The sequence below is a fragment of the Schistocerca serialis genome, chromosome 2 (genome assembly GCF_023864345.2).
Source record: "Schistocerca serialis cubense isolate TAMUIC-IGC-003099 chromosome 2, iqSchSeri2.2, whole genome shotgun sequence".
NCBI lineage: Eukaryota > Metazoa > Arthropoda > Insecta > Orthoptera > Acrididae > Schistocerca > Schistocerca serialis.
Genome location: NC_064639.1, coordinates 340,697,590 through 340,985,947, shown reverse-complemented (window position 1 = coordinate 340,985,947; position 288,358 = coordinate 340,697,590). Strand labels below are relative to the sequence as shown.

At 43.5% G+C, this 288,358-nt stretch overlaps 1 protein-coding gene across 1 annotated transcript; it reads left to right on the top strand.

The window, feature by feature from the left end:
• The first annotated feature begins 106,922 nt into the window (after positions 1–106,922).
• LOC126455965 (facilitated trehalose transporter Tret1-like) lies at positions 106,923–277,273 on the top strand. The gene is made up of 12 exons (XM_050091722.1): positions 106,923–106,945; positions 115,914–116,082; positions 119,202–119,208; positions 121,422–121,690; positions 155,268–155,409; positions 169,231–169,497; positions 196,674–196,792; positions 200,661–200,819; positions 200,856–201,056; positions 239,124–239,348; positions 255,002–255,282; positions 276,067–277,273. Exons 1-12 carry the CDS (start codon positions 106,923–106,925, stop codon positions 276,947–276,949), a joined length of 2,745 nt encoding a protein of 914 aa, XP_049947679.1. The 3' UTR covers positions 276,950–277,273.
• Positions 277,274–288,358: the final 11,085 nt, after the last annotated feature.

Here is a 288,358-nt window from a genome sequence, read left to right as displayed (position 1 = left end):
CTGTTCGGTCCCCTCCACCGAATCAACCAGACAACCAACATCAGCTGCATGACATTAACTTTCGTGGATGCGCGCACGTCTCTGTAGAGGGAGTTGCTGCTTTGTTTGGACTCAACCATTCTTTTCTTATCCTTATGTTAGCACAAAGATACCTTTTCTCGTCACCAGTAACAATACAGGACAGGAATGGTCGGTGTTGTTCTCTAGCTAGCAGATGACGAGTAAGCAGAGATGCACTATGGTAACATGCAGATTTTTGTGATTTTTCGCTTAGAGCATGCTGTACCCCTACATCCGATTTCTGAACCTTCACGATTGCATGAAACTGTCTCACGATGGTTATATGATCACAGTCGATCACATTTGTCAGTTCTCGAGTACAGTGATATGCATAATTGCGAATTAATGCGTTTTAAACGATCTTCACCAATCCCCGAAGCAGTCCTTGGAAAATGGAGGGTCACTAAAGTCAAAATGTCTCCGTATGTCCATCTTTTCAGAGATTAAATAAACCTGTCTTTTGCAACCAAGACTGTTTTTTCTGTATCTGACCAGTAGTTTGAGTGATATCAGATACCCTGATCGGAACGAGTACTATGAGGACTGATCAAAAAGTTTCCCTTTGTGGGCATTACTGCAGCATATATGCAACGTAGCGCTACTACGACGCACGTATGTAAGCACCGACATGTAGGCAATGGATGAGTGTGACATCTGTGCCCTTGCGATGTGCATGCTGTAAACGCGGAAACGTGAACTATGGCGACATTACTATCGAATGCGTCTAAAGAGAACCAATGTGCTGTAATTCTTTTCTTGGCTAATGAAGGACAACCGCCGGACACATCTGCCGGAGAATGAAGAATGTGTGTGGGGTAGCATGTCTGACGAAAACCACTGCTGTTTCATGATAACGCACGTCTCCACATCGCAAATGTTGTAACGCAGAAATAACGGCAACTCAAGTGGGAGACATTCGAGCACCCCTCCGCCTCCCCTCCCCTCCACCCACTCCCTCAATAATACTGATCTCTCCACACGCGATTATCGCGCTTTCGGACCCTCAAAAAGGGCCTTAAAGGATCGACCATTCCTGTCGGACGAGGCTGTGCAACAGGCAGTTACGGACTTGTTCACGCACCAGGCCATGGTGTTTTACCAAACGGGTATCTTCAAACCGGTGCGTCTGTGGGATGGTTCCCTTAAAGCTCACCGCGATTGTTCTACCAACTTTGACTGTACGGCCATCGAAAGGAAACTTTCTAGACGCACCTCTATAACATAATAGCAGTCAAAGAAATTAAATATGCTAATCGGTGAGGGAGTACTTCGTTTTGAAAAAGGTTCTCATAAGCGTAGCTTACTTTTTTAATCATTGTTACTGAGTCCAACAGCGGAAACATATGTTACTGTTTCGTTGTACCCTTTCCCGTGGCTTTTAAATGGCCTTTACACTTCACGCACTTCTTAACGTTGTGGTTAAGCAATTATTTACATTATCTCTATCGCCTTAACACTGCAGCATCACGGCGCAAAAATATCTGCGAAGAGGAGGAGGAGGACACAGATAGTGACATCCCATAATTTTGAAATTGGTTCATGAAACATTGACAGAGGTGTCAAATTGAACTGTATTACACTCTAATGACAAATTAAAATGCTGTTCCCCATCTCTTTACTCCTATGTCGCAAATCATTTTGACGTCTATAGTTCGATCTCTGTCGGTCCATTACGATCAGGGGACATCGGCTATTATTTACTTTTAAATTCAACTTTAAACTTTAGCAACAGCCGTATACTTTAAGTTATTTTATTTCGAACTCAACTGATTTCAGCAGTTAATTTTGCCATCAGTTGGTGTCACGCTTTCGTATGAATCAGCTTCACAACGACTGGGATTCACGGTATCCAGTTTTATGGCGCTATACGATAAGCTCGTTGATTCGAAAAAAAACGTAAGGGGCCTGAAGACGACAAAATGAATTTCCTAAACTGTTTATTAAATTGAAAAGTCTACTGTTCGAAGTTTATAATAGTTGATAGTTTGTCCCAGCAAAACATCTTCCAGAAGGAAACTTGGAGCTAGGATTCTAAGAAGTGTGTCAGCTGACATACTCGAAACGAATATTCCTATGTTTATTATAGTGAGTGAACTCATTGTAAATACAGCACACAGATATGATAAATCTCTGAATGGCCTATACAACTGTTTGAAAGCGCTGCACCCTTCGTCCATTTCGTAATGTTTGTTCGATGTCAAAAACAGTTATACGTTTCACTGGGTCATATTGTCCTTTTTCATTAACAAAAAAGACATTCATCATTAGTGAGTTGCAGCAACATTTCAGTAATCTTCAAGCACGCACTTCTCGTCCCATCACGCATATTCAAAAAAAAAAATCTCAGCAGTACTTCAGTCCCCTGTGAAAAAGTTCTAAACAACCGATTTTTTTCTTCCAAGTTGACATTTTTTTAAGATAGAATGGACTGTGAAAATCGGATGTTACCCGGGGGTTAATGGCTTCATACAGATTTGGTAGTTCATCATTTACAAGGACGGAAAAAGAAAGATAACAAAATGTTACACATTTGACAAAGTGAATTTTCGGGTGACGTAAGAAAAACACCAATGGAGGCAACACTGTAACCTCATTGAAGAATCAGTCTATCAGAATGCATTTAACTCTACAGCTATAATTTTCTGCACTGGTGGTCGACCAAAGGCATTTGTTTGAGCGATAAGGCACCGGTCTTCGTTCCGAGAAAGATGGCACAGTACTCACACATTCGACCCAGCTTAGGGAGGACGGCGGTTCATATTGCCTTTCGGCCAGATGAGGGTTTTCTGCGCTTTTCCTCAGTCGCTCAAGACAATTTCCTTTGAAAAGGACGCCGTCGATTTCCTTCCCCATATATCCCAAAATTAGAACCAGTGTTCTGACTCCCGCGACCTCGTCGTCGACAGCGTGCTAGTTTCCGATATTTTCAGTAATAGATAGACACACACACACACACACACACACACACACACACACACACACACACACACACACACACACACACACACACACATATAGAGAGAGAGAGAGAGAGAGAGAGAGAGAGAGAGAGAGATACGTAAACAGGCAGGATAGAGCGTTGCGGTCGGCAACGTAAGACAAGTTCAAAAGTGGTTCAAATGGCTCTGAGCACTATGGGACTTAACTTCTGGAGTCATCAGGCCCCCTAGAATATAGAACTACTTAAAACTAACTAACCTAAGGACATCACACACATCCATGCCCGAGGCAGGATTCGAACCTGCGACCGTAGCGGTCGCGCGGATCCAGACTGTAGCGCCTAGAACCGCTCGGCCACTCCGGCCAGCGTAAGACAAGTGTCTGGCGCATTTGTCAGATTGGTTACTGCTGCTACAATGGCAGGTTATCAAGATTTAAGTGAATTTGAACGTGGTGTTAAGGTCGGCGCACGAGCGATAGAACATAGCATCTCCGAGGTAGCGATGAAGTCGGGATTTTCCCGTACGACCATTTCACGAGTGTCCGGTAAAACATCAAATCTCAGACGTCGCTGAGGCCAAAAAAAGATCGTGCAAGAACGGGACCGACGACGACTGAAACGAATCGTTCAGGGTGACAGAAGAGCAACCCTTCCGCAAATTTCTGCAGGTTTTAACGGTGGGCTATCAACAAATAGCAGCTTGAGAACTACACACATAAAAAAAAGTTTTGCTATCACCTCGGTTCCGAAAGTTCCGGAACCTGTACGGAAAATTGGAATAGAGATCAACATAAACATCATTCCCCGCCCTTTTTATTGCTCATGAAAACCACACATTGCCTGTTGTACCACCATACAGCGAGGCTTTCAGAGCTGGTGGTCCAGATTACTGTACACACCGGTACCTCTAATATCGAGCAGCGCGTCTCTAGCATTGATGCTTGCCTGTATTCGTCGTGGCATACAATCCACAAGTTCATCAAGGCACTGTTGGTCCAGATTGTCCCACTCCTCGACGGCAATTCGGCGTAGATACCTCGGAGTGGTTGGTGGGTCACGTCATTCATAAACAGCCCTTTTCGATCTACCCCAGGCATATTCGATAGGGTACATGTCTGGAGAGCATGCTGACCACTCCAGTCGAGGTAACTCGTTACCCGGAAGAAGTCATTCGCAAGTTGTGCACGGTGAGGGCGCAAATTGTCTCCTTGAAGTTGAATGTCTTCCCAGTACCCTACTGACAGGGTTGTACTACCTGTCGGAGAACGGCATTCACATATCGTATAGCCGTTATCGGCGCCGTCCACGACCACCAGCGGCGTACGACGGACCCACTTAATGCCACCCCAAAACAGCAGTGAACCAAAAAATGGTTCAAATGGCTCTGAGCACTATGGGACTCAACTGCTGTGGTCATAAGTCCCCTAGAACTTAGAACTACTTAAACCTAACTAACCTAAGGACATCACACACATCCATGCCCGAGGCAGGATTCGAACCTGCGACCATAGCGGTCGTGTGGCTCCAGACTGTAGCGCCTTTAACCGCTCGGCCACTTCGGCCGGCTTGCAGTGAACCTCCACCTTGCTGAACTCGCTGAACAGTGTGTCTAAGGCACTCAGCCTGACCAAGTTTCATCCAAAAACGTCTCCAACGATTATCTGGTTGAAGGCATATGCGACACTCACCGGTGAAGACAACATGATGCCAATCCTGAGCGGTCCATTCGGCATGTTGTTGGGCCCATCTGTACCGCGCTGCATGGTGTCGTGGTTGCAAAGATGGACCTCGCCATGGACGTCGGGAGTGAAGTTGTGCATCAAGCAGCCTATTGCGCACAGCTGGAGTCGTAACACGATATCCTATGGCTGCACTAAAAGCATTATTCAACATGGTGGCGTTGCTGTCAGGGTTCCTTCGAGCCATAATCCGTAGGTAGCGGTCATCGACTGCAGTAGTAGTCCTTGGTCGGCCGAGCGAGGCATGTCATCGACAGTTCCTGTCTCTCTGTATATCCTCCATATCCGAACAACATCGCTTTGGTTCACTCCGAGACGCCTGGACACTTCCGTTGTTGAGAGCCCGTCCTGACACAAAGTAACAATGCAGACGCGATCGTACCGTGGCACTGACCGTCTAGGCATGGCTGAACTACAGACAACACGATACGTGTATCTCCTTCCTGGTGGAATGACTTGAAGTGATCGGCTGTCGGACCCCGTCCGTCTAATAGGTTCTGCTCGTGTTTACATATTTGGGTGGGTTTAGTGACATCTCTGAACAGTCAAAGGGACTGTGTCTGTGATGCAATATCCACAGTTAATGTCTATCTTCAGGAGTTCCGGGAACCGGAGTGTTGCAAAACTTTTTTTATGTGTGTATTTAACGAAACATAATCGATATGGTTTTTCGGAGCCGAAGGCCTACTCGTGTACCCTTGATGACTGCACGACTCAAAGCTTAACAGCTCGATTGGGCCCGTCAACACGACATTGGACTGTTTACGATGGAAACAAGTTGCATGGTCGGACGAGTGTGGTTGCAAATTGCATCGAGCGGATGGACGTGTACGGGTATGGAGACAACCTCATGTAGCCATGGACCCTGCATGTCTGTTCAAGTGATATGGGACCCCTGATACGTCTAGATACGACTCTGACAGGTGACATGAACGTAAGCATCCGATCTGATGACCTGCATCCATTGATGTCCATTGTGCATACCGACGGACTTCGGCAATTCCAGCAAGACGATGCGACACCCCACATGTCCGAAATTGCTACAGAGTGGCTCCAGGTACTCTCTTCTGAGTTTAAACTCTTCCACTGGCCACCAAACTCCCCAGGCATAAACATTATTGAGCATATCTGGGATGTCTTGCGACGTGCTGTTGGAGAGATCTCCAGCCCCTCTTACTGTTACGCTTTTATGGACAGCTATGCAGTATTCATGGTGTCAGTTCCCTCCAGCACAACTTCAGACTTTAGTCGACTCCATGCCAGGTAGTATTGCGGCACTTTTGCGTGTTGGCGGGGGCGGTACACAAGCATTACCACAGGCAGGTCTGCCTTTTTCCAGAACGAAGATCAAAAAGTGTCTAGAATCGCACCCCGAAAGGTGCCTCTTTCCACTTGACTCTAGAGCTGTTCTATCACTGTCTATACTTTTCCATTGACTGAAGATTCTCCCAATCTAAATACATCGTTCTTAAGTTCTGAAGCTGAGACTGGACTCAACATTTTTTCAACCGAAACTGGCAGAGAAGAAGGTATAGCGTTATTTATTGAACTCCCCTCGTATTTTTCCTTATTGGAGGCTCTTTCCTTGTCTGTCTTATTCAGCTTCCTGCAGTTTGCCGGTCCTACCTGAGGATTCACGAAGCGAGATGGGTTTGTTGTTGTCAACAGGTACCAGCAGCATGGAATTGGGCACCTCTTTCTGGTCAGAAAGTTCTCCGCAGGTGGTCAGGTTATGAGTCGAATCATATATCTAAGAAACTGAAAAGTTTCCTGCGTTAAATCTTGTTTGTATCCTCTAGAGCTGATTGCTATTTTTGAATATTTTCGTGCTACTTTGTTCTGGAAAATGCTCTTAAGAAACGTGGAAACTGATATACGTTGGATTCTATCCTTGAAACTGATGAATTGTTCACCTATCGAAGTATCTGCGGTTGTTGAGGACTCAATTGCGCTGCGTTCCCACAAATTATTGGAAAAATAAACATATTTGCCATAAAAAAGGAAATGATGGAATGCCTGGAATTAAATGCTGCCACCAAGTCGACATAACATTTTGACATCAATGAATCACCCAGTATCGAAATGGAACGGTATAAGATACCTCAGTAACGCACTGACACACACCGCGGGAGGAGGGATAGAGTTTAAAGCTCCGTCGACGGCGTCGTCATTAGAGAAGGAATGTAACAGCTTATTACGATCTACTCCGAACACTGCAAAAAACCAGAATCAAATAACGGCACCAGCTGCGCTTCTACTTTTGATCAACACTACGGATTTCGGCCACCAGTGGTTATGAATCGTCGTAGGAGTACGCAGACAGTCTGTCAGTGTACCCCACAACGACCGCCGCATAGCAGCTAGAAAACGGCCTTGGCGCCCGAACTGGTGGTGTTGATCGCAAATAAAAGTGCAACTGGTGGTGTTATTTGTTTCCAAGTAATCACAACAGTTGCAGAACCTGTGCCACAACTTCCCACATGTCTGACAAGAAATTAATCGTGCAGAAACTTTTCTGTAATTGAAGAATTGTGTACCTCAAAAATCAAATCGACAAATCCTGGATCAAGCATTGGCAACACTTCGAGACGCGCAAGCTTGATTCATATACTTAAGCTCGCGGGCGGCCTAGTAACGTAGCGCGACTGTAGCGATCCTAGCGCATAGCAATAACTTTGGCATCCGCGTTAACGTTTATGTGATAACGTACCAATATGAACAGCAGCCCTTCCCCGACACTCAACGGAACAAATTATGCCTCCAAACATGCTTTTTTGAGAGCACATTCATTGTTGTTCATCCCATCTTCAGATATTTATGTATATTTACGCTTCTTGAACACTACTTAATTACGACGTTTTGCAAGAGCAGGATTATGAACTTCCGTTGCAAAATTCTACAATACTGTTAGTAAGAAACAATGTTTACGACACACAAATAATGGTAAACATCTGTGGATCTGATGCAGCACATCTTGAAACGTTGTCATGGAAGAATGAACGGCTATAAAAACAACTGGTTGCAGCTAATTCACTATAAATTGCCTTCAGGTTCAACAATTGCATTGTGCTAATATGTCCACCAAAGACAAAAATTATTTACTAATGTTAATACGAGAAACAATGGAAAAACGAAATAAAGCAGTGAGACAGGAAAACCTAGTCGACAACTAATTAAGAGTGACTGTAGGATTACGGGGCACAGGACGGATTCGAGAGTTTCAAAGTTAGTGTTTTAATATCCACAAACACAATTAGCAAGCATTTATGAAATATTTGTGTAACATTTTTATTAGTGACTGCATAGGAATGGATTTTTTTTCTGCGATATCAAATAAAATTAAGCCATCATTTCTTTGCTCATTTTAAAAAGTTCAAAAGTCTAAATCGCTTGAAGTTATCATATATCTAATGACACAGAAGCCAAACTGGAAAAATGCGAACAGAATGGGAAATGTCCAAAAATGCGTCCCGGGCGAAGTACAATTTAAGGGCCTCGCTCTCCCACAAAATTCTTCAGCTTACCGGATTGAAACGTGTCGCGGCCCAGATTTGGTCCGCGGGCTGTCGGTTGCCCATTCGTGTGCTAGATAGCGCTTGTTCTAACAGAAATAAGGACATAACTTCTGCAAAGATTGCAGCTGTATTACTGTACTTGAAATGGCGTTCAGATGGGGGACTAACCTGATGTGAGTATAATAAACGACAATTACGATCCTGTATTTAGTTCTGTATTTAGTGCCAGCATAGTCTTTTTCTCGCGAAGTCATTGCATGGTCATCCTCTGTACTGTTATTGCGGCGGTTGTTAGTTATATCGGTATACTGTGTGACTAATGGACAATCAGAGAGATAGAGGTTGCTAATATCTCTGTTACTACCAGATTACTGATAGTATTTTCACCAACTGTCACAACCCGTTTTGTATATAGAATAGTCAACTCAATGTAAACAGCCATTGAAATAAAGATTATATACAAAACATAGATGTTTTATTCCACATACATTCGTTTCTAATCACTCCGTCTTAATTTCCATTCTGAGTTATCGTCACTGTATGGATCAACGACTCACTTCCACGATCGACGGCTACTCTGCAGTCTACCCATCTATTCGCTTTTGGCAATGTGACGTCCCGTTAGTACAAGTGCAATGGTCGGCAGTACCCAACTAGATTCATTCATCGGACAGCATATACATCTGTTAAATAGATTTATGGCTTCGGAAGAAAGACTGACATGTCTTCGTGTCACCAGGTAGCTTAGCGCATATCTCTGGTAATACTGAGCGACTTACAGTATTAGTCACGACACAACTATAAAGTATTTCATAAAGACTGCGTCATACCTGCAGTGGATTGTGAAACTGAGAGTTCAAAATGGTTTAAATGGCCATGAGCACTATGGGACTTAACTTCTGAGGTCATCAGTCCTCTAGAACTTAGAACTACTTAAACCTAACTAACCTAAGGACATCACACACATCCATGCCCGAGGCAGGATTCGAACCTGCGACCGTAGCGGTTGCGCGGTTCTAGACTGAAGCGCCTAGAACCGGTCGGCCACAACGGCCGGCAAACTGATAGTCCCTTTGCCCGTGTTCCCTGTGGAAATGGCTACAAGTAGTTCCTGTTTATGGCGTCTATTGAAAAGTCACGGCTGAGGTCGCAGAGATATTAGCTGCTTATATATCGAGACTATTTAATGCAGCGGATTCGAATACAGGCATAGAATAGTTAACTCAATGTAAACAGCAATTGAAATTGTATGTATGATGTTTGCGTCTTCTTTTTAGGACCCTGCCCCTTAACAAAGTAAATGTCTTAATTTTTCTAAATTCCTTACGGCACCTTCACTTTTCGTAGACACGTATGCTAAACCTCCGTTGCTGCAGCGAGAACCTGAATACAGATAAAATGAATATACTGCGAAGAGTTTTTTTTCCATCAGTCTTCTGACTGGTTCGATGCGACCCAACTCTCCAGTGCCAACCTTTTCATACTACTTGCAGTTCACGCCCTAATCTCTCCTTCCTCTACAGTTTTTCTCCTCTAAAACTTCCTCCAGTACCACTGAAGTTGTTGCCTGATGTCTTAGCAGATGACCTGTCTTAGAGGACGCCCTGTTCCTTCTTCTCCCTATTCTCCATATGTTTCTTTCTTCGCCGATTCTGCAGAGAACCTCCCCATTCTTATCTTACCATCCATCTAATTTTCAACATTCTTCTGTGGACCGCACCTCAGATGCTTTGACTCTTTTGTTGACATTTTCCCAGAGTCCTTGTTTCACTACCACGCAGTTTTATGCTCCAGACGTACATTCTCAGAAATTTCTCCCTCAAATTAAGACCTATGTTACTGAAATACCTCATTTGGCCATGAATGCCCTATCTGCCGGTGCTGGTCTGCTTTTTATATCTTCCTTGCACCATATATCATGAGTTAGTTTTCTTTCAAGGTATCGTAATTCCTAAACGTCTTCTACTTCGTGAGAATGAATTTTGATGGTAAGTTTCTGGCTATTCTCATTTCTGCTGCTTCTCATTACTTCCATCGTTCTTCGATTTACACTCAGTCCATATTCTGCACCCATTAGACTGTTCATTCCATTCAACAGATCCTACAATTCTTCTTCATTTTCAGCGACTGTCCCTAGCATTTACTTAATTCGCCTTCTTCACACCACAATGTTGTGGTTTTCAGTCCAAATACTGGTCTGATACAGCTTCCCGTGCTACTCCACTGCACCCTGCATACTTCTGAATCAGTTTACTGTATTCATCACTCGGTCTCCCCCTACGACTTTTACCCCCCCCACTCTTCCCCCCATTACAAATTCCGTGATCCCTTGATGCTTCACAGAGTGTCCTACCAACCGATCCCTTCATCTAGTCAAGTTTTGCCACAAATTCCTCTTCTCCACAATTGTGATCAGTCCCTCCCCATTAGTTAAGTGATATACGCACCTAATTTTCAGCGTTCTTCTGTAGCACCACATTTCGAAAGGTTGTATTCTCTTCTTGTCTAAACTGTTTGCCGCCCTGGATGGCCGAGCGGTTCAAGGCGCTGCAGTCTGGAACCGCGCGACCGCTACGGCCGCAGGTTAGAATCCTGCCTCGGGCATGGATGTGTGTCGTGTCCTTAGGTTAGGTAGGTTTAAGTAGTTCTAAGTACTAGGGGACTGATGACCTCAGAAGTTAAGTCCCATAGTGCTCAGAGCCATTTGAACCATTTTCTAAACTGTTTATCGTCCATGTTTCACCTCCATACATGGCTGCACTCCGTACAAATACTTTCATAAAACTCTTCCGAACACCTACGTCTACACTCGATGTCGATAAATTTCTCTTCTTCAGAAACGCTTTACTTGCCATCGCCAGTCTACATTTTATATCCTCCCTACTTCGACCATCATCAGTTATTTTGCTTCCAAATAGGAAAACTACTTACTACTTTAAGTGTGTCATTTCCTAATCTAATTCCCTCAGCATCATCTGATTTAATTGGACTGTATTCGGTTTTGTTTTTCTTCATTTTATATCCTCCTTTCAAGACGCTGTCCATTCCGTTCAACTGCTCTTCCAAGTTCTTTTCTGTCTCTGACAGAATTACAATGTCATCGACAAACCTCAAAGTTTTTATTTCTACTATGTGAACTTCAATTCCTACTCCAAATTTTTCTTTTGTTTACTTTACCGCTTGCTCAATACACAGACTTAATAACATCGGGGACAGGCTACAACCGTGTCTCAATCACTTCTCAACCAGTGCTTCCCTTCCGTTCTCCTCGACTCTTACAGCTGCCATCTCGTGTCTGTACAATTTGTAAATAGCCTTTCACTCTCTGTATTTTACCTCTACCATCATCAGAATTTGGAAGAGAGTATTCCAATGAAAATTGTGAAAGGCTTTCTCTAAGTCTACAAACACTGGAAAAGTAAGTTTGCCTTTCCTTAACCTGTCTTCTAAGATAAGTCGTAGGGTCAGTATTGCCCTGCGTGTTCCTACATTTCTACGGAATCCAAACTGACCTTCCCTGAGGTCGGCTTCTACCAGTTTTTCCATTCGTCTGTAAAGAACTGGTGTTAGTATTTATATTATAGTTCGGCAATTTTCACTCCTGTCACCACCTGCTTTCTTGGAATTTGTATTATTATATTCTTCTTGAAGCCTGAGGGTATTTCGCCTGTCTAATACATCTTGCTCACCAGATGGAAGGGTTTTGTCATGACTGGCTCTCCCAAGGCTATCAGTAGTTCTAACGGAATTTTTGTCCTCTGCTTCGACTCAGGTCTTTCAGAGCTCCGTCAAATTCTTCAAGCAGTATCGTATCTCCCATCTCATATAAGTCCTCCTCCATTTCCATATCATTGCCCTTAAGTACGAGTATATCGCCCTTGTATGGACTCTCTACATACTCTTTCCACCTTTCCGCTTTCCCTTCCTTGCTTAGGACTGTCGATATTCATACAGGTAGTTCGCTTTTCTGCAAAGGTCTCTTTAATTTTCCTTTAGGTGCATCTATCTTACCCCTAGTGATATATGCTTCTAAATCCTTTCATTTGTCTTCTAGTCATTCCCGCTTAGCCATTTTGCACTTCTTGTAGATTTGTTTTTGAGACATTTGTATTCCTTTTCGCCTGCTTCATTTACTGCATTTTTATATTTTCCCCTTTCATCAATTAAATTCAGTATCTCTTGAGTTACACAAGGATTTCTACTAGTCCTTTTTACCTCGGCTGGCTTCACTATTTCATCTCTCAAAGCTACCCATTCTTCTTCTCCTGCATTCCTTTCCCCTGTTCTATTCAATCGTTGCCCCCTGAAACTCTCTACAACCTTTGGTTCTTTCACTTTATCCAGGTCTCATCTCCTTAAATTCCTACTTTTTTGCAGTTTCTTCAGTAGTAATCTAATGTTCATAACCAATAAATTGTGGTCATCGTCCACATCTGACCCGTGAAATGTCTTGTAATTTCAAATCTAGTACCTAAATCTCTGTTTTACCATTATATAATCAGTCTGAACCCTACCTGTGTCTCCAGGTCTCTTACATGTATACAGCCTTCTTTTAGGATTCTTAAACCAAATGATAGCTACGATTAAGTTATGCTCTGTGCGAAATTCTACCAGGTGGATTCCTCTTTCATTTCTGAACCTCAGTTCATATTAACGAAGTACCTTTCCTTCTCTTCCTTGCCCTTCTATTTCTTTTCCTTCCTTTACCTTCTCTTGCTTTTCGTTCTCTTGCTTTTCGTTCTCTTGCTTTTCGTTCTCTTGCTTTTCGTTCTCTTGCTTTTCGTTCTCTTGCTTTTCGTTCTCTTGCTTTTCGTTCTCTTGCTTTTCCTTCTCTTGCTTTTCCTTCTCTTGCTTTTCCTTCTCTTGCTTTTCCTTCTCTTGCTTTTCCTTCTCTTGCTTTTCGTTCTCTTGCTTTTCCTTCTCTTGCTTTTCCTTCTCTTGCTTTTCCTTCTCTTGCTTTTCCTTCTCTTGCTTTTCCTTCTCTTGCTACTATAGATTCTAGTCCGCAATTATTAAATTTTCGTCTCCCGTAACTATCTGAATAATTTCTTTTATCGCATGATACATTAGTTCAATCTGTTCATCGTCTGCGGAGCTAGTTGGCATGAAAACGTGTATTTCTGTTGTAGGTGTGGGCTTTGTGTCTATCTTGTCTGCAATAATGCGTTGAATATGCTGTTCGTAGTAGCTTATCCGCGTTCCTATTTTCTTATTCATTATTAAACGTACTCCTGCATTACCCCTATTTGATTTTGTGTTTAAAACGGAGTAGCCTATTTACCTGACCAGAAGTCTCGTTCCTCCTGCCGCCAAACTTCACTAATTCCCACGATATGTAACTATCCGTAAAGCAGCGTACACAGTCAGCCAACGAGACTGAATTCGGCCGAACGTTGGTCGCCAATGTATTGACGTTTGGCTTCTCATCCACACCAAAGTGCTTGCGGCGAAGTGGAATCGCAGGTGGCTCTGATAGCTTGCAAATGTTGCGCCCCTTTTATTATTGTTATAAAGCAGCGCTTTGATTACAATTTCACCAGCCAATATTATGAGCGTAGAAGAGGATTTAGCAGCCGTCGCACGTGCAGCGTTCATTTTACTGCAAGAAAGTGATCAGCCGAAAAACGAAAAAAGGGGATGAGGCTGGTGGACGACCTTTCTTTCAAAAAGTAGGGGGCAGTCTGGTGGGACAAAACTGTCCACCTTAAAGCTGAATTTGAATATGAGCTATTTCATTTTTTTTCTAATGAAAGCTACAGATCTCGAATTTTTATTGAATTATAAAGGCCAAAGATAACACCTCGTTTAGGACAGCTGTGTCTGCAGCAGAAAGCTTTTTGTCGTTCACATCGAAAATATGTCAATACATACTCCAATTTCTGTTTCACATCTTGCATTGCTGTGTTATTTTCTTCCAAGAGTGTAGTCTTTTCAACTTGTTTTAATAATCGCAGATCGTAGGGGCCCATTAATGTTTCCGTTCACGATAAGACTCAGCTTTAATGTCCTCTCCACATGTCACTCTATACTCCAGTAGTTTGAAACGTAATAAACACACCTCTTAGCGAGAGCGGGCATTGCCTGCAGGATAAACATCGACTGTTAAAATTAAGCTTTCCAGGACAGCCACACGTCGCACTGAGTATGGCTTGGCCCTGAGCACTATGGGACTGAACATCTATGGTCATCAGTCCACTGAGTATGTTTTGTTCAATAATTTTGCTCTTTAATTTAGCAGGCAGCTACTGTAAATTGTAAATTTCAGAGTTTCTGATAATGCTCTTCGCAAATTAATAAGCGAAAACTGTCAATAAAATGTACTAAGTGCGACTTGTGGCTGTCGTTTAGAAAACGAAAAACACACAGCCGTTCTAGAGACACAGCAGATCTAGAGACACAACAAATCGCTACTCACAGTAGCGAACCAAGTTGTGGGCCGAACCTTCAGAACAGTTGCAACCCTTCTTGAAGAAGAAGTGGGCGAAACGTTAGGTTTCAGTAAGAAATTCGTACTACCATGACAAAATAGCCTGGAATATGTTGTGTGACATTTTCGGCTGTGAAACTTCACATTTTACAGCAAACATTTTACAGCCCGTACCTTGATATTTGGTCCCTCAGTTTTAAATGTTATTGTAAACCACGATACTAAAAATTTTAGTTTACGTAGCAGTTATGTAAGGTGTGAAATGATAGTAATTCGTCTTTCGCGAGTAGTAATCTCACTGATACGTTACCAGGTGCTCGTTGAAGCATTCTTAAATAGGCGATGAATTTTTAAACCACATAAGAAAATTATATATATATATATATGTATATATATGTATATATATATATATATCGATTAACACCTTGCCGTCCGCACGTCTCGTACTAATTTATTCTCTTGGCGCCGGCAGCGCTAATTCGGATTACTTAGGTTGTCGCCGGCCGCTTGTCACCTTTCCCTTGATAACAAGCTTCAAACACATTGACTTCAGCGCGTTTTAATTTTCCCAGAAATCCTCTAATTTGTCGTATCGTTCTTTTCAAGTACTACTCTGCAAGTTCTATGCTGTTATAATAATTATCCATAAGAAGGTGTCAGTAGTTCCATCACTGCTTTTGCTAAGGGTTGTCCAGCGCCGGCGTATATCTTGAATGAGGAAATGTGACCCGTGCAGCATTCGAATGAGTATGCCATAGTTCGTAATGTTCGACGGATTGTAAACTTTAAAATTTAACTGTCCACGCCACGGTATCATTCATTCATTAATTGAGATGTTTTGACTTAGATTAAACGTTTCTTTAAAGTTTTTGGAAAAATAACCAATTACGAATTGCACTTTGAAAAGCCGGTCGGCATTATCCGGTTTATTGTTGTTGTCGGAAAAATGTAAAAATTATAATATATGTCTGAATCGGTTGCGGGACATCGTTTTGCGAAATATCGTTGTCTATCAACGGATTCGTTGACCAGTAATCATCGATTCTTTCTTTCTTTCTTTGTTTCCTTTTTTTTTTCTTTACAATTCCCATAAGGATAGCAAGCCCAAACCATTTTCTAAGTTCGGGTACCGTAAAGTCGACAAATCTGGCATTTTTTAAAATCCGGTTTCCTTCTATTGCCATTTTGACTATATTACTTGTTGGTTTCGTTGCTAATATATTCAAATAGATCGTTCCCAATATGTAATTCTACAATATCCACGATGCTGTGTGTATCTTTGGGAAATATGTGTGGACCCGGAGGTCCTCCAAATTTACTATTGGTCCTCAGTAAATCATAGTCTGTCTTCTTCGTCTGATTCATCCGAATCAGTTGGCAACCGTAGCGTTCGCCGAATTCTTCCTGGACGTATTTCACTGTCTTCCGACAATTCTGCTTCACTGTCATTGTTTTGATATCAAGTGTCTTCTTCCCAATCGGTCAAGTCGTCCGGAACGTCAGACAAGACGCCGGCGCATTCGTCGTAAATAGTCGTATCGTCTCATTCCATGTAGGCTTTCACGGCCGGCGTCTTCATCAGTAAACACTTCCGGGCTAAGTTGCCGTGGTCGATCTGTAGAACTTCTTCTCCCTGACGTTTCGTTCTCAACTACGGAGAACATCTTCCGAGGTGAGTCAACGACTCGGAAGATGTTCTCCGTAGTTGAGAACGAAACGTCAGGGAGAAGAAGTTCTACAGATCGACCACGGCAACTTAGCCCGGAAGTGTTTACTGATGGAGTCGTATCGTCTCTTTCGTCTGCCATGATGAACGTGCACAAGTACTTATAAAAACAAAAAACTTCTTTACGTGTGTAACTTATAGTTACCCAAACACCACACCAAGAGAATTAAAAAGATACTAAAGTGCTGTCATCTGCCAAAGCGCGATACTATGCACACGACACCACTGTAGTGTCGCCGGACGGCAAAGTGTTAATACTCAGCGAAACGGGTGCCCAATGGTGTTTGACCACCTGGTCCGCTGTATCCGCCAGGTACGAGTTTTCCCAACTGGGCTCCCGGCCTGCTGGCTGGTTCGCCAAGGTCGCGGACAACAGAGGTCGCAGAGGGCACCTTCGCTGCTCACCTCGCAACTGCAAGCAACCGCCGAAATATTCGGCACAATTTGTCCCCGAATCCAGGGAGTGATATAAGTTGGTACAGTACTGTGCTTACTTTTGGATGCCTTCAGCATGAACTCCCATGTAGCTCGACAACAGTTACGATATCTGTCTCCCTGTACGTCAGTAGATTCAAATACTCAGAATGAAGAGACGATGTTAAGTTCTCAGTTTAAATTTGAAGTTATAGTTAGGCTTGACCGTCGTTATGGATATCAAATTAAAATACAAATGCGCGACATTCTTGTTTTATACGTTCTTGCACTTGTACGAAAGTGGCAGCATCATAACCCTCTGAGGAGCTGGATGTTCTTTCCAATGTATCTCATAATGAAACAATATAATAAGGTTTTGGAGCGGCCTGATTAAAGTCATTGTACTGTATTAGACGTAATGGTTTATGGTATGCGTTGGATATCTGTTTTACCGATATGTATAAACAGTGACAGTAGTTCACAAAGAATAAACAGTACTCCAACAGCGACCGAGAAGCGCTGTCGGATGCTGGCAGTTGTCAGCGCGGGCGAGGGCAATACTGTTACTGATGGAGTACTCAGAATTCTTCGTGTTTTACTGTCCCTGTTAATACTTACCGCTAATGCGAATACTGCTCTATAAAATGGGCACGTGAAATTCCGTTTTAGAAATCACTTTACTCGTAACGGGAAACTAACAGACACTTTCCGTCGACATGGGGCGTCGCGTGAAAGGCGGGACTAGCAGTATTGGTTGGACTGCGTCCAGCCACACGTTGCATAAACGAAATATCCGCCGAAATACCAGGGAAAATGCGCCTTATGGGATCAAAACTAGACATGTTTGTCTCAATGGTAATTCCGCGATCGTTCATTAAATAAAATATGGCGTTTCAGTCTTCGATCGCTATTCTTTATTTTCAATTACCGGTTTCGGGCTAGCTGCCCATCTCCAGATCATATAGTGTAGTTACAGAGTAACTTGTGTACATCTACATCTATACTCCGCAAGCCACCCAACGGTGTGTGGCGGAGGGCACTTTACGTGCCACTGTCATTACCTCCCTTTCCTGTTCCAGTCGCGTATGGTTCGCGGGAAGAACGACTGTCTGAAAGCCTCCGTGCGCGCTCGAATCTCTCTAATTTTACATTCGTGATCTCCTCGGGAGGTATAAGTAGGGGGAAGCAATATATTCGATACCTCATCCAGAAACGCACCCTCTCGAAACCTGGCGAGCAAGCTACACCGCGATGCAGAGCGCCTCTCTTGCAGAGCCTGCCACTTGAGTTTATTAAACATCTCCGTAACGCTATCAAGGTTACCAAATAACATTGTGACGAAACGCGCCGCTCTTCTTTGGATCTTCTCTATCTCCTCCGTCAAACCGATCTGGTACGGATCCCACACTGATGAGCAATACTCAAGTATAGGTCGAACGAGTGTTTTGTAAGCCACCTCCTTTGTTGATGGACTACATTTTCTAAGCACTCTCCCAATGAATCTCAACCTGGTACCCGCCTTACCAACAATTAATTTTATATGATCATTCCACTTCAAATCGTTCCGCACGCATACTCCCAGATATTTTACGGAAGTAACTGCTACCACTGTTTGTTCCGCTATCATATAATCATACAATAAAGGATCCTTCTTTCTATGTATTCGCAATACACTACATTTGTCTATGTTAAGGGACAGTTGCCACTCCCTGCATCAAGTGCCTATCCGCTGCAGATCTTCCTGCATTTCGCTACAATTTTCTAATGCTGCAACTTCTCTGTATACTACAGCATCATCCGCGAAAAGCCGCATGGAACTTCCGACACTATCTACTAGGTCATTTATATATATTGTGAAAAGCAATGGTCCCATAACACTCCCCTGCGGCACGCCAGAGGTTACTTTAACGTCTGTAGACGTCTCTCCATTGCTAACAACATGCTGTGTTCTGTTTGTTAAAAACTCTTCAATCCAGACACACAGCTGGTCTGATATTCCGTAGGCTCTTACTTTGTTTATCAGGCGACAGTGCGGAACTGTATCGAACGCCTTCCGGAAGTCAAGAAAAATGGCATCTACCTGGGAGCCTGTATCTAATATTTTCTGGGTCTCATGAACAAATAAAGCGAGTTGGGTCTCACACGATCGCTGTTTCCGGAATCCATGTTGATTCCTACATAGTAGATTCTGGGTTTCCAAAAACGAAATGATACTCGAGCAAAAAACATGTTCTAAAATTCTACAACAGATCGACGTCAGAGATATAGGTGTATAGTTTAGCGCATCTGCTCGACGACCCTTCTTGAAGACTGGGACTATCTGTGCTCTTTTCCAATCATTTGGAACCCTCCGTTCCTCTAGAGACTTGCTGTACACGGCTGTTAGAAGGGGGGCAAGTTCTTTCGCGTACTCTGTGTAGAATCGAATTGGTATCCCGTCAGGTCCAGTGGACTTTCCTCTATTGAGTGATTCCAGTTGCTTTTCTATTCCTTGGACACTTATTTCGATGTCAGCCATTTTTTCGTTTGTGCAAGGATTTAGAGAAGGAACTGCAGTGCGGTCTTCCTCTGTGAAACAGCTTTGGAAAAAGGTGTTTAGTATTTCAGCTTTACGCGTGTCATCCTCTGTTTCAATGCCATCATCATCCCGTAGTGTCTGGATATGCTGTTTCGAGCCACTTACTGATTTAACGTAAGACCAGAACTTCCTAGGATTTTCTGTCAAGTCGGTACATAGAATTTTACTTTCGAATTCACTGAACGCTTCACGCATAGCCCTCCTTACGCTAACTTTGACATCGTTTAGCTTCTATTTGTCTGAGAGGTTTTGGCTGCGTTTAAACTTGGAGTGGAGCTCTCCTTGCTTTCGCAGTAGTTTCCTAACTTTGTTATTGTACCACGGTGGGTTTTTCCCGTCCCTCACAGTTTTACTCGGCACGTACCTGTCTAAAACGCATTTTACGATTGCCTTGAACTTTTTCCATAAACACTCAACATTGTCAGTGTAGGAACAGAAATTTTCGTTTTGATCTGTTAGGTAGTCTGAAATCTGCCTTCTATTACTCTTGCTAAGCAGATAAACCTTCCTCCCTTTTTTTATATTCCTATTAACTTCCATATTCAGGGATGCTGCAACGGCCTTATGATCACTGATTCCCTGTTCTGTACATACAGAGTCGAAAAGTTCGGGTCTGTTTGTTATCAGTAGGTCCAAGATGTTATCTCCACGAGTCGGTTCTCTGTTTAATTGCTCGAGGTAATTTTCGGATAGTGCACTCAGAATATTGTCACTCGATGCTCTGTCCCTACCACCCGTCCTAAACATCTGAGTGTCCCAGTCTATATCTGGTAAATTGAAATCTCCACCTAAGACTATAACATGCTGAGAAAATTTATGTGAAATGTATTCCAAATTTTCTCTCAGTTGTTCTGCCACTAATGCTGCTGAGTCGGGAGGTCGGTAAAAGGAGCCAATTGTTAACCTAGCTCGGTTGTTGAGTGTAACATCCTCCCATAATAATTCACAGGAACTATCCACTTCTACTTCACTACAGGATAAACTACTACTAACAGCGACGAACACTCCACCACCGGTTGCATGCAATCTATCCTTTCTAAACACCGTCTGTACCTTTGTAAAAATTTCGGCAGAATTTATCTCTGGCTTAAGCCAGCTTTCTGTACCTATAACGATTTCCGCTTCCGTGCTTTCTATCAGCGCTTGAAGTTCTGGTACTTTACCAACGCAGCTTCGACAGTTGACAATTACAATACCGATTGCTGCTTGGTCCCCGCATGTCCTGACTTTGCCCCGCACCCGTTGAGGCTGTTGCCCTTTCTGTACTTGCCCAAGGCCATCTAACCTAAAAAACCGCCCAGCCCACGCCACACAACCCCTGCTACCCGTGTTGCGTGTAGTGGACTCCTGACCTATCCAGCGGAACCCGAAACCCCACCACCCTATGGCGCAAGTCGAGGAATCTGCAGCCCACACGGTCGCAGAACCGTCTCAGCCTCTGATTCAGACCCTCCACTCGGCTCTATACCAAAGGTCCGCAATCAGTCCTGTCGACGATGCTGCAGATGGTGAGCTCTGCTTTCGTCCCGCTAGCGAGACTGGCAGTCTTCACCAAATCAGATAGCCGCCGGAAGCCAGAGAGGATTTCCTCCGATCCATAGCGACACACATCATTGGTGCCGACATGAGCGACCACCTGCAGATGGGTGCACCCTGTACCCTTCATGGCATCCGGAAGGACCCTTTCCACATCTGGAATGGCTCCCCCCGGTATGCACACGGAGTGCACATTGGTTTTCTTCCCCTCTCTTGCTGCCACAGAACACTCGGTTTGCTTATGACAGCGAACCGAGTGTTCTGTATGGACAAGTTACTCTGTAACTACACTATATGATCTGAAGATAGGGAGCTAGCCCGAAAGCGGTAATTGAAAACAAAGAATAGCGATCGAAGACTAAATTGAGTACAGTAGTCATAGAAACGTTAATTGATAGACCTGCTAATAAATTCGCAATGAAAAGAGCAAAATTTCTGAGTGTGAAAATACAGTACCTATAAATCGAATAACAGTATTGTATTACGAACTGTGACAGTCACGAAAAAGGCGTGATACGTGATGCAACCCGTTTTTACTCAGGTCTGAAGACGGTCATTACCGACCGAAATTAATGTGATAACAAATAAAAATTTTCATCCAAGACTGGAATTATAAAAAATCAAAGAATTAATTACATTACATTACAGAATTCGTGGGATAAATAATTTACACCAAAGAATTAAAACAAAAGGGAGCAATAACATCCGTAACACAGCCTTCACAATTAAGATTTGGACTACAAGAAACAGTTTTAAGACCCAGATGCAACTGCACAACACTAATTATGCTGCTCTTCACAACAGTTTGCACAGTCACTCACTCGACGGTACAGGTGGCGCTGTCGCGGGTACCTCATCTGATCCACACGCCCCCTAGGCAAACTGAGAAATGTGCTGCAGCTTTGGCTCCAGTAGGGAAGGACTACAAATGTGCCGCGAAATCACGGCAGATCACGTAGTTTCTCGAATACCCATCTTAAGTCACGCACCTGGCGTGGTTCGCTTTAAGTTCCTCTCTTTCCAGGTTTCTACATTTTAAATAAAAAGTGACAATATATTTAAAAGTATATTATGAATCAAAACACACACGAAACCGGTGTAGTATTGCTCCAGTGTAGTGCGTGGTTACATTCGTAATGTATAAAATATTATTCCAGGAACCCACGGAACAGCCTGTCAGTGCATTTAAAAACACAGCCGTTGAATTTTGTAAGATAAATTTTGCGTTGTTTATTGCCCCATTTACGTAACAGCAGTATGTTCAGCTCATAGGCACAATCGAAAAGTACTTTTCTTTATGATGCAGAGTCATTAGCATCATATAGTTTAACCATCAATGATAAAATCCGCTACAGTTATAAAAATTAATTATATCTAAAAAGGAAAGCATCCCTGTTTCAAGGCTTGTCTCCCATCTTCAGGTGCGTATTAAAATATGATTCCATAAAGGATGCAAACCTGAGGTTAATATATTTTAGCCTAACTTAATCTCAGGTCATCCTTTATGGGATCACTTCATATATACACCAGAATGTCAAGAAACCGGCTTGTGCTTTAATGTTTAGAAATAAATAATTTTTACAGCCGGCCGGTGTGGCCGAGCGGTTTTAGGGGCTTCAGTCTGGAACCGCGCGACCGCTACGGCCGCAGGTTCGAATCCTGCCTCGGGCATGGGTGTGTGTGATGTACTTAGGTTAGTTAGGTTTAAGTAGTTCTAAGTTCCAGGGGACTGATGACCTCAGAAGTTAAGTCCCATAGTGCTCAGAGCCATTTGAACCAATTTTTACAACTATGGCGGATTTTGTATTTGATGAATATCAACAGTTGTGGATGGCCCGTCAGGAGAAAAAAAATGGTTCACATGGCTCTGAGCACTATGGGACTTAACTGCTGAGGTTATAAGTCCCCTACAACTTAGAACTACTTAAACCTAACTAACCTAAGTACATCACACACATCCACGCCCGAGGCAGGATTCGAACCTGCGACCGTAGCGGTCGCGCGGTTCCAGACTGAAGCGCCTAGAAGCGCTCGGCCACTCCGGCCCGCTCAGGAGAAAAATGTGGCATACCAATTAAGTAACCTTCCATAGTTAACTGTTTGGCCATTGTACCCAAAACACAGGGTGTTTCACGTACGATGCAACTTCTGTGTTCAGCGTTGCGTTGGCAGGAAGGCAGGTGCCGAATGTTGTATAACCTGAAGCCCGTTCCTCTTGCAGTCGTAAGTGACATGACGGTCTTAGCCAAACAAGTGGCATTGGAAGGCAGTCAAAGAAAATCGTTGCATCATTTAGTTCTTCATACTGGTATATCATTAGCAGCTGCGTATAAAGTCGAAACAAAACCTCATGCCGTAACGGTTGTAGCGTATGTTGCGAGTGAATCGGGTTCGGGTTGGGACTTGTGCAGACATTGGCTCAATCTAACAAATAATTTATTAAACACGAAATTCTTTTTGATACCAGAACAATAATCAATAATAGTGATATTGAAATTAATCTGCAGCCCTGTATGGGTATTGAAAGCAGGGCTCAAACAACAGAACATCAATAAAATGCTTTCAGTACACCAAACAGGATTAAAACCAAGCTGTTGCCCCAGTGCTTAGTCAGGCAACAGTAACAATTACATTATATGGCCCTCGGCCACAGACAGGAAATAAAATTGATATAACGCATGCAGTTAACCCTAATGTACCAAAACAACTATGACTTCATTGTGATTATCTACCTATGGGAAAAGCAGTAAAGGAAACAAAAGAAAAATTCGCAGTAGGTATTAAAATCCATGGAGAAGAAATAAAAACGTTGAGGTCCGCAGATGACATTGTAATTCTGTCAGAGACAGCAAAGGACTTGCATGAGCAGTTGAACGGAATGGACAGTGTCTTGAAAGGAGGATATAAGATGAACATCAACAAAAGCAAAACAAGGATAATGGAATGTAGTCAAATTAAATCGGGTGATGCTGAGGGAATTAGATTAGGAAATGAGACACTTAAAGTAGTAAAGGAGTTTTGCTATTTGGGGAGCAAAATAACTGATGATGGTCGAAGTAGAGAGGATATAAAATGTAGACTGGCAATGGCAAGGAAAGCGTTTTTGAAGAAGAGAAATTTGTTAACATCAAGTATAGATTTAAGTGTCAGGGAGTCGTTTCTGAAAGTATTTGTATGGAGTGTAGCCATGTATGGAAGTGAAACATGGACGATAAATAGTTTGTGCAGGAAGAGAATAGAAGCTTTCGAAATGTGGTGCTACAGAAGAATGCTGAAGATTAGATGGGTAGAACACATGACTAATGAGGAGGTATTGAATAGGATTGGGGAGAAGAGGAGTTTGTTGCACAACTTGACAAGGAGGAACCGTTTGGTAGGACCTGAGGCATCAAGGGATCACCAATTTAGTATTGGAGGGCAGCGTGGAGGGTAAAAATCGTAGAGGTCGACCAAGAGATGAATACACTAAACAGATTCAGAAGGATGTAGGTTGTAGTAAGTACTGGGAGATGAAGAAGCTTGCACAGGATAGAGTAGCATGGAGAGCTGCATCAAACCAGTCTCAGGACTGAAGACCACAACAACAACAACATATCTGAATATTGGTCTACCACTGCTGCCAACACCAACTAGCTGCTAAGACCATAGCTCTACAAAACTGTTGTGACTGGACGAAACTACAGTCGTCCAGTCAAAGCTGTGGGTTTTCTGAGTGCTCTGAGAGATGTTTCACTTTTCAGTACAGCAGGTGAAATATTATTTCACTTTATTGCACTAGCAAATAAAAAGTTCTTTGCCGCAGGAGCACGTAAGATATTTACACCTGTTATTGACTACGAAAGCACCATTTGATGCACACAATCACAAGCTGTTCTCTTGATGTACAACCTCAACATTAAGACAACTACACAGATATATTTTCCACCGATCGACAAAAACGTTGTCCTTGTTGATGATGTTGACTGCTGTAACTAAGGTCACGAATTGGGGAGAGCTCTTTCTAGCTCGCCTCTATATTGACCTCAGTACGAGGTACTGCTGTGTTGAGATGGGAGGCGTGGTCTTCTTGACCACTTCCCACACGTTGCTGCAGATTGCAGCAAGCCCTCGCTAATGACTGTGGAATCGATTCGTGTTGCCGCCTTTGGTATGGCACAGTCATATCTGACCTATCACAATAACTATCCATGCACGTATCTCAAACTCCTGCACAATAAAACGAACAAAATGGTCACATGCAGAAAACAACTCACACGGTGACCGTACAAAAGGCATCAACAAATCAGTCACACACACAGCGTAAAACAAACAAAAATCCCTTTCTGCATAGTACAAATCACTATGCTCAGAGCACGTAATTTAACAAAATCCAAATGGCTCTCGCCTCCAGAGAACACACCGGCATGCAAAGCATGTCATGAACAAAGACCACAACTTGTCACATAACGGTGGACTTCCATGTATAATGCCACTTACTGACAAGTTCAATCAGTGCACCGCTACTAATCAGCACTGCACACTGACTGAATTAAAATGACGGAGACCAGCAATCAGTTGTCGTTTACTTCCTAGCTTTACTAAAGCAGATCCAGATTTTAGCTAGTAACTAGCCGTTATGGACGCAGTATTTCAAAGCTCTTACGCCTGCCCTAGTGCATTCAAGTCTTGAATGAATTGTGACAGGAGCCCAAACAACAGCTATGGGTGTACTAGGCCGGATATAAAAACTCTGAAATACTGCACGGATAAATGGCTAGTTACTAGCGGAATCCAGATCTGCTTTAATAAAGCTAGAAAGAAAAAGACGACTGACTGCTGCAGTCTATCATTTTCATAGTCACACCATAATCGTTGAGCGCATTCAACTTTCCTAATGAAAGGTAATTTGGTGAGCTGAATCACTCAAGCACCAGGATGCAATTATCGACCAATGAAGCATGCAGGTAGCACTTCTCTTCATATCCAGGAGCTCCTTTGTCCACCTCCAATGGGATTGCCGTCCTTTCGGCTCGGGAGAGACACCAACCGCTCCACCAGGTTGTGTTCACATATCGGTCACGCCACACGCTGACCATTAGCTCTCAGCTCTTAGCTCTCAGCTATACACCAGCTAGCAGAAGCTTCCCGTACTGGCTCTGTGGTCACTGCTCGTTGCTGGCCGTCCGCCGACTAACTATCCCTTTGCACACCTCTGCCACTGCGCTACTCGTGGCAACCGAATGCTCTCTAAACACAGAGAAACACATTTCCCTACAACATTCCTTGCAGTCAACTGCACACTGATTTCCAATTTTCAATTCGTACGTGACAATTTGCTGCTAAATTCAAAAATCCAAAAGTCCGTCATATTTAAAACGGTAGTTATCTTGGGTATTAATAACCGCTTCAGCTCTATTTGGTCCTTTTACTGTATCAGTACCGGTTCCGTATAGATCGGAGAAGCGATCACTATTGTACGATTGTTTTGGACCCATCCACTATATAGGAATCTGGCAGTTTTTAATCCATGACATACATTCTTACACCGGTGTTTTGTTTCGACGGACAACGAATGTTGGGAAAATAGATTTTGAGTTTTCCCACTCTAATGTCTGTGCTGGTACTGCGAACGGCTGAAAGCAAAGGGAAACTACAGCAGTTATTTTTCCCGAGGGCATGCAGCTTTACTGTATGGTTAAATGATGATGGCGTCCTTTTGGGTAAAATATTCCGGGGGTAAAATAGTCCCCCATTCGGATCTCCGGGCGGGGACTACTCAAGAGGACGTCGTTATCAGGAGAAAGAAAACTGGCGTTCTACGGATCGGAGCGTGGAATGTCAGATCCCTTAATTGGGTAGGTTGGTTAGAAAATTTAAAAAGGGAAATGGATAGGTTAAAGTTAAATACAGTGGGAATTAGTGAAGTTCGGTGGCAGGAGGAACAAGACATTTGGTCAGGTGAATACAGGGTTATAAATTCAAAATCAAATAGGGGTAATGCAGGAGTAGGTTTAATAATGAATAAAAAAATAGGAGTGCGGGTAAGCTACTAGAAACAGTATACTGAACGCATTATCGTTGCCAAGATAGACACGAAGCCCATGCCTACTACAGTAGTACAAGTTTATATGCCAACTGGCTCTGCAGATGATGAAGAAATTGATGAAATGTATGATGGGATAAAAGAAATTATTCAGGTAGTGAAGGGAGACGAAAATTTAATAGTCACGGGTGACTGAAATTCGAGAGTAGGAAAAGGGAGAGAAGGAAACACAGTGGGTTAATATGGATTGGGGGAGAGAAATGAGAGAGGAAGTCATCTGGTAGAATTTTGCACAGAGCATAACTTAATCATAGCTAACACTTGGTTCAAGAATCATAAAAGAAGGTTGTATACATGGAAGAATCCTGGAGATACTAGAAGTCATCAGATAGATTATATAGTGGTAAGACAGAGATTTAGGAACCAGGTTATAAACTGTAAGACATTCCCAGGGGCAGATGTGGACTCTGACCACAATCTATTCGTTATGAACTGTAGATTAAAACTGAAGAAACTGCAAAAAGGTGGGAATTTAAGGAGATGGGACCTGGATAAACTGACTAAACCAGAGGTTGTACAGAGTTTCAGGGAGAGCATAACGGAACAATTGACAGGAATGGGGGAAAGAAATACAGTAGAAGAAGAATGGGTAGCTCTGAGGGATGAAGTAGTGAAGGCAGCAGAGGATCAAGTAGGTAAAAAGACGACGGCTAATAGATATCCTCGGGAAACAGAAGAAATATTGAATTTAATTGACGAAAGGAGAAAATATAAAAATGCAGTAAATGAAGCAGGCAAAAAGGAATACAAACGTCTCAAAAATGAGATCGACAGGAAGTGCAAAATGGCTAAGCAGAGATGGGTAGAGGACAGATGTAAGGATGTAGAGGCTTCTCACTAGGGGCAAGATAGATACTGCCTACAGGAAAATTAGAGACCTTTGGAGAAAAGAGAGCCACTTGTATGAATATCAAGAGCTCAGATGGAAACCCGGTTCTAAACAAAGATGGGAAGCAGAAAGGTGGAAGGAGTATTTAGAGGGTCTATACAAGGGCGATGTACTTCAGGACAATATTATGGAAACTGAAGAGGATGTAGATGAAGATGAAATGGGAGATATGATACTGTGTGAAGAGTTTGACAGAGCGCTGAAAGACCTGAGTCGAAACAAGGCCCCGGGAGTAGACAACATTCCATTGGAACTTCTGACGGCCGTGGGAGAGCCAGTCCTGACAAAACTCTACCATCTGGTGAGCAAGATGTATGAGACAGGCGAAATACCCTCAGATTTCAAGGAGAATATAATAATTCCAATCCCAAAGAAAGCAGGTGTTGACAGATGTGAAAATTACCGAATTATCAGTTTAATAAGTCACTGCTGTAAAATACTAACGCGAATTCTTTACAGACTAATGGAAAAACTGGTAGAAGCCGACCTCGGGGAAAATCAGTTTGGATTCCGCAGAAATGTTGGAACACGTGAGGCAGTACTGACCCTACGACTTATCTTAGAAGAAAGATTAAGGAAAGGCAAACCTACGTTTCTAGCATTTGTAGACTTACAGAAAGCTTTCGACAATGTTGTTGTTGTTGTGGTCTCCAGTCCTGAGACTGGTTTGATGCAGCTCTCTATGCTACTCTATCCTGTGCAAGCTTCTTCATCTCCCAGTACCTACTGCAACCTACATCCTTCTGAATCTGCTTGGTGTATTCATCTCTTGGTCTCCCTCTACGATTTTTACCCTCCACGCTGTCCTCCAATACTAAATAGGTGATCCCTTGATGCCTCAGAACATGTCCTACCAACTGATCCCTTCTTCTAGTCAAGTTGTGCCACAAACTTTTCTTCTCCCCAATCCTATTCAACTCCTCCTCATTAGTTATGTGATCTACCCATCTAATCTTCAGCATTCTTCTGTAGCACCACATTTCGAAAGCTTCTATTCTCTTCTTGTCTAAACTATTTATCGTCCATGTTTCACTTCCATACATGGCTACACTCCAAACAAATACTTTCAGAAACGATTTCCTATCGATGTTAACAAATTTCTCTTCTTCAGAAACGCTTTCCTTCCCATTGCCAGTCTACATTTTATATCCTCTCTACTTCGACCACCATCAGTTATTTTGCTCCCCAAATAGCAAAACTCCTTTCGACAATGTTGACTGGAATACTCTCTTTCAAATTCTAAAGATGGCAGGGGTAAAATACAGGGAGCGAAAGGTTGTTTACAATTTGTACAGAAACCAGAAGGCAGTTGTAAGAGTCGAGGGACATGAAAGGGAAGGAGCGGTTGGGAAGGGAGTGAGACAGGGTTGTAGCCTGTCCCAGATGTTATTCAATCTGTATATTGAGCAAGCAGTAAAGGAAACAAAAGAAAAATTCGGAGTAGGTATTAAAATCCACGGAGAAGAAATAAAAACGTTGAGGTTCGCCGATGACATTGTAATTCTGTCAGAGACAGCAAAGGACTTGGAAGAGCAGTTGAACGGAATGGACAGTGTCTTGAAAGGAGGATAGAAGATGAACATCAACTCAAAATTACAACAGGTTCGAAACCGATAACAACAGCCGCCAAACATTTCACTTGTCAATAGTACGCAATGAGAATAAAAGTTTTTTGAGGGATATCATGGTCACCTTTGACCGCAAAATTATTTGTTTATAAAAGCACTATTTCAGTTCCGAGCGTGTAGTGAAATACTGTTAATTTGTGCTTTGGTACGCGTCAAGACCTTAAAAATAGTATGACATTATTATATTTCACCGTTACTTCCGTATATGGTTATTTAATGTTACCGTTAACATCTTCTACATAATTCAGAGTCAGCCACAGCTCGTGTGCATGTGATCAATACAATATTTAGAAGGCAGTACGTACAACCAATTTACCTTTCCAGTCTTTTGTATTATTCCATATGTACAAAATTACGTCGAAAACAAGTGTACGTTTATCATTATTGCTAAAAAAATTTTAATATGAATTTATTTTCATTTATTTACGAAGAAGGAAGATTAGTGTTTAACGTCCCGTCAAAGGAGCACAAACTCGGATTAAGAAAGTAATCGACCGTGCCTTTTCAGAGGAAGGATCCCATAATTTGTCTGGAGCGTTTCAGGAAAATTACGGAAAAAACCTGAATCGGGATGGTTGGACGGGGGGTTTGAATCGTCATTCTCTCTAATGCGAGTCCAGTGTCTTATGACTGGTCCATCGTTTTTGTTTCTTTCTCCCCTTCTTCTCTTTCCTGATTATACAGGAAACTACTTAGAAAAGGGTCTGTTTTCCACCACCACTTTGACCCTAAAGATGATGATGATGATGATAATAATAATAGTAACATAACAATAATAATATCTGCGTCACTTCAGGCGTTGGCCCCTAAGCACACCTACCCCAATAGCTGTACCTGAACTAAAAAAGGTGGAAAGGAAGGGTGAGAGAATGTTCATATGTCTGTAACAGAGAAGGAGGGCTTTTTTCGGCTTCGATTGATCATGTGGTGTTGCACTTATTTTTCAATTTTTTCTACGGTTTTTTTTAAAGACCTATGGAGTAAAGTCCATGAAGCCGCCCGTAGCCGTGGAGAAATCCATCCACGTCTTCTCGAAAATAAAGTGGAATATTTTTGGCGATCGTAGTATCAACAATCCAAGAATAGTGGATAACAACATATCCGCTGCTGATTGCAGAGACATTTCAACAACTTGGCGTGTCCTAGAAAACATTCTAAAGACAGTTGGGAAACATTGCTGTATTTCAAATTACGAACAAATGTGCAATGTCATTCGTTCGCGTACATCTAAAAACCGGGGACACTCTTCTCGCTAGTTGCCAAAAAATATGGAACTGTAAGGGCAAGGAACCAATTCATAGAGGATTCTTTATCTGCGAGCTGTACACGTCATCAGGGAACATCATCATGTGCGATGTAGTTCGATCAGGAGTGGCACGTGTGAGGGAGGCCAGAATTAACTGGACCAAGTTCCGGAATTTTACTGCTGCTGGGCACAAAAGAAGCGATGATCGTCCGTGTCCGGTAACCCACAAGCAACGTAAAGCGGAGTGTCTGCGAAGTAACTTGGTGGAGACGAGAACTACAGGGTTGTTTCCTATTGACGCTGACATACCACGCACAGCACGCAGTAGTGTGAAGAAAAGGAGCGGGTACTTGTTCTGTCATACTGGGGGCGCGCACCAGTTGCTTCTCAGTGTAGACCCCCAACTTCGTCAACAAACGCACAGGCTGCAAATAGGTGACCACCTCTCTCGAGGTTCATTTATGCATACTGCAGGCTATTTCTTTGTCCAGATATCGAGTGTGGCTATAAGACGCAAACGCTCGATTTAACCTTCCCCCCTCTCCCATCCCTTCCTCCCCTCCCCCCCCCCCCCCACACACACACATCACCGCCACCGCAGCTGCCGCCACCCCCCCCCCCCACCACCACCACCACCACCACCACCACCGCCAAAATTTTTCCGGAAAATCCTTGACTTTGACTTTGACGTTCCGCTCTGGCTCGACCCGTTCAGTTCTGTTTCGTTGACAATTTGTCTGAAAGCCGTCATTTGAAATTCATTGTGGAATGATTTGAAGCTCCACAATGTGAATCGACCTTCAATCGCAAATGCGAGGCATCCTGCTCAGAAACAGAGTTCCGCTACGTACTGCCCACCTTTGCATTGCGGCCAATGGTAGACACTACGCTATCTAAGAGTAACGCGTACTCCCCCAATGAAATTTTTTTCCATTTCCAACCAAACGCGCACATAAATCGACACCATAATTAGTCCCGCAAGTATTCTCCACTTCCAGAATGCAATCCTGTTTTTGAACCGATAACGAACATAATTAGGCAGTAAGTGCAAATGGAGACATTAGATAATTGATAGCTAACACTCGAAATGAGCTCTCTTGAATCTCAGAAAGTTCACAGCAGTAAGGAAGAAAGGCGGCATTGTTTGAAGGTATAACATTTTCGCACGATCAACGACAGTGCTATTGAAAACCGAAAAGACTATGACGTAAATAAACATCGCGAATGTTAATCCCAGTGAATTATTGAGCCGTAAATGAAAGCCAGAGGGGTCGAAAACGTAGTAAAGTATATAATGCTGCGATGACAGACTTTAACTATGTGATAAAGAGATGAACCACCGTGCCGTTTGATTTCCTGCTTGGACGTGTGGCTCGCAGGCAGGCAGGCGAAAGCCGCATTCCTGAGCGATGGGATCAGTCAGGTGCCAGCCAGCCAGGGAATCGGTGCCACTTGTTTTCAAGCCAGACCGTCCGTGGCACAGAATTCGTGGAAAGGCCGCGAGAGAAGTGATAAATTTCTACACAAGCTGGAATACGTGACCTATCGCTACGCGCTCAAGACTAAATCATTCTCCGAAAACAGAGAGGAACGTGATTATCTACATGGTGCCTGAGAAGTCCCTAACCATTTCAGGCGAGGAAACTTTATGTCAAATAAAATATTTATAATTCGAAAGAATATTAATATAAAGTGGAAGAAGATACCGTAATGACCAACAAAATCACTGCTGTTTGACATGATTGGGCTCCATATCCACCTCCTCTCGATGTACCTGAATTCACTCTGCAACATTGTTGGGATAACTGTGCGCACCGCTGCCTAAATCCTTTCACCCGGGTGCTGCAAATTCTGATATTGAGCTTGTAGACTTGACTACTGATGTGACCACATGCAAATACGTCCAAGACGCTTAGATCAGGAGAGGATGGTGCCCAGAACCGCGATGAGCCCAGTCCAATACAGCGTCCAGGAAAAGTCTTGTTGAGTTAATTACGCACAATGCGCGCAAATTCATTACGGTGCCGTCCTTTTTTTGAATCACTGCCGAATCCAGAATGTTGTCGGCAGACAGTTGGGGCTGCATAAATCAGTCCAGCAATTCTAGGTAAGATGTTGACGTGGTTGTTGCTTCATCAAAGAGAGAGTGAGTGAGTGAAAGTGAGAGTGAGAGAGAGAGAGAGAGGGAGAGAGAGAAAGAGAGAGACGGTAAATGTTGTGCGAAGTCACACATATTTACCTTTGGAGTGTTACATTCAAATTCCAAGGCGATGTGTGGTTGTTCATCTCCCAATATCCTGCTGTTATGACGACTGACAAGACCTCAGGTATAAACGTAGCTTCATCATTGAACAGGACAAGTAGCAACAAAGTTTCATTGTTTTCATTCTTCACTGCCTCAGTGAAGTCGTGGCGTACGGGAATACGTGGCATGTAGTAATCAGGTTCAAGACGATGGAGCACCTGGATGTGATAAGCCTTTTCGTTCGGTGCAAACCCAAGGTTTCTCTCACAGTGGAATTTAGGAACCCGTGCTTCTGGCTGAGACGTTTATACGCTTTTCGACTCTGTTCGATAGCGAATAGTGTCCATAGTTTTCTGCCAGATCAACACCCGCCCACAACGTTCCTAATCTTGAACATTCCCGGTTGGCTGGAACTTGTTGACCAAACCTCTAATGGTTGTTCGCATTGGGACCGTTCTTCAACCTCAGCAGGGATCTCCAACCTGCGATGAGCCGTTGTTCTGTGGTCTATATCTTTCAGATTACTTGTGATAAAGAGACAAAAATTAGCGTTGTCCCAGAAATCGTTAGTGACTACTCGGACACAATATATATTCTATTCGCGTCTGTAGGCTCCCGAAATGGATAACAAATCTCTGGTTGAAGACTTGAAGAAATTAACTCTCCGATGGAAGACGAGTCTCCATAATGCATTATTGGTACCTACAACAGCTGGCAAGCGAATTTAAAGGCAATTAAGACTACTCAAAATGAACGTTCCCTCATGGAATTTCTTCTAGATTTTACGTTAACTACGCTGAGGCATCAGCCCCATTCCTAGCTGATATTTATGAAAAATATCTCGAGCAGCGAACAGTACCGCGGAAGCTCAGAGAAGTGCTGGTCACATAAACGTGTAAAATCCAGTGTGAAGTCTAAAATTAGTTTTGCGTTACTTCAGTTTCACATAAGTAACTATCAAAATATTTCCAAACGAGTGACGTGCCCTGCTGTGGCTGGAGAAAGAAGGGAACCAGAGGGAAAATAGTCCTATCGGAGAATCAAAAAGGCGAATATGCTCCTGTTTAAAAAACTCTGACCAACAAGTGGGGTATCAGATGCCTCATTCTACCTTCCTCAGTACTTTTAAAAATTGTTTTGGCGTGATAAAATTTTCGAGCTTTATTGTTCTGTGAGTGGAGAAGACAATGGCAGTGGGAAAGAGACTACAGTAAGAAGCGCAGAAAGATAGTAGGCAGTGGAAGTGACGTCGTGATATAGAAAGAGCGAAGGAGACAATGGCATGTGAGAGAAATAAAGGGATACAGTGGCAGTGCAATATACAGATTCAGTGCCAGGACAGTACTATGAAAACAGTTATGGAACTGCTACTGGGAGAGGATTAGAGAGACGGAGAAACTGGAAGTGGGTGAGAGCCAGTGATGATGAGAGACGGTCTATGACAACGATAAATAGAGAGATGGTGACAGTGAGAAGATACAGCGGCGGTGCGAAAGAATGAATGGTATGATAGCAGTAAGAGAGAGCACGAGTGGCACAGTGATACTGGAGGAGACAATATTAGTAGGACAGAACAATGGAAACTGTGGTTGTGACATATGGGACAGTGACAGTCAATGAGACAGAAGGAGATAATGAAAATGAGGTTGGCTGAATGAGTGAGTGAGAATAGGGAAGTGGGAAGGGTAAGCGGCTTACGGCGATGGTCTAGTTGGTACGAACGAATTACAGTGAGAGCGGTTTGTGGGAGTTAAAGGTGAACTGCATGTTAAAAGGAGCAACAATATTTTCGCATGCCAAAATTTTTGGGAAAGTTTTAAAAAGTGCTGTGAGAGTCTTTTGAACATAGCACATTTGTCTTTCTTGTGCTCCGACGACAGCATTTTTCCACTGGTAACGTTTTGGCTCAGCAGTGTATATAAACAAACGGCGGCAGAAGAGAATGAGGCAGCAGGTGGCTGCCTGCCGGCCGTAGCCAGGCGCTGAGTCGCTTATCGCGACGGGCGTGCGGACAACAGGCATTACGTTATCGCCGGCCCGCCTTTACGAATGCAGACGCGGTGCGAGCGGCGGCGGCGACTACTTTCTCCCGCTGGCTGCGACCACCTTGTTTGCCAGTGACTTTCCACCCGTTTGTCGAGGACTGCGCACCTGCCCGCTAAAGGCACACCGCACACTGTTTCTCCAAATCCACGACGCATACCGCGCCTGGTGGCAGTCGTCGGATTGGCGGGACACCTAAGCCTTTATTCCCTCTTATTTACTACACACTTGGACGTAAATGTTGCATCGCTCCCATGTATTGCCCCAAAAACTGGTACGGAACTTCTTTAAGGAGAGAAATCTTCAGGGTACTACCTCGGACGTATCCAAAGAAGTGTTATGGAACCGCTACTGTTAACGATTTGACAGTATTTTCAACAACACATAATGATTTATTAGAGCAAAATAATAAAACTTGTTATTAATTTTATTAAGTAATCGCGGATGTGAAACACATCTTGTAAACCCATTATACTTTTATCAAATGGTTCAAATGGCTCTGAGCACTATGGGACTTAACATCTATGGTCATCAGTCCCCTAGAACTTAGAAGTACTTAAACCTAACTAACCTAAGGACAGCACACAACACCCAGTCATCACGAGGCAGAGAAAATCCCTGACCCCGCCGGGAATTGAACCCGAAAACCCGGGCGCGGGAAGCGAGAACGCTACCGCACGACCACGAGCTGCGGACGTACTTTTATCGTTCGCACTCATCATAACCCATAAAAATGAATATACGTATAAATGTATGTATGTATGTATCTGTGTACATATGTATGTTCCACGTTCCCTCCCAAACTACCAGATCGATTTCAAACAATCTTAGTACACGTATCACATACTGTCCAGAAAGAATCGCTATGGAGTTAACAACTACGTAGCTATCAAAGGAGTGGGGGTGAAAAAGTAGTGTAGCTCAAGCCGCGCGAATTGGGAGACTTTATTCACCGAGTATCTGAGCTTCACAGCGCTTAGTGACTTGCACAATTTAAAACTTTTAAGAAACTTTTTCTTACTGACAATCCCTACAAAAAGTGAATGGAAAGAAGTTTATCGCATACTATATTTTCGCTGTTGATGCAGTAACATTGCAGTCTCAAGGCTGACAATTTATTGTCTCTTTATTACTAACTGAACTGACGACACATTTTGCAGACTTTATTCAACCATACCACTGAATATACCTTAAAAATTGTATCATTGTATGACACAATTCAAGAGATAATAAGTCATAGATAATGAACTGCGGGAAAGCGAAACTACAGGATGAAATTCGCTAGATTTACAGGTGAAATATGCGTACAGATTTGTGTCAGATCTGTTCAATATATTTCAAATATATGTGATACGTTTGTACTCCGGCAAAGCCACAGGTAAAAAGCTGTTCCTAAACCCCTGGATCGATTTCAGCCAAACTTTTATTGGGAAAGAAATACTGTGGGTAAGAACCAGCAACCTCCTACTGAGGTGAGAGTGTTCATGTGATGACAGAAGGGGGAGGGAGAGATAGCCATACAATGAGGGGGAAGGAGGACATGGGCACATGTATGAGGAAGGAGGAGATGGACGCAATGAGAGGGACAGGGAAATGGACAGGGAAAGGGAAGAATGGAAGATGGACAGAAGGAAAGAGGAGGAGATGGACAAAAGAAAAGAGGAGGAACAGACAAAAGAAAAGATAGGAGATGGACAAAAGAAAAGAGGAGGTGACAGACAAAATAAAAGAGGAGGAGGTGGACGAAAGGAAAGAGGAGGAGGTGGGCGAAAGGAAAGAGGAGGAGGTGGGCAAAAGGAAAGAGGAGGAGGTGGGCGAAAGGAAAGAGGAGGAGACGGGCAAGGGGAGCGTGGATATGAATAAAGGAAGAAAGAGGTGAAGATGGACTAAGAAAGGGTGGTGGAGCAGATGGATAGGGAGATGAGGAGGAGGAAATAAACAGAGAAAGGAAAGATGAGATGGACAGAGAAAGACAGGAGGAGGAGATATAATTGGAGAGAGTGAGGAAGAGATGGACAGAGAGAGGGATAAGAGAGAGAGTGGTAGGAAGGGGTGAAGGAGGTGGACAGGAAGAGGGGATAAGTAGATGGGCGAATAGAACAAACACATACCTGGGCACTGCCAGGTACTCAGCTAGTTGTAGATAAACCAAGTTAATTCGTTGTTGTGGTGAAGTAACTCCCTACACAAAATAACAATCAGAAGTGGAATGTTCACAATAGTTGTCACACATGTAGACAGCTTCCTCCGTTGGTTGTTTTTGGCATCTGTCACGCAGTGTGTTAAGCAAACAGAGCATTGTGTCCTTCTTCTCATCATATGAGCAAATCTTCTAGCAGACATCTCGAATCCCATCGTCATCTTTCCTGTTACCCAGACGTTGTTGTTTGAAAGCTCTGGCTGCAACCTCTGGGAAAGTGTTTGCAATTGTGGAGTTGGATATTGATGGATTGGAATCTTGATCGATTTCCAGTACATTGAGATATTTATCAACTGAACCCATTTTCCCCCTGTGCTGCTGTGGTGTTCGCCATTGCTGCATAGTACACCGTTAGACTGTCTGGAAACATTTAACTTAAAGCATGACCTTCTATGAATTTTGACTACCAATACCTATTAGTCGCCTGATCTGCAAAATTAAACATAACCTCTCTTGCTTGGATTGCAGCTACACCGTACACAAATTTTCTGAACTGTATCACAGAAAATCGAATACCCAACCCCTGTATCTCAAAAATGTTGTTGACAATAAGATGCTCTGTTTCTGTTGTTTGAAATATTTAAAGCAAAAATGTATCAGTGAAAAGTTGTTTAGCTAAAAGCGACGATCAAAAACTTTCCGCTTTAGGACATAGCTGCTGCGTATATGCAAGACAACGCGACTCCGATGCAGGTATATAAGCACTGATTTGTAGGCGAGGGACTAGTGTGCCATTTTTGTATTTCGGTTGTGCGTGGGGTAAGCGCGGAAACGTGAACTATGGTGACATTATTACCAAATGCTACCGAACGACAAACACCTGTAGGCATCCATCGGAGAAAGGAGAAAATTTTTTTTTTGGAAATTTGTCGTAAGGTCTTATGGGACCAAACTGCTGAGGTCATCGGTCCCTAAGCTTACTCACTACTTAATTTAACTTACACTAAGGACAAAACACACACACACACACACACACACACACACACCCCTATGCCCGAGGGAGGACTCGAACCTCCGACGGGGGTATCCGCGCGAACCGTGACAAGGCGCCCTAGACCGATCGGCTACCCAGTGGGGCAGGAGAAAGGATAATGTGTATGGGGGAGCACGTCTGTCGAAAGCTACCTTTTTGGAATGGTGAGACAGGTTTTGTGCTGGTGGATGTTTAACACAAGACTCTGGTCGTTCTGGGAGGCTAGCCTCATCCAAGTGGGACACACTCGTGCACTCGCTATGTGTATGTGACCATCACGCCTTTGGTCCCTTAAGAAAAGCCTTGAGGTTTGAAGATTGTTGTTGAACGAGGATGTGCAGGAGGTTGTTACGGACTGTATTGTGGTAAAGAGCTGGTGTTGAGTGGAAGGATAATGGGCAACAAATTTATTAACATATTATTTTCTTAAAAACACAAACCAGTTTATTAAAACACAGGAAATTATGCAGAACAATCGGAGCAGATACCTCGAAATTCATTAAATTAATTTCTAGCAACACAAATCTTGGTAGCTATCACATTACTTTCAGAAATGACTATGATGTGTCGTTCCTTTCGACGCATCGAAATTAAACACACAACCGGTTTGTAGTTGCCAAACATTAATTCATTACAAACACCTGCTGTTCATGAAACCAAGAGTAATACGATTATAATAAAGGCACCTGGCCTACAAAACCAACAGCAGTGCCCATATTTCACAAAATTTACTCAATAAATTTTCACTAATTAAAACAATGTTCATAAAACCCCATTAATAAAATTTAACGGATATAAGTGAATGCTTCATGACTTACATAGAAACTGGTTTCCACACAACCCATATCAACTTCTAAAACTGCTTCCATGGATTGGTTTTTAGCAATGTAACAAATTAAAGGTATTATCAAATTAATACACTCGATTTAGCTCCTCTTTAGTATTACTCACAGATACGAGGTCCACATACATATTATGGCGAGAATATAATAACAGGATATTAAATAGTCTTAACATGGAGCTATTACAATTTTCACGTTGAAAATTAGTGATGGAGGGGAGCAGACTGAAAGGTACTACCAGATAGAGGACATTCACGGACGAGAAGTTAAAATGGAACTATACTCAACTTTGGGCTACAGTTAAGCTTCCAGAAAACCACAACGCCCCACCGGAAAGATGGAATTTCAGGACACTAACAACGTAACCACAGACACCGATCCAGGTCCTTAAATTTCCCTCTTCCACCGCGATACCCCGATCGGAGTTTGCTCGCGTCGACCACTGCCAATTATCTGAAACACAAACACATCAGCGGCAGACAACATTCTGGCGCACCAGATAGACAAACAAATCTGCCCAACTGGTTATAAATAAACCTTTAATTATGCATGGCACCAATGAACCCAAGTCTGACTAACCTAGATAAGCACTTGCCCAATAACGGCTCTTAAAATCTGATTAGCCAATTCTCTAGAACAAAGTAATGAAATAATAACAGAGGAACAAGAAATAGGAAAATTATTTCGGCCCGCTCTTGAACGTCGGGCACAGACATGCGTACGATTTGTTATGGCCTCTAGGTACACATTAAGCACGGCTTCATGTCTATTTGTTGTGCGTAGCTAGCACTCCCTTAAATACCATCAGGTGCCCACACAAAGTACAGTGACAAATAACTGAAGCAACCAAGATAGTTTTCAGTGCACTCGGTTATGCAATTAACGTGAACAGAATCCACCAAGAAACAATTCGACGACTCCAGTTCGTTCACTTTGAGCAACATGTAACAGACGCGAAGGAAATCTGTCCTTCAAATCTCCAGGAAATCCCAATCACCATCGGCAGCGGATCTGCATTCAAACGGCGAAACACGCTGCAGCGGCTGCCCACGCTCCTTCCGCCGTTCCGACTCGGCCACTCGCCGGCGCCACACGTCACTGTCGCTCACACAGCTGATGCCCGAACGCAAGCCCCTGCAGAGCGCGCGCGCCGCAGTTAAATAGTCATCCGCGAAATATGCGAAGAAGACAAGCAGGCATCGAAACTCGACTCACAACGATCGGGATGACAATCGATGGAGACTGGCGCCAGCTGCGCACCAGCTCAAACTAAATGAAATTTTAAAAAATTTATGCTTTTAGAAAAACATTAGGTTAAAAAAATTTTAATTGGTTTTTTGGCACGTAAGTCTAATCAGATCACAAGTCTATACAATTAATCTGCGTATTTGACATTACGAGTTTCAAAAACATACTGAGAATAGTTAACACGTCATTAACATCAGCCATCCACTATCAAGTGACCGTTCGCAGATAATTAGCAGGAAGACCGCTGGTTCCAAGCAAGGGGAATAACCTAACACAATTAAATTCAAAGTAGAACAGAATTTGGAATTGGAGAGGCAAACAATTTCTCTTTCTTCGTTTAAGTGTGGATGACTATCGCCACTAGAGACAGACGTTCTCAGTAAAGGCGTTTATCGTACCCAGGCCTCTTTAGTTGGCCTCACAATATAAACAACAGATACATCAAGCTATCCTGTAACATACCAACCACTAATTAAGAACTTGCATTTACAACAGAAATAGACACTGTAAAAACGCTTGAGAAATGGAAACGTTGCGCATGAACCACGTAATTCCAAATTAAACAACTTTTAATATGACCAGCGAAACTTAGTCAAACAGCTCGTTAACCACTAGCTTAGTCACACACAGATTCTCACAAACGGAACTTGAGTGAGATTATTTAAAATATTTGTAAATGAAGATGTTTACATGTAACGATGGATAACCACAATGGCAAGTTATAACAATCACTGCGCGAGACAATATAATCACGCACACGGGAATCGGACGCTCACCATAATTTCACTCAGATCGAATCGTTGAGAACCGCTCTACCTCGGGCTGCCATCAAGTAGGCGCTATGACGACTTTGCTAAGAATCAGAAACCAATGGATGCTATTCATCAGATGCGTCTGCCTCCGGTTCTGGAAACTGGCAGACAGTATCCCAACACGACAGCGTAGTGGACAGAGGCTTCTTGAAAATTCAAATGCCGAGAACAAGTCGGTTTCCGTGCATCGCGCATCGATCGCTTTTTCAATGAGCAGTCTTCACGGCCCCGGCCGGAACTCAATCCCACAAAACACTCAACTTTTAGCAGCGGATCAGGGATACTGCTGGCCACGACGTCATGGCGTTGTTTCCAGCCGCTCAACCGCCCGTTACTTAGAGAGCGCCTTCCCGCCGCAACAGCGCTTAAATTCCGGCCCACAGACCTGCCCTCTGCAGGCAATAAACATTTCAAGAAGCTATTGCGGAGAGAGGGGCTAATGCAATGCCATGTCGTGTGGCTAGGGCCTCCCATCGGGTAGACCGTTCACCTGGTGAAAGTCTTTTGAGTTTGACGCCACGTCGGCGACTTCCTTGTCGATGAGGATGAGATGATGATCATTAGGACAACACAGCAGCCAGTCCCTGAGCGGAGAAAATCTCCGACCCAGCCGGGAATCGAACCTGGGCCCCTTGGCATGACATTCCATCACGCTGACCACTCAGCTACTGGGGCGGACAGAGAGGCTAATAACGAGTAGGTGCTATCGAAATTAAGAAGTGCCCGCATGGCACACTGTCTTTCTCAAGGAGCAGGACATGGTGTTTTAACAAAAGGGTATCTCCAACCTGGTGCATCTGTGGGACGACTGGCACAATGCGGTTTTGGCTGGTTTGTTTACCGATTCTGGATTGTAAGGTCTTCGAAGGACACTTTTTTTTCGCCCTGTATATTGTGGGGACGGTAACTAACATGATTGCTCCCGTTATAACTTTGTTCAAATGGCTCTGAGCACAATGGGACTTAACTTCTGAGGTCATCAGTCCCCTAGAACTTAGAACTACTTAAACCTAACTAATCTAAGGACATCACACACATCCATGCCCGAGGCAGGATTCAAACCTGCCACCGTAGCGGTCAGGCTGTTATAAACTGAAGCGCTTAGAACCGCACGGCCACGCCGGCCGGCTATAACTTTGTTCGTTGAGCAGATAAAAACAGCGGTAAGTCCTCTTGCTTTTATAATACCCTCTATTTTATTCGGTAGTCCCTCTCCCCCGGACCTGCTGAGAAACGTCATTACCGTGTGCTTCTTATATAAACGTAACGTTATTAACACAAAACTGGTCTTGACTCTTCTGTACTGCCAGACAGTGCACGAACCCGAACTATCGGAACTCTTACACTTACTGAAGTAGACTGGTTCATGGAGCCCCGCCACGAATTCCTCTCATGTGCCAACGTCTTCTGCTCAGAGTTTGTATTAGGAAAGGTAAAGGTACCAAAGAGGCAGTTATGACACTCTCCATGTTAATGGAAGCAAGACTTAAGAAAAAAAATTAATACATTTTCAAAGGATTTGTCGAGCTGGAAAAAGTGTTTGACAATGTACATTGGTGCAAAATGTTGGAGATTCTGAGAAAAATAGGAGTAAACTTTAGGGACAGTGTAATACACATTATGTACAGGAATCAGGAGGGAGCAATAAGATTGGAAGATGAGCAACGAAGTACTCGTATTAAAAAGAGTCTAAGGCAGGAACATATTCTTACGCCCTCATGGAACGAGCAATAACGGAAATACGACAAAGTTTCAACAGTGGGATGAAAATTCAGGGTGAAAGGATATCAGGATTCGCTGATGACACAGCTGTCATCATTGGAAGCGAGAAGCAACTGCAAGACAAGCTGAACAAAATGAACAGTCCACTGAGGACAGAATGTGGACTGAGCGTAAACCGAAGAAATGGCTCTGAGCACTATGGGACTTAACATCTATGGTCATCAGTCCCCTAGAACTTAGAACTACTTAAACCTAACTAACCTAAGGACATCACACAACACCCAGCCATCACGAGGCAGAGAAAATCCCTGACCCCGCCGGGAATCGAACCCGGGAACCCGGGCGTGGGAAGCAAGAACGCTACCGCACGACCACGAGATGCGGGCTAAACCGAAGAAAGATGGAAGTGATGAGGAGCAGCAGAAACGAGGTTCATTAAATTAACGTCAAGTTCGGAGGCCACTAAGTGTAGGAATGCTACCACCTTCTGAGCAAAATAATGTGTGATGAACGAAACCAGGACACTGGAAGGAAACTAGGACACAGGAAGCGAAGGTACTCAAGAGGAGATCCAAGCTGTTGAAGATGTGCTGCTACGGAAGAATGCTGAAAATTAGCGGGACTGGTAGGATAAGAAATGAGGAAATTCGCCGCAGAATCCGTGACGATAGAAAAACGTGTAAAATATTGACCAGAAGAGGGGACGGTACGGTACGACATGTGTTGTGACGTAAGGGAATAACTTCCCTTCCAGCCAGCGAGCTGTAGAGGCTAAAAACAGTAGGGGAAAGTAGAGACTGGGATATATCCAACAAACAATTGAGGTCGCACAGTGCAAGTACTAGTCTGGGACGAAGAGGTTGCCACACGACAGGAAGTTGCAGTGGGCTGCATCAAACCAGTCACATGACTGATGAAACAGTCACATGATTGATGAATCAAAAATAAATCGAAGATGTAAAACAACGGAACTTTTACGCTTCCCGGAAATGCTCAATGAATTTCTGGAGTCTTTTTCTCAATCACGTTACCTGCAGTTATTCCCCGTAACAGAGAGAACAGGAAGTCGGTTCGTACAGCATTTGTTGGTCTTCTGCCAGAAGACCAGGGTGAGAAACCGATCATAATGACGGCAGCATATGCTACTCTTCCGTGGCGAGAATTCCAAAAGAAATCTCCCTTAATGACAAACACTGGCAATAATTTACGTGATTGTTGCTCAAAATAGGGCGCGGCAATTACCTGAAAAGCGCAATGTTTCACGCATGACACAAACAGTGTGTCTGCCGGTGGGTGGAACATATCGGGGAGATAGGCTAACCAACTCGTTGCGTGGACTCGGTGGGTGGCGTATTGGTTTCACCTGTAAGCCGATGAGGGCCTTGAAAAGAAATTCAATAAAATCGTTGCCGCCCCATTTAGCACTGCAGACTGGTACGGTGGTAACATCTGTTCAAAGCTGTTCACGAACTCAACCTGAAATCAACGAAATAATGGTAGTGCATGGACTGACCAGTTCAGATACGGTTGGTCGACGTCAGTACTGCAGTTGCCTCTTGCAGTCTGTGCCTGATCGTGAGGTTAGTCCTAAAATGCGGTCTCTATGTCTCTCTCTCTAAAAGGCGAGTGTGTTCTTCAGTTAGTGCATCATTAATTACTAAACCGATCTTCTTCCACCATCTCCTACCTTCTGACAGGTAGTAATGAATTATAGAAGCTCCATGTTTTGGAGGTACACACTTACTGTTGCATTTTTTATTTTAGTGTTCCTGAAAAACACCGATTTTTTCATGTAGGTTACATAAATGTTACATCAAGTATGTTGCTTACTTAAATTTCTACTTTAAATCTGCTTTACCTTCTTTTTACGTTGTGCCGCCAGCTACCAGCCACAAGTCTAAATTAATACACAATATCAGCACCAAACGTAAAGATGATAGAGCATAGTCCGAATTGAATTTTCGTTTAGAATACAACAATTAAAAATGTATAGTCCGATAAAATAGTAACATACGCCTCTTTATAGGCTTACTAATCTTGTGTTTTACTTGTCCTGAGCTGTGGCTGGTTTTTATTTCCCTGCACAAAGTATTGTTGTTGTTCTTCGTGTATTTAGAATGACCTTTAGCAATCGGTAAGATTTTTATGAGGCTTTGGTATTGAGAACTATATGATATGGTTTGGTTTGTTGTTTATAAGTCATGTTGCGTATTTTAACATCGTTTACATAAGTTTTCTCTTTCTTAATGTTGATTTCTGAGTCTTTTTATGCTGCTGTGTCTTGGAAAAATGTTTCACTGCACACTTTACGTTCTTGACCGAATCCCGACATTCGTTTCTTTCACTGTTTTGTTTTCATGGAAAACGGGGAAAAATGAATTATTTAAATTCATTATTATTTTTCCAATTATTTAAATTCATTATTATTTTTCTATGTGCACGGGAATAGGTCTCAAAATTCCAGTATATTAGCTTATATTTGAGCAATACACTATCTGACCAAAAATATTTCGGAAGCCCCCAGGTAATGCGGAATTGATCACATGATGCGTGAGTGGTATACCCCCACCCCCGGCGCAATATCTTTCATACCTATTAGTGGTCTAGGATGCCGGAACGGTAGCCCATCCTGTTCGGTCAGAGGATTAGCTGTCTCTGCAGTAAAAAAACTGAGTGAATGGATCAACGATAAACTTGGACGGGTGTCATAGGACGTTCGCCTGAACAAATGCGACGAACAATAACGAATAAGAAAGTGGAAAAAATCCTGGCGTGGCACAAACTTTAAAAAAAAAGAGGATAACGGCCTTGGTCCCGGTTTCGAACCCCGCCACTGCTTAAATTTAGTATGAAAATCCTCACAATGGCTGCCGAAGACTTCCGGCATAAGTCACTCTCAATCTACCAAAGGCGTACTCAAAGATGGCGGAAGAGCAGACAGAAGCTTGGAGCACACTCTTGCACTTGAGGTGGTAAATGGTCCCTAAAACGTGGAAGAATCATCAATGATCAGTGGCATGAGGATGCGGAAGGTAATGGGAAATACTGCTTTAAAGACACGCAACATTTATCTACAGGACATTACCCTTAAATTAAGTGTCCTGATGATCTCTTCGTTGGGAATAGATCTGCGGAAAGGGACTGCTAAGAACGAGGTAACCATGAGAAAAAGACTGAATAACTAACGAAAGGATAAGTCAACGAGTCGGGGCATGGAATGTCACAAGTTTGAAGCTTGGTACGGTAGGAAAGCTAGAAAATCTGAAAAGGGATAGGCTCAGTCTAGATATAGTGGGGATCAATAAACTGAAATGGAAAGACGACGAAGATTTCTCGTCAGACAAGTAAAAGATAATATCAACCGCAGCACAAAATAGTTTAACGGGTGTAGGATTCGCTATGAGTTGCAAGGTAGGACCGAGAGTGACTTAGTGTGAACAGTTCAGTGATAGGGTTGTTCTCACCACAATAGACAGCAAGCGAACACCGACAACAATAGTTCAGTCATGCCGACATTGCAATTTGAAGGTGACGGGATAGCGAAAGCATGTGGGGTATTGAACGGGTAATTCAGTAGGTACAAGGAGATGAAAATCTTAGGGGTGAATGGAATGCGGTTGTAGGAAAGGGGCAGAAGAAAGAATTGCGGGAGAATATGGGCTTGATGGTAGGAATGAGAGAGGAGAAAGACTAATTCAGTTATGCAATAAATTTCAGATGATAGGAGCGAATACTCCGTTCAAGAATGACAAAAGGAGGGGGTGTACTTGGAAAAGGCCGGTAATATAGGAAGACTTCAGCTAGATTTCGTCATACTTAGGCGTAGATTCCGAAATCAGATACTGGATTGTAAGGCATATGCAGAAGCAAATAGTGTCAGATCACAAATTAGTAATGATGAAGAATAGATTGAAGCTTAAGAGACTAGTCAGGAAGAATCAGTGCGCAAAGAAGTGAGATATAGAAGTACTAAAGAATGTAGAGAGGTTCTTGAAGGTCCCAAAGGCTATAGATGCTGCGATAATGAATAGCTCAGTTGAAGAGAGATGGACAACTCTAAAAAGGACAATCACAGAAGTTGGAAAGAAATATGTAGGTACAAAAAAGTCAATTGCGAAAAACCATGGGTGACAGGAGAAATCATACAATGAAGGCTTTCACGACCGGATGGTACTGTTGTTGATAATTCTTCCGGGTTATATGGCCGTGGTTCATGGAATTCTTCAATGGAATTCAATTCCATTGAAGAATTCCATGGACCACTTCCATATAACCCGGAAGAAATATCAACAACGGGAGAAATCCTTCAATTCATCGATCAAAGAAGGAAGTACAAAAACGTTCAGGGAAATTCAGAAATACAGAAGTACAAGTCACTTAGGAATGAAATAAATCGGAAGTGCCGGGAAACTAAGTCGAAGTGACTACATGGAAAATCTCAAGAAATCGAAAAAGGAATGATTGTGCATGCGGAAAAGTCAAAACAACATTGAGTGAAATTAAAAGTATGGGCGGTAACTTTAAGAGGCAAGGGGGATTCCACTGTTGAAGGCAGAGAAAAAAGCGAACAGGTGGACTGAGGGTTTCTACGAGGAGAGGACTTAGGTGACGATGTGATAGAAACAGAAACTGAAGTCTATAGGGAAGAGATGGGCGATCCAGTATTAGGATCAGAATTCAGAAGAGCTTTGGAAAACTTAAATAAGACAGAAGTGATAGATAACATTCCATCGGAATTTCTAAAATCATTTGGGGTAAGTGCCAACAAAACGATTATTCACGTCGGTTTGTACAACATATACGAGACTGGCGATGTACCATTAGACTTCATCCACACATTTCCGAAGATTGCAAGAGCCGACAAATGATAGAATTATCACACAAACAGCTTAACAGCTCATACATACAAGTTGCTGACAGGAATAACATACAGGAGAATGGAAAAGAAAATTGGGGATCTGTTGGCTGACGATCAGTTTGACTTTAGGAAAGGAAAGACACCAGAGACGCTGTTATGACGTTGCAGTTGATAAATGGAAGCAAGACTGAAAAAAAAAAATTACATGCATAGGATCTGTTGACGCGGAAAAAAACGTTCGACAACATAAAATGGTGCAGGATGTCCGAAATCCTTAGAAGAATAGGGGTAAGCTATAAGGAAAGACAGGTATTATACAGTATGTACAAGAACCAAGAGGGAACAAAGAGAGTGGAAGACCAAGAATGAAGTGTACGGATTATAAAGATTATAAGACAAGGCTGTTCAACCTTTAAGTAGAAATTAAAAGAAAGGTTCAAGAGTGGGATGAAAATTAAAGGTGAAAGGATATCATTGTTAAGATTCGATAGTGACGTTGCTATCCTGAGTGAAATTGAAGAAGAATTACAGGAGCTTTTGAATGGAATGAACGTCTAGTGAGTTCAGAATATGGATTGAGAGTAAATCGAAGAAAGACGAAAGTAATGAGAAGTAGCGGAAATTGAGAACAGCTAGAAACTTAAAATGAGGATTGGTGATCACGAAATAGAAGAAGTTAAGGAATTCTGCTACTTGGGCAGCAAAATAACCGAAAACAGACGGAGCAAGGAGGACATGTAAAGCAGATTAGCACTGGAAAAAGGGACATTCCTGGCCGAGAGAAGACTGTTGGTTTCAAATATAGGCTTACTTTGAGGAAGAAATCTCTGAGAATGTACATTTGGAGGACAGCACTGTATGGTAATGAAACATGGACTGTGGGAAAACCGGAACAGAGGAGAAACGAAGCATTTGAGATGTGGTGCTACGGAAGAATGTAGAAAATTATGTGGACTGATAAGGTAAGGAATGAGGTTCTCCGCAGAAACGGCGAGGAAGGAGATATATGGAGAACGTTCTCAAGATGGTGATGGTGATGGTGGTGGTGGTGGTGGTGGTGGTGGTGGTGATGATGATGATGAGGTCCCATACTCCGAGGAGCGTAGGGGACGATGCAGGAGACCCGCACCGCCGTACTAGGCTAGGTCCTCGTAGCGGAGGTGGTTTGCCATTGTTTATCAAGAAGGGACAGTATGATACGATATCTATTAAGACATTGGGGAATAACTTCCATGGTGGTAGAGGAAGATGTAGAGGGAGAAATTGTAGAGGAAGGCAGAGATTGAAATACAAGCAGTATATATGTGAGGATGCACTACTCTGAGAAGAAAAGGTTTGCGCAGTAGAGGAATTCGTTGCGGGCCGCATCAAACGAGTTAGAAAACTGCTTACTCAATTCATTCACTCTTCGTGGCATGATTGTCAAGCGGAAATGAGATGATCAGGCAGACCTCATGTACTGATGGACGAGAGCATCCAACATTATGAAGGATGGTTGTATAAAAATTGCTTGGTTTAGCAGAAGAAATCACTCGTTAGTGCCAAAGTGCTACTATTAGTCCAGCCAGCAAAATGACCGTGCGTTTGGAGTAAGCAAAAGAATGAGAAGGGTTATCTATGACTATGTAGAACACTTTGTCTGCTATATGACACATACCTACTGGTGTATCCATGTGAAACGTAAGAATTTGGTACAATATTTATTACCAAGCGAATTCTTAAGGAAGGCACAGTCGTGTCTTTTCCTTTATGTTACCAAATGAGTTACTGTCCGTCGGTAATTACTGTCCGGCTGTAATGACATTGCTTAATCATATCCATTGTCGATGACGAACAGCGACTGTGATTTAAAGTGTCACTTTTATACGGGGTGAGGTAGGGGGGAAAGGTAAATCCTGTGAGGGGTAATAGTATAGTGATTCTGAACAAAAAGCTTCAGCTGGACATATGCCCTATTCCGAATTTTTTTAGTGACAGAACACATGTGATATCTTTTTGTACGTTTTCTCGAGTAAATCGTAAACCGCAACCTTCAGCGAAAAGGTGCTGCAGAACAAAATTGAACAACATTAAATTTCTTGTAAAAAAAGGTCGTATTCATTTTTTTTCTTTAGGACTAACTGTTCGAGCGAAGAGAGCGCGAGAACACTGAAAATCTCGCGCGTTTCACTTGCCTGTAGCTTAGGTAGTATCCATAGGCCAATTTTGGGTAGTTTCCCGACTTAGACTACTAGTGTCCTCTATGAAACTTTTCGTCTCGACTTCCTCTACACTTCCGTGGTACGTGGTAAACAATGACAATGTCTGAATAATACACATGATAAAGTACATTAAATGTGTTCGTCTCGAAAACCATTTGGAACAGGGCATATGTCCGTACGTAGTTTTTTGTCAGAATCACTATCATCTTTCAGAGGATGTACTTTTCCACATGACTCACCTTGTGTTAACTTTCAATGAAATGACTGTCTAGACGGTGAATACTATCCTCTATTCTGCGCATCAGATGTTATTCGGCTATCTAGGTGGATGAATTCATCCATACTTCAGAAGATTTTACCCATTCGGGTTAAATCCTGTTTACTTTAATGTTACATCGAACTTCAAGGGAAGTGGCTGTTGCTTCTAGCGCGACTTGCTTACCACTATCCACTAATTAACGTTGCACAAAAGTGTAACCAAGTTATTATGTATGTTACTGTTCACTGCCTCAACTTTAGTTTACAATGTTGAAAAATATTTTGTTGCACAACATGAATGAAGAATGCTCGGTTTAACAGTTTCTCAGCCAATGACAAACAGAGCCGATTATAATAATTTAACGTGTAGTAGTGTGCAGTTTAGTTATTTGTTGTGATTAACATTGTCCATCGTGTAAAGTGTAATTTCAAAGTTAAGAAACAAGTTTGATGCACTACACTCTAAGCAAGTGATTACATATTCATGTATAATGTTTGGTTACCTAAGAACCAGTCTCCCTTTAAGATGATGGTCAGTTGTTTCTTGAAGATCAGCTAATAAGCCTAAAACTAGTTTGAAATGAACAAAAAGCAGTAGAGCAGAAACAGTGTACTTTTTTCACCCGTAAATAATCATGAAATATGTCATAGCATTGTCTCCTCTTTTCCAGTACATTTTGAATGTAAATACTGACAGGGAATCTTATTTTCTACGACATTAATTTGCTACGAAAAATGTTATAAATGCGCCAATATGTTGCATGAAATTAAGTATAGCCTGCTACGCGAAAAATATACATTCAGTACAGATATCAGTGCCTTATCGACTCTAAATATTGTCTGCAAACGTGCGAATGGTGGTTATATTCCCTGCATAAATGCTGCTAGACTACTTTCTCTGAAATGTACTTTCCTCGTGTCTTAATTGATGGGGTACTATCGATGCCTGTCGATACCTAGACAGCTAAGTGAATCTTTCTACTCCAAAACCATGAAAATAAATTAAGTCATTTGTTGTAAATCAAAAGAAAAGTCTTACGAAATGCTAGTGTTAAGTTCGGAAAAACTTTAAATAGTCAAGATCACACAGAATTAGTCTTTATTGTTGTCTACCGGCTTCGACAGTTTAAACTGTCATCTTCCGGTGTTTACCGATTTTTTGTTATAAAACGTGTTCCATCGTGAGTTAGTAACTGACGCCACGTTGTTATTATGGTGGATAAAATACAGCACATTATACACAGGTTTGTTTTCAGTAAAACCGTTTGCAATTGGAAAAACACCTTGTGCATATGGGCATGTTCGCATACGTGGCACTCACAGAGGCTTGTTAATTCTGAGGTTGATTCTTGGAGTTGCACTGTATACTTCGTCTATGGTGGATCCACAGTGTATGTAACATGTCACGCTAACGTAAGCATACGCAAAAAATTTGCATTTTTCTCCATATTGTGCATTTTAAGAATTAACAAGCCTCTCTTAGTGTTACGAATGCGAAGATTCCCGAGTGCAAAGGGTGATTTTTGACAGTAAATGTTTTTAAATTTGACTAATCTGTGCTTAACGTTCTGTATTTTCTCCACCATAATGACAACATGGAATCGGATACTAACCCACAGTGGAATAAGTTTTATTATAAAAATATTTTAAAGACAAGAAATGACGGTTACAACTATCGAAACGGGTTGTCAACAATAGATTAATTTATGAGACCCTGGCTATTGAAAGTTTTTCCCTGAGTAAAACATAGATCGCATATCTCAATATAAGAAAATTCAGTCAGGCATTTTTGTATGAAATATGTCATTTAAGAATCCACATAATACTTAACCTGTGCAACTACGCACACACACAAATATGTTCCAAGTTGTTCATTTTCAACCAAAAATTAAAATTTGACTATGAATATACACAATTTTTTCATTAGGCACTGATGGCCTGAATCTGGTTTGGAATTGCGCTATACGGTGCTTGATAGACATACATTTTCGAGTACTTTCCCACGCTACCCAAAGAGCTTCCGTACCTCAGTGCGCCCCGAAATGCACACCTTTCTCACGTCATTCAGTAACGGCGTGCGAAAATTTTTCCACATCTATAAATAGCGTCCCAAAGCAGGTACGTTTTGATTCCAATATTGTTATAGCTTTATTTAGTTTTCATGGGTCTCTTCTGAAACATTTCCGCTGTTCATTCATCGCGTCAATAAAACAATACATACGAATAGGAAATACATTACACTGACCCCTGAAATCAATTTCATCAATGCCTCGCGGATCTGACGGCCGTTAAACATGAGATGTATCAAAGACGAATGAAATTGTTTGTAAGTTTAAACAAGTAACGTAGTAATTAGTAACCTGTCAAAATTTTCGCACTTGTAATGATCTGATATCTTTTTGACTCCCGTAAATGTCCTGGAAGGCTTCTAAGGACGGGTCCTATTGGGCTGTAATATCAAATTGCAAATAAGTTTTATTAGCTACTTCTCAGGTAGTAATATTTTGTTGCATCATTAATGCAGTCTTGTTGAAATTATGGATTGCAAACACGATTATTTTATTAACTAAATGAAAAACTTTTTAGCCTTGTTTTACAAACTTCACTATTATTAATGATCTATGTTTCGGGTTATAAGTATATTTTCTAGTACATAACTGATTCCAAACATTAGAGCCAAGCAAAGATAAACAAGTCAACTTTTAAATCTAACGATTCCTGAAAAACTATAAAAGTTATCTCTGTTGGCAGTCTTGACAAAAATTGCATTGGATTTACAAAAATCTTTACACTACGACTAATTATTGTCTTTTTGTCATTATGAATTTTTAAAATCCATATATAATTTTGTTTATAGTTTAAGTAAAGAATCGACAGATTAAATAGTTGATGTGTTTATCTTTGCTTGATTCTCATCTTTGGAATGAGTTATGTACTAGAAAATGGCTTATTGCACCCTATGTTGTGCAGAAATAATAAAGTTTGTGGACATACAATAATCAATGTTTCACCAAGAACTCACGTTTGAATCAATTAAAACAATCACTTCTCTAAGGTTCAATTTCTCCTCCCATGAGAAGTGAAGAAGTAACTGTGAGTGAAATAATTACGCATCTTAGGATGAGGTGACCTTTCAGGATGTCTCATCGACCAATGTTCTGTGCATTCACAGTGACCCAGTGTATGGGGGGGGGGGGGGGGAGGGATGTGGTAAGTTCTAGGGGGCCAAACTGCTGGGGTCCCTAACGCAGTGTATTCAACAATATACTGTCAGGTTAACTTTTCAGTTCTCCTAGTATTACCACATGATTGGCATCGGCGGACGAGTTTGGAACGTAACAATTTTTATCTGAATAATTATATAAAAGAGTGTATGTATCTGGACTTTGTTTAAGACATCGTACGTGGCAACTATCAACTGGAGCCTAAGGATCTTACAGCAGCCATCTCGACTGTCACATGAAACTTTCGAATCCAGCAGCTAAAGTTTACAACCTTCACAAACGGCAGTTCCCTGTAATAAAAAAGGTGCTTAGTACCCGAAACGACAGCTGAATGGAAACACACGCTCTCAAAACCACCGTGGCGTGACGCTATGACGGATCAAATCACTCTCGACGGCCACTGCGGTTTTCGCTCCTGGTTTGCGAACGCTGTCCTTGTTCGGAAGTTACGCTCCAGATAAACATTTAACAGCTTCAGGTAATGCGAGAAAACGTGCTAATAAACGTTCATAGTTCAGTGGCAACTGACTCGCGTCTTTATTGAATGAGCGTAGTAATGCCAGTTCAGCTGGGTTACCAGGTGACTGTCAAGATCATCATACTGTGCAAAGAAACGGGTTGGCTAACGTCTGTGAAAGAAACACGGAATTCAAATCTCTTTTTGGCTGACTTTAAATTTCGCGTCAAGCACATAACATCATAGGTCTCAGCTGTGCTGCGATCTATGTCTTCCACCATCAATATGCGCTATTCACTACCTTCTGTTCAATCACCTTGACACAATGTGCTCGTTTTCGAACAGTGGGTTAAGTCTTATGATTGGTTGATGCGACCTGCTTCGAATTACTCTCCTGCACCAATGTTTCCACCTCAGAGTGGCAATTGCGACCTTCGTCCTCAATTATTTGCTGGATGTATTCCAATCTATGTATTTCTCCACAGTTTTTACGCCGGCCGGAGTGGCCGAGCGGTTCTAGGCGCTTCAGTCCGGAACCGCGCTGCCGCTACGGTCGCAGGTTCGAATCCTGCCTCGGGCATGGTTGTGTGTGATGTCGTTAGGTTTAAGTAGTTCTAAGTTCTAGGGGTCTGATGACCTCGGAAGTTAAGTCCCATAGTGCTCAGAGCTATTTGAACCATTTTGGACAGTTTTTACCCTCTATAGCTAGTACCGTGAAAGTTATTTCCTGATGTCTTAGTTTAAGTTAGATTAAGTAGTGTGATCCTAGGGATTGATGACCTCAGCAGTTTGATCCCACATGAACTTACCACCATTTTGTCCATTTTTATTGTTAGTGTTTCCCCTACATTCCTTTCACGACCGATTCTGCGGAGAACCTTCTCATGCCTTACCTTATCAGTCGTTTTAATGTTCACCATTCTTCTGTAGCATCGCATCTCAATTGTTTCGAGTCTCTTCTGTTCAGGTTTTCCCACAGTCCATGTTTCGTTACCGTACAATGTTGTGCTCCAAACGTACATTCTCAGAAATTTCTTCCTCGAATTGTGACCTGTGTTTGGTACTAGTTGACTTCCTTGGCCAGGAAAGCCCTTTTTGCCAGTGCTTGTCCGAGTCTTACGTGCTGTTTGCTCCACCCATTATGGTTTATTTTACTTCCTAAGTAACAGAATTCCTTAACTTCGTCTACTTCGTGATCGTTGATTCTGACATTAAGTTCTCACTTCTCTTACATCTCATTAATTTAGTCAGCATATTCTGCAGTTATAAGATTGTTCATTCCATTCAACCGATACTGTAATTCTTCTCCACTTAAATTGAGAATAGCAATGTCATCAGCGAATCTTATCAGTGATATCCTCTCACCTTCAATTTTAAATCCACTCTTTGAACCTTTCTTTAAGTTTCGTAGTAGCTTTTTCGGCTTAAAGACTGAACAGCAGTTGCGAAAGACTACATCCCGGTCGTAAAGCCTTTTTTATTCGAATACTTCGTTCTTCGTCTTCCACTCTTATTGTTTCCTCTTAGCTCTTGTACGTATTGTTGATTACCTGTCTTTCCCTGTAGCTCACCCTTATTTTATTCAGAATTTCGAATACAATGTACCATTTTATATTACGTATCTTAACTTACACATTTACTTTTTTTAACAAAGCGCCGGAGTAGCTCCTTCGGTATAGCCATTCAAATTTTCCTTTAATGTTCATACTATAGGTCGAACAAAATAATTATAATTTTGTTGACTCCCACTTATATGTTGATGTTAGCGTGCAAATGAAATTTCGAACGACAATAAGAAGAAGAATAGTTATATAACCGGAACAAGATCACATGTTGGACAGCATCTATGAAATATGTAAGTATTTATTGAAACTGTTATTGCGTCATAAAAATCAGACGGTACCGGAACTTAATGCCAATGTCCATTGCCCAAAATGTAAAACAAAATAGCATAAACAGAAATATATATGATTTCAGGCCATTGATGATGACTTTCAATAACAAAGGCCAAACACATACGTAAATTTTATGTCATTTTATTTAGGTTTAACTAGACGGACCTTCTGTGAAGATTGGAACTTGTTGGAAGTGAAGTTACGGGGACGGGTCGTGAGTCGTGTTTGGGGAGCTTAGTAGGTAGAGCACTTGTCCGCGAAAGGCAAAGACCCCGACTTCGATTCTCGGTCAGCACACAGTTTTAATCTGTCAGGAAATTTCAGTAGTTACCAACAGAATACAACACGTAACTGAAGACGACAGGACAACAAAATTTAAAGAGATTATCGCAATATCAACGAGGAAAGAAATAGAGAAATTCGGGGCAGAACGGTAGAGAGGGACACAAGGGGTGTGTGCTGTTTTCCAGACTGGGGAATGCTACAACCTATTTTAGCAACATGTAGCTATGTCTCTAAATGGAATGGAAGGTGCCACGGTCATTTTTATTTGGTTTGAAGTACAACTTGTAACTAAACGAGCGTCGTTACGATTTACAGTTGAATTTCTATAGCATTTGGTGAATTTCAACGCGAGATAAGCCGTTAATTACTGTATTAACTGTACACCCTTAAGTAATCTTCATTTGCCTGCCAGTCGCCATGCATTAGCTGTGAAATGCGGTTAAATCTGTCAGCTATTATTCTCTGTAAAAGTTGATAACATGAAATATGCCCTTGATGTGGAACGGGGCGGTGTAGAATGCTATACTGTCCCGTTCTGCCTCGTAACTTCCTGATGCAAGTATATGCATGGTATGAACTTACATTAGAAAGACTGATAGACAGCAATGGGATATTTAATCAGTTAAATGGCAGTTTCGGCAATTTTATCTTCTAAAATGGGGATTTCAAAAACGCCAAAGGAGCTTAACGTTGGAAAGATACGTTAGTAAAGCTAAGATTAATCCCAACGACATAGTTTACAAATCAAATGGAAAATACAAAAACGTGTTCATTGCAGAACCAAAACACGAGCTGGTAACATACCTGAAGACAATGGTGAGCAGACATTTTACTCCAACGATGCAACATCGGCTAGAAGAAAGATATGGCTTACCACACAGATTTGACAAAGCAACATGTCTAGCAGGACAGGACTGGATTATAGAATTATTGCTAGGAATCCTATTCTGTCTATTCGCAAGCTAGGAAATACATCTGGTGCACGAGACATGAGACTGAATAAAGTAGCGTTAACAGTAACTTGGTATTAAGCATTAAAAACAATTTTACGTTTTTCAAAACTGTATTAAAATATTTTCTTATTGTTAACTTTCTTTTTATTTACATTTTTTGAGATTCAATATTCTTCAGTCTACATTATTTACTAAATGGCTTTGTGAATTAGTTTCAAGATGACATTCCTAATAATTTCGAAGTTCATGCAGTTTCACAAACATTGTCTCACCGCATTTTGACACATTGTTGAGGAGGAACGGGAAATACGCAATCATTTCTTCGAAAAATGTAAAAAATACATATAGTTTTAAGTGATTTTCAAGAAAGGAATGTGATGTTTTACACTTTTAAGGAATGTTTTCTGGTATTCCTTTATTTTAGAAAAATGGTTAGATATTAAGAATCCCGTTCCATTGCGATTTCCTCTACGTGGAAAAACTCCGACTAGAAGAAGGAATTATAGGACACGTGTCAAGGGATCAGTGAACAATTTCCAGGACTTTATACGGAGTCATAGAGAACAAAAACTGTAAGGGAAGGCAAATATTATAATGTATCCAACAAACAGTTGAAGATGTTAGTTGTAAGCACTACAGTGGGTCTAAGAGGTTAGCACAAAAGCGTAAGTCTTTCGCTGTATGTCGATGTCCTTAACGTACAGCGTGTTTTACAGAAATATTTGCATTGGTAGAAGTATAAGCACACAGGTATACAGTCCTTCGACAGCAGTAAATCCAGTCAGTCTGCAGTATTACACTGAAGTGAAAAAAGTCATGGGATACCTCCTAACATCGTGTAGGAACTCCTTTGGTCCGGCATAGTACAGAAACTCCACGTAGCATGGATGCAACAAGTCGCTGGAAGCCCCTTGCAGAAATATTGGGGCTTGATGCCTCTATAGCCGTCCAGAATTGCGAAATTGTTGCCGGTTCAGGATATTGTGCACGAATTGACTTTTCGATTAGGTCCTATAAATGTTCGATGGGGTTTGCGTTGGGCGATCTGGGTGGCCATATCATTAGCTCGAATTGTCCAGAATGTTCTTAAGCCAATTGCGAACAACTGTGGCCCGGTAAGCTGGCACACTTCTAGCGCTTGAGCCCTGGCCCGCAGTTACGCAGGGTCAGCCATCGTTAATCGGATTTGGCATGTTAATGTTTAAGGGGTGGCCGGATGCCCTTCCTGCCGCCACCCCATACCCCCCCCCCCCCCCCAACTGTCTGCATCGAGTGTAATCCATAGAATAGTGCGAATGTGTTCAGATTCTGCGAGCTGTCTAACTGAGGTGGCACATGGGAACCAGTCCAGTATTCACCTAGCAGGATGTGGAAAACCGCCTAAGCCCGCATCTCGTGGTCGTGCGGTAGCGTTCTCGCTTCCCACGCCCGGGTTCCCGGGTTCGATTTCCGGCGAGGTCAGGGATTTTCTCTGCCTCGTGATGGCTGGGTGTTGTGTGCTGTCCTTAGGTTAGTTAGGTTTAAGTAGTTCTAAGTTCTAGGGGACTGATGACCATAGATGTTAAGTCCCATAGTGCTCAGAGCCATTTGAACCATTTTTTTGAAAACCGCCTAAAAACCACATCCAGGCTGGCCGGCACATCGGCCCTCGTCGGTAATCCACCGGGCGGATTCGATCCAGGGCCGGCGCGCCTACCCGAGTCCAGGAAGCAACGCTTCAGTGCTCTCGGTTACCCTGGTGGGTTGGTAAAATGGCACTCTGCCATCCATAAAACTTCACATTCATAAAAATTCCAACATTGTTTGCTATAAATAGCTTCCAAGTAGCGGGACATAATCATTTCCAGTCAATGGCGGATTTAGTTGGACCAGAGGTCCCACACCATTACGGGGTCACCACTAGTTTGTACAGTGCCTTGTTGACAACTTGGCCCATGGCTTCGTGGGGTCTGCACCACATTATGATCTTATCATCAGCTCTTTCCAACTAAAATCAGGACTCATCTGACCAGGCTAATGTTTCCAGGTGCAACCGATATGGTAAGGAGCCCAGGAGAAACGTTGCAGGCGATGTCGTGCTGTTAGCAAATGCATTCGTGTGGGTCGTCTGCTGCTGTAGCCTTTTAACGTATTTTGTCGCTGTGTCCTAACGGATATGTTCGTCGTACGTCACTTACTGATTTCTGCGTTTATTTGACGCTGTGTTGCTTGTCTGTTAGCACTGACAAATATGCAAATGTCACTGCCCTCGGTCGTTACGTGAAGGCCGTCGGCCACTGTATTGTCCACAGTTAGAGTTAGTGCCTGAAAGATAGTACTATCGGCAGATTCTTGACATTGTGGATCTCGGAATATTGAATTCCCAAACCATTTCCGAAACGGAATGTCCCATTGGTCTAGTTCCCACTGCCATTCCGCGTTGCGTTCAAAGTCTGTTAACCCCGCTGTGCGGCCATAATCACGTCGGAAACCTTCTCACATGAATGACCTGGTACAAATGACCATTTCACCAATACAGTGCCCTTTTGTACCTTATGTACGCGATAGTACAACCGTCCCTATATGTGAACATTGCTATCCCATGACTTGTATCACCTCAGTGTATGCCTATGCAAGCCAACCATCTTCAGACAGCACGGCGTCGTGCATCGTACCGGAACGGCCTCTGAAGCGTGTCTTGCAAGTCACGAACAACGAGCAGCAGGTGGCACGCAGTCAGATTACAACGGGCGTGCTGTCCGTCGCCCGCCTCTTAGCGTGTCGGCATGGCGTCACGTCACGTACACCGTGATTAGGCTCAAGAGATAAGCCCTGCTCGTTGTTTCCTTCACAACTTATTCGCCTCTGTCTCTTTCTCTCTTTAACAGGGGACACATTCCTGACACACATTTTATCCAAGACGATGGGATGACAGAAATTGCGTTGACGTTTTTCTTCTTGGAATGAGGAGCGTGACAAAACGTAGTCGCATCGTACTGCATCTGTAGCAGTAATTTGAGTGGCAGATGGCACCGCAGTGACACAACTAATTGTTACAAATTGGTTACTTCAAGGACAGCTCCGAGACACACGCACTGTAGCATGCTTTCCGCTGACATCAAACCATTTGCGACTTCAGTGGCGTCAAGCAAGAGGTCGTTGGAGGGCTGGGTTTAGGTCTGTTGTGGTTCCCATTGAAAGCTGATTGTGCCTCGGTGCCAGTGATGGCCATATGTCGCGTAGGAGGAAGCCAGTAGAGTGTCTGTAACCAGCCTGTCTGCGTGCTAGACACACTGGACCTGCACCTGGAGTTCTGGTCTGGGGTGCGAATTCGTATGACAGCAGGAGCGCTCTCATGTTTATGCGATGCACCATGACAGCAAATCTGAACGTCAGTCTGGTGATTCGTTATGTTTCGCTGAATTCATGAATACCGTTCGAGTGGGTATTTTCCAACAGGATAACGCTCCCCTGCATACCGCTGTTGTATCCAGACATGATCTACATAGTGTCGACGAGTTTCCTTGATCTGCTCTGTCTCCAATCGAGCACACATGAGACATCTCCTAACAACTCTAGCGTCATCAACAAATAGCATTATCCGTCCCTGTATTGACAGACCACATGCAACAGCCAAAAAACTCCATCCCAGAAACTGACGTCCGGTACCTGTACAACACAGTGCGTGCATGTTTGCATTCAGCATTTTAGAGGTTACACCATTTATTACTGTAAAAGCATTTCCCATTTGCAGTGGCTTATCTCGGACTTACATTAACCTGTGATCTTGAAATGTTAACCGCTTAAATACATTACACAGACAAATTTATTTTCGAAATTTCATTACTCTAATTTAATTTTTTTTGTGGGGTTTGCTATTTTTTCCGTCATTTTACAAGAAGAATAAGCCAGCAACAATGCAGGATCCAAACCCAACAGGCAGAATGGAGCGATTGATAGTACTGCGTGCAACGGACAGTATTAGACTGACCAGGGCTGCCTGTCTGTTTGTGAGTGCCTTGGACCAGGTGAAATGCCATGCACGACCTAGGTAGCGATTGTCTATCGCGATCTGTAATGCCTTTGGCCTGCCATCAATATTGGCTTTTAGCAGGGATATTAAATCCCTCTCTCCTGAGTTACAGATATCTAGTCTATGAAAATGCTGGTGGGTCGGGTGATGGGAGTAGGTGTATTGGTAAAACTCCCCACCAGGATGCAGAACCATAGGCGTGTCGCCAGCAGACCCAGGCGTCCCAGGCAAAATAGGCTCGCAGTAGGCTGCAGACTGCGCTACTACAACAGGGGTTTGCGAAGGTCAGGGCGGAGGGGGTGGTTCCACCTCGACCGGCGTAGCATTACAACCTCACCTGTGCTCCGGCGAACACGGATGCGGGAACAAAGATTCCATCGGGTTGAGGGCGTGAGGCAGGGTTGGTGGTGACTTTGTGTCCGGCCCGCGAGTCGTACATGGCAGTAAGGGTGGGGGCGCTGTTCGTGATTGTAATGAAGTGGCCGGACAGAGGGACATGATCGGCAACGACGACAAACAACTGACGCACACTGCTGGCGACTACGACCCCTTCAGTCAATCATAGACGTTGGCTAAATGTACGTGCCCAGACACGTTGGCTCCCACGTGTGGAGTGGCCTGTACTCAGGCTGGGCTTGCTGTATGGGTGGCACAGGTCGAACAGAACAGGATGCCATTGCCCATGCAGTATTTCTCCCTGACTGAGCCTGTTGGTGGGAGTTCAACAGTGCATTGCAAGGAAGCCTTACAAGGTTTCCTTGGTATATCATATATACAAGGCCTTCCACAACGTACAGTCTATCATCCGCTCAGGTTCCGTATTGGAGGCAGAGTGAAAGATGACGGTTGTCAGCTGTTCGATGCCGTTACGGTGGCACGTGTTCAAAGGGTAGTGCCTTTGATTACCAAACAAAACGTCCTCGGTCCCGTATTCAAAACTCGCCACGGTTTAAATTTTGAACAGAAATCCTTAGCAATAGCGGCCGAAGACTTCCGACATCAGAAGTAAACCTTAATTAGCCAACGGCCTTATTAAAGAGGGTGGAAGAGTAGACAGACGTTCAGGCCACTCTCTTGCACTGCCCCTAAGTGCGAAAGAATCAGATATCATCAATGGCACGAGGCTGCAGGAGCAATGGAAACCAATGCATTAAAGACTCGTAGGGTGTAGCCACAGGACTTGTGGCCTGTAATTGAAAATGAACTGATGATCTCTCCATTGGCAAAAGATTTTGGAATAGCCCCGATTCGGATCTCCTGGAGGGGACTGCCAAGGCGGAGATGACCGCCAGAAGAAGACTGAATAACCAACGAAAGAATAACGTTCTACGAGTAGGTCAGTAGAATGTCAAAAGTATAAACCTGGTAGAGAAGCTAGAAAATTGTGAAAGAGAAATTCCAAGCTCATCTAGATACAGTGATGTCAGTGAAGTGAAATGGAAAGAAGATGATTTCTGGTGAGATGAGTATAGGGTGATATCAACAACAGCAGAAAATGGTATAACTGGAGTACGTACAGAGAGTGTATTACTGTGACCAGTTCAGTGATGGGGTGGTTGTTATCAGAATCTATAGCAAACCAAACCGACAACGATAATTCAATCATAGATGCTGACATCGCAAGTCGAAGATGAGAGAGACAAAGTACATAAGTGTATTGAACGGGTAATTCAGTACATAAAGTGCGATGAAAATCTAATATTCTGGGGGAATGAATTTCGGTTGTAGGGGAAGGAGTAGAAGGAAGGGTTACGGGAGAATATGTGCTTGGTACTAGGAATGAGAGAGGAAAAAGACTTATCGAGTTATACAATAAATTTCAGACGGTAATAGCGAATTCTCTATTTAAAAATCATAAGAGGAGATGATGTACTTGCAAAAGACAGCGATATATGGGAAGATTTCATTTAGATTACTTCATGGTCAGGCATATACTCCGAAATCATTCACTGGAGTGTAAGGGGTACCCATGAGCAGATCAGACTCAGACCACAGTTCATTAGTGATGAAGAGGAGGCTGAAGTTTGAGGCTAGTCAGGAAAAATGAATACGCAAAGAAGTGGCATATAAAAATAGTAAGGAATGCAGAGATACGCTCGCATTTCTTTCTGACAATAGATACTGCGATAATGAGTAGCTTAGTAGGAGGTTCAGTGGAAGAGAAATGCACATCTCTATAAAGGGTAATCACAGAAGCTGGAAAGAAATATATAGGTACCAAGAAGGTAACTGCGAAGAAACGATGGGTAGCAGCAGAAATGCTCCAGTTTTCCAGCAAAGAAGGAAGTCCAAAAATGCTCAGGGAAATTCAGGAATGCAGAAATACAAATCACTTAGGAATGAAATAAATCGTTAGTGCAGGGTAGCTAAGACAAAGTGGCTGGATGAAAAATGATTCTCGAAAGGACTGACTCAGCATAGAGAAAAGTAAAAATCAACCTTCGATGAAACTAAAAGCAAGGGTAGCAAGAGTGCAATGGGAATTCCGCTGTTAAATACAGAGGAGAACGCAGTTAGGTGGAAAGAGTACACTGAAGGCCTCCATGAGGGGGAAGACGTATCAGATGACCTGACAGGAGAAGAAACAGGAGTCAATGTGGAAGAAATATGGGACGCAGTTTAAGAAGCAGAATTTGAAACAGCTTTGGAAGACTGAAAAATCAAATAAGGCAGCAGAGACAGATAACATTCCATCGTAATTTCTAAAGACTATTCTCTTTCATTTCTGACTTTCGAAAAAATATCTACACAGTTCCCAAGATTGCAAAAGAGGACAAGTGCGAGAATTACCACACAATCAGCTAAACAGCTCATGCATCTAAGTTTCTGACATGAATAATATACTGAAGAATGGAAAAGAAATTTGAGGATGTGTCATCAGTTTGGCTTTATGAAAGGTAAAGGCATCAGAGAGACTGTTCTGACGTTGCGGCTTATAATGAACGCAAGACTAAAGGTAAATCAAGACTCGTTCATAGGACCTCTCGACCTAGAAACAGCCTTCGACACTGTAAAATGGTGCAATATGTCGGTATAAGCTATAGGGAAAGGTGGGTGATATACGTTATGTGCAAGACCCAAGAGGGGACAATATGAATGGAAGACCAAAAACAAAGTTCTCGGATTAAGAAGGGTCTCAGACATGGACGTAATCTTTCGCCCCTACTGTCCAATCTATACATCGAAGAAGCATTGGCAGAATGAAAGGTTGCAGAGAGATTAAAATTGAATGTGAAAGGATGTCAATGATAACATTGCTATCCTCTGTGAAAGTGAAGAATAATTAGAGGATGTGTTGAATGGAATGAACGTCTAATGAGTATAGAATATGAACTGAGAGTAAATCGAGGAAATACGAATGTAATGAGACGTAGCAGAAGTGAGAAGAGCGAGAAACTGGATATCAGCATTTGTGATCACGAAATAGACGAAATTAAGGAATTTTGCTACCTGGGCAGCAAAATAACCCAAGACGGACGGAGCAAGGAGGATATGAAAACCAGACTAGCACTGGCAAAAAAGATTATTCCTGGCCAGGAGAAGTCTATGTAGGCCTTACTTTGAGGAAGAAGTTTCTGAGAATGTACGTTTGTAGCACAGCATTGTACGGTAATGAATCATGAACTGTGGGAAAATCGGAACAGAATAGAAGCATTTGAGATGTGGTGCTACAGACGAACGTTGAAAATTAGGTGGACTTATGAGGTAAGGAGTGAGGAGGTTCTCCGCAGAATCGACGAGGAAGGGAATACAAAAAAAAAACTACTGACAAGAGGAAGGGACAGGGTGGTATGACATTCAAGACATCAGGGAGTAACTTCTATGCTACTAGGGGGAGCTGTAGAAGTTAAAAACTGTTGAGGAAGACAGAGATCGGAATACATCCACCAAATAATTGAGGAAGTAGGTTGCAAGTGCTACTCTGAGATGAAGAGGCTAGCACAGGGGAGGAATTCGTGGCGGGTTGCATCAAACCTGTGATTCAAAATAAAATTAAGGAAAAAAAGATGGCGACCGACGTCCTAGAACTACATCGGCATAAATTGGGACTAGTTATGTGACACAAGGTTGTCGGACGTTCCTTCAAAGGCGAATATCATCGAAAGGGTGCCGATAGTAGCAGAATTGGCTGTGGACGACATCCACGTTACATAATGAAAGTGCGAGAGACCGTCCATCACCAGTAGCCACAGCTCCCTGAAATTGCCCAGGAAACTCAACATGAACCATCTACCATGGAAGGTTAGGCAGGTGCCACGACGACAAACGTTGTCCCTACGTGGTTGATTTGCTTGTGGTTGTCATGGATATTTTACGTGACTGAATCTTGAATTTGTGTCTTGACTGGTCGCACGACGCTACAAAGGGGTCCGGTCACTTTCATTGGGGTTGCAAACTCACTGTGCCCTTAGAGAAGTGTTCAGTCGACCAGGCTTGTCAGCAGTGGCAAAAGATGTCAAGAAAGTATTCCTGTTGCCCATCGTAATGGAGACTGTCGTTTCTGACCGCGAAATGTTTGGGAATCGACACCCCAGGAGCAGGCGTAGTTTCTTTGTACCGCGCCCTTGAGGCCTCTTCGTGTCCATTCTGAGCTGAGCGATGGTGTGTCTGAATTGTTTTCCTCAGGCAGTCATAATAAAAATGCGTTATTTCAACTCTGGGCGTTGTGGTTCTGATCTTCGTCGTAGAGGCTTCAAAAGCAAAAGATGTGATGTGACGACCTTCCCATCGTGTGACACGTCCATGGTGGCACTGAACAGAACTGTGGCGAAATTTGTTGTCAGTGTGATATCATTAACCCACCTGACAGCTCACAAGAACTTCTGAGCTCTTGCCTTTTTTTTTCGCATGTGTTGACATCTTGCTGTCTGGAGCGACGCCGAACCAGATGGCGTCGTCGCAGGTTGGCACGCTTTTGCACCATTACAGGAGGAGGATGTACGCACATTTGAGCCACATTCCAAATTTCTGCGTCGCAGTGGGAGGCAATTACACGGTTTCGATAATGTGGGTAAGGAATTCAGACAAGAAAAGACAAAAACTTTTGAAAATTGCTGCTTTTCGAAACCGATCCGTTAGCAGTTGCGCAGTGTAGTTATCCGATCTACGCACCCAGTCTTCAACATTCTTGCACCAATTTTCAAAAGTTTTTGTCTCTTCTTGTCTGAATTTCTTACCCACGTTTCACTTCCGATCAACGCTACACTGCAGGCAAATAGTTTCAAAAAAGACTTTACAATACTTAAATTTATATTCAATACTAACAAATTTCTTTTGGTCAGAATTTCTTTTCTTGCTATTATTAGGTATTGGACATTATTACACACATCAAAAAAGTTTTGCATCACCTCGGTTCCGAGAGTTCCGGAACCTGTACAGAAAATTGGAATAGAGATCAACATAAACATCATTTCCGCCCTTTTTATTGCTCATGAAAACCACACATTGCATGTTGTACCACCATACCGCGAGACCTTCAGAAGTGGTGTTCCAGTCTGCTCTAAACACCGGTACCTCTAATACCCAGTAGCACATCCTTTTGCATTGATGAATGCCTGTTTTCGTCGTGGCATATTACCCACAAGTTCAGCAAGGCACTGTTGGTCCAGATTGTCCCAATATTGAACGGCGATTCGGCGTATATCCTTCAGAGTGGTTGGTGGGTCACGTCGTCCATAAACAGCCTTTTTTCAATCTATCACAGGCATGTTCGATATGGTTCATTTATGGAGAACATGCTGGCCACTCTAGTTGTCCTGAAGGAAGTCATTCACAATATGTGCACGATGGGGGCGCGAATTGTTGGCCATGAAGACGAATGCCTCGCCTATATGCTGCCGATATGGTTGCACAATCGGTCGGAAGATCGCATTCACGTATCGTACAGCCGTTACGGCGCCTTCCATGTCCACCAGCGGCGTACGTCGGCCCCACATAATGCCACCCCAAAACAGCAGGGAACCTCCACCTTGCTGTACTCGCTGGACAGTGTGTCTAAGGCTTTCAGCCTGACTGGGTTGCCTCCAGGCACGTCTCAGACGATTGTCTGGTTGAAGACGTATGCGACACTCATCGGTGTAGAGAACCTGATGCCAATCCTGAGCATGTTGTTGGGCCCATCCGTAACGAACTGCGTGGTCACATGGTTGCAAAAATGGACCTCGCCAATGACGTCGGGAGTGAAATTCCACATCATGCAGCCTATTTCTCACAGTTTGAGTCGTAAGACGACATCCTGTGGCTGCACGAAAAGCATTATTCTACATGGTGGCTTTGCTGTCTTGCTTCCTCCGAGCCATAATTCGTACGTAGCGGTCATCCACTGCAGTAGTAGCCCTTGGGCGGCCTGAGCGAGGCATGTCATTGACAGTTGATGTCTCTCTGTATCTCCTCCATGTTCGAACACCATCTGCCTGGCATCTTCCCTTTTTGAGAGCCCTTCCTGACACAAAGTAACAATGCGGACGCGATCGAATCGCGGTATTGACCGTCTAGGCATTGTTGAACTACCGACAAAACGGATCGTGTACCTCCATTCTGGTGGAATGACTGGAACTGATCGGCTGCGTGGTTGTTTACATCTTTGGGCGGGTCTAGTGACATCTCTGAACAGTCTTTGTGTCTGTGATACAATATCCACAGTTTACGTCTATCTTCAGGAGTTCTGGGAACCAGATGATGAAAACTTTTTTTGATGTGTGTATCAATTCTAAAATGTGATGTATACGTTCCACAATTTTAACAAACATTCCGTATTCTAAGTCTAGATAAAATGGCAAAACCTGTAAAGAGCAGATTAATACACACAAATACGGAGATAGCGATGCACAGGCCTTCGAAAATGGTCGCGACCAGCCAAACATGAGAAAGAAAAATGTGCACGGCAAATGGCGCGCCGGCAACAAAAAATTCGCCAGAAGAAAAGCAGCTGAATGAAACAGACACAACAGTGGTGTAATATTTCACAATATTTATTTTTCGTTACACGAACCAGTTTTCGGCTGCTACGCCATCGTCAGATACAAAGGTAAAATATTTACCTTTTAAAAAGGTAAATATTACCTTTTACGAAGATAAATATTAATCTTTGTACCTGATGACTGCGTAACAGCTGAAAAACTGTTCGTGTAACAAATAATAAATTTTAGACTATTACACCACTGTTCTCTGTTTCATTCATAATGTATAAAATATGCTACTAATAACCGACTGAACAGTTAATCAGTGCAAATGCAGTTGAATTTTAGCACTTCATATTAATATGAATTCAGAGTTTTGTAACAGATCCAACTCATTCGGGGAATAAAAATTATACACGGAGTGACACTGATCGCAAACACGTGACGGGCCACGTCACAAAAGGGCATTTACGGGAATGTGAGACCAACAGTAGTGGGTTTAAAACATTAATCGCGCTATGCACCGCAGTAGCAACGCATATTCTCACACACGTCTAGTGTAATATAATACAATAACAGAAGTGGATGCAGCGTAACTATATAAACCTCGGAACAGACTTCCCCTGACAAAGGTAGACGCTTCTGATGAAGAGATTTCATAAGTGGGTTAACTGTTTGCCTAAATAATGCAAAAAATGTGTTTACATTTCTTTTGTCTCATTCAACAATTTTATTATCCTTTTGTTTGTAAGATGCATAGAGAACAGCACAGGAAACAAGTCCATCGATGACTCGCAAGTACCATCGTTTTCAATGCGCGGTGGAAAGCACAGAACGCCTGTCAAGTTGTCAGAGCAATGAGTGACCGCTCAGTGTAAACAGGACATCCTAGCCCTCAAGACCGCACCCACTTAAAAAAAAAATAAATAAATAAAAAGTAGAGACCTGCGTATGTGGTAATGGAACTTTAGTTGCGGACGTCTTAAGGTGACGTAAGTGGGGAACATGAAACCACAAGGTCACATGCAGAGATTAGATTCTGCAGGAAGTACAGAAGGAGGCGGCTCGTACAACTAGTCCTACACCTGTAGAGATTGTTTAAAACTAAGACATTCACTTTCTTTGGAATAACTTACGTAAAATTAATGTGGTTGTTCTCTAGCAACAGAAAAGCCAATAATGTGACACATTCTTAACGAATATTCTTCTGTTTCTGAAATGCAGCAAACTGCTCCCCATTTATTTCACGCTGTGTGGCATTAATTTAACTTCAAGTAGCAGATAGCGCGAGCGTAGGTATTCTGTTTATTCTACAAAGTTCATCGTGGAACGTTGGAATAATATCTTATTTTCGTTGCACACAACATACATTCTGTAAAAATCAGAACAAGTAAAATTTATTTCCATTTTTGCTGATTGTGTGAGAACGTTTTTTCTGTTGCAAATCGTACTCGAGTGTCTTCTTTCTTCTGGAGTTCCTTCTTGAATTACTGCTCTTATTTAAAACTGCCTGCTTTGTTTTGAAGGAAACCATTTACTAGTTTTAATAATCCATTTTCATAGTTTATTATTTACGGTATCGCAAGCTGGAAGTACGTGTGAATGACTAACCGTACCTGTGTTTTGGTATTTCTGGTTCTCCAAACGAAAGATTTATAAATTATAGCTCTCAAAACTTAAAAATACTGTTTTCCTTAATTTCACTTTTGCAAAATATAAAAATATTTTTGTTCGATTGCAATGTTATTATTAGACAGAAACAAGAAGGTTCTCAGCACTTGGTTGACAGAAACTCAAAAGGACATTAAAGAACGGGGAATAACTGATCTCCAGAACAGACAGTCAGTAAGACATACCCTGAAGGAAGTCGGAGGATTTCAGGAAAAGCCCCGAAGGAAAGATACCCACTGGGCAGAAGAAAGGAAGGAGTTACATCGGCAGAGGATACGACAGTATGGGCAAAGATCAAAGCCCAACAGTTGAACAAGCGTGGCCCATTCGAAACAAGAAGCAAAAGACAGAAACTGTTGTGGACTGGCAAGACAGCCAATCCACAGTGACGTGTAGCCGAAAGGCACGCGTTTAAGCTCACGCAGGCTGGCGTGAGGTCTGGAACTGGACAAGGTAATTAATATAGCCAATAACGTACGTAGCTGCTGGAATACTTAACTTTAATCCACAATTGGTGAACATCGGTCTGACGGTACATGCATCACAAGATAAATAGCAATTGACAATGGCGCCTTGCTAGGTCGTAGCAAATGACGTAGCTGAAGGCTATGCCAACTATCGTCTCGGCAAATGAGAGCGTAATTTGTCAGTGAACCATCGCTAGCAAAGTCGGCTGTACAACTGGGGCGAGTGCTAGGACGTCTCTCTAGACCTGCCGTGTGACGGCGCTCGGTCTGCAATCACTGACAGTGGCGACACGCGGGTCCGACGTATACTAACGGACCGCGGCCGATTTAAAGGCTACCACCTAGCAAGTGTGGTGTCTGGCGGTGACACCGCAGAAACTAAGTTACCTTATATAACTCTGTTACTATTGACAGTGCCATTATGGGCGATTTTTTTCTGTGAATTTACAAATTTCGCATAACATACTACATATTATAATTTTTTGTTGGAAAAATAAACAAAAAATTATATCAGTCTACTAAAACTTAAAAGCCCCGGTTTTAACCTAAAGTTAGGTCCCGCAGCAGTTGTTCTCTCTGATGGCGTAGTGGAAGTCAGTGTTAAAAAAAATCTCTCCGTGAAGCAAACACGTCCATGTTCATATTTTGGGTATTCAACTAACTGAGCTGAGCAGATGAAATATGTGGTAAATGCCGTGAAAAGAAAAATGTGTAATAACAGAAAAACTATATCTTTTATACACCAATGTACTGATAGTTTGTCAGGCCTGGGGACCCGGTCATGGGTTGTTACTTTTTGCCGTCCTTTGGTTAGTATTTCATCCAGTTCGGTAGTTAATCAGAACAATAACACATCAAAATCCGCTACAGTAAATCGGCGTATCTTTCCGTATTTGTAGCAAGAAAGAATGCAGGAAGGAAGGAAGAAACGAAGGAAAGGAAAATTGATAAGGGTTTAACGAGAAGAAGACGACGCCGATTTTTCAGCAAAGCTGGTTATTCTATTTGCAATAGGCCGATAAGCGACAAATAAACTGTAGCATTTCATAATGAAATAAATAAGGAAAAATCCTATGGTAGAAAAAATAATTCTGATCTTCAGAAAATTACGTAATTCAATACAATATCTAATGAAGAATTTCGAAAGAGTGAAATTCAACACGCTTAAGATACCAAGTAAGATTACTGTATGGACCAGTTCAGATTAAAAGCGAATAATCAGACAAGATTATGAAAAGTGGCATTATTATACAAGGCTGTTTTCCCGAACTCTTATCAGCATGACGAGACTTTACCACTCGTACTGCTGCGAACCTCTTTTGTTACTTCAGTGTGCACTACATGAAATGTTACCCGTGCGTTCTCGCAGTTGGCCAGATGTCGGTGGGGGAAAAATAAACGATTTCTCTCACTTTTAGTAAGTAGATACTACTGCAGCGCAATTACCTAGAGCACATGTATTGAAGACCACAAGATAAGGCTATCGAAAGCAGTACTGTTTATCGTGATAAGACAATTAATGAAGAATACGAGTCTAAGAGAACCTATGTTTGAAATAGACTATCCAACAAGAGGATTAAGATGACTTATTTTCACCACGGCATATATCTTCCTTCGTAAAGACAAACGTAACGAAAATTATGACACGGCCCGCTCTAATACTTTATAACAGTTCCAGTACAGTTAACGCTGAAGAATAAATCAATATAAAAGTTAGAAATGTTGCACATAAATGCAAGATCTTGTCGAAGAATGGAAAGAGTAAAAAGTGTACATTAACTGTTAGGTAAACCGTAAACAGAAAATAAATTGAAACTTCCTGGCAGATTAAAACTGTGTTCCCGACCGAGACTCGAACTCAGGACCTTTGCCTTTCGCGGGCAAGTGCTCTACCATCTGAGCTACCGAAGCACGACTCACGCCCGGTCCTCACAGCTTTACTTCTGCCAGTATCTCGTCCCCTACCTTCCAAACTTTACAGAAGCTCTCATTCTAGAAAATAAATTCTTCTAAATTTCCGTGTGTGCTGTCGTTCCAAAGATTTACTGCGTGACTTCGTCTCCAATTGTAGCCATAAATTAGTTCCTTTGGTAATTATGAGAATTAAAAATACAGCAATGAGTACATAATAAATTCCCTTTTATTTGGGGACTGAAAGCTGCAGTATGTGAGAAAAGCTGTTCTATAGAAACGTAGTATCCACGTGCGTGCATTTTCGTTTTTTCTGTGTCTCTCGCTCTGCAGAACGTAACGTGGAATACAAGTTGATTTAAGTTAGAGATGAGAAGGCACGTACGTCTGACTGCTAGGCGTAGTTCTTACTCAGAAACCTGTCAGCTTCAGTCACGTCGCCGTCCATCACGTGACACAGCCATGTGCATGTCATTACGTCAGCAAATATGTACCCACACACTTGTGATTTTCCGAAAGCGCGATGAGCTAGCGTCTTTTTATTGGAAAGCCCCCTCCCTACCTCAACTACCTACCTGGTCACGAAATTAACCGGTCGCTCTAATTCGGTATTATACACTATGTGATCAAAAGTATCCGGGCACGTGACTCAAAATGACTTACAAGTTCCTGGCGCCCTCCATCGGTAATGCTGGAATTCAGTATGGTGTTGGCCCACTCTTAGCGTCGATAGCAGCTTCCACTCTCGCACGCACACATTCAATCAGCTGAAGGAAGGTCTCTTGGGGAAGGCAGCCCATTCTTCATGGAGTGCTACATTGAAGAGAGGTATCGATGTCGGTCGGTGAGGCCTGGCACGAAGTCGGCGTTCCAAAACATCCCAGAAGTGTTCTGTAGGATTCAGGCCAGGACTCTGTGGAGACCAGTTCATAACAGGGATGTTATTGTTGTGTAACCACTCCGACACACGTCGTGCATTATGAACAGGTGCTCGATCGTGCTGAAAGATGCAACCGCCATGCCCGAACTGCTCTTCAACAGTGGGAAGCAAGAAGGTGCTTAAAACATCAATGATGGCCTGTGCTGTGATGGTGCAACGCAAAACAACAAGGGGTGCAAGCGCCCATGAAAAATACGACCACACCATAGCACCACCGCCTCCGAATTTTACTGTTAGCAGTACACACGCTGACAGATGACATTCACCGGGCACTCTCCATACCCACACACTGCCATCGGATCGCTGCATTTTGTACCGTGATTCGTCACTCCACACAACATTTTTCCACTGTTCAGTCGTCCAACGTTTACGCTCCTTACACCAAGCGAGGCGTCGTTTGGCATTTACCGGTGTGATGTGTGCCTTATGAGCAGCCGCTCTACCATGAAATCCAAGTTTTCTCAACTCCCACCTAATTATCATAGTACTTGCAATGGATCATGATGCGGTTTGGAATTACTGTGTGATGGTCTGGATAGATGTCTGCCTATTATGCAATACGACCCTCTTCAACTGTCGGCGGTCTCTGACAGTCAACAGATGAGATCGGCCTTGTGTTGTCCCTTCACGTTTTCACTTCGCTATCACATCGGAAACAGTGCACCTAGAGATGTTTAGGAGTATGGAAATCTGGCGAACAGACGTGTGACACGTGTCACTCAATCACATGACCACGTTCGAAGTCCGTGACTTTCGCAGAACTCCCTATTCTGCTCTCTCACGATGTCTAATGACTAATGCGGTCGCTGATAAGGAGTACCTGGAAGTAGGTAGCAGCACAATGCAACTAACATGAGAAACGTATGTTTTTTGGTATGTCCGGATGCTTTTGATCACATAGTGTATGTGTAGGTTAACACCAGGAGCCTTAATGATAAGAATTTTTTCGATTGGAATTCCTGTAAAACTCATCATAGGTTAATAGTTTTAAAATGCAGTCTTAAACTGTTGTAATGATCTTACGATTAGTCACAAACATATTAAATAACTGAAAAGTAAAATCCTATTTTATGTGCTTGCTTACGAAGTGGATGACGATAAAACTGAATTGTAAATTCGATCGAAAGCAATAAAGGACTGACATTACAGTATTAGATCAGAAATTAATAATTATTCTACCCATTTCCCGGCTTTCACATTTCTCGCTCTACGTGCGGATGAAATTAATTAGCTGGACACATCAGAAGCCAATCATACTGTAGTACTGTATTGAAGCTGAATAGGTCGCTTAATAAGTCACACAGCCGGTGCAAAATGACTTAATTAGCCAAATTAATGACTTGACGTGTTTCTGATTTATTTCTATCGTCAGATACCTAGTAAACCTTGTTTCCTGTTTCTCTCTGTACACTTCAATATCTGACAACAGGAATAAATCCGAAATGCATCAAGTGATCTATTTGAGTAATAAGTCATTTTTACCATCCGTATGACTTTTCGAAGAGACCTATTCAGCTCCAGAACAGTACTACATTATGATATCACTATGGTCGCCTGCTTCCTAACAGATTTCACGTCCCAACTATGTGATAGTCAAAATGTTCAGTCTAATGTGTTCTCACAGCAGTGTGGCTCGTATAGTTTATAGGTATGTTCGGTCATCAGAAAGGAAGTATAACATCTCAAGAATGTCACATCTCGTCATTTCAGACAATTGCGGGTGTCTTATCTTCTAGTAGCCTAAAAAAAATTAACTCACACTTCTAGGTTTTGGGAAGTGTTTTCCCAACAAATAATTTTATGTACCGTTATGAATACAATTTCAATTATTATTAGAAGAAATTAATTTAATCCACAGACACAGAGATCAACCATCATTACCGTGGATAAAATAAGTATCATTATTCACACGTGACTAATGCTTAGGGGCCGACAGAATATTTCTAGAGTGCTAGTTAGCTTGTAATAGTTTTACATCAGCGACGTATTTCTTCAAATATCCCTCCATTAGGATAATCCAGCATTTTTGTGTCACTCTCTGGAATTGAAATGCCTGTGAAATCTTGTAGTGTTCAAAGTCTGTGTACCAAAATACATTGTAGGCGGTTATAACGTTTTCTATACAGAAAGTTCGTAGAAGAACTACAATTTTCGAATATTCAGCCAACGAATGAAAGCCTCATTTCTCATCGACAAGAAGTGGACCTTCTTGGACTGTTCTATTTACTATATTCCATATTTCTAGTACTGGCGTAGTTTCACTGTTTCTCGAAGCTTTGAGAATATTCCGACCATCATCATCAATCTGATGACCTATGCCAGTGGCTTTCTGGATTGGTGGAATTATGTTTCCAGAATCTTTATTGGAAACTAGATCAAATACAATTTTGTTAAAAATAAATCATTACTTAGAATCCATTCCCCTCCGGCAGCCCTATGTCGAGGATACAGGGACCTAGGTGTGTGCATAAGTTCTATTTCCTTTGCTCTACACTGCTAGAAACATTACAGTCCTTTAGATGAACATCTAGAAATTATGTATTCCATCTTGCCACAGTTCGGCAGCAATATCCATCAAGGACAAGCATGTCTGAAGAGAATGCAGAAATCTATCGTTGCTTCGTACAGTATCCACGTTGTTGTTATTCCATTCTAACCAAAAAGCGATTTTCGGGTTCCGAAAGACATGAAGAGTTAGTCTCTGAACAACAAGCCCCTCAAAAGCGTGAGTTTCAATTCCAATGACAGTCTAAGTCATTTATCTTGTCTCAAACGTCTTAGTGCGGTCAGCTGTTCATTGGGGATGGGCTCTGTCACATATAAAAATTCAGGGCACACTGGACCACAAACAGTCCAATGTAACCGTGAAATGTATTGATACGATGTCGTTTCTAGAATGGTTTTTCGTTCTGCGGTAGAGTGTATGCTGTTTTGTAACTTTGTGAGAGGTTGGAAATGTTAGCCAGAACGGGAATCGAACGAGTGTTCTGTCAACTGAGCCACACCATCAATACCAGCGACCTGCCCTTACAACCTTACTTCCACCAGTACCTCATCTTCTACCATGCAAACTCTAGAAACGTTCTCCCGCATACCTTGCGCAATCAACACTCCTAGAAGAAAAGTAGAGCACCTGACCACGAATTGGAAAACCCCCAAGTTCGAGTCCCGGTCTGACTCACAATTTTAATCTGCCGATCTACCTACAAGTTTCATACCTTTCTTGAACTGAAATCTTCGGAAAAATGTGTAGACCTATTCAACACAGGCAAAAAATTATTATTTGCAACATGCACAAGAACCAAGAGATTGAATTAAGAACCGAAGACAACGAATGAAATACTAGAATTAAATAAGAGGTAAGGCAAGGACTCATGATTTCTCCTATGCCGTTCTCCCATGCTGTACGTCAAAGAAGCAACAACGAAAACGACAAAGATTCAGAAGTGAAATTACTCGCATAATAAAGGCTGAAACGATGTCAGTGATAAGATTTGCTGATGATGATGATGATGATGATGATGATGATGATGATGCTATTCTCACTAAAAGTGAGATGGAATTATGGGACCTACGGAGTAGAATGGACAACCTAATGAGCACAGAATATAGACAGAGAGTAAGACGAAAGTGGGAAATCCGGAAAAGAAGAGAATCAGATTTAATGTTTCAAAAGTACGCTGAAAATTAGTTAGACTGAGGAAAAAATAAATTGAATTTTCTACAGTATCGACGGGGGAACGAATACTGACACTGGTTGCAAGTAGTGACAGGCATCCACGGATATCTTCCAGGGCACTAAAGTATAAAAGCTATAGCGGAAGACAAAGATTGGAATATATCCAACAAATAATCGAGTACGTTAGGTGTAAAACGGAAATGAAGAGTTTGACATCAGAGAGGAATTCTTGACGGGTTTCCAGTCAGACGAACTTCCTCCAAAAATAAAAATAAAAATGACTTAGATTGTCTGTAATACTGCAAAGAATGGTGTTCTTGAGATTACGATTCGCGTTACGTCCAAAACAAATTTCTACGTTCACCAGAGTTCCGTTCCATTAAAAATGAGGTTAACCTCCTTCTTTTCACCACCAAATGCTATCCATAATCGCCTCTTACAATGAACTGAGATTCGGAAAGGTTGTGGTTTTAGCATCCCATCCACGAGGCGCATGCATCGGCAGTCTCAAGTCCTTACCATACAAGACAACGCGGAAACTGAAATCTGCTGGAAACGCTGGAAAATAACAAACATCTGGGCCACAGCCATGAATGAAAGACTAAACATAGCTCAGTCCTTCCCCTCTTCTAAACTTCATTTAACCCTCACAGTTTTCCAATGCTTCACACACCGTCTGTTCCCTTCTATTCTCCCATTTTTCCTGTAATTATTTATTTTGTTGTAATTGTCTACATACTTAATTCATTCTGTTGTTACAAGTATCAGTTCTAGTTTTACTCTGTTTCTGTATCACTGGTATAGGCATGCGTATTCGAATACAGAGATATGTAAACGGGTAGATTACGGCGCTGCGGTCGGCAACTGCTAAACCTCTGACAGCGCTGCGACCGGAAAAAGATCCCGCAAGAACGGAACCAACGACGACTGAGGAGAATCGTCCAGCGTGGCAGAAGTGTAGCCACACCGCAAATTGCTGGGGCATCAACAAATGACGGCGTCCGAAGCCTTCAACGAAACGTCATGTATAAAGGCCGAAGGATTTATGCCTCGCCTGGGTCCGTCAACACCAACATTGGACTGTTGATGACTGGAAACATGTTTCCTGGTCGAACGGATCTCGTTTCAAATTGTATCGAGCGGATAGACGTGTACGGGCATGGAGACAAGCTCATGAATCCGTGGACCCTAGATGTCAGCAGGAAACTGTTCAAGTTGAAGGAGGCTCTGTAATGGCGTGGAGCACGTGCAGCTGGAGTGATATGGGACCCCTACTATATCTAGAGAAGACTCTGACAGGTGACACGTACGTAAGTGTCCTGTCTGATCACCTGCATCCATTCACGTCCATTGTGCTAGCCAACGGATTTGGTCTATTCCAGCATGATAATGCGACACTCTACACGTGCATAATTGCTACAGAGTGGCTCGAGGAACTCTCTTCTGAGTTTAAACACTTCCGCTGGCCACCAAACTCTCTAGACTTGAAAATTCTGCGATGCCTTGCAACGTGTTGGTCAGAAATTTCCACCCCCTCGTATTCTTACGGATTTATGTGCCCTGTAGGATTCACGGTGTCAGTTCCCTCCAGCACTGCTTCATACATTATTCGAGTCCAGGCTACGTCGTGTTGTGGCACTTCTGCGTGCTGGCGGGGTCTTCACGATATTAGGCAAGTGTACCAGTTTCTATGGCTCTTCAGTCCATATGTAATACTGTGTCGATCCATTCTTCAATGCTCTGTTTGTACTAATTTTATTTTATTGGGATTGTTAATTTAAATTGTTCAGACATCGTCTTTTGAGCTGCATGTTGATGTTTCTCTTTTATCCCCTTTATATTTATTTACTGTTTAACATTCCTAATTGTAGTATCACTGCACTGTCAAAGACGACATTTATTCTGGGTTCATACCATCCTGGTTAAACAAGAAGGGAGGTGGCACTACAGACTTACGCTGTACTTCGCCGGCCTTGGTGGTCGAGCGGTTCTAGGCGCTACAGTCTGAAACCGCGCGACCGCTATGGTCGTAGGTTCGAATCATGCCTCGGGCATGGATGTGTGTGATGTCCTTAGGTTAGTTAGGTTTAAGTAGTTCTAAGTTCTCGGGGACTGATGACCTCAGAAGTTAAGTCCCGTAGTGCTCAGAGGCATTTTTAACTAAAATTGGCGGTTACCGCCACTTTTAATAGCCGTAAACATTACCAGACTACTGTTTACTAGTGCTTATTGTTCATTATTCCTGTCGTGTGCGCATAACAACTGTTCTAAACACTAAAAATTAGAGATCTTACGCCAGTAACATAGTGTCAGGAAGGCAATTTCGAACGCTTTTTTCTTGAATGCCTATTTGCTCTTGTAATACGACACAGAGTGACGGCACGGGGAAATGGGTGTATGAAGGCGGTGACCTTGATGTTTTGGGTTAATTATGGTGGCGGATATAGGCTTAAAGTTAGTGACGTAATACAAGCTCCTCTCTTTTTTTTTTATCTCCTTGGTTCATATCTCACTCCTGACGTACAGCATCTTTTACAATATTGTTCATGAACATACATCTTCTGTGATAACGATAGTCAAAGACTGATGATGGCCTAATAAACCGAAAACCAGTAAATACAATAAATTATTACTGTAGGACATACACAACAAATACAATAAATTGTTACTGTAGGACATACACAACAAATACAATAAATGATTACTGTAGGACATACACAACACAATGCTTTTCATTTACAGTTCTACAGAGGAGCGACAAAAGAATTCGAAAAGAAATTACATTGCACAACATACCAAAACGAAAAAACGAATATTATAAACTAAAAGTAAGCACATACGATCGGACTAAACCTAGTAAGAAACTATTTGAATGAAAAACAAAATTCATAAAACATTTAAGATCTCCTGCGATTAACACACAGGACTCGTTGAGTCGCAGACGGGCACAACGAAAAAAAACTGCTAAAATATTCAATATTGTGAGCATGGCTGCGATTCGGCGACGGTTAGAGATCAATAAGTGAACCTAAAGCACCCAACCACTTTCAACAAAATGCTGTTTCACTCAGCCTTTGATTTTGTTTTCTACTAATATAAGCGAGTCTTCTTCAGAAGTACGTGTAACTAAAATTTCACATTGGAAAAACACGCTTCATTATTTGGTATTTTTCTAATGTGAAATTTTAGTCACACATTTCTGAAGAAGAGAGGTTTACGTCCGTCGAAACCGTGGTCAAAGGTTGAATAAAACCACATTTTGTTGCACATGGTTGGCTACTTTGGATTAAATTACTAATATGATTAAGCTTCGCCACAAGTCACTCTTTCGGAACAGAAATTGTCGTTACTCTATCCTGGACTTCCCACTGTTCGGTTTAAGATATCTTGGATATTTAGAAATCTCGGTATGCAACACTGTCCTCCGAGCCAGAAGCAGAAGGCAACAGAAGGACTGATCGAGGAACGAGATAGATCACAAAATATAACCGCCTTAAAAGAAAAACTGTTTCCTTTGGAGTGCTGTAGACCAATTTAGACCATGCGACACTCCACTGCTAATGTAAGTGATGGCTGTGAAGTGGTGGTATGTGCCTGTCGATTGTACGAAATCACAGTAGAAACTTGGGTCGACGTAGAGACGTGACAGAATGGCGGAAGGGAGCCATCTTGTATGGGCGTGCCCATGAGCGCAACGTGAATGAAGTTGCCTGGTTTGCTGGGTTTTCAACCCCGACCATCCCACGTGTCTACAAGGATTGGTGTACCACTCTCAGCCACGTAACACACCGTAAGAACAGTGGTCGTCAAGATGTCCAGACCTGCAGGGGCCGGAGACGAGAGGCACGCCTTGTCAAAGAGAATAGGTTTCAAACCTGACAGTAATCGTCAATGATAGTGAATGCGGGTCTATCGCAACTACGCTCCAGATGCACACTGGAAAACGAACTGAGTGCGACGGACATTGCTAGTCGGGTAAGTCGCAAAAGCACATTACTCGCAGCGACCCATGCAGCTGGACGCATCGAACGCCCTTACAACACAGATAACTGGAGAGTAGCTGACTCGAGGCACGTATAGAGCGGTCCGAATGCAATTTTGCCTGTTTTCAAATGACGCAAGATGCTGGGTCCACCGATGTCCAAACGATGTGTTCAATCCGCAGTGTCAAGGGTGTAGCAAATGCCGGCCTGAGTGACCGAGCGGTTCTAGGCGCTTCTGTCTGGAACCGCGCGACCGTTACGGTCGCAGGTTCGAATCCTGCCTCGGGCATGGATGTGTGTGATGTCCTTAGGTTAGTTAGGTTTAAGTAGTTCTAAGTTCTAGGGGACTGATGACCTCAGAAATTAAGTCCCATAGTTCTCAGAGCCATTTGAACCATTTTTGTAGCAAATAATAATAACATTACTTGAGCTTGCTTACTCAGGTTACAGTGGTTGAACCAGTATGTTTGCCTCAGAGACCAAGTGTTGCCTTCCTTCTGCATCTTCATCGTGAGGATGCTGTGGACAAAAAAAAAAAAATGGTTCAAATGGCTCTGAGCACTATGGGACTCAACTGCTGTGGTCATCAGTCCCCTAGAACTTAGAACTACTTAAACCTAACAAACCTAAGGACATCACACACATCCATGCCCGAGGCAGGATTCGAATCTGCGACCGTAGCAGTCGCACGGTTCCAGACTGCGCGCCTAGAACCGCGAGGCCACCGCGGCCGGCTGCTGTGGACACTCCGGTCTTCCAATAGCTGTGGTGACAGAATTGCATGTATATGTTCCTGATTTGATGATCATTCAGGCACGCTGTCGTTCCTCTAACAGCCCCAAGTTTCCCTTGGAAAATGTCTGGGACTGCGGTGCATGTTAGAAGTCTGTTCTGTGAGTAAGCTGAAGTGCTCAGTGAGACAAATTTAGGTATTTAACGATAGAAATATGGTGGAAATGCAACCAGTGACAAATCTGAAGCGCTCAATTATGCAAGTTTATTTGTGCAATGGTGTGAACGCGGCTAAAACTACAAACGTTGTCTGCTGGACGAAAACTGTGAAAACAAGTACTACACACCGACATTTCACGATAACTAATCAGTAAAAAACGCAACACGCATTGTAATGAAAGCCATCTGACGATGAATCGTAATGATTCGAAACCGATAACGGTACCTTTAGAATAAAGGAATTTAAAATAATTTTGTGGCTGGTTGCTGTCTCAATACCATCAACGTTTGTCTTCAAATAACAGCCACGGTCTCCAACCATGTCATCATATGGCAAAATCGCACTATGACATATATTCATCAAAGGGTTGAATATGACATACCTCAAGAAACTTGTGGTGTATTTTCCTCGCCGAATTGTGCCAGAGATGGTATTACACGGTATATCGTGGTATCTCCGGACTGGTATTCTTAGGAGATGCTGCATTCCTGCACAACTACACTCTGATGATAAACTGCTGGAAACAGTATCTACAGTAAAATGGGAGTAAGCGTTCAGAGCGAACGTTAGTGGAGTGACCACATAAAGCAAATAGCAGGAAAATCAGATGCCAGACTGAGATTCATAGGAAAAATCTTTAGGAAATATAACTCATACATGAAGGAAGTGGCTTAGGAGGCGCTTGTTCTGTCGATTCCTGAGTGTTGTTCGTCCATCTGGAATCCTTCCCAGGTAGGGCTGACATAAAGCAAATAGTAGAAAATTAGATGTCAGACTGAGATTCATAGGAAACGCCTTAAGGAAATGTAACTCATTCATGAAGGAAGGGACTTAGGAGGCGCTTGTTCTATCGATTCCTGAGTGTTGTTCATCAATCTGGGATCCTTACCAGGTAGGGATGACTTGACAGACAGAGTAGATCTAACGAAGAGCAGCGCGTTTCGTCACGTGATCGTTTTGTTGGCTCGAGAACGTTACAGATATCTTCAACGAACTCCAGAGGCAGACGTTACAAGAGACGGACTGTGCATCACGGACAGGTTTGTTACTGAAATATCGAGATAGCACTTTCCGGGCAGAGTCAGACAGCATATTGTTTCCTTCCACATACATCTCGGGTAATCACCACGCCGAGAAAATTCGAGAAATTGGAGCTAATATAAAGGCTTACCGACGGTCATTCTACCCACGCACCATTCGCAAGTGAAACAAGGAAGGAAGGATTGTTAGTGGTACCAGAATTACCCTGCGCCATAAACCGTCAGGTGGCTTGCGGAGTATGACGTAGATGTAAATGCATTTGCGTACTATGCATAAATTCAGACTAGGCAATAAGCACGAATATTCTAATTAACAAGTTTACTTAGTGTTACAGACAGTTATCTATTATAATTGAACATTCACATTTTAGTTCTCATGTGCTACAAGCATAAAGCCCGATTTATGAGACATAAAAAGAGCGAGTAACGAGTTAAGTGTGAGCTAGACGTAGCGTCATAGCCAGGAATAGAGGCGTGGAAGAGCATATATTGCTGCTATAATTAGCCAGTCATAGTGACAACCTAAGAAGTCTCATTGTTTGTTCGTTTGTTTTCGCGTCGACACTTTACTAGGAACTAGATACTTTGCTTCTAAGAGGCAGCCTGAGCGAGACTTAAGAAGGGCCTCCATATCTAACAGTATGCGAACCACATTCTGTTATTAAATCGCTACGGCACCTTGCACTGTGGGAGAGAACAAGCTGTCATGCGCATTGCTAATCCTGTCCGAAGTCTGTCGCCGCACCAAATTGCTTCTGAGGGTACAACTCTTGACATTTGTGCTTGCCATTACTGAGAAGACTGACTGGGCACTGGCCTAAAGACGAGGCAGAGGGGCGCTTACGCAACGCATCGTGCAGGTGGCGGAGGACCGAGCGTCCTCTCAAGGTCACGGTCCCTATGACGCCAGTCAGAGGCGACTCGCATCGACGCTTCTGGAAGCGCCCACCGTTCTGCTAATGTGCACCACAATTTAAGGACGATCTTGAAAACTACGTTCTATGTATGAAAAACTGGGCCAACCCTTTGCTACCAGACGACGATGTAAATTCCTACGCTTCGTTGCAATGCGTAATCAGCATAGAGCTACTCGTGAATGGCACGAATAAGCGGTCTCTTAATAAACAATAGTGAGACTTTAGCTCTCTCTGAATGATATTTCCGAACAGTATAGTCGCCAGCATAACCTGTCATTAGGAAAACCAACACATCACGAAGATAGAGAAACCAAAACCTAATTAGCATGGGAATGGAGAAGAAAATACGCTGACGGAAAAGAATCGCAACACCAAGAAGGAGTTGTGCGACATAAAATAAAAGTGTTTTAGGCGTGTTTCTACATCTGAAAGACGATGTCTATTCACCTTTCGCACTAGTTGAATGAGAGTGACCCTATAGTGCCACTATGAGGATGCAAATCAGATTTCGTTTAAATACACGCAGAAACGGTCGCGAGCGTTACCCTTGAGTTGATGGTAGCTGAGAATTCTTTAAGGTGAGAAAGGCGCCGTTATCTACACCCCGCGGAGTATAAACTAGGTCGTGTAATATGGGCGTGAGAAGCTGGATGTACTGCAGAGAGACTTGGCACGAATGCTGCCACTGTACATGACTGCTAGCAGCAGTGGTCATGAGAACGGACGGTCGCAAGAAGACTTGGCTTCTGACGACCACGTGGCACTACAGAGACGGAAGACCGTCGCGTTCGGCTTATGGCTCTGGCCCATCGTACAGCATCTGCAGCATCAATTTGAGCGGCATTTGGCACCACAATAACACGACAAACTGAAATCGATTACTTCAAGGACAGCTCCGAGCTACACGCCCTGTAGCGTGCGTTCCTCTAAGCCCATACCACAGTCGTTTTCGACTTCAGTGGTGTCAGACGAGAGCTCTTTAGAGAGTAGGGTGGAGGTCTGTTGTGTTTTCTGGTGAAAGCTGGTTGTGCCTCGTTGCCAGCGATGGCCGGGTGTTGTTTAAGAGGGGGGCAGTTGAGGGCCTCCAGCCAACCAGTCTGCGACACAATGGACCTTTACCTGGAGTTATGGTCTCGGGTGCGATTTCTTACGACAGCAGGAACATTCTTGCGGTTGTCCCATGCATCCTGACTGCGGAATTGTACGTCAGTCTCGTGATTCGCCCTGTCGTGCTGCCATTTGTGAACAGCATTCCAAGGCCGGTGTTTTCCAACAGGATACCACTAGCCCACACAGGGCTATTGTAACGAGTATACTCTACAGTATGTCGAAATATTGTCTTGGCCTACTCGATCATTAGATCTGTTTCCAATCGAGCACATATTGGACAACTCCAGCCTCGTCCACAAACAGTATTAACCGTCCCTCTATTGATTGATCAGTGTAAAGGGCATGGAACTCCATACCACAAACTGACATCCGGTACCTGTACAACACAGTGCCTGCATGTTTGCATGCTTCCATTCAACATTCTGGCGGTTACATCAGTCGTTAATGTACCACCAACATTTCACATTTGCAACCTTCTGTCTCGCGCTTACTTTAACCTATGATCTTGCAATATCTTACCTGGACAAATGTATTTCCAGAATTTCATTATTTTACATTTATTATTTCTTGCTGTTATTATTTATTTTCGTAAGTGTATATTTACTTGTACAGCTAAATCTCCATACACGTGACGAGCGAAGTAATACTACACCGAAAACATTTTAGCACCAAGTCCTCAAGAATTCATTAAATTCGTTAGACACCAAGCATACAGTACTCCTGAATTTGTAGCTACTCGCTCATCGAGAAGCAGATTGTGTGTGTGTGTGTGTGTGTGTGTGTGTGTGTGTGTGTGTGTGTGTGTGTGTGTGTGTTTGTGTGTGTGTGTGTGTGTATATTTCCACGTAATGATGATGTCAAAACGGTTAAAATGACTCTGAACACTATGGGACTTAACACCTGAGGTCATCAGTCCCCTAGAACTTAGAACTACTTAAACCTAACTAACCTAAGTACATCACATACATGCATGCCCGAGGCAGAATTCGAACCTGCGACCGTAGCGGTGGTGCGGTTTCAGACTGAAGCGCCTAGTACCGCTCGGCCACACCGTCCGGCAATGATGATGTCGGTATCGAGAGTCAACAAACAGACAAGCTACACGTGCAAGGCAATGGGCGCCTAGTGGGAAGGACTGGGATTAAAATCCTTCCCCGGTCGTCTTGGTTTGATCTTACCACGGTCCGTACATCAGTTAAAGCCTGAATTCCAGAATGATTGCATTGGAAAGGACGTGCCGATTTCGATCCCCATCTCTTTTAAATGATATAGCTCTTCTTTCTGCCCTCGGAAAGAAAGACTGGAGTGCCAAACACTGTTTCATTTTGCTTCAGCCAAACGTGTTTCAGGATTTCCTGTACGGTCTTCGGTGAGTTTCGTTTATTATTCTGCCCCATGTTATCAGTTATTTTTACTGGTAGTTTTACATCTACCGTACATTCTACAGCTTGACACGGTTTTTGATGCTGTGGTCTTTTTTCCCGTAAAGAAAATGGGGAACATCAATAAGCTGTAGAAACCATGATATGCTCCATATTGTAAAGTACGGATAAAATTACCAACACAAAATAATTGATAGCGGTATGTGAGAGTTTTCGTTTACCATATGGGTTTCAGCAGTTTCTGTGCTATCTTCAGTGGGTTTTGTTTATTATTCCTTGTTTTCCATAGTGTCCAATTTCTCCAATAAATCTCCAATGTGCTTCAAATCGACTTCAGCTTCGCCTTCAATGACTTTAGTCGACGAGAAGATGTACACTGAAGCGCCAAAGAAACTGGTATAGGCAAGCGTATTCAAAGACAGAGACATGTAAACAGGCAGTATGCGGCGCTCCGCTCGGCAACGCCTATATAACACAATGAGTGTCAGGCGCAGTATTAGATCGGTTACTGCTGTTACAGTGGCAGGCTATCAAGATTTAAGTGAGTTTGAATGTAGTGTTATAGTCGGCGCTCGAGCGATGGGACACGGCATCTCCGAGGTAACGATGAATTGGGAATTTTCCCTTACGACCATTTCACGAGGGTATCATGAATATAAGGAATCCGATAAAACATCAAATCTCTCACATCGCTGTGGCCGGAAAAAGATCATGCAAGCACGACGACTGAAGAGCATTGTTCTACGTGATAGAAGTGTAACCCTTCCTCAGCATGCGAACCATTCAACGAAACATCATCGATATGGGCTTGCGGAGCCGAAGGCCCACTCGTGTACCCTTGATGACTTTGCGACATGAAGCTTAACGACCCGCCTGGGCCCGTCAGAACCGACATTGGACTGCCGATGACTGGAAACATGTTGCCTTGTCGGCCGAGTCTCGTTTCAGATTGTATCGAGAGGATAGACGTGTACGGGTACGGAGACAAACTAATGAATCCATGGCCCTGCATGTCAGCAGGGGACTGATCAAGTTGTGGAGGCTCTGCAATGGTGTGGGGTGTGTGCAGCTGGAGTGATGTAGAACCCCTGATATGACTAGATACGACTGACAGGTGACACATACGTAAGCATCCTCTCTGATCGCTTGCATCCATTCATGTCCATTGTGCATTCCGACGGACTTGGCCAATTACAGCAGGACAAAGCGACACCTCACACATCCAGAATTGCTACAGAATAGCTTCAGGAACACTATTCTGCGTTTAAACACTTCCGCTGGCCATAAAACTCCCCGTACATGAACATTGTTGAGTATATCTGGGATGCCTTGCAACGTGCTGTTCTGAAGAGATCTCCACCTCTCGTACTCTTACGGATTTATGGACAGCCCTGCAGGATTCATGGTGTCAGTTGCCTCCCGCACTACTTCAAACATGAGTCGAGTCCATGCCACGCCGTGTTGCAGCACTTCTGTGTGCTCGCGGGAGCCCTACACTATATTAGGCAGGTGTACCAGTTTCTCTGCCTCTTCAGTGCAAAACCTCAATTTTTCTTCCTTACTTCGACATTTAAGGTATCAAAAAACAAATAAACTTTGTCCGAGCAAGTCTTAAAGGCCAGATGGTACCGACCCACAGGCGTCACAAATGCGAATATGGAGCTGCATGTAGACAGTACATAGCTCTCCCGTGACCGGAGCCGCTATTTCTTACAAGGGAACCTCCCCATCGCACCCCCCTCAGATTTAGTTATAAGTTGGCACAGTGGATAGGCCTTGATAAACTGAACACAGATCAACTGAGAAAACAGGAAGAAGTTGTGTGGAACTGCGAAAAAATGAGCAAAATATACAAACTGAGTAGTCCATGGGCAACATAGGCAACATCAAGGAGAATGTGAGCTTAGGAGTGCTGTGGTTCCGTGGTAGCGTGAGCAGCTGCGGAAGAAGAGGTCCTTGGTTCAAGTCTTCCCTCGAGTGAAAATTTTACTTTCTTTATTTTTGCATAGTTATTATCTGTCCGTTCGTTCATTGACGTCTCTGTTCACTGTAATAAGTTTAATGTCTGTGTTTTGCGACCGCATCGCAAAACCGTGCGATTAGTAGACGAAAGGACGTGCCTCTCCAATCGGAACCGAAAACATTTGATCGCAAGGTCATAGGTCAACCGATTCCTCCACAGGAAAACACATCTGATATATTCTATACGACACTGGTGACGGCATGTGCGTCACATGACAGGAATATGTTGTCGACCCACCTAACTTGTACACTTGGCGAATGGGTAGAAAGATTCTTCTACCTTGCCCGATTTAAGTTTTCTTGTGGATGTGATAACCACTCCCAAAAAAGTGATGAAAACATAAGAGTTTTGTCACATAAACTGAAAATAAAAAATTAAACTTTTCACTCGATGGAAGATCTGAACCAAGAACCTTTCGTTCCGCAGCTGCTCACTTTACCACCAGACCACGGCGCTCCTGCTTTCCCAGTGTCCTAGATGTTGCCTATGTTCCCATGAACTACTCAGTTTGTATATTTTGCTTATTTTTTCACAGTCCCACAAAACTTCTTCCTGTTTTCTCAATTGATCTGTGTTCAGTTTTTCAAGTCCTATCCACTGTGCCAACTTATAACTAAATCTGAGGGGGGTGCGATGGGGAGGTTCCCTTGTTAGTGAGGTAGCTCCTCACTTGATGTCACAAGGGCTGAGCGCACCCCGGCTACTGAAAGAGCTGGAGAGACCCGAACGTTCACCCATCCAAGTGCTAGCCACGCCCGACAAAGCGTAACTTCGGTGATATGACGCCAACCGGTGTTACCACTGTGGCAAGGCCGTTGGCCTTTAAGGTAGCAAAGTTATTGAAGTAATAGACGTATGTGCACGTGCGTGGGAATGTACAGGTAACGGTTTTAGTTCTTCAACATATTCCTTGCTTTACGTAGCTACCCATTTAGCTGTCGCTGAAGGAAACGTAATTCATGTCAGAATAACTGGTGTTTTCGGCTACGTACCACTGATGTGATCTCTCAGTGAAGAATGAACTGAAACAGCGTTGCCAGTTCAAATAATGTTGATCCATAAGCGTTACTATAGTTTTTCAAAACTCCTCTGTTATAAAATCGTCGAGTTGTTAAAAAAAAAACTTCAAACCATCACCCACAACTGAGTCCTTCTGTTTATTACGAGAATTATACGAGCGTAACGTTCTGTTGAGGGAAGTTACTTATCTACAGATTTTAGTATTAATCCTTAGGATCTTTTTCATTTCGACCGCGTACAAACATTCCACGAACTGAAACAAAATACAGTGATAAGAGTACATAATATAAAGATGTAGGAAAGATACTGATATTTTTAACGGAGAGACTTGAGTTTGTGCGATTACTTTTGGAGACCATTTAAGCCCTGAAGGCGATATTTATTAGAACAATCGTTCAACAAATTGGATTTCTCTTCGGGTCACGGTCGAGCACTTAAGTGGCTTGACAAATTGTGTATTTCATACAGAATTTTTCATGTTATAATAATTTAAACACATTACTGTCATCATAATCACCAAAAGCCCATTTTTCCGCTTGTTTTACGTTTGCAAGTAATTTCCTCCTTCGCCGGCTTACTGTTGTCCTGACATCCACGTGGCGGCACGTACACTTTGACCCGGCTCTGGGTAATGACGTAAATGAATATATAATGATAGTTTAGCCCACCGCCACGTTGCTCGTGGGACCTGTTAGCTGCGAAAGAACATACGACCAAATAGAATGCCAGGAACAAAACACTAAATGCGCGTGAACTTGATGGCACATAAAAATAAAGCTTTACGTTAATACCGTCGTATCCGTGCCGTAAAACCAGTGTTTCGTGAAGTCCGTAGGAGCTGCAAAAACAAGTCTGTAACATTACTGGCATGGCATCGAAGAATCTGAGGAAGTGTCCTTGAAATTCAGCGTGCTGGGGAATTAATCCATAAATCTTGAACAGACAGGTCTTCAGAATGGAAACTACGGGGCTACGAAGACGGTTTTTTTTTTTATCAGCGAGACAACATGCTGGCTACTGTATAGACTGAAAAATCCTTTTAATAAATGGAGCTAACACTGCCTAAGATTCGGGGCAGTATACTCAGAGCGCCGACATATTCGATGTTTCCTAATGGGATACTGTCCCACTAAGCCTGGCGTTTGTATGATGTCAGAAGTCTCACATGTTCAGTCACCTGTTCCTCACACATCAGAATCATTCAAACTTAAACACTTGACCGTATATTCATGTCTTTCAAATTTTCTGTTTGATTCCTCTCCTGTGCCAGCGTCTTCATCTCAGATAAGTCCTTACAACCTACGTCCTCAGTTATTTGCTGAATGTACTCGAATCTCTGTTTTCCTCTACAGTTTTTGCCCTCCACAGTTCCCTCTAGTACCACAGAAGTTATTCCCTGACTTCTCAGCAGATGTTCCTTCCATCCTGTCCCTTCTTCTTGTTCAGTTTTTTCTCGCCGATTCTCTAGAGAACCTCCTCATTTGTTGCCTTATCAGTCTACCTAACTTTCAACATTCTTCTGTAGCACCACATCTCAATTGTGTCGATACTCTTCTTTTCTGGTTTCCCTAAGCCCATGTTTCACTACCATACAATGCTGGGCTCATAATGTGCCTTCTCGGAAATCTCTTCCTCAAATTAAGCCCTATCTTTGATACTAATAAACTTCTCTTTTTGCCAGTACTAGTGTGCTTTCGATGTCCTCCTTGCTCCGTCCATCATGGGATTATTTTTCTGCCTGGGTAGCACAATTCCTTAACTTCGTTTCCTTCGTGATCGTCAATGCTGATTTATGTTCCTCTCTCTTCTCATTTATGCTACTTCTCAACACCTTCGTCTTTCTTCGAGCTGCTCTCACTCCATAACTACTCACTTGTCTGTTCATCCATTCAACAGATCCTGTAATTCTTCTTCATATGGAGCTGTGGCCGGAAATCAGTTTCAAGGGAGGTACACCCACTTGAAGGTCGAGATGAAAGATTTTTGACAGTGTAGGTTTCAGTGACTGAAATCAGTATGAGAACAACGAAGCAAGTAAGAATAGTGTGTCGGTCCTAGTGTCTTATCTTCACACTGGAGAGTGCAGAAACTTGTCCACGATAGCCGGCCGCGGTGGTCTAGCGGTTCTGGCGCTTCAGTCTGGAACCGCGGGACTGCTACGGTGGCAGGTTCGAATCCTGCCTCGGGCATGGGTGTGTGTGATGTCCTTAGGTTAGTTAGGTTTAAGTAGTTCTAAGTTCTAGGGGACTTATGACCTAAGATGTTGAGTCCCATAGTGCTCAGAGCCATTTGTCCACGATAATGTCATTGTCCGTATAACTTACTTGCAGAAATTATTTATGGTCTTGCCTTTGAGGAGGTGATCCTCGTGCGTAGACACCGAGCATGCTCCCTCGAAGGAAGAAGAAGAAATGGGTTTAACGTCTCGTCGGCAGCGAGGTCGCTACATACGGAGCAGAAGTTCGGATTCTGTCAAGCATGGGGAAGGAAATCGGCTGGTACCCATTCAAAGGAACGTTTTTCCTGGAGCGATTCAGAGAAATCACGGGAAACCTAGCTCTGGATGGCCGGACTGTTTGAACTGTTCTCCCCCTGAATGCGAGTCCAGTGCCTCCTCGAGTGTGGAGCTAAAACACTAGTTCAGATGGAAAATTCCCACTTGACCTGGTGTGTTCTCAAGTAATGCTCTCCATCATTGAAACGTACACTCTCAAAGGTCTTTGATCTGCGCCTTCAAATAAGTGTACATCCCCTGGAACGCATTTCTGGCTATACGAGTATGTATGTATGGCCTGTTTCGTTCTCCTCACGGGGATCGTTTCCTTCAGTTTCTCCCTACTTAGCAAAATCCCCCTGTATATATACTGGCGCATAAGGTCTAACTTGCCTACAAACCAGTTCGTCTCTCTTTGGTTCATATCACACCCTGATCATGCTAAGTTTTTCATTAGCAAGCGTAATGAAGAAACCATTACGATATATTGCTAATTTTTACTTTGGACAATCACTTAGAAGTGAATGAAACTAGCTGAAAACAAAAGTCTACAAATACCAATTACAAGAAGAAGAGCAGCGCTAACAAAAGAACAAAAAACACAATATGTAGAACAACATCCACGAAACCTGTAAGCAGAAGTTTAAATTATTATTACATCATAGACAAGCAGACTGCCAGAACAGTTCATAACCTATACAGGGTGAATATTAATAAAACCGACAAACTGCAGGTACGGATTCATGACTGAAAATATAGGACAATAGGTCATGCACCCGTGGTCTAGGGGTAGCGTCTCTGCTTAGTAATCTAAAACGTTCTCGGCCTCGTGTTCCGATTCCGCCACGGTATAAATTTTGTACCAATAATCAGCGTTGGAGGCTGAAGACTTCCGGCATAAGAAGTCACCCTCATTCTGCCAACGGCCTTGTCAAAGAGGGCGGAAGTGCGGACAGAGATTCAGGGCACAATCTTGTCCTAGGGTGGGAAACTGCCTCTAAAGGCGGAAGATTCAGCAATGATCAACAGCATGAGTATGCAGAAGGCAATGGAAACCGCTGCATTACAGACCGTAACGTGTGTCCACAGACATGAGGCCTGTAATTGAAAAAGTGTCACGATGACCTCTCCATTGGAGAAAGATTCCGGAATAGTCCACCATTCGAATCTCCGGGAGGGGACTGCCAAGGGGGAGGTGACCATGAGAAAAAGATTAAATAATCAAAGGTCTCATGAACATGTGCCCGGAAATGGACGGTGTGCGTGCAGCGACAACAAATCGTCCCGGAACACAGTGCAGAGCTGCATTCCATCCAAGTCAGAGCACATGTTCAAAGTGGCCTCCACGGGGTTGCAGGTGATAGTAGCGGTTGTCAGGCAGGATACACAGAATCGTAGTTTAGCTTGAACCATGTTGGTGGGCCACTTGCCTGGAGCTTGTTCGAGGGTTCGTATCAGTACCCTGTAGAACTCGGTCCTGGTTTAAGCACAGTCCGCCACCTCGCTACTTGTTCGTTTGTCTGAAAGTACTGGAGATCATACAAATGCCCAAAAAGGGCTTGAAATGTTGTATGATGTGGTTGGTGTCTGCGAGGGTACTTGTTTTCGTAGCTGCCTCTCGATCGTTTCTATCTGCTTGGCCGTGTCCAAACACTGTCTCGTCTTGTTCCCGCCATGAACACCGGACCGTTCTGCTGCTTACAGTACGCTACGTCAATCAGGCAGCCTGCTTCACACAAGGAACAAACGGCACGTAGTCAGAGGGACTGTCATTCGTCAGCGCCATTTATCGTGGAATAATGCATTTCCCGACAGATGTTCATAGGTCCTGTTTTCCTTCATTTCCATTCAGGCACCGGTCCTTGCAGTTTGTCGGTTTTATTAAGGTTCACTATGTATATACAACGTCCTAAATATAAATTAAATAGTATAAACAAAAATATGTACAAATTCGTGGCCACTGAAAATGCCTCGCAAAAAAAATAAAAATAAAAATAAAAATAAAAATAAATAAATAACGGGAAAACGCATATAGCAACAAAATTTTTTCATTCAGTTTTAATTAAACGATATATACACTACTGGCCATTAAAATTGCTACACCACGAAGATGACGTGCTACATGCGTGAAATTTAACCGACAGGAAGAAGATGCTGTGATATGCAAATGATTAGCTTTTCAGAGCATTCACACAAGGCTGGCGCCGGTGACGACACCTACAACGTGCTGACATGAGCCAAGTTTCCAACCAATTTCTCACACACAAACAGCAGTTGACAGGCGTTGCCTGGTGAAACGTTGTTGTGATGCCTCGTATAAGGAGGACAAATGCGTACCATCACGTTTCCGACTTTCATAAAGGTCGGATTGTAGCCTATCGCGATTGCGGTTTATCGTATCACGACATTGCTGCTCGCGTTGGTCGAGATCCAATGACTGTTAGCAGAATATGGAATCGGTTAGTTCAGGAGGGTAATACGGAACGCCGTGCTGGATGTTAACGGCCTCGTATCACTAGCATCTTATCCGCACGTTTGCAGCAGCAGGGACTATCAGCTCGGAGACCATCGCTGCGGTTACCCTTGACGCTGCATCACACACAGGAGTGCCTGTGATGGTGTACTCAATGACGAACCTGGGTGCACGAATGGCAAAACGTCATTTTTTCGGATGAATCCAGGTTCTGTTTACAGCATCATGATGGTCGCATCCGTGTTTGGCGACATCGTGGTGAACGCACATTGGAAGCGTGTATTTGTCATCGCCATACTGGCGTATCAGCCGGCGTGGGGGGTGCCATTGGTTACATGTCTCGGTCACCTCTTGTTCGCATCGACGGCACTTTGTACAGTGTACGTTACATTTCAGATGTGTTACGACCCGTGGCTCTATTCTTCATTCGATCCCTGCGAAACCCTACATTTTAGCAGGATAATGCTCGACCGCATGTTGCGGGTCCTGTACGGGCTTTTCTGGATACAGAAAATGTTCGACTGCTGCCCTGGCCAGCACATTCTCCAGATCTCTCACCAATTGAAAACGTCTGGTCAATGGTGGCCGAGCAACTGGCTCCTCACAATACTCCAGTCGCTACTCTTGATGAACTGTGGTATCGTGTTGAAGCTGCATAGGCGGTTGTACCTCTACATGCCATCCAAGCTCTGTCTGACTCAATGCCCAGGCGTATCAAGGCCGTTATTACGGCCAGAGGTGGTTGTTCTGGGTACTGATTTCTCAGGATCTATGCACCCAAATTGAGTGAAAATGTAGTCACATGTCAGTTCTAGTATAATACCCATTTATCATCTGCATTTCTTCTTGGTGTAGCAATTTTAATGGCCAGTAGTGTATATAGAAATCATCAACTTACCGTAATACTACAGGCAACTGAGGACGACAAGACTACAAAAGTTGAATATGGAAATCATATTTACAATAATTTGATGGGTATATTTGTAAATGAATTGTAGATGCCAAACAGATCATCACGTGAGTCTTATGCTCACAGCTTACATAATCAAACTGTCACACACATACTCCATGGCAGTTCGCACTTTAGTACGGGAGAGAGAAAAATTTATTTTTTTACTGTGATTACTGTTGGAGTATTTGGTCATCGCCGAAAAAGGAACCAAGCTGAAGAACTCGTCGCCTCCGACCAGAGCTACAAATCTTGCATTGGGCTGTATTTAAGCGTACTCATGCCTCTCACGGCGAATCTGGAGGTAATTACGGTGTGAGGCTGCCTTTTTCTATTTCTCCCGGGCGCGAAGGATGCGCGCCCAGCGACGTAATTCGCCCGCACGCGGTCAAGGACCTACCTGTTACTCAATGCCTGAGGTCGCCCCACGACGAGTGAGCGCTCGTCGGCCGTAGCCCGGGACGGAAGGAAGACTTGGGTTGGGAACTGCCGTAGCCGAGCCGCATCCGCTGTCCACAGTCTCGCGCCAGCCATGACACTATTCTGCTTGCACCACGAAGTTATTACGGTCTCACAAGATCTTATCGTCATGCATAACAAATACGCTTCACAAGGGCAATGTGGTTTTCCCCAGTGGAGAAGATGAAAAACATCTGACTAGTGTGAGAACCGTGATTTCGCTAGTTCATCTCGTGAAGCGACATACCTATAAATCGCATCACACACACACACACACACATATATATATATATATATATATATATATATATATATATATATATATATATATATATATATGGTGATTAAGCTCCTCCTACCAATGACATTTATGCAACCTGTAATAGTTTTTGAAGCCATGTGCGAGCTTTCATATTCTCTCACTCGCTATGCACAAACTATCAGTTCTACAGCAAAAATGAACAAGAGCTTTTGTAGGACTTTTAACTACAGTTAAATTTTCCTTCCATACCTTTTGTTCACTTTTTCCATACAACTAATAATTTGCACAAAGTGAGTGAGAGAATATGAAAACCTTGCGAGTGGTTTTTGAAGGTACAGGCCATAAGTGGCTGCATAAAAGCCATACAGGGGAAGCTGAATCACCCCGTGCGTTGATGTGATTTATTTATATTTTCCTGGAGACGCAGTGAGTCTCAAATTTGTCTTCGATAATCATGGAAGGTGGAGTAATGAATTACAATTTGTGCAAGGACTAGGACTTGAAACCAAATGTCCTGCTTACTAGGCATATGTGTTATCCACTACACCACCTTAGCATTGTGGCCAACATACCTGCAAGCAATACCCCACTCCAATGATCTCCCCCAACAAACTCAGTTCCCACTTCAGCCCGTCTTGATTTTCCCCTTCTTAAATAATTGGCATTGCTGAGGCTCTCCGATATTGGCCCACTACTTACAAAGATGACATGATATTCCAATATACACAGAAGCGCCGAAGAAACTGGTACAGGCATGTGCGTTCAAATAAAGAGATACGTAAAGAGGCACAATACGGCGCTGCGGTCGGCAACGCCTATACAAGACAGGTGTCTGGCGCAGTTGTTAGATCGGTTACTGCTGCCACAACGGCAGGTTATCAAGATTTAAGTGAGTCGGAACTTGGTGTTATAGTCGGCGCACGAGCGATGGGACACAGCACCTCCGTGGTAGCCATAAACCGGTAAGTTTACAGTACGAACATTTCACGAGTGTACCGTGAGTATCAGGAATGCGGTAAAACATCAAATCTTCGACATCGCGGCGGCCGGAAAAAGATCCTCCAAGGGGGGGACGAACGATGACTGAAGAAAATCGTTCAACGTGACAGAAGTGCAAGCCTTCCGAAAATTGCTGCAGATTTCAATGCTGGGCCATCAACAAGTGTCAGCGTGCGAACCATTCAACGGAACATCATCGGTATGGGCTTTCGGAGCCGAAGGCCCACTCGTATACCTTTGATGACTGCACGACACAAAGCTTTACGCCTCGCCTGGGCCCTTCGACATCGACATTGGACTGTTGATGACTGGAAACATGTTGCCTGGTCGGACGAGTGTCGTTTCAAATGGTCTCGAGTAGGTGACGTGTACGGGCTTGGAGACAGACTCATGAATCCATGGACCCTGCATGTCAGCAGAGGACTGTTCAAGTAGTGGAGGCTCTGTAATGGTGTGGAGCGTGTGTAGTTGGAGTGACATGGGACCCCTGACACGTCTAAATACGACTCTGACAGGTGACACTTATGTTAGCATCTGACTGATCACCTGCTTCCTTTCGTGTCCATTATGAATTCCGAGAAAGCAAGGTCATCTCTATTAATACATGGACAATGGAATGATTGACTGACTGTGAATTCATCCCAAACCGCTGAAGTTGGAAATTTGAAATTTGGACAAGGTATATATCTTATACAATAGGCGTCGTTTAAGAAGGGATTTTTTGAAATTCCAGGGCTAAGGGAGGGGGGGGGGGGGAGGTGAAATAGGGGATGAAGGGTTTTTTTTTTAAGAATGTCGCTATTAAGCAATTTTGAAGCTAGACGTACGAAAATTGGTATTTGGTTTCTCAGTCAGAAAATAAAGATACATGTGCCAGCATTTTTGGAAATTAAACAACTTATGGGATAAAATCCTGGGTGAAAGTTGTTTTTAAATTAATAATTAGTAAAGCACTAGTAAAGGATTTTTAACGCTTCATCTGTGACAACTGGTATTTCACTTCTCGGTTACATATAAAGAAATATTTGTTAGGGGTGTAAGTTGCTGTGAAATGTCTCCACAAGAACGCAAAAGGCGTGATTAACAACTACTTTGGACTCAAGCTACCAGAATCGCCTTTTGGTCAGAAGTGCATTCGGAAAAGACCATGCTTATATGACCACGAGTAGCGTGAAAAGCTTAGAAGGTGTTGCAATTTGTGAAGAACGGAAAACTTCGATTAAATATGTACAAAAAATACATCTCTGCAATCCGTACAGTATAAGCGAGCGAAGCAGCTAACGCTAAGCTACTATTGACATATTGCGCGAAATGTGTTCATAGTGAGGTACATGCACCTGAAGATCGATATAAAAGATCTTTCGCGGAATAGATTTCAGTTGTTGAAAGCATACTTAAGAACACGCCACGCGAGAGTGAATATTCTGGAAATTGGTGAGTTTCCAAGGCCAGTTTGAATAAAATCGTTTTGGGAATTAGGACACGTCATTATAAAACGCAAAAGCAACTAAAATGCCGACGTTTCGGCCGAATTTGTAGCAGTTCTCTACCAAGTGACTAACTATTCCGTCTAAACTAGTGTTTTAACTCTACACTCAAGAGGGCAGTAAGCTGGAGCACCATCATGTAGTAGTCACATTACCCTCCTGCCACCAATGGTACATTTGGCACAACTTGCAAATACGAAAAGGTTTTGATCACACAATTCTTTATTAAGCGTTGCGTGTTTCAAAATTTCATCATCAAAAAGAAGCTGTGGGATTTAGTGCTCAAAGAAATTGTTGTTGTTCTTATTGTGGTTCAAATGGCTCTGAGCACTATGGGACTTAACATCTGAGGTCATCAGTCCCATAGAACTTAAAACTACTTAAACCTAACTGATCTAAGGACATCACACACATCCATGCCCAAGGCAGGATTCGAACCTGCGACCGTAACAGTCGCACGCTTCCAGATTGAAGCGCCTGGAACCGCTAGGCCACAGCGGCTGGCTTTGGTATTGTGGTCTTCAGTCCGAAGACTGTTGATGTAGTTCTCCATGCTACTCCTTTCGTCTCCGAATAACTACCGCAACCCTTTTGAATCGACTTACTTTATTCATCTCTTGGTCTCCTCCTACGATTCTTATCCCTCACATTTCCCTTCAATACAGAATTGGTGTTCCCTTGATTTCTCAGAATTTTAACTATCAGCCGACGCCTTCTTTTAGCCAGGTTGTGCCACAAATTTCGTTTCTCCCCAGTTCTGCTCACTACTTCCTCATTAGTTACGTTACCTACCCATCTAATCTTCAACATTCTTCTGTGGGACAACATTTCAAAAGTTCCTGTTCTCATCTTCTTTAACTATTCATTGTCCGAATTTCATTTTCATACAATCCTAAACTCCATGAAGCTACCATCGTTAACAATTTCCTAACACTTAAGTCTAATTCGATATTAACGAATTTCTCTTATTCGGAAACACCTTTCTTGCCATTGCCAGTCAATAATTTTCTACCCTCTACTTCCACCAAAGTCGGTTATTTTGCTGCCCAGATAGAAAAACTCATCTACTACTTTAAGTGTCTCGTTTGCTAATCTAATTCCCTCAGCATGACCTCATTTAATTCGACTACATTCCAATACTCTTGTTTTGTTTTAGTTGGTGTTCATCTTATATCCTCGGTCAAGACTATGTCCATTCCATTTAACTGTTCTTCCAACTCCTTTGCTGTCTGTCATAGAATTACAATGTCATCGGCAAACCTGAAAATTTATATTTATGCCCACTAGACTTTAATTCCTACTCCAAATTTTTATTTGGTTTAGTTTACTGCTTGCTCAATGTACATACTCAACATCATCGGGGATAGGCCACAACCTTGTCTCACTCTTTTCTCAACTACTGCATCCCTTTCATGCCCTTAGACTCTCATAGCTGCCGTTTGGTTTCTGTACAAGTTGTAAATAGCTTTTCGCTCCCTGTATTTTACTCCTGCTACCTTCCCGAATTTCAAAGAGATTATTCTAGTCAACATTATTAAAAGCTTCTTCTAAGTCTAGAAATACTATAAACGTAGCTTTGTCTTCCTTTAATGTATCTTCTAAGACCAGTTGTAAGTTCAGTATTGTCACGTGTGTTCCTAAACTTTTATGGGATCCAGACTGATCTTTCCCGAGTTTCTACCAGTTCTTTCACTCTTCTGTAAATAATTTGTGTTAGTAAATTGCAACCAAAGTTAGATATAGTGGAAATTAGTGAAGTTCGGTGGCAGGAGGAACAAGACTTTTGGTCAGGTGAATACAGGGTTATATTGTCAGATGGAAGAAGGTGTAATTAGATGAATGATGAACACTAACTTCACTTAACGAAGGTTTATTCAGCATTTGCACATACAAGTGCGCAGAGGAAACTGCTTCCGACCAGAACACACACATTATATGTATAGCTACAGAACATTCCAGTACAATGATTCTTGACATATGTGGATACTTCTAGAAAATATTCGACCCGAATATAGAAACTAAAATTGTACGGTCTAGGTGAGTTTTGAACTCAATACCCTCCATGCAACAGTTTAGTACCATAACCGCTACACCACGGTGCCGTTCAGCTTCCTCTGCGACAGTACATACGAAATAAATTAGGGAGTAGGTTTAATAATGAATAAAAATAGGAGCACGGGTAAGTTACTACGAAAAGCATAGTGAAAGCATTATTGTAGCAAGATAGACACGAATCCCACGCCTACCACAGTAGTACAAGTTTATGTGCCAACTAGCTCCGCAGATGACGAAGAGATTGAAGAAATGTGTGATGAGATAAAAGAAATCATTCAGATGGTGAGTGGAGATGAAAATTCTATAGTAGGAAAAGCAAGAGAAGTAGTAGGTGAATATGGAAAAGGGTAAGGAATGAAAGACGAAGCCGTCAGGTAGACCGTTAACTGATGTACTACAATGTGAACATAGGACCGATCATAAAAAAGAAACAAGTGTAAATGTCGTGCTACTAGGGCCCCCCGTCGAGTAGACCGCTCGCCTGGTGCAAGTTTTTCGATTTGACGCCACTTCGGCGCCTTGCGTGTCGATGGGGATGATATGATGATGATTAGGACAACACAACACCCAATCCCTGAATGGAGAAAATCTCCGACTCAGCCTGGAATCGAAGCCGGGCCCTTAGGATTGACATTCTGCCGCACTGACCACTCAGCTACCGGGGGCGGACATCCCACACCTAAACGCAGAGTTAAGAGCGGATAGGTGTAAAGAATACACTGATGGTCTTCTGTAAGGACGAGGACTGATGACTTGATATAAAAAGAAAGTGGAGTCAATAAGAAAGACATAGGGAGTCGAGTAGTGAAGTCAGAATTTAGTTGAGCTCTGAAAGACCTGAGCTCAAGTAAGGCAGAAGAAACTTCTAAAATCATTATGGGAAATGGCAACCAAACGACAATTCAAATCGGCGTGTAGAATCAATGAGACTGGCGACTTATCGTCAGACTTTCGCAAAAATATCATCCACACAATTCCGAATACAGTATTCGCACCTACCTGCTATCTGCTATCGCACAATCAGCTTAACATCTCGTGCGTCTAAGCTACTGACAAAAAAAGTACAAAAAAGGAAACTGAGGATCTGCCGGATGACTATCTACTTTGGTTTTAGGAAAGGTGAAACCTCCAGAAAGGCAGTTCTGACTTTCTACTTTTTAATGGAAGCAAGGCGGAAGAAAAATCAAGATACACTCTTATAATTTGTTGAACTAGATGTAGCCTTTCACAATGTGAAATTGTACAATTCGTTCGAAACTCTGAGAAAAATGGAAGAGTAAGATAAAAGGGAAGACGGTTCATACGCAGAACTGATAAAAACCAAGAGGGGACAGGACGAATGGAAGACTGGAAGACCAAGAATGACTTACTCGAATTAAAAAGAGAGTAAAACAGGGATGCAGTCTTTCACCCGGTACTGTTCGATCTGCACATCGAAGGAGTAAAGACGGAAATAAAAGAAAGGTTCAAGAATGGGATTAAAATATGGTGTGAGAGGACATCAATGATAAGATTATCTAAAGCTGTTTCTGCCCTCAGTGAAGGTGAAGAAAAAAATTACAGAAGCTCATGAGCAAAGAATGAGGATTGAGAGTAAATCGGGAAAAGACAAAAGTAATACGAAGTAGCAGAAATGAGAACAGTGAGAAACTTGAGATCAAAGCTAGTGGACATGAAGTAGATGAAGTTAAGGAAATCTGCTACTGTGGAAGCAAAATAATCCATAATGGACGACGCAAGCGGGGCATCAAAAGTAGATTAGCACTGACAAAGAGAGCATTACTGACCAAGAGAAGTCTACTGGTGCCAAAACATGCTTTATTTTGAGGAAGAAATTTCTGAGAACGTTCTTTTGAAGCACGGCGTTGTGTGGTAGTGAAACGCGGACTGTGGGAAAAAACCGGAGCAGAAGAGAATTGATGCGTTTGAGATTGGTGCTATAGAAGAAAGTTGAAAATCGGACTGATAATATCGGGAGTAAGGAGGTTCTCCCCCTAAATCGACGAAGAAGGGAACGTATGGTAATCACTGGCAAGAAGAATGAACAGGATGGTACAATGTATGAACTCATCACGGCGTATTTTCCATGGTACTACATGGAACTTTAGACGGTGGAAACTATAGGGGAAGACTGAGACTGGAATATAAATGGTTCAAATGGCTCTGAGCACTATGGGACTTACCATCTGAGGTCATCATACCTTTAGACTTAGATCTACTTAAACCTAAATAATCTAAGGACATCACACACACCCATGCCCGAGGCAGGATTCGAACCTGCGACAGACTGAAATGTATCCAGCAAATAATTTCATAGGGTAGCAAGGACTTCTCTGAAACAGAGAGGTTAGCGTTGGAGAGGAATTCGTGGATGGCCGCATTAGACCAGTCAGACGACTGATGACTCAAGGAAAAAAGACTCTTCTTCATCTGAGAATGTTTTGGAAGTCGTTACTTTGGCTTGTACTGTAGGTACTTTGAGATACTCGTGAGTACTTATCGGCTGACACAAAGAAGAGTAGTTTTTTCTGCGAATTTAGGCAAACACTGAAATCCCCCTTCATCGTCATTAAGTGATTTCGATTTAATACAAAGAACAATGATTGTTCTCGGAACTTCAGTTTAGTTCCTTTTACCTCAAAGCAGTTCGTCCCAAATTTCTCGCATAATTATATTTTATCCTTGGAGTGAAATTCTGGATGATCTACAAAATGTTTATCTGTAATTGACATCTTAACTGGACTTTTACCTGGATCTAACGTTTACTATCCACAATACTGTTTAGAAATGAGAATATATGAAAGTCACAATGAGGATGTACTGAACAGAACTGGAGAGGAAAGAAATTTGTGGAGCAGCTTGACTAAAAGAAGTGATCGATTGATAGGACACAGAGACATTAAGGAACACGCAGCTTAGTAGCGGAGGGAAGAGTAAAAACTGTAGAGGGATACCGTGAGACGAATACATTAACCAGGCTCAAATGAATATTGTTTGCACTGGATATTCAGAGATGAAGAGGCTTGCACGGAATAAAATAGCACAGAGAGCCACGTCAAACCAGGCTTCAGACTGAAGACCACAAACAGTAATAACACAGCACGCCAAATTTGTTGAATAGGGTGGATTTTCTAACAGTTCGTAGAACCAAAACATAACAGTCAAAAGGTGCAGCGTCCTGACGATTATTTACCTTTTGCAACCTCAGCCTGTTTGCAATCACTTCCTTCAACCAGGTGATCCACAATGCTGCTCAGTTTTCGCTCACAGAGGGAAGCGGCTCTGTGGCAAGAGAATGGACTGTATTCGAGAGATTGTTGCTTTAGAGCCCGCTCTGCTATCCTAATTTTTATTTTCCATTGTTTACGTAAATCGCTTAAGGCAAATGCCAGTAGGGTTCATTTGAAAGAGACTGTCGATTTTGTTCACCATCCATTCCCAGTCCCTCGTTGTAGACGGAACGTTAGAACGTAGTATTCCTTCCATTTTAATGACATCGTTGGAGGGACTTTAAAAGCCATATGTTATTTTACTTTCTCCAAAGTAACTAACAAGACGAATCCGTCTTGTACCCCAGTAAACAGTGGGCGTAACTTTACCGGCAGATGGTGTCAACTTCCACTAATATGGACATGGTCATAGACTGCTAATCACGCCTCCAATTGCTGTTCCTTTCTGACGTGAAGGTTTCGACCCATGTCTCAGTCATGATAATAAATCGGGTTAGTAATAAATCGGCTTAGGTGATCAGTTATATCACGTTTAATATGATTAAAATCACTTTTCCCCAGGAACTGTTGTGTGGTCACGCATTTCGCTAATGTTGAAGTCGTCTGTTTCATCATATAGCCATTCGTTTTAACTTTGCAGTCTGACATCCTTCACGATCCGCAATCGTTTAACCTAAGGAAAGAAGACCCAATGAAGAGCGGCGCGTTCCATCACGCGGTCGTTTAATCAGCGCGAGAGCGTTACGAAGTAAGTCAGCAAACTCCATTTCCATGTGTTACGAGAGAGGTATTGCGCGTCACTGGAGGTTTACCATTGAAATTTCGAGAGAATACTTTCCAGGAAGAGTCAGACAACCTATTACTTCCTACTACATACCCCACGCGTAGTGATCATGACGGGAAAATTCGAGAAACTGAAGCCAATACAGAGGTCTACCATCAATCATTCTCCCCACGTGAGTGGAACAGGACAGGGAGAATTAGTGGTAACAGGAGTACGCACTGACACACACCATTAAGTGGCTTGTGAAATATGATGTGGATGTAAGAGAGTAAAATCGTATCACCACGTGTGTTACCGAATTTTAACTGTTTGCGTACGTTAATTGCTAAGGTGAAGGCTGGGTACCAAAACTGCATATGCCTGTAAGGCACATTGGAGTAGTCAGTTTTTAACTCAGCACCCAGATTCGATTCTAGTCTGCCTTACTTCCCTTTCTCTCTGCACGTTGAAAGAATGACTTTCAAATACCGTAACAACCCCTCTCTCTCTCTCTCTCTCTCTCTCTCTCTCTATCTATCTATCTATCTATCTATCTATCTTTCTCCATTTTTCTCATGCGATGAAGTTATTCTAAAAATAGCAGATATTCAAAGAAAGGACGTGTCTCGAAACTCTATGATGGTGACATACAAAATATTTGGCGAAATCGAAAACTCGGCTTAGTAATAGGAGGGAGAGAGAGAGAGAGAGAGAGAGAGAGAGAGAGAGAGAGAGAGAGAGAGAGAGAGATGTTACGGAATCTTCCCAATGAATGTAAACAGCACATTCCTTACAGCAAAGAAATGTATCCAAGTGTTTCCGTAACCTACAATTCGTTGAAATGATACGAAACGATTATCTGCTCACGGCCGTTGTCAGACTGCAGTTTATTGTGATGCTACGTAAGATCTGAAAGATGCTGTCATAGATAAGCTGTCTTGAGAAACAGGCCGGCGTCATAGCAGCCCTGGCTCGAATGGTGCCAAGGAATTTCAGGTTCGCCGCTGCTACACGTGCCGACTTAACGCCGCTTCTAAACTGTTACGTAAGCTTAATTACGCTCCTATTAAAATAAACATGATCCCACGAAAGGAGAATCGGGAAACGGTACAAGGTTTCCACAAATCTTCCGCCATCTAAGTTACGTGATCCTGTGTTGAGTAGAAGGATGGAAGACTAGGATTTAATGCCCCATCAACGACAGGTTGTTAGAGACGAAGCACAAACTTGGATAGGACAGTAATAGAGAATGAGGTCCAGAGAAAACATCCTAGCGTTATTCCGTATAAGGAAACGACTATTTAAGGAAATCTAAATCATTTAAGATAATTCTCATTTCTTGTTCCGTTTCAGTTGCACGTTTTTAATTGGAGGACATGTTCCGATCACTTCGGACCATGTTCAGATCTAAGTAGTCGCATCAGCAAACCGTATTGTCTACTCAGAACCACATACCAGAGTACTTTCAGTACTCTGATATTTGGTTCTGATAAGACAGGTTACTGACGCAACTGCCGGCCGCTGTGGCCGAGCGGTTCTAGGCGCTTCAGTCCGGAACCGTGCTGCTGCTACGGTCGCAGGTTCGAATCTTGCCTCGTTCATGGATGTGTGTGATTTCCTTAGGTTAGTTAGGTTTAAGCAGTTCTAAGTCTAGGGGACTGATGACCTCAGATGTTAACTCCCAAAGTGCTTAGAGATATTTGAACCATTTTGAACTGACGCAACTGCTTAGATCTGAGGATTGTCCAGAGCGATCGAAACATGTGATCTAATTAAGAATGCGCAACTGAAACGGAACAATAACTGAGAATTATCTTAAATGTCAATAGAGTTGCTGAATCTCTCAAGACGGTTATTTCGGTTGTAATAAAGTGGACATAAGGATGACCAGAGGGACATTTGAAGCTCCTTCCAAAAAGAAAGGTTAACGTGCTAATCATCTCGCCACTTCACAACTTATATGACCGACCGTTGAGTAACTTATTTATCAAGACAAAAAGGAATTAATGACATTTAGCTGCTAGTGGGCACTGACTGAAATTAATGGGGAGAGTTGAAAATTTGTGTTACGCCGGGATTCGAAGCCGGTCCTCCCGCTTACTGGGCAGATGCGCTGCAACTGCGTCATCCGGACACAATGGTCTTCACAACTGCACCGACTACCCTAGCTAGCACACGAACTACCCTAGCAGGCCTCCAGTCAGACCGAAATTCTCAACTTATCCACACGCTATTATTCTATTATTGTAGTGATCATTATCCTCATTCCTCGCGGCATTTCGTCGATTCCCGTAGGGGTTCGAGTGTGTGTGCCCTTTGCACTGGAGGGATCACCGGCTAGCCTCCCCTTGACTTGATATATATATATATATATATATATATATATATATATATATATATATATATATATATATATATATATTGTGTGTGTGTGTGTGGTGCCTATTCTTTTGGACATGTCCGCAATAACAGACCACATACACGTAGCTTCATGTTAAGGCTACAAACATATGGCTCGTAATAAAGACAGGCACTGTGTTCGATGATATCTCATAACGCTATTATTTACCAAGCTGCGTAATGGCTGCAGCAATCACATTAAACTATTAATGAAATAAATGGGAAAATGTAAGAGACCAAAACCAGTCATGCCGATGTAATGTGCAGTTATTTTGCAAAGTGGATTGCTTCTACCCATTTCCTAGCAACAACTCGTAAGTATTGGTATAAAATATATGTATTCCAATTATGCACTTAAACTACACAACAGAGTGAGTAATAGAAAAAAGAAACTGATACATTCATTTAGTAATTACATACTGCAAAATTAATGTTGGGATGCCATTCAGTTACCACGTATTAGCAAGTTTTGGTGTGAATTACCGCAAATCTAATCCACGAAGGTGGAAGACTCGACTGATTCGGATACTGAGAAAGCTGAATTCCACTGAACGCAACACCAACAGAGGCTCACACGCAACGGTCTGTTTACTTCGGAGCACAACAGGAATATTCCCTTGCGTGCTTATCAACAGGTGCCGAAGGCGACGGCTTAAGCTACACGGGACTGCATTCTGTTTCTTTGTCTTTGTGGTTTGTCGTTCTAAGTCCGCAGCGTACGACAAGCTAATGAGCACAAAATGAATGTCTAAGTAAATGCCCTAGGTAGCTAACCGGGAAGCGTTACCATATGCACGTTGCTAGTACTACGTCTTTTATTTAACAGCCAAGTCAGTTGGAATGTTATTGTAGTCTTCAGTTTGATGCTGCTTTCACACTATTCTGACTTGTACGAGTTTCTTCATGTTTGCTGCACTACTGCAACCTACATCGACTGAAACATGCGGTACTACCGCCATCTGTATATGTGCATATCGCTATCCTATGACTTTTGTCATCTCAGTGTATAGTGCATTGTTCACTAATTTAAATCTCCCAACGTCATCTATTAACTTCGATTTACTACTCTCCATAACACTTATTTACTTCCGTTGATGTTGGCCTCGTAACTTTCTTTCGATAAATTGTCCATTCCGTTCAACTGGTCTTTTCTCTGCCGTCTCTAACAGCATAGATGTGTACTACAGAAGAGGGTATTCAAACGTACTGCAATCGTGGATGTGGGATGTGATTCATTCCAGATACAAAAATTAGATGAACGTCAGGTTTCGTATCAAGAGCGTCCAAACAAATTAGGGAGTATCTGCACTCGCGTCAGTGAGAGTAGTATACAGAATCATGTTATGTGTCAACGTGATTCTCTCTGTACCCATGCAAACGACAGTGCATCGAGTAAAATGACTGAACACGAGCCTAGGTGAAGCTAGCCAGTCTACAGTTGACGACTCATCACCATGAATTTCGCATCCAGTCTTCTAGCAAAAGAACCTACCGGAGACACAAATGGCGCAAAATGATGAGAGCAGTATTGCCCTTGTGTTAATTATTAATAAAAAGGTCGATGTCGACCAGGAGAGCTAGAACTACCAAAGTACATAGCACATACAGTATCAACTCCGAGTGACATAGTTGGCAGATCCATAGCTACAACGACCATACCTTCAGTTCGAGGAAATGAAGTTGCTCAGAATCCATGTATACATACAAACTATCAGCAGTATCTTTGCTGTTTCTATGTCAGGGTGAGGCGCTCCACCAATTATTCCACATTTAGGTATACACTTCTTGCATTATCCAGTTTGTTCTCCAAATAGTGGCCAGCATGAACCGATCTGTCCCCATGTCCAGTACATTATGGGACGACGAATGGTCCAGTCTTTATTACCAGCGCAATTCTTGGATCATAAACAACAACTGGTGGAAGTAACGTCATCGAAAGTGACACTTTTGAGATCGTATTCATACTGTACCCAATGAATGGCAATGTAGTAACCAGAAGTGGCTGTCAAAGATGCTGAAGTCAGTGAACTACACACCTTGTCCACAAGTCCTCTAATCATGATCGTATGTAGTGCACGCCCTTTATAAAACGTGAGGAAATCTACGTTACTGTGAAATTATCACTTTCAATCTTCCATTGCGCGTACGTTTCGTCCATTACATATCCTATGATTTACGATAAGAGACAACAGCTTCAGGTGGGATCCATATATCTATGGAGCATAGAAATTTCATTCACTGTAAAGTCGTTTTCGCCATAGCCATTCAGACCCTGATGAGAAGGTAACCTTTTTCTTGAAGTATACCATGCGACGTGCAGAAGTATGGGAGTGGACACGTATTGGGGTAAAAAGCCCCCTTCACACTGCACTAGTTTAGATTTACTGGTGTTATGTAATCCGTTAGGGCAGTCAGTACGTAATGGTTACGTTAAAAAGGCTGAGGATCTCTAACTTTTCTTGTTATTTTCTTCTGTCCGTTGAATGATTATTAAAGGCAATATCTAGTGAACAACCTAATACTTCATAAAATCCAAATTGCTGCTTTAGTAATCCAATGATGTATTTATTGTGAAGGATCTACTGCGGCTAGAATGCCATTTCAAACCATCTGCGAAAGTACCATAACTATTTTATTATGGTACAGGTTAATCATATTTTCGGACATATATATTTGATACTTACGTCCGTATGCCATCAGTAGTCGCTGTCCTCTGCACTGTATTACAACGTGGTGTAGGTTTAGGACTCTTATGCTATAAGTTGATTTGTGGCTTGCTCTTGTTATTAATGGCCCTTTCAGAGCATTTGGCATCTCTAGGGACAAGTTCATGAGATTGTTTTTTGTTTAGGCTTTCCTTTCTCTTGGGACCACATTTTCTCCCTCTCTGTCTCTCTCTCCCCCTCCCTCTCTCTCTCCCCCCCCTCCCTCTCTCTCTCCCCCCCCTCCCTCCCTCTCTCTCTCTCTCTCTCTCTCTCTCTCTCTCTCTCTCTCCCCCCACTCTCTCCCCCCTCTCTCCCCCTCTCTCTCCCTCCTCTCTCCCCCCTCTCTCCCACCTCTCTCCCCCTCCTCTCTCCCCCTCCTCTCTCACCCCTCTCTCTTTCTCCCCCCTCCCTCCCCCTCCCTTTCTCTCTCCCCCCTCCCTCTCCCTCCCTCCCCCCTCCCTCTCTCACCCCTCCCTCCCCCCTCCCTCTCTCCCCCCTCCCTCCCCCCTCCCTCTCTCACCCCTCCCTCCACCCTCCCTCTCTCTCCCCCTCCCTCCCCCCTCCCTCTCTCTCCCCCTCCCTCCCTCCCTCGCTCTCTCTTTCTCCCTCGCTCTCTCTTTCTCCCTCGCTCTCTCTTTCTCCCTCGCTCTCTCTTTCTCCCTCGCTCTCTCTTTCTCCCTCGCTCTCTCTTTCTCCCTCGCTCTCTCTTTCTCCCTCGCTCTCTCTCTTTCTCCCTCGCTCTCTCTCTTTCTCCCTCGCTCTCTCTTTCTCCCTCGCTCTCTCTCTTTCTCCCTCGCTCTCTCTTTCTCCCTCGCTCTCTCTTTCTCCCTCGCTCTCTCTCTTTCTCCCTCGCTCTCTCTTTCTCCCTCCCTCTCTCTCTTTCTCCCTCCCTCTCTCTCTTTCTCCCTCCCCCTCTCTCGTTCTCCCTCCCCCTCTCTCGTTCTCCCTCCCTCTCTCTCTCTCTCTGTCTTGTGCATTTTTGTGTGAGGGAGAGGGATCTCGACCACCACAGTTTTAAATTTTCTGAAAATTTCACCTAACTTTCAAATGTCTGTGTCTGTAGTGTACTTTCTACCTATAATCTGCTGGGAAAAATGCAGATCTTTGGCATCTCACTTACTTTCGTCTGCTGCTCCAACTAGCACAACCTAACTATTTCTTGATACTGTAATACGTACTTCTCTGACGTGCCACTCCCCATACTTTTTTATCTTGCGTTGCAGTACCGTCTACAGCAACACAACGACGAGGTTGTTTAACGGACTAGTTTTATTTGAAACTACATTCTCTTCTACATTATGTGTTAAAGCAAATTCCTTGCTAGTATACTGTTGCTCTCATAATTTATATGATCCTTTTTCAATATTACGTGAGGCTTTACCAATCTCTATGTTGTCCCGAATATCTGAGCTCGGCAGCTGTTATTTTAGGCTGCAAAGATTAAAAACTGTCGGAGGCCTTATTGGAGTAAATTTACTTGAATTTGTAGAATTTTTGTCTTCATAATCACAAATATATTTTATTGATTACTGGGTGAACAGGAGATAACGCTACAGTACTGCATTGTTGCTGATATCTTCCTTTCTTCTATCTCGTATCGCTACAACTAATCTAAATCTACATATATACTCCGCTATCCACCAAGCGGTGTGTGGTGGAGGGCACTAATCGCGCTGAAGTCATATTTCCCCCCTCTGTTCCACTCGCGGATCACGCGAGGGAAAAAGGACTGTTTGAACGCCTCAGTAAGATCTCTAGATCATTGCACGATCTGAAAGTTGGTGGTGATAATATATGTCTACATCCTCGGCGAAGATCGGTTTTGAGAATTTAGTGAGCAGCCCCTTCCGTTTAGCGCGTCGTCTGTCTGCAAGTGTGCCCCACTTCAAACTTTCTATGAGATTTGTAACTCTCCCGCGATGGCTAAATGTACCAGTCACGAATCTTGCCGCTATTCTTTGGACCTTCTCAATCTCTTGAATCAGACCCAACTGGTAAGGGTCCCATACAGGTGAACAATACTCTAAGACTGGACAAACTAAAATATTGTAAGCAATTTCCTTTGTTGAAGGACTGCACCACTTCAGGATTCTACCAATAAACTACAATCTAAAGTTCGCCTTACCCGTTACTTGTGTAATCTGATCGTTCCATCTGAGATCACTTCTAACAGTCACACCCAGATAATTGAAGGATGTTACCGCTTCCAAAGACTGGGCGTTTATTTTGTACTCGTATATTAATGGGGATTTTCGCTTTGTTATACGCAGTAGGTTACACTTGCTAATATTGAGAGATAACTGCCAGTCATTACACCACGTATTTATTTTCTGCAAATCCTCGTTGATTTGTTTACAACTTTCGTGTGATACTGCTTTCCTGTAGACTACAGCATCATCGGCAAACAGTCTAACGCCGCTGTCAATAACATCAACCAGATCGTTTACGAAAATTGTAAAAAGCAGCGGACCTATTACGCTGTCCTGGGGCACACCTGATGTTACGCTTGTTTCTCTTGAAGTCTCCCCATTCAGGACGACATACTGCTCTCTGTCTGTTATAAAACATTCTATCCAACCGCATTTGTCATCGGATAGACCGTAAGCGCGCACTTTTTGGAGCAAGCGACAGTGCGGAACCGAGTCGAATGCCTTTCGAAAGTTGAGGAATATGGCATCAACCTACAAAAAATAAGAGAAGTGCCACATTCCTGCCAACGTATAATAAGGAATCGGGACACCGTTGGGTTTGTCTTGGGCCGTAACTCTCTATGATCAAGTTAAAAATTTGCTGGTGTCACTGAACAGTGCTCCTACATTATTGCAGGGTCAGAGAGAAATATCGTCTCATGTTAACGAAGAATTGAAAGTGAAACGACTTCACTAAAACACGTTATTTAGTACGCGAATGAATGTTTTAATAAACCTACACTGATTCTCGCCACAACTGTGACACTATGATTATCATTATGATCAGTATAACAACACAGCGAATCGTTCTCCGTCGGATTTCGTATTTTATCATTAGTTGGACGCTTCCCAAGCGTAAAGGGCTGCGTGGTGTGTTGGCTGATAATTCGTGCAGATCCCAGTAAAGGGGATTTTGTAGTTAGCAGATGGATGTCTTACCAATCCCAAACGTTTTCAAATGCCCACTAAGATCTTTTGACACTTTTCTCTTGGAGTGTGCCGGAAAGTGCTGTCAGCCAGAATCGCTGTAGTTCGGTTTCGCCGGCCGCTGTGGTCGAGCGGCTCTAGGCGCTGCTGCTGCTGCTGTCGCAGGCTCGAGTCCTGCCTCGGGCATGGATGTGTGTGATGTCCTTGGGTTACTTAAGTTTAAGTACTCGTAGTTCTAAGTCTAGGGGACTGATGACCTCAGATCTTAAGTACCAAAGTGCTTGGAGCCATTTTTTTTTTTTTAGTTTGGTTTTAAAATCCTCGTGTATGACGAAGTTTTCAAGTCTTTCGTCGATTCTGCTATTATCTGAGATGGCAGTGTCAACGATCCGCACATTCTTTTCTCCAGGATTGTGATGTCTGGTGTATTGTGTTCTAGCACCCGATCTGTCTAAAGTCGGAAGTTCCATAGTAAACAGTCACGTTAGTTTTCGACAATTCGCTGTGGCTTGTTGCTTGCCACTGGCAACTGTCAATTTTAGCATAAGTTCCAAAGAATAATTTGTGCACATCATTGTGCCTCTGCTTGTAATCACTGTGAGCGATCTTTTTGCAACAGCTCATGATATTCTGTATTGCTTCAGCATTTTCATAGCAGAAAGTTTTGCTCATTTCTTGATTTTGGCTTTGAAGACATTAGTTCTTGTTCCTCTGTAACAAAAATCAATCGTCCTTTAGGGTTCCATTGGAAGGCCAAGACCAGATCTTTTTCTCTATTTACTTTATCTTCAATCTTCTCCAAAAGCTACCGATGCAGTGCTTTATTGCGCAGGCTATCTGTCCGATAGTGGAGTGTACCTTCCCAATATTCTTTCTTGGTTTACAGTACACTGAGAAGCCTTCTTTTGTTGACTACAATCTTTTATACAATCTGACAATGTATGTTTCTGTTCTTCCACTGTCTGCCTCATTTTCGAGAGATCTCTGCCACCGAGCGAGGTAGCGCAGTGGTTAAACACTGGACTCGCATTCGGGAGGACGACGGTTCAATCCCGCGTCCGGCCATCCTGATTTAGGTTTTCCGTGATTTCCCTAAATCGCTCCAGGCAAATGCCGGGATGGTTCCTTTCAAAGGGCACGGCCGACTTCCTTCCCCGTCCTTCCCTAATCCGATGAGACCGATGACCACGCTGTCTGGTCTCCATCCCCAAAAACAAACCAATCAGATCTCTGCCGCTTGTTTTTCTGGACAAATGCAGCCCGTCGACAACACTGCGAGGGTGGAGATTATGCAACTCTACTTGCGTCCAGTTCACAGTAGGTGCAGTGTATCTGATGACGGTAATTACTCAAGTACTAAGTGCCTTGCTGCCGTTCCCGGCGTTCAGTTTTCTTTTCAAAATATTTGTGACTCTTTGGATGTACCGTTTGCTGACCACATGTTTTATATGGCCGTGCTTAACAGTGTTCCGGTGCAAAATGCCTATCTATTTGTAGGCTTCTAGCTGGTGGCAGTTGATGGTTTGTCTGTTTGGCATTTCGATGTCTTCATATTCTGGGATTTTGTTCTGTGTGCCTAAGCCAAATTTCACGCTGATGTCATTGCTGACGATTCGAGCGATATTCGTCAGAGACTGGATTTCTGTTTCCTATTTTCCGCAGAGCTTCATGTCATCCATGTGCATCAGATGGGGTATTTTTTAGAATTTCTGGCTTGGTGATAATTCTTGTTTATTTTCTTTAAGGTGGTTGATAATGGAATAAAGGCAATGATGAACAGCAGGGAAGGCGGGGCAAAATGATTCTCTTAATATAAGGTAGCCTGTAACTTTCTTCTCCGATAAATAGCTGTGTTTTCCAGTTTTCCATCCCGTTTTCAGTGAATTTCCTGACCTCGATGGTTTCCAATTACAAGTCACCACTGTTGTTGTTCTTTTTCGAACAAATGCGATTCGTCATAGCGATACAGGTGTTTATGGAAGGCTACAAAAATAGAGCTCCAATTGCGGTAAGTACAGAGTTCTCGTCTACTGCCTTAGCCAGTTGCACTAACGCTGTTGTTCGGTGGCTGACGGCCTCCTTTGGTATTCATCAGGTTCGTAAAACTATGAACGATTTCTGGTAATTGCTTCAGAAGTGCAGAGCGCTACAGCCGTGCGAAATGTAAGTAAAATTTATGACCCTGTGGATGCGTGTTTCCCTTGTTAGTGTAGGGCCGACGCGACGAGTGGAATGACCATATTCCGCCACGTGTGACAAACGTCAGTTATTCTGCTGCGCGAGGGGTGACATAAGCCTTTGGTTATCACCCCAAAAAAAATTAATCGGTCACCTCAAACCTGGTGATGGAGCTAGTCCTTCTCTCCATATACTCAGATCGATGCGACACACGTTTTCCAACGATGGCTGACTTGGCAGAGACATGCATTTTGGGTGTTCAGGAAACAGCCACCAGAAAAATAACCTCGTCGTCGTTCTTTACATCCCTCGCAGGCAGTGGGTTCCTCATCTGAACACAGAGAGAGAGAGAAGACACTGATTGGGTGCCGCGTCAGAACAACAGGGATTACGAAGCTAGATTTTATAGACAAAGAAGCCACATGTGTGGCTGTGTCCTGTGCAGAACGAGCCTAAACGGTGTGTTCGAGGAAAACACCCTCATCGACAGCTTTTCGCGGCGTTACGTCTTGACTGCCTCCCGTAACTCCGTCAAGGGGTTTAGGTAGGAAGCTGCTGGAAGTGTTGGCCCCTTACGAGCATACTCTGTTAGCACCACACCAGGGCAGTCGATAAAATACTCAGCTTCACCTTGCCGGATGTAGTTTGGGTCTTTCCTGTTCTCGATTGAGGCGAATACACATGCTCTGCTCCTTTGTCTCTGGGTAATAGTTGTAAATTCAGCACTTGTCCATGTTGATTAGGTTCCTAAAGAAATTTTTATGGCTCGGCCTGACACAGTTGAAACGCTGCCACTGCTACATTGGTTCCGTGGAGTTCCTGAATGTGTGTGATCAGTCGCTGAACTTAGTGGGTAGCGACGTCGTTCGTGTTCAAAATATCGTAGAAGAACTTGAGAGTCAATCCTTCACTGATTTTCACATTTTCCCTTATACTTGTATGGTGATCTAGTAAATTTCGAGCACAAGTGCCTCCTATTGCGATTCCCGGTTCTTCACAAACAGATGGTCTGACGTTTCTTTCATCGTATATCAGACTTGTCTGACCACAGTGGAAGTGTCTGCATCATGTAACCATAGCGCAATATAATGAAGAATTTTTTTGACGTACATGTCCGCGAGCTCACAATGGACTGTAGTAGCGATGTTCCCGTTCAAATTCACGGTACTCCACTTTATCAGTGGGCTATTCCATTTTGTTTTGGCCCCTTTTGCGGAGTGTTACATTACTGCAGCGCGGGGATTCCAGCCTGTACCAACAAACGAACAACTTTATGTTTCGATGTGGTAACTGCAGCTTTGCCCCAGGCACAGTGACTGGACGTGTCCCCTGTGTTGCAGCAAGGACGAGGCGGACTGTGAGGCGCCTCCGGCGACGCCGCCGCCGTCTTCGCAGCACTGCGGCGGCCGGCGTGTCTCCTGGGCCAACACGGCCGCCGTCGCCACCCTCAGCCCCCCGCCGCCGGAGCCCGCACGGCACATCAGCGTCTTCAGGACTGCCCTTCCTCAGGTACAACCGACGATCCTTACTTTCCACACAAGATTTTCTCCAAACAATTTTCGCCAAATTACTATGAACATTTCGTCCATAAGGGACAGCATTATGAGGGCTGCACTGGCCGAGGTGGCCGAGCGGTTCTAGGCGCTACCGCTACGGTCACAGGTTCGAATCCTGCCTCGGGCATGGGTGTGTGTTATGTCCTTAGGTTAGTTAGGTTTAAGTAGTTCTAAGTTCTAGGGGACTGATGACCTCAGAAATTAAGTCCCATAGTGCTCTGAGCCATGAGGGCTACGACTGATGATCAATACAAATAAAACACTTTCTGAGAGTCAGTCTGGAGAATACTCAGTATTGTAGATCTCTCAGTATAATGTCGTTTATTAAAACTGAACTACAATTCTCGGACAATCACTATATACACACAAAAACAAATAACTTGTAGACGACCATTCATCAAGAGCGTCGGTGAGGTCCGTCGGAGCTGGTCCTAGCTCGGCGAGGAACTGGCTGTAACTGCTGCTGCGCTGGCCTTATAAAGCCGGCGGAGGCAGGCGGAGTACTCCAACTTTCACTGTATCTGTGAGGCGACCTCTGCAAAAAAAGGTTCGCATTAGTCTCTAGCAAGTTCTGTTTGTTTTGAAGAATTATTTTCCTCTTGGTTGCGCCTGCAAGTGCTTGTGTATGTTATATGGTACATAGGGGTGTCTTGAGTGTAGTCTGCATGGCAGGGGCCGTCTGTGGCAAACGTAACACAGTCGCTTGTTTATTTTGCCACTAAGCGTATCGACGGTTCACTCCATCATCTTCCGGTGGAGAACTGTTCATTTACGTGGCTGGTGTAGATGAAGAGTACAGACGTCTTTTCACAGCCTCAGAGCAAGGGCAGTGTAGGTTATTGTGCGTCTTTTGCTAGTGATAAAAATTATTGATTTAGAAAAGGCACCTTAGAGGTTAAAAAACGTGAATTTCTGACAGTGAATTGTGCATATACTTGTATTTCAGAGCAGCTCATTAACAATTCTAAAATAAAAGGAAAACACCTTATGTACATAACTATTTAATCATTCTTTCTGTATCCAATGCAGCAGCACGGTTACATAAAAAGAAGAATGTATAGCCACCTAATACAGTAGCTGAGTTGTGCACATGTCAGTATTCTGGTGCAGCCATTCATGTTGTTGTTGTTATGGTCTTCAGTCCAGAAACTGGTTTGATGCAGCTCACCATGCTATTCTCACTTGTACAAGCTTCTTCATCTCTGTGTAACTACTGCAATCTACACCCTTCTGAATCTGCTTAGTGTATTCATCCCTTGGTCTCCCTCTACGGTTTTTACCCTCCACGCTTCCCTCCAATACTAAATTGGTAATCCCTTGATGCCTCAAAACTCGTCCTATCAACCGATCCCTTCTTCTAATCAAGTTGTGCCACAAATTCCTCTTCTATTCAGTACCTTCTTATTACTTACGTATCTACCCGTACAATCTTCAGCATTCTTCTGTAGCACCACATTTCGACATCTTCTATTCTCGTCTTGTCTAAACTATTTATCGTCCACATTTCACTTCCATACATGGCTACACTCCATACAAATACTTTCAGAAGCGACTTCCTGATACAAATCTACACTCGATGATAACAAATTTCTCTTCTTCAGAAACGCTTTCCTTGCCATTATCTGTCTACGTTTTATATCCTCTCTACTTCGACCATCATCCGTTATTTTGCTCCCAAACAGCAAAACTCATCTACCATTTCAAGTGTCTCATTTCCTAATCTACTTCCCACAGCATCACCTCATTTAATTCGACTACATTCCATTATCCTCGTTTTGCTTTTGTTGATGTTCATCTTATATCCTCCTTTCAAGACACTGTCCATTCCGTTCAACTGCTCTTCCAGGTCCTTTGCTGTCTCTGACAGAATTACAATGTCTTCGGCAAATCTCAAAGTTTTTATTTCTTCTACATGGATTATAATTCCTACTCCAATTTTTTCTATTGTTTCCTTCACTGCTTGCTCGGTATACAGATTGAATAACATTGGGGATAGACTACAACACTGTCTTATTCCCGCCGGCCGGTGTGGCCGTGCGGTTCTAAGCGCTTCAGTCTGGAACCGCGTGACCGCTACGGTCGCAGGTTCGAATCCTGCCTCGGGCATGGATGTGTGTGATGTCCTTAGTTAGGTTTAAGTAGTTCTACGTTCTAGGGGATTGATGACCACAGATGTTAAGTCCCATAGTGCTCAGAGCCATTTGAACCATTTGTCTTATTCCCTTCCCAACCATCGCTTCCCTTTCATGCCCCGTGACTCTTCTGTCTGACATCTGTTTTCTATACAAACCTTAAACAGCCTTTCGCTCCCTGTATTTGACTACTGTCACCTAGATAATTTGAAAGAGAGAATTCAATCAACAGTTTCAAAAGCTTTTTCTAAGTCTACAAATGCAAGAAACTTAGGTTCCTCTTTCCTTAATCTGTCTTCTAAGATAAGTCGTAGGGTCGGTATTGCCTCGCGTGTTCCAAAATTTTTACATAATCCAAACTGATCTTCGCAGAGGTCGGCTTGTACCAGTTTTTCCATTCGTCTGTACCGAATTCGTGGTAGCATTTTGTAGCCGTGATGTATTAAACTGATAGTTCGGTAATTTTCACACCTGTCAACACATGATTTCTTCGGGAGTGGGATTATTATATTCTCTGAGCTGTATTCCAGCTCAAATTACGTGCTAGAGAAACCAAAATGCAATTTAAGCACAGCTACTCAAAGGAGGTAAGAAGCTAGGGATCTTTGCTGACTGACAAACTCGTGGTTGGTAAACAATTTAAATTTCAGAAAAAACACATTTCATTATTACAGAATTACATAATCGCAATAACAATATAACATTTTAATTCGGACCTTTGTCCTTATAAAAAATAATACAAAATACGAAATGGAATTATCAAAGACCAAGTCTTTAAATTTCTGACGCTTGTACTTCACCAAAATTAGAAAAACTATGTGACTGGATCATGAATTAATATAACAAACAGCATTTTAAAAATAATTATATAGTCGAACAAAATTTCTGGCAGCGCTGATTGCCGAAAGACAAGGCAGCAAATGCCTGCCTTATGTTGCAGGTTGGAGGTTAGAGCTGGCAAGCTACATCTACATCTACATCTATACTCCGCGAGCCACCTTACGGTGTGTGGTGGAGGGTACTTATTGTACCACTATCTGATCCCCCCTTCCCTGTTCCATTCACGAATTGTGCGTGGGAAGAACGACTGCTTGTAAGTCTACGTATTTGCTCTAATTTCTCGGATCTTGTCGTTGTGATCATTACGCGAGATATATGTGGGCGGTAGTAATATGTTGCCCATCTCTTCCCGGAATGTGCTCTCTCGTAATTTCGATAATAAACCTCTCCGTATTGCGTAACGCCTTTCTTGAAGTGTCCGCCACTGGAGCTTGTTCAGCATCTCCGTAACGCTCTCGCGCTGACTAAATGTCCCCATGACGAATCGCGCTGCTTTTCGCTGGATCATGTCTATCTCTTCTTTTAATCCAACCTGGTAAGGGTCCCATACTGATGAGCAATACTCAAGAATCGGACGAACAAGCGTTTTGTAAGCTACTTCTTTCGTCGATGAGTCACATTTTCTTAGAATTCTTCCTATGAATCTCAACCTGGCGCCTGCTTTTCCCACTATTTGTTTTATGTGATCATTCCACTTCAGACCGCTCCGGATAGTAACTCCTAAGTATTTTACGGTCGTTACCGCTTCCAATGATTTACCACCTATGGCATAATCGTACTGGAATGGATTTCTGCCCCTATGTATGCGCATTATATTACATTTATCTACGTTTAGGGAAAGCTGCCAGCTGTCGCACCATGCATTAATCCTCTGCAGGTCCTCCTGGAGTACGTACGAGTCTTCTGATGTTGCTACTTTCTTGTAGACAACCGTGTCATCTGCAAATAGCCTCACGGAGCTACCGATGTTGTCAACTAAGTCATTTATGTATATTGTAAACAATAAAGGTCCTATCACGCTTCCCTGCGGTACTCCCGAAATTACCTCTACATCTGCAGATTTTGAACCGTTAAGAATGACATGTTGTGTTCTTTCTTCTAGGAAATCCTGAATCCAATCACAAACCTGGTCCGATATTCCGTAAGCTCGTATTTTTTTCACTAAACGTAAGTGCGGAACCGTATCAAATGCCTTCCTGAAGTCCAGGAATACGGCATCAATCTGCTCGCCAGTGTCTACGGCACTGTGAATTTCTTGGGCAAATAGGGCGAGCTGAGTTTCACATGATCTCTGTTTGCGGAATTCATGTTGGTTATGATGAAGGAGATTTGTATTATCTAAGAACGTCATAATACGAGAACACAAAACATGTTCCATTATTCTACAACAGATTGACGTAAGCGAAATAGGCCTATAATTATTCGCGTCTGATTTATGACCCTTCTTGAAAATGGGAACGACCTGCGCTTTCTTCCAGTCGCTAGGTACTTTACGTTCTTCCAGCGATCTACGATAAATTGCTGATATAAAGGGGGCAAGTTCTTTAGCATAATCACTGTAGAATCTTAAGGGTATCTCGTCTGGTCCGGATGCTTTTCCGCTACTAAGTGATAGCAGTTGTTTTTCAATTCCGATATCGTTTATTTCAATATTTTCCATTTTGGCGTCCGTGCGACGGCTGAAGTCAGGGACTGTGTTACGATTTTCCGCAGTGAAACAGTTTCGGAACACTGAATTCAGTATTTCTGCCTTTCTTCGGTCGTCATCTGTTTCGGTGCCATCGTGGTCAACGAGTGACTGAATAGGGGATTTAGATCCGCTTACCGATTTTACATATGACCAAAACTTTTTAGGGTTCTTGTTTAGATTGTTTGCCAATGTTTTATGTTCGAATTCGTTGAATGCTTCTCTCATTGCTAGTCGCGGAGGAGAGCCCATCAAGAGCAGTCGCGCGTCTGTTTACCTCCTGCTCTTTACACTAATTACTGAGTCTCTTGCATTAATCCTACATCACAAAGCCTCGTCATTTTGACGACGTACGGTTGGTAACATTGCTTAATTTGTTACTTTTTTCGCACCACAGTGTTGTACTAGATTATAGCTTTCTATCTTTCCTTCGGAGAGAATGCATTGTTGGAAATCGTTTGTTTGACTGCTCTGTCAAAAATTTTACGAGAGTCCGTGTCTACGCATACAGAATTACATAAAGTAAGTGCAACAGCAGGAACTATTGCATTCAATAATATTGGCTGAACAAGTACATACGATAGTATAAAGTGCATACATCTATATTTGAATTTTTATTTTAAATTATTTTAGATAAGTATTCTGCGTGTACTGAAGAAGAGCTTACGAAAATGTTTGTAGAAGAAATAGATGAAAACGGATCTGGCAGTGATTCTGGTTCCAGCAAAGAAATTGATAATGTAGAGATTGATGAAATAGTAATGACTGATTTAGATCGTGAAGATATCCCAGGGTCAAATACTGACATGAATCGAAGCAGTTCCAGAGACAATCTCGTGCTTGGACAAAGTGGACGGAAACAGAAGCAGCTTGAATCTGAAAACTCTAACGGATCCACATCTGTAAGTGAAGAAGATGATAGGATTTCGTCACCATGAAGAAATAAAAATATTGTGTTGCCACCAAGAAAGGTTCTAAAAGGTAAGAACAATTACCATTGGGGTACGCAATATCTGCAGTCGTCCAAGTTGTCACACGCCAAATAAAAACATTATCCACTTCATTCAGGGACACATTGGACAGATTAAGGCAGCGAACACTCCTCAGGAGACATTTTCTGTTTTCCACGGCTAAGATGGTAAACCCTATAGCGGCACATACCAATGAAGAAATAAACAGGAGGAATCAAGACACAAAACAACAACATACGCAGAAAACCAAACCTGCGTAGCACAGATACAAGCCCTTCTTGGAATCTTCGCAATGACACATAACAGCAGCGTTGTTAAACAATCATCTGTCTGTAAGAGAAATGTTCAATACTGATTTACGTGGTTCTCTATAGGAAGCCACAATGAGTTCCGAAAGGTTTTAATTTTTAGTCTCATGCTTGAGATTTGATAACAAAGAAACTCGTCAACCTAGAAGAGAAAACGATTATTTCGTATCAATACGCGAAATTTGGCGAACAGCTTGTTCATAACTGCACAACTTGCTATAAGCCACGCCCATTTGTTGTTAAAAAAATGTTCAAATGGGTGTGAAATCTTAGGGGACTTAACTGCTGGGGTCATCAGTCCCTAAGCTTACACACTACTTAACCTAAATTATTCTAAGGACACACACATACACCCATGCCCGAGGCAGGACTCGAACCCTATCCTCTATCCAGGACCAGCCGCACGGTCCATGACTGCAGCGCCTTAGACCGCTTTTTTTCTTTTTTTTTCGATATAGTCCGCTGCGTTTTTGGTCTGGGCGGACGTCATAAGACATCCGTTCAAGTTGATCGTTGATTCTTTAACTTAGTTTTTTTATTACAGAGAGCACGCAGCCCTCTGACCTAACACGCTGAGCTACCGTGCCGGCAGACTGCTCGGCTAATCCCGCGCGGCCCTATTTGTTGCCCTAGATGACCAACTGCTGGGTTTTCGTGGACGACTTCCTTTCCGCATATACGTCCCAACCAAATAAATTTAGGATCAAAATAGTAATAGCCTGTAATACAAAAACAAAGTACATGGTCGACAGGTCTCCTTACTATGGAAAACACAGAGGCAAATGGAATGCCTCTCGGGGAATTTTATGTAAAGGAAAGGACCAAGACTCTTGGAGGGTCAAACAGAAACATCACCATAGACAACTGGTTTACCTCATTGAAACTGGCAGACGATCTTTTGAAGGATAAACCCAAACTGGTTGGCCTTATTCGCTGCAACAAACCTGAACTATCGTCCACGAAAAACAGAAATATAGAAATATAGGTACGTCTTTGTTTTTTTTTGATAAAGAAAAAAACACTAGTTTCATACAAAGCAAAACAAAATAAAATGGTTGTCCTGCTGTCAGCTGCTCACGATCACCTCACTATCAGTGGAGTCAGTAAGAAACCACGCATGATAAATATTGGGTGTGTGGATGCTTGGGTTATCCATACCCATAATAACCAGCATAAGGGAGCCAACTGGAAACATGAAGTTACGTGTGATTCATATTCTGCTGTTAACCTGTGAAGATTTGTGAAATTTATGGTGGCATGTTGTATCTGCCGGAGATCAGTTAAGGACGGTTCTGAATAAGAGAGTGTTGTACTGAAGTTACGAAGTCTAAGGCTCTGACGTGCTATTTCCGCGGAGCGGAGTCTAATTATTTCGGTAAATGCAAAAGGGAATAGAATTCTACTGCTTGTTTTAAAGGTTCCAGGCAGTGTTAATTTGGTGTAGTATTTTAGTTAGTGTGCTCTTCGCCCAGTTTTGGTTTTAGACTTTCTTTAATATGAAAGGCCGAGCTTTTGTTAAGTCAGTATAATTTTAATTGTTCTTTTATTCGGTAAATGTCTCAGTTTGGTTTTCAGTTAGGTTACGAAGAGTCGTGTAGTTAGTAAGCCTTGCATGGTCTTGCAAAAGGTGAATCACGAGTTGAATTTGTCTGCCGCGTGAATTATTTGCTGATACAGAAATGGTCTGATATGTGAGGCCAATGGGGTTTGTCGCCTTGCCGGACGTGTCTTCTGCCCTGGCTTGCAGCCTGATCATCTTCGAAATTGCTTGGCAATTGCTTTCTACTCATTTGTTCTAAGCACCACCATGTATAAGCCGCACTTCGATCCTTTAGTTAAATATCCGGCCGTCCGCCGGGACGGACGAGATCTTTTCATAAGCAACTCAAGGTGAATCATTAGTGTTGTGTAAATTTTTCGTTATGTATGCACTGAACTTAATAGTGTGCTTATGGTGGTGACTGTATATTACAATATATATATATGAGCTGCCACGGTATTCTCCAACATTACGAAATAGTAGGTACCCATCATTTGATGTAAATGATACAAAGCTCATTTTTCTATTGTGATCGCTCTCAAAAATATTAGAGTTGCTGTGAAAGACAGAATAATGAATTACTGCAGTAAATGTAACATCTTCAGTGAAGCATAGTTCAGTTTCCGTAGTAGTAGAAGTACAGATTCAGCCCCTCAGCTATAGTATAGTCCATAAACCTGATCCTTGATCCACTAGACGACAATACCTGTGTCACAGATATACACTCCTGGAAATGGAAAAAAGAGCACATTGACACCGGTGTGTCAGACCCACCATACTTGCTCCGGACACTGCGAGAGGGCTGTACAAGCAATGATCACACGCACGGCACAGCGGACACACCAGGAACCGCGGTGTTGGCCGTCGAATGGCGCTAGCTGTGCAGCATTTGTGCACCACCACCGTCAGTGTCAGCCAGTTTGCCGTGGCATACGGAGCTCCATCGCAGTCTTTAACACTGGTAGCATGCTGCGACAGCGTGGACGTGAACCGTATGTGCAGTTGACGGACTTTGAGCGAGGGCGTATAGTGGGCATGCGGGAGGCCGGGTGGACGTACCGCCGAATTGCTCAACACGTGGGGCGTGAGGTCTCCACAGTACATCGATGTTGTCGCCAGTGGTCGGCGGAAGGTGCACGTGCCCGTCGACCTGGGACCGGACCGCAGCGACGCACGTATGCACGCCAAGACCGTCGGATCCTACGCAGTGCCGTAGGGGAGCGCACCGCCACTTCCCAGCAAATTAGGGACACTGTTGCTCCTGGGGTATCGGCGAGGACCATTCGCAACCGTCTCCATGAAGCTGGGCTACGGTCCCGCACACCGTTAGGCCGTCTTCCGCTCACGCCCCAGCATCGTGCAGCCCGCCTCCAGTGGTGTCGCGACAGGCGTGAATGGAGGGACGAATGGAGACGTGTCGTCTTCAGCGATGAGAGTCGCTTCTGCCTTGGTGCCAATGATGGTCGTATGCGTGTTTGGCGCCGTGCAGGTGAGCGCCACAATCAGGACTGCATACGACCGAGGCACACAGGGCCAACACCCGGCATCATGGTGTGGGGAGTGATCTCCTACACTGGCCGTACACCACTGATGATCGTCGAGGGGACACTGAATAGTGCACGGTACATCCAAACCGTCATCGAACCCATCGTTCTACCATTTGTAGGCCGGCAAGGGAACTTGCTGTTCCAACAGGACAATGCACGTCCGCATGTATCCCGTGCCACCCAACGTGCTCTAGAAGGTGTAAGTCAACTACCCTGGCCAGCAAGATCTCCGGATCTATCCCCCATTGAGCATGTTTGGGACTGGATGAAGCGTCGTCTCACGCGGTCTGCACGTCCAGCACGAACGCTGGTCCAACTGAGGCGCCAGGTGGAAATGGCATAGCAAGCCGTTCCACAGGACTACATCCAGCATCTCTACGATCGTCTCCATGGGAGAATAGCAGCCTGCATTGCTGCGAAAGGTGGATATACACTGTACTAGTGCCGACATTGTGCATGCTCTGTTGCCTGTGTCTATGTGCCTGTGGTTCTGTCAGTGTGATCATGTGATGTATCTGACCCCAGGAATGTGTCAATAAAGTTTCCCCTTCCTGGGACAATGAATTCACGGTGTTCTTATTTCAATTTCCAGGAGTGTATTTGTAGATCTAGCGCAGGCCACTGCTACACATGACCGAAAATATCTACTAAAAAACTCAGAATGACTTAAAGGAAATGCCAGTGACTGGCTCCAATCATATCTGAAAAATAAGGGGCAAAATTACCACAGGTCCTAAAAGAGGCAAAAATTTTAGTTAAACATTTATCAGTTCCCAAGTATGTTAACGTAAGAGTCTTTCTAGGCAGCGTCTCCTTCCCGTTATTGTTTCTGACATACATCACTGTCTGGAAGACAGTGTTAGACGTTGTGAAAAAATATATTTGCTGGTGGGAACAACATTGTATTCCCAGGTAAAAGACCGTAACTGTTAGTAGTGACAAGAAATGAATCTCTAAAGAATGTTATAGTTACTCATCATGCAATAAACTTTGTAATATGTATTTTAATGTGACAAGGCGAGATCGTCAACCGCTACACTGAATCCTCTGATTGTGTAGTATGCAATATTTGTGGTGGACATTTTAGCAGCCTTTTTGAAGCTATGTATTTTGTTAATTTTTTCATTTTCTTGGACAAACTGTTACGTAATTTTATTCCCAGGAAGAAAATGTTATGAGTTTTTGTTCGTTTTTCCTTCGTAAATGTGATTTCAAACCGACTGTCGTTCCATGGTTAAGCATAGAACTATTCGTGAAATGTTTAGTACTCGTATTATCTTCCCTGACACGTGCAAGACATTGGTAGATGTACTCGGTGTAGTAAAAATTCCCAGTTTTTTACAGAATTCTCTACAACAACCCAGACTACCACTTCTAGTTGTGTCCGCAGCTCGTGGTCGTGCGGTAGCGTTCTCGCTTCCCGCGCCCGGGTTCCCGGGTTCGATTCCCGGTGGCGTCAGGGATTTTCTCTGCCTCGTGATGACTGGGTGTTGTATGATGTCCTTAGGTTAGTTAGGTTTAAGTAGTTCTAAGTTCTAGGGGACTGATGACCATAGATGTTAAGTCCCATAGTGCTCAGAGCCATTTGAACTTCTAGTTGTTATTCTTATGGCCCTTTTCTGCAGTTCGAATACTGTATCCAATTTCGGTGCCTTAGATCCCCAGAAAAAAATCACGTGACTAAGATGTCAGTATAACTAGGAATCGTGCGGTCCATTCTTTTCAATCTCGCATGGTTTTTCGTTCCCTCTTGGACTGTGCCCTGATGTATTTTGCGTGCCGTGAGGGATCTGTTCCATCTCTTATTAGTTTACTCTGCGGATGTGCAGAACTATAGACCTATATCTCTAACGTCGATCAGTTGTAGAATTTTGGAACACGTATTGTGTTCCAGTACAATGACTTTTCTGGAGACAAGAAATCTACTCTGTAGGAATCAGCATGGGTTTCGAAAAAGACGGTCATGTGAAACCCAGCTTGCGCTATTCGTCCACGAGACTCAGAGGGCCATAGACACGGGTTCACAGGTAGATGCCGTGTTTCTTGACTTCCGCAAGGCGTTCGATACAGTTCCCCACAGTCGTTTAATGAACAAAGTAAGAGCATATGGACTATCAGACCAATTGTGTGATTGGATTGAGGAGTTCCTAGATAACAGGACGCAGCATGTCATTCTCAATGGAGAGAAGTCTTCCGAAGTAAGAGTGATTTCAGGTGTGCCGCAGTGGAGTGTCATGGGACCGTTGCTATTCACAATATACATAAATGACCTTGTGGATGACATCGGAAGTTCACTGAGGCTTTTTGCGGATGATGCTGTGGTGTATCGAGAGGTTGTAACAATGGAAAATTGTACTGAAATGCAGGAGGATCTGCAGCGAATTGACGCATGGTGCAGGGAATGGCAATTGAATATCAACGTAGACAAGTGTAATGTGCTGCGAATACACAGAAAGATAGATCCCTTATCATTTAGCTACAAAATAGCAGGTCAGCAACTGGAAGCAGTTAATACCATAAATTATCTGGGAGTACGCATTAGGAGTGATTTAAAATGGAATGATCATATAATGTTGATCGTCGGTAAAGCAGATGCCAGACTGAGATTCATTGGAAGAATCCTAAGGAAATGCAATCCGAAAACAAAGGAAGTAGGTTACAGTACGCTTGTTCGCCCACTGCTTGAATACTGCTCAACAGTGTGGGATCCGTACCAGATAGGATTGATAGAAGAGATAGAGAAGATCCAACGGAGAGCAGCGCGCTTCGTTACAGGATCATTTAATAATCGCGAAAGCGTTACGGAGATGATAGATAAACTCCAGTGGAAGACTCTGCAGGAGAGACGCTCAGTAGCTCGGTACGGGCTTTTGTCAAAGTTTCGAGAACATACCTTCACCGAAGAGTCAAGCAGTATATTGCTCCCTCCTACGTATATCTCGCGAAGAGACCATGAGGATAAAATCAGAGAGATTAGAGCCCACACAGAGGCATACCGACAATCCTTCTTTCCACGAACAATACGAGACTGGAATAGAAGGGAGAACCGATAGAGGTACTCAAGGTACCCTCCGCCACATACCGTCAGGCGGCTTGCGGAGTATGGATGTAGATGTAGATAACATCTCGTTTTCAGTCAACACTATTTCTCTGAATTTGGGGCACATTTGTCTTCACTTACATAGTTAGTATCGAAGGAAGAGAGATGCCCTCTCAGGAATGTGTTGAGCAAAAATTTATCCGCTTTTTCAACTTCTATGTTTTGCTTTTCCTTTTGGTGGATTTTGATGTTATGGTATTCAGTCTCGATATAACGACCTTGTATTTGTCAATACGCCCCTTTATTTGCTCGAGTTTGTTCGTTGCTATGTGGTCAAGTGTATTATAACGTGGACCTTCGTTTTAAACTATTTAACTGTCTGTTAATGTCCTGGCACTGAAAACAAAGTATAACGTGTCTATTCCTGCGTTTTCACTGTTCTTTAACATGAAGGTGTTACTTTTTAATGCGTATTTGTGTAACTGGTTGTTGTGTTCGTTCGTGTAATGTAAACTGAGTGCTATGCAGTGTTAGTGAAAGTATATGCGTCTTACAAACCTTAATTTTGATCACTGTGGTTCCCAAGTCTTTAGCTTGAAACAATGTTCTGATGTTCCTTCTGCTTTGAAGAAGTACTCTGTTACACATGCGTATAATCTGCTCTGCGTTACCCTTAAGATGAAGGTGAACTCAACTTGAGAGCGTCTATCTTTTCTTGTCATTGATTCGTAGGTAAGTGATTTAAGGAAATTATAGATTTACACTTATTGCTTTTGAGTTATCACTTATTATTTCAAATTCGTTTTCTGAATCCACTGTTATAATATAACGAGATCACTCTTTGCACCAAATTAACTTTATAAACGTAGGCTTTCGCGGCCATTGTCACGGTCAATAAATTTTTTCTGGGTTTGTGACCTCATTTGCAATATGTGAACTACCAACGATTCGGTCACAATCGCAAATGACCTCCTTCAGGGTGTTTTTGTTTACTGACCGAAACGTCGGTAGTTTTACATATTCCCAATGCGTTCACAGATTTTATTAACTCAAATTAACTTTGTTCGCCACTTCGTTAAATTAAAACTTGTTCCATAATTTTCTTATTTTCTTTCTCAGTAGTGACGCCAATCTTATGCCCTCAGTACCCCGTCTAAAATTTTTTCGTTATCTCAATACGTCTACAGCACTCCCACATCACTCGCAACATCCCTTCCCGCGTCCAACACAGTCGATGTCCTAAGCCTCTCTGTTCTGCTGTGACGCTACCTTGGCGCTGTTCTGTTGTCTCCGTCCGCCAGTTTTGCGTCCCTACGTCGCTTGCTATGCCTTCCACCTATTGCATCATTTGGTTTAACGCAATTTAATGTAATAAACTCTGTGATCAAAAGTATCCAGACACTCCCAAAAACAAACGTTTTTCATATTGAGTGCATTGTGCTGCCACCTACTGCCAGGTACTCCATATCAGAGACCTCAGCAGTCATTAGACATCGTGAGAGAGCAGAATGGGGCGCTAGGCGGAACACACGGACTTTGAACGTGGTCAGGTGACTGGGTGTCACTTGTGTCATACGTCTGTACGCGAGATTTCCACACTCATAAACATCCCTAGGTCCACTGTTTCCCATGTGATAGTGAAGTGGAAACGTAAAGGGACACGTACAGCACAAAACAGTACAGGCCGACCTCGTCTGTTGACTGACAGAGACCGCCGATAGTGAATATGGTCGGAATGTGTAATGGGCAGACATCTATCCAGACCGTCACACAGGAATTCCAAACTGCATCAGGATCCACTGCAAGTACTATGACATTTACGCGGGACGTGAGAAAACTTGGATTTCATGGTCGAGCGGCTGCTCGTAAGTCATATTGTTATAGGTTCATTTGTTCCTGTAGTTTTTCATATTCAGATTCGCATTCAGATAGTTTATCCAAACGTTAGTTTTAAGTTTTTCATGTAATGATCTGTTAAGGGCTTAAATGACAATGAAACTGACACTCATACAACACGCATGCAGTGTTACGCAGGTTAGATCCAGTTTACTGATAGCTCAGGCTGCTTATTGAGTCAAAAAAAAAAAAAAAAAAATGGTTCAAATGGCTCTGAGCACTATGGGACTTAACATCTATGGTCATCAGTCCCCTAGAACTTACAACTATTTAAACCTAACTAACCTAAGGACATCACACACATCCATGCCCGAGGCAGGATTCGAACCTGCGACCGTAGCAGTCGCGCGGCTCCGGACTGAGCGCCTAGAACCGCTAGACCACCGCGGCCGGCTGCTTATAGAGGCCATTTTCACTGACGAACATAGGCATGTTTGTTGTAGTTACGTCACATATTTGTTGCATATAAGTTACATGTGAGTACAGTTTGACATGTCGTCTGTTTCCGAGCTCTCGATCGACACTACTACTTCCACTCTCACAGACAGACCTCGTCTCATAACAATGCCTAGAATCGCGTTCCCATCTTTCGCCCTCAGATTGTTACTATCGATATCTAAGTGCTTACACAATGCAAAGAGTAGCGTTAAGTTGGCTATACTGCTTTCAGTGTAATGGAGAGTTCTGATACACTCCTTACACCAGTCCTCCCACCAAGAAAAAGTCCCTAGCAGTACCGGGATTCGAACCTGGATCCTCCGCATAGTAGCCATCTGCGCTGACCATTCAGCTACGGTGGCAGATAGCGATGATATGGCAGTGGAGAAAATATGCTGTAACAAGCTAAGACCAACAATCACGAGACTGGAAGATGAACTTAAAGAATATAAGGAGGTGTTCTGTAAGACGAACCATGTATACAATATAGTGTCAAAATGCTACATCAAACTAGGTTCCAGAGCAAACTTAACGTGGATAAGATAGAAGACCCCACAACTATCGACAAATATATGAAAGATAGTGTTTTTTAAGTAGCAAGAGAAGCCCTTAAAAGAAAAAAGCATCTATGAAATGGTTAAGTGGCAAGACGTCAGAACCAAGAGCCTTGTATGTCTAGATCAGACAACAGGTTAAAATGAATGTTAAGACTGCGGGTAATGAAGACTGGGACACGCTGCACAGTAGCATGGGTGGAACTCTGGGATATAAGAAGTCTACTGAAGCAAAGGAGGTTATTAAAAAATAAGAAATAACAATGAGTGTAAAAAACGCTATAAAAATTACCGCTGAAAAATGAATATGATACTGTAATTTTCAATGTTATGCCAGGAAAATAAGTTGGAGTACAGAGGAGAAGAAATGGATATAGAAATAACAGAAGCCGACGTGAAAGCAGGACTGTCCAAAAAAAATGAAACTCCAGGAAATAAACAAATGGAGCTTCTCAAGTGTTCAGTGATAAGCTGTCATGGGATTAACCTATGAATTGTAATTAATCATATATCTCCTCGATGTATAAAAGTGGTGACAAGAGAGTGTGCACAAATTATGGAGGTATAAGTGTTGTCAGTAACAGCTAGGCTTTTCTCTAGTATTCTGAGTAGGATATGTCAGTTTTAAGTAAAGACCAATGTGGTTTTAGGCAAGGACGGTCATGTCTTGATTACATGCACTATATCACACAGTTACTGAAACATGCTGAAATAAAAATTAAACCTTAATGCAGGACCTTTGAGGACCTGCAGAAAGTTTATGACAATGTGCCTCAGATAAAATTATGAGAAGCAATGAGAGGATTTAATGTGAGAAGAAAGTGGTCAGTTTGGTTAAAAAGTTGTACACGAACATAAGAGTAATGAGTAAACTGGAAAATAAATGATCTGAAGTATTTTAGCTGACAAAGGTCTAAAACAAAAGTTGTGAAATGTCACATATTTTGTTAAACACTTATTTGGAACTGTTACTGAATCGTTGGTTCAGGAAATGCTGGGATATGGCAATAAAGAGTGGTTACGATCCTCTCCATTCATTTTTATTTGCGGATAACCAGTTAATATTCTCTCAAGATGAAGAGGATGTGGAACACATGCCGAGAAAGCTTAAATAGAAGACAGAGAAAGGGACTTAGGAGTAAATCTGTACAAGACTGTGTGCATTGGACAGGATTTGGTGAAAATTGACATAGAGGGAGGAGAAACAAAATCCTATAGAAGCTACAAAAACAGGGGAACAATAATAGGTAGCTCCGGCACATGCGGCAAGAGTATTCGCTACAGAAGAACAATGGAGGGCTTCTATCGCTTTGCATGGGATAACATGGAACAATAATATTCGGTACGATGCTAAAAAGGTCTTGTAAACAGACATACGGCCGGGAGAGCGGTGTGCTGACCACATGCACCTCCATATACGCATCCAGGGGCGCATGTGGGCTGAGGATGACACAGCGGCCCGTCGGCACCATTAGATTTAGGACCCTAACGGTGTGGAGCTGAAATATGGCCTCAAACAGTGAAAGTTGGGGAGATAATTAGGACAGTGGAAATGGACTATATGAGAAGATGTTTGCAGCTGACGAGACATGGTAGGATACGAAATGAGGGGGTATGGAGAACAAACGTGCTCCATTACAAAAACTTTGGAGAATAGAGCACCTCAGTGGTACGCGCATGTACAGAGAATATCCATCCATAGGCGGCCAGTGGAGAGTTTAAACTGGAAGCCGCGCACAGGAAGAAGCCTAGGAAGGCCAGCGCCATGATGGGAGGAATAAATACTTGGAGAAACGGCCAACAGAAATCTAGGACCGAATGACTGGAATGGAAGATGCCTATGGAGGTCGAAAATGGCTTACTGCTGGAGTTAAACCCCGAGGAAGAAAAAAGATACGGGTTAATAAGGGCATTATCACCGAGGTCAGCTGCAAATGATGAATTTAAAGTTAATGTGAGACATTATTGTTGGTTTAGTAAATAGGTCATTAGCTGTGTTTTGTAGCTTTGGAATTTGCGCTCCCTGATTTCGTGTGAGAGATAATTCCATAGCCTTGTGACACAGTCTTTGACACAAGTAAAATGGTGTACATTTGCTCTGTAGGAATGGAGTAAATAATGAGGTCTCACGAGAAGCAGTGCTACTATCGGCTGTGGTCTCATTAAGGATGCACTGTTCCGGCATTCGTCTGCCACCTACAGTTCACAAAGAGACTGAACGTTCTTTCGTGTCTGCAAGACAAACAGCTCCCAGTGAAACTATACAGACAGGTGTTCGGCGAGATCTAGTTTTCTCATCTACAACGCTAGTCCCCGTGTGTAATTGGTGTGTCATCGGCACCAGACACGCATGAGTCTGAACTGATACAAAGGTGCTAGTTCCTGCATACTGCAGATACATAACCATCTGGCGGAAAGTGTGTGCCAGAAAAATGAAAACACGCCGAGAGAACTGATACCATATATCTCATAACTAGGACTGCATGCCTAAACGACCAAAATACAGTACATTCCATAGGCGTATTCTTTAATTGCCCACCGTTCTTTTGACTGGTTTAATACGACCCTACAGACTTCCTCTCCTGTATTGCTCGTAACCTACTCTTTTGAGAGAAGCATTTACACCGAACGACATCAATTATTTTGTTGGGTTTATTCCAACCTCTGACTTCCGCTAAAGTCACCCCCCCCCCCTCCCGCTCTATGACTCCCTCTAGTACAATGGAAGTTATTCCCTGGTGTCTTAGTATATTTGCTAACATCCCGTTCCTTCTTCGAAACAGATTTTTTTCCGTATATTCATTTGTACAGAGGATATCATGTTTTGCACAAATCTACATTTCAGAAATCACCTTCGCAAGAATCATTACTATGAAGTAGGCCGCGGCTAGAGCAGATATCATCTCTCACCAGAAAACAATTCGGGAATCTACCGTTCGATCACGAGCACACGTTTGTTCTCAAACAGAAAACTGCAGTCGACTTGTACATTAAAGACAGTGCACTACCCCTTGCCATTGAAATGTCAATGGTTTCCAGTACACATTGATAGTGTGTGTGACTAATGTGCCCTAAATCCTAAACAGCACAACTTGGACACATGTTGCCAGATTTACGTGGCAAGGCAAAGGGAACGACTGACGGAAAATGAACTGGGGGGAGGTGGAGGGGGAGATCACTCTGGGTACCAGAGAAATGTACCAACAGCGAGGCACTACTGATCTACGACTTACCTTACACAAGAAAGACAAGCCTACATTTCAAGCATTCGTAGATTTAAAAAAGAATACACTTTTCGCGTTGTTTACGAGAAACTTTCAAGTTGACTTTGAAACTCACAAGTCGTCAGACGTAAAATAAAAGGAGAGAAAAACTGTCTACAACTTTTAAAGAAAACAGGTAGCAGCTATAAGTGCCGAAAAACATTACGGGTAACAGCAACTGAGAAGGGAATGAGGCAGGTTTGCAGGGTTTCAGTCTGCACGCAGAATAGGCAGCAAGAAACCCTGAATTAATTTGGACAAATAACTGAAGTAAAAGAAATAGAAACTTTGAGAGATGCTTGTGATGGTGTAACTCTTTCAGAGACAGCTAAGTATTTACAAGAGTTATTGAAAGAAAACAATTTAAAAGATGGACTTCAAAGGAAGTAAAACAAGGTTAACAGAATGTAGCCGAATCAAATCAGGCGATGCTGAGAGAACTGGATCATAAGATACTAAAAGTACGAGGGACGTTCAATAAGTAATGCAGCACATTTTTTTCTCTGCCAGTTTCGGTTCAAAAACGCGGAATTTGTTGTGGGACATAGTGGAACATTCCCTTTCTAGGCCCTATAGTTTCATATGGAAAATCGTCATTGCTTTTCTTATGGCAGAAAACCAGAGCATCGCAGATGTTCGTAGGCACTTGCAGAATGTTTACGGAGACCTACCAGTGAACAAAAGCACGGTGAGTTGTTGGTCGAAGCGTCAGTCATCATCGCAACAAGGTCACGCAAACATGTCCATTCTTCCACGTGCTGGCCATTCGCACAAAGCTGACTCCGGCCTGCAATGTTGGAACGTGCGGACACTCTCAAACAAATACATCGCTGCTCAACTGGAAGTCTCTCTTGGTAGTGCTGACACATTCGTCCACTCGCTGGGTTCCTTGCCGTCTAACAAAATATCATAAAGAGAAACGAAGAAACTTCTATGCGGAATTACTTGGGCGTTACCAAGCTGATAGTGACAATTTTTTGTCGACCACTGTCGCAGTGCGACGTTGGCTCCGATTCCACCAATACAGTGGTACCACACGGGCATACAGGCCCTTCCAGTAAGGTGGCTTAAGGACATCGCATTGAGCGGAAGTTATGTTGAAGTATAGGGTTTGTATCCAAAAGAGTGGAGAATAATATGGTGTATTCGAATCCTGAATAAAACTGACCTGCTTTCAGAAAAAAAGGTATTGCATTACTTGCTGAACGCCTCTCTTAATAAGTTTTACCATTTGGGCAGTAAAAAACCGGACTGTAGGAGAAAAAAATGGAATATAAAATGTGGACTGGCAATAGCATGGAAATTGGTTTTGAAAACGTCAAATTTGTTTACACTGTAAATAAGTTCAGTGTTTTCTGAAAATATGTGTGTGGTGTGCAACTGTGAACAGAAGTAAAATGCGGATAGTAAGCAGCACAGACGAAATGTAGGTTGGTAGGGCATGTACTGAGGCATCGAGGAATATTTAATTTGTAAATGGAGGGAAGTCTGGGGCGGAGGGGCAGCAATTGCAGCGGGAAACCAAGGCCTCACTATAGTAAGTACCACTTGCATGTTGGATGCCGGCTGCAGTAGCTTGCGCAGGAGGGGCTAACGTGGAGCATTGGGTCGAACTTACCTTGGGACTGAAGATCAAATAACTGGACATAACTTCGATCGTTGTTCATGAGTTGTGGGCGTTAGTTTAAAATAATGGGTCCTCAGCATTTACTGTGTCGTTTGGAGTCTGTTACAAAGGGTGCCTGCCCTCACCGAAGCGAGAAGGAGCTTCTCATACGGCTAAGTAGGTATCTTTATCATTTTCTCATTTAATTTGGGCTCAGTGTATTCTTATTTCTAATTTCACATTACACTTTTATAGTACGGAGTTATATGAGGTCACAAATTTTCCATTGTCGAGGCCTGGTTAGTATTTTGTGTTAATCTATATTCAGACGTACTATGCCCCTGTTTTGTTCTAGAATCTTGCAACTTTGTCTATTAAATGTTAATCTGTTTACGTAGCATATTATCGGAAACCTGAAGCAGGGAAATAACTCATAGCCTACAATCACGACAGTCGATCTGCTACAGAATAAGGCGCTAACAGTATGCTTTGCTCTGATTTTGTCTGTTTCGGAGCTCGTCACAAAAAAGGTGAGAAATCGCATACACTATGTGTATTACGATTCAAAAATAAATGGCAACTCATAAACAGAGAGATATAAAACAGATAAATTACTCTTAAACTCTGCGAAACACCAATCTCAGAAAAGTACTGTTCAGGCACGTAACAGTCATCGTGTAACGACGTTCGGGGAAATCAATAAAGCGTCTCAGAATCCCAAAAAACGATGCTATGCACCTTACGTAAATTTCCCATAAAACGAGCAATACACAGTATTATTATTAGACATTTTGATGATTGCATTCGATACCTTCCAGATCCTCAGGACTCGTTAAAATCTGGAAGAGTTGTTTAATAGTCCTGTTAAGTATCTCTGAATATCTGAAATACTTGAGGTGAATACTATTTGACCCTGGGACTCCATCCTTTCGTTTTGCCTATAATCATGTTTAAAAACAAAGGATGTAATTTAAAATATGCGGCTGCCATCATAATAGCACATAATAGTCCGCCATCTCGATAAATAAATAGTCTCACTTAGAATGCTGATGAGATGAGAGATATCCTCTTAAATGTGATTCTGATGACAAGATGAAACGTGTTGAGTTGTATGATACATGAAAGTAGAAACCAGTCAAGACTGGCCTTTGTATCATTTACAGTCTGTTATCAAATCTCTCAGGTACAAATAGCAGTAATTTATTTAGCGGTCGGATCACTTCATGCAAAATATAATTTGTTTTATGTTCACAGAAACTTCGTTTTACCCTGTGCATGTCTCCCTTTTATTAGTATTTAATTCGTTTATGGGAAATAATGTATAATTTTTTTTCATAGACAATTTTTATTATCTAATACTCCTTTCTTATGTGTGGTGTGATTTGCAATTTACTTGATTACATCGTCTCATCTTCAATGCAAGTAGCCTCCCAGTTCTGTCAAAATATTTGTAAATTATATCTTTCTTCAAAATCGTTGTAATCGTCTGTTTATACGATGTGTGAAACTATTACTAATGTACCTATTTTGAAACTAAAAGTGGCGGTTACAAACTAGGTCAAATTTCCGTAAACAGTTCCTCAGCATGATGTTTACAGCGATAACATTCATTCATCAAACGTGCTACGACAAGACGTGCTAACTGCTTGACGGAGAACATGCTTTCTTAAATTTCGCATAGTCTGCTGCCTTCTGTGCTTAAAAAATATACGACTATTTTACGACTTTGATTTGAATTATGTTGCGGATGCTAAGTTCTCGCTAACTGTGCCAGTTCTTGTGCAGGTACGGGCAACTAGTTTTCCTGAAAGAGCTGTTTCATGTTCTTGGCGGCTAGTTCGTGCATAACCTTCCTCGCTGAGATAGGCTATCGCGCAGACTCACGACATTGCTCCGAAGGCACAAACAGCACGTCTCCATTGTGCTTTTGTGTGTGTGTGTGTGTGTGTGTGTGTGTGTGTGTGTGTGTGTGTGTGTACCACTTACCGCGAGTGAGCAAGCCCTATTTCTTCAACAATGTCTTGAATTTAATGGACGGACTGCCATCCCACAACAAGATGACGGAAATTTCAACTGCTGATTAACGTTCTGTTAGGTCTGTTATTTAACCATTTGGCTAGAATCGGGTAGTGTCACAGCAGCGCAGCCATGACTTTCCATTTTATACTCCCTCCACATCCAACATGGAAACTTGCGGCAGTGCTGCTGGTATCGGATCGAAATTTTGGAAGGTTTCTTCATCGTTTATAGTAATTTGACAAGGACTAAGTGAAAAAAATTGTGCAAAGCGAACAAATTTGTGCAAAGAGCTTCATATATATTTGTTTACTTATTTGTTAATATTATTGGATCGCGCAAAGCTTTCATATTCAATTTTCTCTGAGTTTCCTTGCAGCTCTCACTTTTTGTCCTTGAATTCTTTCTCGCAGTTTCTTCTTCCACCTGCACTTTCCATCCGTCATTGTTTTGTCTGCTCGAGTTTCTGCCCTAGGATTCCGAGAAATTAAGTGGGTCCTTTCTGGAATTTTTTTGGCTAATTGAATCCGGTGTATAATTTCCATATGTTCCGTGTACGTTAGTATTTTATGGGTAGGCCTCAACAGTGAAAATTTTTTGTGTGTGTATAAAATGTTATTCTTCATTTTCGAATGTCTGACGTGAGGTTAGATAACTTTTCTTCTTCTTTTCCGGGAGTTTAGTCTGCCACCGTCTCCTGTTTTATTTGGTAGAGAATGTTTCTCATAAGTTTGCGTTCTCGTTTGATAACTGCATTGTAATGACTGATTTTTGTAAGTGAGGAGAGAGATTATTCTTTGCAGACTTATTCCATATTTCCTCCTGAGTTTCCGTAGGCTACTTGTTCTCTTCTATTACGTTCAAAGATTTTGGCTAGGTCCGTGATGTGCGGAACTCGGACTGTTTGGCCACGCTTAGTGGACAGCTTTGGTATTTCAATTTTTGAGGACATCAATTGAGGTTTTTGCAAGCACATTAGTTAGCCAGTTTTTTTCAGTACATTCTTTGAGAATTTCTCCGTCTTCGATGGCAATGGCAATGGTCTCGTCATTTGTTAATATCGCCAAGTTGTCTGAAACACAATTTGGAAAGCATATCACTGTCGTCCTAGTTGTAAAGATTTTCCAGTAGGTCGGAATTTTAGATACTTTTTCCCACTGTCAAATGAATTTGTCCACAACGGTGTTACAGATGAGGAAAGACAGACTGTCGCCATGTCGGTCGACGATTTTGATGAGGAATGGGTCAAATATGTCGCCCATGCATTTCAATGTAGAGCTTGCGATATACTTAATTTATATTCTTTCGCCGTGTACTCGGAGTGGAGTATTTGAGATCCAGCCAAATGTAGAATTTGGTTGTTTTTCAGCCAAATACCAAGCGACCTGCTAACCGAGAAAAATGGTTCAAATGGCTCTGAGCACTATGGGACTTAACTTCTGAGGTCATCAGTCCCCTAGAACTTAGAACTACTTAAACCTAACTAACCTAAGGACATCACACTATCCATGCCCGAGGCAGGATTCGAACCTGCGACCGTAGCGGTCTCGCGGTTCCAGACTGTAGCGCCTAGAACCGCTAGGCCACACCGGCCGGCTGAGAGAGATTTCCAGTTCCCCAGTTTAACATAAGACCAAGGGAAACCCATAAAAAACTTTGGTATTCGGCTGGTCGACGGAGCAGATCACCGGCCGATCAACCACATTTAGGTTCTACGTGATTTCCTTGCATCTCTTTAGCCGAATGCCGGGATGGGTCGATTTCATTCCCTATCTGGTCGATGGTAAAGAGTCACACTATGGATTTAAAGGTCAGGGGATCAATCCTCCACTAGTCCTAGAATTCTCATCTGTTACTTATCACTACTTCCACCTGTAGCGCCGGCCGGAGTGGCCAAGCGGTTCTAGGCGCTACAGTCTGGAACCGCGCGACCGCTACAGTCGCAGGTTCGAATCCGGCCTCGGGCATGGATGTGTGTGATGTCCTCAGGTTAGTTAGGTTTAAGTAGGTCTACGTTCTATGGGACTGATGACCTCAGAAGTTAAGTCCCATAGTGCTCAGAGCTATTTGAACCATGTTTCCATCTGTAGCAATGTTTGTGGATATTAAAAACGGGGAGTAGCAACGTGGTTCGGAGCTCGTATTGAATTGTAGATCCGCCCTAGAGTTTGCAGTGTTCCATTACTGATGCTCTCGGTGTCAACGCGATTTTAAAACCATCATTTCTCACTTAATTCATAGCCGGCCGCTGTGGCCGAGCGGTTCTAGGCGCTTCAGTCTGGAACAGCGCGACTGCTACGGTCGCAGGTTCGAATCCTGCCTCAGGCATGGATATGTGTGATGTCCTTAGGTTAGTTAGACTTAAGTAGGCCTACGTTCTAGGGGACTGATGACCTCAGATGTTAATTCCCGTAGTGCTCAAAGCCATTTGAACCATTTCAACTTCCTTCCTGCAGGAACCTTACTAGGATGCTGCGAATCGGTGCCATATTAATTTGTTTCTTGGACAACGCAGCAAACAAAAAAAAACATAGCGGCTAGTACGAACTGCATCTGGAACTGTGTGTAATGGTGTAAAGCAAATGAAAGACTAGACATTCATAATATATACAAAAAAAGACGCACCACGAAGGAATTATCCGAGTGGGACGGAAATCGATAAATGTGGTGCATATCCAACACGGAAACTTGCGGCTGTGCTACTGTTAACGAATCGAAATTTTGGAAGGTTTTCTCACACAGCGTTTATGATAATTTGACAAATGATTATAATTTCAGGGAAGAAAAAGGACGATTTATTCAAGAGAACGAGTTTCACAAATTGAGTAAGTCATACATCGTTGATCCACCTCTGGCCCTTAAGCAAGCAGTTATTCGGCTTGGCACTGATTGAGAAAGTTGTTCGATGTAATCCTGAGGGATATCGTCCCAAATGCTCTCCAATTCGCGCTTAGTTAGTCGAAATCCCAAGCTGGCTGAAGGGCCATGCTCACAATGCTCGAAATGTTAGTTGTGGAGAGATCCGGCGACCTTTCTGGCCAGTGTAGGGTTTGGCAAGCACTAAGTCAAGCAGTAGAAGCTCTTGCTGTGTGCCGGTGGTCATTATCTTGCTGAAATGTGGACCCAGGATGGCTTCCCATGAAGGGCAACAAAACTGTACGTAGAATATCGCGACGTATCGTTGTGCTTTAAGGGTGCCATGGACGACAGCCAAAGGGATCCTGCTAGCAAAAGAAATAGCACCCCAAACCATGGGTTCTGGTTGTCGGCAGTATGGCCGGTTACAGTCACATTGGTATGTCACCGCTGCCCGGGGCGTCTCCATAAACATTTTCGCTGTTCATCGGAGCTCAATTGGAATCGGGACTCGTAACTGAAGACAAGTGATATTTCATGCCGAAGATGTGTCTGAAGCCTATCCGGACAACGGTGGGATATCAACCCGACTGTTCGCGGCCACATGGCCCGAAAACCAGGAGTGATGGTCTGGGGTGTCATTTTTTTGTGCAGCAGGACCACTTTGCTTGCCATCCGCAGCACTCGTACAGTACTCGGTACGTCGAAAATATTCTATGCCCCGTTTTGTTGCTCTTCATGGTATGCCATCGTGGGCTTATATTTCAGCAAGATAATGACCGCCCATACAAGGCGAGAGTTTCTGCTGCTTGTCTTCGTGTTTGCCAAATCCTGTCTTGGCCAGCATGGTAGATGGATCTCTCCCCAATTGAGAACATTTGCACCATTATGGGGAGGGCCCTCCAACCAGCTTGGGAGTTTGACGATCGAACGCTCCATTTGGACAGAATTTGGCATGATATCCCTCGGGATGACATCCAACAACTCTGTCAATCAGTGCCAAGCTGAGTAACTACTTTCACAACGGCCAGAGGTGGACCAACGCATTATTGACTTTCTGAGTTTGTGAAGCGCTTTCTGTTGAACAATCCTCCAAACTTTTTGAAATTGTTTGTTTGTCTGTACATCTACACCCCATCCGGATAATTCCTTCTTGGTGCGACTTTTTGAGTTTATTTTGCAACGTAGCTCACCGTCACTCACAAGGTTATATCGCTTCCTACTCTTTAAACAGGAGCCCTAAAACCGCGGCAGTGACAGGATACCTACCTGCGCCTAAGGACACGTCGGATACGTGTAAATAGCCAAAGAAACGAGTAAGAACTGTGCTTTTGTTATTCGGTGTACCGTCCCCCAAAATGCCGTTGTATTATTGTCTCACAGAAAAACAATGCGTCAGTGGAAAAATGAGCGGCTGGAAGTGGCAAACAACAAACTGTGGTCAATCAAATCGACTACAAGTGCGTGGCGAATCTCATACTACCCACAGCGATATCAGGAAGTGATTTTCACCAGTATAAGAATAAGTCACTAACTGTCCACTGACAGTATCCTCACCTTGGGGACAATTACCGGCCGCTGTGACCGAGTGGTTCCAAGCGCTTCAGTCTGGAACTGCGGGACCGCTGCGGCCGCGGGTTCGAATCCTGCCTCGGGCATGTGTGTGTGATATCAAAAATGGCTCTGAGCACTATGGGACTTAACATCTGAGGTCATCAGCCCCCTAGAACTTAGAACTACTTAAACCTAACTAAGGACATCACACGCATCCATGCCAGAAGCAGTATTCGAACTTGCGACCGTAGCGGTCGCGTGGTTTCTGACTGAAGCGCCTAGAACCGCTCGGTTACAACGGCCGGCTGTGTGACGTCCTTAGGTTAGTTAGGTTTAAGTAGTTCTAAGTTCTAGGGAACTGATGACCTCAGATGTTAAGTCCCATAGTGCACAGAGCCATTTGAACCATTTTTAGGGACAATTCACCAATGTTGGTGGTTGTAGTATCCCACCATGGGTACACCGTGTTTTATCTACATGCATTTTAAACGCTGACAGGGGAGCTGCCATTTTGGGTGTCTTTGTCGTCACCGACACGAACGCAACACATGTCCGAAAAGTCTGTGAAATATCAGCCCTCAGCTCTAAAATTTCAAGGGAGAGGTGCTCAATGATCTCTGAGTGGATAGCTCTACCGGATACTTCCAAGGAACAAAAATTCCAGAGCTGCCATCGGAATTAGTCTCGGTACTTTTCGCAGCTACTGTGCACCATGATACGCTGTTTTTAGAGTGTAATGTGTAGGATCCTAACTACTTTAGTGTTGCTGTGGCTTATGGTTGTTACTGCACAGTGCTAAACATCTTTCTTATTTACAAATTGGATCACCTTTCCAGTTTACATGGACCATTCTTTATGCAACAGGCAGGAAAATTAATTATTTTCATTCGAATTTAGCTAATTTTGCCTCACAAGCATTACAAAGAAATATTACACGGAAGACTGTTGCAAGCTCAGCTCACTCGTCGGTAATCCTCGATGTATCTTGAAATTCCCAGCAAATTTTTTCCTCAAAATGCAGTACTGTTAACGAATTGTAATTGTACACCATAAATACACGCATCAGAAAAGAAGAAGAAACTTCGTACTCTAACCGAAGATTATGGTACGGCATCAACTGTTGTCCAATACGAGCTTCTTCAATACTCTGACCAATTGTCCGCTTCTCTAAAGCGCTCCTGAGCGAATGCTGAGATCTTCCTTAAGGCAACAACAGATTTCTTTCCCTGTCTTTGCCTAACCGAACCAGTGTCCCATTTCTGAAAATCTTAGCGTTGATGGTATTTAAATCTCTAGTTTCATTTCCTTCCTACTTTTGACTAAAGAAGGAATATTTCAGTTAATTATCACGCAGTTACGATGTCAACTGGAATTTCCCCCATGATGTCGTCCAGTAACATACGACGCTTTGTCTTTCTTGATCAACTTATGGTCCTACTTACATACCACAGCGTTCGGCTTCAGTCCCATTTTTCCCTCTCCTGTAGCGGTCCGTGTTTACAGCACGGTAATATGTACAGAGTCCATTAGTTGGAAACAAACGAAAATGCATTACATACGAAGGCATGCTGAAAATTAATGCCACTACGGTCACTGGTTCGAATCCTGCCTCGGGCATGGATGTGTGTGATGTCCTTAGGTTAGTTAGGTTTAAGTAGTTATAAGTTCAGGGGACCGATGACCTCAGATGTTAAGTCCCATAGTGCTCAGAGCCATTTTTTGAAAATTAATGAGTCCAAATTTTCTAAGTGAAAACTATTACAGCTTTTTAAAATAAAACAGTTCATTGATATTGTGCATATTCATTCTTCGTATCTGCATATTTATTTCTCAACTGGGCACCCTGGCGACGAACACATTTCTGCCAACTACAGGCCGGTTTCTTGATACCTTCATCGTAGAATATTTGACGTTGTTAACGAAGCCTCAGTCTCACCGCTGCCCGCACCGCTTCGTCACTATCAAAGTGTAGTCCTCGCTTACAGCACTTGTTTCTCACGTACCGACTTAATTACGTTGTTCAGAGCCATGCTTCACTCTAGCGACAGAGGGCTGCAAATACGAAGAAAGAAAGAATAAAGGGGTAGAATGTTAGTAACTTTTGTTTTATTTAAAAAGCTTCAAGATTCTTAACACAAATTCGGAGGCATTACCTCTCAGCACGCCCGCTATATTCTGTGAATATAGAAGTATTTTTGACTGAACTGAATCTGAAAACTGCACATGAAGTGAAATGCCGCTAACCGCACGCTCAAAGAAAATATCTTACAATATGCTTGTAAACGAATCTCTTCTTTTATACAAGACTGTGGTATAAACACGTAAGCCAGCAAAGCTGCTGTGAATATCTGTCACGTGCAATCTGTATACTTATTTCTTTGGTGAATGGCAGATAACAGTATGCCTCTCCCACCTCTCATATTGTGTCTACAATATAACATAAATGACAAGTATGAATGATACGAATTAATAACTTTCCAGACACCGAAAAAAATATATTAGCAATGACTATAAAATCCTGTATGGTTTGGCTCTGAGCACTATGGGACTTAACATCTATGGTCATCAGTCCCCTAGAACTTAGAACTACTTAAACCTAATTAACCTAAGGACATCACACAACACCCAGTCATCACGAGGCAGAGAAAATCCCTGACCTCGCCGGGAATCGAACCCGGGAACCCGGGCGCGGGAAGCGAGAACGCTACCGCATGACCACGAGCTGCAGACTGTATGGTTTCCAACTGAATGTAGCAGTAACTGAAACGTTGACACTAAACTACAATCGCACCCATATCTACTACATTTACAGGTGTCTCCTCAGTGTCATTAGGCGCATTTTCTGTCTGTTTCAGCGGATATCCACAATTTCATTTTTTCACTGTCTAGGTGTGTACAAATACCGATAATCGCATGTTTCATTCGACGCCCAATGTCAAAGGAAAGAGTTGGATTTTTTCGACATTCCAAACAAAATGATTCTTAAAGCGGAAATTTTACATAGCCGTTCGATAGACATGCTCGAAATTAATCCAGTTCAGTTTTCGGTTTAAAAACATCTATTAACAGGAACAGTAAAACACGAATAGACCTATATCTCCAACGTCGATCAGTTGTAGAATTTTGGAACACGTATTGTGTTCGAGTATAATGACTTTTCTGGAGACTAGAAATCTACTCTGTAGGAATCAGCATGGGTTTCGAAAAACATGATCGTTTGAAACGCAGCTCGCACTATTCGTCCACAAGACTCAGAGGGCCATAGACACGGGTTCCGAGGTAGGTGCTGTGTTTCTTGACTTCCGCAAGGCGTTTGATACAGTTGCCCACAGTCGTTTAATGAACAATGTAAGAGCATATGGACCATCTGACCAATTGCGTGATTGGATTGAACAGTTCCTAGATAACAGAACGCAGCATGTCATTCTCAATAGAGAGAAGTCTTCCGAAGTAAGAGTTATTTCAGGTGTGTCGCAGGGGAGTGTCGTAGGACCGTTGCCATTCACAGAATATATAAATGACCTTGTGGATGACATCGGAAGTTCACTGAGGCTTTTTGCGGATGAGAGCAGGCCGGGTGGCCGAGCGGTTCTAGACGTACATCCTCAGAAATTTCTTCCTCAAATTAAGACCGGTATTTGATATTAGTAGACTTCTCTTGGCCAGAAATGCCTTTTTTCCATAGCGAGTCTGCTTTTGATGTCCTCCTTGCTCCGTCCGTCATTGGTTATTTTACTGCCTAGGTAGCAGAATTCCTTAACTTCATTGACTTCGTGACCATCAATCCTGATGTTAAGTTTCTCGCTGTTCTCTTTTCTACTACTTCTCATTAACTTCGTCTTTCTCCGATTTACTCTCAAACCATACTGTGTACTCATTAGACTGTTCATTCCGTTCAGCAGATCATTTAATTCTTCTTCACTTTCGCTCAGGATAGCAATGTCATCAGCGAATCGTATCATTGATATCCTTTCACCTTGTATTTTAATTCCACTCCTGAAACTTTCTTTTCTTTACATAATTGCTTCCTCGATGTACAGATTGAAGAGTAGGGGCGAAAGGCTACAGCCTTGTCTTACACCCTTCTTAATGTGAGCACTTCGTTCTTGATCGTCCACTCTTATTATTCCCTCTTGGTTGTTGTACATATTGTATATGACCCGTCTCTCCCTATAGCTTACCCCTACGTTTTTCAGAATCTCGAACAGCTTGCACGATTTTATATTGTCGAACGCTTTTTCCAGGTCGACAAATCCTATGAAAGTGTCTTGATTTTTCTTTAGCCTTGCTTCCATTATTAGCCGTAACGTCAGAATTGCCTCTCTCGTCCCTTTACTTTTCCTAAAGCCAAACTGATCGTCACCTAGCGCATTCTCAATTTTCTTTTCCATTCTTCTCTATGTTATTCTTGTAAGCAGCTTCGAAGCATGAGCTGTTAAGCTGATTGTGCGATAATTCTCGCACTTGTCAGCTCTTGCCGTCTTCGGAATTGTGTGGATGATGCTTTTCCGAAAGTCAGATGGTACATCGCCAGACTCATATATTCTACACACCAACGTGAATAGTCGTTTTGTTGCCACTTCCCCCAATGATTTTAGAAATTCTGATGGAATGTTATCTGTCCCTTCTGCCTTATTTGACCGTAAGTCCTCCAAAGCTCTTTTAAATTCCGATTCTAATACTGGATCCCCTATCTCTTCTAAATCGACTCCTGTTTCTTCTTCTATCACATCAGACAAATGTTCACCCTCATAGAGGCTTACAATGTATTCTTTCCACCTATCTGCTCTCTCCTCTGCATTTAACAGTGGAATTCCCGTTGCACTCTTAATGTTAGCACCGTTGCTTTTAATGTCACCAAAGGTTGTTTTGACTTTCCTGTATGCTGAGCCTGTCCTTCGGACAATCATATCTTTTTCGATGTCTTCACATTTTTCCTGCAGCCATTTCGTCTTAGCTTCCCTGCACTTCCTATTTATTTCATTCCTCAGCCACTTGTATTTCTGTATTCCTGATTTTCCCGGAACATGTTTGTACTTCCTCCTTTCATCAATCAACAGAAGTATTTCTTCTGTTACCCATGGTTTCTTCGCAGCTACCTTCTTTGTACCCATGTTTTCCTTCCCAACTTCTGTGATGGCCCTTTTTAGAGATATCCATTCCTCTTCAAACTGCATTGCCTATTGCGCTATTCCTTATTGCTGTATTTATAGCGTTAGAGAACTTCAAACGTATATCGTCATTCCTTAGTACTTCCGTATCCCACTTCTTTGCGTATTGATTCTTCCTGACTAATGTCTTGAACTTCAGCCTACTCTTCATCACTACTATATTGTGATCTGAATCTATATCTTCTCCTGGGTACGCCTTACAATCCAGTATCTGATTTCGGAATCTCTGTCTGACCATGATGTAATCTAATTGAAATCTTCCGTATCTCCCGGCCTTTTTCCAAGTATACCTCCTCCTCTTGTGATTCTCGAATAGGGTATTCGCTATTACTAGCTGAAACTTGTTACAGAACTCAATTAGTCTGTCTCCTCTTTCATTCCTTGTCCCAAGGCCATATTCTCCTGTAACCTTTTTTTCTACTCCTTCCCCTACAACTGCATTCCAGTCGCCCATGACTATTAGATTTTCGTCCCCCTTTACATACTGCATTACTCTCTCAATATCCTCATACACTTTCTCTATCTGTTCATCTTCAGCTTGCGACGTCGGCATGTATACCTGAACTATCGTTGTCGGTGTTGGTCTGCTGTCGATTCTGATTAGAACAACCCGGTCACTGAACTGTTCACAGTAACACACCCTCTGCCCTACCTTCCTATTCATAACGAATCCTACACCTGTTATACCATTTTCTGCTGCTGTTGATATTACCCGATACTCATCTGACCAGAAATCCTTGTCTTCCTTCCACTTCACTTCACTGACCCCTACTATATCTACACTCCTGGAAATGGAAAAAAGAACACATTGACACCGGTGTGTCAGACCCGCCATACTTGCTCCGGACACTGCGAGAGGGCTGTACAAGCAATGATCACACGCACGGCACAGCGGACACACCAGGAACCGCGGTGTTGGCCGTCGAATGGCGCTAGCTGCGCAGCATTTGTGCACCGCCGCCGTCAGTGTCAGCCAGTTTGCCGTGGCATACGGAGCTCCATCGCAGTCTTTAACACTGGTAGCATGCCGCGACAGCGTGGACGTGAACCGTATGTGCAGTTGACGGACTTTGAGCGAGGGCGTATAGTGGGCATGCGGGAGGCCGGGTGGACGTACCGCCGAATTGCTCAACACGTGGGGCGTGAGGTCTCCACAGTACATCGATGTTGTCGCCAGTGGTCGGCGGAAGGTGCACGTGCCCGTCGACCTGGGACCGGACCGCAGCGACGCACGGATGCACACCAAGACCGTAGGATCCTACGCAGTGCCGTAGGGGACCGCACCGCCACTTCCCAGCAAATTAGGGACACTGTTGCTCCTGGGGTATCGGCGAGGACCATTCGCAACCGTCTCCATGAAGCTGGGCTACGGTCCCGCACACCGTTAGGCCGTCTTCCGCTCACGCCCCAACATCGTGCAGCCCGCCTCCAGTGGTGTCGCGACAGGCGTGAATGGAGGGACGAATGGAGACGTGTCGTCTTCAGCGATGAGAGTCGCTTCTGCCTTGGTGCCGATGATGGTCGTATGCGTGTTTGGCGCCGTGCAGGTGAGCGCCACAATCGGGATTGCATACGACCGAGGCACACAGGGCCAACACCCGGCATCATGGTGTGGGGAGCGATCTCCTACACTGGCCGTACACCACTGGTGATCGTCGAGGGGACACTGAATAGTGCACGGTACATCCAAACCGTCATCGAACCCATCGTTCTACCATTCCTAGACCGGCAAGGGAACTTGCTGTTCCAACAGGACAATGCACGTCCGCATGTATCCCGTGCCACCCAACGTGCTCTAGAAGGTGTAAGTCAACTACCCTGGCCAGCAAGATCTCCGGATCTGTCCCCCATTGAGCATGTTTGGGACTGGATGAAGCGTCGTCTCACGCGGTCTGCACGTCCAGCACGAACGCTGGTCCAACTGAGGCGCCAGGTGGAAATGGCATGGCAAGCCGTTCCACAGGACTACATCCAGCATCTCTACGATCGTCTCCATGGGAGAATAGCAGCCTGCATTGCTGCGAAAGGTGGATATACACTGTACTAGTGCCGACATTGTGCATGCTCTGTTGCCTGTGTCTATGTGCCTGTGGTTCTGTCAGTGTGATCATGTGATGTATCTGACCCCAGGAATGTGTCAATAAAGTTTCCCCTTCCTGGGACAATGAATTCACAGTGTTCTTATTTCAATTTCCAGGAGTGTAGATTTAGCCTTTGCATTTCCCTTTTCAGATTTTCTAGTTTCCCCTACCACGTTCAAGCTTCTGACATTCCACGCCCCGACTCGTAGAACGTTATCCTTTCGTAGATTATTCAATCTTTTTCTCATGGTAACCTCCCCCTTGGCAGTCCCCTCCCAGAGATCCGAATGGGGGACTATTCCGGAATCTTTTGCCAATGGAGAGATCATGACACTTCTTCAATTACAGGCCACATGTCCTGTGGATACACGTTACGTGTCTTTAATGCAGTGGTTTCCATTGCCTTCTGCATCCTCATGTCGTTGATCATTGCTGATTCTTCCACCTTTAGGGGCAATTTCCCACCCCTAGGACAAGAGAGTGCCCTGAACCTCCATCCGCTCCTCCGCCCTCTTTGACAAGGCCGTTGGCAGAATGAGGCTGACTTCTTATGCCGGAAGTCTTCGGCCGCCAATGCTGATTATTTATCAAAATTCAGGCAGTGGCGGGGATCGAACCCGGGACCGAAGACATTTTTGATTGTGAATCAAAGACGCTACCCCTAGACCACCTTAGGTTAGTTAGGTTTAAGTAGATCTAAGTTCTAGGGGACGGATGACCTCAGAAGTTAAGTCCCATAGTGCTCAGAGCCTTTTTTTTTGCGGATGATGCTGTAGTATATCGAGACGATGTAAAAATGGAAAATTGTACTAAAATGCAGGAGGATCTGCAACAAATTGACGCAATTGAATCTCAATGTAGACAAGTCTAATGTGCTGCGAATACATAGAAAGGAAGATCCTCATTTAGCTACAGTATAGCAGGTCAGCAACTGGAAGCAGTTAATTTCATAAATTATCTAAGAGTAGGCATTGGGAGTAATTTAAAATGGAATGACCATATAAAATTAATCGTCGGTAAATCAGATGCCAGACTGAGATTCATTGGAAGAATCCTAAGGAAATGCAGTCCGAAAACAAAGGAAGTAGGTTACAGTACTCTTGTTCGCCCACTGCTTGAATACAGCTCACCGGTGTGCGATCCGTCCCAGATGGGGTTCATAGCAGAGATATGGAAGATCCAACGGAGAGCAGCGCGCTTCGTCACAGGATCATTTAGTAATCGCGAAAGCGTTACGGATATGATAGATAAACTCCAGTGGAAGACTCTGCAGGAGAGACGCTCAGTAGCTCGGTACGGGCTTTTGTTGAAGTTTCGAGAACGTACCTTCACCGAGGAGTCAAGCAGTATAACGCTCCCTCCTACATATATCTCGCGAAGAGACCATGATAAAATCAGGGAGATTAGAGCCCACACAGAGGCATACCGACAATCAATCTTTCTTTCCACGAACAAAAAGAGACTGGAATAGAAGGGAGAACCAATATAGGTACTCCACGTAGCCTCCGCCACACACCGTCAGGTAGTTTGCGGAGTATGGATGTAGATGTAGATGTAGAATATTAACCAGTATTCCAGCAGCGACTCAGTAGCGCTGCTGCATGGCGGCAGCAGATAGCGCGGGTCAGGCTGCCACACGCGACGGGGCAAGTCGGGCAGGGACTGCTGCTGGACACCAGTTTTTCTCCCTGTTTTACAGGCCCTGTTCATGCATGTCGATAAAACTAATATCGCCCATATAGGGCAGGTTCAGCCGCCTCGGTGAAGGTCTTATTACATTCGATTCCACATTGGGCGACTTGCCGACCCAGCCTGGAGTCGAACCCGGGCCCCTTAGGATGACAGTCTGTCAAGCAGATTCAGCTACATTTTTTTCTTTCTTTTTTTAAAAAAAAAAATTGTTCGTTGTTGATCGTTTTCTTTGGTCGTTGCGGACGTCACAAGACATCCGTTAAAATTCGTTTGTTGATCCTTCCACTCAGTTTTTTTTTTTATTACAGAGGCCAACCAGCTTTCTGACCTAGCACGCTGAGCTACCGTGCCGGCTGATCGGGGCGGACTCCTTTCGCTGACTGTTACAGTGTGTTATCTTTCAGACGTTTCACGCCTTACACGCCAATTGCCATCTGTCCGATGGAGTATAAAATGTGATTCATCTCAGAAGGCCAACTGTCGCCACACAATGGACGTCCAGTTGCAGTATTGGCGAGCAAATTCCAACCTTTGTCGCCGCTGAACAGCGGGCAGCATCGGTTCATACTGAGGAGGCCCAAACGCAGCAAGGTCGGCTGAACGGTCATTGAGAAGCTATCTGTTGGCGACTCCTTGGTTCCTCTGGCGGTCTGTTGCTCATACGTTGCACGTCTGTTTGCCCCTACACATCTCCGTAGCCGTCATCCATCCCTGTCATCTATGACCCATGTTGCTCCATAGATGTCTCTGTGCCAGTTTTGGATACCGCCATTTTGCCATGCACGCTATACTTTAACCACGGCAGCACTTGCACCCTTGCCTCGAAGGACGCTGATCAAGCCCGTTTCGACGTCAGATAAATCGCTCCGTCTCCGCATCACTACAAAGACTGCACAGTTTTCCACTAGCCACCGACACGCTTTATTCCTCCACTTCATCTCTGACACCTGTCACCCTTGGGTGTTTATTGCACGTTGGTGTCCTACATTTGAAATGGTCGCATTAATGCGAACGGACCATGTACTGTGTCTTACCTCATTTTCATGAACCGTATCCAGCATACCTAGGGTGGCGGTATAATTGTTTGCTGTATTTTTCGAATACAGGTTCTCTAAATTTAGACAATGAGCCGTGCATGGCTAGCGTTTATCCCATTTATTGTCTGTCATCTTCTATTATGGTGCTGCCACCTCGTTTTCTTCTTCCATTTACTGGCGTCACTAACTTCCAGCCTTACTTGCCCATGAGCGGCAGCAGCAGCGCGTATCGGAAAGTGCACTGCCGTACCATCTCTGGAGTGACCGATAGTATTTCCGGGTCGTTGTGTGTCTGGCAGTCAGTTGGAGACGGACCAGCAGTGCAGTCGGGACGCTGCAGAAGTGAAGTCGGGGACAGAGCGCCACTGAGGCGCGGACAGCCAGTGCTCGCCGACCGCTGGCGACACACATGAAATGTACGACCGAGGGAGATTGGAGAGGGACGACCGTTGGTTGGTCGTTCGGTTGGTCGTCTCATCGGCCGATGATATTTGCTCCTTTCGCCGTTTCCGGGCCTGGGAACTTGGTCGGTTGGCGTGGAGGAGCGAGGAAATCTCCACGGCGCGTAGTTTGTCCGAGGCCGCTGGCGGCGTCCACACGCGGCCGGAGTGTGTGGTGCTGTTCCCATTGCTATGAGGTCCGTGGCTCACCGATCCTGGACACGAAAGTTGAGTTCTGACTTAATCTATCAATAAGTCACACTGTTCACATTGTGTCGTTTGGATTTCGTTGTCGGCGTTTGGAACATTCCCGCTGTTAAGTCCCATAGTGCTCAGAGCCATTTGAACCATTTGACATTCCCGCGAGAAACAATGTGTGTTTTCGAGTTGGCAAATTTTAGCAACCCTCCGGTCCAGTTTAACTGTACTTCGTTATTTTGAATTGAAATGCACCAGCGGAATCTTCCGCCTTGTGGCCGTTAACGTTCCGGTTACGTGCCCCGGCCGTTGACGTAAATTCGGGCAGAGTATTTTCCTCATCGTGTTGTCGCTGTCCAGCACGGTGTGTCGTTTGAAATCTCAATGTATAATTCGTTGTGGGTGCCAATAACTTCTATGTTGTTACATTGAACTCCCTGTTGTGTGCTGGTCGGGTGGAGTGGAAGCTATCTTGTCGGTGGGTCCGTTGACTGACTGTCGGTTGGGTTGTCGTCGGATCGAGAATGGTTGGGCCGACTGCCTGTCCCACCTAAGCGACCCTCGGAAACTTCTGAGCGCCGTAGGGTGTACTGCCTTTTCTTATTTGTTCTTGTTATTTGTATTTGTATGGCTTCTAGACGATTTTTAAATTAAGGTTTTTTGGGCCTTCAGCCTAATTTAATGAACTGTTTTAAGGTAAGGCCTTGGCCTTTTAAACGTTTATTTTGGTTTGAGCCTTAAGAGATGGGCCTTCAACCGATTTTTGTAAAATTAGGGTTTTTGCTCTTAAGGTGTGAGATTGTTTCGGCCTTCAGCCTAATTGAAAGAACTGATTTAAGGTGAGGCCTACTCCCTTTTAAATTTCTGATTTTGGTTTGAGTCTTAAGTTATTGGCGTCCAGTCGATTTTAATTTAAAGTGGTCTTGCCCCTAAGGCATGAGATTGTATGGCGCATTCAGCCGGTAAATTAATGCCGTGTGTTTAAAAATTTTCTTGGCTGTTGTAATGTTTGATCAAATAAGTAAACTTGTATGTTCGAGTGTAACTGACAGATGCTTTTTTGGCCCCTTTCAACAATTTAAACTACCTGTTATTGTCCTGCGGGTTTAGCAAGGCGTTTCAGACAATAAGGTTTTGCGAGAACTACTTTATCTTTCTCCTGAGGATTCCAATTCACGTTCGCCGAGCGTCTCTGTTACATTTTCGTGGCTCAGCGCGTCTCTGTCAGTTGTTGTCACGACTACTTCATAAGGACTGCAAGTACTGTAGCATTAGAAATGGTCGCACCATCTTGTGGTATGAGATTTCCTTTACAGGTGCATTGCACTGTCCCGTAACCTATTCAACAAATCTAAGTCCTCTATTAGCCTTTAAAATCTGTGATTGATAACTACCGGGTGATCAAAGTAAGTATAAATTTGAAAACTGAGTAAATCACGGAATAATGTTGAGAGGTACAAATTGACACACATGCCTGGGATGACATGGGGTTTTTTTAGAACCAAAAAAATACAAACGTTCAAAAATGTCCGACAGATGGCGCTTCATCTGATCAGAATAGCAATAATTAGCCTAACAAAGTAAGACAAAGCAAAGATGATGTTCTTTACTGGAAATGCTCAATATGTCCACCATCATTCCTCCACAATAGCTGTAGTCGAGGAATAATTTTGTGAACAGCACTGTAAAGCATGTCCGGAGTTATGGTGAGGCATTGGCGTCGGATGTTGTCTTTCAGCATCCCTAGAGATGTCGGTCGATCACGATACACTTGCGACTTCAGGTAACCCCAAAGCCAATAATCGCACGGACTGAGGTCTGGGGACCTGGGAGGCGAAGCATGACGAAAGTGGCGGCTGAGCACACGATAATCACCAAACAACGGGCACAAGACATCTTTCAAGCATCTAGCAATACTTTTTTTTGGTTCTAATAAAACTCCATGACATTCCAAGCATGTCTGTCAATTTTTACCCCTCTATCTACATTATTCTGTGGTTTATTAAGTTTTCAAACTTATACTGACTTTTTTATCACCCGATATATACTTCTGATGCGCCAGACTTTCCCGATGGACTATTCACATCTCAGGCGAAACGTCGGATATCGCAGTGAAATCCATAAAGTGCTTCATCGGCGCACATCTTCAGACGTCGCGCAGCTATGCCGTTGAAATGTGGGTATTTCGTAACGATTTCCCACGTTTCGTCCGAGAACCATTTATGCAACACGTGCTTCTGTTGTCTGACGACCTCGTCACGTTTGTTACAGATTCTGGCGAGCTCGGTGAAGAACCTTCTGCTCCTCGACCTGGGTATGGTGGTCGCCTACCCCACCATCATGATACCCGCCCTGCAGAACGAACCGTCTGCCGGCGAACTCTGCCTCAACGACGAACAGACGTCTTGGATCGGTAAATATTTGTTGCTGTTTTCGTTTTAGAGTAGAGCACAGGGAAAGAGAGACGTTCAGCAGAAGAGCACGAATTATAATGTTACGGCATTACAATGCAAGGTGTCCCTCTTATTTACAAACCTACTTGTCTAAATTTTGGAACTCTGGACTAAAGTCAGGATGGTCCTACCTGAGTCGCTTTCGCAAATAAATAGAGATTAAACACTTGTTTTATCAAATATAGCGAGAGAAATACAGGGAAACAACTCCTTCCATTTTAGCGTTCTCTCCTCTTCTGGCTTGGCTGCTTCTATGCGCGAGAACTTTAATATGAGTTGCGCTTTCCCGGCTGCCTTGACTTCTTCGTGCTACAGTCCACTTGTTTACATGTTTCACTGTCAGCAGGCGTGAACAGTCTCTCCGATTACATCATCACTTTGTCACGTGGCTTCTGCGCACACATCAAGAAGCTAGTAGTTACCTGATGAAGTATTACTACCTGGCGGTGAGGTGCGTCTATGACTGTCACGTGTTTACCAAGGCGGAACCAGTTTTATTCTCACTTCTCTACTCTGCCGAGACCAGGGCTGGGCCCGTGAACTGACTGGGGGCACCGTGCGCTTGTGTGTCGCCGTGGGGGCACAGTGCGCGAGCAGCTCACATACTCTTTCTCGCGAACTGGACTGAAGACTGCCGAAAGTAGGAGTTCAACAGCTGACGCCCGAGTTTGTAATCACGTTAGTTTTCTTTGCATTATCGTGGTCGTTACAGTACGACAATACAATGAATACTTACGATACAATATAACACGTGTACAGCATTTGCGGAACTGCATCCTCAACCAATCGTGTCACACGAAACTCCCATCAAATGAAAACGTTGTAATACCTTATAACAACACTGTCGTCGAGAAAAGCAAATGAATTTACACTAGAGCACATACTTTTATGCGCCACCTCGTCACGTAAGACTTTGCAAGTCAGTTATTAGGTTGTGAAATTGCCGTGTTGTTTTGCTACGTTTGTCAATGTGTGAAATTTTATCCTTTATCTTTTCCCTTTGCGACGAAATTCGTTTTCCAGTTTCTTCTGAGCGTGACTGTATGGTTCCAGCTTCTTTCCTAATACTAAAGACAGGAAGACACATGAGTTTTGCTATTTCGCAGAAAAAGACTACTGAAAATAGGATGTCTGCAGTGGAAAGGATATCAAATTCAGACACGTAGTAGTAGTAGTAGTAGTAGTAGTAGTAGTAGTAGTAGTAGTAGTAGTAAGAAAAGCACTTCTGAAAAAGCGAAGTCTGTTAACATCGGACACAAATTTGTGTGTTCAGTCGTCTTTTCTGGATGTATTTGTTTGGAGAGCAGCCTTGTACCCAACTGAAGTGTGGACGATAGACGGTTCAGACAAGTGCTAAGGCTTAGATGGACAGATTAAAAAACTAATGAAATGGTGCAGGGTTCCACTAGGCAGAAAAGAAATCAATAATCTGACAACGGAGGAAAGCATGGAGAGCAACAACTGTAGAGGGGAAACCGAGGCTTCTATAGTATGCAGGATGGAGTGGATGTAGGTTGTAGCAGTTGAGACAGTGATGAAGAGGCTTGTAGAGGACAGATTAGCGTGGAGCGCTGCATGAGACTAGTCTTTGGATCGGAGACCACAGCGGAAGTTCCATTACCTGGATATGATTGGGCAAAAATGCTGACCATCACTGATAAATAACGCTCCGAGTACTATACTTCCTTTTAAATTTTCACTACCTCATCTTGTCGCCACATTTTACATAAACTGACAAAACTGTTTTTACCTACAATATACTATTACATATACAAGGGATGTACAGAGTTAGGCGAGCTTTCTTCGTAGGAGACAGTGACCATACATTTCCGAATCAGTCTCCCAGGTAACAGACTAGAGGTGACACTTCGATCATTGAACGGAAGGAAGTCAATATCCATCTCCACGTCAGCAGAAAATAAATCATGAAAGAGATTTGACTAATACGGAGGAAAGAATTGATATACTATTTCAGATTATTATCAGAACCTTCTCCATAAGGTCTTCAGAATGTAGGAAACAAAATATTGTCCACAAGCACTCATCTTTAGCTAGCAGTCACCTCCTCGAACGAATGGGCTGGGTAGCAGCAGCAAACTGATTTACAAGCATCATAAGTGAGAATTTACACTACTGACTGCATTAAGTTTTCTTTTATTGGCGTCGCATTTAGTGACCCAAACTTGAAACACAACCTGACTCGCAGTGCCGTAATGCAAATGTTACGAAAACATAATCTTCACGACCTCCTCTTCTTAATTGTACAATTTGGTCAATCGCCCTTCCATACTTTCTCCTCTTTCGGCCGCCTAAATTGCTTCCTTCAATTAGCTGATGTCACTTACATTCGCCTATTATAAATCGACTTCTAGTCATTACTTCTGACGTAGATGGGAGGGATCACCCAGCTATTAAGACCATACGGGAAATATTAGTAAACTAAAAACATGCTTGAGAAATTATTTGATTTCTTATTCGGCGCCAGTCGATGATGGACATTTATTTCAGAAACTTGTTGCACAACGCGCGCAGTACGAATCACATGTTGAACTGTCAGAAAAGGACGTTAACAACACACACATAAAGCAGATCAAATCTACATATGCCACGTTTTAAATACGACAGTGAGCCACTACACTCGCATTCGAGATGAACTGCTTTGAAATCCCTGTAGGGCGTCACACCCGCCCCCCCCCCTCACACCCCAACCACCCCCCCCCCCTCGCCTCTTTATTATTATCTCTTTATTATTATTATGCTTCACCTGCAATGACCTTGTCGTCGACGACTCTTTCAAAGATAATGTTCCTCCCTTTCTGAAACGATTGTTACCTCACACCATTGCCGAGTATTTCATTTTAATGAGACTTTAGAGGTCAGGACCATCACATACAACCTGCGGTAAAATAAGCAGCGAGAGAGTGTCAAACGGCAAGTCATCCTCTAATAGCGAACTGAACGAGGTAAGAGGCGACCGTGACCGTCTCAAATTTTGTTGCGCAAGTTTGCAGGGAGGACAAAATACAAAGGACAACTGAACGTAACGATTCGTAGGATGTCGTTGACCTATTGCGTAGAGGTAAGGCAAATTTGTATCCAAATGTTAACTAGAAAGTTTAAAAATGTATTGCTGACACAGTTATTGAAGATAATTTCCTAATAATCCCACATATGTGGAACGTGTAGGTTTTCTGCCTAACACTAAAAGTTTTTCGAACGAAATGGGGGAATGGCTGCTGTACTGATTAGCAGGATTTAAATACTGCTCGTTATGATTCGTAAGCCGATACTTCTTTTCCTTGGAGTTTAATTCCGTTTCCAAATTTCTCCTTGGTTCCCTTTATTGCTTGCTCTACGTACAGACTGAGTACTGGCGAAATAGACTGCAACACTGTCTGCCTGCATTCTCAACTACTGCTTCCCTTTCTTGCCCTTCAGTTCTTTCAACTTCAGTCCGGTTTCTGTACAACTTGTAGGTAGCGTTCCGCTCCCTGTATTTTATTCCTGATACCTTCCGAATTTCAAAGAATGTTCAACTCATTATCGAAAAATCTAAATATTTGCATTGTCTTTCTTCAGTCTTTCTTCAGTCTTAGGTAGGTAGGGTCAGTATTTCAACACATGCTCCTATATTTCTTTGGAACTCAAGTTGATATTCACTCAGGTTGACGTCTATCATTCGCAGATCTACAACTACATGATATCTATGCAGTTCGCATTTAAGTGACTGGCAGCGAGTTCATCGAACCGTCTTGAGACTATTTCTCTACCGTTACATTCTGCAACAGCGCACGCGAAAAGAGAACACTTAAATCTTTCTGTGCGAACTCTGATTTCTCTTATTTTCTTACGATGATCATTTCTCCCTTTGTAGTATCAACAAAGTATTTTCACCTTTGGAGGAGGAAGTTGGTGATTGAGATTTCGTGAAAAGATCTCGCCTCAATGGAAACGCCTTTGCTTTAATGATTGCTGTCCCAGCTCACGTATCATATTTGGTAATACAAAACGAGCTGCCCTTCTTTGAACTTTCTCGATTTCCTCTGTAAGGATAACATACTGCACAACAGTACACTGTCAGAGGACGGACGGTTATAAGCGCTTCAGTCTGGAACCGCGCGACCGCTACGGTCGCAGGTTCGAATCCTGCCTCGGACATGGATGTGTATGATGTCCTTAAGTTAGTTAGGTTTAAGTAGTTGTAAGTTCTTGAAGACTGATGACCACAGTCTCATAGTGCTCAGAGCAATTTGATCCATTCAGAGGACGGACAGGTGTAATGTACATAGTCTCTTGTGGATTTGTTGCATCTTCTAAGTGTTCTGCTAGTTAAACGTAGTTTCTGGTTCGCCTTCCCCACAACTTTTACCATGTGGTCGTTCCATTTAACTTGTTCGTGACAGTAATCCCTAGGTATCTAATTGAACTGACAACCTTTAGGGTTCTGCGATTCCCCGCGTAACCGAAATTTATCGGGTTCCTTTTAGTGCTCATATGGACGAACTCACACTTTTCATTATTTAGCGTCAATACTTCGTGTTAATATTTTACAAGCATGACTTATTCGAGTGATGGTTCATTTACACTCACCCTTGGCAGTGTCTCCCTCTTCGGTATTGTGCCAGTAAGTACTAGTAAAGAAACTACTCGAGATTCGAACTTAGCAGGTTTACGGTTGCAATTTATTTCACTACCTTTGTTACTGGATCGAAGCACTTTATTCATTGAAACTAAATATGAGAGGGACAGATTCCAAACAGGCATGGTGTTGGGTCCCAGTAACTTGAACGATGCAGTACCATACCACTTACCGGCTAGTGAAGCCAACGTGCCAATATAATTCCTACGTGTAATAGGTTCTGCGAGCGCCTTTAACCCCAACGGCGTAGCACTTAACCTTAATTATTGTATCTAAGGATAGCTTCACAGTTCCGCCCTTGCTAATACATGCTAAAATTTCTCTTTTAAGAGTATAGTGGGGAGGTGCCCTGGGATGGAGATAGTTATCGAGCACATTAAAGTTTCAGAGATTATGAAGAAGTTGGTTTTTGCTAACGAAGTATTTTTATCAACGATACAAGTACACAAGAGTTCGCTCGCCCGTTTGGCCGTGCGGTCTAACGTACGACTTTCCGGGCGGGAAGGAGCGCCTGGTCCTCGGCACGAATCCTCCCGGCGGACTTGTGTCGAGGTCCGGTGAGTCGGCCAGTCTGTGGATGGTTTATAGGCGGTTTTCCATCTGCCACAGCGAATGCAGGCTGGTTCCCCTTATTCCGCCTCAGTTACACTATGTCGGAGATTGCTGCGCAAACAAGTTCTCCACGTTCGCGTAAACCACCATTACTCTACCAAGCAAACATAGGGGTAACATTCGTCTGGTGTGAGACGTTTTTCTAGGTCCCCGGTTAACATACAATTCAATACAATACAAGAGTTCGGTAAAAACAAACATGTTTGGTACCTGGCAGCAAGAGTACACAAATGATGTTGACCTTAGGCATCCAACTTCCCATGCGCGCATTTACGAGACCGATATCCTTGGAAAAGGTGCGAATACAAGAGAAAATTGCAGTTGGATTACATCACGGTCAGACATAGGTACCGAAATCAAATGCTGGGTTGTAAGGCATACAGACTCGGATGGCAATTTAGTAATGATGAAAGAGCAGAGTGGCTTTCAAGAGAATCTTCCATTAAAATGAATGTGGGAAGAAGGGTGAAACTGCTGAGGTGTGATGGAGATGTGTTTGCACTTAACTAAGGCTGTAGATACCACAGCGGTCAGTTCACTTGAAGAGGAATGAATGTCTTTAAAAAGGCAATCACAAAAGTTGGACAGACAAACATGTGCATAAGGAAGGTGATAGCGAAGAAACCATGGGTAATAGAAGAAATACTTTAACTGATCGACGAAAGAAGGAAGTAGGAAGATGTTTAGAGAAAGACGGGAACTGAGCACTTTACGTATCATAGGAACGAAATAAGTAGGAGATACAGGGAAGTCTAGGTGAAAAAGCTGCAAGAAAAATGTGAGAAAATTGAAGTCCAAGAACTGACTCAGCATGCAGGAAAGTCAAAACACCATCCGATGAAATTAAAAGCAACTGCTGCAACAAAAAGAGTGCAAAAGGAATTGCACTGTTAAACACAGAGGAGAGAGCTGATACATGGAAAGAGTACAGTGAAGGACTTTTCCAGGGAGAGGATGTGGTAGAAGAAGAAATACGAGTTGATCTGGAAGACACAGGAGATCCAGTAATAGTCAGAGCTTTGGAAGACTTGCGATCAAGTAAGGCAGGAGGGGTAGACGACAACGGAACTACTTTGGAATTTCTAATGTCAATAAGAGATGTGGTAGAAAAACGGTTATCCATGTTGGTGAGTAGAATCTGTCATACCATCATACTTTAGGAAAAATATCAGGCCATCAATAGAGAAAATAGAAATTGCAGATAATTGCGAGAAATATTGCAAAATCAATTTAATGTATCATGCATCCAAGCTGCTGATAATAATAATAAGTGGAAAAAAAACAGAGGAATTGTTAGATGACTGTCAGTTTGAATTTAGGAAAGACAAAAGCATAAGAGAGGCCGTTTCTGACGTTGCGCTTGATAATGGAGGCAAGACTTAGGGAATAAAAGCACGTTCATGGGATCTGTCGACCTATAAAAAGGATTCGACAGTGTTAAATGGGCCGGCCGCGGTGGTCTAGCGGTTCTAGGCGCTCAGTCCGGAACCTCGCGACTGCTACGGTCGCAGGTTCGAATCCTGCCTCGGGCATGGATGTGTGTGATGTCCTTAGGTTAGTTAGGTTTAAGTAGTTCTAAGTTCTAGGGGACTGATGACCACAGATGTTACGTCCCATAGTGCTCAGAGCCATTTGAACCCAGGCGAGGCGTAAAGATTAGTGTCGAGCGATCAAGGATACACGACTGGGCCTTCGTCTCCGATAGCCCATATCGATGATGTTTCGTTGAATGGCTTGCACTTGTTGATGGCCCAGCATTGAAATCTGCAGCAATTTTGCGGAAGGGTTGCACTTCTGTCACACTGAACGCTTCTCTTCAGTCGTGTTGGTTACGTTCTTGCAGGATCGATGTTGGAGATTGGATGTTTTACCGGATTCGTAATATTCACGTACACTCGTTAAATGGCCGTACGAGAAAATCCCCACTTCATCGCTACCTCGTAGATGCTGTGGTCCATCGCTCGTGCGCCGACTACAGCACCACTTAAATCTTGATAACCTGCCATTGTAGCAGCAGTAACCGATCTAACGACTGTGCTAGAAACTGGTTGTCTTATATAGGCGTTGCCGATTGCAGCGCCGTATTCTGCCTGTTTACATATCTCTGCAATTTAATATGCATGCCTACACCAGTTTCTTTGGCGCATCAGTCAATATGGAGATCATTGACAAGAGAAGGGGACGGAATGATAGATTGTGTGTTTGGAGATCAAGTAACTACCGGGTAAAAACTGCAGGGGACGGTATATATGGAACGTAGTGGAAGGAATATATTGAACAAAAAATTGAGCACTTAGGGGCTAAGTTGTACTCCAAAGTGAAGAAGTTGGCATTGGAGAGGAATTTTGTGGCGACTCATCAAACCTGCAGGAGACTGACGATTAAACTAACGTTATAATCCCTAGGTATTTAGTTGATTAAATGTCTGATTTAGCAAATAACCGTGACTTGACCGATTTTTTATTGTTTAGGATCAAGCGCAACTTTTCACACCATACAGGTATATTGCGTTAGTCGGTTTGCAATTCGTTTTGATCTTTTGATGTGAAAATGTAAATGCCTTATGACATTGTTCGCTTGGATATCCCAAGGAGGTCGTTTCAGCCACCTTTCGAAAAGAATGTTCTTCCTCTATGCACATTGGCTCCTTTCCCTTGTGGGTATTTGGGAGTCCTGTCGTATGTTACTCGTATTTATAGTGTAAGCGACTGTAATAGACGTGTATATATTGTAGTGTTATGTTCGTGTTCCATGACGATGATGATTATGTTTATGAGAGTACGGAGAGGCTGGAAGTACAGTGCTGGCACATAATCCACACACGAACAGCACCATAGGCTCGACGAGCTTAAAGTCCCCATCCAATGGACGGATGACCATCAACAGTGTCACGTGTCCTCATTTCGTGAGACTCTGTAGTGAAGTTTGGAATTTAATCCACGAAATTGGCGCAAAGATTGCTAATCTCGAACGTATGCCATCACCTCTCCTCCACTTGCCGGTCAAATAATGGCAGCGAAATTTTCATTCATCATCATAAATCGGACTACCTTACATTCGAAACTAGCGTCACAGCACAATCGTGCGTTAACGACCTCGGCTAAGATGTCTACTACACAGTAAACGATAAGAACAGCAGAGGGCCTATAACAGAACATTGGAGGAACCGATATATTACATCTGTTTCATTAGATTTCCCCTCGGTTTCTATGAAGTGTGACATTTTTGACAAGAAGTCACGAATTCAGCTGCAAAACTGAGTCAATACTCCACAGGTGCGAGTTTCATTAGAAGCCACTTGCGCGGAACGTGCATGATTCCTACCCACTTACAACTATGCATCCCACTCTGTAGTCAGACTGAAAACAAGCCTAGTGCTCCTTTGTACGGAGTAAGTCTCAATCAGTTAAACTTATGTGTTGAAGCGTAGTTAAATCAGTTAAGAGTATCTCCCAGATTTGATTAAATTCAAATTAAACACCATCGGATTAACACACAAAATATTAAAAAACCAAATCATCATTGGTAATCAGCTGGCTTTGAAGGATCCAGAGTGAAAGGTTGTACTGAATAACGTTAGTATGACAATTGAGAGACTATTGAACATTTATTCACTGATTTAGATTACAAAAACAGGATCCACTAAAACAAGCTCAAAGGGTTGCTTGATATTCGTTACAATATCACTTCCTAATTCGTATCTCAACACGTGGAAACAATAGAGGATACGTAAGAAAGCAAAGATACGTTAAACAACATGCACAGTCGTGTCAGTAATCCACACGCGGAAGGAAGAAACCATAAGAACAATACCGTACACCTAACTCATGCACGAGAGTTTGGAGACCAATTATCGGTCATCCGAGTGGTCAGCAGCTCGGACAAATGTTCTCATTTTCGGAAGTACGAAAACCACGGGAACATTTACAAATAAAGAAAATTGGCACACGATTTGAAATACAGGTTGAACAACGAACTGGAACAAATAATAATGTTGAGCTGAGGATTCATCGCACGGGGGGAATGCACTTGGTCTAATTCAGATTTAAAAAAAGCGTAAAACGCAGAATTTACGAAAGATGTTCACCTAAATTAAAGTTCAACTAGCACAGAAAGTTGTTACAATAAGAAAAGAATGAATTACCTGAGGGGAAGGGTCAGTATACGACATGAGAAGTACGTGCTTGCAATCTAGAGTTAACAAGGTACAAGGGACAGGATACTCGCGAAATGAAATCAAATCGGATTCTAATACGTGCTTACAGAAAATATAAGGAAATATAAGACGCATTTACACTTAAGAGGTTCACACTAACTGAAACGACAGACAGATTGTCCAGGGCTCTCTCCCATCGCTAAGATGTTTAAGGACAAAGAATCGATTTAAGGTAATATTGGGAAACTAGATAGCACTTCTCAACCGAAAACAATTTTACGGTATGATTTCCTAAGGTCAGATTTTAAAGAAAGCATTAGTATGTGAAATCAACTAAGATCTTACATATTTCAACTCCCCAACTTACATTACTAGAGATGACCACAACAGAGACCATCATTTAAGTAGGACGCAGCGTACAATGCAGTTCAACGCTACCAAACTGAGGTCTACAGGTAGCAGTGGAAGTAGCCAGAGGAAATACGTTCTGGTTCCCTATACCATCCTATACAATACCTGTTGACCAGTGTCCCCTAGTGTCTCTTTGGCCCAGCAGAACGCAAGTTCTTCACAAAAGTTGGCTGAACTGCCACTACCATTCAAAGAACTCGTGCCCGTGAACCAGATGCGAGGGACGTTGCGAAAGTAAGTTTCGTATTTTTTTTCACACGGAAACTTTATTATCATAACCAAACACACCATGGCATCATGAACTATACACCTTACACTCTTTTTCGACACTGTCGCCACCGACACTGAGGCATTCGTCTTGGCGGGCAGTCACTTTGAAGAAACCACTCTGTATCTTGCGATGGAAGGAATTGTCGCACAGCCTGCTCCACCTCAGCATTGGTTTGGAACTGATATCCCGAGAGTGTGGCTTTCAGTGCAGGGAACAGATGAAAGCCCGACGGGTTGAGGAAAGCCACCAACCATTTGACGAAATATGACGTCACCATACACGGTCTTTAGGCATTTAATGACGATGGACACACTAGTTCCACGTGCCCATTCATAACGGAAACATGGTGAACTTTCACTGACGACTACGTTATCAGTACAGGTCCGTCTTCCATAGCGATTTGTACTCGAATAACTTCGGGGATACCGGTCTACTCCTACTCCCTCTTGTTTGGCGCTCTGCGCATGCGTCATTCCACTTCCACTAACGTCCCTTCCGTCGTTGAAACAGCAACGGGTATGGATTCATACGGCGTTTGTTTATGTCTCCTGGTGTACCACCATCTCTTTAAAACGCAGTGACGAAACTGACTTTCGGAATGTCCGTCATATGTGGAAACATCACACTCAGACGCTCACACACACTCTCTAGCAGACGACAAAAGAAATAAGAGAAGGAACTCAGAAATATAGCATGGGACACAGACATATAGCATAGGCACTAAGAAACGTAATTAATATATCTATAGATATGTGAAACGCAAAATGTAAGTTGAGAAAATACAACTACTGAACGTCAAAGTGCCACTATGGCTTTAAATTCTTCATTTGTGTGGCCATATTGTCCGTAATTGCTTCAGAATTCTTGAGGATATTTTTGTTCTCTCGTTGCAACTACAAAGATGCGTGTTTTTTTTTTTTTTTCATCCGACGCGTTTCGCCTTATTGAGGGTAAAGCATCATCAGTGGTCTGTAATTATTTACATTTAGATTTGCTTTTAGATCGGAAAACAGTTCGTTAAGAATATGTTGACTTGCACTTACGGTGATTTTCGCTTGATTTCCGTTTACATCGGGAAATGTCGTCTGCTAACACATCGCTGATGTTTTTCTGCATTGGACACTGATAATGGTTCAAATGGCTCTAAGCACAATGGGACTTAACGTCTGAGGTCATCAGTCCCCTAGACTTAGATCTACTTAAACCTAACTATCCTAAGGACATCACACACATCCATGCCCCAGGCAGGATTCGAACCTGCGACCGCAGCAGCAGCGCGGTGTCGGACTGAAGCGCCTAGAACCGCTCGGTCCCAGGGCCGGCTAACACTGATAATTTTGGTCTTGTTGTTCTGCAGCACTATTCATTTCTTACGTTTTTCAGAGCACACTTTTTACGCACACCACAGTTAGAAGTAGAAAAACAAGCAAAAAACAGTGGTGTGCGTAAAAAGTGTGTTGTGTAAGACATAAGAAATACATAGTGCTGCAGAACAACTGAAAATTAGACAAAAATTATCAATGTCCAATGCAGAAAAACATCAACGATGTGCTATCAGAGCTGGCCAGTGTGGCCGAGCGGTTCTAGGCGCGTCAGTCTGGAACCGCGCGACCGTTACGGTCGCAGGTTCGAATCCTGCCTCGAGCATGAATGTGTGTGATGTCCTTAGGTTAGTTAGGTTTAAGTAGTTCTAAGTTCTAGGGGACTGATGACCTCAGACGTTAAGTCCCATAGTGCTCAGCGCCATTTGAACCTTTTGTGCTATCAGACGGCAGTTCCCGATGTAAACGGAAATCAAGCGAAAACCATCGTAAATACAAATGAATATATGCTTAACGAACTGTTTTTCGATCACTATGGTTATCTAATGAAACCCTGTACTGTTCCGCCTTCTACCCAGAGTCAAAATCACAGATGCACCGACAGGCAGAGTTGCTAAGACGTATAGAAAGACCGAAGAGAGCTCAATAGAGCCAATGCAACGGGTTTTAGAAGACATCTGCAAATCTAGAAATATGGAGTCAACTTGAGAATTCTTTTCAATAACATTCATTACTTCGTGTGAATAACGTCAGAAAAAATATATTTTCTGAATACATGATGATTGTGTATCAACAGATTGTTTTCTTTGAGCTATTCCATAATGTTTGAATGCAGTACAGGTTCAAAAATCCTACTGAAGCTATGGGTTCGATTCTTGGTGATGTCACTAGTCCTTAACCCAATCTAAACTGATTATGGAAAGATCTCCAGGCTGAACAAATCCTCCTTCCAACTGATGCTGGAAACTGGTTCTGGTGTTCTTAACAGCCATGAGGACGATGCCACTGCGAGAACAGAAATGGTATAATATTGTTCTTGCTGTTGCGGTCTTGAGTCCGAAGACTGGTTTAATGGACCCCTCGACTCTACTCTATCCTGTACAAGCCTCTCCATCTCCGAATAAATACTGTAACCTACATTCTTCCTAATCTGCTTATTGTAGTCATCTGTTGGTTTCCTTCTATAACTTTTATCCCACACGTACCTCTAGTACTATATTGGTGATGCGTTGATGTCTCAGGATGTGTCCTACCCAACGACACCTTCTTATAGTCAAGCAGTGCCAAGAATTTCTTTTCTCCTCAGTTCTATGCAGTACCGGCTCATTAATTATATGGTACACCCCTCTGATCTTCAGACTTCTGTAGCACCCCAACTGAAAATCCACTATTTTCTTCTTGTCGGAACTGTTTGTCATCAACGTTTCATTACTTTTGAGTACATTGTGGGAGTGAACAGTGATCAATGTGTTACAAATATTTACTATCACAAACAGTCTTGAACACAATTTATTTATTACAGTGACCGGTTTCGACCACTACTGTGGTCATATTCAGACCAATGAGTACGAACCTCCTTCTGGTGGTAAATCACTACTAGTGATATAAGAACCTCCTAGTAGTGATTTACCACCAGAAGGAGGTTCTTACTCAGTGGTCTGAAGATGACCACAGTAGTGGTCGACACCTGTCACGGTAATAAATAAATTGTGATCGAGATTGGTTTTGATAGTAAAAAAATATCCACGTTTCAATTCCATCAATGCTACGCTCCACACACATATCTTCAGAAACGACTTCCAGCATATAGAGCTATATTTGATGTAAAAAACTTTCCTCAGAAATGCTTTTCTTGCCATTGCCAGTCTGCATGTTGTACCCTCTCTAGTTTTACTGCCCATATAGCAAAACGCATCTATTGCTTTTAGCGCCTCGTTTCCTAATCCATTTCCATCAGATTGGCCTGACTTAATTAAAATACATTCGATTTTCCTCGTTTGTTCTTGTTAAAGGTCATCTTATACTCTCATCCTCCCTTCAAGACAACGCCCATTCGATTCAACTACTCTTGCATGTTCTTTATTGTCTGTGAGAGGATTCTAATGTCATCAACAAACATCTGTTTTTATTTCTTCTCCCTGAACTTCACCAATTTCTTCTTTGGTTTCCCCTACTGCTTGCTCAAAGTCCAGATTGAATATGATACACACCTTGGTTGCACTAGACTGTGTCTGACGGAACCTTGAGTTATGTTATTATCGTCTCGCGCGTTCTCGGCTTGCAAACTGCTCTTGATAAAACGTGTGAAGTGGTTGCTGGTGCTGCTCGAGGTGTGTGACAGGAGCGCCCTCGCTGCGGTGTGTGTTGCAGGCAGCATCGCGTACATCTGCCAGCCGGTGGGGGCGGTGGTGGCGGGCGCGCTGCTCGAGACGCTGGGCCGCAAGCGCTCGATGCTGCTGGTGAACGCGCCGCTGCTCGCCGGCTGGCTCGTCTTCTACTGGGCGGCGCGGCCCGAGGCGCTGTACGCCGCCTGCGCCGTGCTGGGGCTCAGCGTCGGCTTCATGGAGTCCTCCGTGGTCACCTACGTGGGCGAGATCAGCCAGCCGGAGCTGCGCGGCATGCTCACCTCGTACGCAGGTACGCCGGCGCTCTGCTAGCACTGTGGGAACTCCCAGTGGCCACTTCTTGCCAGCCATATGCTAAACACCGGCCACGTAACGGCGGAACGCGACGTTTCCTGTTACGTAGCTTAAAAAAAAAAAAAAAAAAAAAAAAGAACGACGGCGAGGAAAGCAAGCACCGTGACTGTGGCAGGGGAACACTTGATACTTATCGTGCTCATTTGCTTTGTGCTGTCTGCACTGAGCTGTGTTCTCGTTTATGTGGATGTACTTATCAAGGGTAGGCCACGACTTCGGGATCACGGATTTACACTACTAGCCGTTAAAACTGCTACACCAAGGAGAAATGTAGATAATAAGTGGGTATTCATTGGACAAATATATTACACTAGAACTGACATGCGATTACATTTTCACGCAATTTGGGTGCATAGATACTGAGAAATCAGTGCCCAGAACAACCACCTCTGGCCTTAATAACGGCCTTGATACGCCTGGGCATTGAGTCAGACAGAGCTTGGATGGCGTGTACAGGTCCAGCTGCCCATGCAGTTTCAACACGATACCACAGTTCATGAAGAGTAGTGACTGGCGTATTGTGACGAGCCAGTTGCTCGGCCACCATTGACCAGACGTTTTCAATTGGTGAGAATTCTGGAGAATGTGCTGGCCACGGCAGCAGTCGAACATTTTCTGTATCCAGAAAGGCCAGTACAGGACCTGCAACATGCACTCGTGCATTATCCTGCTGAAATGTAGGGTTTCGCAGGGATCGAATGAAGGGTAGAGCCACGGGTTGTAACACACGTGAAATGTAACGTCCACTCCTCAAAGTGCCGTCAATGCAAACAAGAGGTGGCCGAGACGTGTAACCAATGGTACCCCATACCATCACGCCGGATGATACGCCAGTATGGCGAAGACGAATATACGCTTCCAATGTGCGTTCACCGCGATGTCGCCAAACACGGATGCGACCATCATGATGCTGTATACAGAACCTGGATTCATCCGAAAAAACTGACGTTTTGCCATTCGTGCACCCAGGTTCGTCGTTGAGAACACCATCGCAGGCGCTCCTGTCTGTGTTGTAGCGTCAAGGGTAACCGCAGCCATGGTCTCGGAGCTGATAGTCCATGCTGCTGCAAAACGTCATCGAACTGTTCGTGCAGATGGTTGTTGTCTTGGAAATTTCCCCATCTGTTGACTCAGGGATCCAGACGTGGCTGCAAGATCCGTTACAGCCATGCGGATAAGATGCCTGTCATCTCGACTGCTAGTGATACGAGGCCATTGGGATCCAGCACGGCGTTCCGTATTACCCTGCTGAACCCACCGATTCCATATTCTGCTAACAGTCATTGGATCTCGACCAACGCCAGCAGCAATGCGACGATACGATAAACTGCAATCGCGATAGGCTACAATCAGACCTTTATCAATGTTGGAAACGTGATGGTACGCATTTCTCCACCTTAGACGAGGCATCACAATAACGTTTCACCAGGCAATGCCGGTAAACTGCTGTTTGTGTATGAAAAATCGGTTGGAAACTGTCCTCATGTCAGCACATTGTTTGTGTTGCCACCGGCGCCAACCTTGTGTGAATGCTCTGAAAAGCTAATCATTTGCATATCACAGCATCTTCTTCCTGTCGGTTAAATTTCGCATCTATAGCACGATCTTCTTGGTGTAGCAATTTTAATGGCCAGTAGTGTACTTCGAACTTTGTAAAGCTTTAGTAGGCCATTAAAACAACATAATGTACAAGTAACAAGGTTCACTACTCTGGCAACTCCGTGTAAATCACAAGAGAATTTTTACGCGTCTATTATGTCACCGATATATCTGTGGGGAGTTCCCGGCCGTTAGAGGTCATCGTGGTCAAGTGGTCGCCGGCACGGTAGCTCAGCGTGTTCGTTCAGACTGTTAACTGCCCTCTGCAATAACAATTTAAAAAAAAAGACCTGAGTGCATGGATCAACGATGAACTTGAACGGATGTCATGGGACGTTCACAACGAACAATGACAAACAAAATGAGATAAAACCAAAATAGTGATTAGCATTCGAGCATTGCAAACGGATCGTGGACCAGGCAATGATTCGAATCCTCCCAGTACCTATTTGTAACCTATAATTTTTGATCACATTACTTAATTGTTGTGGTAAATTGTTGAGCCATCCGCTATGGCCGAGCGGTTCTAGGAGCTTCAGTCCGGCACCGAGCTGCTGCTAAGGTCGCAGGTTCGAATCCTGCCTCGGGCACGGATATGTGTGATGTCCTTATGTCCTTACATAGGTTTAAGTAGTTCTAAGTCTAGGGGCCTGTTGACCTCAGATGTTAAGTCTTATAGTGCTCAGAGCCATTTGAACCATTTTTGTAGATCGCTGTAAATTCCTCTTGGACCAAACTGCTGAGGTCATCGGTCCCTAGGCTTACACACTACTTAATCTATCTTAAAGTAACTAATGCTAAGGACTAATCACACACACACACACACACACACCCATGCCTGACAGAAAACTGGAACTCCGATGAGAGGAGCCGCGCGAACCGTGGCGAGGCATCTCAGACCGCGTAACATTATTTAATTTATACGACGTTTAAGAGATAATGTACTGAAAAAAAACACAAACATTTTCAGGAAGTTCTAGTGAATTTCATAATTACGTTATTTCGCTACGTATTATTTTTTTAAATTAAATTTTCAAGGACGAGGGAATGGCTTAGAAAGCCAAAGTCAAACCTCCATAAATAGTGATGTGAATGACATTATTCACAGTCATTAATGCAGTAAGTCACAATATGCCACACCACACGAGTAATGTAGAATTACTCGTCAGATGTACTCTCGACATTACACGTTGCAGGATGGTATTTGTCTCACAGAAATGAACTCAAACGGCATCTACTACATCGAATGAACGCAGTTTTCCCTCGTTTACAGGGAATGTTCAGAGTTTCTATGGGAAAACGCATCTCATTGACATTTTGAAAATTAAATAATATGACCAATGATGAAAAAATAGATTATTAATTAAGTTTGAGCGGGAGTCAAACCGTAGCGTCATACACGTTCTTCTTACGAAACTCGGATGCTAATCACTTGACCACCATGAACTCTAACGTCCGGCACCTACGCGCAGATACATAAGCCACATAATATACGCGTAAAATTTCTCTTGTGATTTTCTCGGAATTTCCAGAGTAGTGCTCCTTACTACTTGCATATTATGTTGTTTTAGTGGCCTGCTAAAGGTGTACAAAGTTTGAAGTAAATCTGTTCTCCCAACGTCGTGGTCTCCCCTTGTTGGAAAGCGGGTGAACTAGCATAAATGCGGAAGTCATGCACAGCAAATGCACAAAGGAAGAACTTAATGTCCAGATAAACCGTTACAGGCTGTGTATTACTTAATTTATTGACTTGTTTGGCTTAATAGATGAGAGCATGTTCAGACATCTTTACCCTGCAGGCAACGCTTTAGTTCAAGTGCCATGCCCTGACAGGAGAGCTCTCACTGCACATTCCCACACCAACACGACACTGTGTGAGTGCGAGGAGGGGAAACAGTTGAAACGGCGAACGCACAGCATTTGAAGGGCAGTGCAGTCGCACTCCACATTTGGTTTACTACTTCGCATTTCTCAACAACATAGATCACAAACAAAACAAATTTTCAGTAATTAATTATTCTGGTGCACTAAAGACACTGGTACAAAGTGTCGGCATACGGACAGAAACAGATAATTTCAGATAGCTTCGTACTTAGGTTGCCATAGGCAGGCCCGTGTGGCCGAGCGGTTCTAGGCGCTTCAGTCTGGAACCGCGCAACCGCTACGGTCGCAGGTTCGAATCCTGCCTCGGGTATGGATGTGTGTGATGTCCTTAGGTTAGTTAGGTTTAAGTAGTTCTAAAGTTCTAGGGGACTGATGACCTAAGATGTTAAGTCCCATAGTGCTCAGGGCCATTTGAACCATTTACGTTGCCATATAATCGTGATTTATTTACTTTCATAATCGAAAACGGTTTTTCACGCACATATGTTGATCAAAATATTGTAGCACTTTTCCACTATAATTACAGAGACGTCAAAAATTTACCTGAGGAAAGCAATGTAGACGTTCTGAACTGTTTTAACTTAAAACGATTTGTCTTTGAAACGGGAATTACCTTGCAGCTCGATCAGTTACATCCGCACATGCACAGGAGCGCTTGCAACTGAATCGGCAAACGCTCTCGAAAAGGTGCTCAAAACGTGTACGAAACTATCTTTTTAATACTTTCAAGAGCGTAATGAGTTCCTCAAACCTCTTGTGTTCCTGAAAGCCAGACAACTTAGCGATCTGGACTGTGTTTGTCAGAATGTGTCCCTTCTTTTTAAATCCACCCCATCAAATCAGAAAGAAGTATTAGTGTGAGCACTGTGTAATCAAGTCCACTTAAAATGTACGGAAAAAAGTAATTACTATAGATAAAGATCAAATAAGGCAGAAGGGATAGATAACTTTCCATCAAAATTTCTAAAATAATTGGGGAAAGTGACAACAAAACAGACATTCATGTTGGTTTGTCGAATGTATGAGTCTGGCGACACACCATCTGACTTTCGGAAAAATATCATCCACACAATTCCGAAGACTGCAAGAGCTGACAATTGCGACAATTATTGCACAATGAGATTAACAGTTCATGCATCCAAGTCACTGACAAGAATAACATTCAGAAGAAAAGAAAAGAAAATTGAGGATGTGATAGATGACGATCAGTTTGGCTTTAGGAAAGGTAAATGCAATTCTGACGTTGCGGTTGATAATGGAAGCAAAACTAAAGAAAAATCGTTCATATGCTTTGTCAACCTGAAAAAAGCGTTCGACATTTATACAGGGTGTCCCATCTATCTTGACCACCCTAAATAACACTTTGTCCAGATGCAAATTACAAAATGTTTCAAGCAGATGTTCCTTAGCCGTCAGGGGCACATCAGTCAGTATGATTGCCTTCGTTGTAGCTTTGTTTTTTACAAAGATATGAACAGCGATATGACTTTTTTTGAATGGCACCCTGTATTTTTTATTCGGTACTTCATTTCCTCTCCTAAAGACCTATTCAAAAATGCGTCACAGTGTACCATTCACTGAAACACAACGTTATTAATTACGTAACACAACATTCATGTTGACGCTCCCAGCACTTAGTGCAGGTACTTGGGGTAATGAAACTCATCCACGTGCTGACGTTGAGAGAGGACAAATGTAAACATAAGTAGAATGCACACCTGTTATTCCGTGAACCACCGTCAGTTGAGTTGTGTGAGTAGAAAGTACACCAACGAAGAGAATGTAGAAAGGCTACTCACCTATGAGGAATGTAAGTTAGCAGAACAATAACTGGAATACATTGTCTTATGTACAGGGACATTTGTTACAGTACTTTAGTCCTTTTAAATACCACTGTATAGAGTAAGCATACATTAAAGGCTGTCCTTCCTACAAACTGCATCGACATAACGTTTCTTTCATTGTTGTTGTTGAAGGTAGGCGTAATGATATGGAGGCAGCGGAACTGTACAGAGAGCGATATCCTGACAAGTACCCACCTTTCCGACGGATGTTTTTTCATCTTGTTGCGACGGGAAACGGGAAGTTTCAACCCACGACTAGGCAATCGTCGTCTCACTCGCACAGACGAAGCTGCCGAAGTTACTGTTCTCGCTTCCGTTGGTATGAACCCACATTTGAGCAAAAGATAGCTTCAACACGAGATTGGCATTCCTAAAACCAGTGTACGTCGTATTCTTACACGTCACCGGTTCCATCCTTACCATGTACACCTACATCAAGAATTGCTTGGGAATGATTTCCAGAACCGTGTACAGTTCTGTAAGTGGGCACAGCAGCAAATCCTCGCCAACCCGAACTACTTCTCCAATGTTCTGTTTACCGATGAACGTTCCTTCTCAATCAAAGGACAGGTAAATACAAGGAACATGCATTATTGGTCCAGCGATAACACTCGATGGCTTATACAGGTAGACAATCACGTCAATGGAGAGTTAACGTCTGGTGTGGGATGCTTGGTACTACAATTATTGGCCCTTACTTAATCAGTGGTAGTCTAAACGGCACAGCGTATGCCAACTTCCTCAGACGAATTGTTCCTCCTCTTCTGGAAGAAGTGCGGCTAAGAACCAGAATGCTTATAAGGTATCAACGCGATGGTTGTCCAACACATAATGCCCTACGTGCACGTCGTTTTCTCAATCTAAGGTATCCTGCCAGATGGGAGATTGGTCGAGGAGGAAGAGTTACTTGGCCTGCTGGGTCTCCTGCCTTAAATCCTCTGGACGTTTTTCTTTCTGGATGTATTAAAGACGTCTATCGCGATATTCCAACAACTCCAGAGGACATGCAGGAACGTATCGTGCTAGCTTGTGATTCTCTTCAGCAGGCAGCACTGGAAGCAGTAAGTAATTCTTTCATTCAAAGAGTGCACCAGTGTATCGGTATCCAGTGTCACCACTTTGAGCACCTTTGAATGTTCTAGTCCTGGGCAATGCTACAGGAGAGTCAAAGTCCATTTTGTGTTATGTTTTTACTTGGTTTTCATTTGCTTTCTGACAACTCCAGCAAGTGGACGAATTTGTGATTCCTGGTTGAAAGTCAGTGTTGTGTCATGTGATTGATAACGTTATGTTTCAGTGAATGGTACACTGTGATACATTTTTGAATAGGTCTTTAGGAGAGGAAATGAATTACCGAATAAAAAATACAAGGTGCCATTTAAAAAGTCATACCACTGTTCATATATTTGTAAAAAAACAGAGCTGCAACGAAGGCAGTCATGCTGATGGATGTCCCCCTGACGGCTAAAGAACCTTTGCTTGAAACATTTTGTAATTTTCATTTGGACAAACAGTTATTTAGGGTGGTCAAGATAAATGGGACACCTTGTATAATGGTGCAAGATGTTAGAAGTCCGGAGAAAAATACACTCCTGGAAATGGAAAAAAGAACACATTGACACCGGTGTGTCAGACCCACCATACTTGCTCCGGACACTGCGAGAGGGCTGTACAAGCAATGATCACACGCACGGCACAGCGGACACACCAGGAACCGCGGTGTTGGCCGTCGAATGGCGCTAGCTGCGCAGCACTTGTGCACCGCCGCCGTCAGTGTCAGCCAGTTTGCCGTGGCATACGGAGCTCCATCGCAGTCTTTAACACTGGTAGCATGCCGCGACAGCGTGGACGTGAACCGTATGTGCAGTTGACGGACTTTGAGCGAGGGCGTATAGTGGGCATGCGGGAGGCCGGGTGGACGTACCGCCGAATTGCTCAACACGTGGGGCGTGAGGTCTCCACAGTACATCGATGTTGTCGCCAGTGGTCGGCGGAAGGTGCACGTGCCCGTCGACCTGGGACCGGACCGCAGCGACGCACGGATGCACGCCAAGACCGTAGGATCCTACGCAGTGCCGTAGGGGAGCGCACCGCCACTTCCCAGCAAATTAGGGACACTGTTGCTCCTTGGGTATCGGCGAGGACCATTCGCAACCGTCTCCATGAAGCTGGGCTACGGTCCCGCACACCGTTAGGCCGTCTTCCGCTCACGCCCCAACATCGTGCAGCCCGCCTCCAGTGGTGTCGCGACAGGCGTGAATGGAGGGACGAATGGAGACGTGTCGTCTTCAGCGATGAGAGTCGCTTCTGCCTTGGTGCCAATGATGGTCGTATGCGTGTTTGGCGCCGTGCAGTTGAGCGCCACAATCAGGACTGCATACGACCGAGGCACACAGGGCCAACACCCGGCATCATGGTGTGGGGAGCGATCTCCTACACTGGCCGTACACCACTGGTGATCGTCGAGGGGACACTGAATAGTGCACGGTACATCCAAACCGTCATCGAACCCATCGTTCTACCATTCCTAGACCGGCAAGGGAACTTGCTGTTCCAACAGGACAATGCACGTCCGCATGTATCCCGTGCCACCCAACGTGCTCTAGAAGGTGTAAGTCAACTACCCTGGCCAGCAAGATCTCCGGATCTGTCCCCCATTGAGCATGTTTGGGACTGGATGAAGCGTCGTCTCACGCGGTCTGCACGTCCAGCACGAACGCTGGTCCAACTGAGGCGCCAGGTGGAAATGGCATGGCAAGCCGTTCCACAGGACTACATCCAGCATCTCTACGATCGTCTCCATGGGAGAATAGCAGCCTGCATTGCTGCGAAAGGTGGATATACACTGTACTAGTGCCGACATTGTGCATGCTCTGTTGCCTGTGTCTATGTGCCTGTGGTTCTGTCAGTGTGATCATGTGATGTATCTGACCCCAGGAATGTGTCAATAAAGTTTCCCCTTCCTGGGACAATGAATTCACGGTGTTCTTATTTCAATTTCCAGGAGTGTAGGTGTAAGGTACAGGGAGAGACGGGTAATATACAATATATACAAGATTCAAGAGGGAATAATAATAGTGGACGACCAAGAACCGATGTTCTCGTATTAAAAAGCCGTAAGACAGGAATATAGTTTTTCGCCCCTACTGTCCAGTCTGTACATCGAAAAAGCAATGATGGAAATAAAGGAAAGGTTCATGAGTGGAATTAAAATTCAAGCGAAAGGATATCAATGATAAGATTCGCTGATAACATTTCTGAGTGAAAGTAAAGAAGAATTACATGATCTGATGAATGGAATGAACAGTCTAATAAGTACAGAATAATGACTGAGAGCAAATCGAAGAACGGCGAAAGTAATGAGAAGTAGTAAAAAAGAGAACAGTGAGACACTTAACATCAGGATTGATGGTCACAAAGCAGGTGAACTTAAGGAATTCTACTACCTAGGCAGCAAAATAATCTATTATGGATGGAGCAAGGAGGACATAAAAAACAGACTAGTGCTAGCAAGAAGAATATTCCTGGCCAAGAGAAGTCTACTGGTATCTAACATAGGACTTAATTTGATGAAGAAATTTCGGAGAATGTATGTCTGCAGCACAGCATTGTATGGTAGTGAAACAGAGACTGTGGGAAAACCGGAACAGAAGAGGATCTAAGTATTTGAGATGTGATGCTACAGACGAATGTTGAAAACTAAGTGGATTCATAAGGTAAGGAATGAGGAGGTTCTGCCAGAATCGGAGAGGAAGGGAATATGTGGAAAATACTGACAAGGAGAAGGAACAGGATGATAAGACCTATGTTAAGACATCAGAGAATGACTTCCACGATATTAGAGGGAGCTGTAGAGGACAAAAACTGTAGAGGAAGACAGAGATTGGAATACATCCAGCAAATAATTGAGGACGTAGGTTGCAGGTGCTACTCTGAGATGAAGAGGTTGGCACAGGAGAGGATTTCATGGTGGGTCGCATCAAACAAGTCAGAAGACTGATGACCAAAAAAAAATAGATAAAGAATGGCTTTGTTACAAGGTTTTTAATGGGAATGTGTAACATCAGAAAGGTCGAACCATTAAGAACCATTAAGATAAGGGATATGGGAGCATATACAGACAAATCGCATAGATAATTTATTGCAGTGCGATGATTGTTGGACGAGTGGCGACGTAGTGGACTCAGGGCAATAGTGTGTCAAGAAGAGTCCTTCCAGAAGGACCAGCGCTCGAGAAGGCCGTAGGATTGTTCGACTGGTTCTTGCGAATACACGACAATGGGTGAAATGGGGATAGAGGTTAGAGGCAGACTTTGGATCACGAACTGTCGAGAATATACTGCTGGAAGCAGGGTTCAGACCTCGAACTGCCTACCATAGACATCAGAGACTTGCATGGTGTCGAGCAGAGTCGACTGAAACACGGAATTCCGTGGTGTCTAGCAGCGAGTCTCGTTTCCATTTTTTTGGTGATCAGAACGACACCTACGTACCCTCAGACAACCTGGGGATCAGTTGGATATGATAACAGGACATTTGGTAATTGTTGAAGAGAGGCTGAGTGCTCGTCAGTTTACTGCAAGAATAGACTCTGTTGTTATCCTTCGTGACCATGATACCAAATGGTGTATTGCATCAGGAAATTCTGGACCCCACACTTCCATTCACGCCATAAATGCTTTAATGAATGTATGGATTCTTTCCTGGTCTGCCTGGTGTCCTGATTCTTCACCCAGATAACATATCTGGGATGCGATACGAAGAGGTATACTTTCACAAGAACCTCACGAACTGACACGTCATGTGTTTCAGATGCTGCAAGTTCATGCGGAGGCTGTTCACTTTCATCTCACTGTGTGTAAATATTGTATTCGAGCCCTTGGAGATCTAAGCTAATAATAATGATATGACGATGATTTTGATGTACATTAGTTCCTATTAGAATGTAAGCATAACTCTTTAGTACCTGTACTGTGATGAACAGCTCTACAATGTTTGACAGATATCGGACTGATGCTTCTTGGTGTAACATTTTTCATTTCCGTCAGCGTATAGACAAGCCTGATGAAATTCATATAGCTTCGCTAAACCGATTGGTACACAATTTTATTATCAGGATTTGCCAAACCATATTCCTCGTTAGGCTGATGGAATAAATATTCAGCCCACTCTGAAGCTTAATCATATCATCTGTCTACCACTGTCCAACATTATTGAAAGCCATCGTATTATTTCTGATGGTTAGTAAAGCATCGTTTTAATTTGATTAGTTATCAGAGGCAAACTTCCTTGCACAAATATATGCTTGCCTAGTTCTAACCCGAACTATGTGACCAAATTTCATTGTGTTCATGCGACTTACTGTAAGATCTCTCACCTAATATGAATGTAGTGTGTTGAGTGTATGTTATGGCGGCCAGTGCTAATATAGAACAGCGCACTGTAAATATCACACTTAAATTATGCTATTTCTCCTCAAATGCGAGCCATAAACCGCATTAAAAGCACGCCATTTCCCTTCGGATGCGCGCTAGTATCCAAATAAAATAGTGGAAATACGTTTTTTAGTGCTCTCTCTGTGACGATCAAAAACCAGTGTCTAGTGCTGAAACGGTCAGCTGCGCTGCGAAGGACGCAGCTGTGTTTTCGACTGCGCATACTCTGATGTGAAATTATCCCTTCCGGCACTATTGAGTTCTACGGTGTTCACAGGTCAATATTTTTCTTTCAAAATGGTTGTAAATAATCGCGCAAGCAGAGCATGAGCAATTTTTGAGGAGCAGTTGACGTAACGGTGCCATGGTTCACTTGTCAAGCGCACCTTCTGGCAGTTAATCAGCTCAGGTTCGATTCCAGCTGTTACCATCTCTATTCGGGTAATAGGCGGCCATCATTGTCGAAACAGTTCACTTAATCTCCAACGTCTTTTACAGCTAGTTGCGTATTAGTAATTGGTTCATGTATTGCTAAACGACAGTGCAACCAAAAAGACAGTCTAGGATTTTAAAATGTTACGGAACAAAGATGAAAATTCAAGGCATAGATCCAATAATCAGTGATGAGGTACTGAATCGAATCAGGGAGAGAGAAACTACACTACTGGCCATTAAGATTGCTACACCAAGAAGAAATGCAGATGATAAACGGGTATTCATTGGACAAATATCTTATACTAGAACTGACTTGTGATTACATTTTCGCGGAATTTGGGTGCATAGATCCTGAGAAATAAGTACCCAGAACAACCAACTCTGGCCGTAATAACGGCCTTGATACGCCTGGACATTGAGTCAAACATAGCTTGGATGGCGTGTACAGGTACAGCTGCCCATGCGGCTTCAACACGATACCACAGTTCATCAAGAGTAATGACTGGCGTATTGTGACGAGCCAGTTGCTCGGCCACCACTGACCAGACGTTTTCAGTTGGTGAGAGATCTGGAGAATGTGCTGGCCAGGGTAGCAAACGAACATTTTCTGTACCCACAAAGGCCCGTACAGGACCTGCAACATGCAGTCGTACATTATCCTGCTGAAATGTAGGGTTTCGCAGGGATCGAATGACGGGTAGAGCCACGGGTTGCAACACACGTGAAATGTAACGTCCACTCCTCAAAGTGCCGTCAGTGCGAACAAGAGGTGTCCGAGACGTGTAACCAATGGCACCCCATACCATCACGCCGAGTGATATGCCGGCATGGCGATGACGAATACACACTTCCAATGTGCGTTCACCGTGATGTCGCCAAAAATGGACCCTCATGGTGCTGTAAACACAACCTGGACTGATCCGAAAAATTGACGTATTGCCATTCGAGCACCCAGGTTCGTCGTTGAGTACACCATCGCTCCCGTCTCTGATGCAGCGTCAAGGGCAACCGCAGCCATGGTCTCCGAGCTGATAGTCCATGCTGCTGCAAACGGCGACGAACTGTTCGTGAAGATGGTTGTTGTCTTGCAAACGTCCCCATCTGTTGACTTAGGGATCGAGACGAGGCTGCACGATCCGTTACAGCCATGCGGATAAGATACCTATCATCTCCACTGCTAGTGATACGAGGCCGTTGGGATCCAGCACGGCGTTCCGTATTACCCTCCTGAACCTACCGATTCCATATTCTGCTAACAGTCATTGGATCTCGACCAACGCGAGCATCAATGTCGCGATACGATAAACCGCAATCGCGATAGGCTAAAATCCGACCTTTATCAAAGTCGGAAACGTAATGGTACGCATTTCTCCTCCTTACACGAGGCATCACAATAAGGTTTCACCAGGCAACGCCGGTCAACTGCTGTTTGTGTATGAGAAATCGGTTGGAAACTTTCCTCATGTCAGCACGTTGTAGGTGTCGCCACTGGCGCCAGCCTTGTGTGAATGCTCTGAAAAGCTAATCATTTGCATATCGCAGCATCTTCTTCCTGTCGGTTAAATTTCGCGTCTGTAGCACGTCATCTTCGTGGTGTATCAATTTTAACGGCCAGTAGTGTATATTCCACAGTTGATTAAAATGAGGGATATGTTGCTAACACACATCCTCAGGCATCAAGGAATAGATAATTCAGTAACTGAGCGAATATGACATCTATGTCACAGTGAGTATCGGATATACATAATATGGTGCATTATGTCAGAAAAGTTATAGTCTTGGCAGCATGGCACGTGGAGGTGGCAGCGTGGTACATTGTTGACGTGGCACGGGGTCACCTACCTAGGAACAACGTCTTCGCTTCCTCTTAGCCAAGCAAAGCTCCAATATATGTACAGGGTGAGTCACTAACTACTGCCAGCAAGAATAGCTCCGAAAGGACGATAGTAACTGAAAAGTTTGTGGGACAAATGTTGCATGGGGCAATGGGGGACATAATATGGCGTTGGTTTTTTGTTGCTAGGTGGGGTCGCATCGGAGATGTGAAAGTCAACTTCTTTTTTCTTTTTTTTTCTTTTTTTAGTGGGATGCTATAGATTGGTACTTATTTTCAGATAGCGACTATCGAGACAAATCCAATGATGTGTAACAGTAAGGTCTTTGAAGTCAATGAAGGTCAAAAAGGTGGCATGTACATCAATTTACTGAAGGTGTTCGAAGTGACGACCAGTGGTATCAACGCAGTACGGCAATCTTCTTATCATGGATTGTGTGGTATTAGTTATCACTTCAGCACTTATTGAGGCACATTCTCTGACAATTCTCTCTCGCATATCTTCAGGAGTAGATGGAACGTCTTCATAAACAATGTCTTTTACGAATCCCCACAAGAAAAAACCCAGAGGATTGAAGTCTGGAGAACGGGCCGGTCACGATACGTCACCTCCGCGTCCAATCCAACGATTTGGGAATTGTCTCGGCAACTCATTTCTAGCCATCAGCGAGAAATGTTTCGGACACCCATCGTGTTGATACCACATTCTGTTCCCTGTTCCTAAAGGTATTTATTCCAATAACAGACCTAATGTTTCTTGCAGGAATGTGATGTACTTCCTAACATTAAGATTTCCTTCGATGAAAGAGGGACCTATAATTCTTTCCTCCAGAATCCCACACCATACATTCAGCGAACACCATTTTTGGTGTGCAACTTGCCGCAGCCAACATGGATTTTCAGTTGCCCAATAATGCATGTTATACAAATTAACATTTCCATGCTTCGTGAATGTAGTCGCCAGTAAATAAAATCAAATTTGTCATTCCTCTGAATCTGAAGTTGAGCCCATCGGCAGAATTTAATGGTTCAAAATGGTTCAAATGGCTCTGAGCACTATGGGACTCAACTGCTGAGGTCATTAGTCCCTAGAACTTAGAACTAGTTAAACCTAACTAACGTAAGGACATCACAAACAACCATGCCCGAGGCAGGATTCGAACCTGCGACCGTAGCGGTCTTGCGGTTCCAGACTGCAGCGCCTTTAACCGCACGGCCACTTCGGCCGGCCAGAATTCAATGCCGCGCATGCAATCTGTACCAGTTAATTCTTCGTGGAGACTGATACGGTAAGGATGATACTTGTGGCGATGCAGAACAAGAACAATACTACTCTGGCTCATGCCAGATTCCATTGCGATTTGACGTGAACTAACGCAAGGATCTCGAACGACAGTGACAAGAGTACCAATTTCCGTTTCCTCGTTAGTAACTTTCCTATGCCGGATATGTTTCTGATGCGTTAAACATGCAGCTGTTCTCAATTTATCATACACATATTTAAATGTACGACGTGCAGGGTGAGTACGCTGAAGATATCTTTCAGCTTATAAGTCTCTAGCTCTCACTGAATTTTGTTGGCATTCTCCGTAAATGTGAAGTACATCGACTTGTTCTTCGAAGGACTACATCATTTACATTCGCTTGATTCGGCGATACTAGTCTTACCATTCCTATTACTGTTGTATTGCGATACTGTCGAATGGTATTTACATGCCAATGGCACTTTAAATGGATACGCCGTATTCGGCAAATATTTACTATTTGCACGATATAAGAGAGAGAAATGTCAGAACATGTGCTTCGATAAGTGCCGAAGTGATAAGGAATACTACTCAATCCATAATAAGATGATTTCAGCTCTGCTTTGATACCAATGGTCATCACACCATCTTTAAATGGACGTTTATGCCTTTGTGATTTTCGTTGACCTTCAAAGACCTTACTGTTACACACCATTGGATTCGTTTCGATCGCCGCTATCCGAAAATAAGTGGTACTTATAGCATCCCAATTTATTTATTTATTTACATTTTATGGTCTTCATTGGAACACTCTAGCCAACGTTATTTCAGTTTCCTCTCAACCCAGTACTTCTTCATTCTTTCGAATCTCATCCTTCTTTCTTCATCTGAAATCAACCTTCCTATAGTTTGTTTGTTAATTCTCGTTTGCAGTCTGGTTTGTTTGTCTGTGAGTTTCCTGATTTTGTCGCTCTTGTTTCTTTGACCTTCCAATGTATTCTGTAGCTCATCCATATCTTCCTTGATTTGTGTAATCCACTTAATGGTGCACTAACTATTCCACAATTTTTTCTGTTATTCTCCTGACGATCCTGTTCTCTGGTGTTCTGATTAGATGTCCAAAAAATGAAATGCGTTTCTTCCTGATCGTACTCGTTACCGGTTCTATTTCCTTGAAGAACGTTTCTTTTGTAGCTACTCTCCAGTGTCCATCCTTCTTGTACGATTTGTTGATGCCCGTTCTGATGATTCTTCTCTTTATTTTGAGTATTTTGTTTATTTGTGCAGTGTTAGTTGTTTTGAAGAAGGTTTCACTTCCGTATGTTATTTCTGGTTGAGTAACTGTTTTGTAGTGTTTTAATTTTTTTGCTATTGACAGGCTTTTTTTGTTGTAGGTGTTCTTGCTGATATACTGTGCTCTAATCAGTTTGTTTATTCTGTTATGCAATGTTGGCTTTTCATTGATCTTATGTGTTATGATTTCTCCCAGATGAAAACTTCCTGGCAGATTACTGTGTGCCGGACCGAGACTCGAACTCGGGACCTTTGCCTTTCGCGGGCAAGTGCTCTACCAGCTGAGCTACCCAAGCACGACTCACATCCCGTCCTCACAGCTTTACTTCTGCCAGTATCTCGTCTCCTACCTTCCAAACTTTACAGAAGCCCTCCTGCGAACCTTGCAGAACTAGCATTCCTGAAAGAAAGGATATTGCGGAGACATGGCTTTTCCACAGCCTGGGGGATGTTTCCAGGATGAGATTTTCACTCTGCAGTCTCGGTCCGGCACACAGTTTTAGTCTGCCAGGAAGTTTCATATCAGCGCATACTCCGCTGCAGAGTGAAAATCTCATTCTGATTTCTCCCAGATATTTAAATTTATACAAAATTTTCATTTCTTGGTTTGCTGTGGCAATTTTGCTTATGAGTGGTGGGTCAATTAACATGATGACTGTTTTTTCAAAGGCTATTCCAAGATGCTGATTTCTGTGCTATTTCCTGTAGTGAGATAGCAGGGGTCTTGTTTTAAATCTGTTTTTACGATGAATGGCTCAGAAAGTTCCACGCTGAACTTCATAGTGTTGTTTAAGGTGAGTTCTATCAGTTTGATTAATTTTGTATGGAGCCCGAAATTTCTTGAGATTTTTAGCTTTGAATGTCTAGGGATACAGTCATATGTTTTTTTAATGTCCACGAAGGTTATTACAAGAGGTTTATTTCGTTTCTTGTAATATGCTATGGCTAATTTTAAAATGATGATCTGTTTTGCACAGCTTCTCCACGGACTGAAGTCTCCTCGGTATTCAACTAATTCTTCCTCTTGTTGCTCTTGGATCCTTTTGTATAGGATTCTGGAGAAAATCTTTTTGTGGAGTGGGTGGATTGTGGATGTGGTCCAATGTTTGGGAAACTTTTCTGTTATTCAGATTTTTGTTAGGGCTATGTGTCAGGATTTTCTAACTGTATCACTATCATATTTCCACATTTCTGCAAAAACTTGGTCTTCTCCGCATGCCTCATATTTTTTCATCTCTCTGAGTGCCGTTTCCACCTCTTGGATTGTTGGAGGATTTATGAGGTCAGGTGGAGTCTTGATTGGTGTGTCTGTATTAATTGCTAAAAGTTCCTGGGGTTTTTAACAATTCAAAAGTTTACCAAATACTTTTGTCTTGATTTCAGCATTTTCCTTGTCATTATGTGCCATTTTTCCATCCTCCCTTTTCAGCATTAACGTGGGAGGGCAAATTTTTGTAATTGTCTTCCAAACATTTTGTAAAAGTCTCTGGAATTAGTTTTATGGTAATTTTATTCTATTGAGTCGATTAGATCTTTCTGTGATTACATCTTGGTTTGCCTAATAATTTGTGTGAACTTTTTCCTCATATTTTTGAGGTTGGTTGCATTTTCTTCTGTTTAGCGTGTTTGAAATTTCAACTATGCATGATGTCTTTCTTCATGAATTTTATCAAATTCTGAGTTCCACCAGACATGTTTTTACGTGGGTCCAATGGGACTAAATTTTCTGCTTGTTGCCTGAGAATTTGAACCAGTTCCTCTAAATTATCTGTCCCTTTTATGTTTTGTGTGACTTCTCTATATTTATCATTTCTAATTAATTGGTGAGGATCGAAGTTTCTCTTTCATTTATCGCATTTTGGTTTCTTTTTTAGTGGTGTGAACTTAATTTTGATTTTGACAGTGTAATGATTTGAACCTGTATCTACCCCTCTTAATACTTTAACATTGTAGATTTCTCTGTGGAAGATTTGTCCATAAATACATGATCCTGCTGCCATTCTCCTTTTCTCCAATCAGGATGTTTCCAAGTTTCAAGTTTGTTTGGCCTCCTATTGAAGCATGAGGACTTTGAGATCAGTTTGTGTTCCTTACAGAGTTCAACAAGTCTTTGGCCATTCTTATTTGTTTGTTTATGTGGAGTCCATTTCCCAATGATATCCCAGTATTTCTTTTCTCTTCCCAGTTGGGCATCCCCTAACAGGATCTTAACATTGTTAATATTTTCTTGGTTTATTGTTTTGTCTAGGAGATCCCAAAACTTTTCCACTTCTTTCCTAGTCTTTGTTAGAAAAATCTTTTCATTAGTAGGGGCATGGGCATTAATGATGGTATAAATTTTGTTGGATGCTTTTAAACTCAAAGTTGCAATTCTAGGGGAGATGGCTTGAAAATCGATAATCGAATCTATTATTTTCACATTGGCTGTAAACCCAGTTCCAAATTGATGACAAACTTTTATAACACTTATTGCAGGTTTCCATTGTAAATTCTGTAGCCTTGTGATTCTAATGGTTCTTCTTTAGTATTTCTCATTTCCTGGAGTCCTGCGACTACAATTTTCTGTTTATCTAATTCATCTGTCAAATTCTTTAGTTTTCCAGCTTTAAGTAGAGAATTAATATTATTAGTTGCAATGTAGTTGATCTGATCTTGCTTGATCCTGTTCTTGTGAACTGGCATAAGAATGGGTGATTGCCAATGCATCCCATTTAAAAAAACTAAGTTGACCTTGATATCTCTGACGCGACACCACCCAGCAACAAAACACCGTCATATTATGGCCCCCGTTGTCCCAAGCAACATTTGTCCCACAAACTTTTCAGCTACTTTAGGAGTTATTCTAGGTGGCAGTAGTTAGTGACTACTGCCTCCGACTAAAGCGCTTGAGCAGAAGCTCTCCTGCGTCGGTAAGAACTCTGATTTCTTAACGGGTGGCTCAGTCTGGTAGCGAGGAACACAGTGAATAGTCTATTTGTGGTGACTCTTGGCAGTTAACTATCATGGAAAATATTGAGGTACAGAGTCTAGTACTGGCGGCCAGAGTATAAAGTCGGGATGGTTATAGCTCCGCAAATAATTTGTGAAAATGTGTTAATTATTGCTTTATAAAAGTGTCTGGGAGTGGGGACCACAGTAGGTGATCGGACAGGCGGTGACTCTAACCATTTGTTTGCTAAAATGTGTTAATCATTGTATTAAAAAGAATAAGCCGTGAACCAGAACTAATTAAAGATTTAATCTGAGAATGATTTCAGAAAAGTAAAGGATATGTTGTGCAACACATCGAATTTAGTGTTGACAGTGCTGTGATCAGAAGTCACAGAAATTAATAAAAGACAGCCCTTGAAAAAGAACAATAGTGTACTCTATACTTCGGAGTAGTTAAGGATTTCCTCCGAATTTGATAATTACAGCGCCACTACCAAGTTTTATCAATTCAGCGAAGGGACGTCTTTAAGAGAAGCAAAATGAATGGTTTGCAGAGAATAATCGCGCGATGTGGTGTGGGTGTAAAAATCGAAGAGTGAGAGCAATAAGACTTGAATACATTAGCGAAGCTCAAAGGATTGCACATTCCAGTGGTTACGAAGAGCTGAAGAAATTTTCACAGGATAGCTGCATCAAATCCGTCTTCGAACTGAAGCTAAGATCAACAGCAACAATAATAATAGTAAAAGCATAGTTCCTGGACAATCCCAGCAATTCATATGAGCTAGAGATGTGGGCTACCTTGTGAGAAAAGTCATCCAAGTAAACTACGGCTGATGTCTCTCCTTATAAACGTCACCTACTATAGGACATCCCGCAACTTCGAAAAAAAGGTGGCTGCTGTTTCTCTTTCCCGTTAAATACACTCATGTGTCCATTCAATTCTTAAAGAAAATATATGATGTAGTCACTTACAGGGCAATCAAATAGCTAAATATTGAAACGGGCATCAGATTCCTTTGAGTATCTACAGACAATTTAATCATCAACAAGATCCGGTATCTGACTGCCACTGCTCGAAAAATGCCAACTCAATTTACAAGCATCACATTTTCCAGTAATATGCAGCCATATTGTTCCTGTAGGCCCGCCGCTGTGGCCGAGCGGTTCTAGGCACTTCAGTCCGGAACCGCGCTGCTGCTACGGTCGCAGGTTCAAATCCTGCCTCGGGCATGGATGTGTGATGTCCTTAGGTTAGTTAGCTTTAAGTAGTTCTAAGTCTAGGCGACTGATGACCTCAGATGTTAAGTCTCATAGTGCTTAGAGCCATTTGAACCATTGTTACTGTGTCTTTTCCAATGTCATCTACCACATTCTTATTTGTTGTACTCTAGCCGAGTACTTCCTTGGACCATCAACCACCCTCATTTGACTTTCGTTACAGCCACAATTTCACCTTTAACTGTAGTTTATTCCCTGACTCATTTATTTGTTTTCCTACCTCTCCACACATGCATCTCTCCTTTGTCTGCTGGTCAAAAATCAGTTTGTCACGTCACACCGTTGTGGTCATAAGATTCGTTACACACTAGTTTTTTGATCTTGGCTTACTCGTTGGACTTGTTGTTCAGCTGTGCCATCTCTGTTGCCTGTCTCTCTGTTGTCGTCGTCGTCGTCGTCGTCCTGTTACTCTAGGGCCTAGGTGATACGCTGTTTAATGGCTTGACCGAACGACCATTTCTGCCGTTTCTTGAGTTGTTCCCGGTTTTGTAAGATTCCAGTCTCTATTATTTTAAAAATACTACTTAGTTTACCAAAATCACTCGTTGCCATTTGCACTCACCTGTTTATTTCTTTTCTTTCTAATCAAACGTTGTCTGCCCCAAATACTAAAACACAAACTACGATAAACTGCACAGCATGATTTCATTAACTGTGCTCTATGGATCTAAAGGAGGCAATTTAGTCCTGTCTAAAATACTAATACAGTTCACATAAAAGCGATCAAGGCAATAAAAACTTCGTATGAGAAGCTTTCATTACATTTAATTCATTGGTCGCTCTCCCGCCGAAAATGCCGAGTATTTATAATCTATCTTCCGGTCATCCTCAGACTAAGCCAAGAGACCGACGACGCGATACCAATAGTGTCCTATATGTGGTCCATTGAGGTTGCATTGCGACAGTGAGTCCACACCACAGTTTCTGGTCGGCGGCAGATGCAGTTCCCCTTCCCAACCCCATCGGCAGTTAGAGAACGCTAATCGTTTTTCAATGTGTCTGCGGTGGCAGCAAAATTGTCGCGGCTCCTCTGCGATGCAATTACAGAAAGCACCGTATCCATGCCCTGCCCAAACTGATCGGAGTGTCGTGATTATTACACATTCTTTTAAGAGAATCTCTAAGGCTTCCTTGAACAGTTTCAACTCGGTGAGGTGGAAGTAATCTTCACGTTGCCATAACCCATAGTAAGGGAACACATGGACATTAGCCAACCTCACCACGCACCAAGTGGCACTATGGGACTTAACATCTGAGGTCATCAGTACCCTAGACTTAGAACTCCTTAAACCCAACTAAGCTAAAGACATCACACACATCCATGCCCGAGGCTGGATTCGAACCTGCGACCGTAGTACCACGCGCTGAACCGCGCACATGTGCTTTGGTTAGATTTTGTAAACAAAGAGAAAGGGTCCAAGTAATTAAAAGTCCATACATAATGGTACAAAATCTGCATACGTTCTTTACTACTGTCACGCTGGCGAGCTGTTTGCCATTAATTTTATTTTGCAATATGTAAAACTTCATTTGCAAAGTACTCCCTCAGAAAAAATCTGAGAGAAAGGAGACAGTAATAGCCAGATTCTTTACGTACGGGAAAATAGTAGTCCCGAACCTGATTTCTTATACCATCATTACGCTATGATTCACTTATTCTCACAAAATGAAGACTACCGTTAAAACCAGCTGGAAGTTTTTTTCTGCGAGGAGATGAAGAGATACGTAAAACGACGCTGCTCGTGCCTGTTGGCATCAAGGCACGATGATGAATCTCTGTGGACCAAAGAAATTGCATTGTGTATCCCGGTAGGTGAAACTTGCTGTTACCAGCTGTTAGCGCAGTATACTTTTTGAGGTTGGGAACTTGCTGAAGAGTGACGACTCCGTGGTAATAAATCTCCAGAGCACAGGCGCCTGAGCCCACTTACACCGACTTCAACGTTGCAGTAACATGTTCCACTACGAAGACGCCGGTGGAGATGGCAGCTCTTGGCGTGTTTTATCTTGGGCCACGATACAGTTTTTTACTATCCATTACCGTGGACAAAGGCTCGTAATGTCGCCCTTGATTAAACGCCACTTTTTTGCCACGGTGAGGGCAACTACGTCGTGCATGAGTTGTGACACAGCGTGGCAGAAGCTGCAAACCTACATCCGTATCACCATGCGGTAAGAAGTGACACCTAGCCCCCCAACACCCCCCTCCGCCCAAAGCCTGGTTGCTTCCATGGTTCCTTCGTGCGATTACTCTCTCTCTCTCTCTCTCTCTCTCTCTCTCTCTCTCTCTCTCTCTGATCTATCGCGAAATTATTCACTGTCAGTATCACCACTATAGAAGTGGAATGTAGTCACAAGTGCTACCACTAGAGATACTGCCCAACACATCTGTGTAAAACTTCATCGGATTTTCTCTCTGGATTCCATAGTGCGCCCGACTGAACTGTAGTTCTCCAGTGGCCCTCATAGTACCCAGTTTTAGCAGCGCATCAACAACGCCTGTTCCTTTTAAGTAATTATCGTTGTATTTCCTGTGCTGACTTCTTGTTGTCTCCGTTAGTGTCTCTCTGTACGTTTTTGAAAGCTGCTCTCGACACTGTGACTTAATTTTATTTATATTTACTTAAATTCAGAATATCAAACGATTTTCAGTGTTGTAAACTCTGTCTACCCTCCTCAGTCAGCTAACTAGCTGTCTTGAAACTTCCTACAAGCTAGTATGAAACCGACAGCTTTCTTTGGTCGACACTGAGAATAAGATTAAATTAAATTTTGTAATACCCCTGCGCAGTGGAAAATACGACGAACAGAATTTGTAGAGCAGCGTTACAAAGCCCGTGTCTGTGCAATGTTACGCCACTGCTGACTCCCGTGTCGTAGCAAGCTATATACCGTTGCTTTTCAGTGCATCTCTAACGAACAGCAAGTGTTGTTTGAAAATAAGCCCTTAAAAAGATGAAATTTTGATCAACATATCAGCATATGTATTCTTATTGATGTTCCTACTATTCCTGCTCATGTTCCAAATATCAAGTATGAAGTCACAACTGTAGAAATACTGGAGTACCTGTTAGGCAGCCTTCGGTTAAGGTGCAGATTTTATGTAACACTTTCCACTTCTCCATTGTATGTATACAGAGTTTTTTTTTAAGTGTCACATATTTCTACAGGCGATAGAATTGGTCAAAACTGAAAGTTGAGTTCCTACTGCGCCATTAGAACGAAACGCAACGGTCGTTAGCCGAAAGACTGTGTATTGTTGGTCAAGTTGTTTTATCTTAAGTGCAGCAATTACAGCGCTGCATTGCGGGAAAATCACGGACAGAGAAAGCTGAAAAGAGGCCCCAATGTCAGTAAACAAGCTAAAGTATGTGATCATGAAATTTGAAGAAACAGGTGAATAAGTAGATGGTGCAGCAGGGAGAGAGATACGGCCCATTTTCCTGGCAATTGTTTAAGAATTTGCTGTAGCTATAGCCGACTGAATAGTACATATCTGTATAGTACATACCTCAAACTCTGCAGCCAGTGTTCGAGTTGTGTCACGGAAATTCTCCTTTTCCTGGTCAACAGTTCAAAATATTTTGCCGCATATTTCAGACTGGTATCCCTACAAGATTCAGAACGTGCCCCAAATGAAGCCCCAAGATGGGCTACAACGCCGTGACTTTCTGCTTAGTTTTTCTACACACATGGAAATGGATGACATGTGGCCAGGGAACCTGGAATTTTCTCTGGGCGGACGAGGCGCATTTTGCTTTGGAAGCTGACGTGAATGCACAGAACTGTCTCACATGGGGTTCTACTCCGCCACATGTCGTACAGGTACATTCATTGCTCTCAGCATAGTTATTGCGTAGTGTGGTTTCTCAAGCTCCTTCATTCTCGGCTCTTTTTTTTTTGGAGAAGATTTACAGTGACACTTGCACGTTGTAAGGACCTCCTTGTGCAATAGGTGATTTCAGCTTTGCAAGAACACAACTGAATCCACACACTATTTTGATGCAAGATGGGGCTGTTCAAAATGGTTCAAATGGCTCTGAACACAATGCGACTTAACTACTGAGGTCATCAGTCGCCTAGAACTTAGAACTAATTAAACCTAACTAAGCTAAGGACATCACACACATCCATGCCTGAGGCAGGATTCGAACCTGCGACCGTAGCGGTCGCTCGGTTCCAGACTGTAGCCCTTAGAACCGCACGGCCACTCCGGCCGGCTGATGGGGCTGTACCATATGGCGATCGCCAGGTGAACGATTTGTTTTGAGTAATCTTCGGTAACGACTGCGTCACCTCTAGAGACAACTGCAAGGTGTGTGGATTCCCAGATACCCCGATCTCAATCCATGAGATTTATAGTTGTGGGGAAATCTAAAAGATGGGACGTACCAGCGCTGTATCCGGTCTCGTCCTGATCTGCAGGATAGCGTACGAAGACATGTTGTTGTTGTTGTGGTCTTCAGTCCTGAGACTGGTTTGATGCAGCTCTCCGTGCTACTCTATCCTGTGCAAGCTTTTTCATCTCCCAGTACCTACTGCAACCCACATCCTTCTGAATCTGCTTAGTGTATTCATCTCTTGGTCTCCCTCTACGATTTTTACCCTCCACGCTGCCCTCCAATACTAAATTGGTGATCCCTTGATGCCTCAGAACATGTCCTACCAACCGATCCCTTCTTCTGGTCAAGTTGTGCCACAAACTTCTCTTCTCCCCAATCCTATTCAATACTTCCTCATTAGTTATGTGATCTACCCATCTAATCTTCAGCATTCTTCTGTAGCACCACATTTCGAAAGCTTCTATTCTCTTCTTGTCCAAACTATTTATCGTCCATGTTTCACTTCCATACATGGCTACACTCCATACGAATACTTTCAGAAATGACTTCCTGACACTTAAATCAATACTGGATGTTAACAAATTTCTCTTCTTCAGAAACGCTTTCCTTGCCATTGCCAGCCTACATTTTATATCCTCTCTACTTCGACCATCATCAGTTATTTTGCTCCCCAAATAGCAAAACTCTTTTACTACTTTAACTGCCTCATTTCCTAATCTAATTCCCTCAGCATCACCCGACTTAATTAGACTACATTCCATTATCCTTGTTTTGCTTTTGTTGATGTTCATCTTATATCCTCCTTTCAAGACACTGTCCATTCCATTCAACTGCTCTTGCAAGTCCTTTGCTGTCTCTGACAGAATTACAATGTCATCGGCGAACCTCAAAGTTTTTATTTCTTCTCCATGAATTTTAATACCTACTCCGAATTTTTCTTTTGTTTTCTTTCCTGCTTGCTCAATATACAGATTGAACAACATCGGGGAGAGGCTACAACCCTGTCTTACTCCCTTCCCAACCACTGCTTCCCTTTCATGTCCCTCGACTCTTATAACTGCCATCTGGTTTCTGTACAAATTGTAAATAGCCTTTTGCTCCCTGTATTTTACCCCTGCTACGAAGACATATCACTCTGATTATACCAGGTATGCTGCGAGCAGCTGTTCTTTCTTATGGATGCGGCAAGTTGATGAGTCGTGAGATCATACTGAACACGTGCTGTAACTTGTGACTAATACCAAGTAAACGTGCCAGAACCATCGGTATCATTTGTTTAATCGTCCCTTCGCTTTTACTGCACCCACACCACATTTTGACTGCTTACAGCGCCATATTTTCACCTGGTGAGAAAAAGTGGAACTGTTATTTTTCAGTATATTCTGCGAGCCCGGCGATTAATGAACATACCTACACTGCTTCAGTGTCCTGCGATGTATGCAGCTCGCACTGTAGCGCTCGTAACACTATCAGTGTAATTCTATCCGCTTAGTATATTCCCGGAAACCAAAACCTACTGATACGAGCCTTGAAGACCCGCAATTCACAGCCTGCATTTTATTTACAGATGAGGCAAGATTTACAAGAGAGGGCATAGTAAATAACCACAATAGGCATGGATGCAAACCCTCGAGCAATCATGGAGATGAGGCATCAGAGTCGGTTTGGTATCAGTGAACGGGGAGGAACAACCGGTGACAGACACATACGGCAATTCACTTTACCAAACAAACTGACGGTGCTGTGTATAAGCTATATCTGTGCGGTGACTTACCAGCGATATTGGGGAACGTTACTGTTGCAGAAAAACAACAACTGTGCTTTATGCACGGTAGGGCACCACATAATTTTCTTCGAATCACGCGACAGTACCTGACCACAACATTTCACAGGCGATAGATTGATCGAGGTGGTCCGGTAGCATAGTCTCCCCATCTACTGGACCAGAATCCGTTGTATTCTCGCTACTGGGACATACAATGACGCTGGTGTAGGCCCAACCCACCGACAATGTGCAGACGTTACAGAAACGTGTGACCAATGCATTTAGCGCAATCTGGATGGGGCCAGGTTTATTTGAGAGAATGCACAATTCACTTCTAATGTCAGGATGCATGGTAACTATATGCAGCACTGTCTAAACTTTGGACACTATGGACTCTAAAGTGTCTACATCTTGCAGGGATAGACTGGCTCATATCCAAAGAGGTATTGATTTCCAGACATACAATTGCAGGAAATTTTTTTTCCAGTTTTGACAATCTTGCCTCCTGTAGGTATATGTGACATTTTCTGCACAGTATAGGTTCATAACCCCGTGGTGCACATTTTCACTGAAGTGCACAGCTGTTCATGGTCGCTTCTTTGGCGTTTCCAATCAGCCCTAAGGGTGCAAACTCACGCAAGGCACAGCACCTCACGTATTGTATATGGCTAATCTTGTAAAATAATGGGTATCATTGTAGAGGACTGCGTGCATTTGCAGCCTCAGGAATGATTGAAAACGCCAAAGAAGCGACCATTAACAGCCGTCCACTGTATTGGACATATGCACCACAGAGATAAAGTTGTGCCCAGTGAACTCCCAAGTGCTTTCCCAAACCCAAGCTGATTTTGCAATTCGTCGAGGATGCTCAATATTCGTTTCGATATGGCAAACATAAGATGACTAGACAAACGGCGTACCGTACCAGAAGTTTTGCCAGCACAGTGGCCGTCGGGACGGCGTAAATCACAGGTCAGCACAAACAACAAGCCGACGAGGGCGCTCGTCGGATGAAGTCAGCTGCTGTGGCAATCGTCCTTGAACACACACACACACACACACACACACACACACACACACACACACAGAGTGAGTGAGAGAGAGAGAGAGAGAGAGAGAGAGAGGAGATAGGTTTTTCCTCGCTCACGGACGTCACTGTCTACTGTAGACAAAACGCGACTGTGACAGCTGGCACTTCAGCCTCTGCCGCTTTCTTTTTTTTCCAGAACTGTGCGTGTCTGTGGGCTTCTTCGTGGAGTACCTACTGGGCACGGTCACCGACTGGAGAAACGCTGCTCTGATCAGTGCCCTGCTGCCCATCATCTCCGTCATACTCATCACTCAGGTAAAACTCCCTCTTCTCATCCACATGAAATGTCCCCATTGGAAAATTATTAATGACTGTGCTGATAAAACCTCTTACGTTATTTGATTTTCAAACAGCTGAGCAAAACTGAACGTACGCAGACATTTCTCTCTTTACTTATTCTGATCAACACTAAACTGACACACAATATTTTTAGCGCAACGCAATCTGACTTTCAATAATCCCCACAAAAGAATGGCTCTGACTAACAATAACCTATACCTTTCATGATTCACTTACGTCACATAAATCTTCGTTACTCGAATTACTGCAATACAGCGAGCGCCGATACTGCCAGCTAAATAAAAGATTCAAACTACTGAAGGCACTAACTACTGATAGGCATACTTAGCAAATGAAAGACTTTGATAGAGAACAAACAATGTATTTACCTTAATAGTGTTCGAAAGTCATAATATATATAGCAGTTCATGGCATCCAGTCTTACAAATTTACTGTCTCTGATGGACACACGTCCAGATCATCCGCTCTCAAAACTCTGCCATCTCTCTTCCCACATCCACCGCTGCTGACGGCTCACCTCCAGCTGCGCAACACTACGCGCTGTTCACATCCAACTGCCCAAAACTACAATAGCAAAAATTCCAACAATGCAAACCAGCCACAGACTGCACACAGCACAGTCAGTGATTTTCATACAGAGCGCTACGTGGTGTTACCAGCATAAAAACCTAAACAGCCTACTTACACACCCCACATCTCTTTACACCATTTCTTTCTATGTTCGGATCAAAACGGACAAAATACGGAACGATGAACTTTTTCTGTGATCTGAAGTCATAAGTAGAAGGATAAAGGCGTATTTTACAGTTCCATGAAAAGTTTTTTCACATACTGCTGCCATTGACAAAATTTGTTGACTTACCCAAATGATTTAATAAAGCAAAATATTTCGAAGTAGAAACTTCATCTTCAGGTTCCAGTACAAAAAACATTTAACAAAAGGTCACTTAGATACCGTTTACAATCTTGGCATGTGTTGTGGTCATGCTGCGTAGAAAGAAGATAATACCCTAATTGCGAGAGAATATTCACTTAGTTGGTTGATCTGCTGTTCACGTAAAAATACCTAAATAATCACTCACTTTGTTGATTGTAACGGCTGTCTTCTTCTGGAGTGTTCAGTTACCTCCATCATTCTGGCTCCTTGGATCTTCTTAAAGATTCTTGCAAATCAACAATATTGTGTAGTAGAAACAAAATGCCGGTCAAAACAAAGTTTTCTTCGATTTACCCTTCGATATGTCGACGCTGGTGTTATCGATCACCTGCAATGTCTTCAGCACATCTTATTGCCGCAACGCTGATGTTCGTTGACGAAATATGTTACAATTTGGTGTTAGAAATGACAGTATAAAAATTATTTTAAATAATAACGAATATACAGCTACTGGAACAAAGATTTTCTTATGTTTTCTTAATAGTAAAATATTTTCTATTTTAATAGTACTGAATTTAAAGTCGTTGGAGAAATATCAGTTCTTGATATCCGTAATTTCGTTTAGTTTCGGCTATAACGAGTAAGGCCTTTTCACATTAAGAAAGTGAGTGATCACTTTAAAAAAATTACGTGAACAGCAGACCAGCGATCTAACTTCTCTTTGTGCGCACGATGACCACAGCACATACCAAGACTCTGAAGAACGACTGTAGTATTTATGTGTACTTTCGTTAAATGTTTCTGTATTGCAACTGCAGCATGAATTTTTTACCTCGAACATACTGCTTCATTAAATAATTTAAGTAACTCAAAAAATATTGTGGCTGCTAGCCGTCTCTGAAAAACCTTGCAAATAGTCGCTATCGATTAACGGTCAATATGGCTTTAAATTATTTCACAATTGCTGCTACACACTTCTAGAGGCTGTAGACGGGTTGCAGCTCTCTTTTAGACCGTATCGTGCTAAACAGCTGTTTAATATCGTGTTAGAAAGCCTAGTTATGTGGTGATAAATTATTACTTTACCCGACCCTCTCGTGTAACTCGACATACGACTCGCTAGATGGTGAGCCGGGGTCGTGAGCCAAACCTAGTTATGATCCGCTCAAGTCATTGACAACTGGTGAGATTTTCGGGTAGTTTTCCACGATCGTTTACGCTAATGCTGGGCTGGTCCCCAATCACTGCTTCAGACAATACGATACGCAAACAGGTAAAATCCGGAATGAGATTTTCACTCTGCAGCGGAGTGTGCGCTGATATGAAATTTCCTGACAGATTAAAACTGTGTGCCGGACAGAGACTCGAACTCGGGACCTTTGCCTTTCGCGGGCAAGTGCTCTATCAGCTGAGCTACCCAAGCATGACTCACGACCCGTCCTTGCAGCTTCAATTCTGCCAGTACCTCGTCTCCTACCTTCCAAACTTCACAGAAAGTCTTCTGCGAACCTTGCAGAACTAGCACTCCTGGAAGAAAGGATATTGCGGAGACATGGCTTAGCCACAGTCTAGGGTATGTTTCCAGAATGAGATTTTCACACTGCAGCGGAGTGTGCGCTGATATGAAACTTCCTGACAGATTAAAACTATGTGCCGGACCGAGGCTCAAACTCGGGACCTCCCTCCCCTAGGCTGTGGCTAAGCCATGTCTCCGCAATATCCTTCCATCCAGGAGTACTAGTTCTGCTAGGTTCTCAGAAGAGCTTCTGTGAAGTTTGGAGGGTAGGAGACGAGGTACTGGCAGAAGTGAAGCTTCGAGGACGAGTCGTGAGTCACGCTTGGATAGCTCAGCTGGTAGAGCAATTGCCCGCGAAAGGCAAAGGTCCCGAGTTCGAGTCTCGGTCCGCGACACAGATTTAATCTGTCAGGAAGTTTCAGGTAAAATCCGGTTACACACAGAACGTAGGTCACATGATTCGCAGACCGATGGCTCTTGCCACTTCTCTCCCTTACGTTAACTGATGTATTAGGCGGCAGAAAGGGCATCCTGCCACGAAATAAAAAGAAGAAAAATCCAAATCGTGAAAACAGTGGATCTCTTACGATAGCATAAACGCTTTTTGAGACTTTGTTACGTTGTCGGTCTAAGCCGCTGCAGTCATGGACTGTGCGGCAGATCCTGGCGGAGGTTCGAATCCTCCCTCGGGCATGGGTGTGTGTGTTTGTCCTTAGGGTAATTTAGGTTAAGTAGTGTGTAAGCTTAGGGACTGATGACCTTAGCAGTTGAGTCCTGTAAGATTTCACACACATATGAACATTTGTTACGTTATCCAGCCTGATGAGCTCTGGCACACAGTTTTAATCTGCCATGAAGTTTCATAGCAGCACACACTCCGCTGCAGAGTGAATATCTCATTACGGAATACTTTTTTTTAACATTCTGTATTCACTGCCAAAATTTTTACCCATGTCCTATTAGAGGTTGCAGTGTCTCACGACCTGTGAAGGAAGGAAGATAAAAGTTGAACATTCCGTCGACAACAAGGTCATTAGAGACGGGGCACAAGCCCGGATTAGGGAAGGATGGGGAAGGAAATCTCCCGTGGCTTTTCAAAGGAACCATCCTGGCATTTGCCTAAAGCAGTTCATGGCCAGACGGGGGGGGGGGGGGGGGATCTGAACCGTGTCTCCTTTCCAATCTGCCCCCTTGCCCGGTTTCACATCATGTGTTGCTGCAATAGTCCCCCCCCTCCCCACGCACCACAGTAGAAAGCTGTCATTGGTTGTTACTTTGCTTTGCTTCTTAGATTTCGGTTTAAATCTCTCTCTCCCACTTTCTCTCTTTCTGTCTCTCTGTCTGTCACTGCAAATGTCGTGACCTAGACTTGCTCTTAGCTAATTCTGTACAAAGCGCAGGCACCAGTAACGTTGTTCCGCGGTCGACAGGTGCCGGAGACACCGATCTGGCTGGTGTCGCGCGGCCGCACCAAGGACGCGGAGAACGCGCTGCGCTGGCTGCGGGGGTGGGTACAGCCGGCGGACGTGCAGGCCGAGCTGAACGAGCTGTGCGCCTACTACAAGCAGACGGACGCGGACGAGGCGTCGGCGGCGCAGTCCGGCACGCCGGGCCGCTACCGCAAGCCGGCGCCGCCCCAGCCGCCGCCGCTGCGGCGCGCGCCGGACGTCATCCCAGCGAGGGCGCTCTCGCTGCGGCGGATGTCCGCCGAGATGATGACGCCCGACGAGGAGGCGGCGGCCGCGCTGGCCGCGCTGCACGAGCGCCACCGCGGCTCCCAGAACTTCCCCGTCGGACTGCCCGCCTTCGCCGCCCCCCGCAAAGAGGTACGTCGCAGCCAGTGGCGGACTAAGATGGAGGTGGAAGGGCGGCCCGCCCCGTTCCTCTGGTCCAGAGGAGGGGTCTCCAAATCTCGAGGGCCTTTAGATTCGGATGCGTCCCAGGAACAGACAAATTTTAATCAAATCCCAAACAAACACAAATACTTAGAAGCACCTGAGAACTTGGTACAGGAACGAGTATTCAAACACAGAGATATGTAAACAGGCAGAATAAGGCGAAGCGGTCGGCAACACCTATACAGGTTGTTACAAAAAGGTACGGCCACACTTTCGGAAAACATTCCTAACACACAAAGAAAGAAAATGTTGACATGTGTCCGGAAACGCTTACTTTCCATGTTAGAGCTCATTTTATTACTTCTCTTCAAATCACATTAATCATGGAATGGAAGCACACCGCGATAGAACGTACCAGCGTGACTTCAAACACTTTGTTATAGGATATGTTCAAAATGTCCTCCGTTAGCGAGGATACATGCATCCACCCTCCGTCGCATGGACCTCCTGATGCGCTGATGCACCCCTGGAGAATGGCGTATTGTATCACAGCCGTCTACAATACGAGCACGAAGAGTCTCTACATTTGGTACCGGGGTTGCGTAGACAAGAGCTTTCAAATGCCACCATAAATGAAAGTCAAGAGGGTTGAGGTCAGGAGAGCGTGGAGGCCATGGAATTGGTCCGCCTCTGCCAATCCATCGGTCACCGAATCTGTCGTTGGGAAGCGTACGAACACTTCGACTGAAATGTGCACGAGGTCCATCGTGCAGGAACCACATGTTGTGTCGTACTTGTAAAGGCACATGTTCTAGCAGCACAGGTAGAGTATCCCGTATCTCCATTGAGCGTAGGTAGAAGAACATGGGGCCCAATCAAGACATCTCCAACAATGCCTGCCCAAACGTTCACAGAAAATCTGTGTTGATGACGTGATTGCACAATTGCGTGCGGATTCTCGTCAGCCCACACATGTTGATTGTGAAAATTTACAATTTGATCACGTTGGAATGAAGCCTTATCCGTAAAGAGAACATTTGCACTGAAATGAGGATTGACACATTGTTGGATGAACCATTCGCAGAAGTGTACCCGTGGAGGCCAATCAGCTGCTGATAGTGCCTGCACACGCTGTACATGGTACGGAAACAACTGGTTCTTCCGTAGCACTCTCCATACAGTGACGTGGTCAACGTTACCTTGTACAGCAGCAACTTCTCTGACGCTGACATTAGGGATATCGTCAAGTGCACGAAGAATTGCCTCGTCAATTGCAGGTGTCCTCGTCGTTCTAGGTCTTCCCCAGTCGCGAGTCATAGGCTGGAATGTTCCGTGCTCCCTGAGACGCTGATCAATTGCTTCGAACGTCTTCCTATCGGGACACCTTCGTTCTAGAAATCTGTCTCGATACAAACGTACCGCGCCACGGCTATTGCCCCGTGCTAATCCATACATCAAATGGGCGTCAGCCAACTCCGCATTTGTAAACATTGCACTGGCTGCAAAACCACGTTCGTGATGAACACTAACCTGTTGATACTACGTACTGATGTGCTTGATGCTAGTACTGTAGAGCAATGAGTCGCATGTCAACACAAGCACCGAAGTCAACATTACCTTCCTTCAATTGGGCCAACTGGCGGTGAATCGAGGAAGTACAGTACATACTGACGAAACTAAAATGAGCTCTAACATGGAAATTAAGCGTTTCCGGACACATGTCCACATAACATCTTTTCTTTATTTGTGTGTGAGGAATGTTTCCTGAAAGTTTGACCGTACCTTTTTGTAACACTCTGTATAAGACAGCAAGTGTCTTGCGCAGTCGGCACTCGAGTGATGGGGCACTGTATCTCCGAGGTAACGATCAAGTGGCGATTTTCCCGTGCACTATTTCACGAGTGTATTGTGAATATCAGTAACCCGGTAAAACATCAAATCTATGACATTTTTGCGGGCGGAAAAAGATCCTGCAAGAATGGGACCGAGGAGAATCGTTCAGCGTGACAGAAGTGCAACCCTTCCGCAAATTGCTGCAGATTTCACTGCTGGGCCATCAAGTGCAGCTTGCGAAATGTTCAACAAAACATCATCGATATGGGCTTTCAGAGCCCAAGGCCTGCTCGTGTACCATTGGTGACTGCAGGACACTGATCTTTACGCCTTAGCTGGGCTCGTGAATAACAAAATTTGACTGTTGATGACTGGAAACATGTTGACTAGATAGACGAGTCTCGTTTCAAATTTTATCGAGCGGATGGACGTGTACGGGTTGGAGACAACTTCATGAATCCATACACCCTGCATGTCAGCAGGGCTCTTCAAGCTGGTGGAGGCTGTGTAATGGTGTGGGGAGTGTGCAGTTGGAATGATAAGGGACCCGTGATAAGTCTAGACACGACTGTTGACAGGTGACATGTACGTAAGCATCCTGTCTGATCACCTGCATGCATTCATGTCCATTGTGCATTCCGACGGACTTGGGCAATTCCAGCAGGACAGTGCGATACCTCACACGTCCATAATGGCTACGGAGTGGCTCCAGGAATACACTTCTGAGTTCAAACACTTCCGCTGGCCACCAAACTCCCTAGACAAGAACATTATTGAGCATATCTGGGATGCCTTGCAACGTGCCGTTCAGAAGAGATCTCCACCCCCTCGTGCTCTAACAGACTTATCTTCAGCCCTGCAGGATTTATGGCGTCAGTTCCCTCCAGCATTACTTCAGACGCTAGGCGAGTGCATGCCAGTCGTGTTGCGGCACTTCTGCGTTCTCGTGGGGCCCTGCGCGATATTAGGCAGGCGTACCAGTTTCTTTGGCTCTTCAGTATATGTTCAGAAAATAAGAAGCGCCATACGTTTGGGAATTATAAAAATAGGTGCCTACTTATCTATTGTCACGTCATAGCATTTGTCAGTGGGTGGGTTCAGAATGTTAAGAACATTTGTAAAACGTTTCGTGGAACTTAAAAACTTCTGCTGGACGCAATTGTTATATATGAAACTTTTTTGATGCCTATGACATCTGCATAGGTTTACCATTAAGTACAGTTTAGAAACATGCTCAAAAAGTGCAGCGAAGAGCTTATCAGTTTTCAACTGAAATATTACTGTATATTCTGAAAAAGCACAAGCACTCTGCCCTCATGACACAAGTGGCCCAACGGGACCATCCGACCGCCGTATCATCCTCAGATGAGGATGCGGATAGGAGGGGCGTGTGGTCAGCACACCGCTCTCCCGGTCGTTACAATAGTTTTCTTTGACCGGAGCCGCTACTATTCGGTTGAGTAGCTCGTTAATTGGCATCACGAGGCTGAGTGCACCCCGAAAAATGGCAACAGAGCAGGACAGCCCGGATGGGCACACATCCAAGTGCCGGCCAAGCCCGACAGCACTTAACTTCGGTGGTCTGACAGGAACCGGTGTATCCACTGCGGCAAGTCCGTTGCCATATTCTAAAAATGGTTATCCATAATAATTATTTGGTATTTTACAATGTGAAAAACAACTAGAAGAACTAGAAAATATTACAAAACATATTAAAGAGCAGCTTGAAACAGATGGCCTGCAGGTCTCAAGGTTATGATGATGCTTATCAGTTGTTTGTAAACCAGTACGCCCTACAACGAACAATTCAAGAAGTCAATACGAGATATATATTCAGTACCTCTCCTAATCATTCCTTAAATCCTTATGGACTTCATGCATTCTCAAGTGTTCCCCTACTATCACTTTGTTTTGGAACTGCCGAAAAGTTACATTAATTCTTCTTGTGTTCTACATATAGGCCGGAATTTCTTGTAGAGAAAATAGGACAAAGATTGAAACAATAGCCTGATTACAATTCGATTAAATTCATAAAAGAAAACTTGAAAACGATAGTAAGCACTTTGGAAGATGCGAGAGATCCATCCAAGGCAAACCTTGCCACTAGATGAGCATCGAGATTGTTCCTTCCAGTTATATGTGATTTTAAATTTTGACCTATATCAACTTTCAGCACACGATACTGGAGAAAGTAAATTTAGTCCAACAATATCTACGGTGTGCAAAATGATTTTGGATGAAAGACTCGCCGAATCGGAAACCCTAAATGAAGTTTTAGTGACGGAACAAACTACAGCTATAGTAAATGTTGCAACTTTTTCCATTAAAATCCTTTGGTATTAACATTAACCGACGAGAAAGATAATGGGTAAATAACACAATACCGGGTGAACTAGCTCACGATACTGGATTATTGATTCAAGAAAAAATTTCTATGTCAGTGTTTGAAGGCATAAAGCGTTTCGTAGAACTGGCACAGCGATACAAGGCCATGAAGGAAATTATCAATTTTTTTAGTTGTTGAAACAAAATTTGTGCTTGAAGCTTCCTTTGACACCCTGGCTGCTGCACTGGAGAATCTGGTAGAAGTTTAAAATGAATTTGATAAGGGGCAGATGCTGTAAGAAATAACAAGGTATCGTAGGGAACTACGAGTTACGAGTGTGGATTTTGTTGCTAGATTGGCAGCCCAAGAAATCTTTCAATTTATAGTTAAATTGCCCTGTACATTATTCACAACCCTACATTTTTTGACCTTTATTATCGCACTCACATCATGCGAAAATTTTTATAAAGTGAGACTAAATAAAAATTATCTTCGCTCTACTGTGAACCAAGAACGACTAGATAATCTGTCATTTCACCAACTGAAATAAAAGTTTCAAATGAAACAGGTTTCAACGACTTCAGTAAAATAAAGGCATGACAACGTGTACTACAACAATATCAATAATAAATACTGTCTCGTACAAAGGTACGAAGCTAACTGATGTTACAGTTGCGAAATAAAAGGTAATTTTTTATTACATTGTTCATTATTTCTTTGCACTCCAGTGATGGTTACTGTGCGAAAAGCGGATTAATGTTTTTAATTCATCACCTAAGTGTTTATGTAAGTGCATTATAATTACTAGACCGTAGAGTACACACACTACAAAAACTTGATCTTTTTGTCAGCCATTACATCTATAATATTAATTTATTACAAAAGGTACACAGAGATACATCAGTTTCAAACACGACCAGGGACCTCATTTGGATTCGTTGCCCCGGGTCTCTGACGGCCTTAGTTTGCCTCTGGTCGCACCACCTGCGTCCTGCCGCACTGACAACTGTTGTCTGGCTTGCGTCACTACTCGTTATTAGGTGTCCCCTTGCCAAGACATACAGTAATCATAATAATAATGCACTTACTGCCCGCTGCTAGGGCTTTAAACATAAGAATTATATTTTGTATCGTATGTCTGTATGTCTCATCAGGTATACCCAGATACCTATCAGTGGACATTAGTATGGGGTGTGTCCACCCTTTGCTTTTATGACGGCTTGAATTGTGCTGGGGACACTTTCAGTGAGGTGACTGAATATCTGTGGAGGAAAGCCGAAACCAGAGAATTTGGTAATGTTACACTCTGGGGACTGGAGTAATTCGACGTTTAGCCTCTGCCTAAATGCTTTCCATTGGGTTCAGGTTGGGACTCTGGGCAGGCCAGTCCGTTCCAAGAATGTTGTTGTCCACGAACTACTGTTTCACATATGCTGCTTTATGACAGGGTACACTGCCATCGTGATACAAGAAAATCATCGCCTCCGAACTGCTCCTCTACTGTACGCAATACATATTGCTGTAAAATGTGTTGACATCCTTCCGCATTTAGCGCTTTGTTAATTGCAATAAGTGGAACACACGAAAATCATCCAAATACACTAACATTACCTTCCCACTTCCTCCATACTTCACTGTTGGCACTACATATGATGGCAGGTAACGTTCTACAGGCATTCGCCAAACCCAGACACTTCTGATTCCCACATGGAATAGCGTGATTCATCACTCCAATTCAATCGTTTCCAGTCAGCCACATTTGAGAGGCGTCGCTCTTTACATCACCTCATTGATACAGAAATGTGTGGCTTGAGAGGAACTGCACAACTATTGGACCCAATTCTTGTTCACTTCAAACAATCCTGTTGGCAGAATATCCGCAACTGAGCATTATAGCAGAGGTTGAAATAATACCGCTTCATTTGTAAATTACACTACTGTTCTGCACTCATAGGCAGCACACCGCGGCTGGTAAAAGCGGCGCTCGGGGACCACAGCACAGCTACGGCACCTGGGGTGGGCTTATAACAGTCCGAAACCAGTCGTGTGAAAATAAAGTAATTTACAACTGAAGCGGTATTTTCAGACTCTGCTCTTGTTTACTTTCCAAGCAGAGCCACTGTGCTGCCTGGACTGCTCGTAGCGCTTTGGAACTCACAAACGATTTCATGAGATTTTTTACAACCACTTCACAATTTCTCGACGGTCCCTCTCCACCAGTACATGAGGTCCGCCTGTTCTCGGATTATCTGTGGTTGCACCTTTGCGTTTCCACTCCACAATCAGGACACCAGTAGCCAACTTGAGCAACTTTATAATTGTTGAAACGTCGCTGATGGATTTGTTGGCGAACGTAGCCAATTACCGTTGCTGCAGAACTGATCGGCTGACAGCAGGAGGCGACACTGCGGTATACACTAAATAGCAAAAGAAACGGGTACACCTGCCTAACATGGTGTACGGCCCCCGCGAGCACACAGTGCCACAACATGACGGGGCATGAACTCGACTAATGTCTAAAGTAGTGCTGGAGGGAACCGAAACCATGAATCCTGCAGGGCTGTCCATCAATCCGTAAGAATACAAGTGGGGGGAGAGATTTCTTCTGAACAGCACGTTGCAAGGAATCCCAGATACGCTCAGTAATGTTTATGTCAGGGGTGCTTGGTAGCCAGCGGAAATGTTTAAACTCAGATGAGTATTCCTAAAGCCATCCTATCGCAATTTTGGGCGTGTGGGGTCTCGCATTGTCCTGCTGGAATTGCCCAAGTCCGTCGGAATGCACATTGGACATGAATGAATGATGCTTACGTACGTATCACCCGTCAGAGCCGTATCTACGGGTATCAGGGCTCCTGTATCACTCCAACTGCACACGCCCCACACCATTACTGAGCTTCTAACAGCTTGGCATGGAGGGTCCATGGAATCATGACTTTGTCTCCATACTGTACAAGTCCATCCGCTCGATAAAATTTGAAATTAAACTCTTCCGACCAGGCAACATGTTCCAGTCATCAACAGTCCAATTTCACTGTTGACGGGTCCAGGCGAGGCGTAAAGCTTTGTGTCGTGCAGTCATCAAGGGTACACGAGTGGGCCTTCGGTTCCGAAAGCCCGTCTCGTTGATGTCTTGTTGATGTTTCGTTGATTGATTCGCATGGTGACACTTGTTGATGGCTCAGCATTGAAATCTGCAGCAATTTCAGTCGTCGTTGGTCCCGTTCCTGCAGGATCTTTTTCCGCCCGCAGCGACATCGGAGATATGATGTTTTACCACAGCCGGCCGCTGTGGCCGAGTGACGCTTCAGTCTGTAAATGCGCTGCTGCTACGGTCGCAGGTTCGAATCCTCCCTCTGGCATGGATGTGTGTGATGTCCTTAGGTTGGTTAGGTTTAAGTAGTTCTAAGTCTAGGAGACTGATGACATGTTACGTCCCATAGCGCTCAGAGTCATTTGAACCATTTTTTGTTTTACCACGTTACTGATACTCACGGTACACTCGTGAAATGGTCGTACGGGAAAATCCCCACTTCGTAGCTACCTCGGAGATTCTGTGTCTCCATCGCTCATGCGCCTACAATAACACCACGTTCAAATTCACTTAAATCTTTACAACCTGCCATTGCAGCAGTAGTAACAGATCTAACAACTGCACCAGACACTTCTTGTCTTATATAGGCGTTGCAGAACGCAGTGCCATATTCTGCCTGTTTACGTATGTCTGTATTTGAATACACATGCCTAAACCAGTTTCTTTGGCGCCTCAGTGTATATCAGGACGTTCATTCGCCAGCATACCGTATCTAGGCTGTCCCTACAGACGATCGAAGCAACAGTAGCTACAGTAGAAACCATTACAGGGATCACCACCTCCACTTCTGCGTATAGGCCAGCCGAGAACACCTGAACATTGACGATATGAGAAAACGTCTAGCAAAGAGGAAAGCTGCTTGTTGCGGGTGATCTGAACTCCGAACACGCTGCACGGAATTCGATAACCACGAACCACAGCGGGAGACCCTTTCTCCAAACTGCTGAAAAAAATCACGCCTATATTTGTGGACCAACGAAGTTAACCTGCTACCCACAGGGAGGACGCCCTGATGTGTTGGCTATTACCTTCACAAAAAGAATCAGCAACTCCATGTCAGCTGATGTGTCACATTCCCTGACGTCTGACCACTTGCCTGTTCTTTTCAAACTTGATGTTGCGTCACAGTACACAAACATTTAGGTAAACTTAAAGCAGTCGAACTGGAAAGACTTTCACCAGCAAGTCTTATGCTCCCTGATGGAGCCTCAGGACGAGGACAGGCCTGGAGATGATTAGTATGTAAGGAACTTCAGTGCCAGCGTTAATGAAGCATCGGTTTCCTCCACTCTGCCGACATGAAGAACTGAGCACTCGGCCCCTGCTCTCCCTCAGGAGATTCAAGACATGATTCGCGAGTGGAATCGCCTCCGGAAAGACTGTCGTGTTGCTAAGGATCCCAAAATCAAGAGACGAGTAAATTTGCTACGGAGACAAATCAAAACTCTACTCGCCAACATCAGGGTGGAGCGATGGGCGGATAAAATATCCTCACTTCAACCAGACGCCTCCGCAAGGGATACGTTCAGAATCTTCACATCATCAAGAACTCATGTACCGCCCTTGGGAACGATGACAGGTACGGCATAAAACCTTGAAGACAAAGCTGATGCGCTTGCAGATGTATTCTAGAACAACTTCCGACATGCTGAAGAGCCTCAGCATGTAAAACACTCCCAACGTGTTGTGCAGAAAAGGATGATGATGGAGAGAATGTTCCACCTGTAACTACAGAAGAGGCTCCTACCAGGACTGAATCATATACCGGGCAAAGCTCTAAAGGAACTCCCACAAGAAGCCTTCAGCTACCTGGCGGAGGTCCTTAATAGGATGTTCAGAATACCCCAAGCTGGGAAGAGGCGGCAGTAATAGCTGTCCTGAAACCAGAAAATTGTCGCAGAGATCCCAAAAACTACTGCCCCCAAAACAGTTCTTACTTCGAACAGAGCATTCCACCACCCAACAACTAATCGGGGTCGTAGACATCGCCACGGTGCACAACAACAAAGAATACTGTGGCGCGGTGTTCCTATGTGTGTCAAATGCATTCAACACTGACTTCAAGGACTAATTGGAAAACTCCACATTTTAACATTCCCCAATGCCTATAAGATGATCTTAGCCTCCTACTTAGAAGATTGCAAGGTTGAAGATTATTTCTTTGTGGTACAGGTCGAAGATTCCCAGGTCTTCGAGAACAGTAAGTGCAGCTTATGCCATTTCGGTCATTTACACCAGAAGCATATGACGTCAAGTGATGAACAAACGACTGCAAGAGACATGCCAGAAACTTGAAAGATGGTATAGCAAATGGGGAATTGCATTCAATTCTCCGAAAAGTCAAGCAGTCATATTCACCAGGATAAGAACTCCAGTTGTGCCAATGTGCCCTGGCTTTTGTTCTTCAATTAAACCATCAAATGGACTACAGCTGTCAAGTATCTCGGCATCACACTGAACAGAAAATTCACCGGGTAACGCCACAGGGCTGATGTCAGACAGAAGGTTCGTCAGAGACTAGGAACCTTGTATCCTCTGCTTAACGATCGCAGTAAACTTCCAGCGAATGCAGGACTAGCCACCTAAAGGAGGTATATTCGTCCAATAATGAACAAGAGATGTTCAGCCTGTGGCACAACAACGAAGAGACACCTTCATCGGCTTCAGATCCAACAGAAAAGGGTTCTGAGACGGATTTTTCACATGCCCTTCATTTTCGGGCAAAGTGTCTGCACGAGGCGGTGAAGGAAGATTAACTGCTCGAGCGATTCAAGAAGATTGAAGCCATCCTTTGCCAGAAAGGAGCGGACTCGACGAGTCCTCTAATTAGGAGCCGTAGCCCAAGGCGGCTACTAGCGTGTAACAGACATGTTGCAAATATAAGAGGCCCATCCTATGAAAGATAATCTAATTCTCTAACCCCTATAACTGACATTTCCATTTAGATAGACTATAGTAGTAAATGCCTTGAGGTGAACACTACATTTCAGCAATCGCACGAAAAGAGCAGGTCTGATGGATTTGTTACCCAGGTGACATCCAGTGACAAGTCCACGTTCGAAGTCACCGAGCGCTCCTGGCCGACCCCTTCTGCTGTCTGCTTCTGTACTGAAAACACAGTGCACTCTGCCTTCTTTTATATTGGCGGCTTCGCCTTCGTGGCTTGTAACGCCGCTTACGGGCGCTCAACGGCGAGATTATCAGTGGGCTTGTAGTGGTCAGTTCAGCATTACACAACGGTGTCCAGATTCTTTTGATCAGACAATGTAGGCCTACATGCCCGTCACAAAGTACTCGTTACAGCTCAGTGCCGCTCTGTAGAACCACATATGTCAGGCCAAGACACGTTTCCTGATGGCACGGTGGCCATCTTACGCTCAGAGAAAGAAAACAATTTCGTGTCAGAATGATGTCCACTGGATAAGGTAAATCATTGATACTCTCATTTTAGTAGTATACTTAATGACATCTTGCGTCGTCGGGTGTTCTACCGGATATCAGCGTCGTACTTGAACGATATTTCGGTAACGTAGCTCGCAACCTTTATCAGGTGCTATCTGAGACTGCTCTTCGAGTACATTTTTTTCATTCCCCCCTCTGACGGAGAAGGGCGGGCTGTTCGAGGGCTCGCTGTCTACCCTTTTCAGCTATGGGGTTTTACATTTTTTTTTTTTAATTTACATTTGTTTACTTAATGCAATACAGTGCACATCTCATGTTGACAATACACTTAGAAATTTCATTTTAGTCTTACAATTGGCATCATTCATTGTGAAACTTGTACATTGCTACTGTTCTTTCTTGACAATTTTGTATAATACAATATTACTTGAAGATTTTTTTGCTTTTAAAATGTTATACATTTTCTACAATTTAATTATGAGAATTTCAATTAATGTAATTAATATACAGCATGGTTGCGTGGAAATAGTGGAGAGCGACAGGAGCGGGGTATGTTGGGATAAACTTATTTCTCGTGGGAGGTGGATGGTACTGGTTGAATTATAGGGTCTTATTTACAGTTTTTTATTTATAGTGTTCAGTTTTTTAGAGCTGGAAATATCTCCTTGAGAAGTTCATGGTCGTGTGTTTGTTGTAGTGTTGCATGTGTGTACTTGTCTCTCTCTCTCTCTCTCTCTCTCTCTCTCTCTCTCTCTCTCTGTGTGTGTGTGTGTGTGTGTGTGTGTGTGTGTGTGTGTGTGTGTGTGTGTGTGTTTTACGCGTATGTGCATGAGTGTGTGTGTGTGTGTGTGTGTGTGTTTCAATAGTCTGTTCTCTCGTCTAGGTGAGGATGGGTGGGCTGTGAGTGGTTCCAGGATTGAGGCTAGGTCTGGGTATGTCTTTGCGGTGTTCAGGGCTATTGTGCTGGAGGGGATGTATTTGAATTTAGGTTTTCGTCGGGTTCTATGGTTGCTGGAGACGAGGTCTTTCCTGTCAGACCTTATGTTCAGTATGTGTCTGCCATACGGCGCTCGAAGCTTGATCAGCCTGGTTTGGAGTGGTTCTGTCTTGGTTATTTGGTAGACCTCATTGCTAGTTGAGATGTTGGGGAGTGTGGCGATACTGCGCAGGAGTCTCATCTCTGTGCTGTGTAGTCTGTTTGCTACTTGAGCGTGTATGCATCCAAGAGGAGCTGCTGCATATTCCGGAACTGGTCTAATGAAACTGCTCGGCCACAGCAGCCGGTTCCACGTTTTCGCCATCCACGTTTCTAGTCGCTGGAGGAACGATTGCGTCTTGCATTGTATGGCTATTGTTCGTAGCTCAGTGACCTAGCAGGCTGTGTCGTCTGCGTCTAGTCCTGTTGTTTCGTTTTGTGTTGTTATGGTAGGAATATAAGCCGTATATAGGGTGTACAAGAGGGGATGCCGTATGTGGAATGAAAGCGTCAGACGACTGATTTGCTACATGCACTCTGCATTTCCTTCAGTGACGTATGCTTTTATCAGTCTGGCCACCTTTGTTGGGATACCCATGTTAACCAGTTTGAACAGCAAGTCCTGGTGCACTACCTTGTCAAAAGCTCGTTCGATATCCAGGAACACTGCAACGGTTGAACCCTATGGTAATCATATCACCTAGTTTGAGGAATGGGTCACTTGTCCAATGGTTGTGTCTGAACCCTGTCTCCATGAGGGGGAGTAGTCCTTTTCTTCGGTGTATGTTCTTAGCCAGTTGGGTAGTATCTGTTCGTCATTCTTGCCTGTTACGTCGAGTAGGGATATTGGTCTGTAGGACATAGGGTCAGTCTTGGGTTAGGTGAGGGCCTGCTGCTGTTCTGTTTCGGTGGTGGGGGTATACAGCAAGAGTGGCATTTGGGTGTCTACTCGCACCCTGAACCGTTAGTAAAATTTATTATTGTTGGGGAAGGAGAATACTTCCTGTAGGACTTGTCTAGAGGCTTCTGTCTGTTCACGACTAGAGTGCTGGTGGTTGCGTTGCTCTGTTAGGGTTTTGAATCGCCTCCAGAATCCCCCCCCCCCCTCACCAACAACCCCTGCCTGTACTCTGCTGCAAGCGACGTCCCATTGTCCTTGTCTATACTCGGAAACCGTTCTTTTTGTTCTTGCGTTGTGTCTGTTCCACTGTCTTTTGAAGTCAGGCTTGTCATTTCGTCTCATTTGTCTTTGTAGTTGCTTCTTTTGTCATATGAGGACTAGTGTTGCTTGGGGGATGGATCGTCTCCAGTTTTCTACAATTTTTGTGAGGATTGCTCCTTATGTTGCTTTCTTGATTGCTGTTTCGAGTCTGTTGGTTGTTTGGTGCACATTATTGTCGTCAATGATAGTCATGCGGGTGGATAGTTCCTTAGTCAGTTCATTCTGGTATTTGTTACTGTCTTCCTTGGCGTGTATTAGTATAATTCGTCTGTTAGGGTGAGGGGGATAGGGGAGAGCGGGGGGGGAGGGTAATTAGTGGATGTGGAGAACAAGATTGGTCGAGTGGACCTGGTTCACTATTTGTCTGTGGCCTTCCCCCTCAACCGGCGGTTGCAGGCGTCCCCTGAGGTCCGCGCCCGCTCGCTGCTATCTTCTGGAACGTTGCCGTCCCATTTTCCGTCCGCTGCGATTCTGGGTGTTCTCTCTGCGATCCGCGCCCCCAATAGGCACGCTACAGGGCGTTCCATTTTCGGATCAAAAAAAAAAAAGCTCAATTGCCTCTGAGCACTATGCGACTCGACTTAACTTCTGAGGTCATCAGTCGCCTAGAACTTAGAACTAATTAAACCTAACTAACCTAACGACATCGCACACATCCATGCCCGAGGCAGGATTCGAACTTGCGACCGTAGCGGTCGCTCGGCTCCAGACTGTAGCGCCTAGAACCGCTTGGCCACTCCGGCTGGCTTCCGTCTGGTGCGTTTGGAATGTTGTCTGAGGTACCAGGCGTTCCCCCTGCAATCCGCTACCGATCACTGCAATGTGCTGGAGCGTTGCCGTTCAGTTTTCAGTCCGATACGGTTCTCGATGTTCCCTCTGTGGTCCGAGCCCCTTGAACCCGCTCCGGGACGTTCCATCTTAGGTCCACTGCTCCTGACACTCTGTCTGGTCATCGTTTTCTATATCCACGTCTTCAGTTTTTCTATTCGTGGAGTGCTGCAGCTTTCCCCATTGCACCTTTAACGATTTCAGAGCAGGATCCCAAGCTCTGATTATCTGGTACCTCATGTCGCTGTTCATGAGATTGTCAGTCACTTATATCTCAGTCGATTCCCTTATAACACTGTCCCAAATCTGGGTGTCTGTGCTACAATCTTGATTTTATCGTAATTCATGGCACGATTTAGTTCTAGGTATTGTTTTTGACAATGGCTGACTTAGCTGTCTTAATCTGGTGTGGCTCTGATGTTCTTTGCACCTGATATCCATTGTTCTTGTCGTCTGGCCAATGTAGTACATGCCAAATTGCCAAAGTATATTATAAATCCCTGGTTTCCATAACCCCAGGACTTCTTTAACACTCCCCACCAGTCTTCCGATCTTTCTGGATGGACAGAAAACACACTTGATATTTTGTTGACGGAGGATCCTACTGATTCTGGCAGAAATAGAACGAGCATGTGGCAGATACATCACCTTCTTTGTTTCATCTTCCCTTCCTTTTGGAATCTGTGTTGTTTGGCCTTGTATCCATTTCTCCAGAACACAGTTTTTAGATGCCCTATTTCTGTCAGTAGATGCTCTTGGTCTGATAGGGCAAGTGCTCTGTGGACCAATGTCTTAAGTACCCCATTCCTCTGTGCGTGGTGGTAACAGCTGAACTTAATCTTTAAGATGTTCAAGGACCTCGTTGAGCCTGTCCTTCCCATGAGGACAGATCACGAAAGTATCATACACATGCTTGAAGAAGCATATGGGTTTATATCTGGCTGTCTCTAATGCCCTCTCCTAAAATCTGTCCATAAACCTTTTGGCAACCACAGGATACAGTGGGCCCATAGCTACACCTTCAGCTTGCTCCTAATATTGGTTCCCGTACAGGAAATACGTGGATGTTAGTGTATGCCTGAATAGGTCCAACAGAATACAGTCTCCATTGCTCCCCGACACCAAATCTCCTCTCCATCGCACTTCGACGCCGGATCTTCTCCTCTATGTCGCTCTCTGACGCCCAATCTCCTTCTTTCCCTTGCTCTCCGCCCACGAATCTTCTTCTCTCCGTCTATCTCCGACAGAGAATCTTCTTCTCTTCATCGCTCTCTGACACGGAATCTTCTTCTTTGCATTGCTCTCCGACACTGAATGTTCTTCCCTCCATCGCTCTCCGACATCGAATCTTCCCTCCATCGCTCTACAACACTGAATCTTCCTTCCGAAACAAAATCTTCTCACAGTCGCTCTCCAACACTGAATCTTCCTTCCGAACCGGAATCTTCTCTCTGTCGCTCTCCGACACCGAATCTCCTCTCCGTAGCACTTCGACACCGAATCTTCTCCTTTCTGTTGCTCTACGACACTGAATCTCCTCTCCATAGCTCTCCGAAACCAAAACTCCTCTCCGTCACTCTCCGACACCAAATCTTCTTCTCTCCATTGCTCTTCGAATTTTCTTCTCTCTGTCACTATCTGACACCGAATCTTCTCCTCTCTGTCGCTCTCCGACACCGAATCTTTTCTCCGTCGCTCTCCGGCACCCAATCTTCTTATCTCCATCGCTCTGTGACACCAAATCTCCTCTCCATCGCACTTTGACATCGGATCTTCTCCTCTCTATCGCTCTCTGACACCCAATCTTCTTCTTTTCCTTGCTCTCCGACACCGAATCTTCAACTCTGCAACGCTCTCTGACGCCGAATTTTCTTCTCTCCATCGCTCTCCGACATCTAATCTCCCCTCCGTCGCTCTCCGACACCGAATCTTCTCTCCGTCGCTCTCCAACACCGAATCTTCCTTCCGAACAGAATCTTCTCATAGTCGCTCTCTGACACTGAATCTTCCTTCCGAGCCGGAATCTTCTCTCTGTCGTTCTCCGACACCGAATCTTCTCTCCGTCTCTGTCCAACACCAAATCTCTTTTCCGTCGCACTCCGAAAACTGAACCTTCTCTGTACCGGTCGCCGAAACTTAATCTTCTCTCAGCCACTCTCCGAAATCAGAGCTTCTCTGTTCTTTCTTTTCTTTAATTCTGGTGTTTCAACAGTTAATTCCGCCGAAAACCCACGTCAGTAAACCAGGGCTTATGCTTATTTGTTTGACGTATAAGAGAAACATTTTTACACGATTCCCTTCCACTCGTTTTATGAGCCTCAGAAATATCCACACCACATACTAGCGGCCATTGAGCCTCTAATCTTGGAGTTAGCCTATGAGACATTAGCAAATTCTCATTTCTCCTCCTACCACCCTGAATATTTTTCGAGAGCGTCTTAATCCTTCCCATTGTTTTAGTAAACACATTTGGCCTTGATGTATCTGCCGGGAGCATAACTTTCTACTTTATCAGCAGGCTGCCAACTTTTGACTTCAGCCAGCATGTCGCTTGGAGGCATAAACGGTCATCAGTTTCTGAGCTCTCAGATCCAGGTAGGAGCCATCCGTCTGCAAGAAGTGTGACTCCTGATTAATCAATGACGTCTTCTCCCAGGCGTACCGCTGAGAGTGGACCATGACGAGCCCCTGTTGGGCTTGTGAAGCGACCGATCTGGGCAGCGGCTCCGCTGTATAACTTTAGCACTCTGTTGTCCACAGGCCATATGGGCCGCATTGGCGGAAGATGCTCAGGACTAGCATGTGAAACTCGACCGTCCATGCATTACGTCATACAAAAGAAAAACTATTATTTCATTAAGATCTGACTTGCTTGTTCCTTGACTTGTTAAGAAGTGTGTCAGATGTCTGTCTAGATTATACAGGGTGATTCAAAAAGAATACCACAACTTTAAAAATGTGTATTTAATGAAAGAAACATAATATAACCTTCTGTTATACATCATTACAAAGAGTATTTAAAAAGGTTTTTTTTCACTCAAAAACAAGTTCAGAGATGTTCAATATGGCCCCCTCCAGACACACGAGTAATATCAACCCGATACTCCAACTCGTTCCACACTCTCTGTAGCATATCAGGCGTAACAGTTTGGATAGCTGCTGTTATTTCTCGTTTCAAATCATCAATGGTGGCTGGGAGAGGTGGCCGAAACACCATATCCTTAACATACCCCCATAAGAAAAAATCGCAGGGGGTAAGATCAGGGCTTCTTGGAGGCCAGTGATGAAGTGCTCTGTCACGGGCTGCCTGGCGGCCGATCCATCGCCTCGGGTAGTTGACGTTCAGGTAGTTACGGACAGATAAGTGCCAATGTGGTGGCGCTCCATCCTGCTGAAATATGAATTGTTGTGCTTCTTGTTCGAGCTGAGGGAACAGCCAATTCTCTAACATCTCCAGATACTGTAGTCCAGTTACAGTAGCACCTTCGAAGAAAAAGGGGCCAAAAACTTTATTGGCTGAAATGGCACAGAAAACGTTCACCTTAGGCGAGTCACGTTAATACTTGAGTTGTTTCCCGCGGATTCTCAGTGCCCCATATACAGACATTGTGACGGTTGACTTTCCCGTTAGTGTGGAAAGTTGCTTCATCACTAAACACAATCTTTGAAACGAAAGATTCATCTGTTTCCATTTGAGCAAGGATAAAATCACAGAAATCGATTCCTTTAATCTTATCAGCTGCAGACAGTGCTTGAACCAATTTCAGACGATAAAGTTTCATAACTAACCTTTTTCGTAGGACTCTCCATACAGTTGATTGTGGAATTTGCAGCTCTCTGCTAGCTCTGCGAGTCGATTTTCCTGGGCTGCGAACAAATGCTTGCTGGATGCGTGCTACATTTTCATCACTCGTTCTCGGCCATCCAGAACTTTTCCCTTTGCACAAACACCCATTCTCTGTAAACTGTTTATACCAACGTTTAATACACCACCTATCAGGAGGTTTAACACCATACTTCGTTCGAAATGCACGCTGAACAACTGTCGTCGATTCACTTTCTGTTGAGCGGTCGCCATCTTAGCATCAACTGACGCTGACGCTTAGTCAACAGCGCCTCAAGCGAACAAATGTAGAACTAAATGAAACTTTATAGCTCCCTTAAATCGCCGACAGATAGTGCTTAGCTCTGCCTTTTGTCGTTGCAGAGTTTTAAATTCCTAAAGTTGTGGTATTCTTTTTGAATCACCCTGTATTAAAAGGAGCTAATTACAACGGTGACAGAAATTACTTCTGCTCATACTGAAACTGCTGGTGGAAACCAACCTGAACCGGCTTACAATCACCGAGGCTGATGTCTCGAAGAAAGTGTAAGTAGTGAAATATACGCCAGCATCTTCGCATGTTCCTTTTTCCAATCTTCTATCTGTCGTTTGCTGCCAGACTGGATTTTCATAATGGTCAGATTTTTACGAACGGAGTCAGAAGTCCGGACACAGATTATTTACCAGCATGCAAACCTAAAGAATACAATGGTACACTCCTTGCCCAAAGGTTGGGTATATCTGCAAACATTTAGCAAGTGGTAAAAGTCAATGAAGAGTTTAGAAAAGTAACAATGATATGAGAGGGATCTAACAGATCTCTCTCACAGTTATTTTGGGATATTAGATATCGCGGCTAAAGTTATTTTTCGACGTCAGACTTTACTTTTATTTTTCTGGAGGTAAAGTGCAGTGTGGTGTGTTTTTTTTTTTTTTTTTTTGTATTGTAGCTTGGGTATTAGGGGAAGAAATGCTGTTTCTAGCCACAGGGCGATTTGCTTAAAAAGAGTGTCAGGAAAGCTACGTGGACATAAAATGAACATCAGTACGTAGTAAATAACGAGATGGAATTGTGGAATCACCATGAGACACGAGTCGAGTAGGTGATGTGTTTGGCAAGATGACGGTATCCCTTTTTCATTGTACTGCGTCTTTTGCATTTGGACATTGCCTTGGAAATAAGTGCCAGCAGTGCACATGATTTTAGCGTTTGGTGTCTGCATCCCATATAACTTTACTTCCTTTTCGCCTTCCAGTCACACCTTTCCTTTTGTATAACGCCCTATGATGAATGCTGTAATGTAATCTGAACAGTCGACATCTCGGGCTCTAGTGGACACACATGTTCGAATCGACAACAGGCAGTATAATTGATAAAGTTTCTGTTAGCTCGGTTTCAAAACGATAATTGCTTACGCTTTGACTGAAAGCTGTAATTTCGCTTACATTTTGGCTCGAGACAGTGAACTAATGACGTGATAAATTTCCAGCTTCATCCTACATCTATTTTATTTTACTGATAGCAGATATTTCCAACAACAGTTCTGACATTGGAAGTCACAGAGAGAACCTCACGCCATATTTAAATTGGGCAACGATCTTATTGGACGGAGTGAGGAAGACCGAACAGCATAGCACTACTGATATGCTCGTATAATGCATCCCGTGAGTGTAGTGTCCAATACCAAAACTGCAAGTGAAATAACCTGACGGATTACATCTCAGAAGAAAACGTGAAACTTGCCTCTAATTTGAGGTTTCATTATTATATGTAAGATATTTCAAAAACAGTTTTCTCTCTGCTTCCTGGACATAAATTTGACTCCATCAGCGCTTAAAGATTGATAAGGAGGCTTTTAAAACACCTCTGAGCATAACCTGACTGCCACAACGTTTAGCCTGTTCTCACTCGGGCAATAACGGCACCCGGCATGTCTTGAGAGTCACTGGTTTTAATCAGTGGGATGGACAGAACCAAATAAGGCATTAGCATGATATTTCACTTCTTAGCTGTCTCTCTTACGTCTCCTAATTGAATCTGACGGATAATTATTTTCTTGTGTTAACTGCTCAGGAGATTACATTTTGCAAATTCCACGATAAGGTGCCACTAAAGGATACTTTATAATAATAATAATAATAATATAATAATGATAATACTTTACTGTCGTTAAGCTTACAGAAGCAATAGACAGCGTCAAATTACAAAATATAAACAAAATTATATGCAGGAGTTATAAGTACAATATTACAATAGTTTTATAAATAGTCAATAGACAAGAGATACAATATATAAAGTGAGGTAGTACAACCAAATCAATCAGAATGCACCAGTACAAAATACAGGAAAACGAATACAGAATACCAAGACAGGAAAACATATTATATACAAAGAAATATTACATCAGATTATAATAACTGCCCTTTGCAACTGTGCAGAGAAAAACAGATTAATGCTTATTACCAGCTACTAACAAATAGGTAACTAGAACTGCTAATGAAATAATTAACATAGTATATTGGGAGCAGACAAAGTTTATAATATTATTTGTTTTTGACTGCAATAAAGAAATTCATCAAGGGAATAAAAAGGATGCTCGACCAGCCACTCATACAGTTTTGGCTTGATCTTTGCGATAGGACAATCGAATTTACAAAGAGAAAATTTATTGCAACATTTGGAACCTATTACATGATAGCTTTTTAAAGACTTAGTTAAACCTTGAAAAGGTACGTCAATGTGTTTCCTGTTTCTCGTATTATACGAAGGTATATTTTCTCTTAATTGCTGGTTTGGTAAATTTTTCATGGTATGTAGAACAACAGTATATATATAGAGATTAACAACAGTCATAACTTTAAGTTTCACAAACAATGGCTTGCAGGAATCTAGTCTACCAGAATCAGAGATAATTCTTAGAACTTTTTTTGCTGTAGAAGAATATCATGTACATGGTTACAGTTTCCCCCTAATAGTAAACCGTAAGAAATAATGCTCTGAAAGAAGGCAAAATATGCTGATCTAATATACTGATCTGATACACAACCTTTTAACCTTTTCAACAAATAGATTACTCTATAAAGCCTAGCAGATATATAGTTAATATGGTAATTCCGATTAAGTTTACTATCTAAATATATACCAAGAAATTTACCATTATTTAAAACATTCAGAAATAAGGTATCTCTTGAGCTGAAAACCATGAACTGTGTTTTATTTTCATTTAATAAAAAACCGTTTGCTCTGAACCATTTTGATGCTTCACTGATGGTATTTTCTGTTATATTTTTTGACAATTCAATGTCAGGGTCATTGTTGATAAAGGTTGTATCGTCAGCATATAAGATTGAATGGGAACTTACATTAGATGGTAAATCATTAATCATAATCAGCCTGTCCCAGTCTGTCCACAGTTTTGTGGCACCTGCATCACAAATGCCAATAGATAAAACAAGCATCGCAAACTAGAAACTACTATGCAGCTAAAACTACTGATTAAAACAGTAGAACCTACAAAGACAAAACGATAATACTTGTACACTACAGTCTAGTCAAAATCTGGAAATTTGTAGTAAGGACTGTGGGACCAAACTGCTGAACTCAACGGTCCCTAGGCTTACGTTCTACTTAATCTAACTTATACTAACTTACGTTAAGGACAATACACACACACACACACACACACACACACACACACACACACACACACACCGATGCCCGAGGGATGACTCGAACCTCCGACGGGGGGGAGCCGCGCATAACGTGACAAGATGCCTCAGACCGCATGGCTACCCAACGCGGCACAGTCTAGTCAGGAGGAATTATTGCACAAAAATAAGTTTAACACAGCCAAACTGCGTTTGATGTTATCTCGTAAAGGTGCACTGGACTAGAGCCATTACCACATCGTGAACAACGTAGGGCAGCTGCTCTTCTCCCTCAAATTACTTTCTATAGTGGCTGTCTAACTGATAGTGTACGGGGTAGTGTGACGTGGCACATTAGCTTGTCAAATCAATATGACTAATTGTTTTACTCCTAGCATTATATTAACATATTACGTGACATACGGCGGTTTATTGTTCTCTTCAGTTTCGTAGATTTATTGAAAAAGAATACGTACGTTTGGGCAGGGTCACTAATAGAATCTCCTAAATAATTTAAAATGCAGAGACTTCCTCTCATACCACAGTCTGTCATTCAAGCTGTAACATCGGAATACCTGTCTGTTATGTCCAATATGCAGGATATTCTTATCAAGGAAAAAATTGTTGAAGTGTAACAGTTTGGAACCATGAAGGGGTCTGTATCTGTAGGGTGAACCCGAACTCCACCGATAAAATTTCGGAGGTTGTTCAGGGATATTATTTTGAGGATTTTGCTATAACAGACGAGTGGTGTAAGATGGTTCATTACAGAGTAATAATAAATTTGGTTTGTTATCTCAGCTGCCTATGTTTCTGAAAATGCGCTCGCAGCAGTAAAAAAGCCAGTAGTTTGTAATCGTGAAAACGTACAACTCAAAACGCAGAATACTGCAACACACCTCATACAGGTGCATAACTACGGTGATTTAGTCGCCGTCGCTACGGGAACGGCTCAACGTGCGTCATTCTGCTGCTCTTTCGTTGTATTCAGTGAATGCATACAGGACATCCATGTTGGCCAACTGTTAATCAGTATTTCTATCCATACTGCTGTGTATCACTGACAACGGACAAGGAACATTGGTGGAAAAACGAACCCGAGCAATGCTCAGTATCAGCTTGAGGGTGGAGAGCAATGTAGCACGAGTGTAAGGAGAATGTTTGTTCCCAAACGAGGGACATAGTACATACGGTCGCCATTATACTGTTGTGTACATACTTTCAGTGCAACATAGAAGCCGGCCGCAGTGGCCGAGAGGTTGTAGGCGCTTCAGTTAGGGAACCGCGCGACCGCTACTGTCGTAGGATCGAATCCTGCATCGGGCATGGATGTGTTTGATGTATTTAGTTAGGTTTAAGTAGTTCTAAGTTCTATTGGACTGATAACCTCAGATGTTAAGTCCCCTAGTGCTCAGAGCCATTTTAACCATTTTTGAACAACATAGAAACAAAGATAAATGGGGTTAAGAAATTAAACGAAATGTATTATTCCGTAACGAGCCACCTGAAATCATGGGTCCTTTATACCAAAATACTCAGAAAGTCTCCCTGAAAATTTTCCGAAATTTTGTCGGTGCAGTTCGGTAAACAATTGTATATTGCGGCTACGCATCTGCTCGGTTTCCTGTCCACAAGAATTTCTCACATATCGAGGTATGCGAATTTTTTTCCTATTTTAAGTGATTTTTGTCTTTCCTGAACAATGTGCAGAAAAATCTCAATTTCTATCTGACGAAGTTAAACAGAGAAAGATAGGGATAGGCTGCATAGTGTTCGTTTGTATGAGTTTTGTTTCCCTGTTCGCTTGTGGCAGCTACTATCAGACCTATTCATCAGGGGCAGCAGTTACTATCAGACCTACTCATGAGGTGCCGTTAAAGTACTTCGAAAGCTGCTCGTATGGTGTTTCCTCGGTTGCTTACTTTATAACACGGCTCGTAAGTAGTTCCCAATATACAATCGTCAGTCCAAAAACTTTCGAGACTGGATTTAAACAAAAGGTATAGAAACCTTACGATGTTGGTGTTAATACTCCAGTCTCCCCAAAACTGAGTACAACGCACAGAACGTTCATAAAATCGTGTGAAACTGTCAGAAAAATTCTTCCTTGGGTGTTGCTCACCTCACGCATCACATAGACTCGAATGTGAATTTCAGCATTTTGTCGCTCTGTAGTAGGTTCTTATTGATAACACAGTCTTTCCACCCGCGATGACTTTCTTTCAGGAAGGAAATGTCCACGTTTGGAATTTCAATCACGTTGCAGCAGGCGTCGACGCGTCTTTGTTTTTCTTAGGGACATTTGGATATTTGCATAAAATTTTCCATTATTCAAAACATTCTCCAGAATATTTTGAACACTTGATTTAGACACGTCCAGTTCGTTCCTCCGTCAACGGTCTTCCCGCAGAGGTAACACCAGTTCCTGTCAGATCACCGAAGCTAAGCGCTGTCGGGCTGGGATAGCACTTGGATGGCTGACCATCCGGTCTGCCGAGGGCTGTTGGCAAGTGGGATGCCCTCACTCCTTGTGAGGCAAACTGAGAAGCTATTTGATTGAGAAGAAGCGGTTCTGGTCTCATAAACTGACTTACGGCCGGGAGAGCCACATGCCCCTCCATATCCGCATCCAGTGACCCCTGCTAGATGAGGATGACACGGCGGCCGGTAGGTATCGTTGGGCCTTCATGGTCTGTTTTGGCAGAATTTAGTTTACTTTTTATTCGTTGCTCCTTTGCTATTTGTGACACAATAACGTAAGCATGCTACAGTCACAAGTTCACTACTTAACTCTGGCCTGTTCACATCTGACTGGTCGAATGCACATCGTGGATATTGACAGTTGAAGCTGCGCCGTACTTACTGCGCTGACGTCAGTTAAATCGACAGGAACAGAATCAGTCTCAGAACTTTTCAGACGGACAGAGTACATCCACATCGCATACATTCCTTTACACACAAATAGTATTCCAATTTATTGGAGGAAAATGATTTTAGTTACTCTTTTTCACAGCATATTTTTGTTATTTTGAAGTGTCCTCTTTCTAGTCTACAGTGTCCTCTGAATGGAGATCCAGGATCTCTTGTTACGCTCTCTGTGTGATTTCAACGCCTTTGTGTTGGCTCGCATCGTCTAGGAACCTTCCGCTATTAGCGATGTTAATGAGCTGAACAGGTTTTTCTACTACCTCGTCACCGGCGGTAACGACTCTGTTATCCTGCCGTTGTCTGCTCCTACAGCAATTCATCTTGCGGTTGAGGCTGTATGCAAGACTAAAGATGCGAAATATAGGCTTACTATACAGAATGGTTATATCACGAACAAGCGTTCTTCTCATAGAAAAGCCGGGAAGTGAATACTTTCTCTTTAAAATCTCTTTCGTGTGTTCTCCACAATGGGAATCAATTACCGACTGAGTGCTCTAGACGTTTTTGCGTGAAGCACTTTTATCCTACTCGACTGGTCTTCGCAGCTGACCTACCCGAATTACCAGTTTTCCAACTTATTCCATGAAAGCTGGTCTAGTTCTAGAGCTGTTCTTACGGAATCCCAGATTTTGTTCGCATTTTGCGTACAGTTACGCTAAATGATGAAAGAAAAGTATCCAGATTTCTAGTCCATAATTTTCACCATTTTGTGAATAGGAGCCTCTTAAATGAAGGGTTAAAAAATGCCAACAATTACAAAATTTTAGCTACGTCTGAAGTGCCGTATTTCAGTGAATAAAACTGTTGTAAGACTGTAAAACTTGGCAAGATGCTTGAACAGTTTGCACTATGCTCATTCTGAAAGGTTCTTGCCCTTTGATTCACTATTTTTGCCCCAAGCTACATCCAAAGTCTTCGTTAATTTGTTTCACGGTAAAATTTCTTCCAGATTTACGTAGCTTCATTTCTTTTCTTGGTACAGGATCTTATTGTCTAGTAGCTTGTACAATTGTTCATAAAATTTTGTTACAGAGATCCACGTGACAAAATATTGCCCAGCTTAAAAATACTTGCTGAATTTCTATAGCTAATTTGTCAGAATTTGATTAAGTAGTCTGCAGTTCGTTCGAATTTGATGGTCCTCCTTTAAAAGCTCTTTACAATATGATCCCCGCAAAGGTTCAGATTTTCTTGCCAATGACTGAGTCTAAATTCTTCACTGAAACTCGAGCCAGAACGACTAAATAACGGTTCCTTTTGTTCAGAAGAATATTTTCCAATATTTTGCTGCTTTTTGCTTGAATTGTAGGTCAGCAAGTGTTAACTGAACCATCCAAATTAGCGAAAGTACGTTTTGGCAGGGCTTCTTCACTTGCTTAATTCATCAGACTTCCGAAGCAATAATACGAAAACTCACCTGCAGAACAAGTGTTAACTGAAGTTTTTTGTAATTATTACTTTTTTCTTGTGTAAGACGGTTCAAAAAAGTTGGAAAATTTCAGGACAACCCCTATGTTTCATTCCTTACTCAAAACATACTAAATTAATGGTTGTATTTACTACTGCTTTCCAACACGTAGCATTATCTTACAACACAGTCCTCCAATACAGTCATTTGCGAGGAAAAGTTTAGTGTATAATTGCAGAGCTTCAAGGAAAAAGCAAACATGAGAGTCTTCATATTTTGCAGGAGGAAGATTACTCTTTCATATGGTGGTTTACAGAAGTATGTATCAAGCATCATATTTTAAAGTGATTAAATTTAGAGGAAGTATAAACACGCCGCTAGCAACCGTTATACAGGATGTTAGGGATATAGGTACAGATATTGGTAATAATAGGAACCATACTTTAGAATGATTACTGTTCTTCTCTGGGTCTAACAGCTTTCTCACAAACGCATCACATAATTTACTACCTGATGTTTCCTAAACAGTCGTAACTGCACCACGAAGTAGACCTCGCCTGTCTGTATAGACTGCCCATTTTGCATCCACATCTCGACACTTAAGAACCTTACCCGCTGCCCAGGGAAAATAACGTTAATGCCCTGCTTGCGTCATTTGTACTTCAGAGGTACTAACCAACGTAAAAACATTCTATTCTTAATACCAGTAATTATTATTTTCCAAATGAAGTAAATACTGATGTAATGTTGTTCAGTGCACTGTCCTCAGCCATCAGTAGAAATATCTGCATTTACACCTCTGGTACTCCGTAAACTATGTGAAGAGATCAAACTATATAAAGGTGGACGAAATTTTGCCGTAACAAGAATTTATTGACAATTTTGAATATCGCTTGGAGTAAAAAATAGTGACTTAAATTACGTAAAATCTACAGAAAGTCTATAGTGTAAACTGATTAAGCCTCTAGCTAAGTATTACAGCTTTACCACAATTATTCACTGAAAGAAAGAGCTTCAAACTTAGGCAAGAAATTCTGAAATGTAGCTGCATTTTATCGCCTTCCACTTGAGAGCTTTTACTCACAATATATTGAAATTTGAGGGTATAAATTTGTATATCTTTCTTTGATCATTTGGCAAATTCTCACAAAAACTGATCAAAACTGACCTAGAGAGGGAAAGTAGACCACGTGACACGGAATCACACATCTCACCAGCATAAGTTCGTTTTAATTATGTTTTCTTGCCTTACATGAGTTTTTATCTACCAGTTATGCAGTTGCACCTGATGATGTAGCTATAACTTTGCGAAACCGATCATGCCGATAAATAAATGACTTACAGCTAAGGCGGTCTTATCTTTTCTAAACGATATATCCAGGCTGCGGCTGCTCTGTACACAATGTCTGCTGAGTCAAAATATTGTACTTTGCAGCGCAACCCTTTCTTCATTAAAGACAACAGCAGTGACGAAACGAGCGGCTGTATGAAGTTCATTAGCACGGACATTGACACCGGCTGTAAACGAAACTGAATGAAAAAAAAATCCAGAGACCTACGTTACTACTGACAACGCGTACGCAGTCGCACTGAAAATAAATGTAAGCGATGGAACGAAAATGAACAAAACCACAGAAAGAATCATTCTGTTGTTTCGACAAACATTCAATTTACAATCGGCTATCGATTAAAGGCGGCATCCCAGGTTCCGCGGGTGGTTGGAGAGATCTCATATTCTGCCTCTTACGATAATAATCAGTTTTATGCTATGGAAACCAGTGTTAGGCAGCTGACGCGAGAGTCCCTATGTTCTGGTGGACGTCTTTCACCCTGCCCTACGCACGGCCTGTTACGAAGTAACAAGTGTGTTTCGGTGTCGTGTGGATTGCTGCGATGGTTGTTGTACAGGGCAGGGTTGGTTTCACGATGTTTCTCATTGAGGGAAGGGAGAGGGTGAAAATGGCGCCGTTATACACCCTACTTCTCTCTAACCGCACCAAGGGAACCTCCATTTTCATCTGGCAGGCTTGAAACTTCGGTTACTGTATGTTTTGCCTTCAAATTCGGTGCACCCAAGAACTAGCACATTTTATGATTACACTAGCACTGCTGAGGTTACGTTTTGGATCATTTATTCTTCTTCAGTGTTTCGTCTGAGCTGAACTGCCCCAAGCACGCCAGAAGACGTAACTGTCTTATTTCGAAATCTATCATGCGAATTAAATATCAACAATATGACAGCTGAGCAGTTTATCCAGTAGCAGTATATCAAATAAACTGTACGGGGCAGTCAAATGAAAAGGAGACAGGTGGACATAAAGTCAGTCAGTAAACTTTTATTTATTTCAAAACAAATCGCCATAACTATTAATACACTTATCTTAGTGTAAGGAAAGTTGTTCAGTGACTTCATGGAAAAACATTTGGGTTGTCAACGGAACCATGATTGTACCCAAGCGTGCACCCCTTCGTACAAAGCAAATTGACAGCCACGAACGTCTTTCTTCAGGGGTCCAAAAATAAGGAAATCTGATGAGGAGAGATTGGGGCTGTATGGAGGGTGTGTAAGAGCTTCCCAGGGAAATTCCTGCAGTGCAGTCGAAACAGCCTTGATAACTTGTAAGCGGGCATTATCCTGCAATGTTCTGATGCCGTCTGTCAACATTCCTGGGCGTTTGTGGTTGATGGCGTGATTCAGTGTTTGCACAGTGTCAACGTACCGCTGTGCGTTAGTTGTTGGCCGAGTTCCAGAGTGTCCAACGGGTCGATGGGAGCGAATAGATGTGCTTCCATTGTTGGTTCTACGCTTGCTCTCCGACGCAGAATGATGACGGTATGTTTAATATCCCGCCACAATACGGGACAGGAAACAATACTGTTCATCGTGAACCTGTCCCAAGTGCTGCAGTGGTATCGGGAATCCACTGGGCGCACATCATCCAGAACATCGAACGCTCTGTCACGATGGCGTGAACGGTACTGTGACTTACGCCCAGCACGGGCCGACCATGCGCCGCCAGTCATTTCTGACGGTAGTATCCACTGCAGCCGTGACAGAAGGGGTAATGGCACGATGAGATTGTCCTGGCCGACTGCCCTCTTTCCATGACACCCGACCCTCTCGAAATCGTCTATTCCTTTGAAATACACTTGCACGTGACATACTGCGCTCGCCGTACACTGCAGACAATCGGGCATGAATTTCACTTCCTGAAACTCATTCTGCAGCCAGAAACTACACTACACCTTGCTGTTCATCTTTCCCACTCCTCCATAGCGTCTTCTCACGTACACAAGACTTGCTGACCTCTCATGCCGAGCACGTCAAGTTATCGAATTATTGTCCAGATACTTTACGTGCCTTTTTCCGCGCGATATCCTTAGACGAAACGGTTGCACAGTGGTTATCGTCGTGTCTTCTTAATTCTGCATCCCGCGTTCGAAAAACCCGATTATTACTTTTATTTTTGGTTGACATTTATACAGGGTGCTTCCGTAAGAGCGTGCAAAAAATGTAATAGGACGTAGCGAATGCATGTTTGTAGGTGGAGTTATTCAGCCGACAAATAATTGTTAAAATTCATGGTGAAACTTATCCTCTATGTCCTGTTAAATTTTTGCACGCCCTTACGGAAGCAACCTGTACACTCATGTCTGTAGAAGATTAGTACACTAATGTTTTCCTGTGTATACTGATATACTGCTGTCCTTATTCGTCTACTAATTTTGTCATACCAATAAATTTAAAAAAAGAATGAAAACAATATGTGAAACTGTTTGTCGTGAAAATCCCGTAGTATATCTTGATTCATAATCAACTGCAAGCGCCAGTTTTCAGAAAAGTGTTCCCATAAATATACCGTGCAGCGAAATTATTGCCAAAGACGAAATCTTCATCAATATTAACAACGTTTCCGTACCGAGTGAGATTCATACGAAAATATTTCACTGTGGCAAACCGCCTTGCACGATGCTCGTGATGTTTGGAATATCTGTGTTCAGAACGTTTATACGAATAGTATTATCCAAGGCAATGCACCAAATCTCCCTGAAGAATAAACATATGAATAAAAAATATAAGAATTAATATAAGAATTGATATGGGAATGAAATAGCACAATTTGAGAATATTAAAGGACTGAAATCCCTCAACATACCATACCCACACGTATTATATAATAAATGTGTGCCACTTACTGTGAAATGCAACTGCAATTTTTTAATCAGAATAAAGCCCATGTAATCCCTAATTTGATAAGAAACATTCGTTTAGTAACTTAGTACGAACAAGGATAGATTAATGAAAACAATATGAATGATGAAAAAAAATATTAAAGTTTGGAACACGGGGCGCGAAACTGAAAAGCTGTGGCGCTAACTATGCGCCAACATTTCTTCTGAGAATATCGCGCCGTAGAAGGCACATAAGGCACCTCGAAAATACCTCGAGAACTTTGGCTACAGTCTTTTCAGAAACGGTCGAGTATCTACTGATAAGCTGAGACATGCGTTCGCTTACTTTGACTCGTCTTCTAGGAAATCGAGTGATAGCACTTGGTGTGTCCTCCTAGTGAGTGGTCATTGCGTCTGCCTGCCATGCAGCGAACCCGGGTTCGATTTCCGGCCGGGTCGAAGATTTTCTCGCTCGGGTACTCGGTGTTGTTTTGTTCTCATCATCATTTCACTATCGTAGACATGCAAATTGTCCAGTGTGGTGTCAACTGAAAAGACTTACAACTCGGCAGCCGAACATACCGAGGTGGGAACTCCGAACCATCAATACCATACAATCGTTTTTGTCCCGTATAGACCGACGTGGAGGTTCCATCCATGAAGATTAATCAAACCAGAATAACGTGTACTACAATTGAGGCGGTCAATTCCAAAACTGAATGTGTCCATATGAAGTGAAATGGAGGAAAACGTAAAAAATTATTAGGTTATTTAGTACTGAAATTGAATAGCTATAAAAATGAGTTCAATGCAGAATATTGTTTCAAACAGATATCTGGTTGTTAATATAATATGTACTGCCATTTTTCGTAAATAATAGCAAATGTTAAATGGAGTTATTGACTTTTGGGAAGCACAAGGGTACATGCACATTGTTGGAGCTAACAAACATGGAGTTTTGGAATGCATAAAATATGGTTTCTGGAAATATTGAAATGTTCACAAGAAGTCTAAGAGGTATTCCCACATCAATATAACTATAAAACAGTGCAATGAATAATGTAATCACCATAGACGATATAGATATCCTATTATCATTTGCGTCATAATGCAATTAAAGAATATGATTTGCTTCTCTGCGTAAAATTTTGACATGATTAAGACTTTAGCAGACTTTGATAACCAAGTTGACCAAGTAACTTAGCTTTTAATGCACCATCTCCTGCTGTTTTGACTCTCTGGATGTGTTCTTGCAACTCAGAGCATTTTCAGCCTTTTGTCTGTAGCCGGTGTCTTGAAACTTATATTTAGTATTAAAAATATAATTGTTATGAAAGAAAATGTGTTTCACTTTAGTTTCAGTATTTTGTGCTGCATTGTACATCATCGAAAAAATTTTGATGTATAGTTCACTTGACAGTTACTAGCGCTTTGAATCATCACGGCAGCAACGTGATTAACGGAAGTCAGAGACTAAATGAATTTCTGTACACCTGTTTGTTTCGTGTACTTTTATGAACTGGTATCTTTCTATTGATGTTAACCCAGTGACGGCCGAGGTGGCCGAAGGTTCTAGGCGCTATAGTCTGGAACCGCGTGACCGCTACGGTCGCAGGTTTGAATCCTGCCTCGGGCATGGATGTGTGTGATGTCCTTAGATTAGTTAGGTTTAAGTAGTTCTAAGTTCTAGGGGACTGATGACCTCAGAAGTTAAGTCCCATAGTGCTCAGAGTCATTTGAACCATTTTTGTTTACCCAGTCCTTAACTATTCTTTACAAAGCCTCTGAATTCTAAATTTCGAAATTCCCAAAATGAAAACAAATGTATTTAGACACACTTGGAATAAGTCTCCCTTTCCAGAAATAAGTTTACGTGTATGGAATCTCAGTGTAACATCTTTGCTTTTTTTTCTTGTACTCATTCATGGTCTTTGACATTGTGGACCTTCTTGCGTGACGTAACAAAGAATGAACGAAACTTGAAATACGTTATTGTGAGATTTGTAAAATGACTGGCGAAACCTTCTGATATGTTGAATTTCAAGATCGAGGCATTTAAAGTCAAACATTCGAGGATAATTGTAAGTAGGTTTCTTTAGAAGAGATTTGGATGAGTGTCTGAAATATTGAAAAAATGTGTGTCTGTTATAGTTTGACTACTTAATGCGTTACATACAAATGGCATTCACGAGACATACCTATATATTTAAAACCAAAAAAGAGCAGCACACATAAGATTCAGAAAAGGTTAATTTATAGTTTCATGGAGATCCACGATTTAATTTGAAATATGCTATGCATAAACTACAGGTAAATGTTGTAGGAAAAACTATAAATGTTTCAAAACCATTCTTACCCTCCACGTTTCTCTTTTTTTTTCCATGTAGGGACATCTCATTTAATTTTCCTTTTCCTACTACGTCATGATTCAGTGACAGTAATAGTACTTCCACAAACTCTAACACTAGCTTCTTCCACATCCATGTTGCTCTGCCTCATTACAGTTACTGCGCCCAGTAACGTTAAATGTTATCTATTAGACAAAAACCAGTGCAAAAGTACACTCATGCTCAGAAGAAACAGCACAACTTGAAGGACTAAAGACTGACATTCATAGTCATAGGACATGTACATTAGCACGTTCTGCAGAAATGATTAGCAATTCAGTCACCTTGGTTCAGCATGTGTCCTGTTGCCTAGTAGGCACAGGGTCCGCCATGGGCCCTCATAACTTGCTCCCGTGTGATAGTATCGACGGGTATAAGGCACGAATGGCATCCTATGGTATAGCCATCCATGCTGCGTTCACTTGATTTCAAAGTTCTTCTGTGGTGGCTGGCATTGGGTCACAGCACTGCATCTTTCACTTCACAATATCCCACACATTTTCGGTTGGCTACAACTCTGGTGATAGGGCGGGCCAGGGCAAAAGGCTGACATCCTATGACGTCAAGAAGGCACCTGTTCGTGCAGATACATGTGGTCATGCATTGTCTTGCTGAAGAAGGGCGATTGGGGTGTAATGCGGGAAGTGGGATGGTTACGGGTTGGAGTATGTCATTCACGTAGATTACAATGGTCACAGTGCCCTGGACAAGCACCAACGGTGATTTGTGATTGTACCCAACACCAGCCGACACCATAAAGCGTTGAGTTGGCGTTGTACGTCATGTACGAATGTACTCAATGTGGTGGCGCTCCCTCTGTCTGAGGGTAACCAAAATGTGGCCATCATTTTCAAACAAACAGAATCTGAATTCCTCCGAAAATTCTACCTGGTGCCATTCCTGTCCAAATAACGTCGTTCTATCCACCATTGTCGTCCAGCATGTTTCTGCACATTCGTTGAAGGCAGGCGGAGAAGTAATCGACGCGCACGTAATCCATGCCGTAATAAACGGCGGCGGACAATCACCCCTCATAGTGTACGATGTGTTCCACTATTCCACAGCTGGGCCAGAGCGGAGTAGGAGGCAGATCAGTCCTGCAATGAAATTCGGGTGAGGTGTCGATCTTCTCGGGGATGGTCTGGGTGCTGCGACCTGACCTATCTCATCGTTTTCTACGGCCTTCCGTGAACCATTCCGCACAAACCAGTTGGTCTGCTGAAACACTTCGCTCCACATGATCAAAAGTTTCCTGGATTGATGTATCACATTCTCATGGCAACAATGCGCCCTCTTTCAAACTCACTGATTTGACGGTACGGTTCGCGCATATGTCTGCGAGGCATCCTGAACGTCTGCTCAAGTCACACTGGTCCATTACCTTCACTTTATAGCGACAACGAGAGCCGCAGGACCATTTTACCGGTAGGTGGTGTTGCGCCGCGATACCGATGTCGACCTTGAAAACGCGGGTCGATGTAGTTCAAATGCTAATCCTTTCTGCAGAACATAATAATGTACATCTCCTGTGAATATAAACGTCCTACCTCCAGTTGTTCAAGGTCTTCTGATTTTCGTGAGCATGAGTGTACATTGTTGTTCCATTGTTTGAACTCTTTATACTGATTATTTCCAGATAATTACGTGTGTATTGTGATTATAAACATTACCAATAAAACTGTTTCATCCTGCAGCATAGTGTTACATGAGCACAGTTTCTTTTCAGTCTCCTCAGAGTCAAGAAAATGACTCATATTACAGAGTGTAATATGACCAGTTGGGCCTATTTTGCTTTAGTACATTATGACACACATAACAGATGAACATTTCTTTCAGAAACTATGTAATTTACTTTCACATGCGACATATAGGGCGACAATTATTGAACTGTAAGCAAAACAACGTAAATTATTTTCAATCTGCAGTGTGCAGAAACTTTATTCAACACGTAAACGTCATTACAGATATTCGGATTTAGGTTATGACACGTTCGATATGCCCGTCATCATTGGCGGTGGTGTGGCGCAGACGTATAGCGAAATTCTGCATGACCCGCTGAAGTGTCAGGACACCGATGCTGTCAGTGACCTCCTGAATGGCTGTTTTCAGTTCAGCAGTGGTTTTGGGACTATTGCTGTACACCTTGTCTTTGATATAGCCCCACAAAAAGGAGGCGCATGTGTTCAGATCGGGAGAATATGGCATACAATCTGTCACTGCCCATGTGCCCATACCAATGGCCTCTGGGTACCCCAGAGCCAGAATGCCGTCCCCAAGATGCTCCTCCAGGACATTACTCTCCTGCTTCGATGGGGTCGAACTCCGTCTTGCATAAAATACTTCTTGTCGAAATTAGGTTCACTTTGGATAATGGACATGAAATCATCTTCCAAAATCTTTACATACCATTCGGCAGTCACCGTGCCATCGCTGGCCGGAGTGGCCGTGCGGTTCTAGGCACTACAGTCTGGAACCGGGCGACCGCTACGGTCGCAGATTCGAATCCTGCCTCGGGCATGGATGTGTGTGATGTCCTTAGGTTGGTTAGGGTTAAGTAGTTCTAAGTTCTAGGGGACTGATGACCTCAGAAGTTAAGTCCCATAGTGCTCAGAGCCATTTGAACCATTCACCGTGCCATCAAGGAATATGGCGCCGATTGTTCCGCGACTGCACATTGCACACCACACAGCCACCCGTTGAGGGTGAAGATACTTCTCGATTGCGAAATATGGATTCTCAGGCCCCCAACTGTGCCAATTTTGTTTATTGACGAACCATTCCAAATGAAAGTGACCTTCGTCACTTAACCAAACGATACAACCGCATACTAATTTCCATCATGCCCCGCGGCCAACCGTGCAGTTTGAGCGTCCTAGCGCAAACCGTTCAGAAGTTACGGCGATTTGATTTCATATAGTTCAGTAACTGTCACCCTGTACAATCTTTCGGAACACAACATACAGGGGACATACTTACTGCTGGAACTGAACGCAAAGTCCGCTTTTTAATATCCACGGGACGCGAGAAGTGGCGGACAAAATTCTTTTACCACCTTACAAAGACTGCTGCAAACATTGTGGAAGGTGCGATTTCTAGATTTTCGAATTTTTTGTACATGTTGAATTTTGGAACTTCTAACAATACCGCCAGCCGGAGTGGCCGTGCGGTTCTAGGCGCTACAGTCTGGAGCCGAGCGACCGCTACGGTCGCAGGTTCGAATCCTGCCTCGGGCATGGATGTGTGTAATGTCCTTAGGTTAGTTAGGTTTAATTAGTTCTAAGTTCTAGCCGACTGATGACCTCAGAAGTTAAGTCGCATAGTGCTCAGAGCCATTTGAACCATTTGAACAATACCACCACTTGCAAAGTAGGTTAGAAGTCAGATTAATAATGTTGCTCACGCAGCATATATTCGCTTTATCGGGCAACAACAAAGTTGTTGACTTTGGATGGTATCGTCAGAATGGAAATAATGAAGTCACTGTAAAAAAGTCATTAATTTTGGATTCCCACGTATATTTCGTCGAAAATGTTATGGCTCATCTTGTTGATTCTAGGGTGATTCCACTTTGACTGCTAGAAGGTCCAGATCTGTATTTTAGCAATATTTGAAGACCTAACAAATGCGTTTTTCAGGAAATTCTTAATGATCAAACAATCCCATATCAGAACAAGGGTATGGTAAAAATAATTTTTGACTTGATGTTCACGATCCACATTTTTATTAAACTTCTTGTAAATTCACATTTACTTCTTCTTAATTGTCACATCATCAAGAAAACAGTTTTGTATCAATCTTCATATATTTCATTTCCACTTTAACCAAACACAAGACTTGACTGTTCTTTTACAAAGCGAAATAACAACTTAACCTCTGCAACGTGAAACAAAGACTGCTCTGTGCGCATTCGCGCCAAAACGGTTACAAGTAAGTCAAAGATTATGACAGTCTCACAGAAATGAATACACACAAGAACCATATAATTGTAATATATCGGTACATCTGAGTACCTATATATTACTAAAACCAAATGTGACTATTGTCACAAAACTATGTCTGTTACTTCGCAGAAAAGTAGTGCGATATTACTGGTATCGAGAACTGGGGTTGGAGTGCCGTAATGGTCACGTAAATAAAGAACAATTACCAACTGACCGCCTCAACTATAAAATTGGTGCGTTGTACATTATAGCGCATCATATGTACCGACTTGACAGAAAATCCTAGAAAGTTCTGGTCTTACGTTAAATCAGTAAGTGGCTCGAAACAGCATATCCAGACACTCCGGGATGATGATGGGATTGAAACAGAGGATGACACGCGTAAAGCTGAAATACTAAACACCTTTTTCCAAAGCTGTTTCACAGAAGAAGACCTCACTGCAGTTCCTTCTCTAAATCCTCGCACAAACGAAAAAATGGCTGACATCGAAATAAGTGTCCAAAGAATAGAAAAGCAACTGGAATCACTCAACAGAGGAAAGTCCACTGGACCTGACGAGATACCAATTCGATTCTACACAGAGTACCCGAAAGAGCTTGCGCTCCTTCTAATAACCGTGTACCGCAAGTCTCTAGAGGAACGGAAGGTTCCAAATGATTGGAAAAGAGCACAGGTAGTCCCAGTCTTCAAGAAGGGTCGTCGAGCAGATGTGCGAAACTATAGACCTATATCTCTAACTTCGATCTGTTGTAGAATTTTAGAACATGTTTTTTGCTCGCGTATCATGTCGTTTCTGGAAACCCAGAATCTACTCTGTAGGAAACAACATGGATTCCGGAAACAGCGATCGTGTGAGACCCAACTCGCTTTATTTGTTCATGAGACGCAGAAAATATTAGATACAGGCTCCCAGGTAGATGCTATTTTCCTTGACTTCCGGAAGGCGTTCGATAGAATTCCGCACTGTCGCCTGATAAACAAAGTAAGAGCCTACGGAATAACAGACCAGCTGTGTGGCAGAATTGAAGACTTTTTTGCAAACAGAACACAGCATGTTGTTCTCAATGGAGAGACGTCTACAGACGTTCAGGTAATTTCTGACGTGCCACAGGGGAGTGTTATGGGACCATTGCTTTTCACAATATATATAAATGACCTAGTAGATAGTGTTGGAAGTCCCATGCGGCTTTTCGCGGATGATGCTGTAGTGTATAGAGAAGTTGCAGCATTAGAAAATTGCAGAAATACAGGAAGATCTGCAGCGGATAGGCACTTGGTGCAGGGAGTGGCAACTAACCCATAGCATAGACAAATGTAATGTATTGCGAATACATAGAAAGAAGGATCCTTTTGTATGATTATATGATAGCGGAACAAACAGTGGTAGCAGTTACTTCTGTAAAATATCTGGGAATATGTGTGCGGAACGATTTGAAGTGGAATGATCATATAAAATTAGTTGTTGGTAAGACGGGTACCAGGTTGAGATTTATTGGGAGAGTCCTTAGAAAATATAGTCCATCAACAAAGGAGGTGGCATAAAAAACACTCGTTCGACCTATAGTTCAGTATTGCTCATCAGTGTGGGATCCGTACCAGGTCGGGTTGACGGAGGAGATGGAGAAGATCCAAAGAAGAGGGGCGCGTTTCGTCACAGGGTTATTTGGTTAGCGTGATAGCGTTACGGAGATGTTTAGCAACTGGCAGACTCTGCAAGAAAGGCGCTCTGCATCGCGGTGTAGCTTTCTTTCCAGGTTTCGAGAGGGTGCGTTTCTGGATGAGGTAACGAATACATTGCTTCCCCCTACTTAGACCTCCCGAGGAGATCACGAACGTAAAATTAGAGCGATTCGAGAGCGCACGGAGGCTTTCCGGCAGTCGTTCTTCCCGCGAACCATACGCGACTGGAACAGGAAAGGGAGGTAATGACAGTGGCACGTAAAGTGCCCTCCGCCACACACCGTTGGGTGGCTTGAGGAGTATAAATGTAGATGTAGATGTAGATGAAGAACGTAGTTACGATCCACGAGGTATGCGAATATCTAACGACGGCTTGTGTCGGCAGGTGGAGGACTTCCCGGAAGACGACGACGACGAGATCGCGGCGTGGTGCGAGTCCGCGGCGTGCCGCAAGGTGGTGGCGCTGCTGGGGCGCGGCACGCTGAAGCCGCTGCTGGTGGTCAGCGTGCTCTTCTTCTTCCAGAACTGGGCCGCCGCCACCGCCGTCCGCCCCTATGCCGTCGAGGTCTGCGACAAGTTCGGCATGCCCATCGACTCGCACTGGGCCACCGTGAGTACTGCGTCTGCTTGCTCTCCTCCGTTGTTGTAGCCATCTTCGTGCCCCGATGACCGAGTGACCCTAATCGTTCACAAAATTTAAGGTAATCGTTTCAGAAGTAAAGAACTGATTATTGGGTTAACAGTGTACACGTTATTCTTACAAACAGCTTAGTCCACTCTCTTCTTCATACATCCTGATTGTTGTTGTTGTTACTGAAACTTTCCTGTCTCCTCTACAGGGTGTTGCAAAAAGGTACGGCCAAACTTTCAGGAAACATTCCTCACACACAAATAAATAAAAGATGTTACGTGGACATTTGTCCGGAAACGCTTAATTTCCATGTTAGAGCTCATTTTAGTTTAGTCAGTATGTACTGTACTTCCTCGATTCACCGGCAGTTGGCCCAATTGAAGGAAGATAATGTTGACTTCGGTGCTTGTGTTGACATGCGACTCATTGCTCTACAGTACTAGCATCAAGCACATCAGTACGCAGCATCAACAGGTTAGTGTTCATCACGAACGTGGTTTTGCAGTCAGTGCAATGTTTACAAATGCGGAGTTGGCAGATGCCCATTTGATGTATGGATTAGCACGGGGCAATAGCCGTGGTGCGGTACGTTTGTATCGAGACAGATCTCCAGAACGAAGGTGTCCCGACAGGAAGACGTTCGAAGCAATTGGTCGGCGTCTTAGGGAGCACGGAACATTCCAGCCTATGACTCGCGGCTGGGGAAGACCTAGAACACCTGCAATGGACGAGGCAATTCTTCGTGCAGGTGACGATAACGCTAATGTCAGCGTCAGAGAAGTTGCTGCTGTACAAGGTAACGTTGACCACGTCACTGTATGGAGAGTGCTACGGGAGAACCAGTTGTTTCCGTACCATGTACAGCGTGTGCAGGCACTATCAGCAGCTGATTGGCCTCCACGGGTACACTTCTGCGAATGGTTCATCCAACAATGTGTCAATCCTCATTTCAGTGCAAATGTCCTCTTTACGGATGAGGCCTCATTCCAACGTGATCAAATTGTAAATTTTCACAATCAACATGTGTGGGCTGACTAGAATCCGCACGCAATTGTGCAATCAAGTCACCAACACAGATTTTCTTTGAACGTTTGGGCAGGCATTGTTGGTGATGTCTTGATTGGGCCCCATGTTCTTCCACCTACGCTCAATGGAGCACGTTATCATGATTTCATACGGGATACTCCACCTGTGCTGCTAGAACATGTGCCTTTACAAGTACGACACAACATGTGGTTCATACACGATGGAGCTCCTGCACATTTCAGTCGAAGTGTTCGTACGCTTCTCAACAACAGATTCGGTGACCGATGGGTTGGTAGAGGCGGACCAATTCTATGGCCTCCACGCTCTCCTGACCTCAACCCTCTTGACTTTCATTTAAGGGGGCATTTGAAAGCTCTTGTCTACGCAAACCCGGTACCAAATGTAGAGACTCTTCGTGCTCGTATTGAGTATGGCTGTGATACAATACGCCATTCTTCAGGGCTGCATCAGCGCATCAGGGATTCCATGCGACTGAGGGTGGATGCATGTATCCTCGCTAACGGAGGACATTTTGAACATTTCCTGTAACATAGTGTTTGAAGTCACGCTGGTACGTTCTGTTGCTGTGTGTTTCCATTCCATGATTAATGTGATTTGAAGAGAAGTAATAAAATGAGCTCTAACATGGAAAGTAAGCGTTTCCGGACACATGTCCACATAACATATTTTCTTTCTTTTTTTTTTTTTGTTACGCAACTTCCCTTCTACAATAACCTATGAAACCTTTCCTTAGGATTTCCATCTCTTACTTAGCAATAACAAATTAAATCTCCCCTTTGAAATTTATTCTCTTTCTCAATCTTCGCATACAAATTTAATTGCTGTTTATTAAAAGTGATTTTCTGATTATTTCGACGAAACATAGAATGTGTCGTCGTCGTGGCCCTCAGTCGTTATCTGCAATAACCCAAAACTGTTCCTTACCTTTTTTACTGTTACTGGATCGCCATCTGACTGCCACATCGAACTGCGACATGAATATACTTCTTCTGGTTTACTATACTCTATTAACTGCTGGTGGGCTGTCATAATAAGTGGCTGTATTTATTACCAAAGCTGACGTTATTCTTTAATAGCAAAGCTGACGTTATTTTTTAATTAATTTGACTGAAGTTACGTAATTCATAATTATACTTTTTCTTGACAACAATAAAATTTTTGCAAAGTTTTATGTTGATGGTTTTTGGGATGGATTGTAATCAGTAATGCAACATTGCCGGCAAAAATTAATTATATTCTGAAAACGCTTCAAATATTTACTGTTGGTAATGAAATGATTTTACAAACGTTCAAATGGGACTTACTTTTTACAATAATCTTAGAACTAGCGTTGCGCAAACATACCTTCAGTAGTCTTGAGTTTCGCAAAGAAAATAATTCAATAATATTAGTTCCTCTTATGATAATAGTTGGTTGATGTCGCTGTACATCCGTTTATAATCTCTTGTAAATCATAGCTGGTGGCTGGCAGGCACACCGCTTCTCTCAACCTCTCGCTTCAGACCTGCTACCGACTCGCTTCACTTCTCGCTTGCTACTGACATCCTACGAACACTAAGGTGCGGTCTCTCCTGCCAACAATGCTTTCTGGTGCAGACAATCCCTGCTACCGTTACAAAATATATCAATGCTCGGTCTTTCCCGCTCTTTTCCTAAAATGTATCCGTACGCGGTTTCTCCCGCCATTTTAAAGTTATATCAACAATACTTTGGTGCAGATATTCCCTGCTACCACAGTTATTTCCAACATGACAAATATTAATTATTCCCACTTAATCCTATTAATAAAATATAAACATCTTTCATAAATTGTGATTTGACAATAGACAATAGAAATATACACGTCTTACATTACCTTCTGCGCGAGGGCTGGTTTTTCTGCAGCTCTCCATGCTACTCTATTCCGAGCAAGCCTCTTCATCTCTACGCAACTACAGCGACCTACACCCTACAGTTACAGTATTCGTCTCTTGCTGTCCCTCTACAATTTTTAACCCCTACACTTTCCTCCAGTACTAAATTGGTGAGCCCTTCATCCCTTTGAATATGTTCCATCGAACGATCCCTTCTTTCGTCAAGTTGTGCCACAAATTTATTTTTTTCCCCGTTTCCATTCAGTACCTATCATGATCTACCCCTCTAAAAATCATCATTCTCCTGTAAAACCACAGTTCAAAAGCCTCAATATTCTTCTTGTCTGAACTGTACATAATCCACGTTTCGCCCCCAGGCAAGACTACACTCCAGACAAACATCTTCGGAAAAGACTTTCTAACATATAAATCTGTATTTGATGTCAACAAATGTATCTTCTTCAGACGCTTTTTCTGCCATCACCAGCCCACATTTTATGTCCTCTCTGCTGCGGCCATTGCCAGTTATTTTCCTGCCCAAATAGTGAACCTCATCTACAACTTTCTCGCTGCCTAATCTAATTCCTTCAGTATCGCCCGATTTAGTTCTGCTGCATCCCATTACCCTTGTTTTGCTTTTGTTCATGTACATCTTATATCCACCTCCCAAGGTCTAATCCGTTCAGCTGCTGTTCCAACTTTTTTGCAGTCTCTAACGAAAACCTCACACTTCTTATAAAACTTCCTGCCAGATTAGATCTGTGTGTTGGACCGAGACTCGAACTCGGGACCATTGCTTTTCGCGGCCAAGTGCTCTACCAACTGAGCTACCCAAGCACGACTCACGCCCCGTCCTCACAGCTTTACTTCTTCCAGTACCTCGTCTCCCACCTTCCAAACTTTACAGAAGCTTGGGTTGCTCAGTTGGTAGAGCACTTGCCCGCAAAAGGCAAAGGTCCCGAGTTTGAGTCTCGGTCTGGCACACAATTTCATATCAGCGCACACTTCGCTGCAGAGTGAAAATCTCATTCTGGCTCACAGTTCTTATTTCTTCTACTGGAACCTTAATTCGTTAACTATGTTTCTCTTTCGTTTCCTTTACTGCTCAGTGTGCAGGCTGAATAACATTGAGGATTGGCTACAAGCCTGTCTCAACCCCAATCAATCACTGCTTCCTTGTCATGCCCCCTCGACTCTTTTAAGTGCCTTCTTGTTTCTACACAAGTTGTAAATAGCGTTTCGCTCCCTGTATTTTACCCACGCTACCTTCAGAATTCCAAAGAGTATATTCTAGTTAATATTGTCGAAAGTTTTCCATAAGTCTACAAATACTGTAAACATTCGTTTGCCTTTGCTTAACCTAACTTCTAAGAGCAGTCGTAGGGTCTGTGTTGCCTGGCGTGTTCCTATATTTCCCCGGAGTCCAAACTGATCTTACGCGAGGTCGGCTTCTACCATTATTCTGCAATTAATTCGTATTACTATTTTGCATTCATAACTGCAAGAATATTGCAAAAACTTCTAAACTCGTGTTTGTAAGTCACAGGTTCCTACCAACAAAAAAAATGGTATGAAACTTATTTTGTCATCGAAATACGTAAATCTCAGTGCAGGGCGACAGGACTGTGTTGAAATTATATTTTCACCGGAACTATGTGAAGTTCACGCTACACTATTCGAAATCCACATTAGCCAGTACACAGAGAATTCGCCTACGAGAGAGCAATTCGTTTACAGTGAAATTCACATATGCTATTTGACTGCAAAGCAAATGACTTAGATTCAAATGTTGGCCCTGAATGTTGTTAATCCTTATCTTACGTCCTGCAAACAACGACTGTACCGGAAGTGTCAATTTAACTACACAGCAAAGGAACATAAAATTTAACTCATCTGACTTTCTGATAAAACTGCTTGAAAACTCGCAAGATAGCACTTTCTCGAGATTTTTAACCGATTTGAAACCTCTGTAATAATATGAAATTTTTACAAATACATTCCGATAGTCACTGTACCTTACAGTGGGCATAACTTTTAGTGATAACCAAAGTTGTAACCTACCTGTGCGCACGGAACGCTCGTCTGTTCTGCAGCCTACTCATACTACTAGAAATATTGGACTGTCTAAAACAAAATTTCATTTGCAGTAACTGCGATGTGCAATACAAGACGGTATCTTACCAGTTTTCACAAAAGTGTTCTACAGTACACAACTTGCCATGTGCAATGCGAGTATCAAACACATTCATAAAGGTAAAGAATGAACATGAAGATTAAACTTAACGGCTGATAAAGCTCTCACAGCTAGACAAGTTAGTAAAATATTTGGTAGTGACTTTGTTGTGTAAAATTGCTTTCCTTGACACTTGTTTCATTTATAAGATAAATCCATGTGTTTCACTGTAAAATTTCTATAGTAAACTTTAACTGTACACAATGTTCTAACATTAAGAAACCAAACAATTAACAATATATATAAAAAAATTAGATCACCTTATAAAACTTCCCTTCTGACATTTTTGCTTTCGTGACATCTCAGTTCCACAGTTTTTTTTTCTTCAGGGTATGCTATTACAAAACCCTTTTTAAACAATGCTGTCTGCACTACCCGGCAGGTCAGCTTCCATTCTTTCCAAACCAAGTACATGGGCAGACTGTCCAACACACACTGACTCACTGCTACTCTCTACAAAAGAAGTAACCTCTCTGTTCAACATCTGTGGTCTCAGGAACGGTCCTACAAAGAGTACGGTTATATCTATGCTACAAAGGTCGAGTACATTTATCAAATTCACAACCTCATTCACATTTATAGGCAAAACTTCTTGAAGATCGTCATGGCAAATCGGATAGTCCCCTTTCATGACTTTATGTAATAGATATTTCTGTGATATTCACACATGACAGCATCTGCTTTCTTTTGGATACATCTTATAAACCAGTGCAAATCACATCAGAAATAACGAAAAGGAACGACGAAGTTTTAGTAACCCATGGCAAAATAATGTAATTATCCATAAATACGTTCGCCGTCCAATTGGACATATTCTGTTCACTGACTAGTTGATTACCACAACAGTGATGACCTTTTTTCGGAAATAATGTATTAGTGGTAACTGTGCCATTTATCAATACAATACGGCCATATTCTCAATAAGCAGAATACAAAGTTTCTGGTTTCTGTACCACATCGGGCCCTATCAGCTTTTCTTTCTTTGATAGGTTGGAGCTGCAGCATCACCACTACCTACAGTATGATAGTTATTTTTCTTCTTTTTCTCCTTCTTCTTCTTCTTGTTTTGATGCGGTTTTCATTATTTTCATCGTGTTGATAAAGCTTGCCGGATATTTGGCATACATCGTTATTTTCCAGTGTTCGTTTTCAGTGTATGAGCAACCTGAACAAACAAGTGCTGACGTAATACACGAATGGAAAAAAAATCTCACAAAAATTAATATGTAGTAATGAAGTTACTGGAATACATTTGTCTAGGTAACATATTTAAGTTGTTAACATTGCTAGATCACAGTTTAATTTAAGCACTAGGTAAACCACTGCAAATGTGAAATGCTGGTACATTAATAAACGGAATAACCGCGACAATGCTGAATGCAAGCATGCGAATGTGCATGCAGTGTGTTGTACAGGTGCACGTTGTAAGTTCGTGGGATGGATTTCCATGCATGTTGCAGTTGATCGGTCAATACAGGGACGGTTAATTCAGGTTGTGGATGACGCTGGAGTTGTCATCCGATGGTGTCTCATATGTACTCGATTGGAAACAGACCTAGAGATCCAGTAGGCCAAGGCAACACGCCAACATCCTGTAGAGCTTGTTGTGTTACAACAGCGATATATGGGCGACCGTTATTCTGTTGGAAGAAACTCCCTGGAATGCTGTTCTGAATGGCAGCACAACAGGTCGAATCAACAGAATGACGTAGAGATTTGCAGTCAGGGAGCATGGGATAACCACGAGAGATCTCTTGCTGTCATACGAAATCTCACTGCTGACTCTAATGCCAGGAGTAGGTCCAGTGTGTGTGTGTGTGTGTGTGTGTGTGTGTGTGTGTGTGTGTACCACGCAGACAGGTTGGTTGCAGGCCCTGAAATGGCCTCCTTCTAACCAATACACAGCAATCACTGGCACCGAGGTAGAACCAGCTTTTATCAGAAAAAACAACAGACCTCGATACTGCCCTCCTTTTATATCTCGCTTGACACCACCGTAGTCGAAAATGACGGTGTGATTTATGTTCAGTGAAATTCACGCTACAGGGCTTCTGACTCGGAGCCGTCGTTGAAGCAACCGATTTGTAACAGTTCGTTGTGTCACTGTGGTGACAACTGCTGCTCACATTGCTGCTGCAGATACAGTAGAACGCGCCAGAGCCATACGCGGAACACGATGGTCATCCCTCTTCGCAATGCCACGTGGCCATCCCTCTTTGCAATGCCACGTGGCCGTCTGGAGCCCGGTCATCTTGAGACCGTACATTCCCGTGACCACAGCTGCCAGCAATAGTGTACAGTGGCTACATTCCAGCCAACTCTTTCTGCAGTGCTGCAGGAGGAACATTCAGTTTCTCGTAGTCCTATTACACAAACTCGTTCAAACTCAGTGAGGTGTTGATAATGGCATCTTCATCGCCTTTAAGGTAGTCTTGACTAATTTCATTTCAATATGTTCAATCTCAAAGGTAACTGACGATCACGACTGTTACATCGTGTATTTAAATCAAAGCAGATTTGCTTCCTCCTAGCTGGCAGCGGCAACAGTACGCCGCTCTTCAGCCACAGGTAGTGCAAGAGAAAACAATGGAGACACAGAATGAATATAACGGGGCACACAGTAACGAAAAAACGCGAAGCCGTTTACACGCGAAGAAAACCAAAGAAACTGTTAGCACTGTACACGAACACTGATGATGGAGATGGCACACGTGAACGATGGAGCGTGGGCGGCGAAAACACTGACGCACAAACACGACGGCACACACACAAAACCGATGGCGATGGTCTCCGGCGCGCTAATGTTCACTTAACATGTGCGAGTCCGGGGACCTGCCAAAAGGGGAAAAAGGTGGGGGAGGAGGGAGAGGGCAGTGGCAGAGGACATGAGGGGAGGAAAGAAGTTATGGGGGTAGGGGAAGCCCATGGGGAGGAGGGGGAAGGAAGGGAGGAGGGAGAGGAGGGTACCCTGAGGAAAAAACACAGGAAGTGGAAGAGGAGGATCAAAGTTGATAGGAGGGGTAGATGGAGGGGATGAGGGCATCATCAGGCAGGGGGAGCTGGTGGAAGCCCCCTCGGGAGAGGGTAAGAGAGGGTAAGGAGAGTGGAGAGATGGAGAGCAGGTGGGATGCGGGAATACAGGCGCGGCAGCGGACGGGGTTGGGAGAGGATGGGAGAGACAAACGGGTGAGGGGCATCTAGTTTTACGGGAGGTGAAGAGAATACGTATCTGTTCGAGGAAAAGGAGAAGGTGTGGGAACGGAGTAAGGTCGTACAGGATCCATGTGGGGGAGGGGAGACGGATGTGATAGGTGAGGCAGAGAGCATGGCGTTCGAGGATTTTAAGGGATTTGTTAAAAAGGTAGGAGGGGCGGAGATCCAGGCAGGGTGGGCATAGCAGAAGATAGGGTGGGTGAGGGATTTATAGGTGTGGTGGATGGTGGAGGGGTCCACACCCCATGTGCAGCCAGAAAGGAGCTTGACGAGACGAAGTCAGGAGCGTACCTTGGCTTGGATTATGCGGAGATTGGGGGGGGGGGGGGTCCAGGAGAGGTGATGGTCAAGGGTGATCCCTGACTCGGGGCTAGCGCTCTTGTTATATCGTGTAGCCAGAGGGCGCTGTAGGCCCCAGCTCAGCAATGGCACGACATCTTTGGTCGATGGCAACGTCATGCGCCGCCAGCGGTCGCGACGGGAAACTGCGGCAAGTGATGCGACGGCAGGGTGCACGCGCTATTCGGTTGGGTCCGCGGATACAACACACAGCATCGAGGGTGCGCCGAGAATACCACATTCTAGGCATTACCTGTCACCATGGAAAACACAAGAGCAGCGGTGTTCACATAGAATTGTCAGTGCTAACAGACAAGCAACATTGCATGAAGTAACCGCAGAAATCAATGTGGACGTACGACGAACGTATCCGTTAGGACAAGCGGCGAAATCTGACATTAATGGGCTATGGTAGCAGACGAACGACTCAAGTGCCTTTGCTAACAGCATGACGTCGCCTGCAGCGTCTTTACTGAGCTCGTGACCATACCGTTTGGCTCCTAGGCGGCTGGAAAACGGTGGCCTGATCAGATGAGTTCAGATTTCTGTTGGTAAGATCTGATGGTAGGGTTCGAAGCTCGGACTAAACCTATCATTGATCGGTAATGGTTATGTCCAGCTGCTTTGAGACTATTTGCAACCATTCATGGACTTCACGTTCCCAAACAATGGTGCGCATGTCATCAGATAACGTTTTGAAGAATTCGAGCCAACTAGATCGCCCGACATGAATCACACTGAACATTTATGGGTCATAATCCAGAGTTTACTTCATGAACAAAATTCTGCACCGGCAACACTTTCGTATGGACGGTTACAGAGACAATGCAGCTCAACATTTCTGCAGAAAACTTCCAATGACTTGTTAAGTGTACGCCACGTCGAGTTGCTCCACTACACCGAGCAAAAGGAGGTCCAACACATTATTAGGAGGTATCCCATGACTTTTGCCACCTCAGTGCAAAATGAAACTTTAAAATCCACCCGTACTCAAACGTAACTATGTGTGTGTCTGTCACATAAGAACAGACTACTTGTTGCACATGAATTGGCATGAAAGTGGCACGTAACGTTTTAGCACAATTGTAAATGTACGCTGGTGTCCAAAATTAAAGCAACAAACCGCTATTTCCCCGTCCTGTGTCTAATTCACGATATTATCGCACAAACTGTCAACCAGAGGTCCATACGATCGTGTTCTGCACGGAAGATGGCATTCCGGTCAACGGACAACCATGCCAACGATGACGCCAGGGCACCTGTGAGACGAGGCAGTATTTGCCGGGTAGCCCTGCATCCACAATCGCTGTTTAGACAGTCGCAGATGGTGCAGTATGGCACAGACAGGATGCCTACCAGATCATCTGCGGTGGAGAGCCGTAGAAAGAAAGGTAGCAGGACAGTCACAAACTGATTCGGCCCGATGGCTTAATGTGAATCGTTCTGTTGTTTCTCGGATGTGGCGAAAGTTTATAGAGGCTGAAACTGTATCCTCAAGACCAGTGCAGGGCCAGCCACGTGTGACTTCAGAGGGGAGGACCATTATTTGGCTGTAAGGGCACGAGATTACCGCTTTAGTACTGCACGACAACCGGCATGTGAGCTCACAGCATCCACTGGACGCGTTGTATCGAGGCAAATGGTGTGCAGAAAGTATCAGCAAAGTGGCCTTTATGTCTACCTTTGACTCAACTTCACAGAAGGGAGCGTATAGAGTGAAGTCATCAATATGTCAGCTGGACGGTCGAACAGTGGACCAACGTTCTTTTCACAGATGAGTCCCGATTTCGTCTGGAGAGTGATTCTCGACGGATTCCCATCTGGAGGGAACGTGAACACAACTTCGGAATCCAAACATTATTGAAAGAGACAGCGATCGAGGAGGACCGCTAATGGGGTGAGCAGGGATTATGTTTACCACTCTAACACCTCTTTATGAAATTGTAAGGTTGAATCGGCAAGGTTTAACTGCTGTCAGGTATCGTGACGGGTTCTTGCTGTTGTTGCGAGTATCTGTGGACGCGGACGTCGTATTGATGGACAATAATGTTCGACCACATAGAGCAAGGATGGACGATGTCTTCTTGGAAACAGAAGATATTGCACGCATAGTATTGATGGACGATAATGCTCGACCTCATAGAGCACGGATGGATTGTGTCTTCTTGGAAACGGAAGATACTGCAAGCATCGCGTGGCCTACTCGCTCTCTCAATTTGAGTCCCACAAAGCACGTCTGGGATGCACCGGGAAAACGGCTTGTATCACGTCAATGTCTACCAACCACTCTCCAAGACGGAGAGCAGGTCTGCATGAAGAATGGGCGTTATTGCCTCAACATGAGACTGATGACATCATTCACAGCATTCCCCGTCGTTGTCAGGCCTGTATTGCTGCCAGAGGCAGTCACATCCCATATTGAGCACATTACCCAGTTGTCGTAATGTGTATGAAAATGCTTCAAGTTGGAAAAAACGAAGAACATTTTTGTCTACCGTTATGTATGTTGCAGTTGTTTATGTTCTGTATCCTTCACATTTTTTCTACCTTACTATCACATTTTTATACTGTTTTGTGGCAAAATAAACGCAACCTTTCAAAAATTTCCGCTTGCTGCGTTAATTTTGGACACCTTTGTATTATTATGGCATTTACGAGAAAAATCTACATAAAATATCTATGTAGAAAAGAATAATAATTAAAAAAAGATCTACATATTGCCATTTGGCCATCTGGGACAGAGAGATACCTTAATTCGGAATTCAGAAGGCACATGCTACTGACCTAATGTACTATGTGGCACTGGCACATCACAGATTTTGTAATTTATTATTTTGAACTACTTAATTATATTACACTGCACTATACTGCACTACACTATACTACACTACTGTACTTGGTGTCAGAAACAAGTTAGATTTATCATTTGTCTGGTTAATTATCATTCAGCACACTGAGGGACAACTCAGGATTCACAGGGGCTTTGCTGCTGTGCCAACCATAATGTGGAGATTGGGAGACGGCTGTCAGAATCTCAGGGAATCTTCCCTGGACCTCTCTGGGCTTCACCACCTCACTGCTTATGGAAAGTTGCTACAGGTTGATGTTCTGGCATGGTGCGTCTCGGCATTGTGTGTGGTTTCTTCGTTGTCTCTTGGCCATGTAGGCTTGCAGTTCATAAGCTGATATTTTGGCTGCCAACAAGTTCAGCTTGTGCCACAGCTCCTCATTCCTTATTATGTTATAGACTTTTGAGTTTCCAAAACAGTTCCTATCGTGATCTGTAACACCCTGTCTAGTGGCACAATTCACTAGTGTCCATGGAGCGTAGTCGTATTTGCAGTAAGAAGCTGGGATACCGACCATGTCCTGACAGGTAATGTATAGCTCACTTGGTCGGAAGGAAGTATAACATTAAATAGCTCTGAGCACTATGGGACTTAACTTCTGAGGTCATCAGTCCCCTAGAACTTAGAACTACTTAAACCTAACTAACCTAAGGACATCACACACATCCATGCCCGAGGCAGGATTCGAACCTGCGACCTTAGCGGTCGCGCGCTTCCAGACTGAAGCGCCTAGAACCGCTCGGCCACACCGGCCGGCTAGTATAACATTCTGGATCTTTCTGTTCTGTCAGCAAGGAACTTGTAAGACCTTCTCCCTTTTTCTGCCCTGTCCCAGATTTATTGCCATTCTCTGTCAATACCCGTATTCAGTGTGGCTCATGTGCCCAATTTTTCCTTTACGTTATGATATCCCCCATTTTTGGCCCACCTCTCTTTCTTGCAGCTAAGTCTGAGGCAGCAAGCCTCGTGTCACCATCAGCTCCTCTGTCGGTGGTGTTAGGCACAGGAGTCCATTTCTCTGCGCTTACCCTAGAGCCTGTGCTGTCCTTACCTTTCTGGCTCTCTGAGACAAACGCCCGATCCGTAGCCCACAGCAGTGATTTAGATTGACACAATTAACGCTTTCCTGTACAGCGTGTTTGTCTCAAGTTATCATCACAATAATCAACAATTCGACGTCCACTGGTGGACAAAACCATCATACAAACATACCCATGCTTAACAGTTTCAGCTGCGAACATCCATACATGCTGTTCCTGCATATTTTCTTATGAGCCCTGTCCGCTTCCCATTAGACCCTCTTTCTCTTCTCTTTTCTTTTCTCTCTGAATTCATAAGATAACTTACCAGGTTCATCTACTGTCCCTTTGCAGGTTCCATGTACTGTTCCCTCTGCTCTCTTGTACTAATGAAGCAGGTCTTAGCTTTGTTTATATTCGCTAGTATAATACTTTCTCTGCCCTGTTTTAGTAGATTATTTACATCCCTTTTCCTGTATTATCACTCCTACTCTTGCACTACCTCTGCTTCATTTTGTGTTAAGCCTGTGCTCACCTAACCCGCCGGGTAGCCGAAAGGGCTAACGCACACGCTTCCTGGACACAGGGATTAACGATGAAGGCTGGTGAACGGACCAGCCTGAATGTGGTTTTTGGTCTGGTCCACAAATCCAGTAACGTAAATACCGAGCTGGTGCCCACGTTCTGCCTCAGATACACAATACACAATACTTGAAATGAGATCTACGCTATACACAGACCGATGAAGTAAACAGATTCCTTCTAACCAATGTATAACAATGCCGACCCCGTAAGCAAAATGGAAAAGGTAACAACAAAAAAAAAAAAAAAGAAAATCCCTGTACTCAGGCGACCAGAAATCCTGTTCTTTTTGCCACAACATTTCACTAATCACTATGACATTTAACTTCCATCTATCGACTGTTCCTGTTAAATACATTAACCTGTCTACACAATTATGAAATCTAAAATTTCACACTCTGACTTGAACATTTGATTTGTTCCATAACGACAGCAGCCCCTTAAGAAGTGCTGTCCCAGAGATCTAAATGATGGACAGTTTCATGTCTGGAATATTTTACCCAAGTGGATGTCACCATCATTAAACCATAGAGCTAACAGCATGTCCTCGCGATTAACAACAGCTGTAGTGTCTCTTTGCTATGAACCATTCACACTATCAACACAGCAATGACATATTTTAAATGGGGCCAGATAAGTCAGACAGTAGTTCCTAGAACGATTGAAAAGCGTGCTGCCCATTTTAGGACCCATATGTTAGCTGTTCCTAGTAGTATGTAACTTTGTACACAATGGTAGGGAGAAGCGGGCTACAGAGTGGTGCGACAACTGCCCCCATAGGAAAGATGGACAGGAGCAGAAATGATTAGCGAACAAGTTAACACAACAAACAGAAGCCTTACGTAACTTGCATTACTTCAACGTAACAAAGACTCAATAAAATATTGCAGCAAGAAACAGAGTCCAGGTATCACAATGTCCACAAGGAAAAGTCTTTCTGTACTAGAGCATGGACGATGAAGATAGGTCCACGACCAGCCAGCATCTGCATAGCATCATGTCCCTAAATGGCTCCGGGTATAAGTGAGCAGACTGGCTACTGTCAGCCCCCCTATATTGCGGCAGCAGAAGGGACTCATGGTACGGAGCTGCTGGATGTGTGTCTCAGTGGACGCACACCATTCGATCCGCCAGATCCCGAGTGACAGCTGTTGGAGTTGAACAGAAACTTCAAATTCCATAGCTGGAGGATGGTATCAATACGTGATACTACTTTCTTCTTGACAGACACACCTCGGATGTGGTTCCAACTATGGTACGACTATTTGTATCATTGAGGCACACATCTACCACTCTGCGGTAATGTCCATAGTTCTTAAGACAGCCCACTGTGATTTTTTTTCATCAGTCTTCTGACTACTTTGATGCGGACCACAATGAATTCCTCTCCTGTGCCAACCCTTTCATCTGGAAGTAGCACTTGCAACCTTTGTCCTCATATATATATATATATACTGAAATTATCCCAATCTATGTCTTCCTCTACAGTTTTTACCCTCGACAGCTCCCTCTGGTATCATGGAAATTATTCTGTGATGTCCCTTCTTCTTGCCACTGTCTCCCATGTATTCCTTCCCTCACCGATTCTGCAGAGACCCTCCTCATTGCATACCTTATGAGTCCACCTAATATTCAGGATTCTTCTGTAGCATGCTTCGATGCTCTTCTGGTTTTACCACAGTCCGTGATACTCTCCATACAATGCTGGGCTCCAAACGCACAGCCGGCCGTGATGCCCGAGCGGTTCTAGGCGCTACAGTCTGGAACCGCGTGACCGCTACGGTCGCAGGTTCGAATCCTGCCTCGGGCAGGGATGTGTGTGATGTCCTTACGTTAGGTAGGTTCAAGTAGGTCTATGTTCTAGGGGACTGCTGACCTCAGAAGTTAAGTCGCATAGTGCTCAGAGCCAGCCATCCAAACGCACATCCTCAAAAATTTCTTCCTCCAATTAAAACCTATGTTTGATACTAGGAGACTTATTGGCCAGGAATGCACTTTTTCCAGCGCAAGTCTGTTTCTGATGTTCTCCATGCTCCATCAACCGTAGGTTATTTTGCTGCCTTGGTAGCAAAATTCCTTAACTACCTCTCACAGGGATAGGCACTGTAAAAATACTGCTCATTTAACCTCTTCCAGCAGTCAACAGAATTAAACAGAACAGTATTGAGGAATAATACGTAACGAACAGCAGAACAATTGTGACTCTTATAGCCCTAAATTCTGATTAGAATGAAAGAGGGTTCAGATCGCCGTCAAACCACCCAAGATGTATATTTCCCATGATGTCCGTAAATCATTTGAGACAGGATGGGTCCTTTGTGAAAGGACACGACCGTTTCCAAGTCACACTTGAAACTGAGTTCGGTTTCTATTGACATCGTGGTTGGCCTGACACTAAAGGTTAAACGTACTGCCACCTCACACTTTCATTATTTTTATTCGCGTCAGCTTGTATCATTCAGCCTTCGCAGTGTTTCCTCAGTGCCCGTGTACGCAGGTGGCGACGGGTGCGACCGGCATCGTGGGCAACGTGCTGTGCATGGTGGCGGTGCACTGGACCGGCAAGCGACCTCTGACGCTGGCGTCGCTTGCGCTGGGTACCGCCTGCTGCCTGCTACTGGCCGTCTACGCGCAGGCGCACACGGCGCTGCCGCCGGGTGAGACGCTGCCCGTGGGCAGCTGGGCGCCGCTGCTGCTCTTCGTGCTGCTCTACCTCACCTGGTCGCTCGGCATCGTGCCCATCCCCTGGATGCTGCTCAGCGAGATCTTCCCCTACAGGTCTGCGCTCCTCGGCCATACACACACACACACACACACACACACACACACACACACACACACACACACACGCACACACACACACTACCGGACGCTTAAAAACGAACGTCCCTGAGCAACAGTCCCACAAGAGCGGAGTGCCGATGGTACTATTACCGACGACTGTGCCGCTAAAGCGGAGTTGTTGAACGCAGTTTTCCAAAATTCCTTCACCAGGGAAGACGAATGGAATATTCCAGAATTTGAAACACGAACAGCTGCTAGCATGAGTTTCTTAGAAGTAGATACCTTAGGGGTTGCGAAGCAACTCAAATCGCTTGATACAGGCAAGTCTTCAGGTCCAGATTGTATACCGATTAGGTTCCTTTCAGATTACGCTGATACAATAGCTCCGTACTTAGCAATCATATACAACCGCTCGCTCACCGATAGATTTGTACCTACAGATTGGAAAATTGCGCAGCTCGCACCAGTGTTTAAGAAGGGTAGTACGAGTAATCCATCGAACTACAGATCTACACTCCTGGAAATTGAAATAAGAACACCGTGAATTCATTGTCCCAGGAAGGGGAAACTTTATTGACACATTCCTGGGGTCAGATACATCACATGATCACACTGACAGAACCACAGGCACATAGACACAGGCAGCAGAGCATGCACAATGTCGGCACTAGTACAGTGATATCCACCTTTCGCAGCAATGCAGGCTGCTATTCTCCCATGGAGACGATCGTAGAGATGCTGGATGCAGTCCTGTGGAACGGCCTGCCATGCCGTTTCCACCTGGCGCCTCAGTTGGACCAGCGTTCGTGCTGGACGTGCAGACCGCGTGAGACGACGCTTCATCCAGTCCCAAACATGCTCAATGGGGGACAGATCCGGAGATCTTGCTGGCCAGGGTAGTTGACTTACACCTTCTAGAGCACGTTGGGTGGCACGGGATACATGCGGACGTGCATTGTCCTGTTGGAACAGCAAGTTCCCTTGCCGGTCTAGGAATGGTAGAACGATGGGTTCGATGACGGTTTGGATGTACCGTGCACTATTCAGTGTCCCCTCGACGATCACCAGTGGTGTACGGCCAGTGTAGGAGATCGCTCCCCACACCATGATGCCGGGTGTTGGCCCTGTGTGCCTCGGTCGTATGCAGTCCTGATTGTGGCGCTCACCTGCACGGCGCCAAACACGCATACGACCATCATTGGCACCAAGGCAGAAGCGACTCTCATCGCTGAAGACGACACGTCTCCATTCGTCCCTCCATTCACGCCTGTCGCGACGCCACTGGAGGCGGGCTGCACGATGTTGGGGCACGAGCGGAAGACGGCCTAACGGTGTGCGGGACCGTAGCCCAGCTTCATGGAGACGGTTGCGAATGGTCCTCGCCAATACCCCAGGAGCAACAGTGTCCCTAATTTGCTGGGAAGTGGCGGTGCGGTCCCCTACGGCACTGCGTAGGATCCTACGGTCTTGGCGTGCATCCGTGCGTCGCTGCGGTCCGGTCCCAGGTCGACGGGCACGTGCACCTTCCGCCGACCACTGGCGACAACATCGATGTACTGTGGGGACCTCACGCCCCACGTGTTGAGCAATTCGGCGGTACGTCCACCCGGCCTCCCGCATGCCCACTATACGCCCTCGCTCAAAGTCCGTCAACTGCACATACGATTCACGTCCACGCTGTCGCGGCATGCTACCAGTGTTAAAGACTGCGATGGAGCTCCGTATGCCACGGCAAACTGGCCGACACTGACGGCGGCGGTGCACAAATGCTGCGCAGCTAGCGCCATTCGACGGCCAACACCGCGGTTCCTGGTGTGTCCGCTGTGCCGTGCGTGTGATCATTGCTTGTACAGCCCTCTCGCAGTGTCCGGAGCAAGTATGGTGGGTCTGACACACCGGTGTCAATGTGTTCTTTTTTCCATTTCCAGGAGTGTATATCATTGACGTCGGTTTGCAGTAGGGTTTTGGAGCATATGCTGTATTCAAACATTATGAATCACCTCGAAGGGAACGACCTATTGATACGTAATCAGCATGGTTTCAGAAAACATCGTTCTTGTGCAACGCAGCTAGCTCTTTATTCGCACGAAGTAATGGCCGCTATCGACAGGGGATCTCAAGTTGATTCCGTATTTCTAGATTTCCGGAAAGCTTTTGACACCGTTCCTCACAAGCGACTTCTAATCAAGCTGTGGGCCTACGGGGTATCGTCTCAGTTGTGCGACTGGACTCGTGATTTCCTGTCAGGAAGGTCGCAGTTCGTAGTAATAGACGGCAAACCATCGAGTAAAATTGAAGTGATATCAGGTGTTCCCCAGGGAAGCGTCCTGGGACCTCTGCTGTTCCTGATCTATATAAATGACCTGGGTGACAATCTGAGCAGTTCTCTTAGGTTGTTCGCAGATGATGCTGTAATTTACCGTCCAGTAAGGTCATCTGAAGACCAGTATCAGTTGCAAAGCGATTTAGAAAAGATTGCTGTATGGTGTGGCAGGTGGCAGTTGACGCTCAATAACGAAAAGTGTGGGGTGATCCACATGAGTGCCAAAAGAAATCCGTTGGAATTCGATTACTCGATAAATAGTATAATTCTCAAGGCTGTCAATTCAACTAAGTACCTGGGTGTTAAAATTACGAACAATTTCAGTTGGAAAGACCACATAGATAATATTGTGGGGAAGGCGAGCCAAAGGTTGCGTTTCATTGGCAGGACACTTAAAAGATGCAACAAGTCCACTAAAGAGACAGCTTACACTACACTCGTTCGTCCTCTGTTAGAATATTGCTGCGCGGTGTGGGATCCTTACCAGGTGGGATTGACGGAGGACATCGAAAGGGTGCAAAAAAGGGCAGCTCGTTTTGTATTATCACGTAATAGGGGAGAGAGTGTGGCAGATATGATACGCGAGTTGCGATGGAAGTCATTAAAGCAAAGACGTTTTTCGTCGCGGCGAGGTCTATTTACGAAATTTCAGTCACCAACTTTCTCTTCCGAATGCGAAAATATTTTGTTGAGCCCAACCAACATAGGTAGGAATAATCATCAAAATAAAATAAGAGAAATCAGAGCTCGAACAGAAAGGTTTAGGTGTTCGTTTTTCCCGCGCGCTGTTCGGGAGTGGAATGGTAGAGAGATAGTATGATTGTGGTTCGATGAACCCTCTATCAAGCGCTTAAATGTGAATTGCAGAGTAATCATGTAGATGTAGATGTTCGTTGCGAAGAATAATTAACTAGTAATTACAGGGTGTAGGCAGCCGCAAAACACGCGGTAAATTCTGCGGTGGTTGGTTGGTTGTTGTGGGGAAGGAGACCAGACAGCGAGGTCATCGGTCTCATCGGATTAGGGAAGGATGGGGAAGGAAGTCGGCCGTGCCCTTTGAAAGGAGCCATCCCGAAATTTACCTGGAGCGATTTAGGGAAATCACGGAAAACCTAAATCAGGATGGCCGGACGCGGGATTGAACCGTCGTCCTCCTGAATGCGAGTCCAGTGTCTAACCACTGCGCCACCTCGCTCGGTTCTGCGGTGCCTCGCTCCTTCCACAGTCCAAACGAGTGCATATCACTCGTTGCAAAGGAAGGGTGGCTGAAATTAAAGTACATACATGATTGGTAAAAGTGGACTGTATTTATAGACTACATTGCGACACACAGTGGTGTGTGCACGCTGCTTGGCGGTCACGGCCCGTCTCCCCTGTCCTGGCCAGTTCCGTCTGTGCATCGTGTGCATGGCCAGGCAGAAAAAAAATCCTTACCTGTAGCGAGCGTCCGGTCGCTGTTCCGACCTTGTGGCATGTTGCATTAATACAAAACATTCCGCCTACGTAATTTATATAAATTACCCAAATACAAATAATCAGATGCAGCACAAATTGCACCAAACAAATAAGGAAATAAAATGATCCAAGAAATTGTCCACTGTAAACGAAAGAAACATTTCTCTTAGTAATTTGATAATTACGTGCACTAGTTTCTATGTTACCTGTGGGACAACGCAGATCCTTGACAGTGGTCATTTATAAATTCCCGTTGCTGTGCGCACTGAAATAACTCGTACCATACCATCAGGACCAAGATGTGTACCAACAGTGACCCCAGACCGCCACATGAGGGATGGCAAATTGTCTTCCTTCAGTAGAACCAATGTAACTGGCTGTAGATTGTCCTTTGTTGATGACCACTTAGTTCTCTATTGTAGTTGTGATAGGCAATCCCTCGACCACCGTTTCCAAATGTGTTGCATGCACTGCTGGATGAGCTGCCATCTTGACAACCTGGATGATGGCTCTGGAAGCAAGCCTGGCTCTGGGATGGATGCTGAAGTTTAACCAATAATAAAATGGCCTGGAGTAAGGTAGGAGAATTTATCTGGGTTGACAGGAAGTTGTGTAATGGGTCGGGAGCTCAATCATGCTTCATTTTGTGTTAGAAGTGTGTGTAGTACTTCAAACGTCAGCACTTAGTTTCCCACGACTCTCGTCAAATGTGCCTTGATGGATTTTATGCCTGCTTCCCACAGACTACCAAAATGCGGCGCATGAGGCAGGATAAAATGCCAGTGGGTACCATTCTGCGATGCATAGTTCTGGATTTGGGTTGTGTGAAACTGACAGCTGAACAGTTTATGCAGTTCACTCGGCCCATTCCTGCACCCTCAGACGTCTTCCCATTGTCACTGTACACGTTTGCACAAACGCCTTGTCGTGAAATGACTCTTTGAAGAGCCGCAATGAAAGCTTGGGAGGACAAATCAGTGACAAGCTCGATATATACTGCCTTTGTTGCCATGCAAACGAACAAGGCAATGTAGACCTTTGTACTAGTTTTGCTCCTCTTTCCTCCATTCCTTACGTGTAGTGGCCCTCCATAGTCAACCCCACAATTAAGCAGAAGTCTGCTTTTCTCTACACACCCTGACGGAAGTTGTCCCATGAGCTGTGTTGCAGTGGTTGCCTTCAAGCAGTAGCAAGGAAGGCACTTGTGGATTATTTGCCTGATTACAGATCTTCCATTGGGTATCCAGTACCTTTGTCTGAGGCTTGCTATCAGCAGTTGAGATCCTGCAAGCAACAAACAAAGATGCTCGCTCATGACTATTAATTTAGTGACAGGGTGCTTAGGAGGAGGAATCATGGGGTGCTTCTGACTGTAAGAAACTTTTGATTGTTCCAATCTGCCACCCACCCTTAACAACCGTTCCACATCCAGAAAGGGGTGAAGTGAGTTCAGTTTGCTTTTCTCGGGGATTGGTCGGTCATGTTGTAGTTCTTCAATTTCCTTATAATAATCTTGTTGTTGCACCATGCGAATGACTGCCTTCGGTGCTGTGTGAAGTTGTCCTGCTGTTAGGTTTCCACTAAGCCTCTCAGTGGGTTGCCGCCTAAGATTGTTTATATATCTCAGCACATACGCCATAGCTCTTTGCGGTTTTGATCATGAGGAATAATGTTGGGCTTTCTCATTCACAATGCAAGTAGTTGCGAGCAAGCAAACATGTTGAATACGTTTCTCTGGTCCTCCGATGATTCGTGTGCATACTTCATGGTGTTAACAGGCCATGCTGATGGTGGCTGATGGAGCCAGCAAGGACCTGTCCACCATAGCTTACTGTTGCCTAGCTGTTGCAGTAAAATTCCTCTCGAAATGATGTCAGCAGGATTATTTTTAGAGGATACGTGGTTCCAGTCTTCTACTGCAGAGAGTTTCTCGATATCAGAGACACGATTTCCAACAAACGTTTTCCATTTTTCCATGACGTTGGTTCCTTCGCCAACCATGCTAAGACAACAGTAGAATCTGTCCAAAAGTAAGTTTTGGCGATGTTTAAGTATAGCCCAGATTTCACCTTCTCCATCAATCTAGCGAATAGTAGGCCTGCGCTCAATTCAAGTCTTGGCAGTGATGTTTGCTTGATTGGCGCTACTTTGGATTTCGAAGTTAAAATCTTGATTGAGGAATTATTTCCTTGACAGACATTTCTAAGGAAAATGTCGGCTCCATATGCTTGCTCGGAGGCATCTGAGAATCCATGTAGCTCCAGCCACTTAAATCCGTTGCTGGTCACCCTTCGTTGGATATGAATGCTATTCATTGATGGTAGATGACCATTCACCTGTTCCCACTGTGTCTTCAGGTCATCTGGTAACGGCGTGTCTCATTCTATTCGTCTTTGCCAGAGATGTTGCACAAACACCTTGCAAGTCACTACAACTGGTCCCAGAAGTCCCAATGGATCGAATGTAGAGGCAACCCGAGAAAGTATACTTCGTTTAGTCCAGCTTACGTTACTGTTTTCTGCATCAGTGGCTACGAAGGTATCCAGAATGAGATTTTCACTCTGCAGCGGAGTCTGCCCTGATACGAAACTTCCTGGCAGATTAAAACTGTGTGCGAACCGAAACTCGAACTCGGGATCTTTGCCTTTCACGGGCAAGTGCTCTGCCAACTGAGCTACCAAAGCACGACTGGAAACACCCCCCAGGCTGTGGCTAAGCCGTGTCTCCGAAATATCCTTTCTTTCAAGAGTGCTAGTTCTGCAAGGTTCGCAGGAGAGCTTCTGTAAAGTCTGGAAGGTAGGAGACGAGGTACTGGCAGAAGTAAAGCTGTTAGGACGGGGCGTGAGTCTTGCTTGGGTAGCTCAGTTGGTAGAGCACTTGCCGGCGAAGGTCCCGAGTTCGAGTCTCGGTCCGGCACACGGTTTTAATCTGTGAGGGAATTGTTCGATGATATCTCTGCTGAGGCATTAAACACTACTCGAAGTTTAGACGTATTGCTTAATTCTTTAAGCACTACATGATGTGGCATGTAATACGTGCATTTCTCCGTATCTGTGGTCACCAGTTACATATGACCCAAGTCTTCATATTCTCTCATGAAACTTAATTCTGGCTGTCGCTGTAGCGTTGTAAGCAGCATGTAGCATTATTTACGGACTCACCTAGTCCTGCATGATTATCTTTCACTGGTAGTTTCACCACGAATCTGCCATTTGCATTCCTCTGAATGGTTTTCGCAAAATGCTCCTCACACAATCGCTCTTCTTTCTTGTGCACAGAAACATACTTCACTTCTTCTTGCTGCCAGAACCTTTCGACCTGAATGTTAAGGTTGGTATTGCGTGCAAGGTGTGACAGTACTCTTCGAGCATTGGACTTCACTGAATGAGGAGGTATTTTTCCTGACACAATCCAACCAAATGATGTTTCCCGTAAGGTTGGGAGGTGATCCCTTTTCAGTTGTCCAAGCTGCAATACATCAAAAAAGCTCGATGCTCCAAGCAGAAGATCAATCTCACCAGGTTTGTTAAATGAAGGGTCAGCTAACCTTAGATACTTAGGAAGTTTCCAGGTGGAGGATTCAAGGGCTACTGTTGGGAGTCGCCCTGTTATACACGGTAGTAATGCACAGACAGCATGTGTGCCGTAGTCAGCAACTCTTAAGGAAATGTGCACACTGCAAACGTGCGATGATTCTACCGATTGAACATCGCTGATGCCACTTATTGGTATCGTATGCCGACTGAGCTGTAGTCCCATCCGATCTGCCAAGCTCCTAGAGCTAAAGTTCATTTGTGAGGCACTGTCAAGAAGTACCCTGCATTTGTACACCTTCCCATTTTTGTCGGCGATGTTTACAAGCGCAGTAGATAATAATACTAATGCACGTTGGTGATCTTTCACTGTGCGATATGTTTGCTGTTGTTGTACATTCGTTTCTTGGCTTCTACTGTCGCTGTTACTGGCTTGTTCCTTGTGCAATAATGTGTTGTGGTGCTTGTTACAAATACGGCAGCTGCCAGCACGGCATTCCTTCTGCCTATGATTCGAGCCCAGACAGTTGAAACAAAGTTTTTGTCTGTACACGAAGTCTATTCTGCTAGCAGTGTCGCTCTCTTTGAACGTAGGGCACCTACTTATGCGTTGAGTTGTAGAACGCACAGTCGGGAGCAGTCGCGAGAAATGTACGTCGCGAACTGTACCCTTCTGCCTTAGTATGCTTCGCGGCCTGCTGCCGGGACTGGGGCAGCATTTTGTCTGGATGAATGAGCTCTAACGCCTGACAGCTGGTTTCTAGAAATGCCACCAAATCTTTCAGAAGCAGAAATGTGATGTCAGCTGTTTTACATTCCCACTGTTTCCTCAGAGTCACACTAATGTGATGCTGCAAAATGTGCGAGAGCAATATTTCATGCAATAGAATACCGACCAGCATTACCTCAACAGCGTTCAGATTTCTCATTAGCCGATTAATTAACATCCGTAACTCCTTAGCAGATTCAATTTTGACGGTAGGCAGATTCAGAAGTTCTTTTACATGCAAATCAACAATTAACTTGGTATTGTTATACCTTTGAACAGTCGAATCCCATGCAGTCTTAAAGTTACTCTCTGGTAAGTTTTCAACCAGCGTAGGAGGTTCGCCAGACATACATGACAATTAATAATAATATCGCTGGACATCAGTTAAGGCTTCATTGCTAATAACTAATGCCTCAAAGGTATCGAAGAAGTGCATGAATTCTGCTGTGTTACCATATAATTTTGGTAATGAAATTGCTGAAATTTCTGCGAGCTTGAACTTGCAGACTTAGGTGGTAACACAACATTTGACTATAGTAATGTCGTTATCGTTGATTCTAAATCTAAACACAAGTCTTCAAACGACTCCCTGTCCGCATCATGAGATTCTTCTACATCTACATCTACATCCATACTCCGCAAGCCACCTGACGGTGTGTGGCGGAGGGTACCTTGAGTACCTCTATCGGTTCTCCCTTCTATTCCAGTCTCGTATTGTTCGTGGAAAGAAGGATTGTCGGTATGCCTCTGTGTGGGCTCTAATCTCTCTGATTTTATCCTCATGGTCTCTTCGCGAGATATACGTAGGCGGGAGCAATATACTGCTTGACTCTTCGGTGAAGGTATGTTCTCCAAACTTTGACAAAAGCCCGTACCGAGCTACTGAGCGTCTCTCCTGTAGAGTCTTCCACTGGAGTTTATCTATCATCTCCGTAACGCTTTCGCGATTACTAAATGATCCTGTAACGAAGCGCGCTGCTCTCCGTTGGATCTTCTCTGTATCTTCTATCAACCCTATCTGGTACGGATCCCACACTGCTGAGCAGTATTCAAGCAGTGGGCGAACAAGCGTACTGTAACCTACTTCCTTTGTTTTCGGATTGCATTTCCTTAGGATTCTTCCAATGAATCTGTCTGGCATCTGCTTTACCGACGATCAACATTATATGATCATTCCATTTTAAATCACTCCTAATGCGTACTCCCAGATAATTTATGGTATTAACTGCTTCCAGTTGCTGACCTGCTATTTTGTAGCTAAATGATAAAGGATCTATCTTTCTGTGCATTCGCAGCACATTACACTTGTCTACATTGAGATTCAATTGCCATTTCCTGCACCATGCGTCAATTCGCTGCAGATCCTCCTGCATTTCAGTACAATTTTCCATTGTTACAACCTCTCGATACACCACAGCATCATCCGCAAAAAGCCTCAGTGAACTTCCGATGTCATCCACAAGGTCATTTATGTATATTGTGAATAGCAACGGTCCTATGACACTCCCCTGCGGCACACCTGAAATCACTCTTACTTCGGAAGACTTCTCTCCATTGAGAAGGACATGCTGCGTCCTGTTATCTAGGAACTCCTCAATCCAATCACACAATTGGTCTGATAGTCCATATGCTCTTACTTTGTTCATTAAACGACTGTGGGGAACTGTATCGTTCATCGTTAATCTCTGAGTTTGGATGTCGTATTCATCCTTGCATGTATTTAGCAGTTCAGATTGGAACCTTCTTGAAAGCTATTAATAAATGTGGAGAGTCTACTCATTCGTGACTTGATTACTGCTCCTTTCTTGATTAAATTTCGTTTCTCTACAGGATCCATGCTTCAGGAGAATAGCACAAAGGGTAATAGATTAAGGAAACAGAGCCAGGCTGCTCACAGAGCAGGACGACGGTACCTGTAGAGCGCTAACTGGGCTGCAGCTCCTGGCGCAGACGTCGACGGATGGCGCTCACTGATGCACTGGTGTCGTGTTGTCGGAACTGCTTGGCTGTGTTACGACGTCTGCTGGCTTGAAAAGCACTTCACAACATGATTCTCGCGGCGTTTGTACCGCGGAGAGCTCTGGCACGGACGTCTATCACTGCTGATACTCGAGAGACATGCGGAACGTATAGTAATCACGGAGAATCACACAAAAAGCCACGATAACCGGATACTCGTAATTCGCGGTAGGTGCAAATCAAAGCACATAGCCTTTGTGCCGGAATATGTTCGACTAGTTATATCTGCACCCAGGGGAGCAAAATGTAGACAGCTGCAAAACGCGCGGTAAATTCTGCGCTGCCTTGCTCCTTCCACAGTCCAAACGAATGCATATCACTCGTTGCAAAGGTAGGGCAGTTGAAATTCAAGTACATATATGATTGGTAAAAGTGGACTGTATTTAGAGACTTTATTGCGAAACACAGCGCTGCTTGGCGGTCACGGCCCGTCTCCCCAGTCCCGGCCAATTCCGGCTGTGCATTGTGTGGATGGCCGGGCAGAAAAAATTCTTACCTGCAGTAAGCGTCCGGTCGCTGCTGCGACCAGGTGGCACGTTGCACTAATACAAAACAACAGGGTGACAGTTATTGAACTATATCAAATAAAATCGTCATTACTTCTGAACGAGTTGCAAGGTTGCCCTTGGGGCATGATGGGAATTAGTATACACATGCATGGTTTGGTTTAGCGACGAAGCCCATTTTCATTTGGATGGGTTCGTCAATAAGCAAAATTGGCGCATTTGGGGGTCTGATAATCTGCATTTCGCTGTCGAGGAGTCTCTTTACCCTCAACGGGTGACTGTATAGTGTGCAATGTCCAGTCACAGAATAATCGGTGCGATATTCCTTGATGACACGGTGACTACCGAACGGAACGCCAAGGCTATGGGAGATGATTTCATCCCCACTAACCAAAGTGAACCTGATTTCGACAAGATGTTCGTTCATACGAGACGGAGCTCGACCCTATCGAATCAGGAGAGTGTTTGATGCCCTGGAGGAGCACTTTGGGGACCGTAGTCAGGCTCTGGGGTACCCGAAGCCACTGGCATGGGCCTCGATTGGCCGTCATATTCTCCAGATGTGAACACGTGCGACTCCTTCTTATGGGTCTATATTAAAGACAAAGTGTACAGCAATAGCGTGTGTGTGTGTGTGCGTGTGTGTGTGTGTGTGTGTGTGTGTGTGTGTGTGTGTGTGTTTGCGTGTGTGTTTTCTTAACGGACCAAACTGCAAAGGTCGTCATCGGTCCCTAGACTTACACACTACTTGAACTAACTTATACTAAGAACAACACACACACACACACACACACACACACACACACACACACACACACATGCCCGAGGGAGGACTCGAACCTCCGGCGGGAGGGGCCGCACAGTCAGTGACATGGCGCCTTTAACCGCACGGCCACTCCGCGCGGCTTCAGCAATAGCCCCAAAACCATTGCTGAGCTGAAACAGTCATTCAGGAGGTCATCGAAAGCATCGATGTTTCGACACTTCAGCGGGTAATAAAGAATTTCGCTACTCGTCTGCGCCACATCATCGCCAACGATGGCAAGCATATCTAACACGTCATAACCTAAATCCGAATATCTGTAATGACGTTTACATGTTGAATAATGTGAGTTTATGCCGTAGTTTGTAACTGATTTAAGTTTTTTTCATATAGTTCAATAACTGTCACTCTTTATCTTTATGATATCCACTTCACACAACTATTCAAGGAGTCCATAAAGTCCCATTATCTTTTAAAAAAATTCATAACTTAGAAACTATTAGAAATAGAGCAACGTGGTTTCGTTTTGAATAGCGACGTGTATTTCACCATGTTTGGACATAGTAAAAAGACAAATCTTTCACCTTGCAAGTCACTAAAAAGTTTACCGATTAGTTCTCGATTTCTTTAAAAAGCACTCTTTGAAACATAAATCTAAAAACTTGCATGTTAAACGTATCGACAGACCTCACATGCAGGGTGTTTCAAAATTCATGATGCACACTTTTCGAGGTTGTAGAAGGGACTTAGTAGATCAAAGTTTACATAGCAACTCATATCCGGATTACATCCAAAGATACTACAGAGCGTCATAGTTATAGGCTCCGGGGCCTGTAAATGTATGTAAATATAGGGGGATTCCGTGAAGATTTTATCAACTTTCTAGGATGATGTAGAAGAATAAATCTGAGGTAAAAGTCCCTGTACCGAAAATGAACGAGTCGAAATTTATAAGCGAAATCGTACTGATACTTCTGAGAGTGGAGTACATGTACTGGTACTGCTGTTGCTAAGATTCTAGGGTAGGCATCTTGCAGAGGTATTAGTATGGACCAAGACAAGGAAAAAATTTCCAGTAAATATGTTCTCTAAAATGCTTACCTGATGGCCTATGAGCACTTGTTCATCTTCTCTACTGTGAAACACATCTCCTCTGTTGAACAAGTGCTCATAGCTCCTCAGGTATGCATTTTAGAGAACATATTTACCGGACTTTTTTTCGTTGTCTTGGTCCATACTAGTACCTCTGCAAGTTGCCTGCCCTAGAATCTTAGCAACAACAGTACCAGTACATGTAATCCACTCTCAGAATTATCAGTACGATTTCGCTTATAACTTTCGACTCGTTCAATTTCTATAAAAGGACCTTTATCTCAAACTTACACATTTATCCTTCTCCGTCATCCTAGAAAGTTTGTAACATCATAGTGGAATCACCTTGCATGTGAATGAATTTACAGGCGCTGTGGCCTATAAATTTGCCGCTCTATAGGGTCGTCTGATGACGTTTCAGGACATGGATTCCTATGCACAACTTGATCTACTAAGTCCCTTCTACAAGCTCTAAAAGTGTTAAATACGAATTGTGAAACCTCCCTGTATATGGGTCAACAGTTCTGCTGGCTATACAAATCTGTGCACAGGGATTAGCAATGTCATCGAGTGGTGACGTATACATGCGATCCTTGACGTAACCCCACAAAAAGAAGCCTAATGGCGTGACATCAGGAGAGAGAAGTGACCATGCAATCGGACCATAACGATCCATTTATGTCACAGGAAATGTCATTCAGCCCATTCCGCACGTTCAAATTAAAATGTGGGGGTGCGCCATTATGCTGCAAGATGGACAACTGCAGCTCTTCGATCTGTGGTAGGAGGAACTGTTCGAACATGTCCAGTTTAACATTTCACATTAGGGTTTCTCACCGAAACAAAGTGGACCTATCATCCTATCCTACACTGGACAACACAAAACGTTAAGCTTCGGGCTGTTACGGAAACGCTCAGGTGTGTGTTGTGGAGCCCCAAATCCTCGTGTTGTGGCGATTCACATGTCCAGAAATGTGGAACGTTGCTTCATCCGAAATCGGTCACTTTTATGTAATTGTCGGCATCTGTGGAAGCCAGTGGTGAAGCACGCGAATGCATACCCCAGAGGACGATCGTTTGGCTCCAGTGCTTGCACCATTTGCGCTTTGTACGCAAAAAGGCCCTGACGGATATAACGCTTTACGGACACTTGATCTTGCTTCCAGCAATTCGCGTGGTGCACGATGAATTGATTTTTGGCGGCAGGATTGAAATGTAGCTTGCACTCTGCCAACATGTGCTTTCAGAAAGAAGGGAGTCTACTGCGAGGATGATCTTTGACACTGTCCGTATCTCTGACGTTTTTCAACCACAACAATATACTTTTTTTTTAAATTGTCCCCTGTCGTACTCTAGTACACAATTCCGAAGCACTGTTGTCACAGATTTCGATTCTGCGTACCATACGACACCGTGCATTTTTTCCTGGTGTGTCGCCAATTTGATACGCACCAAGTCAAAATTATAACAAAAGACAAAATAAAAAACTTCGGGAGCTACTAAAAGTTTTTCTGTCTCTAATAGTTTGCAAGTTACGATTTTTTGAAATGAGACCAACACCTTATGGACACAGAGTACACGAGTTAAGGAGGAGATGTACATAATAACCTAGGTACTTCCGAAACAATACACACATCAAAAAAGTTTTGCATCACCTCGGTTCCGAGAGTTCCGGAACCTGTACAGAAAATTGGAACAGAGATCAAACATAAACATCATTTATGCTCTTTTTATTGTTTATAAAAACCATACATTGTATGTTGTACCACCATACAGCGAGACCTTCAGAGGTGGTGGTCCAGACTGCTGTACACACCGGTACCTCTAATATCCAGTAGCACGTCCTCTTGCATTGATGCATGCCTCTATTCGTTGTGGCATACTATCCACAAGTTCATGAAGGCACTGTTGGTCCAGATTGTGCCATGCCTCAACGGCGATTCGGCTTAGATCCCTCAGAGTGGTTGGTGGAACACGTCGTCCATAAAAAGCCCTTTCAGTCTATCCCAGGCATGTTCGATACGATTCATGTCTGGAGAAGATGCTGGCCACTCTAGTCGAGCGGTGTCATTATCCTGAAGGAAGTCATTCACAAGATGTGCACGATGAGGACGCGAAATTTGTCCATGAATACGAATGCCTCGCCAATATGCTGCCGATATGGTACACCATCTGTCGGAGGATGGCATTCGCGTATCTCACAGCCGTTACGGCGCCTTCCCTGACCACCAGCGACGTGCGTCGGCGCCACATAAAGCCACCAAAAAACAGCACGGAACCTCCACCTTGCTGCAACTCACTGGACAGTGTGTCTAAGGCGTTCAGCCTGATCGGGTTGCTTCCAAACAAGTCTCCGACGATTGTGTGGTTGAATGCATATGCGACACTCATCGGTGAAGAGCACGTGATGTCAATCCTGAGCGGTCCATTCAGCCTTTTGTTGGGCCCATCTGTACCGCGCTGCATGCTGTCGTGGTTGCAAAGATGGACCTCGGCATGGACGTAGGGGCTGAAGTTGTGCATCACGCAGCTTATTGTGCACAGTTTGAGTCGTAACACGACGTCCTGTGGCTGCACGAAAAGCATTATTCAACATGGTGGCGTTGCTGTCAGGGTTCCTCCGAGCCATACATAATTCGTAGGTAGCGGTCATCCACTGTAATAGTAGCGCTTGGGATGCCTGAATGGGGCATGTCGTCGACAGTTCCTGGTTCTGTATCTCCTCCATGCCCGAACATCATCGCTTTGGTTCACTCCGAGACGCCTGGACACTTCCCTTGTTGAGAGCCCTTCCTGGGACAAAGTAACAAAGCGGATGTCATCGAACCACGGTATTGACCGTCTAGGCATGGTTGAACTACAGACAACACGAGCCGTGTACCTCCTTCCTGGTGGAATGACTGTAACTGATCGGCTTTCGGAACCTCCTCCGTCTAAGAGGCGATGCTCATGCATGGTTTTTTTATATCTTTGGGCGGGTTTAGTGACATCTCTGAACAATCAAACGGACTGTGCCTGAGATAGAATATCCACAGTCAACGTCTGTCTTCAGGAATTCTGGGAACCGGGTTAATGCAAAACTTTTTTTGATGTGTGTATGTTCAGCAGTGGCCTAATGATGAGGCCCTGAGCGCATCGAAACCGACGGCGATTAATAAAGAACATTAAACACAGGTATTTGTGAAGTAGGTACAATAAAAAAGAGAGTAAGTAATTCGTTAATCTCCGTAACAAATGTATTTCATTTGACGCCCTCAAGCTCTTCCAGCAAAACGAAATGTGGGAAATCAGAGTGAAGTGTTATTTACGGATTATGCGGTTAGTACACAGAAATTGTCATAAACACAGCATCGTACACCTGTGGACGATATATGCTTTTTTCTTTCAGTTTTCATATTAAGATGACAGTTGTTCATACGTTTGTATAAGGGTGCAGTAGTAGTGCAACTAAGGTGTGAAAGCCGGTGCCAGTGCCTACGGCGCCATTTGCCTTGAGGGAGCAGTTTTGTGATAGGCAAAGAAAATGAGGAAGGGGAAGAGGAAGGGTGAAACCAAAGGATTGGAGACTACTAAAATTCGGAAACGAATTTAGGAGGAGATTTTCATTGAACTGTGTTTAGCAATAGTTCACTAAAATCTACAGAGACATTTGTTTCTTGAAACTTCCTGGCAGATTAAAACTGTGTGCCCGACCGAGACTCGAACTCGGGACCTTTGCCTTTCGCGGGCAAAGGTCCCGAGTTCGAGTCTCGGTCGGGCACACAGTTTTAATCTGCCAGGAAGTTTCATATCAGCGCACACTCCGCTGCAGAGTGAAAATCTCATTCTGGAAACATTTGTTTCTTGTTTTCAGGTAACAGATGGACCCAGAGTAGTTATATCAAGTGAGCCAGAGTAACGAAACTATAAAGAATATGATGAGCATAAAGTCTTCCCCAAATACAAAAACTTTAATTTTAAGAAATTGTTAGATGCAGCTATGCGGTTTGTTGTAAATTGTAGCTTAACTCGAAGCTTTTTATGTATAGGATAAAAATCTTCTGTTTTCGAGCAGCATCAATTCCAATAAAATCCTCGAGCTTTCGATGGCTAGCTCCGCCATCATCGTCAGGAGTACAACTACTGACTGATGCATTTTATGGACACATTTCCACATGTAAGATTAGTAAAAAACAGTCTTTATCACACAGACATTTATTAAAAATATGATTCGTTTCGGCCTCTAGTAGTAGATCATCTTCAGGTAATGCATCATCCGGCTGACGATGATGAAAATTTTGAGTCTGAGGTCAGCACAGTTCCAAGCATCATCATCAGCCGGATGTTGCATTATCTGAAGGTGGCGTACCACTAGAGGCCGAAACCAGTCATATTTTTAATAAATGTCTGTGTGATCAAGACTGTGGTTTACTAATTTTACGCTGTTCCCAATAATGTTATCTAAAATTATGAATTTCCACATGTGATCGGTTTGTTGAACGTAAAACGTCTAGGTGATAAATTCTATGTCTTTGCCAACATCTTTCACGTCGCTACATCTACAGTATCTCGTATTCGTGCTACGAGACTTTGCGCAATAGGAAATGGTGAAATTCAAATGGCTCTGAGCACTATGGGACTTAACATCTGAAGTCATCAGTCCCCTAGAACTTATAACTACTTAAACATAACTAACCTAAGGACATCACACACATCCATGCCCGAGGCAGGATTCGAACCTGCTACCGTAGCGGTCGCTCGGTTCCAGACTGAAGTGCCTAGAACCGCTCGGCCAACCCGGCCGGCGGAAATGGTGAAGTGAGAACTTTATCGTCTAAGTAACTCGATAGAGATGGGGGTCAAGAATGGTTTAGTTCGGTGTACGGAGTCTGTTCGGAAAGAGCTGGCGAACAAATAACCCCGGTGTGGCGGTACGTGATCTTGTTGTAACATCACGCATTGTTGAAACTCCTGTACCTGAGGAGCAATATAATATTCCAGCACGTCCTGGTAAACTGTTGCCATAGTGATAGGCAAATCTCGACCATAGGTACGTCGGAACGGTCGGTGAACTATTATAGGCGACAGTGTTTCATGAAACCACGAAACACATTACTCTTTCTCCTGCGTAGATCCACTGTGACAGCAGCACTGTAACAAAAGACAGAGAGAAAAGAGACCAGATGTTGTCAGAGTACATGTATAAGTGTTTCCATAAAAACACTATGGCATAGCGGTATCTAGCATATGTAAATTGAAGGGGGATGACTGCTGTCAGCTGCAATGAGACGTTATTCGGAACCAGGGCGACGAGCGAAAATGTGTACCGGACTCGGATTCGGTCCGAGGCTTTCCTGATTACTAGGCAGGTGCGGTAACCACTGTGCCCCATCCGGGACACAGCCTGATAGGAACTGCATGGACTACCTCGTAACGCCTCACGGCCGACCTACACTCCCACCGAGCACCACCTATCCGCAGTCCCTGCCCATTATACTCCGTTCGCTGCTTAGAGATTCCCATAGGAAGTCGGACTTCTTCGCACTGAAGAAAGTAGATCAACTGTGCAACCAGGCTTACCAATTATTCTTGTTCTTTCGAAGGAACAGACACCATGCATTCAAATAAGTATCTAGTATAATTGCTTGGAAATATACTTCTGAAGCCGGCCGAGGTGGCCGAGCGGTTCTAGGCGCTACAGTCTGGAACCGCGCGACCGCTACGGTCGCAGGTTCGAATCCTGCCTCGGGCATGGATGTGTGTGACGTCCTTAGGTTAGTTAGGTTTAAGAAGTTCTAAGTCTAGGAGATTCATGACCTCAGAAGTTAAGTCCAGTAGTGCTCTGAGCCATTTGAACCATTTGAACCAAACTTCCGTAAACACGGAAAGACTTCATGGTAAGCATGTATTTTGCGTTGGTTGGTTTGGTTCAAATGGTTCTGAGCACTACGGGACTTAACTTCTGAAGTCATCAATCTCCTAGACTTAGAACTACTTAAACCTAACTAACCTAAGGACATCACACACACCCATGTCCGAGGCAGGATTCAAACATGCGACAGTAGCGGTCGCGCGGTTCCAGACTATAGCGCCTAGAACCGCTCGGCCACCACAGCCGGTGATAGAACAAGAATAGAGAGAAATAAAGAAATCGAAAAGTGTACCGTTTACTTCGTTGGAAGTCGACTTGAATAAGCTAAGCAACGATGAGGGTTAAACATAGTGCTAAGGACTTCGACGCCGTGCACACACACAATATTGTCACCATAAGGTTTTAACAAAAAATGGGGATCGTTTCCTGCGGACTGTCCCCATTTAGAAAAATCACACTGTATATAACTTCTCATATTGTTTATGACATACACTACTGGCCATTAAAATTGCTACACCAAGAAGAAATGCAGGTGATAACGGGTATTCATTGGACAAATATATTAGACTAGAACTGACATGTGATTACACTTTCACGCAATTTGGGTGCATATATCCTGAGAAATCAGTACCCAGAACAACCACCTCTGACCATACTAACGGCCTTGATACGCCTGGGCTTTGAGTCAAACAGATCTTGGATGGCGTGTACACGAACAACTGCCCATGCAGCTTTAACACGATACCACAGTTCATGAAAAGTAGTGACTGGCGTATTGTGACGAGCCAGTTGCTCGGCCACCATTGACTAGACGTTTTCAATTGGTGAGAGATCTGAAGAATGTGCTGGCCAGGGCACCAGTCGAACATTTTCTGTATCCACAAAGGCCCGTACAGGACCTGCAGTATGCGGTCGTGCATTATCCTGCTGAAATGTAGGGTTTGGCAGGGACCGAATGAAGGGTATGGCCACGGGTCGTGACACATCTGAAATGTAACGTCCACTGTTCAAAGTGCCGTCAATGCGAACAAGAAGTGACGGAGACGTGTAACCAATGGCAAAAATGTTCAAATGTGTGTGAAATCGTACGGCACTTAACTGCTAAGGTCATCAGTCACTAAGCTTACACACTACTTAACCTAAATTATCCTAAGGATAAACACACACACCCATGCCCGAGAGAGGACTCGAACCCCAGCCGCACAGTCTATGACTGCAGCGCCTCGGACCGCTCGACTAATCCCACGCGGCGTAACCAGTGGCACCCCGTACCATCACACCGCGTGGTACCCCAGTATGGCGCTAACGAATACACGCTTCCATTGTGCCCCCCAAACACGGATGCGACCATCATGATGCTGTAAACAGAACCTGGATTCATCCGAAAAAATGACGTTTTGCCATTCGTGCACCTAGGTTCGTCGTTGAGTACACCATCGCAGGAGCTCCTGTCTGTGATGCAGCGTCAAGGGTAACCGCAGCGATGGTCTCCGAACTGATAGTCCATGCTGCTGCAAACGTCGTCGAACTGTTCGTGCAGATGTATGTTGTCTTGCAAACGTCCCCATCTGTTGACTCAGGGATCGAGACGTGGCTGCACGATCCGTTACAGCCATGCGGATAAGACGCCTGTCATTTCGACTGCTAGTGATACGAGGCCGTTGGGATCCAGCACGGCGTTCCGTATTACTCTCCTGAACCCACCGATACCATATTCTGCTAACAGTCATTGGATATCTACCAACACGAGCAGCATTGTCGCGATACGATAAACCGCAATCGCGATAGGCTACAATCCGACATTTATCAAAGTCGGAAACGTGATGGTACGCATTTCTCCTCCTTACACGAGGCATCACACGAACGTTTCACCAGGCAACGCCGGTCAACTGCCGTTTGTGTATGAGAAATCAGTTGGAAACTTTCCTCATGTCAGCACGTTGTAGGTGTCGCCACCGGCGCCAATCTTGTGTGAATGCTCTGAAAAGCTAATCATCTGCATATCACAGCATCTTCTTCCGCCGGTCGGGGTGGCCGAGCGTTTCTAGGCGCTTCAGTCTGGAACCGCGTGACCGCTACGGTCGCAGGTTCGAATCCTGCCTCGGGCATGGATGTGTGTGATTTCCTTAGGTTAGTTAGGTTTAAGTAGTTCTAAGTTCTAGGGGACTGATGACCTTAGATGTTAAGTCCCATAGTGCTCAGAGCCATCTTCTTCCTGTCGGTTAAATTTCGCGTCTGTAGCACGTCATCTTCGTGGTTCAGCAATTTTAATGGCCGGTAGTGTATTTATGCTGATGGTTTACACCGAAACGCATTAAATGTGTAGTTTATGAAAATAAAAAGCGCTGAAGACAAAGAATTATATTAGTTGGTAATTTAAAGGAGTAAGAACTAGTTTCTCTGTGCCATTCTAGTATCGTCAACAGCAACATAACCGGCCGTAACATCCTTGTCTCATATGTTGCAGAACCCGAGGGCTGGCGGCGGGTGTGGCCGCGGCGCTGTCGTACGTGTGGGCCTTCACATCCACCAAGACGTACCTGGACATGGAGGAGCAGCTGACTCTGTACGGCGCCTTCTACCTGTACGCCGCCATCAGCGCCGTCGGGTTCGTGTTCGTCTACTTCCTGATGGCGGAGACTGAGGGCCGCAGCCTGCAGGACATCGAGCGCCACTACGCGGGCCCCGCGGAGGACGCCTGCGGCGGCTCGTCGCAGCCGCCGCCGGCCCTCAAGAAGCCGCGCACTTCCGCCACTTCAGAGACTGGCAGCACCGGCGGAGACGGGTGCGGCTCCCGTCCGACCAGGTGCGAAGATACGCCGCAAGATGGCTCTCACGCGAGTGACGCCCCAAACTCGCAATCAGATGTCGCCATCGGCAAATCCACCATCTCTGACGACGACGAGAAAACCGCTGCCAAGAAACGAGACAGTTGTCAGCCTGCGGCTCCCATTCGTGCCGAATTAGTCTCCGGCAATCCCGAAGGCGAGTGTCGGCCCAAGCCAAACGTCGAGGGAGACACGATTTATGCTCCAAATTCGGGAGATGAACCAAACGGCGTTGTCGGCCTCCCAGTTGACCAGACGTCGAGTAATGAAAGTTCTCACTCTCTGAACGACAGCTCTCCATCGCTAAACGACAGTACCTCGGAAAAGTTGCAGTGCTCACCAACAGACGAATCCGCTTCGAGCGACAGAAACGACCACAAAGAAGACGACGCATCAAAAAACTCAAAGGGTGTTTTGTGCGACAGGGATATCCAGGCGAGCAACCAGTGTAATGGACATCACAAACCAGCCACAGTTTCTGAAACAGACGCTGAAAATGTGGTGAGTTCTGCAAAGATGTGAAGACTGGAAACAAATATTATGGACGACAATGACCATCTTATATTGTTAAGTACAAAGAAGACTCATGGTGTGTGTAAGTGCAGGGGAGAGCAATTGTGTCTTGGGTTCAAGTATAATACATGCAAACTAAATTGACACTCGGGACATTGGATGATGGGAGTGACTGTAAACTGGATATGCGGAGGCTCCCATCAGCTGCCGCACCTAGTGTCAACTTAGTCTGCGAGTATTTTAGATGCATGTGTGACGTGTAGTCTAGTCGACATCTGATTGATATGTACATAAATTATATGTTGAACAATAAATATTGTGATTAATTTAAAATATTTACGTGTGAAATGTTCTGCATAAAATGCGATCCTTTATATTTGTTTTTGAAATGACTTCATAACTTCCTGCACAACATAGTCTAATGAAAAAGGGACACATGGACGTACACAACTGGGAGACAGCTGCACCCCCCTCCCCCCCCCCCCCCCATTCCTTCATAAAACTTATCTTCAGAACATTATTCTAATTCAGCTCTACCACACAGACAGACGTACCAATTCAGTATCAATTAGTAGGAAGGCAGAACATTTAGCGCATACTGCCACACTACCCTTCCCCCTAAAACTGAAATCCTCGTTACAGCCGTGGACCATACCAGTAATACAAGTCCTGTGATTTATACACTCTCTGCCTGAAGGTTACGGAAAGGCACTTTGGCAGGTGTCGGTAATATGCCTGCCGAAGTCTGTGCCTCTTGATTCCTTTAGCTTCATGTTGACTTCATTTTAGCTTCTTCCCCAACTAAACCCCGAACAGTTTCACACACTGTGTTTTTTTTGTTGTGTGTGTTCAGTGATATCTATTCCAGTGACAGGAAATTATTTTTGCTTCTTCAGACCTGTGTAATATGAGTCACTGTGAGATTAAAACTTAAATACTTGGTTGTGAAAAGGCTACAGACCTGTTTATCTAACAACTGAACTTTCTGCAACCCATGATTAGCATATTTATATCAATCACCCAACATTACAGTCAAAGTCATTGGATAGTCGTGCATCCAAGTAAAACTCATCAGCAGTTAACTTGGTCAACACACTGAATAGGACACAATAAGACAAAAGAAAAATATCAACTATGAAAGGCTCACAACAGATGAGATCTGAAATCTAGAGAAGTTATCTGTGACAGAAAGGTCCAGCAAAAGAACAAAAGACTCAAGATAGAACTAAGAAGACACAAAAATAGGAGACAAACTGCATAGAAGAAGCAGAAGCCAGGAAGGATAAAACACGTTAAGGTACAAAATGAAAGGATATTAGAATCAGGATGAAGTTTGTTTCTTTTTCATATTTGTTTTCTTTGCTGGAAGGCAAAAATGCGAACACGAACATATGGGAGGGGACAGTACGTGCAAATTGTTTACAAAGCCGACTAGAGGAGCAATGCAATTAGTAAAACATCCATGATAATTCCCATTTTCCCAACAAAGATACCTGAATGTCGTAGAATTAATCTTGAACATATCAGACTGACTAGCAGATGTTCGCATACAGTCACAGCAGATCGGGTACAAAATATTCGAATCACGACACGACTTCTGCATAATTATAAGTATGCGATAACCCTTATCACTGCTGTACACCACATTTATTTCCTTTGAAATATGATACTACAGCCACTTCCTGATGTAATCCTAAACACACACCTCCTATGTATGGTCAGTGGAAGCAGCTGCTCTATTTGCTCGCCCTGCAGTGCACATACTTATGAGTTAGTTCACAATAACACTAGCAGAGGATGCTGGGAGAAGCAACCTCTGCAACCCTCCTCCTATACCTCTTCGTCTCTCCAGTTACTTCCTGCCAGACAAAGCTACAAGTGGCGACAACTTTTTGGTATTGATACTTGGTAAGTTCCTGTTGAAATACAAGCTCTCTCTCTCTCTCTCTCTCTCTCTCTCTCTCTCTCTCTCTCTCTCTCTCTCTCCCCAAAAGGTTACTTCCTGACAAGCAAATGTCTGTTTGTGCTGCTGGAAGTCGAACTAACCCCTCTTTTGTCCTGAACAAACTAGCAGGCACATGGTAAATTCCCATTCCTCCCCAAAATTCTGGGCTTTGGATATATTGAAATAGCCCATTTGTGCTACCCCCTCAGTCAAATTGGATGACCAATTAAATAAATCGATACCCACTGGGTGGGGCAGTTTTTCCTTGCTTCCTGTTGGCAGGTTCTAGGACTGGTATAAATGGCGGAAAATTCTGGAGCTATCCAGGATTCAGTCCTGCAACTACTCAGTTTCCAAGCCACACTCTTCCACCTTCACAATTTTTCTTGTCTCCAATTTGTGGATACTGGCACTGTCAGGTCATTTGCCTGGAAATCCATTATGTTGGAGGTAGATGAAAATGATAGTGAGAATCTCAAATTTGACCTCAACTGCACTATGTCCCTAAACAGTTTGCAGGAGACATGGCAAGGGTATGACTGGAATACCACTATCGAAAACAAAAAACTGATCAGTTGGGAATTTGATGTAGCAATTGGAAGTGGTGCTATATAAAAGGATAGTTGTCATTTCAAATTTCGATGGGAATTGTTACTGTCATGGTTACGTAATTCCTGACCACATATAGGTATACTCAGTGTATTTTTTAAAGAATTATAGAATTCCCAAGTTGATTCTCTCTGTACACCAAAAATAAGAAGGGGAAAGGGTCTACTGAATATTGAATGGTCTCAAACATCTACAGAAAAATTGGAGAATACTCGTAACATTTGCTATTCATCTGCCCAGAGGGTGACACTGTTAGGTCAACTGCATCTGACCAGTTCGGGAGGCTCAGCAGCAGCTTGCACCTTAAGCCACAGATGTCCATTCTTCACCCACGCCCACTTTCAACATACACCCAGATACCAAGTGATGTCCTAGGACAGCCTCATATTTATCAGTTTAATTCACACACGTGCGCGCACGCTCGCGCACGCTCACACACACACACACACACACACACACACACACACACACACACACACACACACACACACACACACACACACACAGTCTCTTGATTCTCCTCAGTTCTAGGAAATTATTTATCCTCCACAGTTTTAGGAAATTATTCAACATGTAGGTCTTCCAGCCTATCAGATTTGATAACAGACCACAGGTATTTTAAATCACCACTCCCCAAAAGTGCTGCATCCCACCAACACTCTCTCAAACAAGTGCTGTAAAGCTCAGGTATTCAGATACTATGTGATAATCAACAGTGCTCCCACAGATGAAAGCGTTGGTCACCAATATGGGTTGGTGCACTCTAATAAACATTGTGGGATGCAGTACCTTCCGGAAGCACTGATTGAAAATACCTGCATTTTGTTCTCAAATCCAATTGTCTGAAAGACCTAAATTTTAAGTAGTTTCCTAGAACTGAGAAGAATCTAGAGATCTACCCAGTGTGTGTGTTTGACACACCAATTTGTTTTCAGATGCTATCTGCATATAAATGATAATTACGCTACTTGTCTGAAATGCATATTTGTTGGGGTGTAGAGTTACTGTGGTCAGTGTTCCAACATGTGCAAAGAAATTATGTGGGTGGGACTATATCCGTTCATGAGGGTGGTATAGATTTGACATGGAAAATTGCGATTTCAATTTGTCGATATCCACAAGGGGCATGAAGGATTTTACATGGAAAACTATGTCCAAACATAAGGAGGATATAGATTTACATAGGAATTTTGTATTTGCAGAGCCACAGTCGTCATGAGGAGGCATTTCCAATACTATGCTCATTGTTGAATGTCACCAGATTGATGCTGCAGTCGTAATAAATGGTTCAAATGGCTGCAAGCACTATGGGACTTAACTTCTGAGGTCATCAGTCCCCTAGAACTTAGAACTACTTAAACCTAACCAACCTAAGGACATCACACACATCCATGCCCGAGGCAGGATTCCAACCTGCGACTGTAGCAGCAGCACAGTTCCGGACTGAAGCAGTCATAGTATTTCATTGTAATTAAACTGGTATGTATAAGGCTGATTTCCTAGGACAACATCACTTGGTGTCCGAGCATGTGGTGGAGGTTGGCAATGGCTGGAATGAATGGAAATTTGTGGCTTTAGGTGCAAGCTGCTGCAGAGCCTCCTGAATTGATCAGGTGGGGTATGAGGATGCAGTTGACTTAACCATGTCTCAGTATGTGTTGGGCAGGCTTCATAATCGTATGTGTTGCGAGTATTCTCCAACTTCTACATGGATATTTGAGAAGGTTCAGTATGACAAGAGTTTGCACTGGATGATTATTTCCCCATATAAATTGATTGGCTGACAGCTGGGTGGTCGTCGTGGCAGTCTGTGTACCTTTGAGCATCCAGGAGAAGAGTGTGCAGCTGCCAGCATGGCCAGTGCACTGCAGTGGAGCATGGGGGCCTACGGAAATTTTTGCAGTCTTCAACATCTAGCAGTGATAACTGGTATGGAATGCATTGTGGATTGTATGTGTGTGTTTACAACGCACCCTATCGATGTATTGATGGCTGCTGTGTGTGGTGTTGAGTGTTTCTCAATACATCCCAGTGGACTTTCTCCTGCAGAGGAAAGGTGGAGTGGTATTTATTTCAATAAAGATGGATTTGTTTTTGTTACTAATCTGTCATGCGATATATTCTTTCCCCTCCTCCTTATTCCTGGTGTAGCAGAGAGAATCAACTTGGGAATGCTGCAGTGCTTTAAAAAAGACCTATCAAAGCTGTGGGTGGTAGTGAATTACACAACCTTGACGGTATAAATTAATTGAAATTTAAAATTACAACTATCGTTTTATATAAATAAAGAATATGCTTCAGTATATTGTTATTCCCATTGATTTGGTTTTGTACCATGAGATCCTTCCTCTCCATTACAGATTGAGTCTTTTTCCCACGAATTTCCAGGTGCAGGAGGGGAGAGGAGGGGAGGGGAGGGATGGGGAAGGGAGGAGACGGCTGGGGGATTTTCCACAGGTGGAGGAGTTAATTAATTGACCATTTAATTAATTAGTCAATTACTTTGATGTCAAAAGTGTGCTTGTATCAGCGAGGGGAAGGGGGAAGGTTTGGGGTTTCCCAAAGGTGTGGGGAAAGAGGAGGGGTAGGGGTAGGGGTGGGTGGTTCCTCAGGACTGATTATCACCAGAGCGTCATAAAGCAACCTTCAGGGGGTCCTAAACTCTTAACAGAACAACAGGTTAAGAGGAAAGGGGGTTTAATTGATCAATTTAATTAATTAGCATATCAGTTTTGGATCACAAGTGCACCAGAATCGGCTTTGTCCTGCTACTCAAATTGCGATGGCGAATATTTATTTGACTAGCTGAGAAGTATTCTCTTCATCTAATCTATCTTTCCCATTAGTTTTCTGAATTGTGTGTAGCATCTAACTTATTCAAAGTATGTTGTTATAAACTAATTTGTGTGTTTTGAATTCAGGTGTGATGTTGAATAAATTTTGCTACTGTGCCACGAACTAACACGTCACATGTAGTAGTATGTGAGAACATGATTCTACTAAATTCAGTATGAAGTATAGGAATGGTTGATTTCGCCGTTTCCGTTGTATCACGCTCTCTTGTGCACGAAATGGGGGGAAAGTTGAAAACTGAGAAATACAATCGTAGAACTGAGCGTAGTATTAAAATTGATCATTTCGTTATTGATTGTCAGATGACGAAAACAGAAAAACAGAGAAAGTGGTCGATATATCCAATAATTGTAAATGGTTCTCGCAAAGGAAACTTTGTACGAGGGCTGGAACTTATATAGTGGCAACTATTTATTCACAACCGATACAAAAAAATGGCTCTGAGCACTATGGGACTTAACTTCTAAGGTCGTCAGCCCCCAAAACTTAGAACTACTTAAACCTAACTAACCTAAGGACATCACACACACCCATGCCCGAGGCAGGATTCGAACCTGCGACCATAGCGGTCGTGCAGTTCCAGACTATAGCGCCTAGAACCGCTCGGCCACTCCGGCCAGCCAACTAATACAAAAGAGTTATATGTTTGCATCTGTTACTGTCCTTCAAAGTAGTCACTAGCGTTGTGTAGAACCCGTTGCAGGCGATGTGGAAGGCGTAGTATACCGTTAGCAGAGCCTGTTCTGCTGATGGTGCGAATGGAGCGGTCTAAAGTCATGGTGATTCTCATGTATGACTGTGATGGTGTTATCCTAACGCATTACATTCCTTCACACCGGACAGTCAATGCACAGTATTACTGTTCGTTTTTGGAGCATCACCTCCGACCAGCTTTGCGAAAGAAGCGGCAACACTTTCTGCGCAAACCACCCATATTTTGCACGACCATGCACGGGCGCATACAGCGCAAGCTGTGGCTGCTCTGTTCGGTCGATGGGACTGGGAAGTACTGTACCATCCACCATACCCCCCGGATTTAAGTCCTTGTGACTTTGATTTGATTCCAAAGATGAAGGAACCACTTCGTGGCATTCGATTCAGAGCTGTTCCAGAGATTCGACAGGCAGTAGACCGCTCCATTGGCACCATCAACAGAACAGGCACTGCTAACGGTGTACTATGCCTTCCACATCATTGGCAACGGGTTCTCCACAACGTTGGTGTATACTGAGAAGGACAATAACAGGTGCAAACATGTAACTATGTTGTATCGGTTGTGAATAAATAGTTACCACTATTTAAGTTCCAGGCCTCGTAAATAAATCAGCGATCGCACAATGTCAGTGAGTTTTTTAAATTCCATAACATATATCTCTTTAACACTAACCGCTGTAGTGGATGCTAGTTATTGTTGCACGTACATTGATGTTGTTGCGTTTGGAAGGGATTGTGATCCAAACGTACTGAAAGGTTACATAGGGCAGAAAATCTATTCAGGCTTCCTCAATTTATCACAACTACTTTAAAGTGAATTCCAACCAACTTTTTATGTCTTCATAGTTAGTGAAGCTTTCACCTTGTCAAAATGTAATACAGTCTTATCCATGGAAAATTTGAACATCCGAAAAAAGGAGCTTCAATAATCGATTCAGCAGAACCCGAAGATTTAGCGAAATTCGCACTTCTTTCACTGTCCTCTTGACATTTAAGTTGAGTTTGCGAAATCCGTAACCAAAACATGTTGATTGGAACACTACTATGTCAGGTACCGGGATGAATTCGAGTTTAAAGACACACTACTGTGGTCTTTCAAAAGTGTACCACCTCGTGCAAGTTGGGGAATGAATGCACGAGAAATTTCACTGCATATTTTGCTTCAAGTCATGGGTCACTTCAGGGGCAAAATGACTGGATACTGATGTTGGAACTGAATTACTTTCCATACAAAATGAAATGTAACTAACAATTTGAGAACTCCAGAATGAGATTTTCACTCTGCAGCGGAGTGTGCGCTGATATGAAACTTCCTGGCAGATTAAAACTGTGTGCCCGACCGAGACTCGAACTCGGGACCTTTGCCTTTCGCGGGCAAGTGCTCTACCAACTGAGCTACCGAAGCACGACTCACGCCCGGTACTCACAGCTTTACATCTGCCAGTACCTCGTCTCCTACCTTCCAAACTTTACAGAAGCTCAGTTGGTAGAGCACTTGCCCGCGAAAGGCAAAGGTCCCGAGTTCGAGTCTCGGTCGGGCACACAGTTTTAATCTGCCAGGAAGTTTCAATTTGAGAACTGTTTATAATGTTTTCAGTATGCACCTAATTACTTGTCAAATATGTTTCCCAATACTCTTTTATTGTCTAGTGAACTGAGCAGCATTAATGTGCTTGTAACAATTTAAGAATACAAATAAAACATACTACAAATGCTGCCCTATTCCATTTCTTTCTTCTGCTACCATATTTCCCCATCAATCCCCATGAATCTTATTTCTTGTAACGATTTTGATAAACAGTGTCATCGAAACATTTATGCGTTTCAACCATCCTTATCAGCACTTCACTGTCAATAAACTTCATTGTGAGTGTCGAGCAACCCACACGTACTAAAGTAACTGTAGAGCAACTCACAACAATCGTGGCCACCAGTAGCCACTGGACAAAATACTTCGTTATTTGATGCACGTTTAGCTTCTACCGCTTCCCAAGCAGTACCATCTTGAAAACGCGCCTGTCCTTCAACAATATGCGTTAATTTCCGTTCCGTGTAGCCAAGTCATATGCCACAAGACAGAGTTCATATTTCCTGTATTATTTATCACACAAAAGTTTCATTAAAATGCCTGTGTAGCCTTAGCCTTAATGTTTATGACTTAAAAATTCCTGAACTGCGTCGCAGAGTGATATAATTTTGCAGGTACTTTCAGTGGTATATGTACCGTAGGTGTGTTGCAAATGGTAAACAGTAAAGAAATAACAAATTAAAGCATCATGCCTGATGCTGCCGTTTTACAGCATGAAATAGTGGAAATGTAGTAAGCTAAAACTTTCTTCTTTCATAACTTTATGGAAGGTGTCAGAGAAAAAGTTTGGAAAATATTTGAAATTATTTGTAAAGTTCGTTGAAAGTCACTAAATGCTTGTATTCTCAATTACTGAATGAATAAAGACCGGGAATTTGAGTTCTGTCACTTACGTTGCTTCAACACACACACACTAGTTCACATTGCAATAATTGTCTTATTGTGTTAAACTTTTAACATAATGAAACTTCCTGGCAGATTAAAACTGTGTGCCCAACCAAGACTCGAACTCGGGACCTTTGCCTTTCGCGCGCAAGTGCTCTACCATCTGAGCTACCGAAGCACGACTCGCACCCGGTCCTCACAGCTTTACTTCTGCCAGTATCTCGTCTCCTACCTTCCAAACCTTACAGAAGCTCTTCTGCGAACCTTGCAGAACTAGCACTCCTGAAAGAAAGGATACTGCGGAGACATGGCTTAGCCACAGCCTGGGGGATGTTTTCAGAATGAGATTTTCACTCTGCAGCGGAGTGTGCGCCGATATGAAACTTCCTGGCAGATTAAAACTGTGTGCCCGACCGAGACTCGAACTCGGGACCTTTGCCTTTCGCGGGCAAGTGCTCTACCATCTGAGCTACCGAAGCACGACTCATGCCCGCTCCTCACAGCTTTACTTCTGCCAGTATCTCGTCTCCTACCTTCCAAACTTTACTGGCAGAAATAAAGCTGTGAGGAGCGCGCGTGAGTCGTGCTTCAGTAGCTCAGATGGTAGAGCACTTGCCCGCGAAAGGCAAAGGTCCCGAGTTCGAGTCTCGGTCGGGCACACAGTTTTAATCTGCCAGCAAGTTTCATATCGGCGCACACTCCGCTGCAGAGTGAAAATCTCATTCTTTTAACATAATATTAAACCTCTTAATGTGTAGCTTTCGGCAGCGTTTAAATTTTTGAATTCAATCTATAATTATGCGAAATAATGTAAATACGATTTTTGTTGTCCATGGAAGCCACTAGGTATGTAACCTACCTTGGTACCGTGCTCGGGTTCTGGAACAACAGTTATATACTGCATTGTTTGCGTTCAACCATTCCTTTCTTTTCCTCGTGTTGGCATAAAGACACGATTTCTCGTCACCAGTAACGATATAGGATAGATATGGTCAAGGTTGCTACATAGAAGGTTGGGCCAATGTGTTCGACAGCGATCGGACGCTTCTGTGTGACGTCACTGTCGAGAAGTGTCAGCAGCGCGAGACGTTCGCATAGGGCACTATTGCGCTTAAACTAACATTAATTTACGAAAAGTGAAGGGCAATATAATGAATTATGGATTCGATTGAAGCTTACCAATACAGGGACTGAATGTTAATATTTGCTACGACTGTGAAACTCTTATATTGTCTCTCTGGTAATGACAAAAGTAAAACTACAGATTTGTGGCTCCCCCTCAACCTATATTCTATTATTCAATATTTTTTGTTAGATAACAACAATCTGGTATGCTTCAGTCCCTTTTGATATATTTTACAATTTTTAATAGTACTGGAAACGCAACAATTACAAGAGCTTTCAGTTTAGTAAACACATTTTGTGCATCACAGTCGGCAATTGTGTGTATCATCTTTTTCATGCAGGTATTAATCAGCAACCGTACGTCTAGATAGTTGAGACATTATTACACATAATGATACAGAATCCCGGTTTAATGAACTCACATGCAAAAATTTTAAGACGAATTTAAATACCTTAATCAGATCTGGAGGGGACTGCAGAAGTTCTCCACCTGTGTGCTGCTTTCTGCTGCTGCTGTTTGGCCCTCTGTGCCTTTGCAGATGTGTTGAAGTGCCTTATCTGGATGAAGGTTCTGGTTTTAGCGTACACTGTGATGACCTCTTGAGGAATAGTTGGAAACTTCCCAATTAAAAGTCTCGTCAGGTTTCTGATCACATTGCCGTCTTTACACAGACTGCTGCCATGAAAATTTAAAAAAAGCACCTCTAACTGCTTAACAGCATCAAACCACTCATCTGAAGGGATGATTGAGCCACCACGAGACAGTTTCTCAATCCACCCAGAACTTGCATGGTCTTTCGACACTTTGAGTGTCTTACCGCTAGGATGACCAAGTGATTTGTCAATGGAGACGCACCTGGAGGCAATATATCCAGCGATGTAGCGGAGACCTTCTAGAGAACACTCTGAATCTTCTATCAAAGGTGGAACAATTAAGTCATGTAGCGTAATGTCCCTCATTTGTTGGTCACCTTCTATCATTGACAACGATTCCTCAACGCCTGGCACAAGTCCTGTAAACAGGTTGGTAGTCAATTAATTTGTATCAGTTTCCGCTGAGACTGGACAAGAACTGCGTAACTGAATGTCAGCAATACTTTTGTTCATAACTAAAATATGCAAACGGCTTTTAAATTCCACTGGTAAGGGATGATCATAGGCTCTGCCAATTGCTCTCATCTGGGAAAATAAGTTTTCAAGGCAGTCTTGGTTGAACCTTGAGGTAAATACATACTTCAAACCGTAGCCATGTTTTAAATCCGAAAAACAACCCAGCAGTGACCGAATCGATGTGAGTAATCCCTTTTGGAAAGGAAGTAAAGTTTTATGATTTCCCACTCTCATTTTTTCACAGACGGAGTAGAATCTGCGAAGAACTTCCTCCTGTGTCTCCTTACACAATCCAAAAGCACTTGAAATTGGTCGTTTGCCGACAGGTAGGCCTACTATCAAAGGTAGGAATTATTCCAAGATTATTTATTTATCCTTCACAATTACAGCCTATTATCTGAAAAGTTAAAAATGGGCTATGTGCATCATATTTTCTTGGATAATAATAAATTTATATATTAACTATTTATGTCTGACATTTAATTTTTTAATACTTTTGCTACTAGAACACCTCAGTAAAACCCATCTACTAATACTACTGTTAGCACTATAGAATCTGTTCTGGTTTCTTTTCATTTATTTTGGCACT

Coding starts and splice junctions, on each gene's coding strand:
- LOC126455965 (XM_050091722.1), top strand. CDS start 106,923: ATGCACTTAAACTACACAACAGA. Junction 196,793..200,660: donor CCGTCATACTCATCACTCAG/GTAAAACTCCCT, acceptor CGCGGTCGACAG/GTGCCGGAGACACCGATCTG. Junction 200,820..200,855: donor CGGACGCGGACGAGGCGTCG/GCGGCGCAGTCC, acceptor CGCTACCGCAAG/CCGGCGCCGCCCCAGCCGCC.